A 216,908-nucleotide genomic window follows, 5' to 3' on the forward strand; every position below is an offset into this window, starting at 1 on the left:
TGGGATGAGATGTCTTTGTGATGGACGTGTTCAAAGGAGCGAGCCTAAGCTGATGTAATCCTTTCTGACATTTTTGCGTGATTATTCTGCATGTTTCTCCACAATTCGCCCCCCGAGCAGAAAGGTATTCAACTCCCTGTCGACTTAAATTTACCCCTGAGAGCTACCTGTTTACAGAATCAGTTGGGGTGGGGGCGGGTTTTTCTGACATTGTCTAAAAAATGTTTTCGTTCTTGATCTCCTGGTACATAAACTGTGATCACAATGCAGTTGTAGCAATTATATTGAACATCAGCAGTTAGTGGAAGCTGTATTCAGCGTTACAACTGAAGTACACTTATAACATCATTCACTTGAGTAGGGATGGGTATCGTTTAGGTTTTATCCGATACCAGTACCAAACCGGTACTTTTGAAACGGTGCCGGTGCTTAAACGGTGCTCAAAACGGTGCTTAAAGAATGGAGAACACAAAATTGGTCCAAAAACCTCTCATGTTCAGCTGTTTTTTTGTAAAAAGATAACAATGTTAGCCTTTTCTGCAGCTATAGGGGATTTATGGCATCACTCTTGGCTGGAAGCAGTGCTTAAACAATGGAAAAAACACAAACTTTGTCCAAAAACCTCTCATGTTCAGCTGTTTTCCACTTTTTCTTTGGTCATTTTAGCCTTTTTGGCCAGGGTGAAGGGAGTATCTGCCATCAAACAAGAAGACAGCCGCATGTAGCTATGATGATGTTTGCTAGTTCACCTCACATGCATTAATGTCATAACGTGGTTAGCCTACTCAACGTAAATTACACACGAACAACATGAAGCTACTCACGCAGAGAAGAACGGCTGCTGCTGCCGTCATCATTCGTCATCATTTCTGCTACACTGGCAGGGCTAGGGGCCAGGACTCTCCTCTTCGGGTTTTTGGGGGATGTTGCTAACTCCGGGTCAGATAACAGGCAACCAGTGTTGGGGAACAATAAGTTCAGTTGGAGCAGTCTTTCAACGCCTCTCTCTGTCTCTCGCAAGCAAAGTTGACCCAGACAACAAAGTAAAGCTATTTTTCGGCTACGAGCCCGACACAGAACCCACCATATTAGCCAGAGGTCCCTTTACTACGGTTCGGAGCCGCGGACCTTCAGTAACAGTATTAAATCACAGCAATAGTACATTCACGTAGTTGTAAACAGCATGATAATATATTAAGTAATCCAAAGTATTCAGAATACGTTACTGTCATTGAGTAATGTAACGGAATACGTTACAGAATACATTTTGGGGCATGTATTCTGTATTCTGTAATGGAATACATTTTAAAAGTAACCTTCCCAACACTGCAGGGAACCGCAGTAGATGTGCACGGTGTGAGGTCTCGCAGCAACCTATCAAATACGGCGCATTTCTCGGCTTTTAACAAAATGCTATACGTCGCCAGGTGTTTCATCAGATTCGAGGAGTTACCTCCTTTGCACAGTATCACCTTAAAGCACTTGTTGCAGGCTGCTGAGTTTGCATCTTTTGCTGTGAAGTACAGCCGGACTTTGACTGCTTTGCTTTCGGCATTTTTAATCTGTAGCTTTGCTCTAAAAGAACGTACGTACCTGGGCCCGCCTACTACGCTTGCAAAGGTAAAATGATTGGCTGGAATCCAAAGTGTATGACATCTCAGGAAAATAAAGCACTGAAATGTGCACTGCTTTTCGGTCTGGTTACTACCGTTTATGTCAGAACCGGTGCCATAATGGCACCAGATACCGGTACCCATCCCTACACTTCAGTGCACTTTATGGAGTCTTCACAATTCAATTAAGTGCAGCTCTTGGGGGGGGGGGGGGAACTGTTATTTATCAGTGTGACAGCAGGTAAGTGGAGCTAAATTTGTGGATACAGCCAGTTTTTAAAGGAGAAATCTAATATTAGACCATTAAAGCAGCGTGTCAACGTGTCCCAAGATGCCGTTTGTTAGAAAGGTCAAAATCCAGCCCGCTGTAATGCACTAAGATTAATTTTATCACAGCACCGATATTTTATTTTGGTTCCACTGCAATGATAGCTTCTCTGTGCTGAAGAGTAGCCAAGAGGACTCATTTTTAAAAGATACTTCATAACAATTCAGAGACAATGAATAGATTTTGGTCCACACGTACGCACACATCAGGCTGCTTTCCCTTTAGTGTACACGTACAGTAGGAGGAAAGACATTAGCCATGGATGAGACGCTGCACTCTGTATTTTACTCACCATGAGAGACGAGCACTTTTTTCATAAAATGGACTCACATTTCAATAATATATTTTCTAATCTCATGCAGTATTTAAAGAACGTGTGATTTATTTCCTGTGCTCCACTCCACCATGGCTATTTTAAGCGCTCAAACCAACTTTAAACCCTCTTCTCCTCTCCTGTCCTCCTCTGCTCCCCTCTCCTCTCCTGCTAATCAACGAGCAGATGTTTGGGAGGGACAGATGCCACTCTCTTTCTCCTCCCTCCTGTCCTCCTGTCACTCCTCCTCTCCCCCTTTTTAATCCCCTCTGAATTTCTTTCAGTCTTGGCTTGCAAAATCTTTAAAATGAAGGAGCTGTTGTCATGTGAGCAGACACCCAGCTGGATTCATCCCTCCCGCCTTCCCTGCACAAACCTGTTCATCTTTCCTGATGAAATTAATAAAACTTGCTCGTGCGCTGATTATTGAACCGTGTCCTTTGTTTAATAGACACGATGGCATCGTGTTTGCACGCTAAGACGGCATTCTTCATCGAAGCGTTTTCAATTTCCATCAGCCAAGGATCAATTTACTCCTTCTCTTTGTTCCTGCTCCTTGTTCCACCCTCACTCTCTTTGCGCTCTTATTCTCATTTTGCAAATTTGGCATGGACAATAGAGATCAGCAGATAGAGACAGATAACATAATCAGAGAATATGATGAGAGGACTTTGCATGTGACCCATGTTTCGCACTCATTTATCACAAATTTCAGATGAAAGGACAGGTAAGTCAATTAAATGCTCATATATTTCAAACAAAAGAGGTTTTATTTAGTTGAGGAGAGCCGCTGCTACTGCTGCTTTGTCATTCACCCCTTCATCAGGAATTATTGCCTATTCTGGTAAACACTTTGTGCCATTTGTTGTTATATAGGCTGACATAGATAAGATAAGAAATGGAGATGCTGGGGATTGAACCCAGGACCTCATACATGCGAAGCACGTGCTCTACCACTGAGCTACATCCCCCTCTGCATGCTATGGTATTGATGTCAGAGTGTGTGAGAGAGAGGCTGGTTTAAACTAAGCAAGCTTCACTAAAACACATTGTGTTTTAAGTCTTTCAGTATTTCAAACTGACATTTCTTGTATTTACAGTCTTCTTGATGGCTCATTACCATGCACACAGTGCACATTACAGCCACCAACAGTAAATCAGAAGAAAAGCCTTAAAACAAGCATGCAAATTCGTGTGGATCTGCAGAGTGCAGATAAGATGTTGACGCACTTGATCACAGCTCTGCCAGTGGTCAAAAATATCACTGGACACGTTTAAGTGTTTGACAGAAGATAGCATTCTGCTTTAAAGTGATATGTTTGGTTCTGTATTTGAGTGTGGAGTCACTGAAAAGGTAATATCTGCAACAATTTTGTAAGTCTTTCCATGTTTTAAAAGTTAAATGAGCACAAAACGCAGTTAGAGTCAATTTTACGGCATCGTGATCAAATATACTATTTGAGTGCAGCGCATGTGCTTCATTTTCCAGCTCACATTTGAAGGCTGTTACAGTTAAATGAATTTGAATGTTACAGTAAATGGAGACTCACTCATCACTCATTCATTCAGCATGAAAAAGCCTATTTAAAGCGTGTTTTTTCCTGCTAGTAATGACACTTCATTTAAAAATCAGTCATTTGGCCCCAAAAGAATCGCAGATATGAGCGATATGCGACATAAACCTTTAACATGATGTTCAACATATCACACTGAGGATTTATATAACTGCAGACACATAAAGCCAAAGAATTATTTCATGAGCGATCCACACTGCACTATAAACTGTGTAATCAGCCACTGAATCAGCTGAATGAAATAATCTGCTTCCACTACATAATCACCATCTTTCATCCTTTCAGTCCTGGCTACGGTGTAATTATTTGAATGTGATCTTACACAGTCTGACAGAAATGTAATTTTTCCTGTAAATGAGGTTGAAAAGCTTATAATGCAGTCATCTTACTTTTCAGCATACTTGCAGACGATGGATTTAAGTGAATTGAGCCAAAGAAGAGGTTCTTTTTATTTCCCAGGCAGTTTTTAAGCAGATCTAATTTGGCACAAGAAAGTTGTATAAACTGAAAGTCAGACTCTTTTATCTTTTAAGTTGCCATATTTAGAATAAGTGCATTAACATCGTCATTGGATTCCCCCGCTCAGCCCCTCTTCCCTATTACCTGCAGTATGTAAATTTGCACCAACGGTCAACATTTTTCTACCTCTAACCAAACTTCCTTATATTTCATCAGCTTTCCAAGTGATTGTTCCACCTTGATGTGAAATTTCAGGAACTAATTTCTTACGATGACTCCAACACCATGTGAATGCACTTAAGATTAAGGTGGAAACAGAAATTTTCCACCTATTCCCGAATGTAAACAAGCAGCCATGTGGCAGCTCTGTGTAGCTGTGCATAAGGAGGACGGTAATTAAGTCAAATGCTGCAGCCAGCTACTGCTCATTTTAGCTGCTTTAATGATTTTGTTACCTTACTTAACATTTTACACTGTACCTAGAGCTGAATGCATTAGGAATGTTGCACAGAGTGTGTAATGCGCTGAGTTCTGGGTACAGTATAAAAATAGGCTCAGTACTAAAGCTGGACTCTGTACAGTTTTATAGATCTGACTCCAGCACAGCCAGAGCTTTCCTCAAACAATGAATGCTTTGACACAGAAAGGACTTGAGCAATGCAACTCTGAAATGGGAATATTCCACATCTGCTATGGCCCACATTGCAGCGCAGTTATAAAGCCGACAGAGGCAACCAGAGCCAGTCAAAAGCTGCGGCAATGTTTACTGTAAAGGATTTAAAATCTCTGCGCTATCAGCCACCCACAGCAGTTTATCTTCCGGCACTGGGGACTCCACTTACAAGGGTGCTTCTGCAATAAAAAAAAATCTACTGTGAAATCTACCATAGTGACATAACTTGAATGTCATTCCTCTTTAAAATGCACATTTATTCATACTGTAAAATGTGTAGACATTATAACTGCAGCTAACAATGCCCAGTGCACCCACACCCTCACTCTTTTGGGTTAAGACTACTTTATCGGGCTGGGTGAGAATCAAAACATGTTGTTGAGAACAGCTTAGCGCACAAAGGCTCTGTCTTACCGTTCTAGAGGTCACTTTTTTATCACTAACAAACAATGACCCCAGTACATTCTACAACTAAACAAATGACAAAAACACAAACTTCACACTCATTTTGTGATGAAATTCTGAAGCAAGGGGTGGTGGTAAGGTTAGCGTTTGATTTTTAAAAAGCTTTGGATACAATTCAAAGCAGTCATGTGGAAGTTGACTACGAACATTAGCAAAAGTAGTTTGTAGAGTACTACAAGAAGTGCAACAGTGGTGCTTGTTATGAAAGTAGCAGAAAATGTAACAACATCAATGGAAAATGGCTGTTTTGTAGCTCATAGTGAATAAGAAGTTATTGTAGTTAATGCTGTTAATAGATTCTTACAACTTGCAAGTAATTCTAGAGACAGATACAGGCATTGCTAAATAATAAAATTATTTATAAAGACATCTGTTGGCTGCTTCACCTGTAGATTAGATGTTTCACAACATGAGCAGCTATAAACACCTACACAAACGTTTGGTTCCTCCTCTGCATCCCCGGATTCAAAATCTTGTATTTCACATTTATACGCTATGGATCACAGAGACTTCTTTCCCCCCCCCTTTTTTTTTACACTAGTCATGTATTAATGTCCCAGCGAGCCAAGGAGCTTCACTTTGTACCAAGCACTTGTTTCTTCAATTGGATCTCAGCGGGGTGGAGGGGTACAATGTCGTCTTCGCCCCGGGCTCTCTTCTAGTCTCTCCTCTCTCCACACAGTTGGAGTGGGTTAACAGGATTAAGGGGACGTGCATCGTGTTGGGTGGAGCGCTGAATATACTGGAAGTGCCTCCATCATGGTATGCAGTGGGACAATGCTCAGAGAAATCATCATGTAGCATATTTAGGTCAGATTCAAAAGAATGTATACATTAAACATACACAATACTCCCTGGGGACAATAAAGTCTTAAGACCGAGTGATAGCAGGCTAGGTAGGTAGCTAGGTAGGTAGCTAGCTAGCTAGCTAGCTAGATAGATAGATAGATAGATAGATAGACTGAGGCGGTTCTGTCAGGGGCTATTCATCTTTAGATCAGCATAATGCTGTGTACATAAGGGAGTTGATGTTGGGGTAATCTACTTAATCCGACTGGGGGTTGAGTCATCTTCACAGGCTCAATAATTGATAGCACCATCTGCTGTTGAATCAATCTACCACAATATCATATGTATGGAATTAGGTTAGTGCAGTGCAGGGTAATTATACTTTATCATTCCCATCAGGGAAATGATACTGTATAATTATATTTCAAAATGTTCTTTCATCATACTCTCAGTAAAATGAATGCGCAAAAACAGTTCTTTGGGTTGATTGATGTACCTGTTCCCGAGCAGATCACATGAACTCATAAAGTAGTATAACATGTTACAAATTTTTAATTTCATTTAATTTAATCATTGTTATTTTTTCCCCACAGAACTAAATTTAATGGAGAACGTTATATTTTACAAATAATTAATCTCTTTTTACATAACATTAAGCTAACCATTTATTCATTTTTTTAGCTACTAGTCAGGTATTGCTTGATTGGAAAATAAAAGCTCCAGTTCAGAGCAGAAAGCAATCCCATCCTGCGAATGTTTCAGGTGCTAACGCTTCAAATGCTAAGAAATGGAGGGTTTGAGTTAACTGAAATGATGTGTTTGGATGTTCTATGTTTGTGCAATTTTCTTTTCTGGTCAATTGATCAGGTTTTGTCTATATTTATCTTTATATTAGACTGGCTAAGATGTGACACCATGAGTGCAGTGGGTAGCTGTTTTAGCACTGTGAACAATTTTCCTGCCAGAGCTCTGTTCTGGAATGACCAGTGATCAGTTTCACAGTGAAGTAATCACTGATCTAAATACTGGTGTTTGATGAATATACATATATCAAAGTTATATTTTTAACTCCATTGCACGAATAAAAACCACAGATTGCTGTAATGCTCTGTCAGTGGTGGAGACAGTGCTAATCAGCATTTAGAATTCTATGCTGTGTTTAATGCACATATCAGTGTACACAGAGGGTTTAATGCTACCTTGCTTAAGTAATGACATATAATGCCTAAACTGTGTCATTAATCAGACAGTAATAACAGCCTCAGTAACGGGACATCGGAACAAGATCATCTCTAAGATGATCTCATATACTGAGCCAGCTGAATTTATTATAGAAAAAAAGTCTGCTTCAAATACAGGCCTGTTACACTTACTTTGGGGAAATAAAGACTCAGGTCACTATTTGAGGAAACATGTCCGGGGGTCACAGTTGACTCAGTGGCTAATGCAGTAGGCATACTGGGCCATCGCTGCCTGATTAGCAACCATTGCGTTCACTGATTAGACATCTTGGCATTAAATCTAAGACATCAGATGAACAGCTGCATGTTTCATTTACAGAGAGCTTATGGTTATTTCAAGGACGAGGTAAATGATTTTATTTCAGCTCAATGGTTATGCTACCTACATACTGGACACTCACTGAATAGCTGACATTATCCCTTTAATCCTAAGATTTAGGATGGTGTGTGTGTGTGTGTATGCGTACTCATTCATGTGTTTGCTGTTGCTAGATTGCGCTTCTGTATTGTCTATAAATAATGAAGAAGTTAGCATTGTTTGAACATCTTTGACCCACAACACAGCGAAGGTTAGCGCACAGTTCTCCCAGCACACACACACACACACACACACACACACACACACACACACACACACACACACACACACACACACACACACACACACACACACACACACACACAAAACCCCCAAACCTGCTAACATGTGCTAATGCTTCACTGATTAAGACGCTTTTATTAATGCTGAAAACAAGCACATCCACCATGTTTGTGATGGTGCAAGGCAGCTTTGATTTCTCTGCCAAGCATTGTGTTGCAACACCTCAGCTGCAGCCACAGGAGAACCATCTCGACATGTGTTTATGTTTCTCGGAAGCATCATGCATGTTGTGTTTATGACACCCTGGAAAGAAATAAAGGAACGGGGTGAAAGATTGACGCTATAATACGTGAACGCTGAGAGCATTTCACGCAGAAATTTAAGGACACCAGACAGCTGAGAGTTACACCTAATTACATTATATCCAATGTGACATGCATGTGGCATACCTGATTAATAACAGTTGAAAGCAAGATGAGGTGCGTAATCACTGCATTCTGAGATAAGTCTTCTCTGTATGGAAGCAAATCTCTTCTCGCTCTTCCTGTTGACAAAAATGCATGCAAAACCAATTCCATTGGAAATCTGCTTTGGAAAATGTGTTTTCTGACTCGCAACTGCATATTTTTGATGAGCTCTTATCACTTAATCACTGCAACCAGTTAAGTCGTGTTTGATTTCCTTGTATTATCTCAACCTGACTCTTTGCTCAAAGATTGTGAGACGCTGACATTGCTCAAAGTTCGTCAGGTTCGTGCAACCCCTCTGGCTGCTGTGTGCATGACAGAGAAGTTAAGTTTGAGGAGGAAAGTTGGATAAAGGATGGTGAAATCTTTCACCTTGGATTAAGTACAAGGTTTTTCAAGTAGCCACAACAGTTGATGTCGTATCATAGCAAGATTCTGTAAGGCTACGGGTGGACGCACTGGCAATAAAACCTCAGTGAAGATCTGACTACTGTGTTACATCCTCTCAACAGGAAGCATCCGATTGTTTTATGTCTGACCTTTATTTGGAGAGTGATAGTGGTTGATAGCTTGTCACTTTTCTGAGAAATTGTTGCTTAATGCAGAGTTTTAATGAGTTCCAGCTGAATACTACACAATTGTGAGATTCTTCAAGCAAGTGCACTCAGTACTTTACTTTCCTGTGCTTGTAACATAGCTGCAATCTCATCTTCAGATGATTTAGACTCAGAGTGAACAAATCTGCTCTCACATGTGCGCAGCAGCCCTGAACTGTTCTCGCTATTATCCGGTTGAGCACGAAAGAACCAAATGGAGTGTTTCCAGAAGTAGGACCAAAAGCGTGAGAGAGGATAACTTCAGACAATACCCAGGCTTAATTATTCCAACCTTGTCCACAGGTCAGGTGCTAAACTCGCTTCAAGGAAGCACTTCAAGCAAGAGGTAATTTTTGACTACCTTCCAACATTTGGATGGCAGGATCTTTTGCAGAGGACAATTCTGTGCAAAGAAACAAAGTCGGCTTCAGACATTGCTTCAAATGATTTCCAGTTGCAAAAGAGCAGCTGGAAACCTTCCCCTTATTATTTGTAGGTTAAGATTTCACACTTGGCTTCTACGTAACCTGGACAAAAATCCACCCGGTCATGGAGCAGTGTGGTGGAATGAAGCTAATCAAATGCTTTAACTGGACCATTGAACCAAATCTCCAGGCTTACCTGGGCTCAGAACTGCGGTTCAGCCCCACTGCCTAAAATCTTTTCCATCTCCGCCCTCGATAAAAACAGCAGATTCCATTGTTGGGGGATTAGTAGAAAAGGTTTTAAGCTGTTTGTTCCATTTCCTCCTCAGCAGAGGTGAGGCATGGGGGGGTAAATCGGTTGGCACCCAGCCAGCTGCGACACAAACACCAAGTAGTGGATATCACAGAGGGTAAGGATTGACCCCTCGCTCTTCTTGTAATCTTGTTTAGCCAGACATTCTGGGTGAAATACACGCATTCAGCACATTTCTGCAATGATTTTCAATGGTTCAGTTAGACTGATAGCGTGAATGATATATTTATATGGAAGAGACGTGTGTCGGGGCGAATGTGTGCAGATGCAGCGCAAGAAGCGGAAAACGTAATGGGGAGCAGGATTCACTAAATCTTAATTAGGAAAATGAAAGCTGTTAACTAAACGACTGTTTCTGTGCATGTGGGCCCACTGTTCCTCGGGGCAGAAGCCCCTCGCCTTACTGTGACCCCTCCCTCCCCCTCACACACACACACACACACACACACACACACACACACACACACACACACACACACATGCTGTTAGTGAATTTTAACTGGAACAGAATTAATATCCTTGAGTGCACGCATTACTTACACAGCAATTAGATTGGCCACAGTTTTGCTAGATTTAGTGCATGGATTTCAGACAAAGATATTTTTTTCTTTGTCGTTTTAACCAAGTCACTGCTTCTCTGTCTGCCATGATGTAAAGGGACGAGGACAAGGTCAACATCATGTGTGTGTACGCCCAGCCTAAAGCTGACCAAGAATCAGCTCCCTGATTCCCAGCCATATAATTACATTTGCTGGAGGAGATGGCTTGTGTGTCTCTCTCTATCTTTCCTCTGTCTGATTTTCTTTTCTGTCATCCTCTTCCCCATAACAGTCCCTCCAGCTTCCACTATTAGTCACACACACACACTCCTGCAGACCAGTGACAACCTTTGGCCTGCATAAGCTAGTGTCTAGTTTTGGCTGGCACACATGCAGGAGAAGCGTGCACACTGGGAATGCACATTAACAGACAAGTGACAATGCATAAACAGTCATGCACAGCGACACACACATTAGCCAAAGGAGTGCAGGGTCACGGATTGCAGTGTCCTTACATCAGGACCTGACTATTAATGCGTGGCGACAGATAAGCAGCCATGGCAATCCCTTTAAGGGTCATACTCCTCTCTGGTTGGTGCCTGTGCTTAATTTATGCCAATCTGTACGCCCGGTTTATGCAAATGTTGTGGTTCTGTTTGAACCAGTGCGTGCTGAGTGATATGAAGGACTCAATCAAGCTCACAGTGTCTGTGCAATCTTGCTCTGTCTTTGTGTCTCACCCCATTCTGTTAGCTGATTCTCAGTAAAACGTTATTTTTTCTTAAATCTCTGCTCTATTTCGTTCAGTCCAATCCATATACAAGGCTCTGGGTAATCAGTACTGTATTTTGTTTTTCCATTTGCCTCACCTGTCCAGAAGGGGGCAGCAGCTAATCTCTGGGACATTTGAGTAAGGACAAAGGCAACAATCTCACCACCAGCTGGACTGAATTCAGTCTAAACAGTGACTGACACTAGACGTGGATCTGAACCCCCAAAATGACATTGATAAATATGCCGACCACCCCAAAAGTCAAGGGTGGGCCTTTGTAAAAAAAATAATGCCTTCACCTCCAATGGTCACTGCAACAGTCTCCGATGAAGACATCCATTGTGATGCTGTCCAATGTTTAGTCATTCGAAATTCATTGGCCGCTTAAAGATGGGACACGCACAGTGTGGGCTTAATCAAGCTCGATTAGAGACGGCGCCGCTCACTCCTTAGTTCCATTTGACTTTTTTGAACATCAGCTGCCTCACCTCTGACCCCAGTCCTCCCCCTCCTTCCCCCTCTTCGTCTATCAAATCCTTTAATCCGGGTTCCTGCATGACCCCCTCCCTTTATCCTAAAACCGGGGTACATGTCTGCACTCTGGCCCCGTGAAATCGGTCAGCCAGCATCCCTTGCTAGCCGTGCTGGGAGAAGAAACCCCGAAGAGGAAGCGGGAAAGCGAGCGCACATGGCTGCTGCACACAAAGGAAAAAATGAATGTATATTGAAATGACAGCACTGAGTGAGCTGACGGGCTGCAGATTAACTATCAGTTAACTATCACGCCTGGCGTAAAAACAACCTATTATTAGGGTGTTTAAAAAGCTTGCAGACCATTAACCTCACATCTGCTATTTAATCATCTTTACTCCAAGCCCCGCCCCTCCCAACATGATGTCAGGATGACTGACAGGCGGATTAAGGAGTCCAGAGCTAAAAAAAAAAAAAAAAAAAAAAAGCAGAAGACGGAGGAAACCGGTGGAATGCTAAGTGTTTAAAATGTTAAAATATTGTATTAAATAATATAAATATAAAACTTATGCATTCGTAACATTAGCCTGTACTGTTCAAAAACCACTAAAAATGGTTTCCAAGACCACAGCCCACGCTTTTATTACGCATAGTTGGGTAATTCCAGGTAATTCAGTGTAGTGAAATCTTAGGTGACACATTAGTTTACACAAACTACCGCAGTAGTATTGTTTGCTCAGCCTACGTGTTCCTCCAGCCTCGTAAAAGGCTTGAATAACCCGGCCACTAACCCAGGCTCTACAGCCTGTTTTCAGATGATACAGGTTGATCTCATTTCACTTTTGTGTTGCAGGAATCCTCCTGGGATTCTGTGACTATTGTAATGACACGTTTCAAGGTCTTAAAAAACACATCTCACCGAGTGACAAAGCAGCATTTCTATAATAGGATAATAATGTGGCGAAAACACCGTAATTACTCCCTGACCCAACGATGGGTCCATTCCCACGCGCGAAATGACTCCTTATAAAACACACAAAACATGTTCGGTCAGTAGATAAAGTTGACACGCTCGAGCTGTGACTCTTCTGCGAAAAGCAGGGCTACGTACGCGCACCTGTGTGCTGTGACATCACCACCTTTACCTGTAAGGCACTCGCTCTGAGCCTGCTCGGAGGGCGGGGCCGTGCGCGCTCAGCGCTTCAGAGCAGTGCATCCTCAGCCCGTCACAATTCTCCGTATCCCGGTGATCCTCTTTCCTGCGCTCGAGCTCCACCAGTACGGCGCGCTTTTCATTTATTTTAAATATACAGATCGAATATGTTTTTCTCCTCCTCTGATGAATTTACTGAGATAATGTTAAACAGAAAACGGGCGGATTTTTGTTTGTAGCCGCGGGACAGGATCGGCGACACCAGGGCACACGGAGCGGAGAGGAGAGCGATTCTACGGCTTATTATAACCATTGGACGTTATTCGACGGTACTTTGGATTACTTTGGTGCGCACTTTGTGACTGGGGTACACCACAGATAGTACTACAACAGTTTATCCGCTGTTTCCCTTCATGTCGCTTTCATTTAGTGCGTAATAAAAAGCCCTCTTTATTTTCGGTGAGCGGGCGAACACTTTGCGCTTTGTGGACGACGGGAAACCAGAAACCTGTAGCAGAATAAAAGAACAGGACGCCTTTATTTCATTTCCAAACAATCACCTGAACTTATTTTTTATCTCTAGTTTTTTCCCCCCACTGAACTGGACTCAGACAAATCCAGGATCAAGATCAAGATGCACCGCAGCTGAACCCACGAGTCCGGGAGTCCTGGTGGTGAAATCGGACTGGACAGACCTCCAACCTCCTTGGTGCTGGACAGGAACTGAATCAAGATGACTCTCAGCGGTGCGATATTAAGCCTTCTCGCGTTGCTCGTCTTTCTCTCCGCCGGATCATCGGCTGCGACTCTGAGCGCTCGTAGAGGTGAGTTCAACTGCAAGGTGGAGGAAAGCAAAAAAGTCTGGGCACCAAGGTTGGAGCTCACTACTGACAGTCAAAGCTAAAGCGGGCATCAAGGCACGGCTTTTTTCACACTATAAATGTGTCAGTGTGCGAGTAAAAACGGTGCACAGCATCTTTACTGACGATCATGATAACAGATATCAAAACAAGCACACCTGAGGCTCTGGCAGCACATGCAACTTTAGAGGAGTTTGCGTGCCCGTATAGAGCTGAAACAGTGCTCCACAAACGATTAGCGATTTGGCATTTTAAAAGCAAATCAGCCTTTACCACAAGTTCAGGTGTCTTTTGTGTTAACTTCTTCTCTGCGCTGTTGTTGTTTTTTTCTTTTGTTTTACGCACACAGAGCGATGCCAAAGCTCTGCCTTCTGCCTTTATTGTTGCTTGATAAATGGTGATACTGGGGAAGCAGGCAGGTGCCAGACTTGTTCTGCTCGCAGCCAACAACAAGTGCACGGACTGGGCAGAAACGCCAGGCTGTGTGCTGGTTGATCCAGACACGTATCGGCTTTGAAATTTAAAGGGACAGTTCAGTCAAATGAGCTTTCTGCTGGAGGGATTGCTGCTTGTAGGGAATTTGTCTTTTTCGTTCGCCCTCCTCTGGAGAAGCCAGAGGTCAGAATCAGCGGCTCTGTGAGCTGGTAGTGATTCAGCATCTTCGCTGGGGGGCCGCTTCAGCAGAGAGGATGAAGACGGGCAAACTCAGTTGGATGATCTGGGATATTACCCTGCTGCACAAGTGTAGTTTAAAAAAATGACTGTAAAGTAGTGGCATTTTTTTCCTTTCTTTTCAACTCTGTATAGTTGGAAATATTTGAATTGCGAGAGCAATAATGCGAGGATAAAAGAGCCAGACAGATTTTGTATAGCTATAAGTCAGAGTGAACACAAGACAAGCCCGGGCTCTCTAACAAGCTCCCTCTTTGTGCTGTGACCGTCAGGGTCAGGAGCACAGACTTGCCAGCCTTTCTGTTCTCTAATAAGCAACTGACAGTTTAAATGAAAAAAAAATAAAATAAAAAAAAATGAGAGGAGACATCCATCACAACAAAATAAGAAGTCACAAAGAGCCATACTGTGTCCCTCCGGAGGCCGGATTGGTGCATGTGTGTGTGTGCTTATATCTTTTATATCTTTGTCCCTGTTGAATGTTTTCTCTTTGTTTACAGGTAATAAGTGCCTTTGCTATCTTCCTCCACTCCCCTTTTCAATATTTTATGCTTGCTTAAGCTCCTTTCGTACTCTATGTAGCACATGATGGTGTTTACGTGCAGATGCAGTGAGGAGGAAAAGATTTAGAGGTTGCGTCACTCTGCCCATTGACCATTAGCTGCCTGCACTTCAGTCACCTGACTGTGTTAATGGGCTTTAGCCCTGTGCTGCACTGTGCTGCAGCGCTTATTGTGCTTTAACCCTTTGTTTTTCCAGGTGTGATCAGCCCGCATCTAAATCCGTCCTCTTGACACGTCTTTGCTGTCGATCCGGGTTCCTTTGGCGGAATGAATGGAGTGCCTGTAACTTAGCTCCCTGGCTCTGTATTATTATGCAACTGTGGCCTGTGGCCTCACAACAAATCCAGTTGCATAGCTCTGATAGAGAGTGGGGAAGAGTGGGAAACAAGCCGATATGTTGCCCCACAGAGCAATGCGTCTGGTTTTCACAATAAAGCAGTTGTAGTTTAAGAAGTGCATCAATAACTCCAGTGTCTCTTCTGTTTTTTGGGCAGATCAGAAGCTTTGGAGACGAGATGCCAAGTGCAAACACGCAGGGCTTATGTCTTCATTAAAAACAACAACATTGTTTTCGTTCAGAGAGCTGAAGTAGTTCCTGCCCTCTGGGTGTGTGTCTCTGTGCATGCTTCACTGTTTGGATGTGTGTTATGATGACAATGGGGGACTCTTATGTAAGACAGTGCTGTTGTTAAGGAGCAACTTTTCAGGTGATGTGTGTTTGTCTTGAGCTAGATTTGCACGTACAGTAACATTTTAGCATGGCATCCTCATGTCAGATGCTATTCTGCTAATAGACTGCAGATACTGACTATCATTCGAAGCCAGCAGAGAATGAATCTCAGTGATTTTGGAGTCGTGACTTTTCATATGGCGCCATCAGAAGGTCAGACGTTCCAGTATTTCAAGACTGCACTTTATGCGAACAGACAGGCAGACAGTCATGCCTCACATTATCCAACTGTCTTGTGAAAAATGTTCTTTTCTGCCTTCCTCGTTGCAGTTATGATGAATCTGTTTTTATGGCGCTTGTTGGATGTGTTTATCAGCTGGTGCTGTGGTTAATTAGACTGATGTGGGACTGTAGCAGTTCCCTGGGTAACTGTTGAGGGAAAAGTCATAAAACTGCTCGGCTGAAATTACACGCTAAATAATGAAGTCACTGGGAGAATGTCGGATTTTAATTGAAAGAAATCACAAACAAGGCCGTGTAGGTGGTCATCATTTTCACTTTCACGAACAGATTTCGATTTTTTTTCTCTACACCCACCTTTCCATTGTGTTTATGTGCATATCCGTTGTGTGCGCTCCCCCTCTGCCAGCTCCAGTTGCACTGGTCTAGCGGCACTTTTAATGCTCCTCACATGAATCTCATTAGGGTGTCGGCACACATGGGAAGGTCTCTCTCCCAGTGGTTTGGTGACTGTGTGGATCAGGGTCCGTTTACAGAGTGGGCTAGAAGAGTTTGGTCTAATTTGATGAGCTCGGTTAGTCGGATACTATGCAGGTATATAAGCGTTATGTTGCTAACAAGGCCACCCGGCGTCCACCTACTGTACCACCTGCTTGCCTCCCAAAAACTATACTTTTTCTTTGTTTATTGTAAACAGCAGCTTAACACAATCTCTTTTCAAACACTTTTCACTTCACTTGCCTTTAGTGAGCAAAGATTTACTACTCGATTGTAGTTTTTTTGTTGTTGTTCCTTGGCTGTCGCTGACTTGTATGTGGTAAACATGGTTGGTACCATCATTTAATATTAAGTGTGTTTTTGGTTGGGAGATGGATGAGTGTGTGGTCATTGAAAACTGGTGTGGTCTGTGGACCTGTTGGCAGAAGGTCAGCTTTTCGATGGATCTTGTTGATTAAAGGCTCTCCTTTCATTGTCTTTGCTCCAGTTGAACTAAACCGTGAAAGAGTTTGGATTTGAGAAAGGGGAAAAATGCAGTGCTGTGAAGGAAAGCAAAGGAAAGCAGTGCACTTTGTACCAAAATTCAAAAGGTATAATATTTATATCCTGAATAACTTGTTTTGATTATAGTTGTAAGCCAGAATTTTAAAAATGCAGTTAATTGCCAAGCTCCATGTTGTATTTTACCTTCTGTGTATGTTAATAATTTAAAACAGAACATGTGTTGAAACTCATTTCATCTGACTTGATGTGGCCATTGTGCATTCGTATGACTCACACTGTTACCAGGAAAATGATTCCAAAATTTCTCACTTTGAGGGCTTGGTAGGCTCAAAATTCTTGTTACTGCGGTATATCCATGTTAGAAACATGCCTGGGGATTAGGCCAGGAAGAGAGGAACTACTAAACTAACTGAAGCAGGCTTTGCCTGTGAGGGTACATGTGGACTACAGTAGATTATGTGTTTGTGTTGAGGATGCATTGTTAGTCTCCCACTGGGGAATGTGACGTGGTTTTGCAAAGACAAGAGAATGTCTTCTTTCTCATTCCCGTATCCCATTGTCTGTTTCTCCCTCATTCATTGTCTGCCCTTCATCCCTCTCCTTCGTGGTAGTGAAGCTGATGGGGCCTGATGCAGTTGAGTGGTACCATGGGAGTGGAGAATGGCATCAGAAATGCTTTTAGTGCTTCTCTCAGTTTGGTCTGATAAGCTCTCGCCTCGGCTATAGCTTGAGTGCAGAGGAGGGGAAAGCTGTTGCATTTTAAAGTCTGCCTTCCAGTCTCTCGTTGGCTTCATCAGAAACACCTCCTCCTGACGCGAAGCTGATTTCTTTTTTCGTTTTATGTAGCAATTTGATATTCAAATCTTAAGATCTTCTCTTTTTTCAACACGTTCGCACTCCCAAAGCGTAGCATTTTATGCCAGGTGACAAATCGTCGCTATATTACGCTTCCGGGCACCCAACACGTCCCTAGGTTACGAGTAACGTAACGTTTTACTTAGTGTTTTCCAAAGCGATTTAGCATCATTAAAGTGCTGCTTAAGGTTAGGGATAAGGTTAGGGTTAGGGCTGGAATACACGGCTAGAATGTGTATTACCGCAGGAGCGTCATTCTACTGGATTTCATCTATAACCCGGCGCGTAGCATAAGAGCACGGACGGTCACCTTTCGCGTTCCTCAGGAATGCCACGGGACTTGACAAATCTTCATTATATCAAGCTTCAGGAGTCAGAACGGACTGCTTTTTCTCCCCATTTCTCCATAATTTGTTTCTTCCAGTTACTTTTCTTTTTCCTGTTATCTTCTAAATTCTCAAAAGACCTTAAGCTAACGCTAAAGCTAAGACTTAAGCTAACGCTAAAGCTAAGCCTTAAGCTAAGCTAAAGCTAGCTGACTCGCACACCTACATGGATTTTTCTATAAAGTTAGTGTAAAATATTCGTCCAAAAAATGGCAAATCAGTTGAAATGAAACCAAAATTTGCTACACATGAAGGGAAGAAAGGGAGTCAAAGAAGGGAGGAGAAGATGGATAAATTCTCATTGACTGTTAGCCACCTACAGCAAATACTCTCTCACTCCTTCTTGCTGTCGTCACTAAAGTTCATTAGCTTCTCATACGCTCTGACTTATAAAGCGTCCTCTATAAAGCCCAGACATTTCAATTCTGAGAATTACGTTAGCTGCGCTCACGCACTTGTTTGTCAATGGTCAGCCCACACAGTCGCGCCTTGACTGGACTCTGTCAGAGCAAAGGTCAAACCAAGTCAGATGTCAGAAGCCACGCACACACCCAATGTCTCTCTTTCACACACACATGCATAGTTGACACAAGCAGATTTGTAGGATTACCAAGAGGATTTAATGATTGGAATTCTTTTCACTGCCCTAATTCTGCACCCCCTTTTTTCAGTATAGCTGTCCCCGCTCAGTTTGATCGCCATTACCGGGTTAAACTACACGTCACCTGTAGGTTACTGCATAGGCGGATCGGTGGAGTTCTCCATCTTTCATTCCTTCATTCCTACCTTCTGCATTCTTCTCACTCCCTCGCTAATGGAAATCCTGCGAAAAGTGCTGTGTCATAATGTAAAAGCCTGCTTTCTTTTCTTTCTGTCTTTTTTTTTAAGCTGTTGAATATTCTGTAGTTAAAGTCGTGGCGGGTTTAGCAGAGAGAGCATTAGCGTGTATTACCTTCGCAGGGCTTTAGAAGAAGTGACGGCCGCATACAGCTCAAGCATATATCATCAACTCATTGGGATTCACACCCGCTTTCCTTCCTCATCTCCTGCCTCTCTAGCCCTCTGTTGCGTGAAAATCCCATCTGATAGAAAGCAATCCGAAACCAATTATAATGCACTGCGAACAGTTTTCAGCGTTTAAACTGAGAGGGTACAGTTAAGCCGTAGATTTAAAAATTTCTATCGCTTGTTCTTTTGTAAAATCTAGTTAAAAGAAGCCTTTAAAACATTTTCATCAAATCTAGGTGACCCTGTCATGCTTTGTGTTTCCTGTCTGTGAATATTGCTGACTATCATCAGTGGTACAAATCAGAAGGGATTGTTTTGGCCACCGACTCAAGGTGAAGTAAAAGGGAGCGAGAAAGGACAGTTGGATTTTCGTGTAATGAACAGAGGAAAAAATAAGGGCTGAAGAGCATGAAAAACAAAGAGGAGGTGAAGGTGGAAAGAGGTCAGAACATTTAAAGTGGGTCTGAGTAGCTCGTGGAAAAGAGACAGAAACTAATAGATATTGATGAAATGAAGCAAAGACAGAGTAATTGATCTGTCTGATTCGGGACAAACCAACCAGACAGCGAGGACATAACGGGTGTCACACGATTTGAGGCAAGGTCAGAGGTCGTGCAGGGTGACCTTGCTCAGGTTCAGACACTGCATCCACTTAACCTGTTAGCATCTCTGCGACCACACGCGCTCTGCTGCAGTTGTAATGAGAGGATCCTCAGAGATTTGGCGGCTGTTTACTCAAACTGATTGGAAGTCCTGAACCAACAAAAGTCATTGGTCAACTGATCCGTCAGTCCGCCGGCTCGTCTTTCTCTGTTTCGGGGTGTTTCAGGTCAGTGCGTGCTTCCATTAGTGGATGGAATGTGAAGGCACGCTCCATTTATTTGCCTCTCACACACTTTTTGGTAATTGATTCATGATTGGATGAGTGATTGGATAAGCTTCTTATGTGCTGAAGTCAAATGGCCTTATTGTGTCTGTGTGTGTGTGTGTGTGTCTGTGTGTTTGCTGTGTTGTTCTGTGTCAGCACTAAGGCAAAAGGTGGGAGTTTATTAGGATGAGGAAGGAAAGGCACACAGACACATCTCTCTCTTTCTTTCCTCTCATGAGCACAATACTTCACTTCCTTGAGCCTTTTCCTGCTTCCCATACTCACACACGCACGCTCGCGTCATCTCGCCAGGTTTGTTTCGGGGCTTTCGATGCCCGCATGCCACCTGCGACTTTGTTTGCGAAGCCAAAATCAAATAAAACGCCACATGAACACCATGTTCTTCTCATAGTGTTTGTCAGAAGTTGGGCTAAAAGGTGGACATGTTAAACTCCCCACATCAGCGCTGCAGTGAACAGTCAGCTTTTTCCACTTTTGTGCCTGTTGGCATTTTTTACTCTCGGTGACAGCTGGAAGCTGGAAAAAGCCATCGTGTGCGGACTGCTGAGTTTGAGCACAGAAGAAATGTTTAGTAAATACTGCTTTCTCCTGGCACCGATGCTTCTGCTTGTATTCTGTCAGATTTAAAAAACAATTAAGTAGTTATGGCACAAAGTGACATCCCTCAGATTATTAAGTAGAATATTAATTTGTTAATGGGGCTTTATGTCTGTGTGGGCAGACAAGCTTTTATCATTAATAAGTTACTCCTCTGAAAAATTAATAAATTAGCGAGTGAGTCTCTCACCCTGTGGATGAACTCCAACTCCAACAATCTGGGACAGACTCTGGTGATGTTAGTGCTTGTTCTGCTCTGGTGAAAAACGACACCAATGAACCAGCTCTCCACCTGCTGCAGGTTCTGGTTAGATCAACCCTCCAGTTTGCAGTGGATCTCCAGAGCAGAACGTCTAACATCGCCAGCTGCTGTCCAAGACGGAAAAGATGGGATCGGATCCCGGCTAAACATGAGCTGGGAAGGGCTGTCAAAATAAGAGTGAGAGGATTGTGCATGTGTAATTCGATCGCAGGATGACTTTGTTCTCTCAGACTAACACAAAAAATAAAATGCTGAACGTGAATTTCTCTCTGTTCTTAACACAGTTAGTACACACTGGTGGCCCACCCATGCAATGTCTATGTGTGGGAGACACTGCAGAGGGAAATATACAGGCCTATATGGGTAGACCCTTTCAGACTTTCCCTTACCTTTTTCACACCTATTGATTTACTATTGTTATAAATGAGATGATAAACATGAACAGGGAACAGAGTTCACAGTTACAGTCCAGTTGCGATTGGTCAGTCCAGGCTGCTTGTGTGGGCTTCTTTCTCATACCACTTTGCAAATGCAAACGCAGGTTGTTGATAGTGAATACAACATTAAGGAAGTGGAACACCTCAGCTCAGTAATCTTTTGCTTTTCAGTAACAGACATCTCCCAAATCCATCTCCCATGCAAACACGGTGATGCAGCAGCATGATATTAGTCTCGCAGCAGAAGTTATGTGATTGTGCGAGCCTCGTGCAGTAGTGTGAACCCAGTTTAAGTCGGATCTGCAGGTACCAGAAATTGGTCTGTAAATTCATGTCTTAAAGGGCAGTTTAGGTCTACTGGGAAGCCAAGCTACATACTCAGTGATAAAGGTCTGACAGTGCGTACTAGTTTAGTATCTAACCTGCTGCTCCTGTTTTCCAGAGGATTGCTTTACAAATATTTACAATGTTCATCATGTGCTTAATTGTTTTATATTCCTTTTATATTCCAAACAGCACAGCGCAGAGCTTAACAGCAGAGCAGGCTTCCATTCCCCTGCTAAGTAATGTCATAAATGTGACTCAAATATTCTCTAAAGTTCCAAATTATAATCACAATCTGTGTGAACAAGCTTTATAGTTGCCACGTGAGAAGAGTAAACAAATACACACAGTCTATTGGGCTCAGGAAGAAGAACCGGAGCAACAGGTTGAACTCGAGACACTTCATTGCAACCAGTTCTCAGATCCTAAGCATGGATGGTATTTTACACGTAATTTACAGTTCAGTGAAGATTAGGAAAAACACTCTTTGGTCTCTCTCTCTCTCTCACACACACCACGGGGCGTTTGGCGGGTCATGCGGAGAAGGTTACTGCTCCTGCTATGATCAAGGTAACACACCAAGTCATAAAGTCAGAGCAGCGACTCCCGTCTGGCACACACACACTCGTAGCCTTCAAAGAGAAGCTGAGTAACAGGCGTTCTAAATAAAAAGCGATAAGGCTGTCTCAGGCTGCTGTGTGTATCTGTGTGTGTGTGTGTGTGTGTGTGTGTGTGTGTGTGTGTGTGTGTAATAAACCGAGATATCTATTTCCTTTCTGTGAGTTAGGCTTGGGCTCCCTTTGGCAGACTAGCAAATTAAAGCACCTCTCTGCACTTCTTCTCTCTCATTCCTTTTGTGCATGTGTTTATATGCATGCGAGTGTGTGTGTGTGTCTTTTGGCAGCCTTGGTTGGCACACAACCATGAGGTCCATTTCATCTGCACACACACTCACTTACTCGCACAAAGATTGCTTGACAGTAAGGGCTACCCTGCTGTGCTACTTTGTGTTCATTGATTGATAGTGCCTTCCGCTGTGGGGAGTTTCTTTGGTATTATTTTATGTATGTGCGTGTGTGTTTGTGTGTGTGTTGGTCAGTTTCGAACAGACGTATCGACGTAGTCTTGCTTCCTCTCTCTGATTTGTTGAGCTCCAGTTTGATTTTCATTCTTTTTATCAGCCCTTCTTCCTCTTTGGTATATTGACCTTCTGTCTCATTTGTTTTTTTTTTATTTTGGTGTGTGTGTGTGAAAGGGAACTCCTGGCAGTTTTCCTTTCTGTTTGCTTCAGCCTGTTTCCTGCCATTTATGTTTCCCAGTGTTGCACTGCTTTCCTTAACAGCACACACACACACACACACACACACACACACACACACACACACACACACACACACACACACACACACACATCTAAGTTTTTAGCACACACTGATATGAGTGTTATGTAAACATGTATGTCTGATGTCCCTTAAAAAGCCTTAAAAGTCACCAGGATTTGCTAGCAGTTTCAGTGTGTGTGTGTACAAACTGCTCATTAAATCCCCCCTCCCTCCCCAAACCACAGCCTCTCCTCTTTTCCTCCTGCGTCCCATATACCTCCCCCTGCTCTCCCTCCTCTGTTCTCTTTTTTGTGGTTTGTTTTAATTGGAATCTGAGGTGGTAATTACAAGGAAGGCGGTAGAGGAGGAGGAAGAAGGAAGCAGGGTCGGGGAGGGGCGGTTAAGAAAGAGGGACAATGAGGAGTAGGAGGTAAGGAAAGGCTCTGTATGAAGGAGGTGAGACTGGAGACAACGTTCAAGAGTAGTTGTTGAGAATGGAGTGCTCGGTGTACTCTCAGATGACCGGGGGATTGTAAGGAGCTGCTTGTGCTTTAGTTGTCTCGCAGACTCAGGTAGTGTGGGGCCCAGTGCTTACACAGTTACTGCCTTCATATTCACAAGTATCCACCAGAAGGGGCCCTGCTACTCCCCAACACTAAAGATCATAGCACTCAGCTCATTAGACATCCTTAAACACTGATCCACATGTGTACTCATAATGTTTGCACTAAGATTTAACATTAGCTAACTCAGCTAAAGACCTATGTGAACTGAACACAAGCTTGTGAGTTAGGAATGTTCTTAAAAGACCCTACAAAACTCATTGTCACTGGTTTGCCTTTTTGAGCAACTCTCAGTCGTAATATAACAACAAAACTAATTTCTGCTCAATTCAATTTCAATTCAGTGTTATTTATAAAGCGCCAAATCACAACAACAGTCACCTCAAGGAGGTATGTATTATAAGGTAAAGGCGCTATGATATTACAGAGAAAACTCCAACAATCAGACGACCCCCTACGAACAAGCATTTGGCAACAGTGGGAACGAAAAACTCCCTTTTAACATGAAGAAACCTCCAGCAGAGCCAGGGAGGGGCCACCATCTGCCGTGAGTGGTTGGGGTGTGGGGGTAGGGACAGAGGACAAACTAATGATTAATTGTAGAGTGACGTGTAAACACATAGAGCGTGAAAAGAGGTGAATGAAGATAAACACTCAGTGCATGATGGGAAGTCCCCAGCAGCCTAGGTCTATTGCAGTGTAACTAATGGAGAGTGTTGCTGCAGTATTTTGGATCAACTGAAGGTTTTTCTGGGAATTTTTTTGGACATCCTGATAATAATAAGTTATAATAGTTGAACCTAGAAGTAGCAAATGTATTAACTTATTTTTCAGCTTCACTCTGAGACAGGATGTTTTTAATTTTAGAGATACTGTGAAAATGCGGGTAACAACTCCAAGATTCCTCACAGTTTCACTGGAGGCCTAGATTAGGCCATCCAGAGTAAGCATCTGGTTCAACACCGTGTTTCTAAGAGTTTTAGGGCCGCGCACAATAACCTCAGTTTTATCAGTCTTCAGTGATGCACAAGGCTCGAGGCGCTTCTAAACAGTAAACTTTTGAGCATGTAATTCACTACCAACGTCTGACGCACATCCCCAATCAGGATGGCACCAAACACAGTAAACCTAAGCAACAAAGCTGCGCTTCAGTAGAAGGTTAGCAGTTTCCAGCTAAAGCACGCTGATTAAAAAGGGTGTGCTCAGCGTTTGTAGAAGCATTGGTTTTATTTCAAATTACTTAATAACCGTCAGCCAAGAGAACATGATGAGGTCTGGCAGGAAGTGGTGTGCGCCCTCTAAGCTGAGCTCAGGCATCAGGTGTAGCCAATCAGCGATCAAGCCCAGGCAACACTGGAGAGAAAGGGTTGTCGAGGAGCATAACAGTGATGCAGATAAATGAGTGAGGATAGTTTGGTCTTTTTCCAAGACTGTTATGTTATGCATATTCTTGGTATCTCATTGAATCAGCTGATCGTTGAATCAGCTGGGTTACAATCTTCACATCTCATCCAGTCTTACTCAGTTTAGATTTGGTCCACTTTAGGATGCGCTCCTATATTATATTACGGTCAAATATTTTTTTTCGAAAAAACATTTTTAGTGTAAATATTCAAAAGAGAATTCATGCGATTTTTATTTCATGTCGAACGGAGCGTCTGACCATGCGCCTCGTGGAGAAGAGCTGACAGCTAAAAGAGCTCCTTCGCATCCTTCGCATCTGGGTGCAGATCTATTTCGGGGAACAGTCCAACCACTCGTGGCTAAAGCTCTGCATCCACATCTCTGTGGAGAAGCAGGAGCCATTGCTCCACAAAAAGCCCTAATGAAGATGTAAAGTCCTCTTTGTCATATGTTCACATGTCAGGGCAGCTACTGCAGCCAGTTCACAGTGAAACAAGATATTGGCAACATTTACAGACTAGTGTAAACAGGCAAGCCAAAAAAATCCCATTGGAGCACTAAGGTTTTTCTGTGTGACTGTAGCAGTATGTGTACACACACATGTAACCACTATAACACACATCTCTCTGAGGCCCTCGTGCTATTAAAATCAAGTTCTCACAACTGTTTTGTCCTGTTTCTTTGTCTTTCCATTTTCTCAAAGCACACTCTGGCTTCTTTATTTCTTGGAGCTTTAAGCGTGTCGCCCATGTTTCCCTTTGCTGGATTCATGAAAAACTTTTGTTTAACCACGTGTGTGAGCCCCTCCCTCCCTCTCTCTCTTTGTATGTGTTTTTCTTGGTGCAAGGTAGAAATGCTGAAGGCCTCAGCATTTTGCTTTCCTGCAGGGAGTAACCTGCGTTAAATGAGATACAGTAGCTGCCCCTCCTCTCCTGCTGTCTGGGACACACACACACACACTCACATTGCACACAACATTGTTGAAAGCCAGCCGTGCTGTAAGGATACATTAATGCTGATCCACATTATCATAATTGAGGTGTCTGCTGAGCCTGTTTGTGTAGTTTGTGTGTGTGTGTGGGGTCCGGGGGGAATATAGAAAGAGAGAGGGTCTTTAGTGCCAGACAGACACCATACTTTCATCTTTTAGCTTAACATTACAATAGACGACAGGCTCTTCCAAAAAATGTATGTGTGTGTGAGTAATATCACTCATGCTGGAAAAGCCTCATATAAGCCATATCACACTGATCTAGAAAGCATGCTGGCATTGTTGAGCACTGCATAGGGGCATATAAACATAGGTGATGGCATCACAGTAAGCGCACTTTATCCGGGCCTTTGTTTTGATGAAGTGAGCACAGATTAAAACTCAGATAGTCCCCACACAAAGACAGTAACGCCATTGTTTGCTCAAAATGTTCAATATTTAACCTGCTTTAAGTTTTAATGTAGTGAATCTGTTGAGACAGCACCACACAACCTCCATTATGAAACAGCGGGCTACCGACCTGATCATGATTTAAAGTTTTAATTAAAAGTTTTCGATGACATCACACCTCGGCGTGTGCAGTCAGATGGCGGCACGACATCGCAGCGGCCTCCGTCTCGGCAGATCTCATCAGCTTAAGTGCTTTTATGTAACGGCTTCCTTGCCCACGTGGAACAGAATAGAAATGAGAGCGAGAGAACTGATTAGATTAATGACATTGCTGCTCGATGTGGCGCAGAGACCTAACAAATGCATGCACGTGAAAGCTGCTAGCACAATTACAAAAAAATGGCCAAAATAAAGAAAATTGAATTTGATAATCTGTTAGATGGACTTGCCAACCTTGATGTCATCTGCAGGTTTGTTGAGTCGTTATTTGAAGCAAGACCTTTTGGCCGTTACCTCCATCCATCCATCCATCCATCCATCCATCCATCCGTCCGTCCGTCCGTCCGTCCGTCCGTCCGTCCGTCCGTCCGTCCATTCATTCATTCATCCATCCTGTCATCCATCCATCCATCCATCCATCCATCCATCCATCCATTCATTCATCCATCCATCCATCCATCCATCCATCCATCCATCCATCCATCCGTCCATCTGTCATCCATCCATCCATCCATCCGTCCGTCCGTCCGTCCGTCCATCCATCCATCCATCCATCCATCCATCCATCCATCCATTCATTCATTCATTCATTCATCCATCCATCCATCCATCCATCCATCTGTCATCCATCCATCCATCCATCCATCCATCCATCCATCCATCCATCCATCCATCCATCCATTCATTCATTCATCCATCCATCCATCCATCCATCCATCCATCCGTCCATCTGTCATCCATCCATCCATCCATCCATCCATCCGTCCGTCCGTCCATCCATCCATCCATCCATCCATCCATCCATCCATCCATTCATTCATTCATTCATCCATCCATCCATCCATCCATCCATCCATCCATCCATCCATCCATCTGTCATCCATCCATCCATCCATCTGTCATCCATCCATCCATCCATCCATCCATCCATCCATCCATCCATCTGTCATCCATCCATCCATCCATCCATCCATCCATCCATCCATCCATCCGTCCATTCATTCATCCATCCATCCATCCATCCATCCATCTGTCCAGCCATCCATCTGTCCATCCATCCATCCGTCCATTCCGTTCAATTTTTTTAGCCACTCATTCAATATATATAATACTTCCTAGAGTCAAATGTTACAATAAAAATATGACCATCATACTGTAATAAACGGGTCTTAAAACCTGCGATTGAAACCATCGACTGTTTCCGTGGTCATAAATTAAGGGAAAAATATAGAGAAGCAGAGAATTTTTCCATTGTTTTCCATACAAGCAGACTTGTTATTGCAGTTGGAGGAGTTGCCCCCTGCTGGCTTCTAGTGCATGAAGTCCACAATGTTTCTAACTTTGGTTTTGAGTTTGGTGTGTCTGCCTGGATTATTAGGTGGCCAAACTAAACATTTTAAGACCTCACATTGAACTTTGGAAGGGATAATGCTCTGCTCTTTTATATAACTCGATTATGTCATTGACAAGGAGGGCAATCAAGAAATTAAAAGTATAACCTGCTTTTTCTGCACCAGTTTAAATATTTTCTTATGCCTCTGTAATTACCTTTTAGTAGATGAACGAGTAGAGGACAGCTTTATCTTCTTGTTCACTGTTTACTGACCTCACATACTGAGACCTTTGTCGTCTTTACGCAAGCACAACGTAAAGGTAAACGAATGCAGGGGAAATCTGTTAATGAGACTGTCTGTGTGCTAATGTGTGAGGACTGGTTAGTGCACTAATAGGGAATTTAAAGCAAACACTGTAACCATAGACTCAGAGGTGAAGTGGACTTATCCCACCAAACATATGGGTCAGGTCAAAGCCTTTATGTGTATGTGTGTGTGTTTGTGCTTAAGAGGGAATTTAGGGCTAATAAGCTTGTGGTTTGGTATCTAAGGTGAATCACTTTGATAATTAATTGCAAGGCTTAAGTGTTTTCGTGCTTATGTTGATTACATTATGCAGCTCCTAGTTGCTTTGTGCAAGATTGGCAGGATGTTAAGGCACTACTTACGATTATCTCATCACACCCATGTGTGTCCTGTTGTCATGGAAGAACACAGAAGGCTTTGTTTTGGCAGGACCGGCAGTGCTTATAAGCTGAGTCTATGGTAGAACAGGTGACCTATTTACACATATGTGGCCGGAGCTGCTAAAATCAGACGTTATAAGAGTATTTGTGTTATTTGCCTCATGATTTCAGTGTCCAGTGAGTGATTAACGCCATTAATGGCTTATTCACAAACCCAGGAAACCATTACGTACCTACCTGTGTCAACAGTCTTCTCGGTACTAAATAATGACTGCGCCATGCACCGTACTGTGCTGCGTAACAGGATTTTGCAAGCTCCATAACATCCCATTACTTTGCACAGATACCAGCAGTGCAGCAGTGTTGCACATGCTACGCTTCGACAGATAGAAAGGATTTGTGAATGTAGAAGCCAAGTTAGCAGAGATCAGTCTTTGCCTGTGAAGAAAATCATGTGGATATAATAATAAAACTAGAGGAATATTATGGAGAAACTATGATTTTTGTAATGAGCTCATGAGTTGTTTTATGGGCTTACTGCTCTTAAATAGTTACAGTTCATTACAAAGTAAAGAATTACATGCAAATTACACGCACTCAGACTCGGATAAATCTTTGTGGGGGACTTTGTCAGTGTGAGACACAGAAAAACTCTAGTTCAAATTCCAAGTAACACTCTGGGAAACTCGTACATTCATGCACAACACGCTTTCCCATCATTTGGATGTAGTAATTCAATTTTTCCCAAGTTTGCATTTTTTTTTGTCCATATGGGTGCATGTTTGTTGTGTCAAGTAAATGCATCATCAGCTGACTTCACGCCAGCTCATGAGTCACCTGTATTGCACAAACACCCTTACAAAATACACACATAGTTTCAGCTTTGGTTTTAACAGCTGAACGTGAAGAGCAGGGCATGAAAAGAGTAGGAGGAGTCCCATTTAATAAGCATAATAAATGTCACTTACAGTTCTATTTATAGTGAGAAGAGTTAAAGATGTGAACTAACATGGCAAGTGAAGGTTGACCGAGGACGTGTCAGGCCAGTTAGTAGCTTAGCAGGCATGTTTTGTACGTGGACATGGATATAATTGTTTTCAGCATAAGAACTGGAGCAAGACAAAACTACTCTTTTAAAGTAGATCACTTTAAAGCGTTAGGAAAATGAGTCCAGCTCCTTTCCCTTTAAGTGCTGGTTCTGTTTGTGTAGTATACACGTTCTAAGTCACGTTGAACACCATGGGCGTGTTTAGCTTTGTCAGCTGGACTGGTTTGCATTATGAACGAGTTGGGAATTTGCATGTCATCATTGTTGTGTTTCAAACAGAGCTGCCCTCTGAGATGCCGGGAAAGACGGCATATTCTTTTAACTATAAGATATTTATAGCTTCAGATGTTAAAGTTAGGTTGCTTTTTAAAGCTAAACTTTGTGCCTTTGCAGCAATAATAGGTAACAGAAAATGCTGCTTACTGTCAGGTTTTGTGCATCTAAACTGTACTTGTAATGTAAAAATGACCCAGTGGCATAAAGTGTCTGTTATACAAAGGACTGGAATCATGATGCAAAGAAACAGTTATTTCTTTCTATTGTTACTGTTCACTTTAGTACGACAAATTTGCAACAAGAGCAGAAAATGTGTATTTTTCTCTGCAGCAAGTTGTTTTTTTTAACAGGCTTATTTGCATTGTCAGCCAGAAAGACAGAATCTGCCTGACAAGTGAATTGACACCACAGTTCAACCACAACAGCCAGAAACATTCAGACAATGTAATGTTGCTATATTTTATCAAGAAACAAGTCAGAGGTTTCAGCTGTGTGAGCTCACTTTCGACATGCCTGAATTGGTTGGTGAAGTGGGTATTTGTGTATATGCCTGCATAAGAATCATACTTGCTCTATATTAAATATAGAGAATTTGTTGCATGCTACTGTGCAATGAGCTAAGAGCCCTAAGAATGGACACCTGAATGCATTTAACCCTGACCTTTTTCTGTATATGTGGTATGCATCATGCATTTTCCCCCTCTGAATCGACACAATAATCAATGCTCATGTGTTTTTTGTATATATCTTTTGTCTTTCTGCTTCTTCTTATCGGTGCATACGTGTGTATGGATGTGGGCTAGCTCATTGCTTGTACCTAAGCCAGCTGACTCATTGCAGACCGTTCAGTGCTCCATTGCTGGACTTTAAGCCATCAAACACTGATAAACATGTCAAAAATTTGCACAGCTAATGTTATGAAAATAAATAAGAGAGGAACACAGCCACACACATGCTTCATGTCAGACGCATGCAACTAACACACATCCTTATTAGAGCATAAGGCCCAGAATATTTATAGGTGTCAAAACAATGTCATCAATTTCCACTTTTTAAAAATACAGTTTGGTATCCTCCTTTTTTTTATTTGCACACATGCACATGCTGATTAGCAGGTTCCAGGGCAGCTAAAAGCCATTACACAGACAAAGATTTCCTTGTTAGGTCAAACACACAAACACACACTCACACACATACAGAGCGATCGTAGCATTTGCCAGGAATGAGCTAAGGTTCATTAATCTTGCTTGTCCTGGAGCAAACTGACCAAATTTAACCTCTCTCTCTCTTTCACACACACACATGGAGAATATTCATGTATTTACACTTGCAAACATGCTGCTTATGCAGTTTATGTAGACTTGCATGTGCACAAACACACACGTGCACACAAGCTGACAGACAGTCGCACCACTTTGAAGACCTTTTTTAAATTTTATTTTTCACATTGTTTCCTTCTTCCCTTTGTGTAAAGCTCCTCCCTCCAGGTGTGCACATACAGGTGCAACCACACGAATGCATGCCTGCATGTGCGGTAAATGAATTGACCGAGACTGGGTGGTGCAGCTCCATTGTTTGTTTGTTTTTTGTTCTTTTAGGTCACACACAATCTGTGAATGTTGTTGTCTTATGTAGTGTTTGCACTGCTCAAACAGAAGTCCCCAAAAAACTCCAAATCAAACCTTACAAGTGATTGTTTTGGCGGTAAACAAGGATTTGACAGTGTGAAGCCGCTGCAGTGAAAAAAGCGGATTTGAGGCCTTTTGGTGATTATGAAAGCAGGGGGTATATACGGTTAAAATAGATCCATCTTGTTGTCACTGCTGTTCAAAAATCTTTTCTTTGAACTGCAAACCAATATTCTGCTGTACTTTTAAAATCGGTTGGTGTTACATTACTACTGAGGTTTTAATATTTCAGTGATGCTTAAAACAACATTATGCAACTGTTTTCTTTTTCAAATAACAGCATCAAAATAATTTAAACGTCCAAGAATATCTTTCCGAATGTCTTTTCTGGGAAAAACGTGTACATGTTACAGCTCTGTTATATATATAAAATTAGGTAATAATGCATCTCAGTATAAGGCTATTATCATGAAATAGAAATAATAACATTAGCATATGAAATCGAAGAGGACCAAGTGACCAAGCAATAGGCTAGACTCAGTAAATCTTACTAGCATTTAGCTGTTGGTTAGTGCTTTGCAAAACAGATGCTTGGTTAACCCTCATAGCGTTGGACAACCTAATGATATGATCTGACTTGTTTTGTCTGCTAATATTAAACTTGCTTGATTTTGGTCTATAGCAGCAAAGCTGGCAGCCTGCTATTTGTTATCACAAACCAACTGAATCTATTTTGACAGAAGATTAGAAGCTAACCTTCTGGCTTGCGGCCTAGCTAGACGAGGTCATTCAGCTATGAAGATGGCTAGCTTTACTTAGCCAAATCTGCTTTGCTTAACTGCTATTAATGCTTACAACAATACATACAGTACAAAAATGTCTTCTACCATACGTAGCATTAGATTTGTATTGTAAAAATGTGTATTTCATTACATTTTCTGACCTTGAATCAATATCTTACATTTTCATTATATAGGCCTAAATACAGTGTAAATTAGTTGGACACAACATGCTCGTTGTTAAAATTGCTTGTTTTGTTTGAGATGTTGATATTCAAATGTGATATTGCACTTGTTGCATGGGGAATTGCGCTGGTGCCGTAATCCAGGCAGTATGTAATGTCTCATTATCCTATCCTTACAATTTATGGCTTCAGAGGACCATAAGTTCACCACATGTTGCAGTTCCTTTGAATTTTGTTTTTGGCAGAGGAATTACCTGTGGGTTAGTTTAATCTGTAATAATGAACAATTCAATAACTAGATTTTGATATGGGCTCAAAATAAGCAGCAGTATTGTATTCTGTGCATTGGAATACACAACAAGGATTAAAGGAATCCTTATGGAAGAATTAGAACTATATCATCCAGGAGTGTGGGCATGGTGTAAAAAGGATGAAGTGAGGTGTTTCTAGGATTAGTGTCCTGTATGAGAGAGGATAAAAAGGGAGAAAAAACTGGAGAGAGGACAGACGGGCAGGAAATGAAAGTAAGAACGAGAGAAAGGGAGGATAGTATTTTTTAAGTAAAATTTGGATCAAGTCAGTGGAATAGATGATCCCTCTATCTCTGGGCACAACCAGAGATAGAGGGATCAGAGTGAGAGAAAAAATAGGAGGAGAGATAGCGAAGCTACAAGGAAATTTTCTCATCACTGGGAGAAAATGAAAGTGGATGGAAGGAGAGGAGAAAGATGAGAAACAAGGGCAGGAAGTCAAGACGAGCTGTCATGTCCTGTAGACTGATGGCAGCCTGAGAGGAGGAGAGATAAAAGGAGGAGTTTTTTCCTTTCCCTGTCTGTCTCTCTATATCACACTGTGTAACCCGCTCTGTCTCTCCCTTTGGGTTTAATCAGGCGGACAGTTGGTCCGAGCCGATCCGGGGGGGAGATTTATCATCACCGGGCATTAATCTGTGTGACAGGGGCTTATTAGATGAGAGCGACCACCCCTGCTGGCTTACACAGTGGATGGAGCCGGCCCTGACAGAGTGAGGTGGCCGAGGGGAAAGTCACACTGTGGGGAAGCCAAAAAAAAACCCTCCCCCCAAAGAGACGGTGATTTAACCTTAAGAAAGCGGGGAGGGATTTATTTTGGTTTGCTCTGATGAGAGGAACTGCTGTCTCTGTTTGGAAGGTCAGCATCAGTTATATGTGCACTGGAAGCTAGTGCTGTCCAATTCCATTTTTACTGCCGTGTGTGTGCGTGCATGAATGACACAGAAACACACACGTAGTGCATGCTCTGTATGTGGATTGTACCAAACACATATTGTTGTGTGTGTGTTTGTTTGCACACACTGTCCTTGTACACGAATGACTGATCTTTAGTGCTGATTACATAATGACACAGCAGCTCTCCAGAGTGTGTGTTTTCTGAGCAGCACAGGGTCTCCTCAGGCAAAAGCAAAAGTTATGAGACTTATCCTTTCAATACTTTATACAGTCCTGGCAGCTTCTTCATCTTTTTTACCGACCTGCAATTTAGTGAGTCTCTTTAACTCATCTGGAGTTTTAGTGGTAGGGTTTTTGTCATTTGGGCAAAAAGCAGCTGAAAAGAACATATATCACCTGTGTGGTGATACTACACTGTGCTGACTCACAGTCCTTTGAGCTAACAAAGAGGTGCAGACTCATCAGACCAAAGACAAGATTAGCAGATCATTAATATACTTTAATAGATTTTGAAGGAGCTTATTTAATATTTTGAGGATTTAACTGTGTCTGCTTCAAGTACACAACATTGTTTCCAAAAGAAATGCCACTAAATAAAAAAAAAGATTGCACACGGTTTGTACTTGAACCATTTGAGAGTGTCAAAGCTATTTTGATAAATAATAGTTGCTTTGCACCAATAACACTGAGCCTCATGAGCATTAGGTACTGTTTTATTAAAAAAAGTCACATCAATTGCAAGCGGGCAGAATTAGAGTATAAGCAGAGCCTTTTTACCCTCTGAGGTCAAAGTCATCATATGTGCTAAGCCTAACCTTAATCCTACCCAGCACTTTGGGACAGCAGCACCAACCATTGCTTGCAAATAAAGTAAAACAAGTACCTGAATCCCAAATATCTATTCACACTGAAGCCAACATTTTTAAATTTTGTGTTGTTGTGTTGTAAATGTAAATGTCCAAAGTTATAACAAATCTTAAATGTCCAAATCCGAGCATCTGAGTAGAGGTCATTGAGGTGAATGGCTTAAAAAAATAGGTCCTGCAATATGTTTTATGGCGGGCTGTTAGGAGGAAGCACAGTGAGGATGTTGGCACTGTAAAAGCAGCATTCCAGGAAAAGGCTCAAGCGAATGCACCTACCAACTTCTCCAGCTGCCTGTACATTGCGACTGTATCCAGAAAATATCTGTCTCCTTCTTTCTCTTCCTTCCTCATCTTGTTTCTTGGCACTACGAAAAGCTGGCATGTTGTGGCTGATGATTGACCCCCCCCCAACCTGACCCAATTTTAGTCTTTCACAGCATACGTGCACGCGGATACACGCGCATGCTTTAGTGGAGTTGTAGAACAGGTCCTGCATATTTGTGTGACTGGCAGGAAAGAGTGTGGGGGCGGATAGTACCTGGGGATATGGGTTCTCCATAATAGCCTGAAGCCAAGTGTACAGTGCAGCATATATGTACGTGTTCTCTTTGTGATCATGCTTGTGTCTATGTTTCTTTTGTGTTTGTTTTGACTATAAAATGGTCTAAAAATGGTTTAAAAAAGTGTGATTTTAAAAATACATATTTTCATTGTAAACTCTCGCATTCGTAGCTTGTTTATACTACATTTTTTCTTTTACACACTCACGCTCTCTTTGCCCGGTAGATTTTGACTGTATATTTGTGTAACCTGCTAGCGGTTCGCATCTTCTTACAACACAAAACACTTCCTGCTTCCTGTTTCCAGTCGGTGAAATGTACTTTGGATCCAGTTAATTTCAAGAGAAGCTAAGAGAGTAATCAGACCTGTTTTCTAGTCATTGTCCATGGTCCATTGTCGTCTTCCTCTAAAGTAATTACCAAAGATTTAAAAAATACCAGCCTGAATTTAGTTTCACCTTTTTTTTGCATTATTTCCATCATATGCTACTCCTCCTTTAACAAATTGTCAGTCACACAGTGTGGTAGCTGCAGTCATCACCTCACTTTGGTTTTGGTTTGGTTATTTTTGTTGAGCAGACTTTCACAGGATTCATGGTACACTGAACCACTTCCTGTTGCACATGGAACTGACTACCTCCCGCAGACCTTGTTGTGTTCCTTTGTTTGCATTTGTGACTCCTCCTTGAAGCATGACCAGAAGAGTGGAGTTCATAAAACACAGCCATTTACATAGACACGGTTTGCATAAACCAATCCAAGAGCTTTTCCTGCACTACCCGACACAGTGTGCGTCTCTATTGTATTGGAGATGGTGTCAGGAAGGAAAGCCCCGCCTCTTTATTTCCCCTTGTCGCCCAGAGTGACGATGACATCACAGAGAACGCTGAAGCTGCATACAGGGCATCGTGGGAAATGACTTTTAGACCCCTGGTCAACAAGACTCACGCAGGCGCACACGCAAACACGTCCTCGTGTTGTATGGATGCATGAAGAGGAAGAAAGAGAATGAGATACATGGAATCAGGTTAAGGGGCTGGACTCATGGGACTCCCATCTCCAGAGTTGGTGATATCGTACCCATGTCAGCAATTTGTCACTGCATGCATGTGTGTGTGTATGAGAGGGGGTGAGGGGATAGATAAATGGATGAAGGCAACCCTACTGACATGATTAATGTCTACACACAGTTTTCAAGTGTCTATTGTTGTTAGTTAGTGTGTGTGATGCAGCCAATCAGTATGTGTCAGGATTACAGTAACATTTATTGAAGTTCATTAAAGTAAAACCCATCTTTGTAGCATCAGCAGTGTATGTAATAGAAGCAAACTACTGCTTGTACGGCTCCATGATAAATGTACAATGAGAAAATTGTGCATGAAAAAAGCTCATATTGTCTGCAGCAGCAGAGCATTGTCCGCAGGACCTCCTGGCCTTCTTCCTCCCCGAAGAAACCACAGCAAATAAGAAAATAAGAAGAAATACAGAAATGAAATAGCTTACGTATTTGATTTATGTAATTCAGCTAACTGTGTACGTGTTCTATATCAGTAAGTCTCTGCAGCATGTTGCTGTCACTTAGGGCTGTGCTTGTTTTACATGTCCAGTTATCATTTTACCATTTTACTCAAAACACTGTGTGTGTGTCTGTCTGGAAATAGGCGAAGTACAGGTAACATCAGAGTGATGTGACACCAACGTTACTGTGAGGGTGATCAGTCTGAAACCACAGACTGGCGACATTATGGCTTTCTGTATCTCACAAGGTAGATCAGGCCATCTACTAATTGGAAGGTCGGTGGTTCAATCCCTTGCTGCTCCAATCTGCATCTCAAATATCCTCGGGCAAGATACTAAACCCAAGTTGCTCTCCGATCCATCCATTGGAGTATGAACGTACGTGAATGTTAGATAAAAAGGACTTAGGCAGAAAAATTGGAAATTGTATAAATCGCTTTTAGTGCTCAAATAGAGTAGAAAAGTGCTGTATAAGAACCAGTCCGTTTACCAAATTGACCCCAAACCCAACAGCGCTCTTAAAGTCGGCATTGTTCGTGAATGAATCCAACCTGAATCTGGCAGCGATGCAGTAGCAGTTCTGTCGCTGCAGGAAGCTTAGAAATAGACCAGCACATAAGACCTGCTAAAACAAAACCCATTTTTCCACTGGCTGGCTTTTGTAAGGCCTTCAGACCTTACAAAAGCCAGCTGTTCGTAAGTGGGTTTTATGACCTTTGGACTGCTTTCCGCTGGTCTTCCGGCTAAGTGTCTCCTAAGTATGTACGTTCATATTTAATGTGCAGTGTGCTGCAATCTTCTGATTTATACCTACAGCGCGAAAACAAACTCAAGCGCAGATAAATTGTCATAATTTATTTCATAATGTAATATGCTTTAAATTGGATTCTGTTTGCTTCTTCCTTACAAAATGAAATGCTAAAGGCAATTTTGTGAAGATGTGGCATAAAAATGCCAAATAATACATAGCCCTAAATTGAGCAAATATTTTATTTGCTGAAACTATTTAACAACGTAAAAATACATAAAGATACACAAGTAGGAATTTTGAATTAATCAGAGAGAGCGCAGCGGGTTAGTGTTTAGTTCAAACAGCTCGTAAGCTGGAGACAGAAGAGAAACTTTTCTAAAGTACGTGTTCACTTACAAACTTCATAAAACATTCACAGACCTTAAAACATGCATCCAGTGCTGCTGGGAATTCTCTGTTTGTTAATAAATTGTGCAAAATGTTTGCAGTTCTTTCGTTTTTATCAGTGTGATAAGCACAAGTATTTTAGGGAAGTGCATTTTTAGATGCTTTATATATAATTGAAAAAACCAAGTGTGCAGAAGAAGATATGAGCTCATACGCAGGGTCTGAGTGTGGGGGAGGGAAATAGCCAAGAGGTAAATCGCTCTTTATGGATAAAGCTTCAGAGGTAAAATCCGCCATCCATATAATGATCGCTGTGTGTGTATTTGTGTGTGTGAACACACTATATAAATGCAACCTTTTTGCATCTTTCTCAGATCCTCTTAACAGCTGATGGTTTCTAAATGTCACGCCATCATTTTCTTGACCCTGCAGGCAACTATATCGTCTCTTTACCTTCGCCGTCAGTATCAGGTGGGGGGATAAAACAGATGCAGCCCCGAGAGTGTATCTGTGCCATTTCCCAGTGCTCAAAGTCATATTTTTAGCGTGAACTTATAAACATTTATCCAAGCACTTCGGCAAAGGAAGTGGCAGTAAATGAAGAACCCCTGGCTCTCTCTGTGCACCCATAGGTGGGAGTGGAAGATATTGATTTCTGGTCAAGCATTAATCATGTGAGTGGCAGAAAGAGAGAGACAGTATCTTCCTGTTTATTCACAGAATCACCGACCTCTACAGTTTTTACTAATACCCTTATTTTCATTCAGAACCAATACAAATGAGATATCGTGTGTTCATTTGGTGGTGAAGCAAAGTTTCACACCGCAATATGCAAGTGCACGCAGCTGCATGAATTTGGTGAATTTCACATCCTATGACTGCATTAACCACAAAGCACAGCTCACAGCTATTTGTAGTTAATAGTAACACTGTTTCTAAAAAGTCTTCCAAATTTCTTTTCTGCATCTCCTCTGTAAGAAACGCGTAGCATAAAAATAGATAGAGGTTGAGATGTTCTAGCAGCGCAGCTCGGTAGAATTGTTCAGGTAGACCCTACGTGTCTGGTAAATGTCCACATCTTGAGTTTTACTACAGGAAGAAACTTAATGCAAAGGAAAAGAAACTTGTTCACACGAACGGTTTGTTTTCCCCTTCTGCCTCACAGCCTGAAGTGCCTGTGAGATCCTGCCTTCCTTATTTCAGGCTGGAGACTATTTCAAGTTGACATCTAATCAAAATGAGTGAAAAGGTTTGGAAGGAGGACACTGACAGTTACAACTCACACTGCACTGCATCTTTTTGCAAAGAGGAAGAGAGTATACGTGAGCTGCACCTCTGTGTTAGTGGCTTTTCGCCTGCAGGGAAATATAAATCCCGACCTAAACTTGATGTTCACTGCACGGAAACGGCACATGTAACTCAGTCCATCGCTCGCTTCCTGTAAGTGTCAGAAGCCGTCGTAGCAGCATTTTGTAAATGTTGCCTTTTTGTTAATTAAAATAAATGTGGAGGCTAAAAGCATTCATCCGCACACAGGAATCAGACCCTGAACGCCCCGCAGCCACGCTTGAACCGGCTGAACTGCATCTCACCCCTCGTCCTGCTTCATTTCAAAAGTTTTAAATAAACAATCTTCCATGATTTCTGCCCCGCTCCACCGCCCCGTTGTTTAAATACTCTAACTGCCACTAACACGGAGACCTGAACTCAGAAAAACACAAAACTTTGTGTTTAATGCTTCGTTGGAAGTCAGCGATGGGTGCACGCAGAATGTGTGCGTTTTAACCCGTGTTACACAGCCTGCTTGTGTTTATATATGTGTAGTCATAGACACTGCAGTGAATCAGCACAGGAGCTTCAGTCATGCGGATGTAATAGGTATCATTTATTTAGCACAGCTTCTGTGTGTGAGTTTGTGCATGTGTGTGTTATATACGGTATAAGGGTAAGCTGGTTTCTCATTCGTCTAAGATTACTGGCACGATAATGAGTCCCATTTTCATTACTGTGTCAAACCATCTTCTTGAACCAGAAAACACACACACACACACTCACACACAGACAAGGTACTGAACGTGTGAACAAGTGCTGATTGCACATGTCAAATCACTGTGCTTTGGACTTTGGAGTCCTATGTCGGGCTATTATTTGAAGTTTTTATTTAGGCCTTGTGTTAGACTTCCTATTTTTATTCACTGTGCAGTTAGATTCATGCAAAAAAACTGAGACAAGCTGAGAAAATGGGTGAACACTGGCAGCATGTGAGAAGCTGCCCAATTCCTTGCTGGCTGATGAGTCCTCTCCCCATCAAAAGTATGATTTGTTGCTCTTAAAAGCATAAAAAAGCATGAAAATTATGTGTTTATTGAAAAAAAGCAATTGCGATGTCAGCCACAAACAGTTAAATATTTGTTTTTGAGAAGGTTGTTTAGTTTTCCGCCAATGTGACAGGCCTGCACGTCAGCCTGCTCACGGAGAGAGCGGTGACTGTGTGGTTTGTGTGACACGATATCTAGAAATAGAGGTTTATCTGATGCACGTACATACAACAAACAAACTACCGATATGTATAAAGTTTTTCTCTCGCACACACACGCACTCACTCGTGCCCTTATAGATCCAATATTTTTGTCTGTAGCTTTTTATTGATGTGACCTAATTTCATTAAAGTGCCCCCAGAAGCCAGGAAGCTGATAGGTTAGGTGTCGCCGAGTGTTTTTGTCATATCAAATTCAGGTGTGGTCAGTTACGCTCCAACTACAGCACAAGAACTCCAGCTGCTCTCGTTTTCATATCGATGCCGTAAACAGGAAATGTCTTAATATACTCGACTTTCTAGAAATATCGAAACATTATCGGCATTTATGTGATCGGCATGCTTGAAATGAACTTAGCAATTCCTTCGTGGTGCAACAGGAGCAGCGTGTATCTGAAGAAAATCTGCTTAAAATTTATTGCACTTTGTGACGGACGAATTTATCAGTGAATATAACCTGACAGTTATCAGACAGCATCAGATGCAGATAGATGATCTGAAGCACGGCAGGCCTCTTCATGTTGCTATGCCGATGCAGATCGTGGCAGACAGTCACTGAATATTGTAAAGTCTGCTGCATAGATAGATATTTGAGGTTGTACTGATCTTTTGTTCACTTAAAAATAATAAAAAATCACATGCCTTGATCTCTTTAAACTCATGCTTTATTTATGCATGATTGTGTGTCTATGAGGAGTGGCTCTTAAGTTATTCAAGTCAATAACAGATCCGGGGTAGACAATGATTTGGGGGCAGGGAATTCACAGTGCAGCCTTCATTCCCATGCAATATTTGATTCCCTCACACACTTAAAGCCGTGTTTGTCTTGCCTTTGTCTCTGACCCATGCGGGATGAGTTTTTAATTTATGTTTGTACTTTAGCCGAGGGATTATATCACAGGCATCTAAGTTTTAATAACCTCGGCGATCATAAAACTACATTGAAAATTAAACACGCTGATTAAATTCCTGGAAACGATGACAATTTTATCTAGCAACACATTTTTCACCCGAGCTACACGACACAACTTACAATGGTTCGTTTACAGTTCGTCACCAGGCATATTATAGCTGTCACCTGTGACATCCATCATCTGGGTGGTAGCTGTGGTAATTATTTCCCCAGATAACTAAAGGCAGTTTAGATTGTTTGTTGTTGGTGTCGTTTTTGTCTTTCCCAGATAGATAAATCTTCCAGAAAATCCCGATAGCAGCAGCAGAGATGCAATGTTTGCCGCATCATCTGCTCTTTCAGAGAGTTTCCTACAGCAGAGCGAGCGATATCTGCTCTGCAGACACGCAGAGGACCTCAACATCCATTTCACAAGAACACTTAACCCAGTGACCTTTACTGCTATATATTACCTTAGACAGCAGCACTGGCGGTACAAGTAGTACTCAGGAAATACATCTGCTTTAGTTTCCTCACACCATGTGTTGTGTCTTTCCTCCTGCAGCTTCCATCTCTCTCTATATGCGCTTTCTTATTTCTCTCAACTTCACAAGATAATATGACAAACAAAGAAAGAAAAAAAAGATGTGTCTGCAAAGCAACACAACACAAATACACAAAATCCACGTTTTTATTGATATTCAAATCATGTTATCATCCAGAACTAAGTGGGAAAGAGTAAAGTGTTTAGTGGGTGCACAGTAACATCAGCAGAAAACGCAGTGATCAAAATGCGATCAGCTATACTCATCAAGCAGTGGAAATTAAAAACAAAATCATGCCTTTAGTTCAGGTCTTTGATCACTGTTTGAGGAAGTATGATATTCAACTTTAAATGTAGACGTTTTCTTTGTCAGTTTAAGTGATGGTTTCTGTGGATCGCAGTAATTAGGACGGAAACATGCTGAACTTCACTGAATAGTGACTTTTCCTGGATAACTGTGATCAGCGACAGTTGTGGCACTCAAAGCTTTACAGACATTACATGCAGCATTTTCTAATGATTGTTTACCGTAAAGCCTGCAACGCTGATTATTTTCAATTTCCCACATGTAACGGGAGCACACACGGGAAAGAAACGCTTAAGGAGTCGTTTACGTTCGGGGTCGTTCTCCTGCCTGGAGTTGGTGATGAGAAGGTGGACTATTCTAATCTCCGTGAGGGTAAACGCGTAGCTGAAGCCAGCCAGTAGCTTTGTGTACTGTAAATAATGTCACGTCATGTGTAGGCGGTTTGATCAAAAATGTAAAAACAGCAATTTGCTGTTTGTGGTGGGTTATGTGCCAAACTACTGGGGCTATATCTTGATGCAGTGGGATTGTTGAGACTATCCATCATTGGGAACTTGCCAAGAAACCAGTGGAGATGGCAGGAAACTCGTGACGTTCTCTGTTTTAGTATAAAGTAACAAGGTGAGTATCACAAATGGAAGGATTTGGGTGTTTTTCCTCCGTGTCTCATTTATTGTCTTCTTAAAGTGCAATGTGCTATATACCTAAACATTGTTGCTGAATAAGCACATAACCCGTGGGGTCGAGCAGTGGCCTCAGCACGGTAATCTGCACCCCAGAAACTTTTTCAGGAATACTTTTCAGAGAGTCATGAGCCTGTGGGGTGAAGCTCCACCCCACAACCACACTCTGATGCGTCAGAACCACATTTGTGATTGACTGCCTGTTTATTGTATGACTTTTATTGGGTTGCTACCAAAATTTATATAGGAGCAATCGAAGGTATTTACAGGTGGCTTGTTTGTATTTGCTCATCATGCCCACTTTATCTCCCAATTGCTTACATTTTCTCCCTCTCTTCCACTCTCTTCTCTCGCTGCCCCCTTTCTAGTTCCCTCTACTTAGTACCTTTATTTATTCACATTCCCCTGTGTCTCTTCCCCTCGTTTCCCTCTCGCTTTCTGTTTTTCTCCCCCTTGTGGAGTACCTGCTGTGATTCGGTGGTATGCTAAATAGCTTCTAAAACTGCTCACACACAAGCTGCGATGGAGCGAGGCAGTGAACTGCTAGCAAATGCAATTTTGAAGGAGCATCAAAACAAACTGGGATCCAGCTGACCTTGACAATGCAGCCAAGTACGGAGGGAAGGATGGGTTGAAGGGAAATAGGGAGCGAAAGAAGAAGGCAGGGAAGCAGGAATCTGTATTTCCAGCAGGAAACATTTAATTCTCCCTCTCTGTTTTGGGAATCTCTGTATGTTTTTGTTGTGTGAGACTGGTTTCTGTGCAGTTCCAAGGCTGTTAACCCCCCTATCACTGCACACACACTCACATACTACCGATACTGAATCTCAAGTGTTATCAGTTGTGCTGCTAAAAATATGTGAGAGAATCAGACAGTAAAGAGCAAGGGGTCATAGGTCACAAAGGGTGTCATGTTTATGTCACTGTCTGGTGAGAACTGCCAGAGTGGAACCTTGAATACAAATACACTGACAGCCACATGGTGAGGTGTGTGTGCTTGTATGTTTTAACGCGTGTGGTTTATTCAGTGAGTGAAGTTAAAGCTCGGGCTTTATAGTTGAGAAAGAGACAATTTGGGTAATGAGAGACAGAGAGGCATAGAGAGTCACTTGTGTCTTGGCAACAATGTGTCCATTGTTCTTTAAACTGAAAAGGAGAGGAGTGGAGAAGCGAGGTGAGGGAGCTGCTGAGAGCATCCTCCTCAGGATGAGCTGCTCTGGGAGCGCCAGCAAAGTCTCAGATCTATGAAGAGCACTAACTACTGTACCTGGAGAAAGGCCAAGGTCGGACAAAGAGAGGAAATGAGAGAAAGATTGATGGCGGCGGTTAGAAAATATTTCACGATAGACCTTTGAGGGTTATTGAGTTTGCATTTTATTCAAGCTAAAACACAGATCATGAACCTTTAATGCACTGAGTGCTTTATGCATTTTGGCATTGACACAATGTCCCTAACAAACACTCTCGTAGCCTCAGGGTTAGTCACTTCTTAGTGGTTAAATGTCGGTCGCTTTGATCCGTGGTCTGTGTCAGGGGCCAAACTCAGTTCGACACACTGTCCACTTTGTTCTGTGCCAAGAATAGACCGAACCCAGACATCATGAACAAAATGGATGCTTTGGAGGCAACGTCGGGTCAATGTATGTCATTTTCAATCTTTTAGGTTTTAAAGAAAGGGTTACTTTAATTATATATCGCAGTAGCTTAACAAAGTAGGTTTTTGGGCAGACAGTGAAGGAACAGCTGCAGAAGTGACACGTGGTTCATCTTTGTCAGGGAGAAACAGATGCAGGTGATGTGTCTTTCAGTCACATGATTCCTATAATACTGTACATGCACGTTTGCTGTTGCTTTTGCAATGACCCGTCACGTTATTGTCCCCCCAAAAACACTTCCGTTGTGTTTTGCGAGGTCGTTTTTTGTGAACCTTTGCTACATTTTTAGTTTTCATTGTGTTTTATTCAACTTCTGCTGTGTTTTGTGTGCTTTTGCAACATTTTGCTGGTGTTTTCTTAAATTGACCTCTCAGGGCCACCGTAATAATCCACTTCATTCAACCCTCAAACTGATCCTCAAACTAGGGTGCAGGCTCCTTGCTGGTGCATATAATATATGGATTTGACTTAAAAGAATAAAACAAACAAAAAAACTGAAAGATTTAAAAAAACATTTAGTTTACATTAAAAGAAAATTGGACTTTGCTTCATTTTATTTGGCTTCTCACATTAGAGAGAAGAAGAAGTATCAGCACTCTAACCTTTTCATATTTCTCATAACTGCAAAGCTGCCACCTAAAAAAATATTTGTCTGGAAAAGATGGTTCATGCTGGGTTTATAAAGTTGGTTTCATGTGATGCAAATGTTCATGGAAACAGATGTTGGTGTGATTAAAGGGTTAGGCTGTGGTATCTAGGATGTGGGGTCACCTGTGGGTGTGTATGTGTTGCAGTGGCTTTCGCAAATGGCTCAGTGGAAGTTTTTTTTTTTTTTTTTTTTACCTTTTCTGGTTTCCACTAATGTTAATGAGGACGACTGGTGTGTTTGTCTGTGTTTTTACTGCCATTTAATCACTCCATGCCTGCTTTTCATGGCTCTCCCTGTGTGTTAAACTGCTAGGCTCAGCAGTCACAAGTCTCTTTATAATTAGCCTTTGTCATTATCATTGCTGTTATGGTAGAAACCGCTCTTCCCAGTCGCTCCTGATAACTCCTAACCCCCAGTGTTTTGCCTGACTTTAATTTTTTTTTAACTCTTTCTGAGACAAAATGTGATAGAGGAGCAGCATGTAGAATTTTGTGACTCCTACCAGATATGTTGCAGACTGCAATCAGTTTGATGCAATCAGACCTTTCTCTTTCCTCAATGAGAACCTAAGCTAGCGGCGAAAAACACAAAATCCCCTTCATAGAACCAGTGTTTGATTCGTCCGTTGTGGATTACTGTTGAAATATGACAATGCAACATAGTTAACATAGTGGATGAGTGCCTGCTGCCTCTGTACATATGAATGTCTGACACTAGATTTTCCTAAATTTGATCACTGGACTGTCCTTGAACAATGATGACGTCATTATTGAAGATATGGAAGAAAAAGAAGCTGGGAGAGTGGCTGCAGTGCGAATAATGATGGATACTAGTTGTGATGAGAGACTGAAAAGCTGAGTCCTAAACTTCTGTCCTCTCAGCCAACCAGGCCAACAAGCAACTAACTGATCTATCTATTATTGATTACCTCTGTCTCCCTTCCCTCTTAGTCTCTATTACTATCTGGTCCACTAATGGACATGCTGCTGGCTTGCTGCTAAAAGCTGTTTTCAGACCATAAAAATGAAAGGCCATACTGCCCTTTCCCCTCTTTTTTTCATGCTATTGTCCATTTTTGATCAATCTGTCATCTTTTTACAAACCAGGAAGTGAAAATGGGAGAATCACATGTCACCCGAGCATATGGGAGAGGAAATTTGCTATAAAACACACAGAGAGTGTATGTAGCTGACGTTAACATTGCCATTATCAGCAGTGGACAGGAAACTGCCTGTTAATTATTTACTACAGTCTCCACAGTTAGCACTCATACTCTTACTCACTGCTCATTATTGTTCAGCAGTCTTTGAAGAAAAACCCCTGTCCTATATTTTACAATAAGCAGTCATTTTCACCTACTCTTTGTGGTGAGGTTCACATTTACCCATAAGCCTTAGTTTTTCTATTTTAAACAAGGTGTTCTTTTAGTGGTTTGGGTTTTTCAGAGTATTAGTATCAGTTTCCAGACGTCAGATCACCACGTGGAAAGCAGTTGCTTTCATCATTAAATGGGTCATCTTTAAACATGTCAGCCAGCGGCAAGCAGCAGATTAGAAGCATTTCAGTAGATACGGTCAGTGTGTGCATGTGTGGGCTTGTGGTTTTACTTTCTATAGGCCTGCCAGTTGAGCCTCACTCAAAGTATGACATGTGGCTTGAGGCTGCAAAGGTGACCCGCGTGTGTCACTGACCAGCTGCTGCCTCAGAAACTTGGGAGTGTGTATGTGAGTGTGCCATCGTATGCTGATGTTCGCTGCAGCTGTGTGGTTTGTGCAGCTTTAATGAGAAATGTGTGGGGTCTCTGTGGGGTTGTGGTGGTGTGCAGGGCGGGTAAAGCTAGCTAAGATTTAAAGCAGAAAGAACTACAAGAGAAATGCAAGCAGGTCACAGATTTTCCAGTAGCACAGACACACACATGCGCAGAAAACTTGCACGATGAAGCGTACAAATCAGCCTGTATCAACTGGTGTCTGTGTGTGTGTGTGCATAAATGTGTGTATATCTTTGTCTGCCACAATATATACTAGAATCCAGCAAAATGCATCAGGTGGTTTCTGTTTGTGTGCATGGACACGTAAAGATCCGATTGTTTAATCTCACAGTATTTGGCTTGTGTCCACGTAACCCTCTCACTCTCTGTCTCTTTAACACTGATTTCTTGCCTTTTCTCTCAGAGCACTGTTGTTGTTTTTCTCTGTACTCATGGGAAATCATCTGTAGCAGCAATATTACTCAACTGAACAAATAACACAAGCCGTGTGCTCATTCACCAGTGTGTGAATGTGTGTGAATGGGTGGATGACTGGATGTGTAAAGCGCTTTGGGGTCCTTAGGGACTAGAAAAGCGCTATATAAATACAGGCCATTTACCATTTACCATTTACCATTCAATCAGAAACAAAAAAACGCTTTCCGCCATCTGTAAATTCTCAGGAGAAGAGGAGTTTGATGCAGCAGCGGCATTTACCGTTTAACGCATCTTTGAAGGTTTGAGCAAATGAGACACTAAATACATAAGTGATGTCTGTATATAAATGTTGCTTTTGTTCTAAGTCATTACACAAGAGGTTAAGCTGATAGCGATACAGCGTCTTGCATTTGAGCGCAGCAAGTAACGCATTCGAAGTCAGAAGGAGGAAAAACAGCATGACACGAGCACTGTCGCGCAGACCTTTACAAATTCTTTAGATGAAGCAGTTTGTGAAGGAAACTCTGAACTGCTCCTGATTTGCATGTAATTATGTGACTTCACAAGTACATGTTGTCTCAGTTTAAGGGGTTGACGAGCCAAAAAGGATCCAGAGCAGCTGTTCTAGTGTGACAGATATTTTGGCTGCTCCTGCTCTGTTTTGGCTTTGGAGAGTCTCTAACTGTTTAGTCTGAGTTCGCCGGCCAGAGATAAACACAGTGAGGCAGGTGAGCTTGTCTTTGTGTGAAGGATGTTACTGCGTCATGCGGTAACACAAGTTTCCAGCCACGTTTCTTTCTGAATTTAATGATTGTGGGGGTTGATATTAAATACAAGACCAGACTTTTTTGTTACCCCTCAGCTGTAAAAGGCTGACGGGGTATTAGTGTCTCCCCCCTGGATGGGCGGCATAGATGCTTAAGTTTACAAATGCGATAACTCGAAAACCAGTCGAGAAAGGATTTTGAAATTCATACTAATTCATACAAATAGGTCTATCTATTAAAAAGTCTCGGATGAGTTTGAATCTTAGTTATGTTGACCTCAAAGTCAAGGTCAGTGGTCAAGTTTTCGAAAAATCTTGTGAATGCAAGAAGAGTAGGAAGAAGAATGAGGATTTTCAAACTGATACCACAGGTGTGTCAGGAGGCTGAGAGGTCGTGGATTTCTTTTATTTTCACGAGCCCTATCAGGGTCATTCTTTCACCTTTCCATAGGCAGGCAGTTTATTTTAGGCCTTTTATTTTTATGTAATAAATGATCAGTGATATTAAGAGATTCTTAAGTTATGTAATGAGGCAGTACAGTCTTACTGTAAGATAAAAATAGCAGGGTTGTGTTGACTCAGTGACTCATTCATACAGGCTCTCACTCTTTCTTGCACATATACATACATATACACATATACACTGGGCTGTATGTACACACATCTCGTGTGATCAAGATGGCGCCGAGTATGGCAGCCTCGTCGCGAGCTCCCCCAAGCAACGGCTTTCTTCTGTGTTTAATTTTACTTTTCCTTTATTTTTTCACGAGCAGCACTTGTCTCCTTGTGTACGACCGACAAACCTTACTGGACATAAAATACGGTCTTTCTTATAACTTTCCGGAGTTCAAGTTTTGCAACACAGACGCTCCGTTTGCAGACCCCCCATTTATCTCACCTGAGACGCCTTTGTTCTCTGGCCCTGGAGGCCGCAAACGCCGACGCAGAGGGAGAAGATCTGGCGTTCTGGTTCGACTGAGACGGCGCACTTACAGACCACCGTTACCCAGTTTATTACTGGCTAATATGCAGTCTCTGGAGAACAAGCTGTGCGAGCTTCGGGCACGGATCTCATTCCAGCGAGAGATGCGGGACTGCTGCGTGATCTGCCTCACAGAAACCTGGCTATCGGACAAAGTACCGGACTCCGCAATACAACTGCCGGGGTTCTCTGTGCACCGCGCGGACAGGTCACAGGATCTTACTGGGAAAAGCAGAGGCGGTGGTGTGTGTTTCATGATCAACAACAGCTGGTGTGATTATGCGAACGTGCACCCGGTCAAATCCTTCTGCTCACCGGACCTGGAGTACCTGATGATTAAGTGCCGGCCATTCTGGCTACCGAGGGAATTTACAGCAGTGATTATTACGGCTGTTTACATTCCCCCACAAGCCGACACTGACCGTGCACTCAGGGAACTGTACAGCGCGATCAGCAGCGAGGAAACCGCACACCCAGAGGCAGCGTTTATCACAGCCGGAGACTTTAATAAGGGAAACCTGAAGAAAGTCTCACCAAAACTCCATCAACACATCCTTTTCAACACACGTGGAAACCGGCAACTCGACCACTGTTACACCTCTTTCCGGGATGCGTACAAAGCCCTCCCCCGCGCCCCATTCGGCCAATCAGATCACTGCTCCATCCTGCTCCTGCCCGCCTACAGGCAGAAGCTGAAACAGGAAGCTCCAACCCGGAGGGCGGTGCACTGTTGGACGGACCAATCGGAGTCTGCGCTGCGGGACTGTTTTGATCACGCGGACTGGGAAATGTTTCACGTGGCCGCCAGAGACATTGATGAATACACAGACTCAGTCTGTGGATTTATCAGGAAATGCGTGGAAGATGTCGTCCCATCCAGAACAGTCAAATCCTTCCCAAATCAAAAACCCTGGATTAACGGAGATGTTCGCGCGGCACTGGCGGCACGGAACACCGCCTTTGCCTCCGCGAACACATCGGACTACAAACACGCACATTACCAACTCCGGAAGACGATCAAAGCAGCCAAACGTGAGTACAGGGACAGGGTGGAACAACAGTTTGACAACCCTCGGAGTATGTGGCAGGGACTAAACACGATCACAGACTTTAGAGGGAAAACCAGCACACCGCAGACCACGGCCTCTCTGTGTGAGGATCTAAACATATTCTACGCTAGATTCGACACAGCGAACACCATGAGACCGGACAGTGTGCGCACCGCGGATGACGTCAGTGCGCACACTGTGTCTGAGGAGGATGTGCGGAAGTGCTTCAGGAAGGTGAACGCACGCAAAGCTACTGGTCCGGACGGGATTCCCGGCCGCGTCCTCAGGTCATGCGCGGCTCAGCTGGCTGGAGTGTTCACGCACATCTTCAACCTTTCCCTCTCTCTGTCTGTAGTCCCAGCCTGCTTCAAAATGGCCACCGTCGTCCCTGTACCCAAATCCTCCACCATCTCCTCATTGAACGACTGGCGACCTGTAGCCCTGACCCCCATCGTAAGCAAATGCTTCGAGAAGCTGGTCAGGGACTTCATCTGCTCTGCACTACCCGACTCACTGGACCCTCTACAGTTTGCATACCGCCACAACAGGTCCACTGATGATGCCATAGCCCTGACACTACACACTGCCCTGTCACACCTGGAGAAGAGAGACACGTATGTGAGGATGCTGTTTGTAGATTACAGCTCAGCATTCAACACCATCGTTCCCTCGAAGCTGGACAGGAAACTGCAGGATCTAGGACTGAGCAGCTCCCTCTGCAGCTGGATCCTTAGCTTCCTGTCTGACAGACGCCAGGTGGTCAGACTGGGCAGCATCACCTCATCCCCCATCACACTGAACACTGGTGCTCCACAGGGGTGTGTACTGAGCCCTCTCCTGTACTCACTCTACACCTACGACTGCACAGCCACTAACAGCTCCAACATCATTGTGAAGTTTGCGGACGACACTACAGTGGTGGGTCTTATCACCAACGGTGATGAGACGGCTTACAGGGAGGAGGTCAGCGCCCTGACCCACTGGTGTCAAGACAACCATCTCACCCTCAACGTCGCAAAGACAAAGGAGTTGATAGTGGACTTCCGGAGGTGCAGAGAAGTACACACCCCCATCACCATCAACGGCGCTGCTGTGGAGAGAGTGAGCAGCTTCCGGTTCCTTGGCGTACATCTGGCTGAGGATCTTACGTGGTCAGTACACACAAACAAAACAGTGAAGAAGGCGCAGCAGCGCCTCTTCTTTCTCAGGAGACTGAAAAGATTCGGCATGAGCCCCCGCATCCTCAGGACCTTCTATCACTGTGCCATTGAGAGCATCCTCACTGGATGCATCACCACCTGGTATGGCAACAGCACCGCCTACAACTGCAAAGCTCTCCAGCGAGTAGTGCGGTGCTCTGAATGGATAATTGGAGGTGAGCTTCCCTCCCTCCAAGACATCTACAGGAAGCGGTGCCTGAGGAAAGCGGGGAGGATCATCAAGGACTCCAGTCACCCCAGCCATAAACTGTTCAGACTGCTTCCATCAGGAAGGAGGTTCTGCAGCATCCGGTCCCGAACCAGCAGACTGAGAGACAGCTTTTTCCATCAGGCCATCAGACTGCTGAACACGTCATAGACACCTCAGCTTCACTACTGGAACTTCAACATTATGCACTCCACACTGTATATAAATGCCACTTGTTTTGCACATATTCAACTCTGTATATTTTATATATTTTATTATTATTATTATTATTATTATTATTTTATTTTATTTTTTTACTATTTAATTTGTAAAAATGTGTATACACACACACACACACACACACACACACACACGTAGGAAAATATTTAGTATACACATCCAGAAATGCATACACTATTATATATTGTACATATATTTATTAGTTTCAGGTTGGCCATTCTTGTATTTTGCTCGTTTGTGTTGTTGTGTTTGCACATCTCTGTTGCTTGTGGGGCTCGCACACAAGAATTTCACTCGCATGTGCTGTGCCAGTGTGCCTGCACATGTGATGTGACAATAAAAAGTGATTTGATTTGATTTGAGAGCTGATGAATGCTGCCGGCATGCAACTTCTAAACCAACACACGCACGCACACACACATGCTAATCCTACAGGGCATGGGTGAATTTAGGGCAAGCCTGATTAGTAGTGCTACTGCTTATCACCCAGAGCCAGAGAGAGAGAGACAGGGGGAGAGAAGCGAGAGAGAGAGAGGGTGGGGGTGGGAGAGAAAGTGGGAAAACTGGGGAAAAGGTAGTGGGAGGCTGGAAACAGGGAGAAGGAGGGGAGAGAATCATCAAAGTATAAACACACAAATGTGCACAGCATCCCACCCCAAGAGGAACAGTGGAACAATAAAAAAAAATCCCCAAAGAAGCAGAAGAGGAGCAGAGCATGAAGTGATGAAGTGGATGATCAGTCACTGTCACCTTGGACCTCCTCTGCTTCACCTTCACCCGTACTCCTCCTTCTCCCCGTGTCTCTCACTAATTTTCTGCTCTTGTCATTCCTTCATACTGCATGTTCTCATTTCTCGTTTCCCAGCCTTTCCTTTGCTTGACATGGACCTTGGGAGTTTTAGTGAGAACCCGAAAGGTGAGGCCGATGCTGTGCGTCAGGGTCATTTCACATTTTTTGATGTCTTCACTTATGAGCTTAGGCCAGATAATGGAACTACATGACCTAAATGAACTAAAAGGTAGGCACATTGATAAAAGAATAAAGTTTTCACATTAGCGAGGGAAATATTATCTGTGTTTATCCCAAGTCTGAGTTTAAAGGTGCAATATATAAGATCTAACACTGTGGTTTTATCAGAAGCTTTTAATTCTTGTCTGTATCCCATAAAAGACTCATTTATTTGAAAGTCAAAAGTTTGGAACAAACTGAAATTGTTGTCTAAGCTCAATTTTTTGACTGGATTGTTAAATCATGTCTGGACGGAATCTTTAGCGAATCGTTTATTAATCCTTAGTAGACAAGTCCTGACACTATAACAAGGAAGAGCTTGAATCCTGTGAGTCTCCCTGCTATTTATTAACATTTATAGCTTCAGGTTAGATTATTGCAATAAACCTTAACTGTTTAATTACAATTATATTTCTAATTTTCTCATTTGTAACTAAAGAGGATAAGCCTAAACAGCTTCGGTTGATATTCACCAGAATGAGTTACTTACATCGTTGCGGTAGGGGAGTGCAGGCTCGTTTTCTGTAGCACGCAGGTCGATAAACTCACACACAATTTAAAAAAAGAACACATCAGCGTGACCTCAAGTAGGAGTAAAATGTTTGCAGCCGCTCCTAAAACGGTTACACACGCCGTGTCACCGTTAAAGGCCCCAAGATTTTGTGGGTTTCTCAGTATGCGCTTTATTAATTCAGCTCAGTCACGCAAACCTCGACACTTCGCTCTGATCGGAACTGCGTTTTTCATTTAGTTGTTTCATTTCGGGGGCAAAATTGGTCTTTTTATTTTAATATAGCAGCTGTTAAATGTCTTACGAGCTGTTACATTTGACTTGATGAAATTCAAAGACGCGCAGGCAGCCCACTGCTGCGTCTCTATCATGTCTAACTCAAAGGAAAACAGGCGGCTAGAAAAAGACCTCTGCAGCGTGTTTGAGCTATTGTCACTCTTTATATTAGTTTATCTGTTAAATAATCGGTGTATTTTACTATATAGACTCAAACTTGTATGTATATGAAATAGATTGGCGTTTCTCATTGTTACTCTTACAGGTGGTAAAGACTTGATCTAATGTGCGCGGTAAGCGTGTCTCTTTGGATTTTGTCTGATCACGTGTAAAAGTACCAAACCGCAGCTGCAAGCACTTCAGTGAAATTAACTTTTCAGTGAAATCAACAATTGCGTCCATACATAAAACATGTCGCACACTTGTTAGGTTTTAGCCTTTTTAGCTTTGGGCTGAATCGGTAGTGACTGCTGCTTATAAGAGCTGAATGATGAGCTCTTTCTCTGGATATTTTGGGCACGCTGACTTCGTGCCCTTGTGCGACCATTTAACATCTGATACAAGGCAGAAATTCACAGCGAATACAGAGGAGTACAAGAGGAGGATTGTCTGTCTGCCTTTGACTCGAAGCCTTTTGATCTCTGTCACACATTTCCAACAAATTCGACTGTGATGTTTCATCATCAGAGACGAACGTGGGGTCTCGAAGATGCGGGCCGGCCTTTTCCTCTTTACACGTTTACGTTTTCATTTTAAATTCCGAAGCACTCCGCGTTGAGCTGTCCGCCTCCCTCTCCATCACTTTAACGCGCGCCTCTTTGAAACAGGATACGGCTGAATAGCCGACTGCTGTCATCAGTCAAAACAAGGACAATGAGCTGCTGAGGAACAATAACAAGGGGTTAACCAAACATCACACACACATGCACAATCGAAGTAGATGCTTCTTATTGTGAAATATATTTGAAATGCTTCAAAGTGGAATTATTTAGCCTTTATTTTATATCAGCAAAGTGAATTCATGCTACAGTAACAACTAGAAGAATAACAGATTCATAACTACATTTTCAGTGGTTACCCAAAAACAGGAACTGCTCAACAGCCGAATCTGATAGAAGCTGCTTGAGAACCCATTGTGCCACAAATGAAGCTTTTAAAAGCTTTTCGCCCCACAGGTGCAAAACAGTGCTTTAGTCCAACAACATGACTGGGTTGATGTTTATGGATTTAGCTCTTACAGCGTAGACGATGACCTTGTATGGGGGTCGGGTCTTCGGAGTTACAAAATCCCACCATGGATTTCTATTCAGGATTCCTCTCTCGTGATTTCTTTGACAGAAGCAAGCAGAGAGATTTGTAAAACAGTTGTTTAGGTGTGCGCTGGTGAAAAGTTCATCAGCTCGACCTGCTTGACCTGCTTGTACTGCATCAAACCTGGCAACACTGAGCTTAACCATATTATTTCTGTCACTCAAACAGTTAGGATTTATGGCTGCGTGTAACAGACATGATGGTTGTCTGCTTTTGGATGACACTGGCTGCCTGCTATCATTCAACATAATGCACACTGAAGTGCTAGCATGGAGCAGGGGAGCTGGCTGATGCGCGCGCTGCCCAATGGGACAATCTGCCAAAATCTGGTCTGTCCTTTTTAACCTTTGAAGTGCGTCTGCCCCTGACTGCTGCAGAACAATTCAGAGGAAACAGCAGCTGGAAAATTGGAAAATGGCATTGAGTGGATGATAGTGCTATAAATGTGTGTTTCTGCAGAGTGTGGGATTGTGTTGTTCGTGCAGCTGTGTCCTGTCTCACCGCAGGGGCCGACTCCACGTGAGTGTGTGTGTTGAGAGACTGTGGGGGCAGGAGCCTGTGTGTGTACGCCTCTCTGCATCTCTTCTCTCCATCCCGTCAGTTTTGATTGACAGTTGAACAAGGGAGGTGTATAATTTATCACTTCCTGGTTGGTCCAGTCCCACAATGCCCTGCAGTCAAGGTTGGTCCCCCAGAGCAAAAGCCAGTTTATTAAACTCTTAATGGATACCCCCATCACACACACACACACACACACACACACACACACACACACACACACACACACACACACACACACACACTCTCTCTGTGTCGGCCTCCCTCCCTGGCTGTCTCTCTGTCATGTTTAATGTATAATGAATGAATGATTCATGGCAGGGGAGAGAATTTTGTATTTTAGGACTACTTATTCATTTATACTCACACCAGTCGCTTTTAAGTCAGGGTGTGATTTTTTTGCCAGCATGTTTAAGGTCACCAGGTTTTCTAGATGCATCATATGAATCTTTTTTTTTAACGTGCATTTCCCGATTCCTCGACGAAACCTGCATCTTCTGTGTGGTTTCAGTAACATTCGACTTATCTCAGCATTTAAAAATGAGCCTTAGTGGTTGCGACTTTTATATTTGTATACATGTATTTATCCACACAGGAGAATAAAGGCCTTTATTCTAAGAAATAATCAGATCTCTGCGTGTGACTGCGCTTGTGGCGGGGAAAGAAAAATGATTATCACGATATAATCAGCAGGTCCCTGTGCACAGTTAAGACATAAATTACCTTAGTGAGCCTCACTCAGTCCTGCCTTTGTGCCCTTGACAGAGGGTACTTATTTGCACTTTAGTGGTTTGGAACCTTAATTAAACTATTCTTGAACAGTTTTGTATATAATGTAACGGTGCAGACATGGATCTTTTTTTCTTTTAAAAAAAAGGTGGAAAATTAGTTGCAACACACCGAGTAAGTGATTATTCACCAGCGCACTTGGAAAACAAATCACCTTTGTGTAGCTCTTTTCTAGTCTTAGACGACTCAAAGCTTCATCTGTCTGACAGCTCCACCTGCGGCCACCAGGTACACGGAGAGTAAGGACAGCTTTGAACTGGAAACCGTCTTGCTGTGAGGCAACGATGCTGACCTCTGCACCGCTGTGCTGCTGCAGATGTACAGGGCGGACACAAATCAAACAGAATGTCAGAACGCTTTAGCTGCTTTTCACTTAACTAAAAGAAAACAATAAAATCTAACAGTAAAATCTATATTTTTACCAAATTTGCTCGACAGAAGCTGTTAATCTTTTACTGCTGCTGGCAAATTCATCTAAGTTTACAGAAATTTATAAATTTTTTTACTGTAGCTCTATTACTGAGAATACAGGATTATTCTACACTCTTTTGGTCCTTTTTGTGCTTTACAACCAACCTGTAACTTTGCCATTTATTTCAGTCTCACAGAAGTTTCATGCTATTTGAAGCCCGGGCAGTTCTGACAGAGTATCTGCTCAGCACCAGACACGAGTTAAAGTGCCAGATGTGTTCCTCAGGAGGTCATGACGGGCAAAACAGAGCTAAAAAAAAAGAAATTGCTTGAAAATGCATTAATGTAGCAATGTGCCCACGCTGTGAAGAAGCTGTACAGTGGTTAAACACAGGCCTCATTCTAATAACCCTCTAGTGTGCTAATCTACTTTAGTCTACAGCACAACACATGGATTTGAAAGATTAAACACACAAAATCCTGACCTCCTGTTGTTTGTTGCAACATGTGTCCTTTTCCAATGACACACAGGAAGTGGGATGCGGTAGGTTGTGCGCTGCAGTCTCCTGCCGTCAAAGAGGAGGCATTTACCCTAACCTGCGCAGCATCCTCTTTCCCCCTCCGTGACACACGTCAAACCAAATGTATTCATAAAACCCTTGAAAAAAAATGTCGATGTCATCGTAAAGATAAAAGACGAATATGGGATGAAAAAGAAGAAACTGCACATTATTTCGTTGCGCCTCTTCTGCTGTGTGTTTCTGGATGGATTGGTTTGAAGGTGTGTGTGTGAGAAGGGCAGATGGCGTAGCTCTAGGAATCATCTCCCTACATTAGGGTGCACAGCAGGTGGTGGACCCACGTGCATGAGTCTCCCAGTTCACAAGGACATTTCTCCAGACTTTGCCTTCGGCCTCTGTCACAAACACTCATGTCTGCTTCGCTCTGTGTGTGGGTCTCTCTGTGTGTATGTATCAGTCGAGCAGGAGGAAGTAGGCAGCGCAGGGAGTTTAAAGAATTGGGGTCTTTTGGTGCTATGAAGCTGCAGGGTGACAAAAACGTGGATGATGACAGAGCAGATAAAGAGAAGTGACAAATATAAAAAAGGAGACAAAGTGAGAACGAGAGGGAGAGGTCTCTAATGCTTTATTGCCTCCTGTCTCGTCTTTCATTTGAAGCCAGCTTTGACTGACAGATTGAGGAGCGGAGCTGTTTATTTCAGTAGCTCGGGGTGTAAAAGCAAAAAGAAGGACGCCACACTCCAAAAGAAAAAACTTTTAATCAAGGGCAACACTTCACACATAAACACACATGTGTGCTTGTGCGTGTGCGTGTCTCCTTTTATTATATTGATCTCACTCTCCTTCTTAATATTGGCTGCTTTTCAGGAAGTGCTAACCCTCCACTAGCAAATCAGTGCCGCTCTCGCTTGTTGACTGCCTGGAGGCTTTTTTAGCCGAACAGATGGCTTCTTAGTGAATGAGAAATGACATTCATGTGAAATGTTACAGGAAACAGACACAGATTGACTGGATGAGGGAGTCTGGATTCAAGGCGGGGGGACGTGAAAATGTCTGTGATTCAGTTACAAGCAGATGTCAGCATGTTGGGGTCTTTTTTTTTCCATGCCACACAGACGGACACCCAGATGAGCTCTAAGTGGAAAACCGTGTCAGCGCCGAGCGCCATTTATAAAAGTGACTTGACGTAGTCCCACCCACTATAACAAGAAAGAAAATGATTGTTCTCGTTTTAATCATTTAGTCGACAGCTGCCAAATTGGCCGTCGTGTTCCTTCAAACTCCATTTGTGGTCCTCGCAGGATTTTCCTCCAGGAATGCTTTCTTCTACGTAATTTGTGGAGTATATCACCAATTTGAAATTACCTCTAAATAGAAAAGAAACAAATCTTTGTGTACTTTAGATTGTTTGCATTGCCTGTTCTGTATTTTTCTAACATCTGCCAGTGTCACCTGCCCTCCCTGCATAATAATAGAGGCTGTGCGCTATTATTCTCTCCTCTCTATCGTTCTAATTTCTAAGTAAGAAATGCACAAAGGAATGCTGCTTGTTCTCTTATGGTGGCGTTCGTAGATTTGAAGCATGTTCGTGACCATTTTGATGGTGAGGTGGCTTTTCACTGAAGGGGAAGTAATGCAGTATTTCTGAGAAGCATGCATGCAGACGCAGTTATCTCTTGTTTGGTTTCATTATCAGAAGTGATGCTGCTTTCAGTCTTATCTGGTCTGCGGTGTACACATTTATTTATAGACCAGGTAAAGTTAGTTAACTTTAGATGTTGACATACATACACAGGAAGGGATCTGACATCACTTCCTGTATTGCAGCCACAGAAGTTGTTCTGAAGAAAGCTTTTAAATTAGAATTCAGATGCTACTGTGAACCATCGTAATTCGCTGGAACTTTAATATAATACAGTTGCAATATTCACTATCTATACTATACGTTCCATAAATGCTGCTCTCTTTACTTCCATTGTGGGAGCTTTTGAGGGTTTGTATAGTGCATGAATTGTATAAAATTGCAGGCAATGAACAGGCAGTGTAAACATAAATGGCAAACAATGTAAACATAGTAAACTGTGAGGGATTTCAGAGAGATTGTAGCAGGCTGTTCTGTGTCAGTTAGCTGACTTTTCTGTGCTTGAGCTGCTGCTACTCTATGTTTTAGTGCCATCTTATCTTGCAGTCAGGGCTCAAACATCAGGTATTGTATTATTGTATTGTCAACCACATTTAACTCACTGATTCAGCATATTTACAGAAAGGCTACAGGTGTTGTGTTCAGTGCCGTTCACAAGGAAACTTCAAGATGTGGACTGGGCAGTCCAGAGGCTTTCCAATCATTTTTCTGAGCCTAAGCCCACTGAATATTCAAGTTATTCACATGATTTTTTAAAGAAATAGATGTGTGCTTAGCTGGAGATTCGACATTTGAAAACAAACTTTTCATTTAAACCAGACATAAATGATGGTCATTTAAGTTTAACTCTTAATATAAGAAAAAGAAGTGCAAATTCAACAAAACATCTAATTTTTTACATGATAAATGTGTAAGATGACAGAAGAAGTTCTGGTAACTCATTGCCCAGACTATCCTGTATTCATAATAATGCTCTTTTTTGTTTCACCCATATACCCATTGTTACAAAACAGAAATTTCTAAAGTAAATTGTGGAAAAAAAGGAACATTTCTGTCATTTATCTATTACTTAGCTATTTGTTGTGCTATTAATGGCGATGTGATAGGTCTTTATCAATAGAAAAAGCTGTAACAACTAGAGATGGCACGATACCACTTTTTTATGTCCGATACCGATACCGATATCATGAATTTGGATATCTGCCGATACTGATATGAATCCGATATAGTGTTTTTTAATCAATAAAACTGTTTTTTAATATCTTGCTGCATTTTGTATAAGTTCATACTCAAGTTTAAATAAACAACAGCACTAAAGCTATTCTGTTATACCTGTGTGTAAAAAGTACACTGCGCCCAAAATATTTCATAGTTCAGCAACACTGATCAATCTAATAAACTTAAACCTACTCCATCCTTCCTATTCTGGTATTTTAAAGAGTACTTAGCAGAAATATTAAGCAACCTAACTAATAGGGTTGCAAACTACCAGCAAAAAAAAATAAAAAAAGGGAACCACCCCCCACCCTCCACTTTGTGATGCTTAATCGATGCAATCAACTTTAATTTGATGCAGTGTGAAAAAAAAATGCACAGAAATTAATTATTTTTTCAAGAATAATTAAATAGATTCAACATCTTTCTTCAACAGAATTGCAGAATTCACAGATGGTACTTTCCCAAAGGAAAAAGTACTATAGCTTACTAGGGTATATTAGACTTAACAGTTACTATATACAGTAATGGACTTCTATATATTTTACATCAGATTAAAACTTTGGGTGTAAGATTCAGATAATTATTTATTAAAAGCTCGACATTTTAAATGAGAATAAGAAAGAAAAGTATGTCTTTGTGCCCCCCTTTTCCCTGTTAATGCCCTATCGGCCCCCGTGGCTAAACTTTGCTAGATCCGCCCCTGCACAGTTACCAGCGTCAGCTACGTAGAAAAAGATCCTGGAGTAGAAAGTAATATTAAATAACTTCTAACAACAGCTGATCAAGCTTAAACGTGCTGCTGTTGTTCAGCCGCTGGTTTCCTCTTTCTGGTGCAAAGTGGGCCAAAAACAAACAAGAGACACGGACTCGCGACAGAAAAGCCGATCAGCTGATCATTAAGCAGTTTCATGAAGTAGCAGCAGGAGAGAGAGAGAGAGAGGCACTTGCTCCATATATCGGTTGTTAAGCTTAAGGCGGGAATGCTTTACAAACATTCAGAGAGGAACTTACACACTTGCTTTACTTCTCTCTGGGATAACTTCCTCGGAGATGAAATGCTGGTTTGGTAGCGAGACTACAAATACACACAGCCGCTGTATCACGTGACCACACTGCTCCGACGTGCTACGGTTATGAGACGAGTTTGTGAGGTGCTTTTTTGATATTTAATGGATCGGATTACATTTTTTATTTCTCGCCGATATCCGATCCAGTAATTTAGGTCAGTATCGGACCGATACGTAATATCGGATTGGTCCATCTCTAGTAACAACTATGAAAATACAGTTAACAGTTCAAAAACTCCTTGCACTCCTTCATGTTTTCCAAAGCATTCTAACGGGCTGAATTGCAGTCTTTGCAGGGCCGATTATGGCCCCCAGGCTTTATGTTGGACACCTTTTCTTTAGATTTTAGGTGCTAGGTGTTGAGTTTGACAGTAAATGTGTGTATATAGGTGATAAATACAGTTTCTCATATTATAAAGCCACGTCTGCCCTGTGAACAAACATGGGAGTTGGTTCTGTTGTTAGTCATTAGTCATGATTCATTAATTGTTTAATTGTGCAAGTGCAGTGAGTAATGCACATTATCTGGTTTGCTCTTGTTAGTTTGTTTGAGGTTAAATTAACACCACATGCTGCACTCATTAGCATTTATCTGTCATCTGATTTGTCATCTGTGGTGCAATGGCGCTTCTTTATTTTGTGTTCCTGTGTCTTTGATTGGGACGTCGAAACCAATCGCCGGCCCCGCCTTCTTTGGAGGCGAAGCCGTGTCTGGCTTTCTTCGTGAGGCTAAAAAAGGGTGACATTGGAGGACTTTAAAAAAACTGCTAAATCACACAAACACACACAATCGCTCACCAGTACTCAAAAGAAGTTCAGCACACAGCTGTGCTCTTTCCTCTCAGCAGCTGGGACATCAGTACGCACACACGCACAAACACACACACACACACACACACACACACGCTTTGTCCTAGAGCTGAAAGAGTGGGAGGGAGAGTGACTGAGTGAGAGAGCAAGCAAGAGCTGGAACACAATTTAAAAGCTTCGGGGATTTGATTCATTTGATAGTTTTTAGATTAAGGAGAGAATTATGGCTGATATTACACACCATATATTATGTAGAAGATGAATCAGTTATGTATTATACATTATGATTATGCATAATTTAGTTTGTTGTATTTCCTCCTCTGCAGTGGATTTGCGTTTGAATGAGGACGGCGTTTAAAAAGGAGGCAAACAGAAGGTTGTTTCCAGAGAGCTGCAAGGAAGGACGGAAGAGTTGGAAGATGCCTTTGTTGTAAACAGTATATCACTGCAGAGAGAGAAGGGCAGAAAAATGGCGGTAAACATCGAGTGAAAAGAACGATGAAAAAGTCTCAGAGAGATTAGGAATTAATCTGCTGCTCTGATTGTGTAAGAGGACAGTGTGAAACACGGGTTACGCTCATCTCTCCCTTCCTATTCTCATCCCTCCATCCCTTTATCTCTTTAGAACTTCTTGCTGGGAATATGGTGTTTGCTTAATCTCATCCTGTCAACCATTTGTTTCCACAGTTACATGGGTCAAGGAGGCAGCGAACAGATGTATTTTTTTTCCAAGCCCTGTTTTCTGAGTGTGTCTTTCCAAATTCATTTAGATCCTGTTATTGACATATATCACCCCCTCTCACCCCCTCTGTCTGACAGACACCATCCTGGGTTCGGAGACTTTCGGCGATGTGGCAAACTTCAGCACCTTCTTGCTGGACCGCTCATCGGGCATGCTGTTCCTGGGTGCCAGGGATGCCATACTGGCTGTAGACACCAAGAAGCTCAATGAAAAAAACCCATTAAAGGTAGGCGCAGTGCCAGTGTGTGAGTAACCAGGCAGCAGCATTAAACCACTGAATACAGGGTGTATCAAAAAGAATCAGGATATATACGTCCCCCGTCGCATACGTCCATATAATAGTCAAACTTGTCCCATACTTGTGTTAGCGTGTCTGGAGTCACTGCAGTTACTGTTGTTATGCTACCTACCAGCAAACAAGTGAAACTCTTTCTAACAGTGCGTGTTTTGATCGACAGCGGTGTACAGCTGTGGATTTAAAGCATTAAATGTATTTTGTGTTGTATTTGGTGCTCTCTGCCAAAGCCTGTATTATCTTTGTGTATAAGAAAACTGACAGACTTACTACGTCTGTGTATCTTCTTTCTTCCTGCAGATTATTTGGGACGTCTCAGACGACAAGAGGAAGTCATGTGAGGGAAAGGGAAAGACAGAGGTGAGAACAGTGCATGTGTGCTGCTTGTGTGTTGTTTTTGTGTAGTTCAGCCAAACTGGTGTTAATGCAAAATTGTAGTACTGTCTTAAATCTTGCTATTCTGAAATGTGGCTTTGACTTCCATTGTTGCTGTTTGAAACCCAAGAACAGACTGGAAAACACAGCCAGCACTGAAACTTGTACTTCCTGCAGGAACTCAGCTCAGTCGTACACAGATAAAATCTAATGAACCATTTGAATGTCCATGAACTACGCTGATCGTTTCTAATATTAATTGAGTTGCTATGTAAATGAGAATATCTGGCTTAACTGTTTTACAAAGATTGCTGGATAAACATAAACACAGTGGACTAGAAGGTATTAATAATAAGCTATGACGAATCCCAGCCTTTGCAACTGAGGAGACAATGCATTTATCAGATATACCAATAATATGTATAGGAGTCCATTCATACTCCACCCATATATACATGAATGGTGCACATGACTAAACGCATGGTCCTCGATTGAAGCTGTAAAGATTTTGATGCATGCAACAAAGTCTAGGTCTTCATTAAGAGAAACCAATGTAGACAAAGAGGAGGTTAGTGCTTATATATATATATATATATATATATATATATATATATATATATATATATATATATATATATAGATATATATCACCAAAGACTTAGATGTCACATGTCTCTGCTTTTATTTTGTGCTGTGCCGTACATTTGTGTGTCTTTGTGTGTGCTTTACAAACCTGTGCTGTTGGGCATTGGATGGGAAGTTCTGGGATTTATGCCAATGCCCCAGTAGGGGTGTGTGTGTCTGTGTGTGTGTGTGCTCGCGTGCATGTGTGTATATAAAGAGAGAGAGCGATAGAGATGAAAACCCAGAATGAAGTGGATGTGGACTCACAGATGTCCAGTAACTGACTACGGAAACTGATCAACTAGAGCGCACTATCCACTCCACTGTACATGTCAGCATGTTACTCTGCTCTGACCAAACTGCTCACAGAAACACACACTTGATCTACATTTCTTGTACCTGACTGATTTATTGGTTTAAACAAAAAGTAACAGACTGAACCAGATCTTTTGCTGGCATAGTGGAGTGTGCGGCCTGTGAAAAACACAAAAGATGTCCTTAAATGACTGGATAATGCTCCAAATTGAATCAGAGCAGAAGAAAATCTCTCAAATCAAAGATAAACAAAGCCAGTGGAAGGTCAGCGGTTCAAAAGAGAAGGAAGTGCAATTAGTTTTGACCTGTTTTTTCGTAAACATCATCAGCACAGTTTGCTGTTCTCTACTGTAAGGAGGTGATAGACTGATAAAGCCAGGAAAGGGTTGTTTTTTTCTACAAAGGCATTGATTACAAGAATATACGTGAGTCAGATGGTTTAAAAAAGTGGGGGAGGGGGCGCAGGAGGGGAGTCGAACCAATAGAGAAAGAGGAAGTGCAGGGGAGAATAAATGAAGATTGCAGAGACAAGACAATAGACTCAACAAGAGAGTACCTGCCCGTGTGTGTGTGTGTGTGTGTGAATCATGTGAAAACTGCAGACTCAGAGACAAATAAGGACACGTTAGTAATAGCTTACTCCTATCAGCAGGACATTACTAACTACAGGATTACAGGAAAAGACGTGGATATATGATAAAAGATCTGACTTGAGTTTAATTCTGTCATCGCATTCATCATAAGGTGTAAGAAAACGTCAAAGCTTTAGTAAGTAGTGGGTGTGCATGTATACAGTCATCATACTTTACTAGTTATTGCTTCACTGATACTAAAATCTTAAATGCTTCTTGGGATTTTTTGGTTTGTAAGTTTGAATCTTTTCCGGTGTAACCCCCAACACCCCAACATGTCACAACACATGGCTTCCTCTTCCTGAGCCAAGTTCTGCTGAAGGTTCTTTCCTGTGAAAAGGACGTTTTTCCTTCCTGCTGTTGCCGAGTCCTTACTCATAATTAGTTGTCTGTCATTCAGCTGAAAGACACTAAAACTGCACTAATGTGTCATCTTCAGGTTCAGAGGGAGTTTTTTTCTCCTCATTGTCACCAAGTTCTTGCTCAAAGTGGATCGTTGGAGATTCGGTTACTGTTTATAACCCTATAATATAGAGTGGCTTAAGATGACTATTGTTTCAATCTGGTGCTATATAATTCAAATTAAATCAAATTAAGCTGAGGCTTTGAGGGAAAGACGAAAACAACCCCTGTCAATCAATATTTACTTAATTTACTTCAGGTACTACAGTAGCATCACTGGATATGCTGCACTGTCAAAACTGTTGTGGAAGTGCTTGCAAGGAGAAAGTCTGCAGAAGAGAAGCAGTGAGAAAAGTGCTGGACAGAAAGAGATAATGGAGGGTGAGCGCGGAGCATGAGGTCAGGAAAAAAAAGTTGGACCATGTCCTCTCACACACATACATCAGTAATTACCAGGAGATTGCTTTGAGCAGGTAAATGTCAGCAAGCATGAAAAGCTTTTAGATGTTTAGGTGGCAGGACTTTTTATTTCTGCGTTGCGCACCAAAGTCATTAAAGTTTTTACTATGAAAGATGTATAATTGGAGGCCATTTTAATCAAGAGTACAAAAGAATTCAATAAAATCAAACAGAATAGAATAGAGCCATTCGAGCCACCCCCATGCCAGATTGTGAATGAAGCTTATTAGTATGAATGGGGTTAATTTGGGGCCAATGAAATAGCTAATCCCAGGCTGATCCCTTTGTTACCAGCCTGAGCTCCACTTCTGTCTTTCTCTTGTTCTCTCGCTCTCTTTTTTGGCTCTCTGTCCAACTCACGTGGAGCTGTACCAGCATGGAGGGCTGGTTTGAGTGACACGATCTGTGCATCAGAGAGGATCAGGTCTCTGGGGAGGTGAATCAGGCCTGGAGCTCATCCACACACACACACACACACACACACACACACACACACACACACACACACACACACACACACACACACACACACACACACACACACACACAGAGCTTAGTAGAAATTGCTTACGTCATGGTTTCTTGGTAACTGGCATGGGACAGTGAGGGTGTTTTTCCATAACAGCTTCTGATGTGTGACAATAAGGAAAGAAAAATAAAGTGTGCTCAAATATATGTGTAATCTGGTGTCATGCATGAAAGTGGATGATCTCAAGTTTCATGCCTGTGTGTGAGGCCTCGGCTGATAGCAGTGGGAATCTCAGGTGTCACCTCCAGCAGCGAGGCATCTCCAATTTCCTGTTTTGTTGTTCAAAACTGAACTCTTTACCCTTTAAACTCTTTAAAACGGCTCATGAAGAAAACACCTTTTTGTCTCAAAATTCAAAACATTTTTGAAAATCATTAATCATTTGGTGTTCAGCAACAAGAAGAATAAAAAAAGGCAGAAAGTTAATGTTTATAACGAAACTTATTTATATATCAGTGTAGACCAAGAGTATTTTATCATATAACATACCTATTGCCCTTTTTCACTCAGTGAAATCATTCTTAATCCAATGTGAATTTAACTCTTATTAAACATGTGTAATTATGAACATATTTGCTGTATGTCCTGATTGTTAAACCGAGCTTAAAATGGATACAGTATCTTGCCTTCTATGTTGCCTTTATTTTTTACTGTTTGTCTCCCCCTGCAGGGCGACTGCAGGAACTACATCCGACTGTTGGAGTTCCTGGGAGATGGTCGCATCTATGTGTGCGGCACCTATGCTTTCGACCCTCAGTGTGCCTTCTTGGTGAGTGCGTCCATGCGCTTGTAGTTTAGCGACTGATGCATGATGATGACCTCTGACCCCGCTCAAACAGACAGACATACAGACAGGCGAGCCACAATATGGTTACATAATGGGTTTGAGTTTGCACATGCAGCATTAATGAGTGCAGATGGATCTCCCACACTTGTACCCATAATGCGTTTATACACCACCTGCAGTGAGGTCTAAAGACTTTTCCAGGCTTCAGCAACACCTTCTCACAGTAACTATTTTTAGGAGTTCATAATGAATGAATTATGAATGAAGCAGTGTAAGTTGCCAATAAGCAATCTGTATGAGATCAGACAGAAAAGCCTGTAATTAATTAGGAAATATAAGTCCTTTGTTTCTCTTCTCTGCAGAATGCCACTACATTTACTCTGGAAGAAGTTGATGGAGTGGTGAGGATGGAGTCAGGGAAGGGAAAGTGTCCTTTTGAGCCTAGTCAGCATTACACAGCTATTATGGCAGGTAAGTACCACTGTGTGTGATTGACTGATTAAGTTTCCTGGTCAAAATGAAAATTTTAAACAAGAGTTTTTAAGCTCTCTTGATATCTTTATATAAAATAAACGTTGTCCTTTCTCTCATTTTTTTGCCTTTTAGATGGTCTCCTTTACACAGCAGCTACCAGCAACTTCCTGGGAACACTCTTCGACATCTCCCGGGCAACGGGCCCTGAGCAGGAGCGCATCCGAACTGAACGATCCATCAACTGGCTCAGCGGTAAGAGACACATTTGCCCACAGTCACACATGCTGACCCCGCACTTTCCCACAAGGATAATTAGAACTGTGTGTCTGCGGGTGTTTTTTCTCTCAGACCCAGAATTTGTCAGCTCAGCTTTCATAGAGCAGTCCGCAGGAAACCCGACAGGAGACGATGACAAAATCTACTTCTTCTTTAACGAGGTGGCCAAAGAATATGACTTCTACACCAAAGTCAAAGTACCCAGGGTGGCCCGGGTCTGCAAGGTAACCCACTGTCTTGACTGAATCATTGATCCCTATATATGATTGAATCCCTGTTAAGATTAACTCTGTCTGTTCAGTCTGATGTGGGAGGGATGAAGACTCTGCAGCGACGTTGGACCACCTTTCTCAAGGCACAGCTGGTATGCGAGGACAAGCCCAGCGGCCAGCGCTATAACGTCCTAACTGATGTTTTCACCATGCAACATATTCCAGGCGACCCCAGCAGCACACACTTCTATGGACTGTTCACCTCCCAGTGGTAAGCCAAAGAGTAACCAAGAGGCCAGAGCAGAGCCTTGGTCATACGAGATATTGTAACACTAGAAATGTAGTTTCTTGCTGTTGTCTTCTGTTGTAGACAAATATAGATGATCTATCAGTGGATATGGTGCAATACAGGCTCATTCACAGTTTTCAATTGCATGATATAAAAAGTATAAATAAGCATGAAGCTGTTTACTCACTGTAGCTTCATGCTTATTTTCCAAAAAAAAGATGTGATTTTACTCTTTTTAAAAAATGAGCTTTTTCCTTCCATACTTAGCATCATGCTAAACATTTATTTTCCCTTCCTCACAGGGAGCAAGTAGACCTGTCGGCCGTGTGTGTTTTCAGCCTGTCTGACATCAGCAAAGTGTTGGATGGTTCATTTAAAGAGCTGAAGAAAAGCTGCGACAACTGGATCAATCATGAGCCGATCCCCTCACCGCGGCCTGGCCAGGTATTAAACTGCACTTTCACATTTTTGATGATTTACACTGCTTTCCTGAATCTAAATATGGCAGCCCGCAAACATCACGGATGATTTATTGTTGTTGTAGAAGATTTTACAATCTAAATAATGCTTGGTTTACACTGAACATCCTTTTTAAAGTTCAGAAAGGAGGAGACATTATGTGAATTTCTCTAGTGGATGTTTAGGAATCATTTCTTTGATCCAAGGCGTAACTTGTTTGGTCCAATATTTTTTTATCCTGCCAAAAATACTTGATCTGTTTGGCATTTAAAACTGAGGTTAAATGAGGTTTGTTCTCTTTTATTAGCAACGTGTCCTTCTGGATATGATCCAAAGATACTCTTTTACTCTGACCTTTTCCCAAAAGGTCAGAGTAAAAACACAGTTTCTTTAATCTGTGAGAAGTTAGTGAATATGTTTGGTGTACATATATTTATTTTAACAGTTATATTTAACAGGGTGGCACACATGTTCAAAAGTACAGCCATCTGTTTATCTTAATTTTAGCCATCTATTCAAGTACAGGCTGATTTTCAATCCTCTGTTCAGATTTTAGTTCCACAAATCTTCATCCAGTGCATTTATAATGTGAACTCTGATGAGGCGGATGTATAGACTTTATAACATTTGGTTTTGCAAGAGTTCTCAGCTGTATATATTAAAAAATAATAGATGAAAATAAATTCCAGGTTAAATTTATACCTTAGTTATTTCTAAAAACATGATATCTTCACATTTTAAAGGAGGCACGTATGAAATATTGTGAAGCCCTCTGGAAGTTCAAACTTTAAATGTACCATGCATGCATTTTATTTGACTTTACTACCATAAATTACTAAGACACACCCTTTCCTTTCTTTATAATAGTGTTTAAACAGTGCATTAAAGGCTGAGGGCTTTGAGTCCTCGCTAAAACTTCCTGACAAGGTGCTGACATTTGTGAGAGACCACCCTCTGATGGAGAACAGTGTGACTGCAGCATCCCTGCTGGTTCGAAAGGGAATCAGTTACACCAAACTGGCTGTAAATCTGAAGGACGGCAGCGAGGAGCGGAGGGCAGCAGTGCTGTATCTAGGAACAGGTGAGAGATCAGACAATAGAGACGACAGGAGGATATAGAAATTGTAGTGCGTTTAAAATTGTAGTTAATGTAGGCAGCTCCCTAAAGCTGAACTAAGATACAGATAAAGATAATGGTCCTTAGAAATTAAATACTGAAGTCAATGCAAAATTGATAAAAACCTAAACATTCACAAGTTGTATTAGAAGTTGTGACACGAATGTGAAATAATTAAATAAATAAAAATAAATAAAAAAATGTGTTGCAGACCGTGGGGAGCTCCACCAGGTGGCAGTAGTGGGCCAGAATGTCACCTTACTGCAGGAGACTCCTCTGTTCACATCACAGGAACCTGTTAACAATATATTACTGCACAAGGTAGAGCGCACGTGCGTGTACATACACATACTATAAGCACAGCCGTGCTTCGTTCCATTTCTCAGCGATTCTGCAACTGTTCTCCGTGTTTCCAGGGCCACGCTCTGGTGGGCAGCCCTCTGTCTCTGGCTCGTGTCCAAGCTGAAGGCTGCGCTCTGTATCGCAGCTGTGAGGTGTGCGCCAGAGCCAGAGGACTGGGCTGTGTGTGGAGCACAAAGGAGGAAGCCTGCAAGCAAACAACAGAAGAGTGAGTACTACAGGAATATCACAATGAATTGGAAATTTTCCAGAAAAATGGAAATGAAAGGCAGGCAGCAGCTGTATAAGGTTATAAAATACCACAGTGACCCATTTTTATTCCAGCAATACTTTCGTGTACCAATGTTTTCCTAAGGAAAAAAAAATGGAAATGTAATACAGAAAATTGAGCTATATGTAAGAAGCGTTTATAACATATAATATGTTACAATTTTGCCCTTGTGTGCAGGCCCGGTCCCGGTGATGTGGTAGACGCTGCCTTAAAAAAGTGTAATGTAGCAGAAGGTAAGTTTATACTTTCATTTAAGATAACGTGATCGTCGCTGTCCAGTGTGATTGTGAGTGAAAATGCCTCTGCTGTTGTTAATCAGCTATTCGCCGTCTCCGTTCTCGCCCTCCGCTCTAGGTCGCTGCAATCCGTCGCCCCAAGTGCTGCAAGTGTTCCGGGGCCTGCGCCTCTTGTTGTCGTGCGTCCAGCTGTCCCCTCAGCCCTGTAGCTGGGAGTATCCTCCCCACAGACACACCAGGCAGCACAACTCTGACCTGGAGGTGGTTGTCACTGACGACAATCTGGGAAACTATGTCTGCACGTGCCAGGTATGAAGCTACGAGGCAGGCCTGTGTTTGCTTTCCTTTTGTCATTTTTTGTTGTTTTTGCTTTTTTTTTTTTTGAAAATAAGGACTTTTTTTTGTCTGTGCTATTTCTCTCATCTAGGAGGGGGGCCCGGCAGTCAGAGACCCCACCCCTTGCCGCAGAGCAGCCTATTATCTGACACTAGAAGCTCCCAGTGTCGAAAAAGTATCAACATCCGAAGGTCGTCATATCCTGGCCTTGTACATATTTGCCATCTTACTAGTTTTAAGTTTTGTCGCCGTCCTTATCTTCTTTGTGAAACGGCGGTGTGGGATTGCCCGCAACCTGCCAGATAATTCGTTGTCATCGGGAAAGGGGCGGGACTTGCTGGGTTCCTCGGCCACTCCTCAATCTCCCAGCAGCTCCAGCCTTTTCTCGGATGGATTCCGGATGGCGGAAAAACGAAACGGGACGGCGACTTCGACCACAACAACCACGCTCCTTAGCAACCATGGAAACGGTGGGCACAGTTACAGCGACACTCTGATAAGCAGCAACTCCAGCAACGGCCATGGGAATTCTCTGTACGCCAACTGCAACACGAGCGGCAGCGGGAGGAGGCTTGGCCCTGAATTTCCATCACCAGATATGCTGGACAGAAGGACGGGGGAGCGGGAGAGAGTGAGGTCTGAGGGGGGAGAGAGAGAGTCAGGGGAGGGGGAAGAGGTGGAGGAGGGTCTGAGGGATGGGTTGGGGGAAGGAATGAAAAGACTAGAAGAGGAGATCTCCAGCTTTACCATGTTTAAATCACCAGCACCGCTGGCTAGGTGTGAAGAAAGTTCGATATGAAAATGTTCGATACCATTTTGCATCCTCCAAAAAACCTGAAAACTACTGGAATCAGTGCAAAGTGGCTACTGCCAAATGCCTTTGAATACGAGCTGTGACGTGAGAGAGACTTCAGAGATTTATGAGAAATATAACTTTATGTCCAAGCATGTGAGAGAGACCTGTTATGCACAGAGAGAGCTGCAGGACAGAAATCATATGACAGTGTTGGTATAGACTTCTTATAATGAGTAACTCAGGATGAGAGCTGTTGCCGATGTACATATAAATGTAAATATGAGCAGTGTGAACAGGTGATAATGGACTTGAAACTGAGCGATTACATAATTCTAATATTACAAAGAATCAAAGATGAAACGTCTACATCTGTAGACATGGAAAAGCCATATTGTCTTTCTCCTTAACCCCTGTTGTTGTTTGCTCTCATTTGCTTCTCCTGGAAAGGAAAAGTGCACTTCTCTCTCACCGCCTGTCTCTCTTTCTCTTGCTGTCTGTGCTTCTCTTTCTCACACACACCACTTGAATCTCAAAACTCGATGGGTTCAAAGGCACCAAAGGACTGCTGAGCCATAGACTGCCCGGTCAGACCTGGGCCTCAAACAGAGAAACGTCACTGACAGAGATTTAGAACCATAAATTCACTGAGGAGCCTTCACATGGACTGCAGTGACTGTGACGGGGCTGTCCCTCTCTGCTCTGCCGAAGATGTGCAGAGGCTGATAGGTTCAAGGTCCGTCAGACTTGTGTCACTGTGGAAAAGTGTAGTTGCAGCGAAGACGCGAGAAACTGAATGCTGCTTTCTGTCACTGCTCAGATTCACCATCACTGAGACAGAAGTCGTTCAAAGGATATGAAATTCATTTCAGTCTCTAGGAATGGACCTTATAGACTCAAAGACACCATCACCTCATGTTGTGAGTGTGGATTTTAACATAAAGTGTATTGTTTTGTCACGTTGTTTTGTAATAAAACATTTAAAAAGTTATTATCCTGTTGCCGTACTGTCTGCTAAAAGCATGGATGTGGGGACATGTAACAAATAGTGACGTGTCCTTCTTTTGAATGCACAAAGCAGCTTCTGTGCCTCATGTCTGTGTAACTGTCTTCACCGTAGTGCGTATGTGGTCCTGTTTGTGTCTATGACTGAGTGTGGGTACCTTGGTACATGAAATACATGGATTATATTACACCGTTGCAAATGCATCCTTTCATTTTTCAGTTCTTTAACTATACAGTGATGAGCTGTAAAGTTCATCAATTTCCCACATGTCTGCTGTAGAGCTTTGACTTCCAATAATTCATCATTCATACAGTAATGTTTGGTTTTTTTTGCTCACATGCTAAGGTAATGGGTTGCATTTATTTATATAGCACTTTTCAAGGCACCCAAAGCGCTGTATAATTCCACTATCATTCACTCTCACATTCACACACTGGTGGAGGCAAGCTTCAGTCAGTCTGCCCTGAGACTGAATGTGTCCTTGGGTGAAGTGTCTTGCCCAAGGACCCCTGAGCCACGGTCGCCCCAAGGTTTCAAAATGCTGTACAAACAGTACAGAAATAGAGCTCAGAAATCCAAAGAATCCAAGACACATGAGAACAAGATCATAGACAACAAGAGACAACTCGACAAAGTGCAATGGGTGACTGAGACAATATATTACATAAAAAGGTGACTATAGAGACACAGTTGAAAAACTTAATAATAAAGAACCTAAGAATCATCCTGATGATCTTTAATAATAAAAAACTGACAGGACCAAAAAACACAAAACACTGGGTCAGCAATCCAGGACCATGACAGCATTGTCAAGCTAAAAGTACTGCCCAACTGACTGATTTGATTCAGCACCAACATATAGTTGTTACTTGACATGAAGCCTATCTGCTCAGGAAAGAGAGCCTGGGCTGTGCATACTCTGCTGATGATCTGACTACTGAGAGTGAAGTGTCTGGAAGGAGTCACTACAGGGAACTAGTGAAAGTGTAAATAAAGACGCAGCCCTCTACTCCTCATTCTCCCTGACAATATTAGCCTTACTTTCCGTCACGTAATTGTCAATGTTTTCCATAAATGTGTCAATTCAAGGAAAACCATCAGGTAAAATTTTCGCAGATTTCTTCAGTCACGCCCTGGTGAATCAGCAGGCAGCTGATCAGTAGTGTTTTTGTTTCTCTCTCTCTCCCCTGGGTGGAACTCGTTGCAGGTTCACGTCCTCGGCCCACGCACCTGTGAAGAGGAAACACCTGTGCCTCATTATCGCTGTCAACGTTTAAACCAGAGGATGGCAGCTACTCATCGCTGGATCGTCGTGTGACTCAAAATATAGTTGATAGCTCTTGCTGGTTCTGTGCCTTTGTGCTAATGTGTATCCTCTACATAGATTTCCTGGATCTGTCACTGTGTTTCCTGAGAAGATTCTTATTGTGAGTGATTGGAGATTGGCTGGCAGCGAGCAGTGTGTGACCGAAGAGGAGAGAATGTTTTTTCCTGTCTTCCCCTCTCTGGATTTGCCAGAGCCCTTGCCCCTGTCACCGCTGCTGTTTGACTGAGGAAGAATAAAGTAGTCGTGGTAAGCCAATCACACGATCACTTTAAGATGACAAAGCAACAAGGTGATAGATACCAGTTTTTAAATTGTGTTGATAGGCCACGTAAAACCAGAGTCATGATAAACAATAGATACGGTGTTTTTTCCTTAATAGTTTCGTCATGTTTACTGTCTAAGGACAGCGCTAGCAAGCACTCTGCTTATGACCAAAAAACAAAAAAAATAGTCCGTTCGTTTTGGTGGAAAAATGCACCATGTCAACCAATCAAAAAATGATATGGCAACATGATATCTGGTTGTTTAGGAAAAGGGGCAAGTTTTGGAAGTGACGGCGAGAGAAAGAAATACAGCAGAAAAAGAGAGAGTGAGTTTTGAGGTGTGAGAGATTTGTGAGGTTTAGCATGTTTGTAGTGTGTAGTTGGTCTTGTGTAGTTAATGTGTTGTGGATAGTTTTGTGTTGTGTGTCAGAACAATGAGGTGACTGCTGTCTCCAGGTAGAAAACAGGAGTGATACACCTGCTGCTGTCAGACCTGCAGGCATCAGGCTGTGATGTTCTCCTTTATACTGGACAGAAATTATTTTTTTGAAGTGGCACAAATAATTTGTGAGGCATCTTATTGAATGTAGAACAGCTGATTGTTCTGTAAATAGTTTGAAATGGTTATTTAAAAAAGGGTAAAAGGTAAATGGATGCAAATAACTTTGTTTGCTAAATTTGTGCATATGATTTTAAACTCATCCCCAAGTGGAGGAGTTCAAGTATCTCGGGGTCTTGTTCGCGAGTGATGGGAGAAGGGAGCCGGAGATCGACAGACGGATTGGTGCTGCAGCCGCAGTGATGCGGATGCTGCACCGGTCCGTCGTGGTGAAGAGGGAGCTGAGTGTAAAAGCGAAGTTCTCAATTTACCGGTCGATCTACGTCCCTACCCTCACCTATGGCCACGAGCTGTGGGTAGTGACCGAAAGAACGAGATCGCGGATACAAGCGGCGGAAATGAGCTTCCTCCAAGGGTGGCTGGCCTCTCCCTTAGAGTTAGGGTGAGAAGTTCGGCCATTCTGGAGGGGCTCAGAGTAGAGCTACTGCTGCTCCTCCACATCGAAAGGAGCCAGTTGAGGTGGTTCGGGTATCTGACAAGGATGCCTCCTGGGCGAAGTTTTCCGGGCATGTCCCACCGGGACACGCTGGAGAGTCTCTTGGCTGGCCTGGGAACGCCTTGGAGTTCCCCCGATAAGCTGGAGGAGGTGGCTGGGGACAGGGAGGTCTAGGCTTCTCCGCTTGGGCTGCTGCCCCTGCGACCCGGCCCCGAATAAGCGGAGCAAAATGGATGGATGGATGGTGGGACTTCAAGAGAACTGTATATAAACGAATGCCCAAACGAACAAAACGGCTCTGAGAGCCGGGTCTTTGAAGTGACAAAGCAGCACGTACAAACTTCAAAACATGTACAAAAGACAACAGAAGTGCTCCAGGATGCTGGGCGCAGTGTTGAGCTTTTGTTACCTAGTGGCTACACAAGCCAAGAAGTACCAACAACCGGATTTGGTGTGTGGTAGTAACAGGTAAATGAACTTTTTTTTTTTAAATTATTTGAACATATATGCGTGCTTGTGTGTAAATACACAAACAATACACATATGCTTTCAATTGTGTAATTTAAGTGATCTAGTAGCTCTGTTTTGGAAGTTCAGTTAACGCTAGAAATGTGCTTTGGAGTTTGTACGTGTTTTGTCTCTAGGGGCCACCGCATATATTTATATATAAACATATATAAATAAAACCACTTTTTTTTTTACATTAGTAATTCCTTTTGTGCATAATTTTATATTATTGTTAATAATAAATTAATTAAAGCAACAAAACAACCTGAAGAGGCGGTTGGGAGCCGAAAGAGCCGGCTCTCTAAAAAGAGCCAGAAATCCCATCACTACTAAGAATCACCCTGAAGATCATTAATAATAAACAACCGAAGGGACCAAAAAACATGATCTGACTACTGAGAGTGAGGTGTAAGGAAGGAGTCAATACAGGAAACTAGTAAAGGTGTAAGATGCAGCATGATGCTTATGAAAGTACATTATGGACAAACATTGAATGCGTTTCTCCAGTTACCATCATGCACCAGTAATCAGGCTTTCTTAACAAGGGTGTCTGTGCCAGTGGTTATGTGGTTAACCCAATTCAATGCAAAAATACGAATGCTGTAGCACTATACAAATAAATGAAAAAACAAAACATGTTGAATTCTCCCAATTCTTTTAATCTTTGGGCTGAAGGAAGGACAGTACTCGGTGTATAAATGCTCAATCAACAATCATTTATTTTCATACAATTCAACACTTAAGAGCATTTAGAACGTCCGGACGGGAGAGATGCCTGCAGAGGGTTCACAGCATGTCTCGAAATGGCGACGAGTTTCACAGCCGCTTCTGACGACCCCCACCTAGTCATAAAAGCTACATCTTCACACGTTTTTCTAATTCTTAGCAAGACTGGCTCCTGACCTTGGCTCCCTGTCTTTCTGCTCTAAGGAAGGTGGGGGTGTGGAATGTGGTTTATCTCTTCTGCCCTAGACACAGAGTCTCCTGCTCACAACCTTCTTTTTATGATTCAACAATAAAGCATGTCAAGAAAACAGTGTAAGACATTCACAGCCGATCAAGGATACAGAGTGATGCACACTTTATCTAATGAACTACAAAATGATTATGTTCTTTTAACCCAAGAGTATAATGAGAACTAAACTACATACACAGCACACCATCTAAACTAGAGGATAATATATGTCCTACAGCTGTTATCATAATTCAACTACCTTGACTACGGGCATAAAATAACATATGTTTTACTACTGGTCTCAACAAACAAAAGGTCAAACATTCGCAATACTACTACTACTACTACTAACAATAATAATAATAATAGTTATTATTATAGTATTCAATTATAAATACCATCATCAATTAAACAGCAGAAACTTTCTGGTGAGGGCATACTTGCATTTCACAAGAATGTGACGAGGTAATTAATCATTATGTTGCTGAGGAAAAGAAACAATAGTAGTAGTAGGTAAATGTCTTTAATGTATGGCAGTTTGCAGTTTATAATATATATATATATATATATATATATATATATATATATACATATATATATATATATATATATATATATATATATATATACATATATATATATATATATATATATATATATATATATATATATATATATATATGTATATATATTATGGAAACTAACCAGAGATACAACAGATTGTTAAAGAAAAATGAAATGACTGGCATGGAAGTTACAATTCATCTCGGTGTCCCTCAATGCATTTAATGCGTTTGTTCAGCTCTCCCAGTTCCTTTTCAGTTTCCTCCATTTTCTCACCCAAGTTCTTATTCTTCCTGTCAATTTCAACCTTAATCACCGCCACTAAATTCTTATAGCTCTCCATAAGTGTGACTTCTTCATAAAAACCATCAGGTGAATCTTTCGTAGATCTCTTCATCACTTCGATAAACGGATCCATAAGCTTCAAGTATTCACTCAACAGTTCGGAATTGAAGTTCACCTCTTCCTCACGCTGAGCCTGATGGAAATTTAACAGTTTCATATTACAGGAAGGCAGTTTACTATGTTGTAACGTTATATTTGGTCATATATATCCATGAGTTTCTTATTGCAGTTCTCTGAACATGCACTGACCTTCAGTTTGTCCAGATGTTGTTTCATGTTCTGATAGTTTTCTTTGAATTGTGTCTGAAATCAATCATATACAAGTGGTTACACTAAAAAATACAACAGCAACTTTGTTTGTGGTGACTCGCAAAATTACTGAAGGTTAAGAAAAAACAATTTACCAGCTGGTCCTTGTCTATCCAAGCACTTGAAAGGGAAACCAGAGACAGCAGCGTGAACATGAGGAACAAGCCTTTGGTGGTGCTGCAAACAGTCACTGATGCCATCACTCTTCTGAGAAACTCTGTCTCTAAGCCAAAGACGTACAGTGTTAAGAGTTGAATTGAAGGTTTACAAACTACAGATGAACATCTTCATTATCCAGTGGAGTTATCATTTTAAATTTTAAAAAGTGCAACTTTAAAGATTTACAAAGAATCACGATTGAAAAACTCAAATTACAACTCAATCTAAAACGTTTAATTTCTTTATAAGAAAATGGGAAGTCTGTATAAACCATGTTATAGTGAGTTACTTACCTGTGATGAAGCTGATGAATGAAGAAACAAAGATACGGCTCATCACACAGTTCTTTTATACATGCTTGTGGTGACACCTCCCATTTTGCGCGTGTGTGTGTGTTGTGTGTGGGCATGCGGTTGGGTGTGCTGCAGTGTGGTCTGCGTGCAGAGCCATTAACAGTTAGCTTCCTCAGACTTTCAGTTTTGTTTCTGTCAATAGAAAATTGTACTTAGTAGTCAGTATAATCTTTTAATAATATAAGTTTTGAAGATATGCGTAGCCTATTTTAGAGTTTAGAAATGTGTTAGAATGTAGAATTATTGTAGAGACACTGACACTGTCCTCGATGTAATAAAGACCTGAGTATGTCAGGAATTTAGGAGTAGATTTCTAGGAGACCCTCCCCCAGTTTGAACTGTGAAAGTGAGACAAAGAGAGGTTAATGTTGCGTGGGAATTCCTCAGGGCATGCCTGGGTGGGAGTCTCAAAGTTTGTAACTAAAATAACTTTGGTTTGGAAGGGAGATGGACTTTTATGACCTTCGGGAAGGCACGTACATAGAGATATACGCACATAGTGCTTTAACTGTTACGCACGCACATCCACACGCACACTCACACATACACACAGGTACGCGCATACACTCACTCATGTGCTCGTGCACATAGACACAGACACAGAGTTTGCAGCACACCGTGGGGGTTTTATGATGGGGTCGCTCCTACAAAACTGTTTCTCACAGACAAAGGAGTGAAGATTTTTCAGAGGGACAGCAGACTGTTGTTTTAATTCACTGTGACCCGTTATCAAGCAGGGAAGGAGCAGTGCCTGCTAGATAAGAGCTTAACAAGCAGTTTCACTTCGTACCAGGTAGAGGAGCCTCTCCTGACACACACACACACACACACACACACACACACACACACACGCACACACACACACACACACACACACACTCCAATGTAATAAACGAACGCACCTACTGTTGTATATAAATAAAGACCAAGGGGGACACACGAAGGCTGTCTTAGGCTTGTCATCCTTGGCTACCTGTACCTGATAGTAACTGGACTTAAGGTCCATGACCGAAAACAATTTAGCTTCACTGACAGCTGTAAATGTCTCCTCAATATTCGGCAGGGCATATGCATCTCGCATAGTTCTTAGATTTAATTTACAGTAATCTATGCATAGCCTTTTTGAGCCATTCTTCTTCCTTACCAATACAATTGATGAGGCAAAAAGACTTTGTGACTCTTGAACGATACCTGCATCAAGTAGTTCTCTTAGATGTTGTTTTACAGCCTCCCTGTCAGTTGGTTGTATGGGCCTTAGCCACTCTTTGAAGTGCTTTTCATTGTTCAATTTGATTTGGTGTTCTACAGCTGTGGTGTGGCCATGTGATATGTCATCGAGAACAAAAATTTCGGGGATGGATCTCATCTTTTCCAGAATACGGTCTGGGATGGGAGAATCATCAAGATTGGATGCGTGGTTGTCGCTGTTTGGTTCATTTCCAGCCGCACAAGCTGGAGCAACTGTTGGGAACTGGATTCCCTCCCCGGTCCTTTGATTCTGACCTGGTACAAGAAAAACGACTCAAGACAGAACGCTTATTCCATCAATTCTTGATACACCGTGTACGCGGGAGATGTGCATAGCACGAAAGCCATCTGCAGATCAGAAGGGCAGTCCCTGGATCTGCTACATTTATACTGCTTTCAGACTTCCTCAGTCAGCATCTGCCTATCCTATGTGGTTAGTACTTTGTGTTGTTTGCCCCATTATTCATGCACAGTTTCAATCAGAACACCTCCCTATACGGTTATCTGTCTCAACTTTATTTTCTATTTCCCTGCACATGCCCTCACTTACTATCTGTGTGGGTGACCTTTACATGAACTCTCCATGCACCTTAAGCTTCACTGTCTAGTTCTGCTTTGCAATCTACGCTGGGTTATATCTTTGTCTATACTTATTCAGATGTGTTAGATGTGTTAGACAGCCGTTAGTGCTGTTTGTTCTGTACCATTTCCTTTAAATGCTATTTTCTCTGTCTGACTATTTTTCTCCTGCAGCTACACAGAAGCCTGCCCTTACAAGAAGGCCTGACCTTAAGATGACACTCTCATACTCTAATGCAGCAAAATATTGCTGTTAATCTATATAATGCAGCAAGCTAATACATCACATTCGTCTTTGGCTCTCAGCGAAGGCGGTCGCACTTTTTCTCCTCTCCTCCTCTCCCTTAGCTTCCCTGCTTAGCCTCTTATGTCCTTGTCTAGTCTCGTGGTTTTTTTTGTATTACTTTTCCCTGGAACACTCTCTCACAGTCTGTTCTCTACAACCTAAAAGAGGAATTATGGATTTGGATTTGATCAACTGGTCTCTGAATGCAATTGACACCCCTTCTCAACGAGAAGTCTGGGCTGCTGATCGGAGCTGGCTTGGCCCTGACTTATCGAAGAATTAAGGAAGCAGAACCGGCTGTTCAAACCCCACAAGGCTGCCCGCTGGGATTGAAATGATGGGACGAGGCGTGAGTTTCTAAAAATGGGCTCATTGAGTGCAGCACGGAGAAGATCTTGGAGAACGCACGGCTGCCGTGAATACTCAGAACAAGACCTCTGAGTGAAAAACTGGATTACATCTGGAGGGGCTAGCTCGAACAACACCTTTGAGTGCAAATTCGATCACATCTTGGGGAAGTGCACTGCGGTCGTGAGCTCTCAGAACCTGCTCTTTGAGCAAAAAGAATGACAACATCACGGAACGTAAGTTTGGATAACATCATAGAAAGCTCACGGCTCTCCAACGGGAGATTGAGAGACCAGTGTTGGACTGTTAGAACAGCTTTGAAATTCATATGAGTTGTTTGCACTAAAGTAAAAACTATCATCACTTCATGCGGAGACCCTTTCGGCGCCAGCTGCGGCCTCAAGGCTGGAGCTGAACAAAACACCCTGATAGCGACTGTATTCAGACTGTCCCCCCCATTCCATGCAAGGCCACCTGGGTTGGCTGGAAGACTGTTTACTTAGCCTGGTGGGGCGAAGGACACTGTCTCAGCTGAACTCTGGACACACACACACACACACACACACACACACACTGATATGCACACACTGATCCCCCCCCCTCCCTTTCCAAACGCCTTCCATGCTTGTGCCCTACCGGGGAAGATGGCAGTCGACTGGACCAGCGCAGACATGCTGCAGGAACGGATGCGCTGTCTACACCGGCTCTCTCTTACCCTTTACCCACCCCTGTTGCTTGTCTTGTGTTTCTATGGTGTATTGATAGTCATGTGCTTTTTGTGCTGAGGTGTTTTTTCTGTTATCAAACTGTTCTCCCACTAGGAGCTCAGTCTGAGTGGAGTTTTTTTGTTGTTTTTTTCCTATCAGCCTACCTTTCTGACATGTCTCCCCAATGTGATGTTTGTGTAAAGTTGGTCAGAAGGTTCCTTTGTAAGTGCGCATGCGCCATTAGCGTGCTGCCTGCTGTAACCCTAATTTCCTTCGGGATGAATAAAATATTCTGATTCTGATTCTGATTCAAGCTATATAAGAATTCCACAAAACAATGCTGCTTTGACTGCAACGTAACAGCATGGTCACTAACATTGTGTACAATGACAGGTACTTGCTGGCAGGAACGTGTAATAAAGCCAACTCGAGAAGCAATCCACCAGGTAACCTTTATTGCTCATGCGACTCAAGGACAAAACAGTGGAAATCAATGCAAACATGGCTTCTCTCGATACTTATCTTTTATCAAGATGGATGTCAGTGTAAGCTGTTTCTATCACATTTAACCTGAGACCGAGTGTCAATGGAAAATTGTACTTAGTAGTCAGTATAATCTTTTAGTGATATAAGTTCGCATATGGTAGAATACTGCATGTAGTTATTTGTATTAGGAAATATTTAACCATGTATGCTTAGAGGCATATAATCAATTGTGTAGTGACAGGATGTGTGATCTCTAGCAGGCTGCAAAAGGCTTGGTGTGCACTCCAGGAATGCACCCCCACATCCTGGGAGCATGAGAGAGGTCGTACCTTGTTTTATTGTTTTACGGTAGGATTAACGTAGCTGTGTCTGTTTTAGTTTAAGTGCTTCTTTACATATAGATGAACTGCTAGACTTCCTCACCATGTCATCTAGGGTGAACAGGGCCGTGCAGAGAGGTTTAAAGGGGCGGGTGCTCAAAGTTAAAAAGGGGCACATTGAACCATGCTGAATAACAACAACACACATTCATCAAGAATCTAATATGGGAAGGGCAGGGCTGTGTTGATCTGAGACTGTAGACATTAAAAAGTCCACAGGAGAGATGGTAGCTGATTAAACAAGTGTCATGAGATAATAACAAAATGCAAAGATTGGTGACAGCGCTTGGAACCATAAGGCAACGAAAAACTGTGACATAAACTCGGCTCTGCCTGTGAATCACTCTTTGCTTCTCTTCTTCCTTCCATCCCATCATTTCATATATCACTCTCCACTTGCTGTCTATGTGAGAACAAGGCACAACTTGCAATTGCAATAAACTATAATCTAATTATCCACACCTAACAACTCTTGCACTTAATCTAAATGATGACAGAAAAATGTTATAGCACTGCCTTTAGTAGCCTCACACAGCTCTACTGTTTCCTCCTCATGTCCTTACCAGGCATGTCTGGACAATGTTATATCATGAGTAATATTTTTTTTAAAAATCCATCTAAATAAAACACACACATGCACACACAGTGACATTTTAGACCTTCTTCAGAATACTGTATATACTATGGGCATCATGGTGCTGATCCAGAATCCTTACATTATTATTTATTACTAGAGCTACAATAATAAAGCAATGAGGAGGGGGAAGTAATAAATATGAAATAATGTATTTATGATGATTCCATTTGTTTCACTATCCACTCTGTGCAGGGGCAAAGCTTATTACATTTTTAAACTGTAGAGATACAATCATTTTACTGCTATAAAATCCAAATTTTGTCTTATTTAAAATATAAATCTGATATAATCTGCTTCTTAATGTATGTTCTTTAAAATACAGCGCGTTTTTTAATATATTATAATTATAATAATTATTATGTGGACATGCATATTAGATCGTTTTTTTAGTGAAATATAATCCCTCCGGAAAGGCAGGAAAAGCCTGGAAACTTACTTTAAAACTAAATATGTTCTGAATACTTTAAAACTAAATATGTTCCCTAAAACGGTGACAGAGCTACAGACCCATGACAGCCTTACACAGGTAGCCAGCAGCTGTGACCAGCACTACTTGTGCAGTTAATAAAAGGACAGGTAATGTTTGTCGCGCTGTTGCACACACAGCACGCTCGTTTGTTTCAGTTCGTCAGTTGCCACAAGATAACTTACCAACGTGTACGTAATAAGCTGATACTCCTGTGTGCTACACACTACAGTGTACGCTGTACACCTACTTACTAGTTTTGTCGCATCAGTCTGTGTCTCTGAGTTAACTTGTGTTTCTCCTACAGCTCCGGACCGGAAAAAATGCGCGTGCTCTTTGTGAGCTCGTTCCCGGCTCGTAACCAGCGCGTTCTGCCGTCAAGGGCGATCATTGGTTAATAGTGATCATGTGACTGATGCAAGCCAGATCCTTTTATTTAGCAAAACTGTGATTAATAGTTAAATATTATTGTTGAGGGGCACAGACAGGACTCCGCACGCACACACACACACATAAAAAAAAAATAAAAAAATGTTTTTTTAAAAAGTTGCCTCAACAAAAGGGCACTTTGGGCACCCATCAGGAAAGGGGCGGGTGCTCAAGCCCCTCTAGCCCCCCCCTCTGCACGTGCCTGAGGGTGAACCATCTAGGGTGAGGGGGAGACTACCCTCTTCCTGACCAAGGATGTTTCCTTTTGTGCTTTTATGTTATATGACCCTTTGATCAGCAGGACACACACACACACACATACACCCACTGAAGTATAAATAAAGACCGGGGCAGTTTCTTAGCGCGAGTCTCTCAGTCTGGAGACTGCCCTTGCTAGCAAGAAGTTCTGTGTGTTTCTCTTCTCTGAGTCTTTACTGAAGAAGTGTTTTAGAATATTTTCCTTAACACCGAGCTTTGTGCAATTTGTGTGTAATGAAAAAAAGTGTTTTTTTATAGCTTTTTTTTCGAACCACGAAATTGTTTAAACAGGTGTCGTGCCAAGGTAGGTATCCCCGACAGAATTTGTTTCCCCTGCGTTGGGAGCACACGCTGGGCTCTCCAAATCACGGACAAACAGGACAAAGATTCTTTACTTTTTAGTTCACAAACAATTCTTATAACGACTAACAACTGAAATTTCAGGTCACTACCTGGTTTACGCCATGTTGCAAGTTTTGTGAGGTGAATTTGTGATATTTAATGTATCGGATTACAATTTTTTTTCTCCCCGATATCCGATCCAATAATTTAGGTCTGGATCGGACCGATACTGTATAGTGGATCGGTCCATCCCTAGTAGCAGCTGTCTATAAACCCGTAAAAGCACATTTGTCCCTATTAGCAACAGAATTTTACTGTTAAAGTGACATTCAGGAACAAAAAGGATTAAAACGACTAGTTGTTCTTTGCCTGAAATGTTCTCGGGAAATGTAATAAGAGTCAGAACATAGCCCAAGTATGGCACGTTTTTCCCTCCTGCTCCTTCAATTTCAAGAAGGGCATGTATTGCTCCTGGGTGTCCCACGACAAGCGCTGCCACTAGTTTAAAGCAAATAGGATTGCGGCCTGTTGTCCAGCAAAAACAGCTTGTTTCTTTTTCAATTTCTTGCATGCTTTCCCTCAGACAAGTGTGGGATTGGCGTCATTTGTACAACCCACTGCAATACAATTGTCTTCACCACACTTAAAGCAAAACCATGCCCGGAGAGTGTCAGGGTCTTTAGCAGCAGCGCTTGGGTTCCTGGTGTTAACAGCTAAAGAAATTTTGGGCTCATATTTTTCAGGTTTGGTTGAATGTCTTTGGTTTTGGACAAGCATTTGGACTTGTTTGATCAACTCAGCTATTTGACTTTCAAGCTCGGCAGTTTCATTTGGTTTTAGTTTCACAGGTTAGGGTTTGGTGCTTACAGGAGGTTCAGTACTTGGGGTGGTGCTCCTTGGCCTTGGTTTCACAGTTTCACTGTCAGTTGAAGTAGGAGTCGTAAGTGGTGCTTGTAAGGGGTGGGTGAGTTGGCTCATTACGAATAATATGTTCAACCACTACTTTCTGAATATGCGAAGCGTTGTAAATGCCCTGGTCTATATGCACTGAACTAGCAAAAGTATCAGTATGTGGCCTGAATGCACTTGTGGGCTCTACAGGTTCACTTTAATCAATATTGGGAATGTTGTCAGCTGTCGTATTAATGTTATGTTCAACAAGTGATCATGTCTCAGTGTGGGGTGTAGGGCTGGCCTGAAACTCACCTTGAAAAATGCTAAGGAAGCCACTACCCCATAGACTCAGAACTGATAACTTCCCCTAAGGCAGAAGGGTCTATCTTTAAGATAGCCTGTTCAGACTCGTACACTATAAGTGTTCTGCCTTCGGGCTGACGTGGCTCATCTGGGACCCTGGCGACTTTAGAGATTGTACCATTCACCTCGGAAAAATTTGTTATATCGTCACCAATACAGTGTCTTTCAATGCCTGTAACAAACAGGCTTTTCTGGCTGTCAGCTTGAAAGTGCTCACAGAGGTCAAGTTCCATTTTCGAAAATAAAAGTGTTGTCGTATGAGTTGGAGATAAAAACCAATCTCCTGGCTGGCTCGCCACTAGTCACCCTTTTTAACTGAGTAGTCAGAAATAATCCAATCCACAGTAATCTGTCATCTAAAGTAAAAAAAAAAAACCCCAATCATTTAAAATCTACTCTTGTTAGGTTCAATTAGGCTCATAAGGAGACTGGCAGAGAAAACTCAGCTTAGAGGAAAAAAAGGTGAATTAAGACTATTAAAATTTGGAACATTTCCTTTGCTCCAAAAAACATAGACATGAACCAAAACATTTAAACCCCTCCAAACATTTAGTTCACCCGAATAATTCGACCTTCAAAATGTTCAATACTGTCCCTTTAAGTGTCCATAAATGGACCAGGTACGCTGTCCATTTCACTTAATATTTTGTATTTGGTAAGTATCAACGTTATTTGGATTGTCTTTAGTTCACGGTTGTTCCCTCCGATGAATCAATTTTTTGTTAACTGGTATATATTAACTCTGTGGCTTCACACGTTAGAGCGCTGAAACTTCTACGACAGACAGATGCAATGGAAAACAATAATAACCTGGCACTGAGCAGGGACTTCCTGTGAGCAGTGCTACGGTGCTCAAAAAAGTAACATTTAAAATAAAATAAAAATAAAATACAATTGGTAATAAAATAATCCTGGGCTACAGAAATACACGAAATGTATGGAAAGAGTTAATACAGGAAACTAGAAAAAGTGTAAATATAGATAGTGTTAAATATCAACACTTCACCGAGTTCTTTTGATTCCTCATAGGCATCCGATAAAAGACTAAACACTGCTCAGTAGAGCATTTCACATTTTTATTCTCTTACACAATACTTCTAGAAGGGAGATGCATTCTGTGTGACATGTTGCAGAGAATCTCAACATGTCACACAGTTTTATTACAGGGTGTCCCATTCTAGTCTAAACAATAGTGTTACACAAGCATTCAGTAGTCACGTTGCATAGCGTACTCATAGGTTATTATCTATTAGCTGCAACACATCTTTTCTCAGCTCCAGTGAAGCTGCAACCTTGCCCTACTTCTCCTCTGACCGTTTCCGGTTATCTCTACTTTTTGCAGCCAAGTGTGGGCGAGAGACTCCTGCAAACTTATTTCTAAGAGAGTGACACGCTGTAAGAGCCTTTATTATTCAGGGCCGTGTCCACTTAATTACTACACTAAATAACTTTATAATAATAATGGATTGCATTTATTTACCTCTTTTTGAGACCCTCAAAGCGCTTTACAATTCCACTATTCATTCACACACTGGTGGAGGTAAGCTACAGTTGTAGCCACAGCTGCCCTGGGGCATGGCCGCAAGCAAGGCTGCCATATCGCGCCATCAGCCCCTCTGGCCATCACCAGTAGGCGGTAGGTGAAGTGTGTTGCCCAAGGCACTTCACCAACCGCCTACTGGTAACCTTCCGGTTACAAGATGAGCTTCCCAACCCCCTGAACCACAGTCGCCCACACTTATTATAACACTTATTAAGAAAAAGCAAAGCATTATTGAGGCACTTAAGCACAACAAATGCTTATGAATGTACATCATGGACAAACATTGAAAGCATTTCTCCAGTTACCTTCAAACACCAGTTATCGGGCTTTCTTAACAAAGTTGTCTGTGCCAGTGACACACAGATGTGGTTAACCCAAAATATGAATGCTGCAAATCACCATACAAATAAATGAATGAATAAATAAAAAAATGATCAAAACATTCACAATAATAATAAAAAACTTTATTAAATAATCAACTTTATGGTGAGAGCATATTTGCATTTCAAAAGAATGTGAGCAGGTCATTAATCTGTCATCATGTTGCTGAAGAAAAGAAACAATAACAGTAGTAGGTAAATGTCTTTATTGTGTGGCAGTTTGCAGTTTACACAAAATTTTTTTCCAATCCTATATTTAAGTAATGGTAGTAAAAGAAGCAACTACTGGAATTGTATTCTTAAAAGTTGTCATCAACACTTATAAGCCTGTGGACAATGGTAGCTCAAATCTTTTTTTTTTTTTATATCAGACTGTAAAGAAGAAGGAAAGCTCTAAAAAAAGTTGAACTGAAGTTTTTTTTTTTTTTCTTCCAACTTTGTTTTATTGATTTCAACAATGACATACAAAGTTAGCAACAGCTAAGTCAATCTTGATTTCAGAACAGTGGTATGTCCATTATACCCTCCAACCCCCCAACCCCAATTCTCCCCCTACCAGGTCCACACTAGACAAAACACCGCAGAGAACCAGTCTCTGCCCACACACACAAAAAAAAACAAAAAAACAAAAAACATCTCAGGACCCATACACATAACAAGCATAACCCCCAAAAAACAACAACAACCACAACCCCCCCCCCCCCCCCCCGCCCCGCAACCAATAAACAAACAAAAACAAACAAAGCAAAAACAGAGAAAACAAAAGCAGAGAAAGGACCAAACAAAACAAAAGGAAAAACAAATAGATAAGGTATAAATAAGATTCAAAAAAAGACAAAACAAACAAAAAAAAAAAAACCAAAAAAAAAAAACCATTATAATGTAGCTTCGCTCAGTTCACTTCAGACTCAGGAAGTAAAGTAATGGTGTCCACCAGCAAGAGAAATGATTTCCAGATTTTGTTAAATTCCCTAATAGAACCTTTTAGAGAGAATCTAAGTTTTTCCAACTTTAAGTTAAAGGGTACATCTCTCACCCAATGATCATGAGTTGGGGGGTGGGGAAGCTTCCACTTCAACAGAATAAGCCTCCGGGCCAGTAAAGTGGTAAAGGCTAGGGCCTGTTTGAGGGGACCAGATAAGTTCAAGTCGGGAGGAATGCCAAAAATTGCGGAGAGTGGGTTAGGAAGGACAGTCTGGCCATATGCTTGGCTAAGTGTGTCGAATATATTCCTCCAAAATGCACTCAGTTTCGAACAAGACCAAAACACGTGGACATGGTTAGCAAGCGATAGTCCGCATCTGCTACAGGCATCACTGATGGTTGGATAGATTTTAGATAATTTTGCGTTTGTATAGTGTACTTTATAGACCACCTTGCACTGAATCAAAGCATGACGAGCACAAATTGAGGACGAGTGAATCAATTTCAAAGCACAATCCCACTGCTGTTCTGGCAGGGTTGTCTGAAGCTCTTCCTCCCATCTCAGCTTAATATGAGAAATGGATTTGGGGACCAAAGCATCTAGTATTTTATACAAGGCTGATATCAGTCTGTTTTGATGAGGGTTCGTCTGCAAGATGATATCCAGATTTGTTTCTGGAGGCCGATTGGGAAAGTGAGGGAACTGTGTTTTTACAAAACTTCTAGCCTGAAGATAACGAAAAAAGTTGGAATTAGGCAGGTTGTATTTAGACGATAGGTCAGCAAAAGATAGAAAGGTGTCCTGACTGTACAAGTCCTTAACAGTCCTAAGTCCGTTATCTTTCCAACTGCTAAAGGCCGCATCAGTGTTTGAAGGTGCAAAATTACAATTTTTTGATAAAGGCGTTAGCAAAGACGGTCCAAGTAGCCCGAAGTATTTTCTGAACTGTCGCCAAATAGTTACCATTTCCTTAGCTATTGGATTATCCCCAACAAAGGTTGGAGAAAAAGGGAGTGGTGAGCTGAGTATTGATGATAATGAGTAACAGCTAGATGCAGTTTCCATTTGTACCCAGGCTGGTGCAGGGGGGTCGTTATGAACCCAATGTAAAAGTTTTTGTATGTTAGCTGCCAAATAGTAGTGTCTAAAATTGGGCAGACCAAGACCACCGTCACTTTTAGAGGACTGAAGAATAGACTTGCGAATTCTAGCTTGTTTCCCTCCCCATATGAAATGTGACAGAATCTTTTCTAACTTGTCAAAAAATGCCTTGGTAAGAAGAATTGGGACATGTTGAAAAAGATACAAGAATTTTGGGAGGACACTCATCTTTATCAGGTTAACTCTCCCTGCCACTGACAATGGTAGAGAAGTCCAATGGTCACAATCTTTCCCAACATTTTCTAGTAGGGATAGAAAATTCTCCCTCATCATTTTAGCCCTCTCCTGTACTCACTCTACACCTACGACTGCACAGCCACTAACAACTCCAACATCATTGTGAAGTTTGCGGACGACACAACAGTGGTGGGTCTTATCACCAGCGGTGATGAGACAGCTTACAGGGAGGAGGTCAGCGCCCTGACCCACTGGTGTCAAGACAACCATCTCACCCTCAACGTCGCAAAGACAAAGGAGTTGATAGTGGACTTCCGGAGGTGCAGAGAAGTACACACCCCCATCACCATCAGCGGCGCTGCTGTGGAGAGAGTGAGCAGCTTCCGGTTCCTTGGCGTACACCTGGATGAGGATCTTACGTGGTCAGTACACACAAACAAAACAGTGAAGAAGGCGCAGCAGCGCCTCTTCTTTCTCAGGAGACTGAAAAGATTCGGCATGAGCCCCCGCATCCTCAGGACCTTCTATCACTGTGCCATTGAGAGCATCCTCACTGGATGCATCACCACCTGGTATGGCAACAGCACCGCCTACAACTGCAAAGCTCTCCAGCGAGTAGTGCGGTGCTCTGAACGGATAATTGGAGGTGAGCTTCCCCCCCTCCAAGACATCTACAGGAAGCGGTGCCTGAGGAAAGCGGGGAGGATCATCAAGGACTCCAGTCACCCCAGCCATAAACTGTTCAGACTACTTCCATCAGGAAGGAGGTTCTGCAGCGTCCGGTCCCGTACCAGCAGACTGAGAGACAGCTTTTTCCATCAGGCCATCAGACTGCTGAACACTTCATAGACACCTCAGCTTCACTACTGGAACTTTAACATTATGCACTCCATACTGTACAGTAATACCACTGTTTTGCACATGTCTCAACTCTGTATATTTTATTTTATTTATTTTATATATTCTATTCATTGTTTACTCTATTTAATTTGTAAAATATGTGTACACACACACACACACACACACACACACACACACACACACACACACACACACACGTAGAAAAATATTTAGTTTACACATCCAGAAATGCATATACTATTATATATTGTACATATATTTATTGGTTTCAGATGTAGCCATTCTTGTATTTTGCTTGTTTACATTATTGTATTTTGCACAACTCTGTTGCTTGTGAAGCTCGCACACAAGAATTTCACTCACATGTGCTGTACCAATGTACCTGCACATGTGATGTGACAATAAAAGTGATTTGATTTGATTTGATTTGATTTGTATAGAAGAGGAAATAAAAAACCCCAAATATCTAAATCCGGTTTCTGTCCACTTAAAAGGCACTATTGAGTGGGGAAGAGCTCTGGCCAGGGAATTGAGGGGTTGCAACTCGCTTTTTTGATAATTGACCTTATATCCTGACAGTGTACCATATTGGTCCAGTATGTCAAAAAGCCCCGGGAATGAGTTTAGAGGGTCAGAAATGTACAGGAGCAAGTCATCTGAAGTTGAACTGAAGTTAAGCAAAGCTGTACTATATAACATGGAAACTAACCACAGATACAATAGATGCATTATTTAAAAAAAAAAAAAATGAAATGACTGACATGGAATTTACAACTCAGCTTGCTTTTCCTCAAGGACTTTAATATTGTTTTTCAGTTCTCCCAGTTTCATTTCACTTTCCTGTATTTTCTCACCCAACTTCATATTCTCCGTGTCAATGTTAGTCTTACTTTCTTTCATGTTATTCTTAATGTTCTCCATAAATATGTCAACTTGAGGAAACCCATCAGGTAAAACTTTTGCAGATCTCTTCATCAATGCAACTCACCTTCCATAATACTCAAGTATTCACTCAACAGTTCAGAATTGAAGTTCACTCGTTCCTAAGCCTCAGCCTGATGGGATAAAATTTGTTTCATATTACATGAAAGCAGTTTACTATGTCATAAAGTTATATAGGTTTATATAATCTATCATATTAGAGCAGGGCTCAAGACTAACTTTTTGCCATGATTGCACTGGTGCGCTGTCTTTGTGTGGAATCTGTTTTCCTGCTCTCATTTACTGTTTGGTGGTGGTTGAAATAGTTTTGTGAATAACCTGAGATTCTGGCGTTTCTGGCAAAATAAATTTATATTTTAAAAGTCGCATCAGGATTTAATGAATTGATATCATTTTATTCAAGCTACTCACCTCTCTTTATCCACCTGCACTTTCAAATGTACACACGAAGGATTACAGAAATATCTGGACCGCGGCCAATCAGATGTCCCGCCCCTGACTATCTCTGATTGGTTTAGACCACAATAGGGGCATAATGTGTGTCTGTTGTTGACCACACGGAGACTTTCAGAGTTGCAGAGACTCGCACTCTAGAGCCCTGCAGAGTGTTAATAACTGAATTGAAGGTTTAAAAAATGCAGCTGAATGTTTTCATTATCCAGTGGAGTTATCATTTTAAATTTTAAAAAGTGCAACTTTAAAGATTCACAAAGAATCCCAGTTGAATCAACTCAATTTGAAACGTTTTAATTTTTATATAAGAAAATGTGAAGTCTTTGTATAAACCATTCAATAGTGATTTATTTACCTGTGATGTCAAAAGATGCTGATGAATCAATAAATGAAGATATGGCACATCACAAAGTTCTTTTATACACGCTTGTGGTTACACCTCGGTTTTTTGCACAGCACTTTGTGGGGGTGTGTGTGTGTATATGTGTGTATGCGTGCGGTTGAGTGTGCTGCAGTGTGGTCTACGTGCAGAGACATTAGCACTTAGCTTCCTCAGACTTTCATTTTTGTTTCACAGATATTTGCTTGTTTCACATAAAAATGCCAAGATGACAACCAGAGAAAAAAAAAAATGCACTATTTAAATATTTCAAATGTGCACAAACAATTCTGTTCACCCTTTACATAATATGTAAATAGGTTTGCATGACTGCTGGGAATGATGCATAAAAGAAAAAGTTGATGAATGTGTAATGCATGAGATGCAGAAATTTTCAGAAACCCTTTTCTGTTTATTAAAAAAAATTGAAGTTTGTCCATACTTTATAAAGTAAAAAAGCCTGACATTGACAGTGTAAAAAGTGGGTTAACGGGTATTACACATACTGTGCATGGCATTCTTTCATTTCATGAGTGCAAACAATGCATGTTGGTTCTGGTGGCCGGCCGCGTGGCTAATGGCGGTGGCGCAGCAGTCATGAACGTGAGCCGAGGCTCACAGAAGGCTTGGCAAGCATCCGGTGTGCAACACCCCACCACACGCTGGCCTCTGGTGGACAAAAGCCAGGATTAAAAAGGAGAAAACCCAGCTTCTGTTGATGTCCACGAGTTCTAGACTTCAGGCTGTCAATACCAGCAAAGGATTTTTCAGTTTTAATTTGTCCAATTACTTTTGAGCACCTGAAATTAAGTCAAATTAATTGGGTGTTTGTGTTAAAAAGTGCTTTTATTCCTCACAATTGTTTTTTGTTCAACCCAATTAAAGCTGAAAGTCTGCACTTCAACTGCATCTGAGTTGTTTCGCTTAAAATTCACTTTGGTAACGTGCAGAACCAAAATTTGAAAAAAGCTATGTCCAAATATTTATGGCCCCAATTGCAGTCAATAAAATCCTCCCTGAGGTTTCTCTTCAGGCATAATGATTTCAAATTACATGGTTTTATAACAACATTGAGATTCCTGTAGCTCCTGTAGATCATTGTAAATGAAAAAACAGTGCCAAAACAGCAGTCTGTCAAGTACTGCTGTGTGACAACTGAGTTGGGACCCAAATGAAGACCTCCAAAGAATTCAAAACATATGAGAACAAGATGACACATGACAACAAGAGACAACTCGACTAAGTGCAATGGGCGATTGAGACAATATATTAACATAGAAATGTGACTGTGGGGACACCTAGTGGACACAGATGAACTAAAGAAGATGTGGGGAAAGTAAAACTTAATACCAGGCACAAGAAGTGAGACAAACAGGAAGTAACAAGTAAAAAACAAGTCTGAAAACAGGAAAGAGAGCAAGGGCTCTTCATGCTCTGCTGATGATCTGGCTACTGAGAGTAAAGTGCATGAAAGGACTCAATACAGGAAACTAGTAAAGGTGTAAATAAAGATGCAGCATGATGCTTGCGAAAGTACATCATGGACAAAAATTGAAAGCGTTCCTCCAGTTACCATCAAACACCAGTTATCAGACTTTCTTAACAAAGGTGTCTGTGCCAGTGACACACAGATGGTTAAATATGAATGCTGCAAAGCACCATAACATAATGATAACAATATTACTACTACTACTAATAATAATAAGCTTTCTGGTGAGGGCATAGTTGCATTTCATAAGAATGTGAGAAAAGAAACAATAACAGTAGTAGGAAAATGTCTTTATTGTGTGACAGTTTGCAGTTTATGTGAGTTTATGTTTATGTTTTCACTTCTATATTTAAGCAACAGCAGAAAAAGAAGTAACTACTGGAAATGTATTCTTAAAAGTTGTCATCAGCACATATAAGCCTGTGCACAATGGTAGCTGATAGTGAAATCCTTTTCTTTCTTTCTTTCTTTTTTTTTTAATATCAGACAGTAAAGAAGAAGGGCAGCTCTAAAAAAAAAGTTAAACTGAAGTTAAGCAAAGCTGTACTATATGAAATGGAAACTAACCACAGATATAAAAGATGCATTGTTAGAGAAAGATCAAATGACTGACATGGGATTTACAATTCAGCTTGCTTTTCCTCGAACACTTCAATAATTCTTTTCAGTTGTCCCAGTTTCATTTCACTTTCCTCTATTTCCTCACCCAACTCCTCATTCTCCCTGTCAATGTTAGCCTTACTTTCCTTGACGAAATTCTTAATGTACTCCATAAATGTGTTAAGTAGAGGAAAGTCATCAGATTTCTTCATCAGTGCAATCAATGGGTCCATAATGCGCAAGTATTCGCTCATCAGTTCGGAACCGGAGTCCACTTCCTCACGCCCAGCCTGATGGAATCAAATTGTAGTTTCATATTACATTAAGGTAGTTTTTTATGTTGTAACGTTATATTTGGTCAAATATATCCACAAGTTTCTAATTGCAGTTCTCTGAACATGTACTGACCTTCACTCTGTCCATTTGTTGTTTTATCTTCTGATAGCTTTCTTTCAGTTGTTTCTGAAAATCATATACAGCATATACAAGTGGTTGAACTTCAAAACATTTAAATTACTCCAGCAACTTTGTTTGTGGTGACTCACAAAATCAAGAAAAAAACAATTTACCAGCTGGTCCTTGTCTATCAGGGAACTTGAAAAGCAAACCAGAGACAGCAGCGTGAACACAAGGAACAAGCCTTTGCTGGTGCTGCAAACAGTCACTGCCGCCATCGCTGTTCTGAGTAACTCTGTCTCTAAGTGTAAGTTGTACAGTGTTAAGAGTTGAATTGAAGGTTTACAAAACTGCAGCTGAACATCTTCATTATCCAGTGGAGTTACCATTTTAAATTTTAAAAAGTGCAACTTTAAGGATTCACAAAAAATCAAAACTGAAACAACTGAATTTGAAACATTTTTAATTTCTATATAAGAAAATGTGAAGTCTGTATAAACCAAGTTATAGTGAGTTACTTACCTGTGATGTCAAAAGAAGCCGATGAATGAAGAAACGAAGATATGGCTCATCACAAAATTCTTTTATACATCCTTGTGATTACACCTCCCATTTTGCGCAACACACTGTGTGTGTGTGTGTTGTATGTGCTCGCGTGCATGTGTGGTTGGGGGTGCTGCATTGTGGTCTGTGTGCTGAAGCAATAGCACTTCCTGTCCATAAACCTTTAAAAGCACATTTGTCCCTATCAACAGCAGAATTTTACTGTTAAAGTCACATTCAGGAGCAACAAGAGTCAAAATGACTAGTTGTTGTTCTTTGCCTGAAATGTTCTTGGGAAATGTAATGTGAATCTGAACGTAGCCCAAGTTTGGCACATTTTGCCCACCAGATCCTTCAATTTCAAGAAGGGCATGTATCGATGGGATGGGAAAGGTGCATTTTGTGAAAAGACTCAGAAATGATTGTAACTTGTGAGCCTGTGTCCATTATGGATTTGCAGGGCATCCCATCAACAAGTACTTGGTCTTATGAGACCTAGAGGCAAAGATTGAGATTTAGGCTTTCTATGCAGTGAATGGGTATGTGATTTGCATTTCAGGATCACAACTTAATGTCTTGGGACCGAGGGAATCAGGTTTCAGCTCCTGGGTGTCCCATGACAGGAGCTGCCATTAGTTTAAATAAAACACGATTGTGGCCTGTCGTGCAAAAAAATCAGCCTGTTTCTTTTTCAGCTCTGCATTCTTTACTTGGACAAGTGTGGGATTAGCAGCTCACTGCAATACGATTGTCTTCCCACACTTAAAGTAAAACCATGCCCTGAATGTGCCAGGGCGTTTAGTAGCAGCCCTTGGGCGCCTGGTGTTAACAGCTAAAGAATTTTTGGGGTGCATGTTTCTCATGTTTGGTTGTCAGCTATTTGACTTTCAAGCTTGGCAATTTAATTTGGTTTTAGCTTCAGAGATTTGGGTTCAGTACTTACAGGAGGCTCAGTACTTGGGGTGGTGCTCCTTGGCCTTTGTGTTAACTGTTCAACTTCCTTTGAGAACTCTTTGACTTTTTGTTCGAGTTTCACTGTCAGCGGAAGTAGGAGTCGCAAGTGGTACTTGGTCAAAAGTGCACATACTAAAAACTGAGTGTGGATGCGCAGAAGCTTTTGTTGCACCTAAATGTTTTTGCATGCGGTCTAACTTGGCTGAACGCTGATCTTTCCTTTCCTTTCCACCCTTATTTCCAGATCAGGAAATAAGGGTGGAAGAAATCTTTTTTTGATTCGAGCTGGAGACTTATTATCATGCTTTGGTCCCAGAACCAATGGATTGTCTTTGGTTCACGGTTCTTTCCTCTAGTGCATCAGTTTTTTGTTAAGCGGTGTCAGGCCTGACCCAAAAGAAAGGTAGCAACATAAAGTGTCCTTAGATTCCAAGAAAGAAACATACATCCCTTAAAAAAAGTAAATAAAATAAAATACATAAATAAATAAATAATTGGAAATCGTTGTCTCCCACCAAGCACCAAAGAAGCAGGGGGCCCAAGGTAGTATGTTGTATGCCACCTGCCTTTTTCCAGTCTTTCATGTCGCCTCGCTTTGCTGGAGGCCCAAGAGGTCCACCCATCCGGATGGCCAGCCAGCCACCCGGCGGAGGACCAGGTCCTCATCCCATGCTGCCCAACATGGACCCCACACGGCCACAAGGTCATCCTAACTTGGGGCCAATGCAGAGAATGAATGGCCCTCGAGGAATGGGGCCTATGGGGCCTGGCCCTCAGAACTTTGGTGGTGGGATGAGGCCTCCACACAACACCATGGGTCTTGGCATGCCAGGAGTGAACATGGGCCCAGGAACGGGTCGGCCATGGCCCAATCCCAACAATGCCAACTCTATGCCTTACTCATCACCCTCTCCTGGTGCATACGGGGGGGCATCTGGAGGTGGAGGGCCTCCTGGCACTCCCATCATGCCCAGCCCCGCAGACTCAAACAACTCTGGTGACAATTTATACACCATGATCAACACTGGACCTGGCAACCGAAATAATTTCCCTATGGGCCCAGGCTCTGATGGACCCCTGGGAGCCATGGCTGGGATGGAACCACACCACATGAATGGATCACTAGGTTCTGGTGATATGGATGGAATGAACAAGAATTCCCCAAACAATTTAAGTGGCATTACCAATCCTCCCGGGACCCCGAGGGATGACGGGGAGCTGAGTGGAAACTTCCTCCACTCCTTTCAGAGCGAGAACTACTCTTCAACCATGACGATGAGTGTGTGACCCCCTCCCCCTCTTCACCCTACCCGATTTGCCATCATTCCGAGGATCTGAAGTCACTGTAGGACGTGGCCAAACACATCAGCACCAAATCAGGGACAGGCGCCATTTTGGTTCCACACTAACGCCAGAATGCTGATTGGGGGACAAAAACAAAACAAAAAAATCTAAATGGCTGGCAAACTACTGCTCCTTGCTCAAAATGAAGGACAATTACACCATTTATCACAACCCCTGTGTGAGAAAACCAGCTACTGAAATGCATAAATGACACGTTTTATGTTCTTTGCAGAACCTCCTGACCCCGCTCAGTCCTCTCAGCCTCTTTAATCCTAGTGCGAAGAGAAAAAGGTTGGAAGTTTACCTCTTGTACTTTTTAATGATTGCTTTGTGGTGCAAGATGTGCAGGAAATATCTGCTTTTGTCACTTAAAACACTGGAGAGTTTGCATACGCATTGTGAGCTTGGAAAGTCTCTGTCTTGTCATTTTACTTTTCGCCATGCATACGGTGTCACAGAAATGGGTTGACACAGAACTGAGGATTTGTCTTTTACTCTGTGGCCACCTTTCTGAATAATGTATTACTCTGCCCAATGCCCACCTTTCTATTTAAAGAGTCTTAAAAATGGAAACGATGTGAAAGAATATGGCTTTTATTGTGACAGCCTTTTGCAGCGGTGTTGTTACAGTGTCACATTGATCCAGATTGATCAGTCTCTCAAGCCCTTTTCAGACATGGGATTTTTAACATTGCCGCCTTCATCAGTCCCTCAAAGCGATGGCATTCTGTTAGGCTTTGGTCACTTTTACATCAGTGTTCCTCGCAGCTTTATTCAGACGTAACCATGACAGTTGCAAAGAGAGCCACGGTATGTGAGATATTCACCATATGTGCAAAAGAATTGTCGCATTCGTGGCAGTGAGCATTAGGCATCTAGTGAAGTGTAGCCACACTGTTGAACGTTTAACTCGATGTGACATTTTTACCAAGATCAGGGTCTGTGTGAGTGAGTGTGTGTGTGTGTGTGTGTGTGTGTGTGCGTGCATGTGCGCGAGTGTGTGCATTCTGCCACAGCTGCCCCTGCCTTTTGAACACAGACTCTCTCTTCTGCATGGGGAATATGCACTGCATTAGAGAGCGACGTTTTCACCTTACTGAAAATGAAAAATAGCTTCCGATGAGACAAAACGTCACGTCATATTTTATTGCTGTTTGGGGCAATCTCTACATCAAAGATGGACGAGAGATATGGGCAGTCATAATCCTGTGCATCGGTTAATGCATTCAGACATGTGCCAAGTTGAAAGTGCTAGGTCGGACCTAGTTCGAGATTTCCGTCGCAATCTTTGCAGAAAAGTGACCGGGGCGAAGCCGACGCGTTCGCGGGTGCTTAAGGGAAAAGGACTGCATGTCTGAAAGGGGCTTTGTTGTTGACAGTTTGCTACTCTGCCACTCTTGGCTGTTTAAACAGCTGGACTGCTGCCGCGTGCTGTCAAGGGAAGCCAGACTTTGGCACAAAAAGTGAGTGCATGAGTGCTGAGAATCTGTGTACAACATACTACCTAGTGCTGCTCTTCTCTATGTGGACACCTGCTTTAAGATGTGGTGTATATCTCTTTACCTGCCTGTGCTTAACACTCTGTGCGCTTCATCGTCATAGCCTTCTGTGTTACTTCCTATTTGGTTGATGGATATATGGATGAGTTGCCCATTTTAATCTCTCACACATACTGGTTAATACTTCCTTCCTGTATCACTGGTCGTCCCTTTGGTCCTGCCCATCTCTTGCCCATCCGCATATTTTTTTATATTTTGATACAAACTTTGACTACATATATTGCCCAGTTATTCAGTTAGTCAAAGCTTTCTAAACAGATTCTAGTAGGCACCATTATAAACTTAGCCACAGTCTTGTAAATGTGATGAGAATTTTTGTTTCATTTTTTTCCCTGTGAACATTATGCATTATACACATCTGTCCTATGTTGCCTTTATTTGCTGATATTTTTTTTTATTTCAAATTGAGGAAAGATTGCTTGTTAATATAATTTTACAATAACTTAAAAAAAAAAGAAAAAAAAAAAAAAAGAAAGACCAGCCAGGATATTCTTCACAGAATACATGAACTCTGTGCCTCAACAGGACGGAAACTTCTACGACAGCTTGTTGCTCGGTGTAGACAGATGCGCCTGAGCTGGGACTTCCTGTCAGCAGTGTTATGGTGCATTCATGGTACATGGGTAAACTCAATACTCAAAAAAGTAACACTTAAAATAAAATTAAAATAAAATACAATTGGCCATAAAATAACCCTGGGCTACACAAATACATGAAATCTATGGAAAGAGTTAATATAGGAAACTAGAAAAACTAGGAAAGTAGATGTAAAAATAGACGGAGCATGATGCTAATGAAAGTACATCACAGACAAAAACTGAAAGCGTTTCTCCAGTTACCGTCAAACACCAGTTATCAGGCTTTCTTAACAAAGGTGTCTCTGCCAGTGACACGCAGATGTGGTTAACCCAATTCAATGCAAAAATATGAATGCTGCACCGTACAAATAAATGAATAAATGATCAAAACATTCTCAATTCAATTCAATTCAATGCAATTTTATTTATATAGCGCCAAATCACAACAAAAGTCGCCTCAAGGCGCTTCATAGATACAGAGAAAAGCCCAACAATCATATGACCCCCTATGAGCCAGCACTTTGGCGACAGTGGGAGGGAAAAACTCCCTTTTAACAGGAAGAAACCTCCAGCAGAACCAGGCTCAGGGAGGGGCGGGGCCATCTGCTGCGACCGGTTGGGGTGAGAGAAGGAAGACAGGATAAAGACATGCTGTGGAAGAGAGACAGAGGTTAATAACAGATATGATTCAATGCAGAGAGGTCTGTTAATACATAATGAGTGAGAAAGGTGACTGGAAAGGAAAAACTCAATGCATCATGGGAATCCCCCGGCAGCCTACGTCTATTGCAGCATAACTAAGGGAGGATTCAGGGTTACCTGGTCCAGCCCTAACTATATGCTTTAGCAAAAAGGAAAGTTTTATGCCTAATCTTGAAAGTAGAGATAGTGTCTGTCTCCTGAATCCAAACTGGAAGCTGGTTCCACAGAAGAGGGGCCTGAAAACTGAAGGCTCTGCCTCCCATCCTACTTTTAAATACTCTAGGAACAACAAGTAGGCCTGCAGAGCGAGAGCGAAGTGCTCTAATAGGGTGATATGGTACTACAAGGTCATTAAGATAAGATGGGGCCTGATTATTTAAGACCTTGCACGTGAGGAGCAAAAATGACTCCAAGGTTCCTCACAGCGTTACTGGAGGCCAAGGTAATGCCATCCAGAGTAAGAATCTGGTTAGATACCATATTTCTAAGCTTTTCAGGGCCGAGTACAATAACCTCAGTTTTATCTGAATTAAGAAGCAGAAAGTTAGCGGCCATCCAGGTCTTTATGTCTTTAAGACATTCCTGCAGTTTAACTAATTGGTGTGTGTTATCTGGCTTCATAGATAGATAGAGCTGGGTGTCATCTGCATAGCAGTGAAAATGTATGCTATGTCTTCTAATGATGCTGCCTAGGGGAAGCATGTATAATGTAAACAGAATTGGTCCTAGCACTGAACCCTGGGGAACTCCATAATTAACCTCAGTGTATGAAGAGGACTCTCCATTTACATGTACAAATTGGAGTCTATTAGATAGATATGATACGAACCACTGCAGTGCAGTACCTGTAATACCTACAGCATGTTCTAATCGCTCTAATAGGATATTATGGTCAACAGTATCGAATGCTGCGCTAAGGTCTAGCAGGACAAGCACAGAGATGAGTCCACTGTCAGAGGCCATAAGAAGATCATTTGTAACCTTCACTAAAGCTGTTTCTGTGCTGTGATGAGCTCTGAAACCTGACTGAAACTCTTCAAAGAAGCCATTCCTCTGCAGATGATCTGTTAGCTGTTTGACAACTACTCTTTCAAGGATTTTTGATATGAAAGGAAGGTTGGAGATTGGCCTATAATTAGCTAAGACTGCTGGGTCTAGAGATGGCTTTTTGAGGTTTAACTACAGCTAGCTTGAAGGCCTGTGGTACATAGCCGATTATTAGAGATAGGTTGATCATATTTAAGATCGAAGAATTAATTAATGGCAGGACTTCTTTGAGCAGTTTTGTAGGAATGGGGTCTAAAAGACACGTTGATGGTTTGGAGGAAGTAATTATTGAAGTTAACTCAGAAAGATCAATTGGAGAAAAAGAGTCTAACTTAACATCAATGGTACTAAGAGTAGCTGTAGATAATATTACATCTGTGGGATGATTATTGGTAATTTTTTCTCTAATGATAAAAATTTTGTTTGTGAAGAAGTTCATGAAGTCATTACTAGTTAACGTTAAAGGGATGGTTGGCTCAAAAGAGCTCTGACTGTTTGTCAGCCTGGCTACAGAGCTGAAGAGAAACCTGGGGTTGTTCTTATTTTCTTCAATCAGTGATGAATAGTAAGATGTTCTGGCTTTGCGGAGGGCTTTCTTATAAAGCAGCAAACTATTTCTCCAGGCTAAATGATGATCCTCTAAATTTGTGACACGCCATTTCCTCTCCAGCTTACGAGTCACAACAACAACAACGTTAACAACAACGTTAACAACAACGTTAACAACAACGTTAACAACAACGTTAACAACAACAACAATAAAGATTATGATAATAAACTTTATTAAATAAGACATTTTCTGTTGAAGGCATAGTTGTAGTTCACACGAATGTGAGCAGGTCATTAATCTGTCATCATGTTACTGAAGAAAAGAAACAGTAACAGTAGTAGTGAAACTAAAGTTAAGCAAAGCTGTACTATATGAAATGAAAACTAACCACAGATACAATAGATGCATTATTTAAGAAAATTGAAATGACTGACATGGAATTTACAATTCAGCTTGCTTTTCCTTGAGGACTTCAATAGTTTTTTTCAGTTGTCCCAGTTTCATTTCACTTTCCTCTATTTTCTCACCCAACCCCTTATTCTCCCTGTCAGTGTTAGCTTTAAATTCCTTCACTTAATTCTTATAGCACCATAAGTGGGATTAATTCATGAAAACCAGGTTGATGTTCTCCAGAAATGTGTTAACTAGAGGAAAACCATCAGGTAAAGCTTTCACAGATTTCTTCATCAGTGCGATCAATGGGTCCATAAGGCTCAAGTATTCACTCAACTGTTCGGAACCAAAGTTCACTCGTTCCTCATGCTCAGCCTGATGGGATCAAATTTAACAGTTTCATATTACATGAAGACAGTTCACTATGTTATAACATTATATTTGGTCACATATATCCACAGTTTGAAATGTTTTAATATCTATAAAAGTAAATGTGAAGTATTTGTAAAAACCATGTTATAGTGAGTTATTCACCAGTGATGTCAAAAGAAGCTGATGAATGAAGAAATGAAGATATCACAAAGTTCTTTTATGCATGCTTGTGGTTACAGCTCAGTTTTTTGCACAACTGTTTGTGTGTGTGTGTGTGTGTGTGTGTGCATGCGTGTGCGCACGTGTGGTTGGGTATGCTGCAGTGTGGTCTGTGTGCAGAGGCATTAGCACTTACCTCCTCAGGCTTTCATTTTTGTTTCGCAGATATTTGCCTGTTTCACATGAAAATGCCAAGGTGACAACCAGAGGGGGAAAAAAGTAAATAAGACATACAACAAATAAACGTACTGTTTAAACATTTCAAATGTGCACAAACAATTCTGCTCACCTTTTACATAATTTGTCAATAGGTTGGATGACAGCTGCGAATGATGCATAAAAGAAAAATAAAGTTTTTGTATGTCAACATCAGTCAGGCACAGGGTTTGATGAGGGGAGAAAACTAGTATGCTGATCATTCAGAGTCTTGCAAAGACTTGAGTGATGGGCAGGTCTTCTACAGCAACACAAGGGAAGACACCAGCCTCCCCCACAGCCACGCCACAGACCAGGCTGCGACACAATGAGAAACTGTACTTATTGCTGGTTTCACTTTCCTGTAAACAAACCACATTTATGGAAAAAAGATTCACAAAGGTGATGATTTATGGCCTTGGCAACTCCCATTGTGTGAGTGCTTCTTTCTCCAGTTCTAGTATAACTATGAGAAAATGGTCTGACTATAGATGTGTACTCTGTAAGTCAACAGCAAAACTGAGTTGGTCTGTACATGCCTTACAAGGGTGTAACACAGCATGGAAGCCTACAGGCATTCATGGACCAAGAATAACTAGTGTCGTGGAAAATTTAACAATAACCTGCAACACACCCAGCGAGCTTAATTTGAAGTGGGTTTAATAAACACATTGCAATGTGGAGAGAGCATCCCAGTGAAACACCAGGACCATCTCCGGATTGTGGCCACCGCCCTTACATCTTATATACAGAGACACAGACAAAGAACATTCCACAAACTCTCACATGTTGGCCCCTTTCACGGGGGGCTATACCTCCTCCCTCACGGAGAGAATTATGACCTTGTTTTCTGCTTGGCCGTCACATAAGGATTTACATCCCTGATAAGGAGAAGGAGTCCCACTATCTGTTCAATGTCACCCATTACAATGGCCTCACTGTGTTAACTTTCCACATGCGTGTAAACTAGTGACAGGAGTGCTCTTACTATAGTAAAGTGAGAAAGTGATATTACTATAACTAATGTGATATGATTAAATATGTGATTAATACATGAGAAAAGAAATCTGCCACTACATTCCACCCTTTGTGATACCACAATTAAGAATTAAAAATAATTAATTAAGAATCACATAAAAACACATGGAGATTTCTTTTCGAACTACTGAACATCAGCACCATTGTGTACTCAAAGAATTCACAATGTCCATCTTCCCTAAAGTCAGAAGGAAGCAACAAATTCACATTTTATGGTCACCTTCTCTCCATCTGAGTCTCCACCCTTTGTTCGAAGGATGGCAGTTATATCATAAAAGAAAACACAATATGAGATCATATAAGAAATGAAACAGTGTTCGTTTTTCATCTGCAAAGAAAACTTCAACCTCGGTTACATCAAGCTGCTCTTTCATAAGAACCCGTTGTTAAGATAAGGAAGTTTTTAGGTGTGTGATATATTTTCCCACTTTATCATTAAATCTCCCAATTTATTAACTGTTTCTGTAAAAGACCCTCTTCCCCAGTGTTATTAGGGATTGAGGCACACATGCCTCACCAAACATCACACACTCCTTTATGCCATTTGCTTTGCCCTGTCCAGATGTTTGCCATCAAGGACAGTGAATATGTCTGAACCTGTAGGTAAATTAATACCACAAACATATACTAACACTGATGTTAGTGCTTCTCGAGTTTTAAAGTAAAACCCAAAAGTAGCCATGAATTTCCACACAGCCAACATATATCAAACACTTCTGAGCTACATTTTACAACAGAATTATAGATCTTTCCACTCTGTCTATGCAGTGTACTGTACTCTTTACTACTGTAGGGCCATCAGCCAGTTTAAAAGGTGTAAACCCTCTCCAAGGCATTTACAATTATCTTTACTGTGCCCACATCAGTGATTGGGGAAACCAAAACAACCACATTTAATTCTCAAAGAACAACTTCCTTCTTTAGGTGCTTCCAGCATGTTTGAGGTCTGTCAAAATCCCTCAATGAAATGTGATGAACCCCGAATCCTATCTCTACGGTGTCAAATGTGTCAAAATTGAGTACACATGTCAAAAGAACTCACAACTGTTGTTACTATGTTTACTCAGACAATGAGGGCCTAATGCACTTACACATCAGGAACTGACATGCTAGATAATCAATCTACCTACCCTACAAAATGTGCACAAGTTGCTGTAAAACTTGCATGCTATAATTACTCCAATCACTTTTACTCATGCTCAGGACTCTAACAGAGTTTGTGATGTTCAGAGAGTCATGTAAATGCATATCATTTATAAAATGATTATTAACGTCACCCCAACGACCTCCGTAACTTAAAAACATACTAAGCTTTCCAGGGAAACTGATTGGCTGTTTAAGTAGGTGTGATCTGCATTCATTCGCTGATCCCTCTCGGGTGGCACAGAGCCTGCTCTGCAGTCGTTGAGTTGGAGCTTGGCACGCCCTTGTTGGAGGAGGGCGCTCTTTTCACCCCTCACCCTCTCGTTCCAACGCAGCTTTATGGTTATTGCTGTGGTTCTGGAATCTTCTCATGATGACTAGTAGGGCCCCAAACCGCACGACCTTTGACCTCAACCACTGCCTGGGCTGTCAGCTCTGCTATGAATGGTCCCTGCTTCTCGCTGGGTCTCTGAAGACTTCTGATCAGCACCCAGTCTCAGTCAGGAGATTCCACCCTTGGGACAATTTCTTCCAGCAATACTCTGGCTGCTGCACCTGTATTTTTTGCTAGGAGGAAAAACTTCTATTTGAAAACTTCTCCTTTTGACGCATGGTCTCTCCCATGAGTCAACTCATTAGAACCAGGAGAATAACAAAAAGGAAAAGGTTAGTTACACAAATTCTCAGACAACATCATGGCTTCTCCTCTGGAGTAATTTCGCTTCAGCCCTGTAAACCCTGTGTTAAAGACTAACATCAGCATTAATGTCATGGTAAGTGGGTCTAACTCTTGGCTCTGCCTGGAGCCTGCATCCACACCACAATTACCTAGAAACCAAAATCGGTGAGTAAATATGAACTTCACACTTACAAACAACTGTAGGTTATGAGAGTAATAAGGCATCCAACACCACAGACAAAAGTGTGCCATATGCAGTTTATTTCCCCAAATCATTAAAACACTACTGTTACCATAATTTGCCCAAACCATGGATCATCCCATGTGTTTAATTAAAACTACTGTAACCAGTAACTTATCTTAAGTAATGTCACTCACTTGTTTTCACACTTTGAGCTCAACACTTAAAATGAATAACGATATGATAATGAGCCCCACACTAAGATGTTCTGTAATCACTGCACAACCGTCTTCATTTCACTCATGTCTGCCTGTGTGATGCCAGAACCCTTAGAGAGGGAAAAAAAACATTAGCCAGCGGTTTGTCCTGGCAGGTCAGGCCTGGATCAACAGATTCCAGAGGTGTTGCTGTAAATCATGTGGTCAACCCTCCTTGTCTGTGAAAGGAGTGATACTGATTTTAACACAGTATGTGTTTCACATTGAATACACATTTTCCTCCTGCAGCATTTAACATTTGCCAACAATACAGCGTGTTACTGTAACCAACAAGCAGCCAGGAAAACACAGTTTTCTCCACACAAAATCAGTAACACAGAAAAGTGCTATCTAAAGGGTTAGGTCTGCAAGGCCCGCCCACACTCATGTGGACCTCCAGTCTCCCCCTCCTCTGGTCTCTGTCATCCTCCTGCTCCTGCAAAAACAAGCAAACGCAAACACACACATCCACCCTTTTTTCACTGTTTAGGGTTTATTAGGCATTAGCATTGATCAATCCTAAAATAGTTATCGTCTTCTCAATTTCAAGTCAGTCACACTTAGTCCACATCATCAGTCCAGTCCCAGTCCATTCATATGTATTTATACCAATCACATGCATTTATCCAGTCACATGCAATCGTACCAATCATTGCTGATAGTGGAAAACCGCGCATGAATCTAAATAATGGTATAATGGTAAATAAATAAAGCTTTGCCTTTTGTCTTTCAATCTTTTCAGTCTCTGTCTTTGCCATTTCAACTCCTAGTATGGCAAATGTGAAACTCAGACAGTCTTCTCAAGTCCGTTCACACATAGTGATGTCGCAGGTGAACCTCCCAGCTTGTGATCAGGAGTGCATGCTTCCATGGTATTTATACATGCTGCTGAACCCTTTAAGGTTTAGGGTTTAGGCCAGTGTTCGAAGCTTGTTCCTCAGGTTAAGATGTACATGGAGTGAAGCTGTGTAAAATTCAGCCAAAACATGGGCTGGGTGTGGTTCCAATTATGTTAAGCTATCATTTTGCTCCGGCCGCTGAGCTTGTGGAGGACGTTGATCCAATTCCGTAGCCACCTGTACTAACACACTAAGACATATTTAATGTCATTTTCATCACTACTTATTAACACTTTCCCTCTCTTATTCTTCTGTCCACATTTTAACACATCTCTTTCCATCACTCTTGGTTATACACCACCCACAGCACTTCTTACACACACACACACACACACACACACACACACACACACACACACACACACACACACACACACACACACACACACACACACACACACACACACACACACACACTTTTGTTCTTATCACCAAAAATGCACATTTTGACTACTGTGAAACTAGAGGCTTTTTCGCACTGCAGTAAATGTTTCAGGGAATTCACCTGGTTCATTGTTATTTTAATAACAGCCATGCTCGGATTCACCGGCACTGAAAAATTTTCCACTCTGTCAGAAAGCTAAATACTGGAATTGAACCTTTATCAACTTCAGTATAAATCCAAAAGAAGAGGTCAAATAAAAACACTCTGATACGTGGCAATAAAATCAGTTTACCAGGTGTAAAAATAAAATAAGTGACGTGTACAAAAAGGCTTGAGGTGCTGCACCCAGAGAGACTGCAGCCACTGATTCTGCGTCGTCTGTGTGCACATGCCAGCGAGCTCACCTAGAGCAGGAAATGACTTGTATTGTATTATGTCATGTGAGGATGAAATCACTAGAGCCAAAGTCCAACGGTCATTCACCCACTAAGGCTGGCACCGGAGTCAAACCAAAACAAAGACACATATTAAGAATCCAAAATCACGATGCGAACGACGGCGAACCCCACGTCCAGAGTGCGTTTCACTGAAAGTATTTTGGGGACGTGGCTGTCAATCAACTTTTGAAGTCTGATCATGTCAAGTCAGAATTTCACTGTTTACATGAACAGAAAAGAAATGTAAGAAATCAGCTTTCAGAGCAACAGGTCAGCTTTGAAAGATTCAATATTAGCAGGGGGAGGAAATTTTGGAGAATAGAATAGAATAGAATGCTATTATTGTCACTATACAGTTGTACAATGAGATACAGAGCATCTGCAAAGCAGTGCAAATAATATATAAAAGGTCCAAATAAAAAAAGTAAATATGTAAATAGTGTTATGTAGGAGCTCAGGTCTGTCTGCCGACCACCAGATACTGAACGCGACACATGGAGTAGTGTGACTTTGTTTTGTTTTGAGAAAAAGGGCATCCAGAGGATAAATGGTTGAGTTTGTGTGAGTGTGTGCACACCGTGCAAGCGCACAGCAGGTGGGGGCAACTGCAGATTTGGTGCGTGGAAAGGTGCACAGTTATTTGAAAGCACCTCCACAGTTAACGTGGCAGAGCGCTGGTGCAGAAAGGGTTCAATTGGAAACGCTGTCACCCATTCATAAGGTGACGTGTGACTGAGAGCGAGAGCAGCATCGAGAATCAGAGGTGAGGATAGAAAGGGCTCGGCGAGGAAGGAAGCCGACGGTTGACAAGTTGTAATGAGTGAAACTTCCTTTAGAGAAGAAGCGAGTCAGACTGAAACCGGTCAGGAACCAATGATCTGCTGCCTTCAGTCTGCAGTTCAATGAACAGTGACTGCTAGCAGCCACATGTCTTTCACAATTCACGCTACAAATTACACACACACACACACACACACACACACACACACACACACACACACACACACACACACACACACACACAGAGTTTTCTTTACTGCATTCCTCAGTTTTTACTCACTTCATGTATTCTTTCCCATATTTCTGAAAGAAGAAAGAGATCACACAATCAAAACCTGGATTTGCCCGGACCACCAGTAGGTAAATGGACTGGTTCTTATATAGCGCTCTTCTACTCATCTGAGCACTCAAACTTGTGCATTCACCCATTCACATGAAAGTTCTCATAAAACTGTCAGTCACAATGGTGGAGGGGTGACCTGATTTAGATGCTGTGATGGGACTTCAAGAAAAGTGAATATAAATGAATGTCCCAAAAACCCAGCAAATTGGGGCATTGTTGTAAAAATTATGCCAATGTCACTTTTTACCTGGTTCAAATTCAAAGTACACATTAAGTCAAGTAGACTCAAAATGCCTGGATGTGCTCTTGCTCTGCTTCTATCAAGAGTGCATCAGTAGTGAGTTCTGTGTACTTGGTGCAGCCAAGTATCCTAAAATGCATTCTGTCTGGAACAAAATAGGACATTACTTATTTGCAAAAGTCCTCCAAGGTTTTTGGACGTCTCCATTCCCGCTGGTTTAACAGACAATTGTCAGCTGACCAGGGCGCTGAGGCTCACCAGCGAGAACGCCTGACTTGCACATCGCTTTCAAAATCAGTCATGGCCATTGATCACCAACCATTGATCGAAGATTGATCAATGGCCATGAGTACCATTCACAGAGATTTGGGGAATGGCTGCAATCACAGCATCATTTACGCGAAAAGGGAAAGACTATCTGAATTGAGTAGGAGACCTAAGGGTACATCTTTCATCATCTTACAATGCTGTGATTGCAGCCATTCGCTAACTCTCTGTGACTGGTACTCAGAGCCACTATTGACACGCAGATGTGGTTAGCCCAATTCAATGCAAAAATACGAATGCTGCAAATTACCATAAAAAATAAATGAATAAATCATCAACAACAACAACTACAACAACAACTACAACTACAACTACAACAACTACAACTACTACAACTACTTCTTTCTGGTGAGGGCATACTTGCATTTCACAAGAATGTGAGCAGGTTATTAATCTGTCATCTTATTGCTGAAGAATAGAAACAATAACAGTAGTAGGTAAATGTCTTTATTGTGTGGCAGTTTGCAGTTTACATAAACATTGTTTCCACTTTTATATCTAAGTTATGGCAGAAAAACAAGTACCAACTGGAAATGTATTCTTAAAAGTTGTCATCAGCACATATGAGTCTGCGCACAATGGTAGCTGATAGTGAAATGTTTTTTTTTTTTATATCAGATAGTAAAGAAGAATGACAGCTCTAAAAAAAGTTAAACTGAAGTTAAGAGAAGCTGTACTATATGAAATAGAAACTAACCACAGATATAAAAGATGCATTATTAGAGAAAAATGAAATGACTGACATGGGATTTACAATTCAGCTTGCATTTCCTCGAGGACTTCAATCATTCTTTTCTGTTGTCCCAGTTTCATTTCACGTTCCTCTATTTTCTCACCCAACTCCTCATTCTCCCTGTCAATGTTAGCCTTACTTTCCTTGACGGAATTCTTAATGTTCTCCATAAATGTATCAACTCGAGGAAAACCATCAGGTAAAACTTTTGCAGATTTCTTCACCAGTGCGATCAACTGGTCCATAAGGCTCAAGTATTCACTCAACAGTTCAGAAGCAAAGTTCACTCTTTCCACACGCTCAGCCTGATGGGATAAAATGTAACAGTTTCATATTACATGAATGCAGTTTACTATGTTGTAACGTTATATTTGGTCATATATGTCCGCAGTTCTCTGAACATGTACTGACCTTCAGTCTGTCCGTCTCTTGTTTTATGTTCTGATAGTCTACTTTGAGTTGTTTCTGAAAATCCAGCATATACAGTTATTAAAAGAATTTAAATTACACCAGCAACTTTGTTTGTGGTGACTCGCAAAATTACTGAAGCATAAGAAAAAACAATTTACCAGCTGGTCCTTGTCTATCAGTGCACTTGAAAGGCAAACCAGAGACAGCAGGGTGAAGATGAGGAACAAGCCTTTGGTGGTGCTGCAAACAGTCACTGATGCCATTGCTGTTCTTAGCAACTCTGTCTCTAAGTCAAAGTTGTACAGCGTTAAAATTTGAATGGAAGGTTTACAAACTGCAGCTGACTGTCTTCATTATCCAGTGGAGTTATCATTCAAAAAAGTGCAACTTTAAGGATTCACAAAGAATCACAACTGAAAAACTCAAATTACAAATCAATCTGAAACATTTTAATTTCTATATAAAAAAAAATGTGAAGTCTGTATAAACCATGTTACAGTGATTTACTTACCTGTGATGTCAAAAGAAGCTGATGAATGAAGAAATGAAAATACGGCACATCACAAAGTTCTTTTATACATGCTTGTGGTTACACCTCCCATTTTGCAACTGTTTGTGTGTGTGTGTGTGTGTGTGTGTGTGTGTCACTGTCAGTGGAAAAAGTGGCATAATGGGTATCACACATCCTGTGTGTTGCATTCTTTCATTTCATGAGAAACTTTACTTATTGCTTGTTTCATTTTCCTGTAAACAAACTATTTACAAGAAAACAAGATTCACAAAGGTGAGGATTTATGGCCTTGGCAACTCTCATTGTGTGAGGGCTTGTTTCTTTTGCTCTCCTCCACTCGTTGCCATCTGGTGTGAGTGTGGCTGTGAATGACAGGTGTAGCAGCCCTTGGCATCAAGAACAATAGAAGAGTCTCTAACGGGTGCAGCCATTTATTTCCTCACCAAACACGGCTCATTCTCTGGACATCGTTGAGCACCGTGAAAACTATAAAATAAGAAAAAATTGATGCCTGTACAGTCCCCTTGAACCTTAGCAATAAGCAATATCAACAAATGCGCTTCAATTCGATCAGGTATATTAAAACAAAACAAAACAAGTAATTCTGAGATTTACAGTCACTGCTTAAATAAAACTAAATAAAGGCTGTTTAAAAGGCATCAATGTGTTTCACAGTTCAGCTGGATAAAATATAACATCAGATCACATTGCATCACATACCTCAGTCCACTTGCCAAGGGTGCAAACTCCCGTGAACACGTAAACATTCGTCCCGTTTCTCATGGGGCGCTGCTAGCTTGCGCGACACACATGTCTAAGTTAAAAAATAGCACATGGATGCATGTAACATAAATACAGAACGAGAAAGTTTTCACGTATCTCATGATACAAATGCAGTAACATACCTTATGTTAGAAACAAACTTAACACTGAAATTGATTAAAATATTATTGCAACTTACATGGACTTTATACAGCTTATTCCTGTGCATGACAGACTGCTCTATACAGTTTACTGAGTGCATCCGTCATTAATGCTACTGTGCACAAAGCTCCCCCGTAATGATAATTTATGGTACAGACCAGCGGTTCATTACAGCAGGTTTGGCTGCATTTGAGGTCCTGTTTCTGTTCCTGATAGGTTCCCAACATCCCTGCCTTTGATCAGATCATTACCCTCTGTGTATTTACCCATATGGAAAAGAAATAGTAAAAACTTATAAAAGACTTGCATAAGATGTGGCCTACTTCATATAGTGAATCATATAAGGCTTTTTATGATTTACTCATGAAAGTGGCCACTTTCTCATTACTTTCATATATTGTTTTTGTAAGTATCCAAAACATACAACTTTCATTTATATAATTTTTCAAGGGATCTTATATCTGTTTTCACTGTTGTATGCTTTTCATACAAGTTTCACACAAGACAGATACAAACTTTACGACTGTTTCTACAGTCAGACTGACACATTGCCAGAGCGTACAGATAATCATACAGACTATTTCCACAGCTAGTAGCAAATCAAGGTCTTCACTCCAGTTAAATGATTCCTACACCTGTTCCTCTCTTGTCCTCTGTCCTAGAAAACCCTCGGTGTTCCAGCTGTTACCTCCTCACTGTCTCCTCTTGATTCATACCTTGGAAAAGGAAAATTCTACCTCAGATTCCCTCACCTGTTCAACTTGATACCTGAAAGGAATTTTCCCAACCACTCACCACTTCACTGATTAATCCTCTACCTTTGCTCATAGGGACACATTTGATAAACTGACTCATTTAGTTTTGTTAATAAAAACTGTAAATCTGTACTTAGCCTTAGCCTGTGTGCTTTTGGGGCTCCAGTTCTAGTGTAATTCTGGTAAAATGGCCTGACTAAAGATGTGTACTCTGTAAGTCAACAGCAAAACTGAGTTGGTCTGTCCATGCCTTACAAGGTTGTAACATAGCATGCAAGCCTACATGCATTCATGGACCAAGACTAGCGTAAAAACTGCACCTCTAACTGAGTGCTTGTATTGAAGTAGTCAGATAAACAAAGATCACAGAATACTGACTGAGATCACAAGAGGGCGCCAAACCATAAGAAACAAACAAACATTAGACACATTCAACTTACACACGATGATGTTTGAAGTTTGTCATATATCCAAAAGCCAAGATTTTTATTATCTTTAACTTTCTTAATACAAGATGCAGAACAGTGAAAATTTGACACTAATGGTGTGAGTGCCTCTGGGTGTGAGGAACAATGTAAACTTTACTAAACTAAAGCATTATTTATTTTTAGTAGTTGTAGTTATCAGCACTATACTAGTTTAATAATCATTAACGCCTGACTTGCACATTGCTTTCAAAATCAGTCATACTCATTGATCAACAACCATTGATCAAAGACCACTGATCAATGGAGGAAATGGTTACAAATGTAGACACTCAAGACAATCAAAGTCAAACAAAATCATGAAAGATGGCCATCAAAATAAGGACGGGGCAAATCCAATGTTTAAATACTAACAAAAATAATAATGATAATAATAATTTCTTGTATTGGAAAGTTCCTTTCAATAAACCCAAGGACACTTAACAATAGAATAAAATACATGATGGAACAATGACAACAAAGAAAAATAAAAAAAACAAAAGCTGGGAGCAGAGCAGCTAAAAGCTCTGCTTCACATGTTGGTGAGGTGGAAAGAAGGCACAGCAAGCTGGATAGAAGAAGAGGATCGAAGTTAGTGGGCAGAAGAGATAGTGCTTAACAGGTCAGAAAGGTAAGGAGGAGCGAGGTTATGAAAGGTCTTGAAGGTGAGCAGAAGAAGTTTGTACACTATCGGGAAATTCACAGGGAGCCAGTGAAGTTCCTGAAGAACAGGGGTGATGTGCTGATGGGAGATGGTTCTGGTAATAATGCGGGCAGCAGAATTTTGAACCAGTTGAAGCTTATGGAGGGATTTTTGGGGGAGACCATGCAAGAGAGAAGTACAATAGTCAATACAAGAGGTAACGAGACTATGGACATGAATGGACGTAGATGGGGTAGAAAGAGAAGGATGTAATCGGTTAATGTTGCGTAGAGGGAAATAGGCAGAACGGGTGAGATTATTGATCTGAGATTTTATAGGATAGTGAACTGTCTAGGATGACACCAAGGCTCTTAACCTGAGGTAAAGGGAAAACTGTGGAGTTATGGATGGTGAGTGAGAAATGATTTGCCTTCAGTAGGTAGGATTTAGTGCCACTAAGGATGATTTCAGTTTTATCCTAATTAAGCTTCAGAAAATTAGAGGTGAACCAGCATTTTAATTGAGGTAGGTATTCTGTAAGAGAAAAAGGTGCGAGGGAGGAATATAGATATAAGAGATATAACTAGGTGTCATCGGCAAAATAGTTGACAAGACAAGACAAGAAACTCACAGTAAACAGGAAAGCACGACTATGGTTAGTATTAAAATGAAAACGTTAGAAAAACCCACTGTGCTTATAAAAAAATAAAACAAAACAGATTAAAGGAATGTGAACCGTTCTATTAAGAATTCAAGGTAAATAATGGCATGGCATGTGCTAAACGTAGTGTAAATAGGCAAATGATAAAAAAACTAAAAAACTAAACAAAAAAAAGATTTGGTTAAAATGCTGTTTTAAAACTCAATGTCAACTAGTTTCAATCGGTTGAGAACGCAACCTTTTGTCAATCCGGTGAAATTCAAAATATACATCATGTGGCTAACAATTACAATGGCACAATTTTCTGTTTGTCACAATGTGACAGCTCAAACACTCACTATGTGTTAATAGACCTCTCTGCATAAAATCATACTTGTTATTAATGTCTGTCTCTCTTCCACAGCCGGTCTTTTATCCTGTCTTCCTTCTCTCTCCTGAACCAGTTGCAGCAGATGGCCCCGCCCCTCCCTGAGCCTGGTTCTGCCAGAGGTTTCTTCCTGTTAAAAGGGAGTTTTTCCTTATCACTGTCGCCAAAGTGCTTGCTCATAGGAGGTCATATGGTCTACCTTACAATATAAAGCACCTTGAGGCAACAGTTTTTGTGATTTGGTGCTAGATAAATAAAATTGAATTGAATTGAACTTATTTTGTTTTTTATCATAAATGAAGTTTGTGTTTTACTGTAAAACAAAAGTGAATATTGCCATTTCTAGAAATCAGAGGCACACAGACACACCCACAGACAAGCCAAGTCACGCACAGGTAAGCTGTGTCATGGGGGAGGGGACACTGAAGAATATAAAGCATTTTGTGGTGTGAGCCCTTCATATTATCATTCATCAGTTCTCCTGTAGCAAGTTAAAAAAAACAAACTAGAACACTGTACTATAAGAGGATATTGTAGGTATTTTTATACAATTTTCACTCAAATTAAAACTTGCAATTTTCTTACTTAAATGTTTAAATTTACTTCATGCTCTGTTTTCTTCAGAAGAGTGATGACAACTGTGAATTTATCCAGAAGCAAAGGAGTGACTGGTGTCACAACCATCAGGGGTTTATTCATCATTTTCACCCTGTTGGTTCTGGTCAACCTTTCAAGTTCACAGATAAAGAAGGACCAACTGGTAAAATGATTGTGATATATATATATATATATATATATATATATATATATATATACACACACACCAGTTGTAATTTTACTTTTACCAGTTTGCCTTTGGCACACATGTTTCACATGGCTGCTTGAGGACATTCTCTATCTGGATTTGCAGGAAGAACTGAAAGAAAACATTCAGAAATTACAACAAGCAGCAGTGACAAGGAAGGTGAGTCTGTCTCTGTCCATGTTGTTAGCGTGAATGAGTAATGTGAAATATCTATCACTGCTAATATAAATATTTATAAATTTATTAAACAACCAAAGCCGAAAAAAGAATATAAAAGTATTTTTACACATTTGTTTTACTGTATTTTCTCCTCCAGGATAATCTCAAATTAGACATATTCTATATTCCACTATTCTATGATGATTATATGCGCTTACTGGACATTTTCTATGAATTTCTAAATACAACAAGTGAACATTATTCACCACTGCTGGATTTAATTGATGACGTGAAAACATTCCTGAAAGCCACCAAGAAGTACATAGACAAACACCTTGAGAAGACAGCTGGAGAAATCAAGGACTATGAAGAAAAACTAAATGTTGTGATGGAGCGGCTAACACACGTAGAGAAACATAAAGATGAATTGTAACACATTAGTCTGCATATGTCTCTAATACTCTTTGTATTGTGTTTGTAAAACTTCTCTTTTATACCATGCAGTTTCAGTTTGATGTTTTTCCCTTATGAGTCCCAGTGATATTTTAAATTGCTGAGTAAATCTAACTGTAAACTTACGTTTGACCTGAAAAAATAACTTTTCAAATTTCTCTTTTTCATTATTTTCATTAAAAAAAAGTTGTAATGCAAGTACAAGCCACTGATCATGGGGATTTTGCATGTGAAGTAATTGACAATTATTAATGATTTATATGAAGAAACACTTTAATGTGAATAAAAACTTAATAAAACTGTTATCATTGCCTTTTTTTTCTTTTTTTTTGCAATTTTTATTTTTAAAATTCAAAAGAAAGTACAAGAACTGTGGCTGATTGGTATCCAGTGTTTGCTCACTGCCAAAAATCTAAATTCTGTAACCAAACAGCTCTTACACTGTTTTTGGCTAACTAGTTTATACACACTATATTTTATATATCCTTTCTTTCCTTGCCATTCTGAAATAAAAGGGCCAGGCTATGTTTTCTGGTTATACCTCAATAATGTGATGAGGATACAATGAGCTATCTGGTCAAGTCCCCTTCAATGCTGCTGAACTAAAAGCACAGGAATATTCTAGTCCGAATCTGTGATTTATTTGGAAACATCAACCACCAAACACGTATATTTTGTTTGTCAAGTAAAATTAGTAATACTGATGATTTGTTATAAATGCCTATTTTTACAAACTGTGAAATTCACAAGGAAGGATGACTGTGGCTCACTCGTGAAATTGGCCATGTGGAACCCTATAATACATACAATCATTATCAAAGGATAACATATTTGAGAAACAATGATACAAATGGATGTAAAAAGCACACTGCAAATAAAGGTCTGAAAGGGTCTGAATTGTACTTCTTATACTTTTGTTTTTAGTGTTTGCATCAAATTATGAACACTGTTACCAGGTTATAAGTATATTGCTTCATGCTTATGTTGCTCAATATATGTAATGTCGATTTTAGTGTTGAGATATACTATTGATTATATGAGAATGATGAGATGAATACTAAACGAAAACCAAAAAGTTTAATCATTGGAGAACTGGAATATGAAGCATATGAAGTGATGCTGGCTCTAACATTGGATTATTCGCTTTCCGTTCATTTGTATATTCTGTTTTAATGTCTAAAAACACAGTTCTTTGTCTTTATAAGTAGCTCATGTGTTAAACAAACCCAGTCTCAGGGCAGTTTGTAAAATAATCCCAGGAAAGCCATCTAGATTTTCCTGTTCATGTACACAAACGGTCGATAGTTTTTTCTTGAAATGATGCTGAGTTACATGCTTAACCACATTCTTATCCTTTTTCTGCCACGCTTCTGTCGTGGCTGTTGTTAAAGGTGACGTATGTGGAATATCCTTTGACTGTTTAAAAGTCAGAACTGATGGGCCTTAATTTCCATAAAGTGGATCATATTACATGAAAGTGAAAGAGCACTTAAAGTATCTGTAACGTGTGAGTCCATTGTGTTTTCAGTCTACACCTGTATAGTGCAACAGCTCTTTCTCCTTTCACCAGCCAGGTAAGATCAGCCAAAACTATACCATAAGATGGTTTATAGTTAATATGTTTTATACAATATATAATAATAACATAACAACAGGAAGCATACATTTAATTCTTCATTTATTCATTTCATTTATTTTCTGTCATTTTCTCTCCAGAAGTTTTTATTTCACCAGTGATGGCAGCAGCAGGCGTCTCCAAAAGCAGAGGACTGACTGGTGTCAGAAACACCAAAGCTGTAATCATCTTATTGCTGCTGTCCCTGGTCTATGCGTCAAATTCACAGACAACTGAGGAATATTTGAATGTAACACTATAAGTCACTATAAACTTATCAAAGTCTGGATGTTTTTTCTTCACTTACAGTTGTTAATATGCAGTTCTTTAGCAACTGATGCATTCTACTTTTGCAAATTACAGAAAATCAAGGCAGTCTCAAGAGAAGCTGATGAAAAACTACAGTATCTTCAATTTACCCAGGAACTAATGAAGACATCATCATTTTCAGAGCATTTTCCACCACTGGTGGATTTAGTAAATAACTTGATTCACTTCCTTGAGAAATCCAAGATCCTGTTCAAAAGAAAGGAAGATGACTTGTTAAAAATGGGTGAAAAAGAAAGTGAAAAAAAAGATGGAGATCCTAAAACTCAATGGAATGAACTATAAATGTTTCTAACTTCTTTAAAATAAATGATAGATATGATTTAGAGTTTGGCATCATTGTTATTACTATTTTGATTAAAGAGCTGGATGAGGCATTTATTTGTTTTGTTTTTACTGTTCCTGAACTGGGAATTGTTTTCTTTCCTGAACCTCATTATTTCAATGTTCTTAAAGATCTAAAACTATTATCGAACACATAGAAAACTTTATGTTTTGTAAGTTTATGTTGTTCTCTTAACACAGGGATGCTGTCAGCAATACTGGCATCACATGTTGACAGGGTGCATTCATTAATATTTGAGTAAAAGACAAATATGATTCCCATGTTTTGCAAATAGTTGAAGCTATTTTGTCTTTACTTTGGATTTTTGTGATGTCTTTGTCCCAGACATTATGGAGGGTACTGGCATGGATTTGCTTACACTCTTGAAAATAGTTTTCTTCATCATTCTACCCTCAAGTTTATAAAACTCATCGTTGGATCTCATCATTAGACATGAAAAGATTGGTTGTTTAAGAAATATGCTATCTATACTGTTCACATTGGAATAGTATAATATGCAAAATGCTATATTGGTACTCCAGGTATTATTATAACCAAACTTGGAAAAAGTACCTGACAAGTGTGTGTGGCATTCATAGCTCTTAATAATTTATATTCACATATTGTTATCTTACTGTGTTCTCTTTCATTTTGTATCTTCTGTTGGTTATTATGGATCTTCAATATTGTAATGATGGCTAGCCCTAAATTATTTTTAGATCATAGTAATCGCTCTGTGTAGTATACTTTTCTTTTCTTTTCTTTTCTTTTACTATGCCTACTGCTTTCAGAAACATGGTGAAGAGATAGTAATATAATTAAAAAAAATCCTAAACTTGTCAAATCTGCTTTTTGGACATATTATTGCTATGACTGGGCAATTGTTTTTATGTGTATTAGTTATACATGAGTGTGTATTTGTAATATACTATCCACGAACCAATATATTCCTAAATAGAAAGGTTTCAAATGGTGATGTAATTTGATAAAGGTCTTTAATGTGCATGCAACTGTTTGCTTTAAAAGTAAAAGTGAGGAAAATTATCAGTTGTTGGTCATAAAACTCCTCTGTGTAGTTACTTTAAAATAACTTAATTCACAATATTAACCTGACTGAACCAGATGAACTCATAAAAAGTTTAATTTTTTAGTTAAATAAACCCTATAAAATAAGAAAATATAAACAGTAACTTTACTATTACTTATTAAACACTACTAAAAAGTAATTAAGTAATTTATGATACTTATTTATGATACTTATTTATGATACTTATTATGCATTTCCAACCTAGGTTACGGGAAAGGCTTCAACTAGAAAAACCTCTTTTTACATGATGTTATTTCATAACAGTAACCGTTGGGCTTCTATCAACAGGACTAGACAAACACAACTTTGACAAAAACAATAGTGAAAGCGCTTTTCACAAGCGTGAGATATAGTGTGAGCTGGAGTGACACCGTATATAAAGCCTTTGTAGCATTATGTTTTCATTCTTCACCCGTACGGTACAACAGCTCTTCTTCACTCAGCAGGTAAGTGTAGTAATCGTAATCATGCACAGTTATATGATTTATATTGAATTCATTTACAGATTAAATTTATATCAACCTGGAAAGCATGATCACTTAAAAAAATGGAAAGCTGGTGAATAAAAGCTGGTGAATATATCTAAAATCTCTCTCTCTATATATATATATAGCTTGTTCCACTTCTAAGAGCAATGGCAGCAGCAGTCTTTTCCAGAATCAGGGGACCAACTATAACCACCAAAGGCTTATTTCTCATCTTCTCTCTGCTGTGTCTTGCTTCAGTCGCAAGTTCCCAAGCTTCCGAGGAACAACGGGTGAATTCAGTCTTCCTGAATTCCCTTTTTTGATACAACAATTACACACTTCTGTGTACATATACAGTCTAAGTCATCATAAGCTCATTAACTGTCATTTTTTCATTATTTGCAATGGTTTGTATAGATACTTGAGGCGATCAAGCAAGGAATAAAAGACACAAACAGATGGAAGGTGGGTCATTCCGTCTCCAAGTTGGCTTTGTAGAGTGTTTGGGCAGAAGATAAGAATTAACTCTTTAAATATACCTTAATAAATGCATATTACACTGGACTATCTATACTGCAAGTCTTGCAAGCACAGTAAATGCAGAGTATACAATGCAGAATAATATAGTAAATTTTAATGTGCTATCTTTTTTCCCCAATAGGCAGAAGACAAATATAGAAAGGAAACAATCACAATACTATTGGATCTCTCAAGTTCACTGACCCACAAGGGCCAACTGGTATATTTAATATTTCCTTAACCTTTGTTAATTAGTTTCATATAAATGATCCCTTTCTGTGTAAGAATGCCCTTCCTTTGGTGTGGTTTTAAATGTTCAGCAACTGTCAAACTCACTGTGCTCTGTTTTTTTGGGGAAAAATTTCAGGAACTATTCCAGGAAACCCTACAAAGAGCTGTAAATTTTGAAGAAAGGCTGAAGGTGGGTCAGATAGTCTCCAAGTTATTCACATGTTGACTGAGAAAGTCTTTAATTCATAAAACTAGTAACTAAAAAACTCCAGTAACATCAGGATACATTTAGTAATCTGATACACACCAAAGAAAATTCAAACTCATGTAAGTGTAGAAAACAGCAGTTATATAATTTGTGCTAAAATGTTTATTTTCTCATTCAGGCAAGAAGTACAAAGATTTTCCAAATGGTAACAAGAGAAATTGATGAACTGTTAGAGAACTACACACGTCAAGTGAAACTGGAGATGTTATTAGAAGAGTCCCCGCCAATTCAGGAAATGAATGAAATCAATTTGCGCCTTGTAAAGAATGGGAAAATTTGCATGGACAAGAAGAAGACTTTGCTAGATGAATCAAGAACAGTAAAAATACTCGGTGGGGTGATCACCATCTTTCATTTACTTTGGCAAAATGTTGTAGTAAACACAGAATTTCTTTGGTTTTACGACAATGATTCTTTAATTTAAACATTATACATTTGTATGCAATTTAAATAAATGTATTATGTGAAGATGCTTTGTGGTGCTTCCTTTGCCAAGCCCTGAAGGGAAAAAGAATCAGATCTGATGCATGTAGAAACTGTCATAACCTCCTGCTCTCTACAATAAAGATGATGACAGTCTTTCTTTGGTTCATAAGTTCTGATTATGTCCTTCAGGTCAAGCATAGATGTGATTAATATGATGGAATCATGAATCCATTTTTAGATATTTGAACTCCGAAAGCTTAAGGGAAAATGACATATTTCTTCATTTTATTTTATCTATTCATTTACTCACTTTCCTGCTATTTTACCTCTGTCCAACCCAACAGTGGATAATGGGTGTTACTAGTAGAAATCAGCCCATAGATATGGGCTAGTTTGTTCTGAAGATTGTTAACGTCCATTCGGATGGGGGGTTCGAGAACCATGAAACCAGCTCAGTGTCCTCTAGGCTGTTACACCCAAGCAGGCAGCCCAGAGTTTGTGGCCAAAGGTTGTTGTAAATGAAAGACTTTGTACCACTGAACGGAGGGTGTGTGTCATGCTGAGCAATATAACACTGATGTGTGTTACAGGGAGGTCTTTAGTTCTTTAGTGTGAACCTGCAGCTTTTTGCCTTTCATCTTCTATGCTGATAGCACACTGTTTATATTGTCCTAAAATTAGACACTATACCACCATCACCATCATCATCAACTTGAAATTCTACTACTCTTTATGTAAGCTAACGCTGACCATGAAACCACAGCCATTGCACCAGTCACACATTGTTTTTTGCTTTAAGTAAACCAAACCAACCTGTTTATTCTGTAATAACCTGCAGAGCATTTTCATGCAACCTTTAAATAACACAGTTAGTCTATCTCAGTTTGTTTTGCAGCAGGTTTCACAACATGAAAAAACACAATGTCACATGCACTTGTACTTTGTTACTTCACGCCTCTGCCGATCACTGACAATCTGTTGGTCATATGTATTACTGTGAAAATAAAAAAACAGCCCTCTGGTGGTGCTGAAAACAAACAAACAAGAATAAAACCCATAATTTAGCATATAAAGGCCACGTAAAACCAGAGTAATGATAAACAATATATGCGCAGCGTTTTTTCCTCAATAGTTTCGTCACGTTTATTGTCTAAGGACAGCGCTAGCAAGCACTCTCTGCTTATGACGTTTAGTGTGTTTAGAGTGTGTAGTTAATGAGTTGCCTTGTGTAGTTAGTGTGTAGTGCTGTGGATAGTTTTGTGTGTCAGAACAATGAGGCGACTGCTATCTCCAGGTAGACTCAGGAGTGATACACCTGCTGCTGTCAGACCTGCAGGTATCAGGCTGTGATGTTCTCCTTTATAGTGGACAGAAATTATTTTTTTGGAGTGGCACAAATAATTTGTGTGGCATCTTATTGAATGCAGAACAGCTGATTGTTATATAAGTTTGAAATGGTTATTTTAAAAAAATCAAGGTCAAAGGTAAACGGATGCAAATGACTTTGTTGTTTGCAAAACTCGTGCATAGGATTTTAAAAATGACAATTTATATTTGCATTTAAAGTTATGAAATATGATTCATTAAACATGTTTGTGGTTGTTACAGTAAAAAAATGTAACTTTTTCTACTCTGACTTTATGTTTTTTGTCTGATTTTAGATCAATTGTGTTAAAACAGTATGTTAAAATGAAAACATAACTGACAGCATGGTGGGAGTTTCTAAAATTGACGGAGTCTTCATTAATCCCATGCAAACGTACACCTATCTGGAACAACCCTGACATATTACAAAACAATAATATGATAAACTTTTCAGATTGGAGTGATAAAGGAATCAAATATTTAGAACATATACTAGAAGGAACAGAATTTATTTCATTTGACGGACTAGTTACACAATATGGGATCAACAAGAAAAGATTTTTAGAATATCAACAAATTAAATCCATAGTAAAAAAGAAATTTAAACTGGGTCAAGTTGAACTACAAACACCACCAAGTGTGGTTCAATTTCTTACTCTTAAAACCCCTAAATTACTATCCAAAATATACAGAATGCTTTCTAAAACAGATGAATCAATATCACTTCCTATTGCAAAATGGGAAGCGGATTTATCAGTTAACTTAGACCTAAACTTCTGGTCTCAGACTTGCTTAAAAACCTTTCATCTAATCAGAAATCCCAGTCTTCAATTAATTCAATACAAAATATTACATAGAGTGCACTATACAGGTCATCGGATGTTCAAGATGGGCTTTACGTCTACCAACAACTGCTCACACTGCCAAACCAATTCACCGGACAATTATATCCACGCTCTTTGGTTCTGTCCACCAGTTCAGAAGTTTTGGCGCGAGATATGTGAAGACTTATCGAAGTGTCTGAAATGTAACATTCCAACTTCCCCCTTAGTGTGTTTGTTGGGCAGCTTAGATAATGTCACTTCAGAAAAGAATATCGCCCATATGGTTTTCACTGCCCTATGCATAGCCAAGAAAACAGTCCTCATGAACTGGAAAAATAAAAACAATCTTAATTCTAACCAATATAGAAATTATCTATTAGATTACATTAGTCTTGATACAGCCTCTGCCACCACATCAGATCAATTGCTCTGGGCTCCTTTGATCAGCTCCATCACCTAGTGGGGGTGGGGGGTCATAGTTTGGTCCCGCCTTCACTGTTGTGATTGGTGTGGGGGTAGGGACAGGCTTAGGGCGTCGGGGGGTTCCCCGGAGGCATCTTCCTTGGGGGGCTCAACCCGGGGGTAGCGGTCATGTCCAATTAGGGGCTCTGTTGGCTCTCAGGTGACTGTTTCCTCGTGGCTGCGTGCAGCGGGGCTAGGGGAGGGTCTGTGCTGACGGACGTGGGTTACTGACCTGGTAGCCTGGCTGCCCCTGGGTGGGTCCGGGATGGGCGTGAGGTTCTGGGGGCGCTCCGTCTCTGGGCTGGGGCCCGGGCCGGGCCTCGGGGGCTTGGGTCCTGGTTGGTGTGTTGCCGGGGTTGTGGGCGGGTGGGTGCATGGGGGCCCAGCCCTGGCGCAGGGTGCCGCCGGTGCGTTGAGCCAACTGGGGGGCTCTTCAACTGGTGAGGGAGGTTGTCACATCTTGCAGGAGCTTTCCTCTCTTCAGGAACTCTCTCTGCAGGAGGGGGAGATACAGGAGAGGTGGAGGAAGATCTCAGCCTGGGTGTTTATTGTCTTATGTAGTCTGGAAGATGAGTGGATGGTGGGGTGGGTGGACTGTCCTGGGCTCTGTGGGGCCGGGAGGCGCTGCTGCACTGGGCCCCGGTCTGGATGGGCCTGGGCCCCCTTTCCCTGGTGGGTCGCGGAGTATGGGGGTGCCTACTGGGGTCAGCGGGGGAGCTGGCCCCAGGGAGGGGTCACTTGCCCCTCCCTTCCTTCCCTCCCCATCTCCAGCTGCCTCCCTCTTCCCGCTCCACCACAACCACCCACACATGCAGGGCCTTGGAGTAGGGGTGTGTCACCAGGGTGCAGAGGAGGCTACCTCTGCCTCTGCCTCAATTTTATCTCACAACTTAGACATTCACATTACTCACACTCTCATTACACATACATATGGGATCTTGGGGGTGGGCACGATACACGGATTCCAAAAGACCATCAGGGTGTACACCTCACCCCTGGCATCGTTGCCCACCTCTCAATTTTGAATACACGTAGACATTGAGGGCTAGCAGGAGGGACCTTGCGCTTACCTGCTGCTCTCTGGCAGGTAGCTCCATGCCCTCCTGGGTTTTAAATGCACCTTAGAACACACATGCATCAACACGACAATGAGCGGGTGGAGGGAGGTTTGGAGTCTTCTCTCACCCCCATTCTCTGCAGCCTGCTGGAGCGGGGGGGCTAGGAGGAGGAGTTGGCCATCCGACTGGGGTCTGGAGTGTGGGGCCTCCCTGCTGCTGCGGAGTCGGGGTGGTCTGCCTCTCCCCACCGCAGGGAAAAGGGTAACACCACCTGGGTCTGGGTGCAGTTCCCCCCTCCAGGGGCAAGGGTACCTAGACCTGGTTTGTAGAGTACGCTTGGGGAGTGTGATCGTGTGTACAGCATCTCTTTATGTCTGTCTCCACGTTGGTTGAGTGTGGAGTAAGTGCATATGAGAGCATGAGGGTGGGAATGGATGTTTGTATCTGTGTGTGCATGTATGTCTGTGTCTATATGTCAGGTTGGGTGTCAGGCGCCACCTCTCTGGGGACATCTTAGGCCCTCCAAGGTTTGGAGGCCTATCTCCACCCACCACCACTTCCCCTGCCAGTGGCGGACTCCCTCAGGTGTCAGTGCGTTGGTGGTTCTTTGTGTCTGGGGATGGGCGTCCAGGTACACACCGGCTCACTCCTTGGTGGCCGCTTATCGGGGCCTGGAGCCTGGGGCTCGCTCGGGCCACTTCGGAGGTGGGGTGCCCCCGGCCTCTCGGCCTGGGGCTCGGTCACTCAGGCACAGCTGGCTGCCGGCGGAGCTCACGGGTGCGTCACTGCAACCCCCCCTGGCTTCTGCTCCGCGGCTGCTGAGTGAGCCCTCATCTGGGACTCTCCTCAGCTCTTACTGGGACAGTGGCGCGGCTGCCCCTCTGTTGGTCTTCCTTGGTCTCTTGTGTTCTGGGGGCCTCTGGATGTCTGGAGTTTTGATCTCCTCCATACCTGCTTCATGCCCTGGAGGACGGGGCAGTGGCCCCCCCACACCCTCTAGCAGATCATTACATGAAGGAACCTTTTAAAAAAACAAGCGCGTCCATGCTCACAGGTGTACACACGGGTGATCACACCCACAAACTACACCCTTTTTGGCTCCTACCTCAAAGCACACTGTGCGCTGTCGATCTTATGTGCTGCACAATAATGTTTAATATTTAGTATTTACTGTCATATTCCCATATATCATTGTGATTTTGTTTATTCTATTACTCTTGTTCTCTTCTGCTTGTTTTCTTTTTTCTTTCTCAACAGGTGATCCAGGTGATCGATAGATGCATTTTTTTTCTTCTTTTTTTTTCTTTTTCTGCCCATTCTGTTGGTTTTTGTCTTTTGCCCTTCTCCCCCGTCCCTCTTCTCAGCTGTTTCTCTTTCCCTCTTTCTTTCTCCCCTTCTTTCCCCCAGTCAAGTCTGTCCCGTATTCAGTAAGTGAAAATAAAATAAACAATAAAAGGTGAATCAAATGGACCATTACGGCAAGGCTGGGATGGTCAATTTGGTAAAGTAAATCTGTTGGGCATCTTTCTTTGCCTTTAGACAATAATTCTGATGGCACATTGACTACTTTGTCATACCTGCCGGTATAACAGCCACCCCGTACGGTTTTTCAAGCTTTGTTTGATCATGTACTCACATCACTCACATTAACTGTCAAAACCACTTTGTTTTTTTTTTTTTACCTGAACAACAGTTTCACTTTCCTATCAATGCAATCTCAAAGAACATCATAGTTCCATCTATGTAGTACACATAGGGGAATAAGCACTTAGTTGAAGCTGAGAAATGGGAGTTTCAAAGTCCTTTCACAAATAAATGATATACGTTACATAGGTCAACAAATGAAAACAGAAACACAAGTTCAATTTATTGTTTGTCTTACAATTTTCTGAAGCTCATCATTTACTCCTGTCATTTATATTTTTTGAGTTCTCTATTCTTGCAGCAAATCCAGCTTCTTGTCTAAGTAAGCTCTGTTTTTTTTGAACATGTGAAATGCAATGTCAACTATTTCCTGCAGTGGTGGAAAATTATATGATGATATCATTGCTTCTTCCAATTGAGGAATAAGTTCCTTCATTTTTTCATTGTATTGTTTTGAGAGGGTTGTCATTTTGTACTTGGATTCTTCCTAAAGGAGAAAAATGAAACTTTTCACATATAGTATTTCTACTCATATTATAGACTTTCTGAGAATAAACTGGAGACTGACTGACCCACCTTCAGTCTCTCTTCCTGTTCTATCGCTGTTTGAAGGGTTTCCTTGCATATTTCCTGAAAGGAAAGGAACAGAACATAGTGAGTGTGTTACAGAATGTAAACAGTAGCATATAAAAATCAAACAGGAAGGTCATATTTATGTTACAATACATATTTTTTAAATATTATGAAATTAGTCCATTTTAATTTACCAGATTTTCCTTGTTATCCAGTGAACTTGCGAGATCAAATATTTTTGTGATTGCAGCTGTTCAATACATGCCATCTTCCTATTGGAAAAAAATAGTACAATTAAATTTACTACACAATACTGAGTAGTGTAGTAAGTACAGGGAAACACTATACTTGTATAACTTTTGTACAATCTGACATTACTGTGTTGGTGTCATTGCTACATATATGTGTCCAGGACCAACATTGCAACTGACCAATGGCATTGTCTGAGCATTCAGTTAACAGTAGCCAAGAAGGTAATGCTAAGGGTAAAGGTAGGTAAAAATAAAAATGATCACAAGCAAATCCCACAAATAACCAGTGATGGGAATAATGGCGTTACAAGTAACGGCGTTACTAACGGCGTTACTTTTTTCAGTAACGAGTAATCTAATTACTATTCCTATCGTTACAATGCCGTTACAGTTACTAACAACAAAACGCGGTCCGTTACTATTTTTCAACAAACAGATGGTTGAAGCTGTGTTCAGCTTACCGCATCTTATATCAGTTGCACGGAAGTAGCTGTAAGTAATCTGGACGCTACAGCTTTAAGCAGCTGCGCGCGCTCCCGCGGACAGTAATCACGATCACTGTCTAGCACAACACCTTGAGCTAAGGGGGCAAAACAATGGCATGAGCGCTGCTGTTTGACTGAGGAAGAATAAAGTAGTCGTGGTAAGCCAATCACACGGCCACTTAAAGACAAAGCAACAAGGTGATAGATACCAGTTTTTAAATTGTGTTGCTAGGCCACGTAAAACCAGAGTCATGATAAACAATAAATACGCGGCGTGTTTTTCCTCAATAGTTTCCTCACTTTTACTGTCTAAGAACAGCGTTAGCAAGCACTCTCTGCTTATGACCAAAAACAAACAAACAAACAAACAAAAACAGGGCAGGTTTTAGGAGTGACGGCGAGAGAGAGAGAGACAGCAGAAAAAGAGAGAGCGAGTTTTGAGATGTAAGAGATTTGTGACGTTTCGTGTGTTTGGAGTGTGTAGTTAATGTGTTGTCTTGTGTAGTTAGTGTGTATTGTTGTGGATAGTTTTGTGTTGTGTGTCAGGACAATGAGGTGACTGCTGTCTCCAGGTAGAAACAGGAGTGATACACCTGCTGCTGTCAGACCTGCAGGTATCAGGCTGTGATGTTCTCCTTTATACTGGACAGAAATATTTGGAGTGGCACAAATAATTTGTGAGGCATCTTATTGAATGCAGAACACCTGATGGTTCGGTAAATAGTTTGAAATGGTTACTTTAAAAAAAGGGTAAAAGGTAAATGGCTGCAAATAACTTTGTTGTTTGCAAAACTTGTGCATATGACTTTAAAAATGACAATTTATATTTGCATTTAAAGTTATGAAATATGATTCATTAAACATGTTTGCGGTTATTACAGTAAAAAATATAACCTTTTCTACTCAGATTTTATGTTTTTTTGTTTGATTTTAGATCAATTGTGTTAATACAGTCTGTCAAAATGAAAACATAACTGTAAATTCAGACACGTGACGTTGTGCTGAAAAGAATGATACCAAACAAGGCAAATAAAGTTTTTAAAGGTGAAATGTAGAGGAAACATCAAAAGTAGTTAAAAATGGCCAATTATATCCTGGACCCCAGAGGGTTAAATGTTTTTTTTTTTAAGTAACGCAATAGTTACTTTTCAAGTAATTAATTACTTTTAGAATCTTGTAACTCAGTTACTTAGTTAAGTTTTTGAAGAAGTAACCAGTAACTATAATTATTTACTTTTTCAAAGTAACTTGCCCAACACTGGCTGCAGTGTGGTCTGTGTGGAGAGACACTTAGCTTCCTCATGCTTTCATTTTTTCACATGAAAATGCTGAGATAACAACCAAAGAGAAAAAAGTGTTAACCCCCCCCCCCCCCCCCCCCCTCAACAAAAAACCCCACACATTTAAATATTTCAAATGCGCACAAACAATTCTATTCACCTTTTACATAATATGTAAACTGGTTGGGATGACAGCTGGTAATGATGCATAAAAGAAAAAGTTGTTGAAAATATATTGAAGTAAAAAGTATTTTACTTCAATAAACTGTTATCTGTTTATTGTTAAATCTGTTATCACTGATTAGTTTTGCTCAGGACGGTGTCAAAATGTTCGCTCAGTGTGGGATAATCAGATATCAGCCTTTAACACACCCTTTTGGCACATTGACTACTTTGTCATACCTGCCGGTATAACAGCCACCCCGTACGGTTTTTCAAGCTTTGTTTGATCATGTACTCACATCACTCACATTAACTGTCAAAACCACTGTTTGTTTGTTTTTACCTGAACAACAGTTTCATTTTCCTATCAATGCAATCTCAAAGAACATCATAGTTCCATCTATGTAGTACACATAGGGGAATAAGCACTTAGTTGAAGCTGAGAAATGGGAGTTTCAAAGTGTACCTGAACGCCTACACTACATCAAAAAACCCACCATTTAAAGTTATATAGTTCGATTTAACTATGACGAAATATTTTGAATTTTGGATAAACATTGTTTACATTTCACAAATTCTGTAAAGTTTGAACAAAGTGTATCTGTGCATTCACTAAAAGTTAACAGCATATCAACAGACTTTGTACCACTCGCTTCAAGAGTAAATCAGATATTAGGTTGCAAAACTATTTCTGTGACTACCAAGCACACTTAAAACAACTAACACTCAAAGAGCACACACACACACACACACACACACACACACACACACACACACACACACACACACACACACACACACAGAAACTAATGCTGAAATGTAAGTGTGCAAGTAAAGACAAGGTTCTTTATTTTGTTAACTGAAATAAGGCCATACCCATTCACCGATGTCCTGGTTCAATGTTGGCCAGTAATAGCCAGCAACAACCCTGTTTCAGGTACCTCTAACACCATTGTGGTTCCCGGTACCAGGGTTATTGTGGCAATCCATCAGAACTGACTTCTTCTCCTCCTCTGACATGACTACCAAGCGCATGCACTGCATACTGGGGCCAGTGTAGAAGAGTCTGTTGTCTGTTACAAGATGAAAATGTAAAAAGCTGAAAGAGTTGCTGACTAAAGTAAAATAAAATGTCTGAAAGATATTAATAAAGTTTGGGATAATGCACCAGTATGGTACATTTACCTTCAATTGAAATTAACTTTTAAAACTATATATAGGGTATATATGACAGACTTGTATCTTTTTGTTTTATTTATATATATAGCTAGATAGAGAGAGAAAGAGAGAGAGAGAGAGAGAGAGTTTTAAAAAATAAAAAATAAAAGTAAAAAAATAAATAAATAAAAAAAATAAATAAAGGATCAACATTAATTTTCATAGTTACCCTTCAGTTTGTAATTACGTGCCATTCTTCATATTTTACGGCGCAGTTCTTCAGTCGGGGGAAGCTCTCCATTGAGGATAAAGGTATGAATTTGCTTGTATACATCTATTGTTTAAATGTCCCGGGCAGTCGAAAAGGAGGCAGAGCTGTCGACAAATGCTAGAAGCTAACTGAGTGCTAACCGTATCATTCAAATATATTAAGGTCGTGTCCAAATTCATGGGCTGCATCCTCCTGAGGCCGCATTTGTAGATCGATTACATCACAGTAACGTGACGAAGGCTGTCCAAATTCGTAGACTCCTCCGAATGCAGCCGACAAATGCGTCCTCCTTTTCCCCGAATTTGAAGGATGGGTCGGGTGTGTCCTTCGTGGCCTACCATATCCCAGAATTCATAGCGCGGCCCAGCCAAACTCCAGTTTCCAACAATGGCAGCCGCTACTGTTTTTAAATTACTCTTACTAATCTTTCTGGGTCACAAAATAAACTTTTAACATATTTTCAGGCGAGAAAGTAGCTGTGTAAACATCAAATATCTGCTCGGTTTATCAAGATATCGCATATTTGCAAAAGTGCTTCGACGTTTTCGGAGATGTCTGCTACCCACCAGCTCGATAGCAAGCCGAGAGCTCGAGGGTCACTGAAGCCGCCGAGAACGGCACAACTTCCAGCACATCATTTTCGGGTTTGGTGATGATTTATGGCATTGGCAACTCCCATTGTGTGAGTGCTTGTTTCTTTTACTCTCCTCCACTCTTTGCTATCTAATGTGAGTGTGGCTGTAAATACAGATTATTTCCACAGCTAGTAGCAAATCAAGGTCTTCACTCCAGTGAAATGATTCCTGCACTTGTTCCTCTCTTGTCCTCTGTCTTAGAAAACCCTCGGTGTTCCAGCTGTTACCTCCTTGCTGTCTCCTCTTGATTCATACCTTGGAAAGGAAAATTCTACCTCAGATTCCCTCACCTGTTCAGCTTGAACCTGAAATGAATTCTCCCGACAAATCACCACTTCACTGATTAATCCTCTACCTTTGCACACAGGGACACATTTGATCAACTGACTCATTTAGTTTTGTTAATAAAAACTGTAAATCTGTTCTTAGCCTGTGTGCTTTTGGGACTCCAGTTCTAGTATAACTATGAGAAAATGGCCTGACTATATATGTGTACTCTGTAAGTCAGCAGCAAAACTGAGTTGGTCTGTCCATGCCTTACAATGTTGTAACACAGCATGGAAGCCTACAGGCATTCATGGACCAAGACTACTAGAGTAAAAACTGCACCTCTAACTGAGCACTTGTATTGAAGTAGTCAGATAAACAAAGATCACAGAATACTGACTGAGATCACAAGAGGGCGCCAAACCATAAGAAACTAACAAACACTGGACACATTTGACCTACACACAATGATGTTTGAAGTTTGTCATATATCCAAAAGTCAAGGGTTTTATAATTATTAACTTTCTTAATACAGGATGCAGGACAGCGAAAATTTTACATTAATGCTGCCAGTGCCTCTGGGTGTGAGGAACAATGTAAACTTTACTAAACTAAAGCATTATTTATTTTTAGTAGTTGTAGTTATCAGTACTACAGGGAGTGCAGAATTATTAGGCAAATGAGTATTTTGTCCACATCATCCTCTTCATGCATGTTGTCTTACTCCAAGCTGTATAGGCTCGAAAGCTTACTACCAATTAAGCATATTAGGTGATGTGCATCTCTGTAATGAGAAGGGGTGTGGTCTAATGACATCAACACCCTATATCAGGTGGTGCATAATTATTAGGCAACGTCCTTTCCTTTGGCAAAATGGGTCAAAAGAAGGACTTGACAGGCTCAGAAAAGTCAAAAATAGTGAGATATCTTGCAGAGGGATGCAGCAGTCTCAAAATTGCAAAGCTTCTGAAGCGTGATCATCGAACAATCAAGCGTTTCATTCAAAATAGTCAACAGGGTCGCAAGAAGCGTGTGGAAAAACCAAGGCGCCAAATAACTGCCCATGAACTGAGAAAAGTCAAGCGTGCAGCTGCCAAGATGCCACTTGCCACCAGTTTGACCATATTTCAGAGCTGCAACATCACTGGAGTGCCCAAAAGCACAAGGTGTGCAATACTCAGAGACATGGCCAAGGTAAGAAAGGCTGAAAGACGACCACCACTGAACAAGACACACAAGCTGAAACGTCAAGACTGGGCCAAGAAATATCTCAAGACTGGTTTTTCTAAGGTTTTATGGACTGAAGAAATGAGAGTGAGTCTTGATGGGCCAGATGGATGGGCCCGTGGCTGGATTGGTAAAGGGCAGAGAGCTCCAGTCCGACTCAGACGCCAGCAAGGTGGAGGTGGAGTACTGGTTTGGGCTGGTATCATCAAAGATGAGCTTGTGGGGCCTTTTCGGGTTGAGGATGGAGTCAAGCTCAACTCCCAGTCCTACTGCCAGTTTCTGGAAGACACCTTCTTCAAGCAGTGGTACAGGAAGAAGTCTGCATCCTTCAAGAAAAACATGATTTTCATGCAGGACAATGCTCCATCACACACGTCCAAGTACTCCACAGCGTGGCTGGCAAGAAAGGGTATAAAAGAAGAAAAACTAATGACATGGCCTCCTTGTTCACCTGATCTGAACCCCATTGAGAACCTGTGGTCCATCATCAAATGTGAGATTTACAAGGAGGGAAAACAGTACACCTCTCTGAACAGTGTCTGGGAGGCTGTGGTTGCTGCTGCACGCAATGTTGATGGTGAACAGATCAAAACACTGACAGAATCCATGGATGGCAGGCTTTTCAGTGTCCTTGCAAAGAAAGGTGGCTATATTGGCCGCTGATTTGTTTTTGTTTTGTTTTTGAATCTCAGAAATGTATATTTGTGAATGTGGAGATGTTATATTGGTTTCACTGGTAAAAATAAAAAAAATTGAAATGGGTATATATTTGTTTTTTGTTAAGTTGCTTAATAATTATGCACAGTAATCGTCAGGTGACACACAGATATCCCCCTAAAATAGCTAAAACTAAAAACAAACTAAAAACTACTTCCAAAAACATTCAGCTTTGATATTAATGAGTTTTTTGGGTTCATTGAGAACATGGTTGTTGTTCAATAATAAAATTATTCCTCAAAAATACAACTTGCCTAATAATTCTGCACTCCCTGTATACTAGTTTAATAATTATTAACCACAGCTTGGACAACATTAAAGTATCGTGAAGTTGAGTAGACTCAACAATAAAATTCAATACTGTATCTCCTACTTCTAAATGAACATAAGAGATAACTTAACTTAAAATAAGATGGTTTATTAACATAAATTGTGAAAAGGAATGGACCTACATGTGTAACCCTCATCAGCTCTGAGACCCTTTTTACAGACAGTATTCCTACCATATTTACAGGCTGCATATGCAGAAATTGTAAAAATGTGTACAAATCAAAACATGATAAAAATCTTCTGATTGTGTAAGGGTTTAAAATGAGGTAAATGAAAGTCCTCATACCAACTGTCAAGCACAATGGTGGAGGGGTGATGATGATTGATAGAGTTGACCAATGTTCTGCATAACTCAGTTACTTTTTTGAAGAAGTAACTATATAATTAATTGCCCAACATTGGTCATTATGTACTGTATTTTACAGACAGAGAGTTACAGGAATCTCTCACAGACCACAGACTCATAATACAAGTCAGAGCTTTATTAAAAAAAAAAAAAAATAGAAAGTTGTGTTTTCAAAATTGGAGTTCAAGTTATTTTTACTTCCAATAGTGTTAACATACAACACAGGTCATGAACAATATATATATATATATTTTTTATTGTAAGTGGGCTAAAGCAGTTAATTAAAAGTAGTCTAACATAAATATAAATGCTGGAATTTGATTATTTTAATAAACCATGTAACTTGGATGGATTCGATGCTGCTGTGACCACAGTTCACACGTCTGCTGTTGCTCACAGTGGACCAAGGGATCGCTCAGGGAGTTTGTGTGTTCGCTCAGACACATGAAAAATTAGAGGGAACATTGGGCCTATGACATTCAGTACCCAGTTATTAAAATGTTAAGTGTAAATCATCCCCAGCCCACAATAGCAGCTGAATTTACTACGATTTCAGATCTTTTTACACGTCAATAAGAAACCACCGATGTGTAAAACAGGCTGACAACAGAATGACGTAAACCACACTGCTGCAACTGTGCAGCTCTCAGGTTTTATCTATTGTTTCTCTGTGTGGCCAGCAGGGGGAGGTGTTTTGCTGGTTTTTTAAAATATTAATGAAAACATTTTTCATGAAAGTTGCAAATTTGTTATCTGTTTTTATGACATTTTTCACTGTGGATTACAACAACATCAACATTAGAAAATACATTTATAGTAGGTGATCATTAATCAGTATTATTGGCACTATTAAAGGGCCCCAAAAATCAAACTTTGCTTAGGGCACCACGGAGGGCCAACCCTTTTTACACTTCAACGATTGTACACAAAATACAATCATCCATCCTTCTATCTATTTATTTTCTTCCGCTTATATAATTCAGCATCACAGGGAAGCTGGATCCCAGTTGTTTTTCACAGAGGGCCAAGCAGTGGAGGGAGCTGCCGACCTCCCAGCAATACATGTAAAAGCTTTATTTTACACTGACTCTGGTCATCTTTATCTATCATAAAAATGTTCTTCATGATCTGAAACACGTAAGTGTGTCAAATATGCAAATAGCTAAGAAATCAGGATGGGCTAAATCGTTTCTTACTGCACTTCTGTTAGGCGACTGAATAAAAACACAAAGTCAGCAGTCTGGCTATGAATGTCTTTAATGTTTCCCAGATCAGAATCGCAGCATACAGTGTATAATAACTTCTAAAGTAAACAGAAATATCATCACCTCATTTATTTATATAATTTTACTTTACTTTTTTTAATAATCATCTTTTTTTTATTCCATTATTTAACATTTTTCTTCATCTCAAGTCTCGAGTTTCTGAGTTCAACAAAGAAAGTAGAAAGAAGACAACAGGTGCAGATTTGCAATGGACACCAAGCTGAGGGTTTCTCTGTGGGTGTCACTGTCTCTGTGCACGTTTGACACTGTGGACGTGACACAGGATCATCCAATCATGAAGTTTTGCTTTGCTGACAGTTTTTGAGTGTTGGAATAAAATAAATCCAGCAGTTATACCACAGAAAGGACAAAGTGTGGCTCTAACAGCTGTTGAACACACACAGACTGTGATGTTCTCCACACGTCACCCATCGCTCTGCACTTTTCCAGCATCCAACTGTTTTTCTGCTACATAACATCACTGCAGGAGAAAAACAACGGACAGACAGACAGCACAGTGTGACACGAGCAGGTCAGACCACCTGTGTGATCTCATGAGTCTGTGAGGATATGAGGCATCTTATGGTATCAAAGCCCTGGAGTCTGTCAAACATGGCTACATGTAAACACTGCTACATGTTAGGTGAGCTAACATTTAACTGACTGCACTTTTTTCTGTCTCAGTTTAGGTCATTTATGTCCTTACTGCGAATCACTGAAAGGCAAAGCTGGCTTTTATCGCTCTGATGTTACGCACATCATGCAGCACAGATTCATCTCTGATCACAAGACTCATATTTCAAAATAAAAGCGAGCTAAGGCTTGAAAAGAGGACGACGAATTTATGACAATCGCAGAGAAAAGAGCAACGAAAGGATTTAAAACTTGATGAAAATGTTTTTTCTCACTGAAAACTAGCAAATTCTAATAAACAGCATGACTGGCCCTCTGCTGTGAGGGGGCTTCAGTGGAGATGACTTCTGCTACAGCGACCTTACAGCACATGTTCTTTCTGTTTAATTTACTGTCATATTTGTTTCCGGTCCAACGTAGTTATAGTAAATAAAGTTATTTTTCTGAAAAACAACACAGAAGAATAAAAAGAAATAGGTCACTTTTGATTGCATCAACTCTAATATCGGTTTTGTTTTAATAGGTATTTGCAATAAAATGGCATTACTACAGATAAAAATAATAGATGTATTTTTTTAGAAAGTGTTCTGGAAATTGTTACTGTTTATGGATACTCTTAATTACAGATGACATTTCAATGGATATAAACCTTTAGAAAGTTACACTCTGTATATTTACTATTTTAAAACGTAATGCTGTTGCTGGAAATGTGCCTCATTATTGTGTAGCCCCTGAGGTATGTGTGTGAGTGTATATCCGTATCCTTTAATCCATATCCACTAATCCTTTCTGTTTTCACAGAAGTGTCATTTTTGAAGATTTGTGCTTCACTAAGTGGCAAAAGTCAGCAGGGATTTTGAAAGTGATGTGCGAGTCAGGTGTTCTCTCCGGTGAGCCTCAGCCTCTTGGTCAGCTGACAACTGATAGGGAGAGCTCTCTGTTAAACCAGCGGGAATGGAGACGTCCAAAAACATTGGAGGGCTTTTGCAAATAAGTAATGTCCTATTTCGTTTCAGACAAAATGCATTTTAGAATACTTGGCTAAACCAAGTACACAGAACTGACTACTGATGCACTCTTGACAGAAGCAGAGCAAGAGCATTTTGAGCCAACTTGACTTGATGTGTACTTTGAATTCGAACCAGGTAAAAAGTGAGCAACTTTCATGACACAGGAAACTCTGTATTTAAGCTCAACAGAATATTTGCCATAATTTGGCATAATTTTTACAACAATGCCCCAATTTGCTGGGTTTTTGGGACATTCATTTATATACACTTTTCTTGAAGTCCCACCACAGCATCTAAATCAGGTCAAAATCTGGACTTTCCCTGGGCAATGGAAAAACCTTGATTGATTTTCTTTTTCCATACTTTTGTAGACTTGCTGGTGTGCTTAGGATAAGTGCCCTGTTGCATGACCCAATTTGAGCCAAGCTTCAGCTATCAGATAGATGGCTTCACATAGAGGAATTCATGGTCAACTCCAGTGTTCCCTCTAATTTTTCATGTGTCTGAGCAAACACACAAACTCCCTGAGCGATCCCTTGGACCACTGAGCGACATCAGACGTGTGCACTGTGGTCACGCCGGCATCGAATCCATCCAAGTTTCATGGTTTATTAAAAGAATCAAATTACAGCATTTACATTTATGTTAGACTACTTTTAATTAACTGCTTTAGCCCATCCATGAAAATGTAAAAACAAAAAAGCGTCACATAAGGACGCTGTCATAGCCTGTCAACCACGTTGATTAGCTGCGCATATACGCATTATTGGCTGGACTATGGGATAAGGTGGCATCGTTCCCATATGGGAGCAACCAGTCACTTACTGACCAACACTGCAAAACAGAATTGTTAAAGTATTAATTTTAATTTCAATTCAGGTTAGATCTTTTTTTGTGCACAAAGCAGAATTTCTGTGCGCAGAGACTGTGCCAGCAGTGCGCAATTGCGCACGTGCGCAGCTTAGAGGGAACATTGCATAGGCCCACTAAAAGTTACAAAATAAGCTACTATCAAATACATTTACTGTAAACACATCAGAAGGTTCTTTATGTGGCAAAAAGTTAGATCTATACAAAATGTTGCAGGGAAATGGAGAAGGAGCTCGTATAGGTTTGAGTTTTATTCACATCTATTGTGCAGAGTGGAAAACTTTATACTTTGTGTTTGCAAACATTAATTTATGAAGATTAATTAACATGAGTGTAGCACAAAGTAAAGGTGAAAGCAGTATTCTGACATGACAGTGCAATCAAAACACATTTTGCCACAACAATCTGTGAATAATTGTAACAAACAACTGTCATTTTAATATTGGACAAACTAGTTGTGCAGCCCTAACCTGAAATCTGCTGTTTGTTCTTAATGAAAAACGTTAGTCTTTGGTAAACATTTTAATCCCATTTATAGATGCAATATGTTATTTCAGTTAAGACTAAATGTTACCACACGTTCCCATCATTAGAGCGCATTTAAAGTGTGGAGAAGTCTGTGAAGGTTCTCAGTCATCCAGGTCATCGTAGTCTAAGGAGCTTGGAAAGAAAAGCGTCTGGACTTCTTTGAGTTACTTGAAGACGTTTCACCTCTCATCCGAGAAGCTTCTTCAGTTCTAAGGGTCAAATGGTGGAGAGTCCAAGCTGTATTGAAGAATTTCTAACTTCATGTAGGCTAAACAGCGGCCTAGAATTAGACTCAAAACCCTGCAGTTGCCCAAAATAAACTTAAAAATGTACAGTTCTGATCTTCCAGATGTTTCGTCTCCATCCGTCTCCCAGTTTGGTATTTTCTTCTCTGTCCAGTGACCTCAGAGTGAGCGCTGAATGTGCCACAATGGCGCCCTCTAGTGTTAGCTTATAAAACAGACAAGGAGAAAGAACAGAGCCGAATGAAAGGACTCGTTTGTGTTCTCTCCTCTGCTGTAGCTGTGTGGTGCTGAGGTTAACTACACAACCCCTCGCCGCCTCCTTATACACAGGAGTGAGTACAAAAGGGTTCGTACGGACGCATCAGCCGGCCGTCCTTCTGCTCGACACTGTTAGCTGAAAGATGATCGGATCATCGTCTGTCCTGTATTTAAGGCTGAGAGTCTTTGTCCAGTCTCTTTTCCACAGCTACTGTCCACAGCACTGATCCACCTGCAGCACAGCCCCAGTCAGTTGTTTTATGATTTACATTGTGCACGTTTCCCTTCCAGTGAGCTTACAAAACCTCTGACAGGAGAAGTCAGGCATGTGTTTCCCCCACCTCCCCTTTTAGGCAGTAATAAAATAGAAAACAAACAATCAAACAGGCTAAAGCTAGAGCACAAGCAAAGACAGCACCGGTGACTAAGTTCTCCCATACTGGACGTACGCTACCACGTGGGCTCAAACAGCAGCACATCAGCTCAGTTTACATACTGTTGACATCTTCATCAGAGGATCAGCAGGGAGCGCTGCTGAGCTGCAGTCGTCTCCACCAGAGTGACGGAGCAGGAATCACAAACAGCACAAACCCACCGTGTTGTTTCTACCCTGTTCAGGAGATCTGAGCCCCCATCCCTTTTTGTCATGTTGCAGCTCTGCACTGCAGGCCCTGAACGCCTCCCGGTTACCCTCAGTGTGCTTAGAGTTTAATTTACAACCGACGAGCTCACAGATCATCTGCAGGCAGGTGAACGAACCCTTAATGTGAGGATAATAGCAGAGCTGACCTGAGGTCAGAAATAGTCAGGAACGGTGTCGACACAGTGAAGTCAGGTGTTTGGGAATTTGTCTGATTATCAGATTGGGGGGGGGGGGGGGGGGGGGGGGGGTCGGTGTTAAATAACAAAGGTGGTGTAGGATGGAGAGAGGAGGAGGGAGGGAGCAGTGATGATATGGAGGAAGGTGATTGGTTAAGCAGCAGGAAGGAGCTCATGCTGGAGTCTGAGTTTTTACTGTTGGCCTTTTTCTGCTTTTTGTTTATTGTTGTCTGACGCGGGCCCGCCTACGCTTGAGTGATGCAGATGTGATATCACACTCACACAGCGACTGCCGCTCCTACACACACACACACACACACACACACACACACACACACACACACACACACACACACACACACACACACGTGCCATACACAAGGGGGTCAGACAGGAGCAGCATCAGTCTCTGCTCTGTTTTGTTAATAACGTAGAAAAATAATTTTGTACAGTCAAGCTACATCGACGGACGCTTTACCTCACGTACCCTAAAATGAAAAAGTAGTGACAGTAAGATGAAGGCTGCACATGACACCATGACTGAGTTCACAGCTGTTGCTTTGATTCTAACGTTTAAGACTTTTGGCATCGACTCCGTTTTAATAAATGAGTGCTGGGAGGCGTCGTTTGACTTCAGGAGCTCCTGCGATGCTCTTACTCTGCGGGAGAAAACCAAAAACCAAAAGTAGCAAACATGGAGCGATATGACTCGTTTAGATTTTGGGAAACGTGCATCGACAGGTACAGTGTCCTTTTCCCCGCGTCTTTAAAGCTGCCAACTCTGCCTCAGCTTTCATACGAACAGATGAAGTTGAAGATCTTGAAGAAGTTTTGTGGCTTTCAACATTTGAAACTGCAAGAAACTCCATTCCGGGTTTCTCTGAGGCGTGGGCTTTCATCATCAGAGTTCATCCTTTAACCTATAACAATTAAAATATTCTCAAGTATGATCAACGGTTAATTACAGCACCGGCCGGAGTACCGGGAGCAGTTTGGAAGAACAAAAAGACGCGGAGACTGTTCTAAATTGTCATCCCAAACTAACTCAAAGTTTATTCTTTGTGCAGCAGTTTTTATAGGCAGACAACAAGTTTCAGTTCAGACCCTGCCCACTGGGTGGGGTGGTGTCCTTCGACAGTTGGAATCCTTTGTTCAGCAAGGGCAATAAAGATGCACTCACAAGGCCTATAAATCTTATACAGAGGTCTCCTACATCCGTGAGTTCTGACACAACCCAGATGGTCTTCACATAAACATCTTCTGCAAGGGAGTGATAAGTAAAAGAGTGATTTGTTGGTGTTTTCCCTCCAACCTTAGTATCTACTTTCACACCATAAAATCTTCAGTTGACACAGCAAGAGGAGATGAGGTTAAAACAAAGGGCATTGCAGAAACAGGGTCCTTTGTATAATATCATCAAAAACAATACTCAGTAAATGCTACCATGGTATCAAAATATCACAACAGAAACACTATCACTTGGCTTGATATCATCCTCCACTTCTGTCTCAGTATTTGATACAACATTGTTTTCCAATAAATTGATTTGCTTTGGACAAACAGCAGGATTTTGTTCTCTTTGATTTATCCAGTTCTGAATTTCATTTAAAAACACATTTGTGTATTTCATGATACTTGAAAAGCATTCCTCTTGTTTTATTACTTCCTCTGGCACCAAAGACAACACCTCAACATGTGAACTTGAAGCCTTTTCGCACAGTGCCTTTAAATCCACCAAATACTGCTTAATTTGAGAAAGATTTTCATTGTGTTGCATGAGCGCTTTCATTTTTTGTATTAGTCCTTTCATTTTATTAACATATATTTTGCATTCATTTTGTGATTTTTCGATTTTATTCAACAATGCCTTTCCAGTCATTTTTCTTTCTCTCTTTCCCCCCAAATCATTAGAGGAACAATCATCATCACCTGTTTGACTCATGATTTTCCCGTTTGTTTGTTCGATTTTTTATTTATTTATTTATTTTAATCTTCAGTGATCATCCATTAAAACATATATCCACTGGAAGCCACAATAGACTTTGACCATAAAATCCTTTCAACGTAACGGCACTTTAATTGTCCATTTGAACATCATCCAAGCAGCATAATTAATAAGACGCAGCGCAGTCATCAATCCAAGAGCGCAGCCAAAAACATTGCACATTTAACCAACATTCATTCCATTCAGTGTCTCCTCTTAAAACATCTCAGCGCTAATGCAATGTCGCTTCCTTTTCCACAACCAGACATGCACAGGTATTCTTACCTGCGCTCCTCAGAATTGCGTCAGGTGTGTCGGTGATGCTGGGCTCACTCATTCAGATGCGCTGCACTTACTTGGCGTCTTTCAGGTTCCTTGATCTGATTTCTTTGATCCTGCTTGTGGCTGGCTTCTCCAGAATGCCGTTTTTTGTTGACTAAAGATGTAGCGACTTCCACAGTCGCTAGAGGCCGGGGATGGAGCCTGCCTATTTGCCTGACGCGCTGTCAACTTTACGCAATAATGCGAGAGGTGGAACTGTTTGCTTGTTTATTAAAGTGCTTTGAGAGTTTACAGAGTAATGTCATCGGCTCCTGATTCAGACTCTTAATGGGGACATTTCATTTTCCAGCAGGAAGCTTTTTGTTATAGCCTTTAGATCAGGGGTCGGCAACCTGCGGCTCCGGAGCCTCATGCGGCTCTTTAGTCCTTATAGTGCGGCTCTGCGTGGTTGGGGAAAATAAATTAGTATTTAGCTGAAGTGTATTTTATTTATGCCAGTTCTTTTTTTTTTACTTGTAGTTCTAAATTGGAAGCTTATTGTGATTTTGCAATATACAAATAAAATTATATTTTGTTATTTTTTCATCGCTCAAAATAAGCGTCACACTCGCGGAAGCCGGTGTACCCGGCGAAACGCCGTGCATTTATCGAGCCTTTCAACCCCAGATAGGCCAATTATGGCTCTTTGGGTCTTAAAGGTTGCTGACCCCTGCTTTAGATGAACAGAGTTTTTTAATTAAATACATACTCTTTAATAAATGTTCTCTTTTATAAAAAGTAGGATAATTAAAAAAACTTTTATTATACCTCTATTAGAAAAAAAACTGTCTTGTTTTCTGTCGTCTGTTATGTAATATTAGGGATGTTTGTGACAATTAATTTCTTCATCGGCTGGACTAACCAATAGTCCACAACTAGGAAACACTGAAATTTTAAGTTAAGTTTGAAAACAGTTTAAAAAAAAACACCCCATTCCAAAACGTCTTGTGACAATCTCATTGGAGTGATGATGTCATAGAACGTCATAAGTCCTTTGATGTTTTTCCTTAAATAGGGGTGAGAAACAGCAAGTTTTAGTTCGTTTCAGCAGCATCTGTGTTTGCAGCATACAAAACGTTCACCACAGAAACATTTGGAAAGCTCTTCAAAGTCATCGTATAGAAACTCCAACATGTTTCCAAGAAAAAAACAACCAATTCAAAAAGATTACGCCGCCTCTCCTTCCTGGCGTGGCCAGCCAATTTCCCCAAATGGCATCTCATCCTTCCAAAGGGCATTAGAGGAGAGTAGGAAGGAAAACTACCTTCTCCAGAAAAAAATGCAACAAATTGAAGAAGAAAAACGTCAACTGGAGGACAAGTGTAGACGAATGGAAGCCCAAAATAAAGAGCTGGAAGAAAGACAACAGCGCCAGCCGGACATAAACATTATTAATGAGGGCTGGGGAATCAAGTTTGCTCAGGCCCGAGAGCAGATTGTGCACCTCAATAAAGAAAACAGGCAAAAGCGCGCAGAACTAAAAGAAATGACCAACCAGCTCCAAGACAAGAAAACGATGACTGATAAGATACAACGGGATCTCCAACACATGGACCGAAAAAATCTGCTCCTCCAAAGACAGCTCCATGAAGCTGTGGAAGAAAAGAATAAATTCCTCCAACAGAAGGAAGAGCAGGACAAAAAGCAACAAGACATGCAGCACAAACTGAAGAGCATGCAGGAAAAATACCGCATGCTGAAAGAAAGCCTGGATGAAACACTGCGCCAAAATAAAGACCTTCTTCAACAGAAAGAGCAACAGCAGGAAAGACTGAAAGAAGGAAAACGCATCGTCCAGGACTTTCAGTCTAAAAATCTAAAACTGCAAGAGTTTTGTAATCAGCTGGTGGACAAAGCAACTAAAGTGGAAGAAGAAAGGGACAAACTGGAGAAACGGTGCTCACAGATGCAGAAAAGGATCGATCAGATAGCGAGAAACAACTCCGAGCTCGTTAAGGGGCGTTTGGTGGAATTCAATAACTTGAAGAGTGAACACACTCAAATGCAGTCACAAAAACAACAAGAAGACAAAATACATGAAGACAAAAATCAAGAAATCAAGAAAAGAAAGAAGCAGTTAGAAGACAAGCACAAAGAGGTCCAACAGAGAAATGCAGACATGCACAAGGACAAGCTGATACAGGAGGCAACATCCAAACAACTCAAAGACAAGCTTGAAGAACAACAAGCAGCATTGGAAGAGGTGGAACAAAGATGTGAGAAACTTGAAGAAAAACCACTTGCAGAAACCATCGACGAGCTGAGAAATCTCATCGTGGAGAAAAAAGCGCTCGTGGAAAAGTGCATGAAAAAAAAGAAAAAAATGGTTCCACTTGTTCCAGAGGAGAGACGCTACTGCTTCCTCACCTGATGTAGCCTCGTCTTGCTCCACCTCTGTTAACCCCCCCCCCCCCCCCCAGCCAGTCCCGGCAGTTGACTGTCCCCTCCTGAGCCTGGTTCTGCCGGAGGTTTCTGCCCGTTTAAAGGCAGTTTTTCCTCCCCACTGTCGCCAAGTGCTTGCTCAGAGGGGATTGTTGGGGTTTTCTCTCCTCTGCCTTTTTTCTTCTTTTACTTGTTTAACTTCTTTCATTATTACTTCATTTTACCTTGTTTCTTCATTTACTTGTTCAACTTCTTTCATTATTACTTCATTTTACCTGGTTTCTTCATTTACTTGTTTAACTTCTTTCATTATTACTTCATTTTACCTTGTTTCTTCTTTTACTTGTTTAACTTCTTTCCTTACTTCTTCATTTTACCTTGTTTCTTCCTTTACTTGCTTGTTATTCTTATCTAAATAATAAACCAATTAAATTTATCCTTTGAGTATTTTTCATCTCATCTTTACAGAATCTTTCCAAAACATTTTCAAACATTCAGATCTGTCTTTTATTTTCTTCTTGAAACCTCATAAATGGTGAACTAAAAACCCGGATTACGGTTTGAAACATAGTTTCAGCTGAAACTGGCATAACATGCTGTGTGTGTGTGTGTGTGTGTGTGTGTGTGTGTGTGTGTGTGTGTGTGTGTGTGTGTGTGTGTGTGGAGAGAGAGAGCTCACAAAACTAGGTGGTGTTCTTCATTGTAATAGGAAAGGTAACATGGGTCCCCACCGTTTCTCAAAGACTTGTTTCTGTAGTCTGAGTATGTAATTTGTTCCATCAGACAGACATGGATCCATAGATTATATCTGGTTTTAACCATCTGATAGTTATGCATTTTAGGGCTGCAGTGAGTCATATATTTAGCAGGTAACTTTTGGCTTTGCAGTCAATATGTTCTGCAATCCTTCCCAACACTGCTGCTGTAGGACTTAGTGGAATATTTACCTTGGAAAATGTCTTTGAGAGCATCAAATATCTGCCTCCAGAATACACAGAGTTTAGGGCAGAGCCACAATATATGAGTGTGGTTGGCAGAGTGTGTCCCACAGTTCCTCCAGCATGAACTCAGATGTGTTGGACCCATCTTAGCAGTTATTTCTGGTGTTCTGTAGAATCTGGCACATTAATGCCCCCTTTATTTTGGGCACTGCAGGGTTTTGAGTCTAATTCTAGGCCGCTGTTTAGCCTACATGAAGTTAGAAATTCTTCAATACAGCTTGGACTCTCCACCATTTGACCCTTAGAACTGAAGAAGCTTCTCGGATGAGAGGTGAAACGTCTTCAAGTAACTCAAAGAAGTCCAGACGCTTTTCTTTCCAAGCTCCTTAGACTACGATGACCTGGATGACTGAGAACCTTCACAGACTTCTCCACACTTTAAATGCGCTCTAATGATGGGAACGTGTGGTAACATTTAGTCTTAACTGAAATAACATATTGCATCTATAAATGGGATTAAAATGTTTACCAAAGACTAACGTTTTTCATTAAGAACAAACAGCATATTTCAGGTTAGGGCTGCACAACTAGTCTGTCCAATATTAAAATGACAGTTGTTTGTCACAATTATTCACAGATTGTTGTGGCAAAATGTGTTTTGATTGCACTGTCATGTCAGAATACTGCTTTCACCTTTACTTTGTGCTACACTCATGTTAATTAATCTTCATAAATTAATGTTTGCAAACACAAAGTATAAAGTTTTCCACTCTGCTATTTGTACCTGCACAACAGATGTGAATAAAACTCAAACCTATACGAGCTCCTTCTCCGTTTCCCTGCAACATTTTCTATAGATCTAACTTTTTGCCACATAAAGAACCTTCTGATGTGTTTACAGTAAATGTATTTGATAGTAGCTTATTTTGTAACTTTTAGTGGGCCTATGCAATGTTCCCTCTAAGCTGCGCACGTGCGCAATTGCGCACTGCTGGCACAGTCTCTGCGCACAGAAATTCTGCTTTGTGCACAAAAAAAGATCTAACCTGAATTGAAATTAAAATTAATACTTTAACAATTCTGTTTTGCAGTGTTGGTCAGTAAGTGACTGGCTGCTCCCATATGGGAACGATGCCACCTTATCCCATAGTCCAGCCAATAATGCGTATATGCGCAGCTAATCAACGTGGTTGACAGGCTATGACAGCGTCCTTATGTGACGCTTTTTTGTTTTTACATTTTCATGGATGGGCTAAAGCAGTTAATTAAAAGTAGTCTAACATAAATGTAAATGCTGTAATTTGATTCTTTTAATAAACCATGAAACTTGGATGGATTCGATGCCGGCGTGACCACAGTGCACACGTCTGATGTCGCTCAGTGGTCCAAGGGATCGCTCAGGGAGTTTGTGTGTTTGCTCAGACACATGAAAAATTAGAGGGAACACTGGAGTTGACCATGAATTCCTCTATGTGAAGCCATCTATCTGATAGCTGAAGCTTGGCTCAAATTGGGTCATGCAACAGGGCACTTATCCTAAGCACACCAGCAAGTCTACAAAAGTATGGAAAAAGAAAATCAATCAAGGTTTTTCCATTGCCCAGGGAAAGTCCAGATTTTGACCTGATTTAGATGCTGTGGTGGGACTTCAAGAAAAGTGTATATAAATGAATGTCCCAAAAACCCAGCAAATTGGGGCATTGTTGTAAAAATTATGCCAAATTATGGCAAATATTCTGTTGAGCTTAAATACAGAGTTTCCTGTGTCATGAAAGTTGCTCACTTTTTACCTGGTTCGAATTCAAAGTACACATCAAGTCAAGTTGGCTCAAAATGCTCTTGCTCTGCTTCTGTCAAGAGTGCATCAGTAGTCAGTTCTGTGTACTTGGTTTAGCCAAGTATTCTAAAATGCATTTTGTCTGAAACGAAATAGGACATTACTTATTTGCAAAAGCCCTCCAATGTTTTTGGACGTCTCCATTCCCGCTGGTTTAACAGAGAGCTCTCCCTATCAGTTGTCAGCTGACCAAGAGGCTGAGGCTCACCGGAGAGAACACCTGACTCGCACATCACTTTCAAAATCCCTGCTGACTTTTGCCACTTAGTGAAGCACAAATCTTCAAAAATGACACTTCTGTGAAAACAGAAAGGATTAGTGGATATGGATTAAAGGATACGTATATACACTCACACACATACCTCAGGGGCTACACAATAATGAGGCACATTTCCAGCAACAGCATTACGTTTTAAAATAGTAAATATACAGAGTGTAACTTTCTAAAGGTTTATATCCATTGAAATGTCATCTGTAATTAAGAGTATCCATAAACAGTAACAATTTCCAGAACACTTTCTAAAAAAATACATCTATTATTTTTATCTGTAGTAATGCCATTTTATTGCAAATACCTATTAAAACAAAACCGATATTAGAGTTGATGCAATCAAAAGTGACCTATTTCTTTTTATTCTTCTGTGTTGTTTTTCAGAAAAATAACTTTATTTACTATAACTACGTTGGACCGGAAACAAATATGACAGTAAATTAAACAGAAAGAACATGTGCTGTAAGGTCGCTGTAGCAGAAGTCATCTCCACTGAAGCCCCCTCACAGCAGAGGGCCAGTCATGCTGTTTATTAGAATTTGCTAGTTTTCAGTGAGAAAAAACATTTTCATCAAGTTTTAAATCCTTTCGTTGCTCTTTTCGCTGCGATTGTCATAAATTCGTCGTCCTCTTTTCAAGCCTTAGCTCGCTTTTATTTTGAAATATGAGTCTTGTGATCAGAGATGAATCTGTGCTGCATGATGTGCGTAACATCAGAGCGATAAAAGCCAGCTTTGCCTTTCAGTGATTCGCAGTAAGGACATAAATGACCTAAACTGAGACAGAAAAAAGTGCAGTCAGTTAAATGTTAGCTCACCTAACATGTAGCAGTGTTTACATGTAGCCATGTTTGACAGACTCCAGGGCTTTGATACCATAAGATGCCTCATATCCTCACAGACTCATGAGATCACACAGGTGGTCTGACCTGCTCGTGTCACACTGTGCTGTCTGTCTGTCTGTCCGTTGTTTTTCTCCTGCAGTGATGTTATGTAGCAGAAAAACAGTTGGATGCTGGAAAAGTGCAGAGCGATGGGTGACGTGTGGAGAACATCACAGTCTGTGTGTGTTCAACAGCTGTTAGAGCCACACTTTGTCCTTTCTGTGGTATAACTGCTGGATTTATTTTATTCCAACACTTAGAAACTGTCAGCAAAGCAAAACTTCATGATTGGATGATCCTGTGTCACGTCCACAGTGTCAAACGTGCACAGAGACAGTGACACCCACAGAGAAACCCTCAGCTTGGTGTCCATTGCAAATCTGCACCTGTTGTCTTGTTTCTACTTTCTTTGTTGAACTCAGAAACTCGAGACTTGAGATGAAGAAAAATGTTAAATAATGGAATAAAAAAAGATGATTATTAAAAAAAGTAAAGTAAAATTATATAAATAAATGAGGTGATGATATTTCTGTTTACTTTAGAAGTTATTATACACTGTATGCTGTGATTCTGATCTGGGAAACATTAAAGACATTCATAGCCAGACTGCTGACTTTGTGTTTTTATTCAGTCGCCTAACAGAAGTGCAGTAAGAAACGATTTAGCCCATCCTGATTTCTTAGCTATTTGCATATTTGCCACACTTACGTGTTTCAGATCGTGAAGAACATTTTTATGATAGATAAAGATGACCAGAGTCAGTGTAAAATAAAGCTTTTACATGTATTGCTGGGAGGTCGGCAGCTCCCTCCACTGCTTGGCCCTCTGTGAAAAACAACTGGGATCCAGCTTCCCTGTGATGCTGAATTATATAAGCGGAAGAAAATAAATAGATAGAAGGATGGATGATTGTATTTTGTGTACAATCGTTGAAGTGTAAAAAGGGTTGGCCCTCCGTGGTGCCCTAAGCAAAGTTTGATTTTTGGGGCCCTTTAATAGTGCCAATAATACTGATTAATGATCACCTACTATAAATGTATTTCATTTTCTAATGTTGATGTTGTTGTGAAAAATGTCATAAAAACAGATAACAAATTTGCAACTTTCATGAAAAATGTTTTCATTAATATTTTAAAAAACCAGCAAAACACCTCCCCCTGCTGGCCACACAGAGAAACAATAGATCAAACCTGAGAGCTGCACAGTTGCAGCAGTGTGGTTTACGTCATTCTGTTGTCAGCCTGTTTTACACATCGGTGGTTTCTTATTGACGTGTAAAAAGATCTGAAATCGCAGTAAATTCAGCTGCTATTGTGGGCTGGGGATGATTTACACTTAACATTTTAATAACTGGGTACTGAATGTCATAGGCCCAATGTTCCCTCTAATTTTTCACGTGTCTGAGCGAACACACAAACTCCCTGAGCGATCCCTTGGACCACTGAGCGACATCAGACGTGTGCACTGTGGTCACGCCGGCATCGAATCCATCCAAGTTACATGGTTTATTAAAATAATCAAATTACAGCGTTTACATTTATGTTAGACTACTTTTAATTAACTGCTTTAGCCCATCCATGAAAATGTAAAAACAAGAAAGCGTCACATAAGGACGCTGTCATAGCCTGTCAACCACGTTGATTAGCTGCGCATATACGCATTATTGGCTGGACTATGGGATAAGGTGGCATCGTTCCCATATGGGAGCAACCAGTCACTTACTGACCAACACTGCAAAACAGAATTGTTAAAGTATTAATTTTAATTTCAATTCAGGTTAGATCTTTTTTTGTGCACAAAGCAGAATTTCTGTGCGCAGAGACTGTGCCAGCAGTGCGCAATTGCGCACGTGCGCAGCTTAGAGGGAACATTGCATAGGCCCACTAAAAGTTACAAAATAAGCTACTATCAAATACATTTACTGTAAACACATCAGAAGGTTCTTTATGTGGCAAAAAGTTAGATCTATACAAAATGTTGCAGGGAAACAGAGAAGGAGCTCGTATAGGTTTGAGTTTTATTCACATCTGTTGTGCAGGTACAAATAGCAGAGTGGAAAACTTTATACTTTGTGTTTGCAAACATTAATTTATGAAGATTAATTAACATGAGTGTAGCACAAAGTAAAGGTGAAAGCAGTATTCTGACATGACAGTGCAATCAAAACACATTTTGCCACAACAATCTGTGAATAATTGTGACAAACAACTGTCATTTTAATATTGGACAGACTAGTTGTGCAGCCCTAACCTGAAATCTGCTGTTTGTTCTGAATGAAAAACGTTAGTCTTTGGTAAACATTTTAATCGCATTTATAGATGCAATATGTTATTTCAGTTAAGACTAAATGTTACCACACGTTCCCATCATTAGAGCGCATTTAAAGTGTGGAGAAGTCTGTGAAGGTTCTCAGTCATCCAGGTCATCGTAGTCTAAGGAGCTTGGAAAGAAAAGCGTCTGGACTTCTTTGAGTTACTTGAAGACGTTTCACCTCTCATCCGAGAAGCTTCTTCAGTTCTAAGGGTCAAATGGTGGAGAGTCCAAGCTGTATTGAAGAATTTCTAACTTCATGTAGGCTAAACAGCGGCCTAGAATTAGACTCAAAACCCTGCAGTGCCCAAAATAAAGGGGGCATTAATGTGCCAGATTCTACAGAACACCAGAAATAACTGCTAAGATGGGTCCAACACATCTGAGTTCATGCTGGAGGAACTGTGGGACACACTCTGCCAACCACACTCATATATTGTGGCTCTGCCCTAAACTCTGTGTATTCTGGAGGCAGATATTTGATGCTCTCAAAGACATTTTCCAAGGTAAATATTCCACTAAGTCCTACAGCAGCAGTGTTGGGAAGGATTGCAGAACATATTGACTGCAAAGCCAAAAGTTACCTGCTAAATATATGACTCACTGCAGCCCTAAAATGCATAACTATCAGATGGTTAAAACCAGATATAATCTATGGATCCAGTGAGTGTCTGTCTGATGGAACAAATTACATACTCAGACTACAGAAACAAGTCTTTGAGAAACGGTGGGGACCCATGTTACCTTTCCTATTACAATGAAGAACACCACCTAATTTTGTGAGCTCTCTCTCTCTCCACACACACACACACACACACACACACACACACACACACACACACACACACACACACACACACACACACACACACACACACACAGCATGTTATGCCAGTTTCAGCTGAAACTATGTTTCAAACCGTAATCCGGGTTTTTAGTTCACCATTTATGAGGTTTCAAGAAGAAAATAAAAGACAGATCTGAATGTTTGAAAATGTTTTGGAAAGATTCTGTAAAGATGAGATGAAAAATACTCAAAGGATAAATTTAATTGGTTTATTATTTAGATAAGAATAACAAGCAAGTAAAGGAAGAAACAAGGTAAAATGAAGTAATAATGAAAGAAGTTAAACAAGTAAATGAAGAAACAAGGTAAAATGAAGTAATAATGAAAGAAGTTAAACAAGTAAATGAAGAAACAAGGTAAAATGAAGTAATAATGAAAGAAGTTAAACAAGTAAATGAAGAAACAAGGTAAAATGAAGTAATAATGAAAGAAGTTGAACAAGTAAATGAAGAAACCAGGTAAAATGAAGTAATAATGAAAGAAGTTAAACAAGTAAATGAAGAAACAAGGTAAAATGAAGTAATAATGAAAGAAGTTAAACAAGTAAATGAAGAAACAAGGTAAAATGAAGTAATAATGAAAGAAGTTGAACAAGTAAATGAAGAAACAAGGTAAAATGAAGTAATAATGAAAGAAGTTAAACAAGTAAATGAAGAAACAAGGTAAAATGAAGTAATAATGAAAGAAGTTGAACAAGTAAATGAAGAAACAAGGTAAAATGAAGTAATAATGAAAGAAGTTGAACAAGTAAATGAAGAAACAAGGTAAAATGAAGTAATAATGAAAGAAGTTAAACAAGTAAATGAAGAAACAAGGTAAAATGAAGTAATAATGAAAGAAGTTAAACAAGTAAATGAAGAAACAAGGTAAAATGAAGTAATAATGAAAGAAGTTGAACAAGTAAATGAAGAAACAAGGTAAAATGAAGTAATAATGAAAGAAGTTGAACAAGTAAATGAAGAAACAAGGTAAAATGAAGTAATAATGAAAGAAGTTGAACAAGTAAATGAAGAAACAAGGTAAAATGAAGTAATAATGAAAGAAGTTGAACAAGTAAATGAAGAAACAAGGTAAAATGAAGTAATAATGAAAGAAGTTGAACAAGTAAATGAAGAAACAAGGTAAAATGAAGTAATAATGAAAGAAGTTAAACAAGTAAATGAAGAAACAAGGTAAAATGAAGTAATAATGAAAGAAGTTAAACAAGTAAATGAAGAAAAAAGGCAGAGGAGAGAAAACCCCAACAATCCCCTCTGAGCAAGCACTTGGCGACAGTGGGGAGGAAAAACTGCCTTTAAACGGGCAGAAACCTCCGGCAGAACCAGGCTCAGGAGGGGACAGTCAACTGCCGGGACTGGCTGGGGGGGGGAGGGGGGGTTAACAGAGGTGGAGCAAGACGAGGCTACATCAGGTGAGGAAGCAGTAGCGTCTCTCCTCTGGAACAAGTGGAACCATTTTTTCTTTTTTTTCATGCACTTTTCCACGAGCGCTTTTTTCTCCAGGATGAGATTTCTCAGCTCGTCGATGGTTTCTGCGTTTTTTTTCTTCAAGTTTCTCACATCTTTGTTCCACCTCTTCCAATGTTGCTTGTTGTTCTTCAAGCTTGTCTTTGAGTTGTTTGGATGTTTCCTCCTGTATCAGCTTGTCCTTGTGCATGTCTGCATTTCTCTGTTGGACCTCTTTGTGCTTGTCTTCTAACTGCTTCTTTCTTTTCTTGATTTCTTGATTTTTGTCTTCATGTATTTTGTCTTCTTGTTGTTTTTGTGACTGCATTTGAGTGTGTTCACTCTTCAAGTTATTGAATTCCACCAAACGCCCCTTAACGAGCTCGGAGTTGTTTCTCGCTATCTGATCGATCCTTTTCTGCATCTGTGAGCACCGTTTCTCCAGTTTGTCCCTTTCTTCTTCCACTTTAGTTGCTTTGTCCTTCAGCTGATTACAAAACTCTTGCAGTTTTAGATTTTTAGACTGAAAGTCCTGGACGATGCGTTTTCCTTCTTTCAGTCTTTTTTGTTGTTGCTCTTTCTGTTGAAGAAGGTCTTTATTTTGGCGCAGTGTTTCATCCAGGCTTTCTTTCAGCATGCGGTATTTTTCCTGCATGCTCTTCAGTTTGTGCTGCATGTCTTGTTGCTTTTTGTCCTGCTCTTCCTTCTGTTGGAGGAATTTATTCTTTTCTTCCACAGCTTCATGGAGCTGTCTTTGGAGGAGCAGATTTTTTCGGTCCATGTGTTGGAGATCCCGCTGTATCTTATCAGTCATCGTTTTCTTGTCTTGGAGCTGGTTGGTCATTTCTTTTAGTTCTGCGCGCTTTTGCCTGTTTTCTTTATTGAGGTGCACAATCTGCTCTCGGGCCTGAGCAAACTTGATTCCCCAGCCCTCATTAATAATGTTTATGTCCGGCTGGCGCTGTTGTCTTTCTTCCAGCTCTTTATTTTGGGCTTCCATTCGTCTACACTTGTCCTCCAGTTGACGTTTTTCTTCTTCAATTTGTTGCATTTTTTTCTGGAGAAGGTAGTTTTCCTTCCTACTCTCCTCTAATGCCCTTTGGAAGGATGAGATGCCATTTGGGGAAATTGGCTGGCCACGCCAGGAAGGAGAGGCGGCGTAATCTTTTTGAATTGGTTGTTTTTTTCTTGGAAACATGTTGGAGTTTCTATACAATGACTTTGAAGAGCTTTCCAAATGTTTCTGTGGTGAACGTTTTGTATGCTGCAAACACAGATGCTGCTGAAACGAACTAAATCTTGCTGTTTCTCACCCCTATTTAAGGAAAAACATCAAAGGACTTATGACGTTCTATGACATCATCACTCCAATGAGATTGTCACAAGACGTTTTGGAATGGGGTGTTTTTTTTTAAACTGTTTTCAAACTTAACTTAAAATTTCAGTGTTTCCTAGTTGTGGACTATTGGTTAGTCCAGCCGATGAAGAAATTAATTGTCACAAACATCCCTAATAACAGACGACAGAAAACAAGACAGTTTTTTTTCTAATAGAGGTATAATAAAAGTTTTTTTTAATTATCCTACTTTTTATAAAAGAGAACATTTATTAAAGAGTATGTATTTAATTAAAAAACTCTGTTCATCTAAAGCAGGGGTCAGCAACCTTTAAGACCCAAAGAGCCATAATTGGCCTATCTGGGGTTGAAAGGCTCGATAAATGCACGGCGTTTCGCCGGGTACACCGGCTTCCGCGAGTGTGATGCTTATTTTGAGCAATGAAAAAATAACAAAATATAATTTTATTTGTATATTGCAAAATCACAATAATCTTCCAATTTAGAACTACAAGTAAAAAAAAAATCGAGAAGAAAAACGAAAGAAAAATAAAGTATCGCTATTTACCGTCAACTAACAGAGTTCTGTCATGTTCTCGTGACAAAGTGCCAAACTGGCCTCAGTCGTGTTTTTCTTTCTTTCATCTCCTCTTCTTTTGTTGTTTTGTTTGAAGCATTTGTTTAATTGTTGTTTTTTATTGTGTGGAAAGAATTTTTCTGAAAATATAGATATAGAGAAATGATATTATATATAGTTCTATATAAAATGTGTACAAAGGAGAAAGTATATAAAAGGGTTTTCTCAGTGGGGGATCTATGCATGAATTATTTTTAAAGACGCGGGGAAAAGGACACTGTACCTGTCGATGCACGTTTCCCAAGACTAAACGAGTCATATCGCTCCATGTTTGCTACTTTTGGTTTTTGGTTTTCTCCCGCAGAGTAAGAGCATCGCAGGAGCTCCTGAAGTCAAACGACGCCTCCCAGCACTCATTTATTAAAACGGAGTCGATGCCAAAAGTCTTAAACGTTAGAATCAAAGCAACAGCTGTGAACTCAGTCATGGTGTCATGTGCAGCCTTCATCTTACTGTCACTACTTTTTCATTTTAGGGTACGTGAGGTAAAGCGTCCGTCGATGTAGCTTGATTGTACAAAATTATTTTTCTACGTTATTAACAAAACAGAGCAGAGACTGATGCTGCTCCTGTCTGACCCCCTTGTGTATGGCACGTGTGTGTGTGTGTGTGTGTGTGTGTGTGTGTGTGTGTGTGTGTGTGTGTAGGAGCGGCAGTCGCTGTGTGAGTGTGATATCACATCTGCATCACTCAAGCGTAGGCGGGCCCGCGTCAGACAACAATAAACAAAAAGCAGAAAAAGGCCAACAGTAAAAACTCAGACTCCAGCATGAGCTCCTTCCTGCTGCTTAACCAATCACCTTCCTCCATATCATCACTGCTCCCTCCCTCCTCCTCTCTCCATCCTACACCACCTTTGTTATTTAACACCGACCCCCCCCAAACTGATAATCAGACAAATTCCCAAACACCTGACTTCACTGTGTCGACACCGTTCCTGACCATTTCTGACCTCAGGTCAGCTCTGCTATTATCCTCACATTAAGGGTTCGTTCACCTGCCTGCAGATGATCTGTGAGCTCGTCGGTTGTAAATTAAACTCTAAGCACACTGAGGGTAACCGGGAGGCGTTCAGGGCCTGCAGTGCAGAGCTGCAACATGACAAAAAGGGATGGGGGCTCAGATCTCCTGAACAGGGTGGAAACAACACGGTGGGTTTGTGCTGTTTGTGATTCCTGCTCCGTCACTCTGGTGGAGACGACTGCAGCTCAGCAGCGCTCCCTGCTGATCCTCTGATGAAGATGTCAACAGTATGTAAACTGAGCTGATGTGCTGCTGTTTGAGCCCACGTGGTAGCGTACGTCCAGTATGGGAGAACTTAGTCACCGGTGCTGTCTTTGCTTGTGCTCTAGCTTTAGCATGTTTGATTGTTTGTTTTCTATTTTTTTACTGCCTAAAAGGGGAGGTGGGGGAAACACATGCCTGACTTCTCCTGTCAGAGGTTTTGTAAGCTCACTGGAAGGGAAACGTGCACAATGTAAATCATAAAACAACTGACTGGGGCTGTGCTGCAGGTGGATCAGTGCTGTGGACAGTAGCTGTGGAAAAGAGACTGGACAAAGACTCTCAGCCTTAAATACAGGACAGACGATGATCCGATCATCTTTCAGCTAACAGTGTCGAGCAGAAGGACGACCGGCTGATGCGTCCGTACGAACCCTTTTGTACTCACTCCTGTGTATAAGGAGGCGGCGAGGGGTTGTGTAGTTAACCTCAGCACCACACAGCTACAGCAGAGGAGAGAACACAAACGAGTCCTTTCATTCGGCTCTGTTCTTTCTCCTTGTCTGTTTTATAAGCTAACACTAGAGGGCGCCATTGTGGCACATTCAGCGCTCACTCTGAGGTCACTGGACAGAGAAGAAAATACCAAACTGGGAGACGGATGGAGACGAAACATCTGGAAGATCAGAACTGTACATTTTTAAGTTTATTTTGGGCAACTGCAGGGTTTTGAGTCTAATTCTAGGCCGCTGTTTAGCCTACATGAAGTTAGAAATTCTTCAATACAGCTTGGACTCTCCACCATTTGACCCTTAGAACTGAAGAAGCTTCTCGGATGAGAGGTGAAACGTCTTCAAGTAACTCAAAGAAGTCCAGACGCTTTTCTTTCCAAGCTCCTTAGACTACGATGACCTGGATGACTGAGAACCTTCACAGACTTCTCCACACTTTAAATGCGCTCTAATGATGGGAACGTGTGGTAACATTTAGTCTTAACTGAAATAACACATTGCATCTATAAATGGGATTAAAATGTTTACCAAAGACTAACGTTTTTCATTCAGAACAAACAGCAGATTTCAGGTTAGGGCTGCACAACTAGTTTGTCCAATATTAAAATGACAGTTGTTTGTTACAATTATTCACAGATTGTTGTGGCAAAATGTGTTTTGATTGCACTGTCATGTCAGAATACTGCTTTCACCTTTACTTTGTGCTACACTCATGTTAATTAATCTTCATAAATTAATGTTTGCAAACACAAAGTATAAAGTTTTCCACTCTGCACAATAGATGTGAATAAAACTCAAACCTATACGAGCTCCTTCTCCATTTCCCTGCAACATTTTGTATAGATCTAACTTTTTGCCACATAAAGAACCTTCTGATGTGTTTACAGTAAATGTATTTGATAGTAGCTTATTTTGTAACTTTTAGTGGGCCTATGCAATGTTCCCTCTAAGCTGCGCACGTGCGCAATTGCGCACTGCTGGCACAGTCTCTGCGCACAGAAATTCTGCTTTGTGCACAAAAAAAGATCTAACCTGAATTGAAATTAAAATTAATACTTTAACAATTCTGTTTTGCAGTGTTGGTCAGTAAGTGACTGGTTGCTCCCATATGGGAACGATGCCACCTTATCCCATAGTCCAGCCAATAATGCGTATATGCGCAGCCAATCAACGTGGTTGACAGGCTATGACAGCGTCCTTATGTGACGCTTTTTTGTTTTTACATTTTCATGGATGGGCTAAAGCAGTTAATTAAAAGTAGTCTAACATAAATGTAAATGCTGTAATTTGATTCTTTTAATAAACCATGAAACTTGGATGGATTCGATGCCGGCGTGACCACAGTGCACACGTCTGATGTCGCTCAGTGGTCCAAGGGATCGCTCAGGGAGTTTGTGTGTTCGCTCAGACACATGAAAAATTAGAGGGAACACTGGAGTTGACCATGAATTCCTCTATGTGAAGCCATCTATCTGATAGCTGAAGCTTGGCTCAAATTGGGTCATGCAACAGGGCACTTATCCTAAGCACACCAGCAAGTCTACAAAAGTATGGAAAAAGAAAATCAATCAAGGTTTTTCCATTGCCCAGGGAAAGTCCAGATTTTGACCTGATTTAGATGCTGTGGTGGGACTTCAAGAAAAGTGTATATAAATGAATGTCCCAAAAACCCAGCAAATTGGGGCATTGTTGTAAAAATTATGCCAAATCATGGCAAATATTCTGTTGAGCTTAAATACAGAGTTTCCTGTGTCATGAAAGTTGCTCACTTTTTACCTGGTTCGAATTCAAAGTACACATCAAGTCAAGTTGGCTCAAAATGCTCTTGCTCCGCTTCTGTCAAGAGTGCATCAGTAGTCAGTTCTGTGTACTTGGTTTAGCCAAGTATTCTAAAATGCATTTTGTCTGAAACGAAATAGGACATTACTTATTTGCAAAAGCCCTCCAATGTTTTTGGACGTCTCCATTCCCGCTGGTTTAACAGAGAGCTCTCCCTATCAGTTGTCAGCTGACCAAGAGGCTGAGGCTCACCGGAGAGAACACCTGACTCGCACATCACTTTCAAAATCCCTGCTGACTTTTGCCACTTAGTGAAGCACAAATCTTCAAAAATGACACTTCTGTGAAAACAGAAAGGATTAGTGGATATGGATTAAAGGATACGGATATACACTCACACACATACCTCAGGGGCTACACAATAATGAGGCACATTTCCAGCAACAGCATTACGTTTTAAAATAGTAAATATACAGAGTGTAACTTTCTAAAGGTTTATATCCATTGAAATGTCATCTGTAATTAAGAGTATCCATAAACAGTAACAATTTCCAGAACACTTTCTAAAAAAATACATCTATTATTTTTATCTGTAGTAATGCCATTTTATTGCAAATACCTATTAAAACAAAACCGATATTAGAGTTGATGCAATCAAAAGTGACCTATTTCTTTTTATTCTTCTGTGTTGTTTTTCAGAAAAATAACTTTATTTACTATAACTACGTTGGACCGGAAACAAATATGACAGTAAATTAAACAGAAAGAACATGTGCTGTAAGGTCGCTGTAGCAGAAGTCATCTCCACTGAAGCCCCCTCACAGCAGAGGGCCAGTCATGCTGTTTATTAGAATTTGCTAGTTTTCAGTGAGAAAAAACATTTTCATCAAGTTTTAAATCCTTTCGTTGCTCTTTTCTCTGCGATTGTCATAAAATCGTCGTCCTCTTTTCAAGCCTTAGCTCGCTTTTATTTTGAAATATGAGTCTTGTGATCAGAGATGAATCTGTGCTGCATGATGTGCGTAACATCAGAGCGATAAAAGCCAGCTTTGCCTTTCAGTGATTCGCAGTAAGGACATAAATGACCTAAACTGAGACAGAAAAAAGTGCAGTCAGTTAAATGTTAGCTCACCTAACATGTAGCAGTGTTTACATGTAGCCATGTTTGACAGACTCCAGGGCTTTGATACCATAAGATGCCTCATATCCTCACAGACTCATGAGATCACACAGGTGGTCTGACCTGCTCGTGTCACACTGTGCTGTCTGTCTGTCTGTCCGTTGTTTTTCTCCTGCAGTGATGTTATGTAGCAGAAAAACAGTTGGATGCTGGAAAAGTGCAGAGCGATGGGTGACGTGTGGAGAACATCACAGTCTGTGTGTGTTCAACAGCTGTTAGAGCCACACTTTGTCCTTTCTGTGGTATAACTGCTGGATTTATTTTATTCCAACACTTAGAAACTGTCAGCAAAGCAAAACTTCATGATTGGATGATCCTGTGTCACGTCCACAGTGTCAAACGTGCACAGAGACAGTGACACCCACAGAGAAACCCTCAGCTTGGTGTCCATTGCAAATCTGCACCTGTTGTCTTGTTTCTACTTTCTTTGTTGAACTCAGAAACTCGAGACTTGAGATGAAGAAAAATGTTAAATAATGGAATAAAAAAAAGATGATTATTAAAAAAAGTAAAGTAAAATTATATAAATAAATGAGGTGATGATATTTCTGTTTACTTTAGAAGTTATTATACACTGTATGCTGTGATTCTGATCTGGGAAACATTAAAGACATTCATAGCCAGACTGCTGACTTTGTGTTTTTATTCAGTCGCCTAACAGAAGTGCAGTAAGAAACGATTTAGCCCATCCTGATTTCTTAGCTGTTTGCATATTTGACACTTACGTGTTTCAGATCGTGAAGCAAATTTTTATGATAGATAAAGACTGTAGGTTATAAGCGTAATAAGGCATCCAACACCACAGACAAAAGTGTGCCATATGCAGTTTATTTCCCCAAATCATTAAAACACTACTGTTACCATAATTTGCCCAAACCATGGATCATCCCATGTGTTTAATTAAAACTACTGTAACCAGTAACTTATCTTAAGTAATGTCACTCACTTGTTTTCACACTTTGAGCTCAACACCTTAAAATGAATAATGATATGATAATGAGCCCCACACTAAGATGTTCTGTAATCACTGCACAACCGTCTTCATTTCACTCATGTCTGCCTGTGTGATGCCAGAACCCTTAGAGAGGGAAAAAAAACATTAGCCAGCGGTTTGTCCTGGCAGGTCGGGCCTGGATCAACAGATTCCAGAGGTGTTGCTGTAAATCATGTGGTCAACCCTCCTTGTCTGTGAAAGGAGTGATACTGATTTTAACACAGTATGTGTTTCACATTGAATACACATTTTCCTCCTGCAGCATTTAACATTTGCCAACAATACAGCGTGTTACTGTAACCATCAAGCAGCCAGGAAAACACAGTTTTCTCCACACAAAATCAGTAACACAGAAAAGTGCTATCTAAAGGGTTAGGTCTGCAAGGCCCGCCCACACTCATGTGGACCTCCAGTCTCCCCCTCCTCTGGTCTCTGTCATCCTCCTGCTCCTGCAAAAACAAGCAAACGCAAACACACACATCCACCCTTTTTTCACTGTTTAGGGTTTATTAGGCATTAGCATTGATTAATCCTAAAATAGTTACCGTCATCTCAATTTCAAGTCAGTCACACTTAGTCCACATCATCAGTCCAGCCACAGTCCAATCACATGCATTTATCCAGTCACATGCAATCGTACCAATCATTGCTGATAGTGGAAAACCGCGCATGAATTTAAATATCCACTGACAGCAATATTACATCATTCCAAAAATAAAAACAATTCTTGTTGCTTTTGAAATGGATTGAATCGCTACAATCCTTTTAAAAACAGGACTTGCCATCTGATATGGTCAGCGTCCTAGGTAGGTGAATTTCCTCAGAAGCCCGTTGTAATCTAGAGAAGCTCACCTTATATTTGCTCTCAATTAAAGTATTTTATAGCGCTTTTATTTCCAATCTTGCAGGCCTGCTTTTAAATCATCAACACACAAAATCTGCATCAATTTCAATAGAATCAATAATTTTATTTTTCTTCTATAATCCCAAACTTCAGGTACTGGAATGAAATAACTCAAATCTATGTAAACTATTTACATACCATTTTAAAGGTGAAAGCTGTCAGCGTGATTTGTTGTGACAATATTTTTTTGTGTTGCAACTCACTTTTCTCCTGTGTTTAAGATGAGCAGGGTTAAGAGTTCTGTCTACTTGTGGGGTCTCTGGTTTCTACCTTCGCTGTCAAACCTGCATATAATCAAACTCATCACTGACTGGACCTGAGGACCATCAGAAACCTCTAATATCTCTAAAATTTAGAGTCATTCTACTCACATACAAGGTCTTGAATAAACAGGTCTCATCTTATATTAAAGACCTCATAACACATTACCACCATAAAAAAACTCACCTGTGCATTGAATCATTAGTTGCTATTATTGAACTCTGGCTCTTTCCCATAGGGTCTTTTATCCTCTGCTCTTTTCTTTTTCTCCTCACCCCTAACATCTTGCAGGAGATTGCTGCCTGTCCCTGAGCAAGACTCTGCTGGAGGGTTCTTCCTGTTAAAAGGGAAAACACTGCCACTGAGTTTTTTTCTTTAATATTTTAGGGTCAATATAAATTACACATTATGGAGAAATACAAAACTAGATAAAAGATCTCTTCATCTGGTTTAAAGAATAACGAAGTAATGTAATCTATTTATCTGTATCTAACAAAGCTCTTATTTTCTCCAGATCTTTCACTGGCCTGCTAAACATGCAACTAGAGCTATTTCTTAGCTTTAACCAATGACTTTATAGTAAATAGTGTGGCTCAACATGTTACAGTACTGAAAATTCTACAACAGCTTGTGCATCTTGCTCCATGCAGACAGATGCAATGAAGTAAAAAATCATCTCACCCTGAGCAGGGACTTCTCATTATCAGCGCTGCGGTGCGTTCACGGTACATTGGTAAACTCAAAACTCAACACACAGTAACATTTAAAATAAAATAAAAATAAAATACCATTGCCAATAAAATAACCCTGGGTTACACTCAGGAAAGCAAGCCTGAGCTCTGCGTGATCCGCTAATGATGCTACTACTGAGAGTAAAGTCTGGCTACACAAATACGTGAAATGTATAAAAGCCATTAATACAGGAAACCAGTAAAGGTACACAGCAAAATCTCCAGTGTTAAATTAACACTAGAGAGTGTCTATATGGGTCCACACCTCTGAGTGTTAAATACAACACTGTTGAGTGTTAAATTAACACTTTTGACAGTGTTATATGTTTAAAAGTAACCCAGTCAGTTTTGAAGATTAACAATGGCTAACACTAAGCAGTGCTGGTTTTCTAACACTGGAATATTTCTAACATTTTGAGTTATTTTCCAGTGGACCCATATAGACACTCTCTAGTGTTAATTTAACACTGGAGATTTTGCTGTGTATAAATATAGATGGAACATGATGCTTATGAATGTACATCATGGACAAATAACGCCAGTATTATGGCTTTCATAATAAAGATGTCTGTGCTATTGACACGCAGATGTGGTTAGCCCAATTCAATGCAAAAATATGAATGCTGCAAATTACCATAAAAAATAAATGAATAAATAAATGATGAAAACATTCACAACAACAACAATAATAATAATAATAATAATATCATTTATATGATAAACATCAGCATAAACTTTCTGGTGAGGGCATACTTGCATTTCACAAGAATGTGAGCAGGTTATTAGTCTGTCATCTTATTGCTGAAGAATAGAAACAATAACAGTAGTAGGTAAATGTCTTTATTGTGTGGCAGTTTGCAGTTTACATAAACATTGTTTCCACTTCTATATTTAAGTAATGGCAGAAAAATAAGTAACTTCTGGAAATGTATTCTTAAAAGTTGTCATCAGCACATATGAGTCTGCGCACAATGGTAGCTGATAGTGAAATGTTTTTTTTTATTTTTATATCAGATAGTAAAGAAGAATGACAGCTCTAAAAAAAGTTAAACTGAAGTTAAGAGAAGCTGTACTATATGAAATAGAAACTAACCACAGATATAAAAGATGCATTATTAGAGAAAGATCAAATGACTGACATGGGATTTACAATTCAGCTTGCTCTTCCTCGAGGACTTCAATAATTCTTTTCAGTTGTCCCAGTTTCATTTCACTTTCCTCTATTTTCTCACCCAACTCCTCATTCTCCCTGTCAATGTTAGCCTTACTTTCCTTGACGAAATTCTTAATGTTCTCCATAAATGTATCAACTTGAGGAAAACCATCAGGTAAAACTTTTGCAGATTTCTTCATCAGTGCGATCAACGGGTCCATAAGGCTCAAGTATTCACTCAACAGTTCAGAACCGAAGTTCACCTCTTTCTCACGCTCAGCCTGATGGGATAAAATGTAATAGTTTCATATTACATAAAGGCAGTTTACTATGTTGTAACGTTATATTTGGTCATATATGTCCGCAGTTCTCTGAACATGTACTGACCTTCAGTCTGTCCGTCTCTTGTTTTATGTTCTCGTAGTTTTCTTTCAATTGTTTCTGAAAATCCAGCATATACAGTTATTAAAATAATTTAAATTACACCAGAAACTTTGTTTGTGGTGACTCGCAAAATTACTGAAGCATAAGAAAAAACAATTTACCAGCTGGTCCTTGTCTATCAGTGCACTTGAAAGGCAAACCAGAGACAGCAGGGTGAACATGAGGAACAATCCTTTGGTGGTGCTGCAAACAGTCACTGATGCCATTGCTGTTCTTAGCAACTCTGTCTCTAAGTCAAAGTTGTACAGCGTTAAAATTTGAATGGAAGGTTTACAAACTGCAGCTGACTGTCTTCATTATCCAGTGGAGTTATCATTCAAAAAAGTGCAACTTTAAGGATTCACAAAGAATCACAACTGAAAAACTCAAATTACAAATCAATCCGAAACATTTTAATTTCTACATTAAAAAAAATGTGAAGTCTGTATAAACCATGTTACAGTGATTTACTTACCTGTGATGTTAAAAGAAGCTGATGAATGAAGAAATGAAAATACAGCACATCACAAAGTTCTTTTATACATGCTTGTGGTTACACCTCCCATTTTGCGCAACTGTTTGTGTGTGTGCCACTGTCAGTGTAAAAAGTGGGATAATGGGTATTACACATCCTGTGTGTTGCATTCTTTCATTTCATGAGAAACTTTACTTATTGCTTGTTTTTTTTTTTTCAGGAAAATGAAACTACATTTACAGGAAAACAAGATTCACAAAGGTGAGGATTTATGGCCTTGGCAACTCTCATTGTGTGAGTGCTTGTTTCTTTTGCTCTCCTCCACTCGTTGCCATCTGGTGTGAGTGTGGCTGTGAATGACAGGTGTAGCAGCCCTTGGCATCAAGAACAATAGAAGAGTCTCTAACGGGTGCAGCCATTTATTTCCTCACCAAACACGGCTCATTCTCTGGACATCGTTGAGCACCGTGAAAACTATAAAATAAGAAAAAATTGATACCTGTACAGTCCCCTTGAACCTTAACAATAAGCAATATCAACAAATGCGCTTAAACTAAATCAGGTAAATTTAAAGAAAAAAATTAAGTAATTCTGAGATTTACAGTCACTGCTTAAATAAAGCAAAAAAAAAAAAGGCTGCTTAATCGGCATCAAGGTGTTTCACAGTTAAGTAAACGTATAACATCAGATCACATTGCATCACATACCTCAGTCCACTTGCCAAGGGTGCAAACTCCCGTGAACATGTAAACATTCGTCCTGTTTCTCATGGGGCGCTGCTAGCTTGAGCGACACACGTCTAAGTTATAAAGGGTTCAGAAAGTGTGCTTCTTAAACTAAAAAGGAAAAAATATTCCCATGTACCTAGGGAACCTGTTCTGCCGTCATCCATTGGGGGCACACTGCACAGTTTGCCTGCCACCCGGGGGTAAGCAGAGCTATTTCTCTACTTAGATGCTATTTTTGGTGGGACAATCTGGAGAAAGATGTGAGGAACTATCTCACGGCCTGTTCCATCTGCGCCCGGAGAAAGAGCAGCACATCTCGAGCTGCCACGTTGCTGAAACCGTCTACCCACATTCAAGTAAGACTGTCATCCTCTTGGTTATAGACAGATCCCCGAAGGCTGCCCGCTTCATTGCTCTCAATAAACTTCCCACTGCTTCTGAAACTGCTAAAATCTTAGTAAACCATGTTTTCAGACTCCGCAGAATCCGTACAGAAATAGTTTCTGACAGGGGGCCTCAATTTGTCCCCCAAGCCTGGAAGGTTTTTTCCTGCTCTTCCTTAGGAGCCAAAGTCTGCCTGAGCTGTGGATTCAACTTCCAAACCAATGGGCACACAGAGAGGCTTAGACAAGAGCTTGAGGCCGCCCTGCAGCCCCAACCTATAACCTTCCACTTGGCCTACTCAGTTGCCCTGGATTGGTTGCTGACAACTTTTTAACCTCTTTGGCTACAGGTCAGTCTCCGTTAAAAGCTTCTGTGGATTATGAACCATCTTTGTTCTCTTCTACAGAGTTAGATCTCACAGTGCGTTCTGTACAACTCCAATGTCAGCAGGTTTGTACATCCTCGCACCGCTTATGATAGAATATAAATTGCACTAAATGTGGACGTACATGGTGACGAAGGCCAACTGACATTAAATTTGCCAGTGCACCCACATGCAGGCATTGCTGCACAACTAGAGCATATTTAAGAATTATATCTTTTTAAAGTAATCACATTTTATATTAAATATAACAGAACACTGACCTTTGGTATTGAATCTAAAGAAGACATTTCTCCTGAAAATTAAGGTAGGACAGAAATCACTGGTGATATGATTTAAACAAATAAAAATGAAATCACATTTGTTAGAGCGAGCTACTATAAGTTCACAAAAACAAAAGCGAGGAAAACAGGGCTATTTACACACACACACACACACACACACACACACACACACACACACACACACACACACACACACACACACACACACACACACACAGATAGGAAGAGGGGAAATGGATATAAATGCAGACAATCACAAGGGGAAGACAAAAGTCAACCGAAGACACAAAAGATGACCATCAAAGTAAAGACAGGGGAAAATCCAATGTATAACTACTAACCATGAACACAAGAAACTCACACTGAACAGGAAAACATGACTTTGGCTAGTGTTAAAATTAAAACCTTGACAAACCCACTGTGCATATAAAAGAAAATAACAAAAGACAGATTTAAGGAATGTGAAGCATTTTATTAAGAATTCAAGGTAAATAACGGCATTGCATGCGCTAAACTTTGTGGAAATGAAGTTCGCGTTTTCCTGTAAAACAAAAGTGAATATTACCACTTCTAGAGAACATAGGCACACAGACACACCCACAGACAAGCCAAGTCACGCACAGGTAAGCTGTGTCATGGGGAAGGGGGGAGGGGACACTAGAAGCATATAAAGCATTTTGTGGTGTGAGCCCTTTGTATTATCATTCATCAGTTCCCCTGTAGCAGGTGGAAAAACCCCAGCAACACTGTACTATAAGAGGATATTGCAGGTAGATTTTTATACAACATTTCCACTCAAATTAAAACATTTCACTTTAAAGATTTAAGAAGGAAATTTATAAATGTACTTTATGCTTTGTTTGTTTTTTTCCCAGAACAGTGATGGCAGCTGTGAACTTATCCAGAAGCAAAGGAGTGAGTGGTGTCACAACCATCAGGGGTTTATTCATCATTTTCACCCTGTTGGTTCTGGTCAACCTTTCAAGTTCACTGATAAAGAAGGACCAACTGGTAAAATGATTGTGATATATTTCTATCTATATTTTTTGATCTGCCAGTTGTAGTTTTATTTTGTTACACTGTTTGCCTTCACATGTTTCACATGGCTGCTTGTGGACATTCTCTATCTGGATTTGCAGGAAGAACTGAAAGAAAACATTCAGAAGTTACAACAAGCAGCAGTGACAAGGAAGGTGAGTCTGTCTCTGTCCATGTTGTGCTCATGAATGAGTAATGTGGAATGTCTATAACTGCAAATATAAATATTTATAAATCTATTAAACAACCAAAGCCCCCCCTCCAAAAGAATATAAAAGTAGTTTTTACACATTTGTCTCGTTTCATTTTCTCCTCCAGGATAATCTCAAGTTAGACAGATTCTATATTCCACTATTCTATGATGATTTTATGCACTTAATGGACATTTTGTCTGAAACTCTAAATACAACAATGGGAGATTTTCCACCAGTGTTGGATTTAATGAATGACCTGAAAACATTCCTGAAAGCCACCAAGAAGTACATAGACAAATACCTTGAGACGACAGCTGGAGAAATCAAGGACTATGAAGAGAAACTAAATGTTGTGATGGAGCGGCTAACACGCCTAGAGAAACATAAAGATGAATTGTAACACATTAGTCTACATCCGTCTCTTATATTGTGTGTATTCTGTTTGTAAATCTTCTCCTTTATACCGTGCAGTTTCAGTTTCAGTTTTTGCCTTGAGAGTGGCCTTGATATTTTAAATTGCTGAATAAAGCTAACTGTAAACTTGTGTTTGACCTGAAAAAATAACTTGTCAAGTTTTTTTTTTATCATTATCTTCATTATAAAAAAATTGTAATGCAAGTACAAACCAATGATGATGGGGATTTTGTGTGTGAAGTAGTTGATAGTTATTATTGATTTATATAAAATACTTTAATGTGAATAAAAATTGTTAATAAAACTGTTATCCTTTGCTTTTAGTTTTGCCTTTTTTCCCAGAAGGAAGTACGGCATCTGTGGCTGATTGGTGTCCATTGTTTACTGACTCACCAAATTTAAATTCTATAACCCACAAAGGAGAGAATATCAATCAGCTGTTTAGCTGCTTTTGACTAACTCGTTAATATACTCTATGTTTTATATATCCTTTCCTTCATTGCCATTCTGAAATAAAAGGGCCAGTCTATGTTTTCTAGTTATACCTCAATGAGGTGATGAGGATAATGAACTATCTGGTCAAGTTCCCTTTAATGCTACCGGACTAAAAGCACAGGAATATTGTAGACTAAATCTATGATTTTTATGAAAACATCAACCACCAAAGATGTACATTTCTTTGTCAAGTACAATTAGTAAAATGAACTATTTTAAAGGATATCTGAAGAATCATTGTCTGTGAATAAAGACATTAAAGTTGTAATAAATACCTATTTTTACAAACTGTGAAATTCACAAGAAAAGACGACAGCTGTGGCTGACTGCTGAAATTGGCAGTGTGCAAACCTACAACACATGCAATCATTATCAAATGATAACATGTGAGAAACACAGAAACAAATAGATGCAAAAACTTCTACTTCTTATACTTTTGTTTTCAGTGTTTGCATCACATTATGAACACTAGTATCTCCATAGATAGTTACCAGGTTATAAATATATTACTTCATGCTAATGTTGCAATATATGTAGTGTCTATTTTAGTGTTAAGATATACTATTGATCATATGATAAAGATTATTTGAATATTAAATGAATAACTGAAAACTGGAATTATTGGAAAAGTGGAATATGAACTGGTCTCATTTTTAACAAAAGTGATGCTGGCTCTAACACTGGATTACATTCGCTTTCCGTTCATTTGTATATTCTTTTACAATGTGTAAAAAAACATTTATTTGTCCTTATAAGCAGTCCATGTGTTAAACAAACCCAGTCTCAGGGCAGTTTGTAAAATAATCCCAGGAAAACCATCTAGATTTTCCTGTTCATGTACACAAACGTTACAGTGAGTAACATGCCTAAACTCCTCCCTTTTCTGCCACATGCTTCTGTCGTGGCTGCTGTTAATATATGGAATATTCTTCAGCTGTTTAACAGTCTGATGAGCCTTAATTTCCATAAAGTGGATCATATTACATCTGTGAAATGAAAGAGAAAGCACAGTTCACTTAAAGTATTTGTAGTGTTTGAGTCCCTTGTATTTTCAGTCTACACCTGTACCGTGCAGCCGCTCTTTCTCCTTTCAGCAGGCAGGTAAGATCAGCAAAACTGCATCATAAGATGGTTTATAGTTAATACTTTTTATACAATATATTAATAACATAAAACAGGAAACATAGATTTAATTCTTCATTCATCATTTCATTTATTTCCTGTCATTTTCTCTCCAGAAGATTTTATTTCACCAGTGATGGCAGCAGCAGGCGTCTCCAAAAGCAGAGGACTGACTGGTGTCAGAAACACCAAAGCTGTAATCATCTTCTTGCTGCTGTCCCTGGTTTATGAGGCAAATTCACAGACAACTGAGGAATATTTGAATGTAAAATTAAAGTCACTATAAGTTACTATAACTTTTTCCTTCACTTACAGTTGTTAATATGTAGTTCTTAGGCAACTGATGCATCCTGTTTTTTCAAATTTCAGAAAATCAAGGCCACCTTAGGAGAAGCTGATGAAAAACTACAGTTTCTTCAGTCCATCCAGGAACTAATAAAGACATCATCATTTTCAGAGGATTTTCCACCACTGATGGATTTCACAAATAACTTGATTCACTTCATTGAGAAATCCAAGATGCTGTTAGAAAGAAAGGAAAAAGAATTTGAAAGAAATGAAGGACAACCTAAAACTCAATGGAAGCAGAACTTTTAGCTATGCTTTAGACTTTGGTATCATTGTTTTTCATTGTTGTTACTATTTTGATTAAAGAGCTGGATGGGACATGTATTTGTTTTGCTTTTACCTTTCCTGAACTGTGATTTGTTTTCTTTGCTGAAACTCTGCAACATTATGTTTTGTCCACTTACGTTGTTTTTTAAACACAGAGGTGCTGTCAGCAATACTGGCATGACATGTTGACAGTAAAAGACAAATATCATTCCCATGTTTTGCAAATAGATTTTGCATTTTTGTCTTTGTATTGGATTCTAGTGATGTCTTTGCCCCAGACATGGAGGCCACTGTATAGGCATGCATCTGCCTCTACTCTTGCACCATTGAAAATTGTTGTGTTGATCATTCAAGTTTATAGAACTCACTTCATATCTTTTGTTAGTTTTTATGGATCTTCAGCATGGTAATGGGGGCTAGCCCCAAATACTTTTTCTAGTTTGAATAAATAATTACATACTAATTGCTCTTTTTGCTTGTGTACTTTTTTTTAAATTTTATGATATATATATATATATATATATATATTACATATTATGCTATGACTGGGAAATTGTTCTTATGTGTATTAGTTATACAAGTGTCTGTATTGGTAATGTACCATCCATGAACCAATAAATTCCTGCATACAAAGATGTTTTTGTTTCAAGTGGTGATGTAATTTGATAAAGGTCTTCAGTGTGCATCAAATCACAATATTAACCTGTCTGGACCAGATATCATCATCATATTTGTTCATCAGTTTTATTTTGCAAGCTGGAGATGCCGCTCCAGCAAGCCAGAGAATCCCCCCCCCCACCCCCTTTGTGGCAAGCAGCAGGTGCACCTCGCAAATGGGCAATAGAAAACCGATCACTGCCCATGCAATCCCCAAAATGAGCTGGCATGATGTCAGGGCAGCATGGGTGGCAGCAACTTTTTTTTGCCGATGCCATGATGCCGCCCCCACCACGATGCCGCAATGGGCAACCGCCCATGTTGTGATGTCAACCTAAAAGCTCACTAGAGCATGGAGTAGAAAAAATTGCTCAGAATATGCAGAGACAAGAGCTCTCCTCCTCCACATTTACAGTATCACCAGCGGCGTGCAGCAGGCATCCTGCTGAACTGATCTGAGCCAGAGATCAAGGCAGAGAAGGTAGGGGATGGAAAGATTGAGGCAGAGAAAGAGAGAAGAGAACAGAGAAGAAAAAAAGAAAAAAAAAGAAAAAAGAAAAAGAATTTTTTTTTATTATAATATGTTATTTCACAACAATAACTGATGGGTTTCTATTCTTATAAACAGGACTAGACAAACACTACTTTGTTGAAAACAAAAGTGAAAGGGCTGCTCACATTCACGAGATGCAAATGAGTTAAGAGACACTGTATATAAAGCATCTGTGGCATGTCATCTCATTTTAGTTTCATTCTCCACCTGTACGGTACAGCAGCTCTTCTTACGTTCGCACAGCAGGTAAGAGGAGTCATCATGCACAAAAATATGATTTATTTTGATTAATATTTACAGAATAAGTTTAAATCAACGTGGAAAAGCATGTTGACTCTCTCTCTCTCTCTCTCTCTCTCTCTCTCTCTCTCTCTCTATATATATATATATATATATATATATATATATATATATATATATATATATATATTCAGTTACTTATTAACTCCAAATGTCTATGACATCTCAACTTTTTTAAGCAGGGAGTTTGTTCCAGTTCTAAGAGCGATGGCAGCAGCAGCCTTTTCCAATACCAGGGGACCAGCTTTAGCCAACAAAGGCTTATTACTCATCTTCTCTCTGCTGTGTCTTGTTTCAGTCGCAAGTTCCCTCTATACCCAAGGCCAGGTGATGAATTGACTTTTGCTGAATTCCCTTCTATGACTCAACAATTACACACTTATGTGTATATGTACAGTCTAAGTCATCACAATTAGCTGCTGAATTTTTTTCTTTATTTGCAATGGGTCACACAGATGATGCTTGAGCAGATGAAGAGAGTCATAAAAGAAGCAGACAGATGGAAGGTGGGTCAGTCAGTCTCCAAGTTTTAAAATCTGCTGTGTGTAGGCAGAAAAGAAGGGTTAAAAAATACCTTAATAAATCCATTTTACTTTACACCATCTACAGTGATATATGGCAAGTCTTGCAAGTATAGCAAATGCATTACATACAGTGTAGAATAATATGGTAAATTTAAATGTTCTTATTGTTTTCTGTTAGGCAGAAGACAAATATAGAAAGGAAACAATCACAAAACTATTTGATCTTTCAAGTTCACTGACCCACAAGGACCAACTGGTAAATTAATATTTAATAATTGCTGTGGTTTTCATTGTGCTCTTCAGCAGCTGTCACACTCACCGTGCTCTCCTTTTTTCTGGAAAATATTCAGGAACTATTCCAGGAAACCCTATGCAGCGCTGTAAAACAAGAGGAAACACTGAAGGTGGGTCTGTCAGTTACTCACATGTTGACTGAGAAAGTCTTTAATTCATAAAACTAATAACTCAAAACCTACAGTAACATCAGCATACCTTCAGGCATCTGATACACTGCAAATGGACAACAAATGGAATGAAATGTTATATCATTTGTGCTAAAATGTTTATTTTTCTCATTCAGGCAGGATACAAGTACAAAATGGCAGCAACAGTATTGGATGAACTGTTTGAGAAATACATCCGTCAGTGGGAACTGGATATGTTATCAGCTGATTATCCACCAGTGAAGGAAGTAATTAAGGTTGGTTTGCACTTTATGAAGAACTTCCGAACTTACATGGACAAGAAGATGACTTTGCTACAAGAATAGAGAACAGGAAAGAAACTGGGTGTGATGGGCAGCTTCACAAAACTGTAGAAGAAACAACAAATTGAACTGCTTACATTTCTGTCTCTATGTCTGTTCTAGTTTGCGCATATTTAGTTTTTATGAAAACCATTTTTTGTTGTTTCTAAATCATAAAAAAAATACATACATTTCCTTCAAGTTATACATATGTGACTTCTTTATATTAATTTGGCACAAAGTTGTAGTAAACTGGGGAGTTCTTTTGTTTTACTGATCTTGGCCAGTGATTCTTTTATTTAGACATTATACGTTTCTATGCATTCTAAATAAATGTGCTATGTAAAGAATTTTTCTTGTGCTTCCTTTGTCAAACCCTAAAGTAAAAACAAAAAAAATCAGAGATGATATATGTAGAAACTGTATCATAATCCCCTATTTACTGACAACAAAGATGATGACAGGGTTTTTTGCTTCCTATGGTTTGATCATAAGTCCTTCAGGTCAAGCATAAATGATGGAATCATTAATCCATTTTTAGATATTTGTTTATATGTCCAAAGTATTTAGATAATCAAATATTTCTTCATTTTATTTTTATCTATTTATTTACTCACTTTCCTGCTATTTTACCTCTGTCCAGCCCAACAGTGGATAATGGGTGTTATTAGTGGAAATCAGCTAATAGATATCGGCCTGTAGTGGCCTTCTACAGCTGCTAGTTTCTTCTGAAGGTTGTTATGACTCATTCAGATTGAGGATCACTAAGAAGAGCATGGAAAGACTCCAGAATCTACTCTCACTGGTTTCCCCAGCAGAATTTGCTTTCCCTGCGGCAGGTGCATGCACTGGGCAGGGAGAGCAGATCCAGTTGACTCCATTACAATCGACAAGAGTCTGGTCACCAGTCTGTTGCAGGGCTAACACATGTACACAGACAACTGTTCGCACTCTCTCCCTGCAACAAAACATTACCTGTCCTTTTATTAACTGCAAATATTAGCTTCTTCATGACTAATTCATTTGCTAGTTAATTAAGTTACGAGTAAAATGATTATTCGCAGATTCACAGTAAATATCCTGATTAGCTTCAATGCATCTATAATAAATATGTAATTTAAGTTTGTTGTTGTTTAACACAGATTTCAGAGGAGCATTGTTGCTTCATCCTTAATAGTTTAAAGAAGAACTGAATTAGAAATCAAAGGTCCTTAAAAGTTTTTTCTGCTCCCAGACCCTCGAAGACAAATTTCACCCATGAGAGCTGACAGGATACGATTTTTAAAAAAAGTGACATTATTAGAAACAAAGGTGAGCAACAATACTTAATATGTGCTTTTAACATAACTGTCATTTACATAGTGGTCTTGTATTTGTTAAACATTTTCCAGGATGGTATCTGGCAGTTTCTTCCACAGAAGAATCCAGAGAAGTTTCATTCATCACTGTGGGACTGGTTTCACCTAAAAAGCTCATTTCATTCATTCCCCATACGTTCGTTTATGGAAATGTTTCAGAGAGACTGATTTCTCTACCAGAGGGTGAACCAGTGTGTTTCCATAGATTACCTCTTTATGAATGTACTTCTTAACCCTTTCACACATAGCAGTCACTACAGTAGACAGCTATTCAAAGGCTGTTTTCTTGTATTTGTGTCAGTGTTGATGGTATATGTCAAGAGATGTATTCTTAAACACTTTTTCAGTTGAGAATCAGAGAGGAGAAACACAGTTTTACTTGTATACAAGGGCAGCACAGAGCACTCGCACTGAGAGTGAGGGCTCTGAGACTCGCAGCTCTGTGACTGACTCTGTGACTGCCCTGGTCTTTATTTATACATCAGTGGGTGTTTGTTCCTTACATTGGAATGTGGATGTGTATATGTATTTGTGTGTGTGTGTGTGTGTGTGTGTGTGTGTGTGTGTGTGTGTGTGTGTGTGTGTGTGTGTGTGTGCCAAAGTGTGACCCCATAAACGACTTCCCTAAACCTGCTGGTCTGGAAAATCCAACAGTTCATCTAAATGTATAAAAGGCACTTAGACTAAAACTGACACAACTACGTTTATCCTACCGTAAAACAATAAAAGAAGGTACGACCTTTCCCATGCTCCTAGGATGTGGGGGTGAATGCCAGAACACCCTGGAATGTTACAGACCTCCTAGGATGAGACATTCTTTCAATATACCACCAACTATATACTTCTAAACACAAATGATTACATGCAGTATCCTACCACAAGTAAACTTATATTATTAAAAGATTATACTGACTACTAAGTACAATTTTCTATTGACAGTATACTTGCACATAAACCACTACATTGGACACTGATGTGTCACTCCATACCCTGCCACCCACTGGTCAGCCAGTGTTGTCCACCTAAGTGGACATGTAAAAAACTCTTTGAAAAGTACATGTTAAAAAAAAGTTCAAAAATCTTGTTTTCATGCCTAAAGATGAATAAAAATACTTAAGAAAAAAAAATTTGATTGAGGTTGTCATAATTCATATGTGAAAGGGTTAAAGGAAGACAAGTGTTTGTCCTCTGTTGTTCCTAAGGTACAGTGAATGATATTAAGGGGAAGAGGTCAACACTGGGGGGAGGGGGGGGACACAAGAAGCAGAAGTGCTTTCAAGAAGCAGCCACAGTGAGGACACAGCCACCTTACACTGAGGTCAGAGCTCAGAATTTTAAAAAGCATCTGAAACAGCTCAGGTTGGAAAGAAGCCTTTTATTCTAGCTGTTGTTAGGGCTCAAACCCTGGTGCAACCCTGAATTGGATAAGAGGAAGAGGATGGATGAATGGTATTCCAATTATGTAATCTGATAATTTACAAACTGAAATTATCTAATCAGAATGTAAGTAAGGATTATACAAATGAGAAAGCAGACAGAGGTGTGACATAAATATAAATGTATTATCTGACATACGAGGACAGCTACAAGTAGTCTGAAAAACAGTTTGCAGGTCTGTCAGCATGAGACATTCTCACATAGAAGACATTGTTAGTCTCTAATTCATTTGACCATAATTGGGTCATAATTAGACCAGCATTTCTCAGATATTATGCTGTACTGTACAATCTTACTGACACAGGATTGAAGCTGCATGATGCAAATAAAATGACTAAATCCTCCTTTTTATGGTTTATCGGTTTCAAACCAGCAGAAAAAGAATTCAGAAGAAGTCGCAGAAGAAATATATGAGGCCGTGTAGTGAAATGGTTTTTTTTTCTTGTTATCATAAGACATTTGGAGTGATGGCTTCTACAACTTTGGTTGTGCATAAACTAAAGCTTACAGTCTAAGAAGTCAGAGTGTTGATATTAATGAGAGACATAAGGAAAAGATTAAAACAGCAACTGCATTTGTAATGACTCTCAAAATTTCTGAAGGTTAAGAAAAAAAAATCACTTTACCAGTTGGTTCTCATCTATGTTGAATGTACCAGTTGGTCCTTGTCTACCAGGGCACTTGAAAGACAAACCAGACACAGCAGGGTGAACATGAGGAACAGGCCTTTGGTGGTGCTGGAAACAGTCACTGCTGCCATCGCTGTTCTGTCTCTAAGAAGAAAATGTACATTGTAAAGCATGAAGAGTTGAATGGGAAATGTACAAACTCCAGCTGAACATCTTTAAATTCCAGCGGAGTTATTTCAAAAAAAAAAAGAAAAAAGAAAAAAGAGTATAAAATCAATGCGTTACATTGCATCACAAAGGAAATAATTAAAATAGAACTGAATCTAAAATGTCACATCACAATGTCCTTTTACACACATACTTATTTTTCCACCTCCCCTTTTGCTCAGCTTAACGCTGCTGTGTGTTTGTTTCCTGGTTTCCTGGTGTGCAGGAACAGTCACACTTACCTGAGCTTATTGTTGTAACTCAGCTTTCACTTTTGTTTCACAGATATTTCCCTGATCCTGCCAATATTGAAACTAAATGATTTGTGTCATATGCTTACCTTGATATATATATAGCTGGTTATCTTCTGTGTAGCGATGAAAATGTATGCAGTGTTTTCTTACAGTACTGCCTAAGGGAAACAAGTTTAATGTGAACAGAATTGTTCCCAGCACAGAATTCTTTGAAACTCAATGACTAACTTTTGTACATGAAGCAGACTCCCAACTTACATTTACAAACTGAAATTTGTCAGATAGATATGATTCAAACCAGTGCAGTGCATTTCCTTAAACTGGGAACAGTGTCTTCCAGTGTCTGTGGTAAAATAGTGCTCAGATCTTTTGTGTGTGTTTTTGGGTGGGTTGTTTGCAGGTGTGTTGCACTGTGTTTGTATGTGTGTAGATGCAGTAAAACTTTCATCTTAGCTTAACTTTGAAGCTCAGGCTTTCATATTTGTTTTACAAATAACTTCATTTGCCTGTTTGTCTTTACAGGAACATGCACAGTGTCGCTGTGAGACAGATGCAAATGCCTTAATGACAACATGAGGAGAAAAAAAGTGAAGCACTGCAGAGTGCACTAAATTCTAAATGCAATCTTTAAATATATTTTAAAACTGAACAATTTTGTTTATCTTTACATCATTTGTAAATGGGTCAGGTAAATTTTAGTTAATCCACTTTTGTGGCTGACTGCTGGGGATATGGCAAAAAAAGTTGTATATTTTGAGATAGATATTCTGACAACAAACAGTAGCAGTAGCAGGTTAATGTTTTTATTATGTGTCAGGTCATACAAACATTTTTTCCACCGCAGAAATTAAGTAATGGTTGAAAAAAAAATCGAAATTCTGTAAATGTATTCCCTGAACATTATCTTTAACACATAAAATCCTCTGGGCAATGATAGCTAACAGTAAAATCCTAGTTTATGTAAAATTGTAAAGAAGGGGGACACTTCAAAAAAGTTAAACCAAACTTAAACAAGTACTATATGATAAGGGAACTAAACAGATGCAACATTAGAGAAAAAGGAAATCACTGAGACGGAAGTTACAATTCAGCTTGCAGTTCCTCAAGGAATTCAATAAATTCATTCTGTTTTTGTAGTTTCTTTACATTTTCTTCTATTTCCCCTCCCAACTGCTCTTTCACCCTATCAATGTAAGCCTCAATTTTCTTCAACATCTCTGTATTGAAGTCCGTTAGTTGTTTGATCTCAGTCACTTGTTGTTTGAACTCAGTCTGATGGGAGAACATTTAATTAATTTCATAACATTCCACAAATTCAGTTTACTCTTGCCACATTATATTTTGTCATACATGTACTCGAGTCACTTATTACAGCTCCTAATGCACCAGTATTCTTAGACAATGTTTGACAGGTATGTGAGAAACATGTACCGACCTTCAGTTTTTCTAGCTGCTCGTGTGATTTCTGATAGTTTTCTTTGAATTTTTCCTGAAATTCCAAAGTAAACATTGTTTATGTTTTTTCTTTGTTTGTTTGTTTTGGTAACGGTATGAACAGTGAAAGGTGGTGGATTGGCCAGATACTGGCCAAAATGCTGGGTGAAAAACCCAGGCAATGACAAACAAGGTTTTGTAAGGAAGAGCTTTTATGGCCGTGGCAACACTCAGTGTTGACTGCCTTCGTCTTTTGTTTCCCTCCTCTTTTACTTCAGACCTGTCTCTTTCTTCCCAATTCTACTGTCCGTTGAGAATGTGTGTGTGAATCACAGTGGTCACAGTATTTTTTAGGTCTTCTGAGTGCGTGACATTCCAACTCAATCAACCAGTTACTGACAGGTAACCCTCAGGCTAACAGGGAATGCAGTAACTCATTTGGTTTTGTTACAGTTTTTTCTGAATGCTTAAACCCTAACTGTGATTCTTATAGCACAATTTCTGAAACTATTAATACTTATAGCAAAACCATTCTGTTAGGGGTGAACAGTTATCAAACACTCAGGTGAAGAAATGACACTCAGACAGTTCAACAGTTAACGTGCACGGGTGAGAGCTCAGAGAGAGTCACAACCCTACACTTGTCTTGCATCTTTATTTATACACTTCAGTAAAGTGATGTCACATGGCAAAGGAAAGATAAAACAGGAACTTAGCTACACGCTCTTCACTCGTGGGGAGAGAACATGTAGTTGCTGGAACTTAATCTAACAACAACAGCTTGTTTTCACAACTCATTGTGGTGTTGTGATGTGATTGTTCAGAGAGTTCATGATAGAAAGACATTTGCATAAGCAGAAATATCAAACACTTATCAGTATATCACTCAGTTGCATTTCATGACAATAAAACTTAAAAATCCCTTAACACATTCACTGAGTTTGCAAAACTAAAAGCACAAACACTGCTTTGAACTTAGTTTACCATTTTGTAACACACACTTTGCAAACCTGTAGCTACAATCCACTGCACAGCACTCTTTTGCCTAACTGTAAACACAAAAGGAAAAGATTAAAACAGCAACTGCATTTGTAGTGACTCTCAAAATTTCTGAAGGTTAAGAAAAAAAAAATCACTTTACCAGTTGGTTCTCATCTATGTTGAATGTACCAGTTGGTCCTTGTCTACCAGGGCACTTGAAAGACAAACCAGACACAGCAGGGTGAACATGAGGAACAGGCCTTTGGTGGTGCTGGAAACAGTCACTGCTGCCATCGCTGTTCTGTCTCTAAGAAGAAAATGTACATTGTAAAGCATGAAGAGTTGAATGGGAAATGTACAAACTCCAGCTGAACATCTTTAAATTCCAGCGGAGTTATTTCAAAAAAAAAAAGAAAAAAGAAAAAAGAGTATAAAATCAATGCGTTACATTGCATCACAAAGGAAATAATTAAAATAGAACTGAATCTAAAATGTCACATCACAATGTCCTTTTACACACATACTTATTTTTCCACCTCCCCTTTTGCTCAGCTTAACGCTGCACATTTTTTGTAACTATTGGCTAATTTTGCAAAACTCTACACACAAATAAAAAAACCTGTCACCCAATTATCAAAACATTTTAGTTCTCTTGCAAAAGCGAACACAGCTAGATTAACCCCTCACACCTTTGTAAAAATGGTGTTTTCGTATCAAACAGTACACACAAGCCATCAGCCTACATCATGTCGTCTTTCTGGGTCCGGCCACAAAATTTCGTCCACATCGCATGCGACATCCTTCAGTCCAAGGCACCGGGGAAAATATCTCCTTGCATGCCGTATCCAGGCCTGACATGATGCCTGGTCAATATCTCCACATGCCTCCTCCATTGCCTGTAAAAGGGCTACCTGTTGATGAGGATGACGGTCATACACTTTCCAGCACCAGGCAGAGAAGAACTCCTCAACGGGATTCAAGAATGGAGAGTATGGAGGGAGGTTGAGTGCCATGAAGGATGGATGGTCTGTAAACCAGTTGCGGACCAAAGCAGCCCTATGGAAACTAACATTGTCCCATATGATGACATATCGGGTCTGCTCTGGTCTCTGAACAGTGAGCATGTCATGCAAGGTGTCCAGGAATGCAATAATGTGTACAGTGTTGTATGGGTTGCATGATGGTGAACAACACCATTTTGGCTTATAGCTGCACACATGGTTATATTACCACCACGTTGTCCTGGGACATTGATGATGGCACGGTGTCCAATAATGTTCCTGCCACGTCTCCTGGTTTTACTGAGGTTAAAACCGGCCTCATCTACAAAAAGTAGCTCATGTCCCATTGCATCTGCTTCTAGTTCCATCACTCTCTGGACAAGACAAAACAAATGCAACACATCAGGCCCATGCACAGCACTACAGTATGCACTTCCAAATTCAGAACCAATGACACTAGCTTACCTGCACATAGTCATATCGCAGTTGCTTTACACGTTCTGTGTTCCTCTCGAAAGGAACTCTGTAAATTTGCTTCATTCTTATTCTGTGGCGCGCAAGTACACGACTTAGTGCAGAAATGCTTGCACTGTGTATATTTTGAAAGATGGTGTCATCATCCATTATGCGCTGCTGTATTTCACGCAGTCTTATTGCATTATTGGCAATCACCATGTTCACTATATGGGTCTCCTGCTCTGGAGTGAACATTCTGCCTCTGCCCCCAACATCTGGACGTCTAGCAATTCTGTAAAGTAACAATTTCAGTATTTTTCCATGTATGGTACTGTTGTGTTTCTCATTAGAGTATGGCAGTGCTACAAAGTACTTACCGATTCTCATTTCGGAATGTCCTAATGATGCTTGCCACAGTGTAGCGGCTCAGTTTAGGCTGAACACGTTGGCCAGCTTCCCTCAGGGTCATCCCATGGTTGATGACATGGTCCACTATTGTAGCTCTGGTGTCATCAGTTATTCTGTTTCGTACTCTTCTTACCCTTCCTCTTTCCCCTCCTCGTCCTCTTCTTGCTCCTCCACGTCCTCTTCCTCCGACTTCTTCACCTCCACATCCTCTTGCTCGGCCTCCTCTGATTCTCACTCTTCTCGCTCTTACTGCTCCTTCCATTGTACTCCACATAGACAGCTTACCTGTGGCCTGTTTATAGTGCTTAGGCTGATTGCAAAGTGGACTACTTATCTAAAACAGTTTTGACATGTGAAAGTGTGCCAGACAGTTGGCAAATTAGTGTTAATGATAGCCACACATGTGTATACTTTTGCTAGGAGTGTGTTGGAAATTTGGTAATTGAGTGTTGTGCAGTGAATTGTGCCTACAGTTTTGCAAAGTGTGTGTTACAAAATTGCAAACTGAGTGCAAAGCAGTTTTTGTGCTTTTAGTTTTGCAAACTCAGTGAGTGGTTTTGCTGTAAGTCTGAATAGTTTTAGAAATTGTGCTACAGGAATCACAGTTAGGGTTTAGGCATTCGGAAAAAACTGTAAGCCCTGTGGTGGTGACTATTTCATTTATCCCCCCCCCCCCCCCCCTTTCCTCCTGTAAAGACATTCTCTATGCAGTTGCCTGAACTAGAGTCCAGAGACCACCAGCTTACATCAATTATGACACAAAGGAACTAGTCACAAAAAGTGACATAACTAATTTTTATTGGGTGAAACTAGTAAGATGATAAAATATGCAATGTATTGACTACACTGGGCTGAGACAACGTATATAACAAAAGGAACAAAAATAAATATCCCTCACCACTGATAACCTAGAGGGCTCTATTATTGACTAATTTTGAGATGAGTGTAAGAAAATGTTTAGCTCTACACTTTTGGGAACATTAAGCAATGAGCTGCTTATTTATTTTTTTGGTTTAAGAAACCCACTTTTCAGAACCCAGTAAATTGTTAAACTAGTTATTTTTGTTGACTTAGATTACGTTTTGTTCTCTGATTAGACTCTTGCCTCCACAACCTGAAACCCCGTAAGCAATAGAAAATGGATGGATGGATCTAATCCATGTCTTTCCTTCCTTCTTCTTCTTTTGCTACGTACTTCTACACATTACTCTGTTTTCTCACTCACTCTAGCCTACACTGAGAGTCTGCTCAGTGCTGCAGGACAGCTAAACAGAACAGAGCAGCAAGGAGGGGTTGAGGCCAAGTGCACCTGCATGAGAGGAGAGGTGTTTTTGCATAGACATGTCTCCTTTCCGGTGAACGTGAGCAACAAACCTAACCCCTATTAGCTTCATGGTTTACCAGGATGTAAAAGGTGCATTGTTAATGCACCTGCGCTTTTGCAAATATGCAAAGTCAACATGTCTGCCTGTAAAGAGGTCTATTGTTTAAGATGACTGGCAGAGCAGAAAAGAAGTATAGTGTCTTTATTTGGTATTTTTTGCAATAAATAGTGTTTATATTTCTCAAATTATGTCACTGGATGCTGTCAGTATATTAACACATCTGACAGTGTAAGTCATAGTCATAGTAAAAAACTATTTTATGTCAAGCAGGTAAAAGGGCAGTCCTATTCAAAATTATTGAGACACAGTACTCAAGTACTGAATGAGAGAAATTACAGAGAAATTATTCCCAGAGTAATTCAATGAAAGCCTAATAAATGCCTACTTCTCAGTTTCTTTTCAGTGTGTGAAATTTCTTGATCAAATTCTTTATTTACCCTGGCTACATCAATCTTGATTTTCTCTAAGAAGACATTAACTTTCTGCATAAAATGTGCCCTCTGGGGTAATGCCGGAAGATGTTACAAGTACCAGGTTGCGGCAACCATGGACAGCTATACATGTGTCGTGAAAACACGGACACAGGAAATGTCCCATATGGAAAAGATATATATAATTCTTATAAAGTTTGTATCTGTCTTGTATGAAACTTATATGAAAAGCATATAAGAGTGAAAACACATATAAGATCCCTTGAAAAATTATATAATGAAACTTGTATGTTTTGGATACTTACTAAAACAATGTATGAAAGTAATGAGAAAGTGGCCACTTTCATGAGTAAATCATGTAAGCCTTATATGATTTACTCATGAAAGTGGCCACTTTCATGAGTAATCACATATAAGTTTTTACTATTTCTTTTCCATATGGGGTGGCTTGTTGCTGAATACCACTTCACACTTTATATGCTGTACTATTAAAAACTCACTTATAAAATGAAAGCTAGCTAGATGCTAAAGTACTGCAACTGCAACATATGGACACGTGCAGTTGTTCCAGTGCTGTGGTGAAAAAAGAAAAAAAAAAACATCGGCCCACTGACTACAGCGCAGTTTTTTTCTTTTATCTCTTTTTACGTGACATGCCCTGGTGATTAGTACATGAGATATGTTACTGTTTCGGCTCAAACTGGTTTGATGTCTGAACGGTTATAGTGATGTAAAATAATAACTCTAAAACATAAGTGCAATAAGCATGGTTTGTAAATGTAAGGAGTGAAAAGTAAATAGATTTCTTTGTGTGTTTGCATCTGTGTGTGTGTGCTGTTGGGTGTGCTGCAGTGTGGTCTGTGTGCAGAGGCATTAACACTTAGCTATCTCAGGCTTTCATTTTTGTTTCACAGATTTTAGCCTATTTCACAAGAAGATGCACACACATCTTCATGTGAAAAAAAGTGTAGAAAAAAGGAAAAAAGGAGGAAAAAAGTGTACAAAACATACTACAAAACCCCCTCAAACTTTTAAATATTTCAAATGTGCACAAACATTTCTGCTCACCTTTTGCATAATATGTAAATTGCTTTGGATGACAGCTGGGGATGATGCATAAAAGATAAAAAGTTGTTGAATGTACAGTATATTGCACGAGATGCAGAAATTAGAAAACATTTTCTGTTTACTAAAAAAATGTGTCCATACTTTAAGCAGTAAAACAGACTGACGCTGACAGTGTAAAAAGTGGGATAATGGGTATACCACATGCTGTGCGTGGCATTCTTTCATTTCATGAAAAACTTTACTCACTGCTTGTTTCTCTTTCCTGTAAACAAACCACATTTACAGGAAAACAAGATTCACATGTGTTTGAGGTCCTGTTTCTGCTCCAGATATGTTCCCAACAACCCTGCTTTTGATCAGCTCATTACCCTCTGTGTATTTAAGGACTGTTTCTACAGTCAGACTGACAAACTGTCAGATTGTACAGCTGATTATGCAGACCATTTTCACAGCTAGCAGCACATCAAGACTTTCACTCCAGTTAAAATATTCCTGGACCTGTTCCTCTCTTGTCCTCCGTCTTAGGAAACCCTTGGTGTTTCAGCTGTTACCTCCTCGCTGTCTCCTCTTGATTCATAACATTTTTAGATTTTATATTAGATCTCCTCTTGATTCATCCCTTGGAAAAAGACAATTCTACATCAGATTCCGTGTTCAGTTTGACATCTGAAAGGAATTCTCCCAACCAATCACCACTTCACTGATTAATCCTCTACCTTGGCTGCATAGGGGCTCATTTGATCATTCGACTCATTCAGTTTTGTTAATAAAAACTGTAAATCTGTTCTTAGCCTTAGCCTGTGTGCTTTTGGGACTCCAGTTCGAGTATAATTATGATAAAATGACTTAACTAAAGACAGGGCCCAGGGGACACTGTGGCAATAAATCAGCTTTTAGGAAATCAAGGAATTCTATTAGAGCAATGAAAGCTGCACTGAGATCCACAGAAAAAAAGAAAAAAAAAAAAACCTAAAAACTGACAGCTAAGTGTAAGTAAGCATAAGCAACATCCTGCAACAGTTTAAATCTTCACCTTCACCTGCTGCAGCTATATTTTTGGAAGGGTTTGAAGCTATTCTCACAGGTTTTCTGGTGAGCTACATCACTACTGCTTTGTCCTGTGAGACTTATTTATGTTCAGCACTGAGGGATCCAAGGTATAATACATTGTGGGGCAGCGGGATTGGTTGGTACGTGGATGAATTATATTTTGTTTGAGTTTGAGGAAGGGAGCTTAAGAAAGTTGCATTCTGAGAAAGCCATTAAATGAGTGCTAAATGTATATTTGTTTTTTGTTTTTTTTACCGTGGCTGAGTCTTCCAATTTCAAAGAGGCTTTCAGAGGCATTTTTGAAGCTGAGACTTAGTATGATGACACAAATCTTTGGGGAGTAATTCTACACAGAAACTGCCAGGTGGCTAAGTTGGGACTCATTAGCAGATGTATTGTCGATCTCTTTTACACCTCTCCGGGTGTACTTGTTCTTGAATGATAAATGAGTAAAACCCTGCACTGTATTGACTAACGTTATCCAAATATTTAGATTTTTTTCTTTTTTTTTTACCTTTGTAAAAATGTCAAATAACAATAGACTTTGACATTTGTTATGTCTTTCATGAAAGATTATGTGGGGGCATCATCACAGTGAAAAATAAATCACTGATTAGTTTTGCTCTAAAACCTGTCAAACTGTTTGCTAAGTTTGAGATATGCAGATATCATCATTTAACACACCCTGTTTGACACACTGAATACTTAGCTATACCTGCCGGTATAACAGCCACCCCATTCAGCTTGTCAACCTTTGGTTAATCATGTACTCACATGATTAACTGTCACAACCGCTTTGTTTTTTTGACCTGAGTGACAGTTTCATTTTCCTATCAATACAATCTCAAAGAACATCGTATCCCCATCTATTTAGTGCACGGGGGAAATAAGCACTTAGATTAAGCTGAGAAATGTGAGATCTGTGCCTTTTTTGGGATATATTGAGAGTGTGCAAAAGACTTGCAATTTGTTAATTATTCTGTGCTTTTCAAGACACTAAAGCAGAAAAGTATAAGGAGGCATGGTTACAGGTGAAGTGCTAGAAATGTAGTTGTCCTAGTGTGCCAAATGTGCTAGTTACTATGAGTACTACAAATGTTTGTGTTCAGTTGCTTTCAAAACAAAAGCATTTGTGACTCTAACAAATGAAAATGGGGAAACTCACTAACAATCTACAAAAAAACTTTGGTTTAGTTCTTCATGTATTTTCATAGTTGAGATTTCAAAAGAGGAAAACACAAGTGCATTAATCACAGCAGAAATCCCCAAAACTATTTGATTTTGAGGAGGTGCTTTTGGATGTACACCACATTAAAAAACGCACTGTTTAAAGTTATATTGTTTGATTTAACTATGAAAAAGTATTTTGATTTTGAATAAACATTGTTCAGAAGTTTATGGTACATCAACACATTTACTACCACTCCATTCAAGACTAAATCAGCTACAAGGTAGAAAAACTATTTCTGTAACTACCAAACACACTTAAAACGACTCTGAACATAAAGCATGGATTTCCTTGTTATCCTGACAGCATGTACACTATTGATGTGTCATGCGCAAAAACATCAGCCGATGTTTTGTAGTGAATCAGAAGAGACAACTCCCATTGAGTGAGAGCCTGCTCCCCACTTTTTTTAACGAGGTTTGTTGTGTTGCCACAGTATTTAACTGGCTTCCCACATACATCGCACACAGAATAATTTCTATGTTGAAAGTAAAGGCAGTTATGATCTGTGAACCAGTCAAGATTGTGTGTTTTGTGGTCTAATGTTTTGTGCCTCGGGTTTTGGTACGTAGCACGCACATGAATGAGAGGCGGAAGGCGATTGTAGTTCCTGTTAAGAAAATGTGTGAATAAATTGACATACATCAGCTTACTATATTTATCCAAACAGACTGGACCAATAATGCTGAATTAGAGACTTCAACATGGACAGTGGACAGTGATGGAAACAACTGGAAGAGACATTTATGACGCCCTGCAGAACTTAAACCACTCTGCAGAGAGACGTGTGATTTACATGTCTAGAGGAGGAGTACCACCAAGCTGGGATGGTTTTGAAAATGTTATTTTTTTATTTTGATGGTTAACAATTCATTTGTTCACTTGTTGGATGCAGTTTACCATTGAATGAGATCAATGAGGAATAGGATAACTGCTAATACATTTGTCAAACTGTGTACTCCTACAGTAATTTAGGATGATTAACAGATGCTGAGAATAAAAATGCCTGCACTGAAACTGTCAAACATAAGGTGTTCATAACTGGGAACTTTTCTTGCATAAATGTCAAACAGGGCGCAAATGTCAGGTTTATATTGTTGATTGTCATTTGTGCTTAGAAATATTTAACCATATATGCTTAGAGGTGTATAATCAGCTGTTTAGTGATAGGATGTGTGATCCTTAGTAGTCTGCAAAGACTTTGTGTGCATGCCAGAGTGTTCTGGCATGCACACTCACACCCTAAGGTCATGAGAGATCTCGTATCTTCTCTTGCTGATATATGGTATAGCAAACACACGTATATCTGTTTAAGTATAAGTGCCTTTTGTTTAGATGAAATGCCGGATTTCCAGATGAGCAGGTTTAGGGAAGTCATTTAGGGGTCACATTCTGATGAGTTAGGAGTGAAAACGTGTTGTTAAATGAGAAGGTGTGTCCACAGTTTTGACTTGTAGTGTATATGTCAGACTACTCCTTCTGGACTTCAGTTTTGCGTTTAATACCATTAATCCACAGACACTATTATATATATTTCATGAATTATGTCATAATTATGAGATAATGACCACATTAAAATTACAATAATATGTTATGCAAAATTTATGGAAAAAAGACCTTTATAAACAATATAATTATATTTCTTATATTGTAATTATTTGATACTGATTGGACTTTCATGACAGAACTGTACCGTTCAAGTTTATAAAAACTAAATTTCTGTCACCAAGCAGCCACAGCCGCTTTATTCCCCCATAAATGTCACAGTTTGCACAGTTACAAATCCTTTATTGATATAAATCACCAAGCATTCTTATTACCTAACTCAATATACGTTAATATGTAATGGTATAAATTGTAGCAGTATTTCTATAATCAGAATAACTCTTCTAAATAAAGAAGTAAATTAAAACATTGACACACACACACACACACACACACACACTGTACTATATGTGTTTAAATGTTTAAACTATTCTTGTTTTGATTACATTAGTTAATACGATCAAAATAATATTACTGTCAGCAGAGAATCTCAGTAGACCTGTTCATGTCTATGATTGGTTACATGCTGCCAACACCAGATCATACATGTGGAAGCACAAGCTAGATTTGGAAACCTCAGGTTTAGTTTCAGAACAGAACACTATGCAGGTCTGCATTTTTCTGATCTCTTTATGATAAGGAAGTTAAACACAGCCTAAACAACTGCAACACTGGAACTTAAATAACTGCAACAAACTGACAAGTTGTGCTGCCTACACAAGGATCCTGATTTCAGTACTGCAGTCATTATTGCATCAAGACCAAAGAGCTCAACTGTGCTCTTGCTTAGGCCTCACACCAGGAGTAAATCTTTTCACTTTATAATACAGCTCCATTATAGGACAAGATGTTATGCAACTAAGAAGTATACAATTAGAGAAAGTCACAAAAACAATTCAGATTATGTCCTTTCACAAATACATGATATATGTTACATAGGTCAACAAATGAAAAGAGAAGCAAGTTCAAATTATTGTTTTTCTTACAATTTTCTGAAGCTCATCATTTACTCCTGTCATTTACTCCTTTCTCTATTCTTGCAGCAAATCCAGCTTCTTGTCTATGTAAGCGCCGGTTTTTTTTAACATGTGAAATGTAATGTCAACTATTTCCCGGAGTGGTGGAAAATTATATGATGATATCATTGCTTCTTTAAATTTAGGCATAAGTTCCTTCATTTTTTCATTGTATTGTTTTGAGAGGGTTGTCATTTTGTACCTGGATTCTTCCTAAAGGAGAAAAATAAAACTTTTCACATATAGTATTTCTACTCATATTATGGACTTTCTGAGAATAAACTGGAGACTGACAGACCCACCTTCAGTCTCTCTTCCTGTTCTATCGCTGTTTGAAGGGTTTCCTTGAATATTTCCTGAAAGGAAAGGAACAGAACATAGTGAGTGTGTTACAGAATATAAACAGTAGCATATAAAATCAAACAATATATATATTTTTTAAATAATAACAAATTGGTCAATTTTAATTTACCAGTTTTTTGTTGCTGTCCAGTGAACTTGCGAGATCAAATATTTTTGTGATTGCAGCTCTTCTATACACGCCATCTTCCTAATGGAAAAAAAAATGGTACAATTCAATTTACTACACAATACTGAGTAGTGTAGTAAGTACAGAGAAATACCGTACTTGTATGACTTTTGCACAATCTGATATTACTGTGTTGTTGTCGTTGCAACATATATTTGTCCAGGACCAACATTGCAACTGACCAATGGCATTGTCTGAGCATTCAGTTAACAGTAGCCAAGAAGGTAATGCTAAGGGTAAAGGTAGGTAAAAATAAAAATTATCACAAGCAAAAAAACAAAACAAAGCACAAATATCCTAAATTTGATCACTTCATAATATGTTTATTAAAACAGAATTAATAAAGAAAATACTTTAAATAATGAATTATTTTTGTTTTCTGTCAGCACACATAACTGACTTTCAAAGCCTTTTGAGAAACGTGCAAACTGACCCACCTTGTGTTTGTCAATGTCTTCGCTTACTCTTTTCAGTATTTGCTGAATCTTGAGAGAACAACAGCGGCTTAAATGGGTTATACCATTATAAAAAAGGAACAATTCCAACATTTAATGAGCTCTTAATTACTGGAAGAATTTACATGTATGTACAAATAATCCTGTAATTACTGCCACATCAAGAGATTGACAAAGGAGGAATTTACCACTTGGTTCTTGGCCCAGATTGCAATGAAAATAAGGCACAGAAGAGATAAGATGAACAGAATTATAAAGACAAACAAGCACTTGATGAATCTGAAGCAAGTTCGCCCTCTTGTTCTGGTAGTTGCTTCTGCCATCACTGTTAGAATTAAAAGAATCCATTAGGTTAAGACACCATGTCAATAACATTAATAAGAAACTGACACACACACATACGGCAACAAATTTTAATGTTACACTTTGCAAACATCATATTTTATGTTACTGATCTTACCTGTTTGGGAATGGACGACGATCTGATGTTCTGTGCTGGTAAAGAATGAAAACACAATGAGGTGGCGTGTTTGAAAGGTTCTCTATACTCTGTTGTCCTTTCACTTTCTTTCATCTCACGTGCATTAGCTGCAGTTTTACTTTCATTTTGACTGAACTAACCTTTTTCTGGTCCACTTTAGACCCATTAGTTATTGGTCCCAGATTTTCAGCAGCTTGCAAACAATAAGTTTTATAACATTTTAGTTTTAGTAAATAATATATGTACATTAGTAGATAGTTTGTCTACTTAGATGATGAGTTTTTATAGTAGTAAAATTATTAATTTCTAAATCAAAAACAACAAAACAGCCTACAAAACAATAACTATTATGATCATATAAAACTTTATGTATTATTACATATTTGTTCATGAATTTTGCTCATTCTATTTTCCAGGGTGTCACTGATGAGTTACAAGTCAAATAAGATCTGTTGTTTTGTTGTGGTCTATAATGTGATTTAGTGTAGCACTAAACTCTCCCTTTAACACCAGTATAAAACATCTAGTCAGCAGTGTGGAATAACAGTACACACACACACACAGACACACACACACACACACACATGGCCTACATCAGGGGATCAGGTGATGGGTGTTCTGCATTTTGTGGCTTAAGGAATTTACATTTTGGGCAGTGAGTAAACACTAGAGAACAATCAGCCACAGCTTCTGTCTTTTCTCACGAACATCACAATTTGAAAAAACATGAAATAATAACATGTCTTTAATGTCTTTATTCACATTAAAAGGCTTTCATCATTTAAATCATTAACAATTGCCAGTGTTAATATGGTTACTTAGACACAACCTCAGTTCTGTGTCTTGTGTTTGCATTTAAACTCAATTAAAACAAAGAAAATGAAAAGAAAATATGACAAAGTTATTTCTTGACTCAAAACCTGCACAGTATGAAAGAGAAGTTTTAGAAATACAGAACATTTAATACTTGAGACAGACGCTGACTAATATCTTACAGTTCATCTTTATGCTTTTCTAGATGTGTTAATATTGCCATCACACTGCTTAGTTTATCTTCACTGTCCTTGATTTCTTCAGCTATTGTCTCAAAGTATTTAATTATGTACTTCTTGCTGGCTTCCAGGAAAGTCTTTAGGTCATCCATTAAATCCAGCACTGGTGTAAGTACCAATGTAGAAACGTTCAATGACTTCAGAAATTCGGACAAAGGATCCATGTAGCGTCCAATACCATCAAGAATAGCTGGAACGTAGGCTCTGTCTAAAATATATTCAGCCTGGAGGACAAAAAGTGATCCTACTTAATATAACAAAATATACAAAAATATGTAGTGAATTACAAAAAAGAGACTTTGCTATGATGATAATTTTTATGTTAGCCATTATAGATGCCTTCAACATTAATATTGGCAGACTCACCTTCTTTCTCATTGTTTCTTGTTGGAGTTTTTGAATGTTTGCTTTCAGTTCCTCCTGCAAAACCAGAGAAAACATGCAAGCATGTCAGCAAACATACGCCTGAAACATGTGTATGGCACAAAAATATGAATGTTAAAAATAAAGATAAAAATGTATCGATTAATCAGACTGTCACAATTTGAGTGTAAGAGTACATATTTTAAGTGAAATTTATTAAAATATCTTTTTTTTACAAAAGGAAAAAAGTTAACAACCATTTTACCAGTTGATCGTTGTTTATCACTGAACTTGAAAAATGGACCAGACACAGCAGAGTCAAAATCATGAATGCGCCTTTGGCAGTTGTGACACCACTCATGGCCAAATGTGCTGCTGCCATCGATGTTTCCGAAACAGCAGAAAGCATAAATAAAGATTTAAGGAAGGAAGTTATAAAGTGCACTTTCTAAATTTAAGTTGAGATGTTGCATGAAGATCTGCCTGCAATATTTCCTCATGGAGCAATGTTCCTGTTCTTACCTGCTTTTGACAGGAGAAGTGATGAGTTATAACATGAAGGACTGAAGCACACACACAGTGTCACCTCCTACTTGACAAGGCTCAGCTGTGGGTGTGTCAAACTACCGCTTTAGTTTTAATTCCAAGAAGTCACATTCTGCTGTTTTGCATTACATGAAAATACCAACTTCATTTACAGGAACTACTGTGCCCCTTAAAGGAGTTCCACAGAAACATAAACCAAAATAGGTGTTTGGGTTCATGTTTGCCAACCAGTGACAGACAGCTAGTCATAGCTCAGCACATGATTCCTTCCCTTTCTGTTTCACCAGTGTGGCTAGAAGTTGAATTACAGTATCAACAGGGTAATGCTGGTCACTATGCAAAAACACTGTTGAGAATAGATTCCTTAATATACACCAGAGTTGAAGAGAATATAGTTTGGGTTTGCTTGTAATAATACAATATGGTGGTTAATGGGTATACAAAATAGAAATAGGCCTGGAATGGGAACAAAGAACTGGGGTGCAGGGAAGAAGGACAGTCAACACCCACCCCCAGGGCAGGAAGCAAGAGTTACTGAGGGTGAGGGGCAGACAAAGGGCAAACGGACTCTAAAATGATAAATGGCCTGTATTTGTATATCACTTTACTAGTCCCTAAGGACCCAAAAGCGCTTTACACATTCAGTCATCCACACATTCACACACTGGTGATGACAAGCTACATTGTAGCCACAGCCACCCTGGGGCGCACTGACAGAGGTGAGGCTGCCGGACGCTGGCACCATTGGGCCCTCTGACCACGATCACCCCACATTGCCCTAACAGGAGATGGGGGTCAGGGTGTCAACACCCCTGGCCACTGTACCAGTGTTTTTCCATTGTGGGGTTTTTTACTGTAAGGGGAGGAGATCAAAGGTTATAACTGTAACTGTTGTGTGGAATTCTTTAGATCAGCCTTTAGCATAGGACTACATAGGATGCAGTGTGTTGATCTCCATATGCATCTGTAAGGAAAATGGGTAATAAAAGGATTGTGTAAAACATGGAAACATCTCTGCGTGATCTCTACCAAGACAAAAAGAATCAGACAGAAGGCATTGTCTCCTTCCACAATTTGGTGCCATGACCCAGATCTTGGTAATTGATCTCCATTTGAACCTTGGCTGAAGCGGAATGGACACTGAGGGTATTGCTGGCAAAAAACAAAGTAAGCAGAGCCTGTTTAATTGAATCTCCTTTGTGTGTGGATGCTTCCCCCAACTTCCAGAGATACCATCTGTTAAAAGTATGAGTGTGAGAGACATGCTAATATCCAGCGGCACCAAGACATAATACAATAAAATTATGTGAATAATACATAAATGAAATAAATTCTTCCACTCATCTAATACACATGTCACTTGAGACACTGTGGAGGATCATTGTGGTTAGCACTGTTGCCTTGCAGGGTCAACTCTACCATCTGGCCAGGCTCTTTCAATTTGCATGTTCTCCCCAGGTTTGCATGGGTGCTCCGGCTTGCTCCCACAGTCCAAAGACATACAGTGAGTGGGGTTGGGTTAACTGGTGAATCTTAATTGTCCACAGGTGTAAATGTGAGTGTGAATAGTTTTCTGTCTCCCTATCTTAGCCCTGCATTGACTGGTGACTTGTCCAGGGTGTACCCTCCCTCTTGTCATATGAAAGCTGGAATAGACTCTAGCCCCCCTGCATTCCTGAATTGGTTAAACGGAAGAGAATGGATGCATATGAGTTTATATATCCTAATAAACCTCCACCTTACAAAGCTGATAATTTAGTGACACTTTATATACTCAAAACTAAAATTTGAAATGTATGACAGTGCGTTTTGACATCACATTTAGGAACAAAGCTTTGCAAAAGTGGTAGTAGAAGCCTCAGATATTCCTTACTTCCAGTTAAGTGATTCATCCCTTGGTATGCAGCTGAAAAACTAACACAGTCTTATGGAACTTTAAACATTAATTTAATTAAACACTCATTTGTTACTCATCAGATTTTCCCATTTTTTAATGATAAATAAGAAATGGGAGTCTGTGAACTCATACAAAACAATGGTATAATATGGATATCATTTGCAGTTTAATCTAAACACTTTCTAAGAAGTAGTTTCACATTACAGTAAACTTCAACATGTGATTTATGTGAAAGTGAAACATCAGCGATGGCGTGAGACTGGTCATGTGCATAGCTCGTGGATATCAGAAGTGAGGTACCACATATCACCAATGTGTTTGCAAGTCTACATAAAACCACTGCGTGTTGTGCCATCTCTTCAGTTTTTTGTTCATCAGCTTCTGTTTACATTACCCATAAGTTAGGAAACTAAGAGTTACCATATCATAGTTCATTTTATAGCTCATTATTTCTTTTTAAAAATCAAAACGTTTTCTGTTCAGCTTCCCCCGGAAGGTCAAACACAGATGCAAAAAAAATCAGGCCACTGTGCGATGTGTTCACTGCTACAGATACACATGTGGTAAATGCAGACGACAGATACCGTGGCAGTGCCAGGATTGTGAGTGATTGCTGAAAATGTTGAAATGTACTCACTCACTTTTTATTATTATTTGTACATATGTGTACAAATGGTTGGTTTTTTGTACTGTTTTTATCAATAAATGTCAGCAACAAAGGACCTACACCCATGTGTGTTGATTTCTCCCTAAGATGGCAAACTGAAACACTCCACTCCCCCACCCCCTCAATCACTCACCCCCATTCCCCTCCCTCCAGAATTCCTAGGTAACAACCTAATATACATATGAATGACTAGCCAATTTAGCTTCCACTTCCAGCATTTGACTGCTCTCCGGCTTTTAAAGGTAGAACGGTAGAAGCCTGGAAATCCCAGTGTTAACAGGGTATTGCCGACTATCCCGCTAATTGCAGAGTTTAAAACCAAATTTAATCAAATTAAATATTGATATTTTCATAAGGGAATTGATCCTGCAACATGAAATGCTGGTATTGGAATATTTCAGGATCGCCCGTCACGTCACTACCCCTCAGTCAGTAAGTGAGATGGTGAGGAGGAGAGTGCAAGTGCATCGCAAAAACACATAAATATTACTGACACGTGTAAACGAAGCAGCATCTGACTGCAATTTAAGAGCCATTAGGGAGCCAAAAGAGCCAGCTCTTCTTTGGGAGCCGTGCCACAAGAACCGGCTCTCTGGAAAGAGCTGAACTTCCCATCACTAATGCACACAAAAACACAATGTCTCTGCGAAAAGCAGATATGTCACAGATTCATCACTCCAACCAGAATTCACTGACAAGCAGAGACTTTACATGTCTGTGTACATGCTGTCAGGTTATGGGAATCCATGATTTTTTGTTTATATCTTTTTGCTTAATTTGTTTAACTGGTCTTTAATTGGAGTTCCATTGAAAATTAAAGAGAAAAGCTGCACACTTCAATCAGCAGCAAACTAGTTATCTTCCATCCGGACAAGCAAAGCAAGCAGTGCTTGCCTTGTCAAATCTAAAAATATACATAAAAAATAATCTACCAAAGTAAATCAATATTTCTCTCAGACAGCTGTCATAAAGCTTCTCCCTGTTTGTATCCATTCTTTATTTTGCTGCCATCTTTTGGCAGCAGTTGGCAATTGTTGCAAATTGCTGCTGGCTCCGAGTTCTGTAACAACATTTGCCTTATTGTGGAAACACAGATAGTGTTAGCGAGTAAAAAAACTTAAGTGATTGAGTTTCATTTTACTAACCACCTAGAACAATATGTGTGATGTCGGGAAGAAAGAGTGTGAAGAAGTTGTTAATGTTTTTTTTTAAAAACATGTTAGTAAAGAAAGCTGTGACGATGATTGAGAAGGTGCTCTAATAAACATGGAAGTTATTTTTAACTTTGACATGTTATGCATAATTTTCCAATTTTGGTCCATACATTGACCAAAAGAATTACTAGAATAAAAACTGCACGTCTAACTGAGCACTTGTATTGAGGTAGTCAGATATGATAAAGCTCACAGAATACTGACTGAGATCACAAGAGGGCGCCAAACCATAAGAACCAAACAAACATTAGACGCATTCATTTATTATCATAAATTGTGAAAAGGAATGGACCTAAATGTATCACCCTCATCAGCTCTGAGACCCTTTTTACAGACAGTATGCCTACCATATTTCAGGGCTACATATGCAGAAATGGTAAATATGTGTACATATCAAAACATAATAAAAATCTTCTGGTTGTGTCAGGTTTTAAAATAAGGTAAATCAAAGTCCTCAAACCAACTGTCAAGCACGATGGTGGAGGGGTGTTTCTTTAGGCTTGATTTTGAAGCCACAGGACCTGGCCACCCCAGAGTTGACCATGAATTCCTCTAAAGGATCCCAGAAGCCATCTATCTGATTGGGTCATGCAACAGGACACTGATCCAAAGCACACCAGCAAAGCTACAACAGAATGGCTGAAAAGAAAATCAAGATGTTTCTATTTCCCAGGGAAAGTCCAGATCTTAACCGAATTTAGATGCTGCAGTTGGACTTCAAGAGAATGAATACCCAGAAAATCCAATGAACTGGAGCATTGTTGTAAAAAGTTGCTGTCGAGCTTAAATACTTTTAAATAATTTTTTCCTCATGTGTTCGTATCCTCCTTGTTGTAGAAAATATTTTTTAACACATCAATTTCTGTTGACCGTATTGTGTATATTGTAGCCCGACACTTAAATGAGTTGCAGTTCTCTCAATGTGCAGTGTATCACATCACTAAAAACATTCTAATAGGAAATCCAATTTTTTGAGTTCACAGTTTAGTTCTTTGTTTATCGCCTGTATGTGTGACCAAACTTTATTGAAAACGTGATCAACATGAGACCTAATGACTCACCATTTCTTTTGCTTCTTTCTCATGTTCTTTGTTTTTCTGAAATTTGAAGAAAGAGGACATGTTTTACTTGCTTGAGTTTTACATACTACAAATAACAATAAATGTATGTTGTAAAGTTCCAACCATTAAAGAGCCTATGGTGACTTGCAGTGACTGTAACTGTTACTGTAATTGTTTTTACAAATAAATATGTATCTTGCTATATCATATATATAACATATTGTCATAGTTATCCACATGATCTTTGGTTTTCTTTATTTCTCCTGGGTGGCTACACGTTAGCTTTTCAACCAAGCAAGCCAGCAACCTTGTAAGGCCCCCCAGATACTTTGGTAAATATTTTATATTGACATGAATACAGATAACTTTCACTTCAATACAAATAGAATGTTTAAGCAGCTCCACATTCTTGTTCTCTTTCCATAACCCATTTGGGATACACGGAGCACACCTACACAGCCAAAGGGATACATGCAATCTCCACATCTGCATATCAAATGTTAAAAGAAAAAAATTGGATGAATATGTTATTTTCTTCTTGCACTGCTACAATCAGTTCAAGTGCAGGCGAAGGAAAATGGTTGAGAAGTGGATACATGGACATTACTAGCAATGTATGATGGTAAAATGTAAACTGCGTCAAGATAGGAACAATCTTTATAATATTGCTACCACAACTTCAGCTGTTTGAAAACATGTACACAGACAGAATGCTAACAAAAAGCTAGCCAATCCAGAATTATGTAGTGGAGTGCATGTTGACTCCAGCTCAGCAACTATAGGTTGATCTACAGCAGGTAACAAAGGGATTAACAGGCAGTCACACTTGTAGCTTTGTACCCTCCATTTTCACCTGCACTTGTTTCTACAGCACAATCACTATGACAGTTGCTTAGAAGATGCTTTCTTGTTTTTTGATCTTATTTTCATAAATCTAAACAACTTAAACAATGATTGTATCCTCGTGAGCATAAGGATTTGTGTTGATGTGTAAAAATGATAATTATTAGCATATATTTAACACTATGTAAATATACTAGTGCTGTCAAAATTAACGCTTTAACGTGAATGAATCCGCCATATATATATATGAACACCCAGCACGCCCCTGCGGGCGGTTTATCCTTCAAGCTCGGGTCCTCTACCAGAGGCCTGGAAGCTTGAGGGTCCTGCGCTGTATCTTAGCTGTTCCCAGGACTGCGCTCTTCTGGACAGAGATCTCCAATGTTGTTCCCGGGATCTGCCGGAGCCACTCGCCTAGCTTGGGAGTCACCGCACCTAGTGCTCCGATTACTATGGGGACCACCGTTACCTTCACCCTCCACATCCTCTCGAGCTCTTCTCTGAGCCCTTGGTATTTCTCCAGCTTCTCGTGTTCCTTCTTCCTGATATTGCTGTCATTCAGAACCGCTACATCAATCACTACGGCCGAAGTGATTGAGTTGGTCTACCATCACTATGTCCGGTTGGTTAGTCACCACCATTTTGTCCGTCTGTATCTGGAAGTCTCACAGGATCTTAGCTCGGTCATTCTCCACCACCCTTGGGGGCGTCTCCCATTTTGGAAAAAAAAAAAAAAAAAAAAAAAAAAAAAAAAAAAAAAAAAAATATATATATATATATATATATATATATATATATATGAATGCTTTCAGTATCCTCTTCTTATTTTTATTATTTTCTACTAAAACTTGAACACAAATATATGGTTGGTCTTTTTATTTTGTAAAATCTAGTGTTGGTGTAGATCAGGGGTGTCAAACTCAAATACACAGTGGGCCAAAATTCAAAACTGGAATAAAGTCGCGGGCTAACATTAATATTTATTGAAATATATTTATTCCTCCAGATATAAGAATGAATCTTTTCTTATGGACTCAAACACGTTTTGCTGAAAAACTGAATATGGAACAAGCAAAGCTTAATACTAAACAATATATATATTAGCTGTATAATACCAGTAGGCCAGCTCTAATAGTAATTTGGTATGGCTTCGCGGGCCAAATATAATTAGTCTGCGGGCCAAATTTGGCCCGCGGGCCAGAGTTTGACACCTATGGTGTAGATCATTATCTTGTCTTTGAGTGTGTTACTTTTAACCAATAAGTTGGAAATTCCCTCAACACTAATTGTAAAAAAATGCATTTATACATTCATTATTTTTATTAGATATGAAGGATTTATAACACGCAGTCAGGGCACTGACAGAGTCAACAAGACTGTTGATATCAATCATCTGTGTTATACATTAGTAGCAGAGGACATAGCAGTAATACATTATTACATTATGTACATTTTAGGTTGAAGACTGATATGTAATACTCAAATGGTTTTTTTTTATATTTTAGTATTTTTAGGCTACTGTTTAGTGTTAATGAGTTTATTGTTATTCTGCTGTCTTGCTTTGAGTCTTGCCTCCCCCTTCTGAATATCCTGATTATTTACACCTCTGTCCTATTCTCAAAGCTGTGTCCACTTCCATAATTAGCCTCAGCATTGTGTGTGTGTGTGTGTGTGTGTGTGTGTGTGTGTGTGTGTGTGTGTGTGTGTGTGTGTGTGTTTGCATGTGGTTGCTGCTGGTTGCAGTGGGACACTGTGTTACCTCTAGCAGTAAGGAATCACCATTATGTTATTATTACACAAAGATAACCAGAGTAAATACGAAATGCTGTTTCTAAATAAAACCTTCACTTCTTAATGGAAAAAAAAAAGCTATCCAAACCTTCCTGCCCCTGTGTGAAAAAGTAACCACCCCTAAGCCTTACTGTTGTGCCACCCTTGGCAGAAATAACTGCAAACAAGCTTTTATTTCTTTCACGTCACATCACACTGCTCTCAAGGAAGGGATATAAGATAAGATAAGATAAGATAAGATAACCTTTATTAGTCCCACACGTGGGAAATTTGTTTTGTCACAGCAGGAAGTGGACAGTGCAAAAGTTATGACGCAAAAATTAGAATACAATAAGAATAAATACAGTACACAGCTGTACAGAATAGAATAAAATAATATACTATATACAGTAGAATAAAATAGAATAAAAATATACAATAAGATAAAAATAGAATACGAATGCTATATACAACTGAGTAAAAATACAACGATGCCAGAAAAGATTAGTGCACTTAGTGTTATTGCACATGTGTGGATGTGTGTGTTTGTTCAGTTAAAGTCTTTGTTGTGGAGTCTGACAGCAGTGGGGAGGAAAGACCTGCGAAATCTCTCCGTCCCACACCATGGGTGCCGCAGTCTCCCACTGAAGGAGCTGCTCAGTGCTGTCACAGTCTGCTGCATGGGGTGGGAGACTACCGGTCAAAAGTCCAGTCCGGACACACCTTCTTATTTAATGATTTTTTTAAATTTTGCTTTCTATACTGTAGATACATACTGAAGACATCAATTATATGAAGCAATGTATATGTCACGTTCGGTGTGGCAGACGTGTGGAATATATTAGGACCCAAAATGCGGCAGCTCAGGTGCAGGTGAGTATTTATTAAACAAAAGGAAATACAAACAACAATGGCACTGGGAGTATAAAACTAGAACCTGAATTGGGTAAAACTAACAAAACAAACCAGAAACGAAGATGCAGGGAGGTCCGGGGAAATACATACGGAGAGACGCAGGGAGACCGAGGGGAAACAACACAGACGAACCAGCAACGAGGACACGGTAACACACACTATAAATACACATGCCAGGAATCAGGGGATGGGAAACAGGAGGGGAACACACCTGGAATACATGATAACTGACAAGGCAGGGGAAACATAAACAGAACACACTGACATAAGACAGAGCCCTTCAAAGTAAAACAGGAAATACATACACGTAATGACACAGACTCAGAGACGCGGACTAAACACAGAGACTTACTACACTAAGGGAATGCACAAGCAGGGAAGACATCAACCAGAGGGAACACCACTAAATGCTAGAAAATACAAAACTATCAAAAGTAAAAGTACATAACCAAAAACACTGGGTCACCGACCCAGGACCATGACAGTACCCCCCCTCCCCCCCTCAAGGGCTGGCTCCAGACAGCTCAACAAAATCATCCAGAAAAAACAGCAAACAACCTGACCAGGGCGGGCGGCGGGGGTCCAGGAAGGAGGGCTTGGGGCAAAACAAAAACAGGAGCACTAGATAGTCAAAACAAAAAACAAAACACGAGTCCAAAATCAGAAAGGGAAAAAAACAAAAAAAACAAAAAAAAAAAAAAAAAACACACCACACACACACACCAGAACTCAAGAAAACAAAGTTCAAAACAGAACACCTCTGGGGGCCAGCCCGGGGGCCGACAACACAGGAGTCTGGACCGTTCACGGGGCCGACTGTGCGGACGGCAACGGCGGCGATGTGGAAACAGTTCAGGGGGCCGACCGTGTGGACGGCAACGGCGGCGATGAGCAGGCAGTTCAGGGGGCCGACTGTGCGGACAGCAACGGCAGCGATGAGCAGGCAGTTCAGGGGGCCGACCGTGCGGACGGCAACGGCAGCGATGAGGAAGCAGTTCAGGGGGCCGACCATGCGGACGGCAACGGCGGCGATGTGGCAGTTCAAGGGGCCGACCGTGCGGACGGCAATGGCGGCGACTCAGGCGAAGGGGGTCTGGGGGCCGCCCATGACGGCCATGGCGCCCGACCAATAGCCTGGAACGTGGCCAGTTAACTGCAGACCCAGAGGCAGAAGCTGGACCAGACGAAACTGAAGACACTGAGGCTGGACCAGACGAGACTGAAGACACTGAGGCTGGACCAGACGAGACTGAAGACACTGAGGCTGGACCAGACGAGACTGAAGACTCGGAGGCCGGGCCAGGCGAAGCAGAAGCTGCAGCTGGTGTGGATGATGAGGCTGCAGCTGGCGTGGATGATGAGGCTGCAGCTGGCGTGGATGATGAGGCTGCAGCTGGCGTGGATGATGAGGACGCTGCAGGCGAGGATGATGAGGGCGCTGCAGGTGACGGCGCTCCAGCCGGAGACGGTGGCGCTGCAGGTGATGGCGCTCCAGCCGGAGACGGTGGCGCTGCAGGCGGCGGCGTGGAAGCCGGAGACGGTGGCGCCGGAGCGGTCCCTCGGACCCTCCAGCGGAGACAGGAGACGATGAGGGCACTGCAGGCGAGGATGATGAGGGCGCTACAGGCGAGGATGATGAGGGCGCTCCAGCTGGAGACGGTGGCGCTACAGGCGACGGCGTGGAAGCCGGAGTCCCTCGGACCCTCCAGCGGAGACACGAGACGAAGGCCGGAGCAGTCCCATGGACCACCCAGCAGAAGCCATCACAAAGCCAGCAGGCATGGAGTCCACTAGCTGACATAAAGGCGACTGGCAATGCACTGAGCTCTGGCTCTGCCCAGGCAACGCTGACATGGTGCAGTTCTCAGGTGGCTGCTTAAACTTCAGGGGTCCAGAATCACCTGGGGACTGAGACCTAGCCTCTGGGGAAGCCCTGGAGTGGCAAACTGTGCCAATGGCGGCTAAACCATGAAAAACACCTTGAGTAGAAATAAGTCGTTCTCCCTGTATGGAGTGAATGAGTGAAACTGGCGATACTGGAAGCTGAACTACAGGCGACACTGGAGGTGCAGGGGCCTGGACTACAGGCGACACTGGAGGCGCAGGGGCCTGGACTACAGGCGACACTGGAGGCGCAGGGGCCTGGACTACAGGCGACACTGGAGGCGCAGGGGCCTGGACTACAGGCGACACTGGAGGCGCAGGGGCCTGGACTACAGGCGACACTGGAGGCGCAGGGGCCTGGACTACAGGCGACACTGGAGGCGCAGGGGCCTGGACTACAGGCGACACTGGAGGCGCAGGGGCCTGGACTACAGGCGACACTGGAGGCGCAGGGGCCTGGACTACAGCCGACACTGGAGGCGCAGGGGCCTGGACTACAGGTGACACTGGAGGCGCTGGAGCGTGAACTACAGGCGACACTGGAGGTGCTGGGGACTGAACTGAAAGTGACACTGGAGGCACTGGAGACTGAACTGAAAGTGACACTGGAGGCTCTGGAGACTGAACTGAAAGTGATACTGGAGGCTCTGGAGACTGAACTGAAAGTGACACTGGCGACTGAGATGAGGGTGACACTGGAGACTGAAATGAGGGTGACAGTGGAGACACTGGAGACTGAACTGAAAGTGGCACTGGAGACACTGGAGACTGAACTACAGGTGTCCCTGGGGGAACAGGAGACTGAGTGGAGAGCGATTGAGCTGCTGACACTGGTGACAGAGCTAAGAGTGGCTGCTGGGCAGCTAACTGAGCTGAGAGCGGCTGCTGGGCAGCTAACTGAGCTGAGAGTGGCTGCTGGGCAGCTAACTGAGCTGAGAGCGGCTGCAGGGCAGCTAACTGAGCTGAGAGCGGCTGCTGGGCAGCTAACTGAGCTGAGAGCGGCTGCTGGGCAGGCGATAAGCTGTTCACATAATCATCTGCCGCACAGAACACAGCCCCTGAATGAATAGTCACACAGTCCGAAAACGGAAAAGAGTCCTCACTCACCACAGCCGGCGAATTGGAAGTCCGAACGTCCGGCTGTGGGGTGCCGCACCGGTGGCGCGATCGACGTTTCCTCCCCGCAGACGGCTCCGACGGGCAAGATCACATCCGGTGAGTCGGGCAGCGAGGCAGGAGTGGCTGAGAGAAGGTGAGGTGTGTGCCGGAGAAAAGCCTCCATGGTCGGAGGAAGCGACTTCAGAAGCCATGGTAGGCAAGTAGCCGGCTTTCCATGGTGCGGCGAAGCTCCTCCGGAGGGTTCTCTAGCCAAAGCCCAAGGAGAATCTCCACATTATACGTAATGTTGTCCCGGAGCTCCTTGGACAGGTTTACTGCCGCTGGGTCCATGGTGGCTGGTTCGTACTGTCACGTCCGGTGTGGCAGGCATGTGGAATATATTAGGACCCAAAATGCGGCAGCTCAGGTGCAGGTGAGTATTTATTAAACAAAAGGAAATACAAACCACAATGGCACTGGGAACATAAAACTAGAACCTAAACTGGGTAAAACTAACAAAACAGAAACAAAGATGCAGGGAGGTCCGGGGAAATACATACGGAGAGTCGCAGGGAGACCGAGGGGAAACAACACAGACGAACCAGCAACGAGGACACGGTAACACACTATAAATACACACGCCAGGAATCAGGGGATGGGAAACAGGAGGGGAACACACCTGGAATACATGATAACTGACGAGGCAGGGGAAACGTAAACAGAACACACTGACATAAGACAGAGCCCTTCAAAGTAAAACAGGAAACACATACACGTAATGACACAGACTCAGAGACACGGACTAAACACAGAGACCTACTACACTAAGGGAATGCACAAGCAGGGAAGACACCAGCCAGAGGGAACTCCACTAAACGCTAGAAAATACAAAACTATCAAAAGTAAAAGTACATAACCAAAAACACTGGGTCACCGACCCAGGACCATGACAGTATATGGAATTATGTAGCAAAGAACAATTCGATAAATAACTCTAAATATGCCTTATATTTTAAAATTCCTCAAAGTAGCCAGCCAAGTAGTTTTGTTGACAGTGCTGCAAACCCTTGACCTCCTCTCAATAGAGGTGGAAATCACAATACATCCCACGATACAATATTATCACAATACTTAACGCACGATACGATATTATTGCAATTTTTTAAAATATTTTGTTATATTCAGATTCTGTACATAAAGGTAAACTTTATCAATATTCATTTTATCTAATATCAAAGTCTCGCACTCAGTCTTTCTCTCATTTCAGTCAGTTTTATTGTTGACAAACTGAACGGTTTGTATCACAGTCTAGTCCAACTTAACTGAATGCAACCATCTGGTACAATTATAGCTATTCTGAACTATGCAATTTGTGAAAACTATGCAGCTCCTTCAGCAACTGAAGAATTTGAAAGTAAATTAAAACAAAATATAATTTTACATTAAATAAAATTTTTTTAAACATAATTAAAATAAAACATGTCTTAGATTAAAATAAGTAAACTGTCATGTTTATTGCTGGCAAAAAAAAGTTAAACACATTTGGACAGTGAAGGAGTGTCAGGATTCTTGCTCAGAAAAAGGATCAACATGCTCTGAAGTCAGAGCACAAAAACCTTTTTTGTAATAAAATATTGATTTCTGCTGTCCCTGTATCAATACATTATTAGAAAATACAAAATATCACGATACTACACAGTATCAATTTTTCCCCCACCCCTACCTCTCAATGCGCTGCTTGATGTAGGCACCTGAAATGTTTTTTGTGATACTCTTTGTTAGACTCGTAGAAATGATCAGGAAGGAAGGACGTGGATACGTGTTTAATTGTGAACAGCAGAACATAACAACCTTAAACTCTTTTTCCCTTACTTGCACATGTTTTGCTGTTATAGGTTGGTCAACCCTTGTCCTGGCCTCATTGCACTAGTTGCCTATGTCTTTTAGAGTTCATTTTAAAATTCTTATGTTTATTTTTAAATGTCTTCACAGACTTGCCCTCCCTTACCTCTCTGAGCTTCTTTATTCCTACACACCCAGTCGGTGTGTAGGGATGAATCCTGGAATCCTGGAAGTACCAAGATCCAGGAGGAAGCTCAGAGGTGACAGGGCCTTGTCTATTGTTGCTCCTAAATTATGGAATAACTTGCTCTTGCATGTTAGACAGGCCCCTTCACTGTCCACTTTTAAAACAAGTCTTTGTAAATTGTAAAAAGGTTGTAAATTATTTGAATCCTAGACAAAGCATATCTGTGAACTAGGGTGTAGATCTATTAGGTTATGTTGTTGTGGTTCTCGGGTTGGGGGATGTGTGTTCATACTGGAGGACAAGAAAAGTTCAAAGCCATCAGGTGCTCAGTTTAGAAAAAAAGAGAAAAGAAGAAGAAAAGAAACGAGCAAAAGATACTGGAAAGCAGATGTGTCATTGGATAATGGCAGGTCATGTGTCCTGAAACAATCAGAATCAGAATACTTCATTAACCCCTAAGAAAATTATGTGGGTTACAGTTGCTCCAAGAAGAAATGGTAAAAATAGTAACAGTAACAGACTAAACTACAAACAATACATTATGTTACAGATTTTCCACATTTAAGAAATAGCACCAATATATATAGATCACTCAATTATAAATATCAAGGATTAACAGAGGTGATTATAAATATATATCAAGAACATTGACACGAATATTACGGAGTAGAAAAGAGTGTGTGTAAAAAGGGTCTAACTATTGCAGTGTTTACAGTGTGTTAGATGGAGGAGTTGTAAGGGGAAATGGCCACAGGCAGGAATGATTTCCTGTGTCGTTCAGTGGTGCTTTTGGTAATCTCAGTCTCTCACTGAACGTGCTCCCGCGACTAGCCAGTCCGTCATGGAGTGGGTGGGAGGTATTTTCCATGATTTTCCTTATCTTGGACAACATCTGCCTCTCAGACACCACCCCAAGGAAGTCCAGCTCCACCCCCAACACATTACTGGCCTTGTGGATCAGTTTATTTAGTCTGTTGGCATCTGTGACCCTCAAACTGCTGCCACAGCATTCAACAGCATAGAGGATAGCACTGATCACAACAGAGATACAACAAGATAACATTAATTAGTAGGGATAGTGAAAACGTCAGTTTACTTTTGTTAGCCACTTGGCTATGAGAATAAACAGTGGACACTGATGTAGCTTACTGAATCTTTTGGACTGTGTTCAGCACAATATTAATTAGTCATTGTCAGTTGTTGATTTGTCCTATTCTCATTGTCTGATGAATTATGATGGCTGTTTGTAAGCCGTTTGCATACTATGCATACTCTCTCTCTCTTCATATATATATCTATATATCTATGTGTGTGTGTTTATGTTTATCTGGTTAAATTCAGTATGGTTCCAACAACAGTTTTTACAGTACAATATATTTTATATGTATGTACAATGGGTGTGGGGTGGAGGGTACCGGGGGAACAGGGTGGGGGGGTGCCAGTGGGGGTGTTCGCCCAGGGCACCAAACAGGCTAAGACCGCCACTGTACACAGCTGACAGTCATATTTGACAGCTGTTAGAATTCTTATTATGGTAAGAACCAATCACATCAGTAAAAAGAATCATTACTTTAAGAACTGAAGGTCAGTCAGTCTGGAAAATTGCTAAAACTCTGAGTTAGTTCCCAAGTGCAGTCGCAAAAACTATCAAGCGCTATGACAGAACTGGCTGACATGAGGACCACCCAGGAAAGGAAGACCAAGAGTCACCTCTGCTGCTGAGGATACATTTATCATTCACCAGCCTCAGAAATCACAAGTTAACAGCAGCTCAGATTAGAGCCCAGATAAATGCCACACAGAGTTCCAGTAGCAGACACATCTCTACATCAACTGTTCAGAGGAATCAGGCCTTTGTGGTCAAATAGCTGCTAAGACACCACTACTAAGGAAAAGTAACAAGCAGAAGAGATTTGTTTGGGCCAAGAAACACAAGGAATGGACATTAGACCGGTGGAAATCTGTGCTTTAATCTAATGACTCCAAATTTGCGATTGTTGGTTCCACTCACTGTGTCTTTGTGCGATGCAGAAAAGGGGAATAGATGGTCTCTACATGCATGGTTCCCACCGTGAAGCATGGAGGAGGTGTGAAGGTGTGGTGGTGCTTTGCTGGTGACACTGTTGGAGATTTATTTAAAACTGAATGCAGACTGAACCTGCATGGCTACCACAGCATCCTGCAGCGACATGCCATCCTATCCAGTTTGCTTTTAGTTGGACCATCATTTATTTTTCAACAGGAACTGGGAACTTCTTCAAGACTGTGGGAAAACCATTTCAGGTGATGACCTCATGAAGCTCATAGAGACAATGCCAAGAGTGTGCAAAGCAGTAATCAAAGCAAAGGGATGCTATTTTGAATAATCTAAAATATAAAACATGTTTTGAGTCAAAACTATGAATAAACACATATGGAATTATGTAGTAAATAAAAAAATTGTAATAATGCCTTAAGTGAGAATCTACAATGTAAACAGTCATGAAAATAAAGAAAAACCATTATATGAGAAGGTGTGTCCACAGTTTTGACTTGTAGTGCATATGTCTGACTACTCTTTCTGGACTTTAATTTCGCGTAATACCATCAATCCACAGACACTAGCCACTTTTATTGTTGGGACTCAGACCACTGGTGCTGGAATTCTTGACAGACAAGCCTCAGTCTGTGGAAATTCCCAGTGTCTTGTCCTCCATCATCATACTCAATATTAGCTCTCTGCATGGGTGTGTATTGAGCACACCATACTCACCACTCAAAACAATATTCACAAATGTTTAGATTGAGATTTTCATAAATATGTTTATGTATTATTCAAATTTCAACCTCTTTAATCAGTGATTACAACGGCTCAGTTCATCCATACATTAAACTTTCAATGACATAAAGCCAGAGACTTAGTCAGTACCTTCGTGTTGAACTAAATAACTTAATCCATTAATCATTCATATATTTCATGAATTATGTCATAATTATGAGATAATGACCACATTAAAAATGACCATGTTATGCTAAATTTATGGAAAAAAGGCCATTATAAACAATATAATTATATTTCTTGAATTGTAATTGTTTGATACTGATTGGACTTTCATGACAGAACTGTACCGTTCAAGTTTATAAGAACCAAGTAGCCACAACCGCTTTATTTCCCCATAAATGTCACATTTTGCGCAGTTACAAATCCTTTATTGACATAAATCACTAAGAATTTTTATTACCTAAATTAATATATGTTAATATGTAATGGTATACACTGTAGCAGTATTTTCCTAATCAGAAAAACGCTTCTAAGTAAATAAGTAAATTAAACATCAACAAACACACACACTCACACAATGTACTATTTGTGTTTATGTGTTTAATATACTTGTGTAATGTGATCAAAACATTTTTGTTTTGTTTTGATCACATTAGCTAATATGATCAAAATATTATATTATCAAAATATTATTATTACAACTTGCCAGTAGACCTGTTCATGTCTGTGATTGGTTATATGCTGCCAACACCAGATCATACATGTGGAAGCACAAGCTAGATTTGGAAACCTCAGGTTTAGCTTCAGAACAGAAAACTGATCATACACTACGAAGGTTCGCCGTTTTCTGATCTCTTTGTGAGTTAAACACAGCCTAAACAAGTGCAACACTGGAACCTAAATAACTGCAACAAACTGACAAGTTGTGCTGCCTACACAAGGATCCAGGTTTCAGTACTGCAGTCATTATTCCATCAAGACTGAAGAGCTCAACTGTGCTCTTGCTTCGGCCTCACACCAGGAGTGAAGCTTTTCACTTTATAATATCACTCAGGGAACATTATAGGACAAGATCTTACGCAGTTAAGAAGTATACAATTAGAGAAAGTCACAAAAACAATTCAGATTATGTCCTTTCACAAATACATGATATACGTTACATAGGTCAACAAATGAAAAGAGAAACAAGTTCAATTTATTGTTTCTCTTACAATTTTCTGAAGCTCATCATTTACTCCTGTCAATTACTCCTTTCTCTATTCTTGCAGCAAATCCAGCTTCTTGACTATGTAAGTTTTGGTTTTTTTTAACATGTGAAATGTAATGTCAACCATTTCCTGGAGTGGTGGAGAATCATATGATAATAGCATTGCTTCTACCAACTGAGGAAAAAGTTCCTTCATTTCTTCATTGAATTGTTTTGAGGCCATTGTCACTCTGTACTTGGATTCTTCCTAAAGGAGAAAAATAAAACTTTTCACATATAGTATTTCTACTCATATTATAGACTTTCTGGGAATAAACTTGAGACTGACTGACCCACCTTCAGTCTCTCTTCCTGTTCTATCGCTGTTTGAAGGGTTTCCTTGAATATTTCCTGAAAGGAAAGGAACAGAACATAGTGCATGTGTTACAGAATATAAACAACAGAAAAGGAACATAAATCAAACAGGAAGGTAATATTTATGTTACAATATATATATATTCAATATTAAGAAATTGGTAGATTTTAATTTACCAGTTTTTCCTTGTTATCCAGTGAACTTGCGAGATCAAATATTTTTGTGATTTCAGCTGTTCTATACACGCCATCTTCCTAATGGAAAGAAAAATAGTACAATTAAATTTACCCGACTATACTGAGTAGTGTAGTAAGTACAGAGAAATACCGTACTTGTATGACTTTTGCATAATCTGATATTACTGTGTTGTTGTCGTTGCAACATATATTTGTCCAGGACCAACATTGCAACTGACCAATGGCATTGTCTGAGCATTCAGTTAACAGTAGCCAAGAAGGTAATGGTAAGGGTAAAGGTAGGTAAAAATAAAAATTATCACAAGCAAAAAATAACCCCACAAATAACCTAAATTTGATGGCTTCATAATATGTTTATTAATAATTAATAAAGAAAATACTTTTAATAATGTTTTTTTTTTCTGTCAACACACATAACAGACTTTTAAAGCCTTGTGAGAAACTTGCAAACTGACCCACCTTGTGTTTGTCAACTTCTTCGCTTACTCTTTTCAGTATTTGCTGAAACTTGAGAGAACAACAGTGGCTTTTATAACCCATTACAAAAAGGGAGCAATTCCAACATTTAATGAGCTCTTAATTACTGGAAGAATTTACATGTATGTGCAAATAATCCTGTAATTACTACCACATCAAGAGATTGACAAAGGAGGAATTTACCACTTGGTCCTTGGCCCAGATTGCAATGAAAATAAGGCACAGAAGAGATAAGATGAACAGAATTATAAAGACAAACAAGCACTTGATGAATCTGAAGCAAGTTCGCCCTCTTGTTCTGGTAGCTGCTTCTGCCATCACTGTTAGAATTAAAAGAACCCATTAGGTTAAGACACCATGTCAATAACATTAATAAGAAACTGACACACACACATACGGCAACAAATTTTAATGTTACACTTTGCAAACATCATATTTTATGTTACTGATCTTACCTGTTTGGGAATGGACGACGATCTGATGTTCTGTGCTGGTAAAGAATGAAAACACAATGAGGTGGCGTGTTTGAAAGGTTCCCTATACTCTGTTGTCCTTTCACTTTCTTTCATCTCACATGCATTAGCTGCAGTTTTACTTTCATTTTGACTGAACTAACCTTTTTCTGGTCCACTTTATAGGAATAGAGACCCATTAGTTATTGGTCCCAGATTTTCAGCAGCTTGCAAACAATAAGTTTTATAACATTTTAGTTTTAGTAAATAATATATGTACATTAGTAGATAGTTTGTCTACTTAGATGATGAGTTTTTATAGTAGTAAAATTATTAATTTCTAAATCAAAAACAACAAAACAGCCTACAAAACAATAACTATTATGATCATATAAAACTTTATGTATTATTACATATTTGTTCATGAATTTTGCTCATTCTATTTTCCAGGGTGTCACTGATGAGTTACAAGTCAAATAAGATCTGTTGTTTTGGTAGCTGCTTCTGCCATCACTGTTAGGATTAAAAGAATCTATTAGGTTAAGAAAACACCATGTCAATAACATAAATAAGAAACTGACACATACACACACTGGAACAAATTTTAATGTTACACTTTGCAAGCATCATATTTTATGTTACTGATCTTACCTGCTTTGCGACGATCTGATGTGTTGTACTAGTCAGAAGTGGTTAGCGGACCCAGACTCGGACCCCTCGGTACAGTAGATCAGTGCTATTGTTTACTGTGAAGAAATGAGTAAACAACAATCCACAGTGCAAATCTTGCTTCGTGGCACTCCCTTTTCCCGTGGTGTGTGGCAATGCGTCAGTGTACAATAAATTCCCCAAACTCCGTGAATCTCTCCTCCAGTCTCTCCGTCTCGCCCTTCCTCCTGAAGACAGCAAACACAAACACAGTTAGCTCAGCTCAGCTCGCTAGCAATTACCCAACAATACGCTTGTAGTGATGGGAATTCCAGCTCTTTTTAGAGAACCGGCTCTTTCGGCTCGCCTATCCAAAAAAAGAAAACCCTAACCTGGCTCTTTCGACTTTGTTGCTTTAATTAATTTATTATCAACAGCAATATAAAATTGTGCAGACAATGAATTACTAATGTAAAAAAAGTTTTTTATTTATTTATGTTTATTATATACTTTTACTCATTCACTCCACATAAAATGTATAAAATAAATTATAAAGTACAAAAAACACAAAATACACATAAAATACAAAAAACAACTATTTACATTTCTACTTTTAACTATTTTAACTAATTTAATTCAGCCTTTTCCTTTTAAACAAATTTCAAGGAAAACAACACAAAACACTGCAAACCACAACACAATAAAATATAAATCAATATGCAAAACAAAAAAGAAGATGCACGTTCTCTGTCACATAGGCGTGGGATGATTTTTGGGAGAGTGTTTTCCTGCTTGTAATTGCATACATAGGATTCAGTGCATGAATAAACTTTCTGAATCCTTTAACACCCACAGCTGAAATAGTTTGAAATCAAGTGCAATCATCTTTGCCAGGTCTTCATCAATTGAGTTCTGTCTTGCTGGGGTCACAGACCTCTGCAAAAACTAATAGAGCTCTGGTTTGGTATAGGTGGTGGTGGTGATATAGCGCAAGATGCTGTAGATGCAGCAGCAGCAACAGTTGCAATAGGCATCTTTATTACTATCAAACTCAACTGACTGCGTTTTATCTTCCCAATGCACTGATGGGTGGACAGTTCTCAGGTGCCTGTGCAGGCTGTTTGTGGAGCCGGCTCTATATGATAACCTTTTCTTGCAGACTGTACATTCTGCCTATGTATTGTCAATAAAATTGAAATGGTTCCAGATTTTGCTTCTTTTCTTGGTGTCAATCATTTTCTTTACTATAACTTTCTAATGTGATGATGTTGTCTCTTGTTGTTGCCCCTGGCTCTCTTTCTCTCCCTCTCCCTCCTGCTCTGTTTCTGTGGTACTGCGAGTGGGCAAACATAAGGCTGTGTTTGCGACCCTCTGCTCAGCGCAAACACAAGACTCACGTGCGGTGTGAAGCAAAAAAAAGTAAGAAAGAGAGAGGGTGAGAGAAAGAAAAAAAAGAAACACGGAGCCGGCTCCCGTTGTTCACTTCAAAATCTGTCCCTAAGAGCCGTTTTGTTTGCGACAGACACATAACTATATGCTTGAGTCACTACCAGGCTTGGTGCGATACTCCAGCGCTGACCATCACTCAACCCTGGCTTAAGTAGTCTTATTAGAGTCTAATTAGAAACAGCTGAAGTGCCCGAATCAGCTGTCGGAGGGACAGCTCTCACGAGGAGGAGCTTCCGGGTCGGAGGTCACTCAGCAGAGTGTTGCTCAGAAAGAGCAACCTCTGCAAACCACAAGAGGAGACTGCTACACATGTGCGAAAGGCATCTACTTCCGCTCGAAGCATTTTACGATAGTTACGGGTCAGATTATCTGGTAAGACATTAACAGTATCTCTTAAAACGTTTGCAATAATGAAACATTTCAATATAATGTAGACAAAAAGGGGAAAAAAAAGATAGTTACGGATTAGGTCTACTCGTACTATCCGTACCGCGCATGTGCAGATGTTCTCTTCTTCTTCTGTTTTGTTTAATGGCAGTTAAACAAAACAGAAGACTCCCCAGTGTACGAGGATACCGCCACTTGCTGACTGAGCGAATTAGCCCTATTGTAAACTGAATTACAAATTGTGTTTGTATATGCGTGTTATATTTGATTAATGATAGTCGAGTGTGTTTATGCTTCTCTGTGTGGAAAGGATTGATTGGAATTGTGATGATGATGTCCACTATCCCTGTCAATTTTCAGTAAACACTTAATCTGGCTGATGAATCTTCACGTTATTTGGAGCTGTGTTTCTGATTTTTTCCAAAAGACAACATCATCACATTAGAAAGATATAGTAAAGAAAATGATTGACACCAAGAAAAGAAGCAAAATCTGGAACCATTTCAATTTTATTGACAATACATAGGCAGAATGTACAGTCTGCAAGAAAAGGTTATCATATAGAGCCGGCTCCACAAACAGCCTGCACAGGCACCTGAGAACTGTCCACCCATCAGTGCATTGGGAAGATAAAACGCAGTCAGTTGAGTGTGATAGTAATTCTGCTGCCCTCAGGTGAATGTATGGCTATTCACCCTATGCAGCGAGCTTAACATAAGAGGAGATGGTTCCAGGAACAACAAGACACATCGCTTTGTCTTTGTGTCTTTAACTGAAGACCGTTTTTTCCTCTTTTAATTTGTAAGACTGTGAACATACAGTAAAATAATACGTAAGCATATGTATTGACATATTTTGTAACCAAAAACAAGTTAGCAACATAGCTTTTCTTATGCTTTACATTCACCATAAACATCTTTCCTTTATATGTTCAAATAACCTTTTAAGTAACATGAAAGTGACAAATCATACAGAAAATAAAGCTAGACATTGCTTACTTACAGATTATGGCTCAACAAACTCCCCAACGATGTAAACTGGGCTTAAAGTTGTGCAGCTTGTTTTCTGCTCCATGCATTTTCTCCAGTGTTGCCAACTCCTCAGTAAGGAAAATTGCTATTGGTTGTCCTAAAAGTCGCTAGAAGTCGCTAAATGATGTCATCGCCTAATTTGCATAATTGGTCATGCTAATCTAATTGTAACCTATGTTGTTGCAGAGAGAAATAACATCGTGGAAGAGACATAAAGTGAGTAAAAAACGTCCTAAATGCATTTAGAGTTTATTTAGAACTACAAATTAAATTTCTTTTAGCAATTATTGTTTTTTTTAATGTCACAATTCCAACCCTGCTCCTTTACCCGGGCTTGGACCGGCAAAAGTGACCCGAAATAGGCGCTCTGGTGGAGTTACTTTGTGTGTGTGTGAGGAGGTGAGGAAGATCCAGGTGTTACTAAAGGACAAGATCAGAGAGGCTAAGGACAATTACAGGAGGAAGCTGGAGTGGAAACTCCAGCAGAACAGCATGAGAGAGGTGTGGAGGGGCATGAAGACCATCACTGGATTCAGGCCAACCAACAGCAGGGGAGCTGAGGGAGGTGAGAATAGAGCCGACGAGTTGAATCTGTTTTTCAATAGATTCGACACCACAGTGTCTGCTCCCACCCCCACAACCTCACCTGCAGTCAGCCTGGAATCCAGAGCCACACCACTGTGCCAGCCTCTCTCTTCACATGTTGCCTCCTGTGAGATTCCTGACACCCCTCCCCCAC

The 216,908-nt window shown here is 40.4% G+C and overlaps 9 protein-coding genes, 5 long non-coding RNA genes, 1 other non-coding gene and 2 pseudogenes across 22 annotated transcripts; 9 read left to right on the plus strand and 8 right to left on the minus strand.

Annotated features, from left to right (window-relative positions):
- Window positions 1-3,153: 3,153 nt before the first annotated feature.
- On the minus strand, window positions 3,154-3,225 carry trnaa-cgc (transfer RNA alanine (anticodon CGC)). Its single transcript has one exon. It is a non-coding gene; the product is annotated as a tRNA-Ala (tRNA).
- A 9,607-nt stretch (window positions 3,226-12,832) lies between these two features.
- sema4f (sema domain, immunoglobulin domain (Ig), transmembrane domain (TM) and short cytoplasmic domain, (semaphorin) 4F) lies at window positions 12,833-71,957 on the plus strand. Of its 2 annotated transcripts, XM_085451566.1 has the most exons (15): window positions 12,833-13,616; window positions 62,513-62,661; window positions 63,031-63,090; window positions 66,737-66,835; window positions 67,216-67,324; window positions 67,460-67,579; window positions 67,676-67,827; window positions 67,905-68,086; window positions 68,407-68,548; window positions 69,431-69,644; window positions 69,892-70,001; window positions 70,097-70,248; window positions 70,489-70,544; window positions 70,666-70,856; window positions 70,975-71,957. In XM_085451566.1, the coding sequence occupies exons 1-15, from the start codon at window positions 13,526-13,528 to the stop codon at window positions 71,680-71,682; spliced, it is 2,535 nt and encodes an 844-aa protein (XP_085307692.1). In that variant the 5' UTR covers window positions 12,833-13,525; the 3' UTR covers window positions 71,683-71,957. The 2 variants fall into 2 exon arrangements, with proteins under 2 accessions (XP_085307692.1, XP_085307694.1); XM_085451568.1 differs by lacking the exons at window positions 12,833-13,616; window positions 62,513-62,661; window positions 63,031-63,090 and adding an exon at window positions 63,776-65,973.
- Window positions 71,958-76,529: 4,572 nt separating this feature from the next.
- Window positions 76,530-78,537, minus strand: LOC146715138 (uncharacterized). Its single transcript, XM_085451569.1, has 4 exons — window positions 78,460-78,537; window positions 78,103-78,230; window positions 77,948-78,001; window positions 76,530-77,831 (listed from the first exon to the last, which is right to left on the minus strand). Exons 1-4 carry the CDS (start codon window positions 78,500-78,502, stop codon window positions 77,544-77,546), a joined length of 513 nt encoding a protein of 170 aa, XP_085307695.1. The 5' UTR covers window positions 78,503-78,537; the 3' UTR covers window positions 76,530-77,543.
- A 16,019-nt stretch (window positions 78,538-94,556) lies between these two features.
- Window positions 94,557-95,833, minus strand: LOC146715139 (uncharacterized). Its single transcript, XM_085452779.1, has 4 exons — window positions 95,771-95,833; window positions 95,422-95,549; window positions 95,261-95,314; window positions 94,557-95,142 (listed from the first exon to the last, which is right to left on the minus strand). The coding sequence occupies exons 2-4, from the start codon at window positions 95,524-95,526 to the stop codon at window positions 94,873-94,875; spliced, it is 429 nt and encodes a 142-aa protein (XP_085308905.1). The 5' UTR covers window positions 95,527-95,549; window positions 95,771-95,833; the 3' UTR covers window positions 94,557-94,872.
- A 1,467-nt stretch (window positions 95,834-97,300) lies between these two features.
- LOC146715140 (single-stranded DNA-binding protein 3 pseudogene) lies at window positions 97,301-98,485 on the plus strand (annotated as a pseudogene).
- A 12,363-nt stretch (window positions 98,486-110,848) lies between these two features.
- Window positions 110,849-112,154, minus strand: LOC146715141 (uncharacterized). The gene is made up of 4 exons (XM_085452780.1): window positions 112,070-112,154; window positions 111,717-111,844; window positions 111,559-111,612; window positions 110,849-111,452 (listed from the first exon to the last, which is right to left on the minus strand). The coding sequence occupies exons 2-4, from the start codon at window positions 111,819-111,821 to the stop codon at window positions 111,165-111,167; spliced, it is 447 nt and encodes a 148-aa protein (XP_085308906.1). The 5' UTR covers window positions 111,822-111,844; window positions 112,070-112,154; the 3' UTR covers window positions 110,849-111,164.
- Window positions 112,155-116,186: 4,032 nt separating this feature from the next.
- LOC146715142 (uncharacterized) lies at window positions 116,187-117,596 on the plus strand. Its single transcript, XR_014918918.1, has 4 exons — window positions 116,187-116,420; window positions 116,508-116,643; window positions 116,794-116,847; window positions 117,005-117,596. It is a non-coding gene; the product is annotated as an uncharacterized LOC146715142 (long non-coding RNA).
- A 1,217-nt stretch (window positions 117,597-118,813) lies between these two features.
- Window positions 118,814-119,619, plus strand: LOC146715143 (uncharacterized). Its single transcript, XR_014919331.1, has 3 exons — window positions 118,814-118,874; window positions 119,017-119,165; window positions 119,279-119,619. It is a non-coding gene; the product is annotated as an uncharacterized LOC146715143 (long non-coding RNA).
- A 1,425-nt stretch (window positions 119,620-121,044) lies between these two features.
- LOC146715144 (uncharacterized) lies at window positions 121,045-122,686 on the plus strand. Its single transcript, XR_014919332.1, has 6 exons — window positions 121,045-121,100; window positions 121,268-121,411; window positions 121,539-121,586; window positions 121,783-121,860; window positions 122,008-122,061; window positions 122,258-122,686. It is a non-coding gene; the product is annotated as an uncharacterized LOC146715144 (long non-coding RNA).
- A 21,881-nt stretch (window positions 122,687-144,567) lies between these two features.
- Window positions 144,568-145,886, plus strand: LOC146715145 (uncharacterized; annotated as a pseudogene).
- A 7,333-nt stretch (window positions 145,887-153,219) lies between these two features.
- Window positions 153,220-155,809, minus strand: LOC146715146 (uncharacterized). The gene has a single exon (XM_085451570.1). The coding sequence runs from the start codon at window positions 155,665-155,667 to the stop codon at window positions 154,432-154,434; it is 1,236 nt and encodes a 411-aa protein (XP_085307696.1). The 5' UTR covers window positions 155,668-155,809; the 3' UTR covers window positions 153,220-154,431.
- Window positions 155,810-164,857: 9,048 nt separating this feature from the next.
- On the minus strand, window positions 164,858-166,097 carry LOC146715147 (uncharacterized). Its single transcript, XM_085451571.1, has 4 exons — window positions 166,079-166,097; window positions 165,726-165,853; window positions 165,568-165,621; window positions 164,858-165,461 (listed from the first exon to the last, which is right to left on the minus strand). The coding sequence occupies exons 2-4, from the start codon at window positions 165,828-165,830 to the stop codon at window positions 165,174-165,176; spliced, it is 447 nt and encodes a 148-aa protein (XP_085307697.1). The 5' UTR covers window positions 165,831-165,853; window positions 166,079-166,097; the 3' UTR covers window positions 164,858-165,173.
- A 2,464-nt stretch (window positions 166,098-168,561) lies between these two features.
- Window positions 168,562-169,812, plus strand: LOC146715148 (uncharacterized). Its single transcript, XR_014918917.1, has 4 exons — window positions 168,562-168,626; window positions 168,732-168,867; window positions 168,996-169,049; window positions 169,213-169,812. It is a non-coding gene; the product is annotated as an uncharacterized LOC146715148 (long non-coding RNA).
- A 1,240-nt stretch (window positions 169,813-171,052) lies between these two features.
- LOC146715149 (uncharacterized) lies at window positions 171,053-172,211 on the plus strand. Its single transcript, XR_014919333.1, has 3 exons — window positions 171,053-171,098; window positions 171,236-171,384; window positions 171,489-172,211. It is a non-coding gene; the product is annotated as an uncharacterized LOC146715149 (long non-coding RNA).
- Window positions 172,212-173,124: 913 nt separating this feature from the next.
- On the plus strand, window positions 173,125-174,863 carry LOC146715150 (uncharacterized). Of its 3 annotated transcripts, none has more exons than XM_085452782.1 (6): window positions 173,125-173,190; window positions 173,424-173,571; window positions 173,700-173,750; window positions 173,947-174,024; window positions 174,119-174,172; window positions 174,349-174,863. In XM_085452782.1, exons 2-6 carry the CDS (start codon window positions 173,452-173,454, stop codon window positions 174,535-174,537), a joined length of 492 nt encoding a protein of 163 aa, XP_085308908.1. In that variant the 5' UTR covers window positions 173,125-173,190; window positions 173,424-173,451; the 3' UTR covers window positions 174,538-174,863. The 3 variants fall into 3 exon arrangements, with proteins under 3 accessions (XP_085308908.1, XP_085308909.1, XP_085308910.1); XM_085452783.1 differs by having other exon boundaries at window positions 173,126-173,190; window positions 173,427-173,571; XM_085452784.1 differs by having other exon boundaries at window positions 173,129-173,190; window positions 173,379-173,571.
- Window positions 174,864-190,405: 15,542 nt separating this feature from the next.
- On the minus strand, window positions 190,406-213,585 carry LOC146715151 (uncharacterized). 4 transcript variants are annotated; one of them, XM_085451574.1, is made up of 8 exons: window positions 213,306-213,585; window positions 212,819-213,167; window positions 212,658-212,692; window positions 212,386-212,522; window positions 212,185-212,232; window positions 211,705-211,782; window positions 211,510-211,563; window positions 210,316-211,420 (listed from the first exon to the last, which is right to left on the minus strand). In XM_085451574.1, exons 4-8 carry the CDS (start codon window positions 212,518-212,520, stop codon window positions 211,223-211,225), a joined length of 513 nt encoding a protein of 170 aa, XP_085307700.1. In that variant the 5' UTR covers window positions 212,521-212,522; window positions 212,658-212,692; window positions 212,819-213,167; window positions 213,306-213,585; the 3' UTR covers window positions 210,316-211,222. The 4 variants fall into 4 exon arrangements, with proteins under 4 accessions (XP_085307703.1, XP_085307700.1, XP_085307702.1 ...); XM_085451577.1 differs by lacking the exons at window positions 210,316-211,420; window positions 211,510-211,563; window positions 211,705-211,782; ... (2 more) ...; window positions 212,658-212,692; window positions 212,819-213,167 and adding exons at window positions 190,406-190,614; window positions 190,704-190,757; window positions 190,874-190,951; ... (1 more) ...; window positions 191,574-191,710; window positions 191,846-191,880; XM_085451576.1 differs by lacking the exon at window positions 212,819-213,167 and having other exon boundaries at window positions 212,658-212,687.
- LOC146715152 (uncharacterized) lies at window positions 192,614-193,828 on the minus strand. Of its 2 annotated transcripts, XM_085452786.1 has the most exons (4): window positions 193,804-193,828; window positions 193,547-193,656; window positions 193,285-193,338; window positions 192,614-193,142 (listed from the first exon to the last, which is right to left on the minus strand). In XM_085452786.1, exons 2-4 carry the CDS (start codon window positions 193,640-193,642, stop codon window positions 192,858-192,860), a joined length of 435 nt encoding a protein of 144 aa, XP_085308912.1. In that variant the 5' UTR covers window positions 193,643-193,656; window positions 193,804-193,828; the 3' UTR covers window positions 192,614-192,857. The 2 variants fall into 2 exon arrangements, with proteins under 2 accessions (XP_085308912.1, XP_085308911.1); XM_085452785.1 differs by having other exon boundaries at window positions 193,547-193,816.
- Window positions 213,586-216,908: the final 3,323 nt, after the last annotated feature.

This window comes from Copadichromis virginalis, linkage group LG3 (assembly GCF_057382275.1).
Source record: "Copadichromis virginalis isolate Kocher_CV1m ecotype Utaka linkage group LG3, C_Virginalis_male_GT1.1, whole genome shotgun sequence".
Classification (NCBI taxonomy): Eukaryota; Metazoa; Chordata; class Actinopteri; order Cichliformes; family Cichlidae; genus Copadichromis; species Copadichromis virginalis.

Coding starts and splice junctions, on each gene's coding strand:
- LOC146715147 (XM_085451571.1), bottom strand. CDS start 165,830: ATGGCATCAGTGACTGTTTGCAGCACCACCAAAGGATTGTTCCTCATG. Junction 165,622..165,725: donor TGATAGACAAGGACCAGCTG/GTAAATTGTTTT, acceptor CTGGATTTTCAG/AAACAATTGAAAGAAAACTA. Junction 165,462..165,567: donor AAGAGACGGACAGACTGAAG/GTCAGTACATGT, acceptor TTATCCCATCAG/GCTGAGCGTGAGAAAGAGGT.
- LOC146715139 (XM_085452779.1), bottom strand. CDS start 95,526: ATGGCGGCAGTGACTGTTTGCAGCACCAGCAAAGGCTTGTTCCTTGTG. Junction 95,315..95,421: donor TGATAGACAAGGACCAGCTG/GTAAATTGTTTT, acceptor TATGATTTTCAG/AAACAACTGAAAGAAAGCTA. Junction 95,143..95,260: donor AACAAATGGACAGAGTGAAG/GTCAGTACATGT, acceptor TGATTCCATCAG/GCTGGGCGTGAGGAAGTGGA.
- LOC146715146 (XM_085451570.1), bottom strand. CDS start 155,667: ATGTTTCCAAGAAAAAAACAACCAATTCAAAAAGATTACGCCGCCTCT.
- LOC146715151 (XM_085451577.1), bottom strand. CDS start 191,708: ATGGCAGAAGCAACTACCAGAACAAGAGGGCGAACTTGCTTCAGATTC. Junction 191,416..191,573: donor TCTGGGCCAAGAACCAAGTG/GTAAATTCCTCC, acceptor TGTTCTCTCAAG/ATTCAGCAAATACTGAAAAG. Junction 190,758..190,873: donor TGGACAGCAACAAAAAACTG/GTAAATTAAAAT, acceptor CTTTCCTTTCAG/GAAATATTCAAGGAAACCCT.
- LOC146715141 (XM_085452780.1), bottom strand. CDS start 111,821: ATGGCATCAGTGACTGTTTGCAGCACCACCAAAGGCTTGTTCCTCATC. Junction 111,613..111,716: donor TGATAGACAAGGACCAGCTG/GTAAATTGTTTT, acceptor CTGGATTTTCAG/AAACAACTCAAAGTAGACTA. Junction 111,453..111,558: donor AAGAGACGGACAGACTGAAG/GTCAGTACATGT, acceptor TTATCCCATCAG/GCTGAGCGTGTGGAAAGAGT.
- LOC146715138 (XM_085451569.1), bottom strand. CDS start 78,502: ATGAGCCGTATCTTTGTTTCTTCATTCATCAGCTTCATCACAG. Junction 78,002..78,102: donor GGATAGACAAGGACCAGCTG/GTAAATTGTTTT, acceptor GATTGATTTCAG/ACACAATTCAAAGAAAACTA. Junction 77,832..77,947: donor AACATCTGGACAAACTGAAG/GTCAGTGCATGT, acceptor AATTTCCATCAG/GCTCAGCGTGAGGAAGAGGT.
- LOC146715150 (XM_085452782.1), top strand. CDS start 173,452: ATGGCAGCAGCAGCCTTTTCCAATACCAGGGGACCAGCTTTAGCCAAC. Junction 173,572..173,699: donor CCCTCTATACCCAAGGCCAG/GTGATGAATTGA, acceptor TGGGTCACACAG/ATGATGCTTGAGCAGATGAA. Junction 174,173..174,348: donor AACAAGAGGAAACACTGAAG/GTGGGTCTGTCA, acceptor TTTCTCATTCAG/GCAGGATACAAGTACAAAAT.
- sema4f (XM_085451566.1), top strand. CDS start 13,526: ATGACTCTCAGCGGTGCGATATTAAGCCTTCTCGCGTTGCTCGTCTTT. Junction 62,662..63,030: donor ATGAAAAAAACCCATTAAAG/GTAGGCGCAGTG, acceptor TTCTTCCTGCAG/ATTATTTGGGACGTCTCAGA. Junction 68,549..69,430: donor CCTCACCGCGGCCTGGCCAG/GTATTAAACTGC, acceptor TCTTTATAATAG/TGTTTAAACAGTGCATTAAA.
- LOC146715152 (XM_085452785.1), bottom strand. CDS start 193,690: ATGCTTTCTGCTGTTTCGGAAACATCGATGGCAGCAGCACATTTGGCC. Junction 193,339..193,546: donor TGATAAACAACGATCAACTG/GTAAAATGGTTG, acceptor CTGGTTTTGCAG/GAGGAACTGAAAGCAAACAT. Junction 193,143..193,284: donor AAGAAACAATGAGAAAGAAG/GTGAGTCTGCCA, acceptor TTTGTCCTCCAG/GCTGAATATATTTTAGACAG.